Genomic DNA, 223,211 nt, shown 5'->3' with positions numbered 1-223,211 from the left:
TGTTTTTTTTATTCTACTTATTTTTTGTAAGCCGTTCTGAGATGCTTGTAGTGGATGCGTTAGAAAAGCTCTTAATAAATGAATGAAAGAATGGATGGATGAATCTGTTGAAGTAAATAGCATCCACAAAAGCTTATGCTGCACTAAATGCATCAGCCTTCAGAGTGCCACTAGAGAACGACTCCTCCTCCTCCTCCTCCTCCTCCTCCTCCTCCTCTTCTTGCTGGAAGAGATGAACACAGCTATTACCCTGAAAATCTTACAGACCAGATTTCCCTGAACTCTACAGCAGGCAAGTTCCTCAAAAGCAGGAACAACTGCTATAACCCAGTCTTCCTCTGCCTTCAGCACTTCCTGCTTCTTCTGTCTTTTAGGATGATTCAGTGACTACTGGATGTTGCATAACATATTGTGCATGAAGTCATCATGTTTGGTATATTAAATTTAGAAGTATTGTTTATTCAGATAATACTTACAAATTGACTACTTGTGTTTACTGTAAAATATTGTGTAACTAACTAAATAGCCTTAGAGCTAAACCAAAACTTAAGTTATGGGCAAAGTGAGCTTATGCCCCAGGCAGTGCTGAGGAGGCCAGAGGATTCTTTTGCTTTCCAGCTGCAAGGCTGGAAAAAAGCTCTGGCTTCTGCTGGGGATCTGCAGTCAAATCCTGCCTGTTCCCCTCTGGCCAGCATAGAAAGAACTGCCTCTTCCCGTGAATACCTGCTGCTTCTTGTAAGACTGCCCTTGAAGAAGGGGAAAAGAGACCATTCCAGGGGCAGGTAGAGGAGAAGATTGGTCCACCCAGATGCAGCATACCCTGATAGCACTCCAGCCTCCTTATCTCCCTCTCTGAAGCTGTTAGATGGCTGAAAATGGCCAGCTAGCTGGTTTGCAGAGCAGAAAGATAAGGGAGGTGACCTCCAGTGCTTCATCAGATGCTTGTGATTCTCCACATTCCTGGGCACCCTCAATGGATTGTGCCCTAAAAGGGTAGAATCCTATGTGTAATTCGGCAGAAAAGAGTCCTGCAACTCTCAACAAGCCCTAGCCACATTGGCTGGAGCATGCTGGGAGTCATAGAGCATTTTCCATCTAAACTTACATAGGATTTCATCCTGAAAAAATCCTAAGGCTCCTGGTTGACAAAGGGCACTGAGGCTGGAGTCTTCTGCTGACTCATGCTATTGCTGATGAGAGCCAAGCAGGGTGGGAAGAGCAAGAGACGTGGTCTTGCCTCTGGTTCCCTTTAGAAGGGCTCTGAGCCTGTCCAGCTGACTTACTGGAAGTGGGTAGGGAAAGCCTGCAAGATCCACAGTTCCACACCCCTCCCTTCCCTGTCCATCATCCTGTTTTCTTTCTGCCTTTGCCCAGCTCTTCCAAAGTCCAGGAGAGCAGCTTCTGCTATGCCATCTGCGGCAGCAATGAGAACTGGGAGGAGGAGCAGCCTGACTTCAGATGCCCCCACTCTGAGTCTAGGCATCAGGAGTGGGATTCCATCCTATCATAACTCTGTGTGCTGGTCCAGCAATAATACATTATGAAACAGACCCCCGTCCCTCATCTGCACAGACCTGTGTAACTGGCTGGGATCTGGTGCAGGAAAGAAAACGTAACTTGTTCATGGCCCACACAACTTCTTCCCTTCCTCGCTTTCCTTCCTTTCCTTTCCACAGGGAACCTCTCCTCTGGGATACAGCAAATAAAGAAAAAATCTGAGCTGAAAACTTGTAAAACAAAATGGCTTTGAGGTTTGGCTGGGCTGAAGCCAGAAGCTTTGAGGGGGCCTTTATTTCCTGCTTCAGTCACAGGAGTGCAAACCTAGCTGGAAGCTGGATAAGCTTTGCTTTCCTAAATCCCCGTGTGAAACAGAAAGAGACAGCCTTTCATCCAGATTTACTAGGCTGATGCCTGACTCATTCCAGTCTCTCAGTTTCTTTTTTATCTCTCTTTCTCTTTCTCAATGTGCGTGTGTGACTTTTTCCCAGTTGTTGTGCCTGGAATTTTTGTATCTTCCCACTTCACTGCTGATTTACTACTGAAATTTATGCCACTGGTAGTTTGGTGTTCAGCCAATTTTGTTACAGTTGGAAAATCTAGCTTTTGTTGTAAGGGAACTGAAATGGACACATTCAGGATTTAAAGTAACTATGCTGATGTGACCAGCTGGAATGCCTGCACCTTCACCCCACCAGGTAGGGCAAACTGAAAGGCATCCTCATCCATTTTCTTTACAGATCAGCTGCAACAAGCCACTTATCAACAATTCTAATCAAATAGTAATATGTAATAGCCCATCACCAGGGTATGTGGGAATTGAAGTGCACATGCACACACACACACACATCCTGTGAAATGCCCCCCTTTATCAAAGCTTCATTTAAATTTCTTAACCTAGTTAACAGAACAACATAAGATCATAAGCAAAGCCATGCTGGATCAGACCAGTGGGCCACCCAGTCCAGCACTCTGTTCACATAGTAGTAAACCAGCTGTACACAAGATCCCCCAGGCAAGATGGGTCCAAGACCTCTGCCTGCCCCAGCTCCTCAGCAACTGCTCTATATGGGCAAGCCACCTCCATTGATGGAAACAGCACAGAACTGGCAAGGCTCTTCTTTCATGAATTTGTCCATTCCCCTTTTAAAGCCATCCAAATTGGTGGCCATCACCACTTCCTATGGCAGTGAATTCCAGATTTTAACTACCATATTTTTTGCTCTATAAGACGCACCTGACCATAAGACGCACCTAGTTTTTAGAGGAGGGATCCATGGAAAGCTTCTTGATAATCAAAGGCACATTCCCCATCACTTCCCCATGGGCTTCATTAAAAGACGGGTTGCCATTTGAAAACACACACCGACCTGTGACTAACAGCTATCACCTGCGCCGGAGGAGGGGGGCGGAGCAGGGTGTGCCGAGCGCGTGCTGGCCAGGTGTGGTGCAGCTGGGCCGGCAGTGTACCAGCCATGGTCTTCTGGGCAGCGCGGTGGCAGGTCTTTTTGGGCGGTGGGGGTGAACAGTCTGTCTCTCTGTGTGGCCGGCGGGTTAAAACCCGTGGCTCCTCCTCCTCCGCATGCCTCCCCGAGCGGCACAGCTCTCACCTGTGCCAGAGGGGAGGGCGGAGCAGCACGCACCAAGCGCATGCCGGCCAGGTGGTACCATGTGGTGCAGGCGGGTCGGCAGCGTCCCAGGCGTCGGGCGCACACACATTCACTCTATAAGACGCACAGACATTTCCCCTTACTTTTGAGGGGGGGAAAAGTGTGTCTTATAGAGCGAAAAATATGGTATATGTTGTATGAAGAAGTATTTTCTTTCATCTATCCTAAATCTCCCACCAACCAGCTGCATGAGATGACTCCAGGCTCTAGTATTATAGGATAAAGTGAAAAATGTCTCCCTTTCTACTTTCTCCACACCATGTGTTATTGTAAACACCTCTATCATGGCTCCCCTTACTCTCCTTTTTTTAAAGCTTTTACAGTTGTTATAGCCACTCCTCATAGGGGAATTGCTGCAGCCCATTGATCATTTTAGTTGTCTTCTCTGTACTTTTTCCAACTCGCAATGTCCTTTTCCCGGTAAGGCAACCAGAACTGTACCCAATATTCGAAGGATGACCTTGCCTGTTCTGTTTTCGATTCCATTCCTAATTATGCCTAGCATGGAGATTGCGTTTTTCACAGCAGCTGCACACTGGGCTGACAGTTCATCAAGCCATCCACCACCACCCTAAGAGTCTCTTCTTGATGAGTCACGGCTAGCTCAGATCCCATCAGCCTCTACTTGAAGTTGGGATTTTTTGCCCTAATAGGCAATGTGCATAACGTGTTTGCCAAGCATTCTGGTGTGCAAATAAGGCCAGATGCACAAATAAGGTCAGACCAGACAAGACAATCAAATCGCATTCAGTTTCCAATTCAATATTTTAATAACAGATCAAAGCAGAGAGAAGTTCAGAAATAGTTCCTTTAAAAAAATAAAATGAAACATCAAATTAACTCAGTAAACATTACTCCTTGGAATCCTAAGAATAACTCTGAGGTTACAGAAGGTTGGTACACATGACACAGCTGGCTATTTTGAGTTATTTACCCCATGATTCCTGGTGATGCTAGACACATATAGCCATCATTTTCATTGTGTGTATCAGGGGTTGGCCCATGCCATCTGAACCCAGTCACTGTGGATTATTCAAGAGTGAAACAACCCCTACTGCAAATCATGGGTTCAACACAGGGTGTTTAGTCCCCAAATAACCCATGATAGCCAGATAACAGCACAATGGCCGATGAGCCCAATCAGGAGCTGTGCAACCCAAATGATGCCTGCACCCCTGAGCACAAGCCGGTCACGCTCCTTGAACTGGATCAGACTGTGGAAGAGCTTTGCTTTGACACTTTGCCAACCATTCTAAAAGTGGCGATGACACATCCTCCAAGTGAGTTCTGAAGTGCCCACTCAGTAATCCTGGAATGTGTATAAAATTTCAGCTTTCATGACATGACTATGGCTCTCTGTCAGACCTTTCCAGGAAGGGAAGAGATAAAGAGGGAAAGACTATCACAGTTGTCCTTCCCGAATAACCACTTACAGCCCAATCCCACCCATCTTTACAAAAATACCACCGAGTTCACTGGATTTATCCTCAGATAAATATTGCTTCCCTTGACTATTTTTTATCAAGTACAGTATTCTACATATATCTTTACTTCTTCAGTCATTCCCACAATGAAATATAAGAAGGGAGAGAAGTAACTTCACCAGACGCTTTATCAGTGTGCTGACGAAACTGAAACTAAGTTATTAGCACTGCATGTAAAAATGGGAGCTTAGCCAGATGGAATCACAGTCCTTCCAGTTAAACATTTGGTTTGTTCCTGATCCCTGCACGTGGTCCACTGTAATCAAGATGTGCAAAGTTGAAAAGATTTAAATGTGTGTTGTGGATTCAGGCAGAGGTTTGCACATCAGATACTCTTTAGCCTATGATACTCCTCCAACTGCATTTTCCCCTGGCAAGCAATAGATGTAACTGCAATGCCTATTTATCTAAAACAGATGTCGACTCCTTTTCTTTCTTCCACCAGTTAATCAATCAGTGACAACTCATCTCTCCCTTGAGAGAAAGGCCTCTTGGCAGAAGACATGTAATTCAGGCTAGGCCAGTTATCTGTCAAATGGTGCATTGCCAAAATAATTCTCTGACCTTCTGTATAATTCAGGGTATCACAAATGTCCATTCTTTGTAGGTAGTGGGAAGGAATGAAGAATTATCATAGTGGCCCAGACTTCTTTAAAACTATTTTATGTTGCTCATCATCCTTTGCAGGTATTCAGGGCAGTGTGCAAACAGTTAACAAACAAAGAAATCAATAATAAAAGCAATATTTATGGAATCTCTTCTCCAAGTGCTCAATTATCCTGAAGTTTGGAAGACAGCAAGGAGAGAGAGGTTGACCACTTTTTTTTCCAGGCAGTGGCCCCCACAGCCCTGGAATGCTCTTGCAAGAGAAGGCTGAGTGGTACCCATAGCATTGCTGTCAAGCTCTTCTCCATTCCCTCAGGAGGGCAACAGTTCTATGATCCCTGGGATAGCAGCAATAGGAATTCAGTCCCCCTCTTGCAAGGCCCTAGACATTCCTTACAGCAGGGATTCAAAGCTCCAATCTCTCCTCAGATTGTTGGTCCATCTGCAATTCCCTCTGGGAGCCGTCCTGGCACCACAGAAATAACTGATTGTGAAATCATTCCTGTTGTCCCCAGGTGCTGGGAAAGAACCAAGGCAAAGCTCTTTCCTACCTTAGAGCCCTATACTTTACTTTACATCACTTGCTGGAAAAAATCCCGTCCCCCAACTCTGAAGCATGTGTCTAAACTCAGAGGGAAGAGGTAATTCTGAGCACGGGAGGGGAATCAGATCATGTCCGTGTCCCTGCGGATAAAAACATCCAGTGCTATCTCTCGGCCAGGCCTGGCTCTACTAAACTTTCGCATGCTTCTCTGCCACTCAGGGGCTTCTGCCTGGCGCTGAAAGCTGTCCTGCCGACTTGTCCACACTCCCACCACGCGGTCCTGGCATCATGTGCCCGAAGGCTGGCACACGGCTACCCCGTCCATGCCACCTCCTGTTCGGCCACGAAGCAGGACCTCTGTTTTAAGTCCTGCCCAGGGCAGACGTGCTGAACTGGAGAGACTTTCAGTTGTCCACGCTAACTGAAGCCCCGTGCACTGCAACGCGCCCGCTCGGAGAGGCTTCCGCCCGTCGCCTGGCAGCCTCGCGGTACGTGCAGAACGGCCAGCGGGACGCCCGCGATCGCGTCCGTGACGTGGGCGGCTGCCTCGGGTTGCCAGGCGGAAGAAGCGGGCGCGCCACGCCGCGCAGAGCGATCCACGGAACTTGGCCCCGCCGGCGGGACTTCCCGTTGGAGAAGCGCAGCGCCGCCCGCCGCGAAGGCGCGACGTCGGTTGCCGTTCCTCCAGCGCGGTAAGCCCCGGCGGTGGCTCGACACCTCTTCTCGGGACGCCCCTGCCCCGCCATCGCGGGTGCGCGGGTGGCTGCTTCTCCCGAGGGGACCCCTCTCCAAAAGGGACGTACTTGGCGCGCCTCCTTTGGGGCACCCCCATTTCTCCGTCAGGGGCTGTGAGCCGCGGCGCCGAGCGAGCGGACGGGCTCAGCCGCTGTGAATCCGAGACTCACGCAGGCTTGGCGCAAACTCGCCCACGGAGGCGGGTGGCTGCCCCTGCGCACCGCTCGCCGCCTTGACCCGGCCCCGGCCCCGGCCCCGGCCCCTCCCCGAGGCTGGGCGGGGCGGGGCGGGAGGCGGCCCCAGAGGCTCCGGCGATCCCAAGAAGCGAGTCCGCTTCCGCTGGTTTGTCGCTTGCGCCAGGCGGACAGACGGACGGGGAGGCGAGGGAGCAAGCGCGCGTACTCGGACCTGACTCCGCATAAAGGTAGCGCAGTGACGGGCCAAGGGGGCGGCGCTCTGCTTCGGGGGTCTTCCCCGCTAGGGCGTCCTTTGTGGGTGCCGCGAAGTAGCCTGGCGGGAATAGGAGAGGAATGGGGGAGTAGGAGCGATGCGAGCGGCGAGGAGAGAAGGTCTGCAGTGCCGAGGGTTCTCTGGAGCCGTGGGTGGGGTAGCTGTGGCTGTCTGGGAGCCGCTGGAGCGGGAGCTTGGGATGGACTCCTCTCTCGTCGTCGCAGGGCGCCGTGTCAGTCTCTCTAGACGCCCTGGAGCTCAAGGCCATTCATGCCGGCTCTAAGTCAGTCTTAGGAGCTTGCCTGGTAAATGGGCTCGCCTTACTCCCACGTGAGCGCAAGTAGCCTTAAAGTGCAATCCTGCTCATGCCCACTGAGAAGTAAGGGCTCAGCGAGTTCTTTGGGGCTTACTCCCAGGTAAGTGCATAGGAGTGCTGCCTCGGCGTCCCCCCTTACAGCGTTCAACGGGGCTGTAGTACATTTGCAAGGAAGACAGTTAAAAGGGGAAAGGGAAGGAGTGATCCTTTACCTTTTAGGCCTGAGCTTGTAGGTGGCAAATCGGGAGATGAGCCTTGTGGCGTGTGGCTGTGAAACCGTATCGGGGTCACTGGAAGCTATAAAGGAGGGGGAGACACTGGGGAGAAGACTTGTTTGATGCGTTGTTCCTGTGGTAGGTGATGCTGGGCAATGGAAAGAATCAGGTGCAGTTGCGGTGGCTTTGTAGGTGGGTAGAAGGTAGTGAAGTGTCCTAGGCTGAGGTGGCTGGCTTGCAGCGAAGAAGAGGTATCCTTAGTCGCTTCACTTTTAACCTGACTCTGAACTGAGTGCCCATCAGTCATTGAATAAAATTCCCTCTGGAGCATACATGTTAGTGAAGCAGATCTGGATGGAATCAAAAAGCAAAGCAAAACAAAACAAAACAGAGTTTTAGCTTCTTTTAAGATGTTTCATGTATCTGCCCTTAAGTCATCTCTGATTTATGAGGAGCCTACAAATGAATTCCCTCCAAAATGCTCTGTTCTTGATAGCCCTGCTCAGTTTTCATTTATGGAACCAGTCCATCTCATAGCTGGTCTTCCTCATATTCTTCTGCCTTAGACTCTCCCTAGCAAGGTTGTCTTCTTCAGGGATTCTTGCCTTCTCATGATGTGTTTGAAGTGTGAGAACTTCCGTTTTGCCATTTTTGCTTCTGGGAAAAGTTTTGGCTTGATTTGATCTAGGATGTATTTGTTTGGCTGTCTCTTGGTTCAGAATATTTGCAAAGCTCTCCTCCAGCACCATGTTTCAAACACCCCATGTTCCAGCTCTCAGTTTTCATCACTGTCCAGCTTGCACACCCATGCATAGGGAATACAACGATGTGAATTAACTTGGCCTTTGGTCTCCAGTGAAATGTCCTTACATTTGATGACCTTTTCTAGTTCTTTCATTGTTGCCCTTCCAAGTTCCAGTCATCTTCAAATTTTTTGGCTGCTGTCTCTCTTTGAATTGATAACTGAGCCAAGGTATGCAAAATCTAAGCCGTGCAAGGGACAAAAATGAACATCATTGTAAATATGTTTTTACAAAACACTTTTAAAAACTTCTATTCTAAAGCAGGTGCAGGCCCCTGATCTGGATTAGAACCCTAGCATGGCATATAGGGGAGCCTTTAAGATCAGGATCACCTCCTCACCTTGTTTGCTTATGAGAATGGGGGAGGCACAGTTGTCACTCTAGTGTGGCGACTATGAAAAAGGAAAAATCCACAGACATACTTAGAAAGGAATAGAAATAGCAAGATCATACTGTCCTTATGCAAATATGTAGTGTGACCACGCCTAGAATATTGTGTACATTTCTGGTACCGTACTTGAAAAGGTTGTTGTAGTGTTGAGGAAAGTGCAGAAAAGAGCAACCACAAGGATCCAGGAACTGGAACAACTTCCCTGTAGGGTAAGATTACAACATCTGGAATTGCTTAAGTCAGAAAAGTCATCAGTGAGGGCTGATCTCACAAGAGCTGTACAACATCATGCATGGTGTGGAGAAAGTAGATAGGAGACGTTTTTTCCTCATGATACTAGACTACAAGTCATGGGACATTTGGGACAGAAAAAAAAGGAAGTACTATGGAATTCACTTCCACAAGATGTGGCAATGGATGGATTTAATTGGGGGCTGGTTACTAGCAGGATTACTATAGCTAGCATCAGCAGCAAGATGTCTTTGTAGACCAGCTGCTACAAATATTGGCTCTTGCACTCCTGTCCTGGGTATAAGCTTCCCATGGGCAGCTGGTTGGCATGAACAAACCTCTGAACCAGATGGATCCTTGGCCTGATCTTGTATGGCTCTTCTTATGTTAGATGCATGTCTGTTCTGATCTCAGGGCTCTTGTAGGAGAGCATTCAGCCCCAAGAGAGCAGTCACTGATAGGATTTGGCTCCCAGCGCCTTGCTTGCCAGTTTCAAGGGGCAAGCAGTATATTTTGTATGGGAACAGTGTACACGCAGGTCACTCCACAAGGCAGGGTTAACATTGACCCACAAAAAGATTTACTGTCTGTCTTTTTTCAAAGTGGCCCAATTCAAGAACACAAGGTACCAACCAGGCATTTAGGAACATCCTCATGCTTCAGACCCAGCTGGGGATTCAAACCAGTTTTTCATCTTGAAAAGGCCACTGGCTTTCCTGAGAGTCACCCATCTGGTCTGAGCTTGAAAAAGGTAACCCTAATCCCAGAAGTATTAGATTTCAGTTCTTCACTCAGCAATGAGTAACCCTGATCTGTGCACATGCAAAGGCATTCCTTCCTTTGTTACCCCATGCTGTATTAGGAGCTGCAATCCAGCTTTCTTAGGTATTTTTGTACCACCATTCAATCATATTCCCAGGACACAGTTTTAAATTAGATGCCATCTTTTTTCCCTTCTCTTCATTAGAGGAAGTCTGCTCTTCACCTTTTTGTCTCTGGTCTCCTTTGACAGGAATTGGGATGGGTTGACTCTGTCAGGAGGAAATCACATAAAAAATGTGCTGCTGGTGAGTAACTGAGGGTGGGTGGGAGCTCTTGCAGATGGAAAGCAGTGAATTATGTGGCAGAGGATGAGAACAGCAAGCAAAGAACACATTTCCAAGCTGCTGCTTGTTGTTCTTGTGCATTCAGATACACCACCCGTTGGTATTTTTTGTTAGTGTTTTTTCTGACTACTAGCATTAGAGTTTTTGGAAGTACACACGCGTTGTCTTACATCACTGAGGGTTGAATGGGAACCGGGTTTGAACCACACTGGCCTTTTCAGTTCTCTGTCCTTTCATTGTTGCAGCAGTGTAGCTGTTGCATTTCCTTGTGTAAGGGCTCCTGACAAGCTGCCTTTCCGTATGATGTGGACAGTGATTCCCTGTGTCCTTTAAAAGAAAGCAAGTTATCTCTGCTTGCTTAGCTCACTTTCAAAGTTTTATATTGGGGTGGGAACTGGGAAGGAGGTTGTGTTAATAGCTTAGGAGCAAGGAAGCATTCCAAAAGCATGACTAAACAGTGTGCAGTGTATGTTCCCCCCCCCCCCCCCCCGGCCCCGGCCATACCCTCTCAGCCTCTGTAATCTGACAGCCTGGTCCTTTGGATGTAAATCAGTGCCCCTAAATCCTGCCTCAGCCTCTAAGAAAACTCCCAGTGAATATGGCCGTTGCTCTGTCCTGCTGGTTCACAAAGGTATTTGTGACTGGCAGATGTTTTGTTGGTGCTGTGGGACTCCAGCATATCTATTGGTTAATGGATAAAAGCCAGCCTTGTACTCTGGAATAAGGGATTCTCCTCCTCCCTCTTTTGTAAAGCAGGCATTAAAAAGACAGCTATTTGAAGGGGTTTTTCAGAAGGTCAATGTCTAGGGCTGTCAGAAGGCATTGTGCTGTTATTCTGTCTTCCTTAACATTTTTTTTCTTTTTTGGTGGAAAGAAAAATGATGGACGAGGTGGTGGGAAAACACAGGAAGGTTACAAATGGGAGATGATGATGATGTCTGGATCTCCCGTAAAATCTCGTGCTTGAGGCAGGCTGATTGCACAATAAAAGCCTCATCATGGAGTCTCTAGCTGTCTGCTTTAACTTTCATTTTAGATGAGCCTCATTTTCACTTTATGAAGAAGCATCTTGTGGCTTCTGAAAAGATTTTCAAGTAGTTTTAGCTTGGGATCCTTTGAGCCAATCAGTCTGGAGCATCATCCAGCAGCAGCATCTCCTGCATGAACCTGATTTAAATGAATTTAAGCTGCACAAGTGTGTTTTGGTTAAGTCCCATCCATTTCAATGGGACTTATGTGGGGGAGAACTTCTGGGGGAATGTGCTACGAAAGACAGATTTTCAAATGTTAAACTGATATGGCTCCTAGTACTACCCAACAATTGCTCTTCCTCTGTAAGCTACATGTAGACTTGATTTATTATTCTTTGAGGCAGAGGGCTAAGGGCATTTGTGGGTGTATCTCACTACATTCTGCTCACACTAGCAGGTGCAACATAGTTCACACAGGGGCAATTCTGAGCTTGTCCTTTTGGATCAGTTGCTGCTCAGTAAGAACATGATTACTTGAACTGTTATAAAAAGGTACTCTAAAAGTAATTTAGTGAAAATTTTAAAAATAGCAAAACGGGGGAACAGAACTTAGGAAAAGCCATGCAGGATCAGATGAAAAGTCCATCTAGTCCAGCACTCTGTACACATGGTGGCAAAACAGCTGCCCACAGGATCCCTCAAGTAGGGTGGGTGCAAGAGCTCCTCCTGCCCCAGCTCCTCAGCAATCGGTGTATGCAGGTGTGGTGGAGGAGGAAGCACAAAGCCAGCCAGGCTAGCGGGCACTATAGCTCCCTCCCTCTTGCATCTGCTCCGTCTCCTTTTAAAGCCATCCAAGCTGGTGGCCATCGCCACTTACTATGGCAACAAATTCCATAGTTTAACTATACAGTGTATGAAGAAGTACTGTCTTTTATCTGCCCTAAACCTCTCCCACCAATCATCTTCATGAGAAGATCCTGGGTTTGAGTGTTATGGGAGGGGAAGAAGAATGTCTTCTTCTCTTTTTCCTGAAAATAAAAGTAATGTTACAAAATAACATTAATAAATAAAATGAATAACATTTAAATTTATACAATGAAAATAACAGTGTAAGCACTGAAATAACATTAATTTAAAAAACAGATTTTTAAAATCATGTTTTAAATTGCACTAAAGCACTTTCATTGTGAGTGCCATTACAAGAAAAGCAATATACTGTTTTTTGAAAAATACGTAATGGCAGTGTAATGCCAAGGACAAAATGATTTTTTAAACTTATCCATCCAATACAATGCTGTACAATATAGTCCTATAACTCTCAAAAACAGAAGAGTGAATCATACCCATGGAGTTTGTTCTGTACCAGTCTTTTATTTTTTAAGATTGGATTTTTGAATTGTTTTATAAATCTGGCTGTTAGTTGAACAAACACACAATGTCTGAAAGGAGACAGAAGAGTCAAAAAGAAAGCACAGGAAACAACAGTTTGGTGATGTCATGTAGATGCTCCACAAAAAGTGAGTGAAAGCATTGTCTAGAATGTCTCTCCTGGAGTAAGCACTTCCCATGAAAATACCCTGAAACACAGCTCATTCTACTTTCCTAATGAGCCTTCCTTGAAATTTGGGGGAAAGAGAACTAAGAGCATGCATCATTCAAGAAGTACTCAAACTGATTGTCACCCAGAGCTGTGAAATCCCCCTTTTTTCTGTTTCGTTTTCTGTGAAAGGCTCCCCTTTTTCTAATTTTCCAGTTTTTTCCTGAGCCTTCTGGCCTCTATAATCAAATATATTGCACAATGTTCTGCATGTTGTAGAGAATTATAATGCCACAAAAGAACAGGGAAGTATCCGTGCTCACTGAACCAAGGGCAGTGATAGTAAAGCCTGGCAGAAACTTTCATAGGCTGCAGTATAACAACATTGCCTTTACTGTATATAGCAGAATCAACAAGGGTGTGGAAATGTATCCTTTTTTAAGTCAGAGATTGTTGCTAGATGCTTTTAGCTTGCTTCTAGGACTTGTATGTGTCCTAATTTGAAATGTGTATCATCCGTATACATCATGCAACATCAAAATCAGATGTGGATAGCAGTGAAACAGAGCAGTCTTTCTGATGGTGGTTAGGGGGATTTTTTAGAAGTGCAGCTGCCCAAAATAAACATTGCTTATCTGCATCCTATAGAGAGTGGAAGCATCAGAACTGCAAGGTTGAATCGGTGCTTTTTTCAGTGTGCTGAGTACTCTTGCATCCTGTACAATGTTGCCTCTCCCTCTTCCCACAGTTTGTTCACAGGGAGGTGCCTGTCACTGCTGCCAAATGTACCATGTCAAACTAAATGAACAGAGTGCTTTGAATCATATTAAGACAGCCCAAAAGAGCCTATTCTGCTTTTCTAAAGATTTCTTCAAATCTGTATAGTTGTCTGAATCTCGATAGAGAACTCCACTGCAGACCTAGTAAGTGAGCAAAGGACTGTTTTCTGGTGCTGGCATTCAGAATGTTGCATGAGAAGCTCTGGGGACAAGTAAAATAATCAGCAGCATCATTGCTTTGCCAAGATGAATGAATGTGGCCATTGTCTTCATTGAGAGAGAAATTATTCCATAATCTGACTGCTGTGTAAATCTGGGAGAAAAAAAGGAGCCTGCGGTTGAATGGTGTGTATTTGTTTTTGTTTTACAATTTGGAATTTGGCTGTTGCACATGGTTTAACTTTGCAAGGTAAAGTGTAATGGCACCCAGAGATGCTAACTGAAAACAATCTAGCTGGTTTTACTCTCCTGAAAAAATAGCTTTTGCTCTTCAGTTTTGTTGAGTCACTTGTATTACCAGACTCATGTGATCGCAGAGCTAGCCCAAGACATTTGCTGCCTGTGGCACCAAACAAGGTGGCTCATTTGTTCCCATTCCATGTGCAAACGCCAACCAGGCTGGTGCTTGAATCTTTTTTCAACATGGCTGATGGGTGCTTACAGTTTTCTCCACTTGCTGCTGCTTGTATGCTGAGGATGGGGAAGGTATGCTGCTGTGTCTCGAACTTCCTGGTGTTTGAGAAAGAACAGGCTAGTCAGTCTCATGCTGACAGATTTCCCAGTTAAGACTTTGTAGCCTAAGTGCTATAAATGGTAAAACAGGAAGCATGAATAGTATATCTCCTTGTTTTTAATTCCCCTTACTGGGCATTGTCCAGATTATGTCATCATCCTTAGATACTTAAGGGGAGAGGGCTATAGTTTGACACGTTAAGAAGGCACCAGATCAGGGAAGGCTAAGTGACTTGACGTGGGACAGGAGTGGTTGCTGTCCTTCTGGATCCAGAGTTCTTATAGTTATTCTGAAAGTTTTATGCCTTCCTTAACAGATTACTTTGCATTTTCTTTCCCTGCAGTTCTTTCTTTCAGAGTAATTACTTTGCATCACAAAGTCCCTTTCAGTATTGCAACATCAAAAGAAGAGACAGAAAAATCTCTCCCTACTTTTCTTTCTCTAATGACTGCAGTGTATGCAAGAAGTGTAACGTGCTTGCAAGGGAGGGCCTAAGACTTGGAAAGTCAGCTTACCTCATTCTTGGTTTTTAATCTCCACAGCACATTACTGTTACATCTGGCAAAGTTGCTTTAAGCAGCACCTTCTGTGGTGTAGTGAAAGCAGGGGCCACAGGGACACAGCTACATTAGGAGGGACACTGATGTCATGTCCCAGCCCCAAAATCCCCTGTTCCTGCTGTGTTTAGATGCAAACTAATTTCCCCAGCAATAATATATTGCTCCCTGTTGTAATGCAAATTAAATTTAGATAGCTTGCTCTTCAATAGACAATTAAGACCCATTAACTGTATAACAGACCTGCTTCCCATAGAGATGAAAACTGCTTAGAGTGCTACCTGTAGGGCTTCCAAATTCTGCTTCTGAAAATCACTCAGTTGAGGATGATGAAACTAGTGTCTTTGTAAAAAAAAAAAAAACCCTCCTCTGTAGAAGACAGAACAGTTCAGCCTCCATGGTCACATCTCAAAAATCTCCTATGTGTTTGACACCCCTAGGAATCCAGAGTTAACCTCTGCCAAACTCCATGTGATCCTACTTTCAGCTTTATTTGACAACATGCTTATTCTTTTTTCCCCTTCTGGTGCTTATGTACTACTAAGTTTGGTTCTGGTCCTAAGCACCAGAATTAAAAACAATTTAAAAGGCAATGAACTGCACACGCACACTCACGCTATCTTGATACCAACACCTTAAGAATTGTGTGAGAGTTCAGGCTACCATTACGATGTTGTTCTTCACATTTCAGCCTGACCAGCATATGTGCTCCAGGTGGCAGTACAAGTGTGTCAGGAATATCTAATCGAACTCAAACATCCTCCTCTGCTTGCCCACCCAAGAGGTCTCCTAAGCAACATTTGATGAACATTGTTCTCCTGCATCTAACACATGCTTTAAAATGTTGGCATATATGCAGTATCATCAGTCTTTCTACTGATCTTACATTTGACTGTCAAGGATAAAGGATCAGTACTAGAAGTCTACACAGTGGATGAGAAGGAGGCTTGCTAAGCAGGAATCAAGTACAGCTTGCTTTGACTTTGGGTGGAACAATTTACCAAGGTAATATTGAGATCAGATGTCAGCAATCAGATGTCAGTACTAAAGTTGTGGTAGATGAAAACCAGAACCTTTTGCGTCTAATTGCTTTCCTTGTCTTGAACCAATTTTTCCAGTTTCCTTTCAACTGTACCTAAAATCTGAGATTGCAGTCCAATATTCAACTCTCTCTCTTTCTCTCTCTCCCTCCCCATTTGGAATGCTCAGTGTATGATATTGCCATTGCTCATTGATTTATCAGTTGTTTTACAGTTGATTTCAGCTTTCTAATTCATGTTCTGAATTTGGAAGGTTTACTTTTGTGCATATTCCTCTGTATATTGTGTCTTTTCTGAATAGATGCCTTGTTTGTTCTTCTTGTTGTCTTTTCCATTCCCTGAGCAGAGGTGTTTGCCCTTTTGGGTTTTTGCTGTTGCCTCTGAAATTACATACTCAAGTTCTGTTGTCAATGCAGTATTTTTAATCCTGCAATCCTATGCATGTTTAGACTAAATAATGCTGGGAGTTGTAAGCCTTTTTCTGTCTAAACATGCATAAGCTTGTGTCTTAACACAGTAGAGAGTCTTGCTTAGTAACTGGGGCAAAGAAGAAAAGTATTTCCTTGATCATCATCTGAGTAAATTTACTAAACAGCTTTTATATGCCATCCACTTTGGGTTCGGAGGGTGACTTGACAGCTCTGTTGGGTTTTCTTTTGGAAAAGCTTATGTGTAGCCAGAATTGCATGCATTTGAGAGGCATGGTGTTTCTATACAGGGATGAAAAGTAGGTTGCCATTTTGGACTGCTAGCATCAAATTTAAAGGCAATTAAAATAGTAGCTTTATTAGGATCAACCAATATTTGCAAAGTAATATGTGAACTGCTGAGTAGCATAGAACTCATCTGCTAAGCTTTTAACCTGTAAAGGGTTTTTTCATTACCAGCTTACCACCTAAATAAACCTCAGTACCATCAGTAAGTCATGTTCCTCACTTCCAACACTACCTAACTTAAAAAAACAAAGCAAAACAGAAGTGTTTCTTTGCTTAAAAAAGAGTTCTTGTGACCATGGGTTTATTTTACTGTCCCCATTATCTCAACAAGTAGATACTCCTTGCCATGCATGAGTGCGGGGGTGCAAAAACCCCTTGCAGCCTGTGGGTCAGATTCCGTTTCCGTGGTGACCAGAACCACAGGCAAAATGGGGCAAGGCAAATGGATCAAGCGTATTTTAGTTTAAAGTGCTTAATTGTAGTAACGAATCCTTGGAGTGGCACTTCAGCCTTTTAGAAGGGTGCAGGGGTAGGGATGTGGGGGGACTGTGTGAAGCTATGAAGCCACCAAGTGACTGGTGACTGGGAGGGAGCGCATGGGGCAAGATGAAGGGCATGTGACAACCGAGGGAAGTATGCAAGGCTGGTTTGGGACTTTTGTGCACCTCTGCATCCAAGCTGCAGCGGGATGAGCAGGCTTGCTGTTTAGCTATTGTACGTAAAACCAAGAAGTTAATGATCTGCAGTCAGGAAATACGGCTGAATCGCATGGCGTGATGCACAAGGGATTGGCTGTTGCAAGTTGCGCTGGTTATTGTATGCCAGGCAGCGGGCTTTGTGGCTGAGAGCAAGTGGACCTGTGGTCTGGCCAAGGTATGGATTTGCTCTCTCCCTTTTCAGCCCCATTCAGCTTTGCGCTCTCAGATTATGGAAGGCCTGTGTGTCTGTACCCTTCCCAGCTGAACCTCACCTGCCCTCCCAGAACTGTGGTCTGCTTTTGTTGTACATGACAGCTTCCCTCTTTTGCAGACTCTCAGGCAACGAAACTAGGATGTTTATTCAGCTCTTGGTGGGCCATCTTTAACGGCTGTTGTGACTTTCTGACCTGAAAGTAGCACAGCTCACCCAGACTTGGCCTAGAGTCAAAACCACTCTCGAGATCCCTGTGTGTGGGCATATCTGAAAGAATAGGAGTGCCCCCCCCCCACACAAAGTTCCACTGTCTCATGTATGGATCTTGATCTCTGACTCATCTTGCCAAAAGAGGATGGTTACTGGTGTTTACAAACTCACCCACTCACCAACCTACCCACACATACACACCCAGTCTTGCTTTTTGTCTTATCTTTAGCTCCAACAACCAGGAAGACTGAAAAGGATGGTCTGTTATTTCCAAATTTACATTTAATGGGAACAAATAACACTTCTAAACAATTTCCCCTAGAGTGTTAAGGCATAGTGACTGCAGAGAAAATAAGGCCTGAACTGACAGCTGAAACACAAACTTGTATTGCTTCCCAAGAAAGAAAGAAACCACCCTGGTAGCCATGGACTATCCGAGCAGCAGCGGAACCATTCCTTGCTTTGTTATAGCTTGACTGTATATATGAGGATATTTCCCTCCCTACACTTTAGGTCAAAGTACTGATGGCCTGGGATGTGAGTTCAGCATGTCGTGTCACTTTTAAGGTTAGCTGTAATGGAACAAAGTTCCTGTGATGCACTGGAGCTTGTAATTATGTTGAAAAATGAACTAGTGTAGCATAGCAGCCAAGAGGCTGAACTGTGAACCAGGAAGTTCGTTCAAAAACATATTTATGATGAGTTTAAAGTACTGTAAATACTCTTTCCTTCCCTTAATTTTGTCATCACAGCAGCCCTGTGAAGCTGACAGTGTCTGGGCCAAGGTCACCCAGTTATATTCATGGCAATATTGAGACACTAATCACTAGAGCTTTCAGTTCTGCTTCTATTGAGAATGAAGACTAACGTCAAATGCCATCAAAAGCTAGATGTTTAAAATATATTTATGGCTGCTGAAACAGAGAGGGTGGGTGTTTGACTGATTCCCAGGGCAAGAAGTAATTAAGACAAGGTGCCATGACTGAAAAGACCCTGCTGTATGTTGTCACTTGCTGTGCTGTTGAATATGGGGACACATCCTGAGCAGTGCCTTTCACTGGATAGAACTGAGCCACAGATCTTTGTTTTCCTTTCATTACTTACTGGGGAAGTCCTACATGGAAGGGTAGCATATGCCTTCCATCACCAGTCCAGTTGGAATAACCCATATGCAGCACATCTAGAGCTCTTAGGTAAAGAGAGATAACAGGGAAAGGCAAAAATCTTTCAGCTGGCATTTCATATATCAGCTGAATCCAGAACCAGCTTTGTTCCCCCTTTATAGTTATATTTCTTTTAAAATATTTGTAGCCTTCCTTTCAGGGCAGGAGCCCTCCCAAGGTGGCTTACAGGCATGAAACTCATTGAAATATAAAACAGATATAGTAATAAAACTGCCAATGTTCATAAAAACATCACACACCAATAAAAAACATCTGGCCTAGGTAGTACTAAAAATCTTTAGTGCAATTGCAGTTATGTCTTAGAAATACAGGGATCAGGCTTAGTTCTCGCATAACACTGCCTTCAAAATGTGCTTAATCAAATTCTGATTCAGAAGAGGAAGGCCAGCATCCACAGCTGGCCAAAAATCATGGTGAGCCTGGGGCAGGAAGACTAACCCAGGGATAGATACTCCAAAGGTCCACTGGCGCTCTTCAAAGGGCAGCTGTCATCGGCAGGGTCCTGTGCAAGCTCAGGAGGAGCAGCTCTTGCCAAGTAGCACTGACACTGCTTCCTTCTACCAATGATGAGGTTGGTCTCCTGTGTTCAAATGACACAGCAGCCTATTTTAGGTACAGCAACCCCTAGCCCAAGTCTTGGGTTATGCCCTGCAAAAAGCAGTCTGGATTCGGACAATGCACAAACCCACCCTGGCAAGTTACCAAGGCGGGGCTGCCACGCTGTGAGAACCCGGTCCTTGATTTAAATCACTTAGCCTCAAATTAGCCCTATGGTCTGACTCAGCATATGGTCACTTCCTATGTCTCTAGCTCACAGAACAGCAAATGCGTAGCATGTCCTTTTTCCAGAGGTATTCCCAACCCCTCCTGAGTGAGGAATCATTAAACCCAAGGGAGATTCACAACCGCAGTGATGGCAGTTGCTGCCCCACAGTGACTGGTCAGATGACTCCAACAGTGCTGCCTAAAATATGCTGTACTGTTGTAAAGCCTGAAATCTCTCAGAAGAATGAGATCAGCCCAGGTTTCTTGTGACCAAGACTGATGTGATTTCTGTACTTGCTAACAGTGTGTGCTGTCTTTGTGTGTGAGTGTATGTGTGTCCCCCTCCAGTGTCCTATAATTTTCAAATGCTCCATCATGAAATGCACATTGCACTTTAAAACACATGTGTAAGGTTGTGTGAGACATTTGTTTGCACTTCCCAAACCAAAACACAAGTAGGAACATAGACTTTTCTGAAGTTTGTAGGCAGTTTGTTAAAAGAAAAGTTTGCAAAACTGTGTACCTTTGAAAGAGTATGTATAAAATACATATGTTTGAAAAAGTGCAAACAAAATCGTGTATACAAACATATATGATTATTTGTGCAAACTTTTTAAAAAATGACTTGTCTGGTTAAGAGGCAAGAGAGAATGAATTTAGCCTGGAGGAAATGCGAACTTGATCAAAACTGAGCCTGATCCCTTATCTGATCCTTCATCCAAATATGAGTTGTGTTCTTCATATTGCAATTGTTTGTTGCAGTTGCTGCAAGATGAATTTATTAGGAAGGCAAGTCAGCAGCCTGTTTGTCCTGTTGGCCATTTTTATTTATTTTTGCAAGTTTAGGTATGGAGCAAATAAGGAGGAAGAACATCTACATTTTCAGTAAGCGTTGTATGAGAAAATCTCATTGGCCAGAGTTCTGCACTAAACCACAGCAGAGGTATGTCATGAGATTGGCTTAACAGGAATAATCATTACTACCTTCAAGGGTGGAGTTCCTTGAAGATGACCTGTATTGCTCTTAAGCTTCCATGCATACAGCTGAAACTGACTGATAAGTTCCTAGCTGTGATCAAAGGTCTCATTGTGGTTCAGTCCTTAAGGTTCCCAGAGTGAGTCATCCTTGACTGTATAGGTTAAAAGGCCATGGACCTGGCTCCAAGATCCTGGTCCCATTCTTATCAATGTTACATGTCAATAAAATGTTGACACACTGGTTGCCCTTAGCAGCCTGAGGGTGGTTTCCACACTCCATGCATGCAGGATTAAGCAGCAAGAGATGTTCTACAAGGAAAGTGAGCTTTGCTTGCACTGTGGCTCAGGAGGTTGAGCAAAAATAGCGTAACTTATACCAAGAGTGAACAGTAATTCAGGAACTTATTTTACGTGTAGAAGCTCTAACTCTTCTCCATCCTTGAGGAGAAGTTTCAATGGGAGCAGTGTCATACTGAACCTAAGAGCATCTCTTTGTCTTTTATCCCTTTCTCTGGTACCCTCCAGATGTTTTGGGCTACAACTCTTGGCATTCCTGTCCATTGGCCATATTGGCTGGGACAGATGGGAACTGAAGTCTGAAACATCAGGAAGGTACCAGGATAGGGAAGGCTGACCTTAATGTTTTCTCCCAAATAACTGATGTGATGGCTGGTGTGGGAACACAGGTATATATTTTTTTTAATTCAGATGATGCGAACATGATAATGCTTCTGAACTGATAGTTACAAGCTGTCTTTATTCCCAGGAATGAATGTGATCTTACTGGCACATTATTGGCCACAACTCTTATTATGGGGTACTATAGCAACATCACCTATGCCATTGTACTAAATGGGTGACATTTTTGACCACAGGTATAGTGATGTGAACTGATGTAAGTACCAGAAGATACTCTTAAGCATTAGCTAGTGGTCCAGCCTTGATCTGATTTCAGCTGCAGGCTCCTGGAGAGTCACAGAGTATCTTGCTTTTCAGTATCTTGAAGGCTGGTCTGGACATGGAATTTATTCAGCCACAGTTTCCATTGCTGTCTGTCTCTGTTTGAGCAAACATGACGCACACTGCCAGCAGACTTCCTAGTGTGTCAGTGGCTTCAGTGCTCATTTGCATGTTTCAGACTTTATAGGACTTTTAGCAAGTCAGATCTGTGTGTTGTTTATCCACCCAGCAAGTACGCCTCTGAGTTCAAAATTGGAGTAACTGCACTGAAGGGACCCCCAAGTCTGTCTTGTCACAACTTTGCTTCACATACTCTGTGCATCCAAGTAGGTATCCCCTGCAAAAGTAGTCTTCATGTTCTGGTCTGAAACCTACCTCAAACCCCAATGCACAGCATGGGATCCACTTTTTAATTCTTGGTGGCAGCTAGTGTATGAATCAAATGGTCTGATAGGAGAAGGATATATCAGGATATAAATGCACTCAGGATATAAATGCAGCTCTCTCAGCAGGCTAGTTCCTGTGTGTCTTTTGCAGATGTTTGTGTGTGTGTGTGGAGGGGGCAAAGGTATTTACAAGGCTGATTTATAATGCAGGTCTATCTCTGTCCTTGCATCTCTCATCTTAACAGATACTTCTGGTGATGCTTACTTTAGCTTAGAGCAGTCTTCCGCAGACGGATGCCTTCCAGATGCTTTGGACAGTGGATCTCAGCAGTCCTGACCACTGGCTGCTGTAGATGCAACTGAACGGAAGTCCAAAACATGTGGAAGCCAGCAGGTTGGGAATGGCTAGGTTAACATCCAACCCACCAACTGAAGATGAATTTAATTCTCTAGGCTATTTATTTATTTATTGGATTTTTAGCCAACCCAATTAGCCACATGGCTGCCTTAAATAAATTAAACATCATTTATCTCTTCTGATTCGATATACTGTACTATAATGTCTTTAATACAACTTGGTGAGAAACAAAGACATCAAGTTCCAATTTCTTTGGCTTTTGCATTGTATTTATGTGATTTAGAGAACAAGTGGTTTCTTTTTGTCTTGTGTATTCTCCCTCATGTTTTACTCTTCTGGAGTAATGTTGTAGTACTTAAGAGATAAGGAAATCTCCCTGTGTAAAGAATGCAGCTGTTATTCTGTGAATTTTGATCACAGTTCCTGGGGGGATGTGCATTTGATTTTTGAAAGCAGGACTGTGAAAATGGAGGAGGAGGAGCAACTGTGGGTGGACTATTGCATCCAACTTTTATAAGCTCACAGAAGGGAATTGCTCACAAGTTGAAGGTATACTGGCTCAAGTAACTGGATCAAATGAAGTTGTATTTCATACCAATCAAAGTATGTTTAGATCAGTGCAAGGCATCTAATGTTTGTACCCTTCAGAAATTTTGCACTAGCATAAGCCTAAAATAAGTTTCAGAAAACACTTTTATTGAGCAAACTGTTTACATAGATGGCAAAAGTGAGACCCCTCATTAGCTGATTTCTTTCAGTAGGCTGGAGGAAAAGGGTATAATGTTCAGTTCTCCAAATTTAACTGGCAGCATTTAAACACATGTTCCCATCTGTCTTATCTACCAAATGCAGGCTGAATGTCATGAATAAAATATTTAGCTTCTCTTGGCTTTGTTTCTCAGAACAGGCTGCTTGTCAATATGGATATATTCTGCCTTTTTGAGCCTTACTTTTTGGCTAATCATTGAGGTTGATATCCCTTTCCACTATATGCTTCCACGTTCAAAGCCATCAGGCAAGGTTGGTTGATGCAGATCATGTGAGAATGCCAAGGCAAAGGGTTAACTTGGCTTTGGTTTTCTACATCTGCTTTTGCAAGAAGATGTAGAAGGCTTGAGGGGGAGTGCTGGCATTTGTGTAGTCATTTACACCACAAATGATGTCATTTCCTTCTCACTGCATATCTTAATCTGTAAAATGATCAGCTCATCAGGATTTCCCCTAATTTGGAATGCATCAGTTAGAGACCCTGTTAGACAAAATTATGGTGAAATATATTTCTGGTGCTTGCTGAGCTCCTAATGTTGAACAAGTTTTTCAAGACAAGAGCAAGAATAAAAGATGCATCTCCATACCTCACCTCTTTGTGCTCTGCTTTTTCCTGCTGAACAAGGCTATCCACAAATGACCCTAGGACACAGCAAAAGCTATTGATCACAAATTCATCCACTCATGGTAGGGCAGGTAACATGACTCAGGAGCAGGATATAAGCCAGGGTGGTTGGCTTGTCTGGGAATAACTGTGTTTGTGGCATCAGTTTCTGTCCTCAGTTCCTAGACTTACTGGATTCTCCTTGGATTCAGCTTTACGGAGGAAGGAAACTTCAAGATAACTTGAATGAAGAGGAACAGCTTGCCTTGATCATCCTTCAGATTTGCTGTCAAGGGATATATGGTATATTCAGCAGGCATGTTGAAGTCCAGGTCTATGGAACACACCTGGCTCTTTGGGCCTCCTCCATGGCAACACCTCTTTCCCCAACCCTACCTTTTTCCCCAGCTGCCAACTGTTTGGTCACTTCCTGACTTTTACACAGACCTAAGAGAGGTTTGCTTCTCCATCAAACAGTGATGTTTGCTCTTCAGTGCTGATCCTTAGCTCTGGACCACACAGTCTTAAGCTAGAATCCATGGCATATTATAAATTGAGTGTGTGTGTGTGTGTGTGTGTGTGTGTGTGTGTGTGAGGTTGACAAGTCTTTAGCCTGCCATTAATGTCAAACATTTTCAGTGTTTGCTGAATAAGTTGCAGTACTAATTTGGAAGCATCTTGGGCTTTTAGTGGTTCTCCAGTTCTGTGCTGTAAAACACCATCTGCTTTTACTGTCAAAGTAAGATGCAGCATAGACTTCACCTTAGGGGCTGTAAAAGTTGTACTGAGGCCGCCCCTGGAAATAAAAACAGCTGGGAGAGGAGTGCAGTACTGCACGTCATGTGGGGACTGGGTTTGCTGCAAGATGCTCCAGATGCCCTGCCCTGACAGCCCGTTCGCTTCAGGCTGAGCAGGAGGGACATTTATCACTGACCTGCTGAACAAAATGGGAGAGAACTTTAACTACTTATTTGAGCAGAATCTAATTTCTGCATTAGCAGCTAATTATGATACAGGCTTGATTGTACTTTGTCCCTTGCTTTTTGCGTTAGTGGAGAAGTTGGGATGCGTGCACAAAATTGCCATGAGAGCACACTGCCTTCTGTTGGAGTAGCTTTTCATCTTAACCACCGTACTCTGATTTTAAAATAATAACATTAAAAATAATTGTTAGTTATCGAGCAGACCTCAAGTCAAACCCAGCACTGCAGTTCAACATATGGTTCAGTGTAAAATGGTTACAGGCTTTATGTGTGAGAGCAATGGATACATGCAGTTGCTGACCCAGCCAGGTTCAGCATGCCTTGAGGCCAAAGTCCAGAGCCCAGGGGAGGAGGAGAAGAATGTTAATTATGCTTCAGAACTGAAGTAATACACATGGCCATCTAAAAGGGGTAGATTTTTGGTGATTACCCAACAAAGGAATACTGCAGTAAGCGTTTGAAATGTTAGAAACCTCTTCCTGGAGGAGTAGCAAACCAAATTCTTGGTTCTCTAAAATTTATGCAGCTTGAGAAAGGTTTAAACATGTTGTGTGAGTTCTGGAAAAAGAGTCAGAATACTAAAGGAAGGATCTTACTAACCCAAGAGAGAGCATACTCCCTGGATTCATGGCCCATTTATAAAGTTAGTTTTTAACTTCACAACAGGTAGAATGCATCTGCTGTATTACTGATCTCATTTTGTTTCCAAGCACTTTATTTAGACTTGCATAACTTTCCCAGTTTGAAATGTGCTGATAAGAATGCATTCTGACCATCTTTACTCACGTCCCTTACTGGCTGGGACCCAAGAAAGTAATCCCATGTGGCACAGAATGGTTTATTGTATATACAGGGTGAAATGCTGCTAGAGATGAAGTGTGGTTGGAATTTGTGCTGGGAATGTGCTTAAACACACATCCCTTGGAATTCCCCATGGCTTTCTTTGAATTCTTTTTGTCTGCTGACTTAAGCTGACAAATGGCGCTTGAGTCCCTTCCCATCTCTCTCTTAGCTACAGGCCTTTAACAGCTGCATCACATCCAGAGATTCAATAGGTGCAGATATGTCATTTCTCTCATATGAAATTGAAATGATGGGGGAAACTACATCTGTTGAATCTGTGCCTGTCAGGCAGCTGTTAAATGGCTGTTTCAATAAAATGATAGTGAAGTTATTAACAAATGAGAAATTAGTTCAGTTGATTTTTTCTTTCTGGACTTATCCAGTCCGCACTTCCCGTCTTTCAGCAAATGTGGACGGGGTAGAGTACTGAAATCTATATTTCTGCAAGCTTTACGATGTGGTTTGTCTTGGTCAGCAGTGGGTGAAGATGCACAGACAAATGTACATTTTGGGAAACAATGCATAGAAAAGGCATACATTTGAGAAACATGAGTACAAAGCTGAATTTCAGAAATGTGTGCTTTAAAAATATTTGTTAGAATGCATACATTAGGGAGAGTGAGCACAAAAGCATGAATGATTGTATGCTTGTGTTTAACAACCACAAGCATATGTGGAAAGCTATGAAATGTGCTTGACCTTAAAATTTGACATTCTCTGCAAAGACCAAGATTGACACCCACTCCTGTTGACGAATAGCACTGGTGCTACCAGTTTCTGACTGTGTAGATAACATTGTTTCAAGGCGTTCTAGGAGCAACTAGTGAAGACCAAGTGCATGCTTTGTACAGTGCTTGTCTGTGATCTTCCAGAGGATTTAGGATGCTGGAAACAAAAGGTGTTGGCAACATTTTTTAAGAAAATGATTTTCCCGTTCTGGATCTTGAATAGTTTCTGATGGTGAATGTTGAGAGCCATTGTACTAATTCATTCCTTGCTGGGACAACTTAGAGTGTGTGCACACATGGACATGCTCGAGAAATGAGAGTTCAGTTAACACACTCATGTTGGTAGTTGTCTGAGAAGTAAGAACAAGAATACAGTTCTACTTGACTAGTAAATACAGAGATACAGATTTCCCATAGCTTGATTGCAGAATGAAAAAGCAATACTGAAACATCCTTACATTTTGAAATTCAGCTTAACTATGGGGCTTCAACTCCAAGTCTTCTGTTAAACGGGGGAGGGGCTTGCAGTCCCTGCTTTAGCAATATGTAATATATTAACTACATGGGGGTGGGATGGGGGAACAAAGAACCATATTTGATGATAATGGCATCACATTTTAATATCCAATGCATAACAAAGTAAATGGCTAGCTAGTTCGTTGACTGGAAAAAGACTGGACTCTAAAGAAAAAGTGCTCTTAGGGACGATGATCTCTAAAATGCGAGTCTGCTGATGGAAGAAGGCTGCAAGATGTCTCTTCCCTGTCTTTCAGATGTGGTCATCTGCAACAGTGTTCTCGGTTTTGCTTCAGTGAGATCCCTTAAGTTGACAGACAAATTGCCACCTAACCCACCCTCCCCCAAAAAAGCTTAGTGTAGATTTGATTGCTTTGCATCTTAGTTCCCGAATATGCATAATAAACAGAAGATGTGCTGTCCAATTTTATCTAAGGTCCAAGAGGGAATATGCTGAAGCTGGTTCATTTGTGTGCAAGTTCCTTTTGCACCACAAAAGAAGCTTTGGACTGGCCCATACAGCATTCTGCTATGACTGGGGGCTGCCAGCCTCCAAAATAAACAGCAGTTACCATGAATTAAACCCACTGATTTTCTGTGGTGCACATTCCTGCTTGAGAAACTGGGAGGCAGGGAGAGAAGATGTACCCTGCAATAAGCTTTGGACAACCCGAAGCCATGCAACCATGCCTCCAGAAAGTATCCTTGGCAAGAAGGCACTGAACCCATTATGCCCAGGGCTTCATTGGAGTGCTGAACATCACCAAGCATGGTGACCCCATACGAGTAATCACCAAAAGACGTGGGAAAGACTAGAGGAAGGGATGTGTCTATGCAAGAGTGTTTGCTATAGAATGGTCTATACAAATTTTAAATAGACAAAATAAAATAGAACTTTGGGCCACTCCAGACCATAGAACCCTTTTGGAAAGGACAGTGGGCCTTGGAACTGGAACTCTATGACAAGAACTGAGAACTAGTAACCAGCTTCAGCATAGTAATGAGCCAGGAATACCCAGAACATTTCTTCATATTGCAAGAAAAAAAATCAGCAAAACTTTAGCCAAAGCAGCCATGCAGAGACACTTCATTTTCTTGGATAGGGCATGACTATGGCTTTGTTTCCATCCAGTCTGCATCCCTGACAGTGCACACCTTTTCTGCATCAGATATGATTTGGATTAGTCAGCGGATGCAGCGAAATCATCGCCTTTGAAAGTAGATTATAATCTGAACTGGGACCCTTACAGAGGTTGGGAAGGTCTTTTAGTCCTTTGCTTCCTGCTGTGGTTCTGATCCAGTTCAGTCTCCGCCCCACCCTTCACCTCATACCAGCACCTGCAAACTAAACAGAGGAAGGTGCTGCCATTGACTTTTGGAGCTTTTCCCCCATTGTAGCCTCCCCTCCCCTGGGTCCTGATAAGGATTAGCGCAAGTGCATGCACACACCCATGTGCCATTTCCTTTTAAAAAGCCAGTCATTTCATTGCTATGAGGAAAACCCAGTTGGGGGCATTTTCAGATCACTGGCGCAGGGACAAGGTTCTTCAGAGTGTGGGTTGTTATTTAAAGTACAGGCTCTAGAAGAAAACTTCGAGGGTGGGGTGAATATCAAGGGCTCCTCCTGATTCAGTTCTGAAAAAAATGTGCTCTGACTTCCGGAAACTGAGAAAATGCTGCTATAGAGCAAAGTACTTTACAACTTTCCAAGTTTCAGTTTTCTGGACCTTTTTCAACTTTAAATGCTTATTCATAGCGAATCTTGCTTCCCATTACATCATTGTACTCCATCAGACTCACTTGAGGATTTCACAAATAACTTCTGCTGGACTGAAACCAGAAAAAGTGTGATGTTCCGTGACATTCTGTGGTTTTATTGCTGAGCCATACATCAGCTCTGAAATGTAACCCCGTCACTCCCATTCTCCAAGTGAAATTGGTGAAAAATCAAATAAAAAGGGGTGTATGTTTACGCTAAGGTGAATAACACTGAGACTGAATTGACATATGGAAAAGTGTTTGTGATACTTTAAAAATAAAACTGCTAAATGGTGTGGAATTAGGAAGAATTTTCAGACTGCTCTGGGTCACATTTCAGCACAGTCTTTGCAGAGTAATTGTCTGTCCATCCATCCATCCATCCATCCATTATCTGATTTCTAACCTACCCCATTAGCCACATGGCTCCCTGAATGGGTTACAGCAATAAAATCATATAAAACTATAACATTACAGTTTACAATTACAAACTACAATAAAACATTAAAAACACACCCAGCTTAATAGAACTGGTACTTTCATAAAAGGCACACCCCATTCTTAAAATACCATTAAAAACAGGTTAACCATTAAAATACTGGCACAGTAAAAACGTCTTTGCTTGGCACTGACAAGCGTATAAAGAAGGCGCCTGGTGAACCTCTCTGGGGAATTCATTCCAGAGTCAGAGTGCCATTCCTGAAAAGGCCCTTCTTGTTTCTAATGCCCTTATTTCCTGAGGAGGGGACACCCTCAGAAGGTCCTTAAATGCAGATCTCAGGTGCCGAGTATGATCATATGGGAAGAGGCTCTACTGCATCTCTTACTATTGGTGAGGTGTGCCACCTCAGTAATGATGTTAGCATGTTGTTTTCCCTAGTCAGACACACAATTCTTGTGGCTTGATTACCAAGAATGATCATAGATCCCAGGATTCATATGACTTATGACAGATGGATGGATGCCAGTTTTCTAAATGATGGTGGAATTGCTAGGCTGCATTTTTAAGCATGAGTATTCTACTCATGTTGAGTAGAATGATGAGTATTTTACTCTTGAAATTTCAGAGGTAGGCTTGGTGTGGAACGGTGGGGCAAAATCTCTGGTCCTTCCTTTCCTACCTTGCTTGTAGTGCTGCTGTTCCTCCCTCTTTGTTCCCCCACCAGGCTTTTTGGATATGTGGCTTGATATATCTAGGGGAAGATTGTCTCGTTCAAGATGGTGGTGCCCTGGAAAAAGATTAACTAGGCCCACTGCGCTGTTTTTGCTTCCTTGGCCCCATACCAGTGGCAAGGGGTATCAGGTGGGAGGTTGAGAGGAGGTAAATTTCCCTCAGGTGCACTAATCACAGCTGTGCTGGGGCCACTAGGAAAACTAGGCATGTGGGGCGTGCATCCTGCCCTTCCGCTGCTCCGTTCAATGTCTGAACACTCTGATGGCCAGGAAGAGGGAGCCCACAGGCTGTGGAACTGGCATAGCCATGCAGCTTTTAGCATTCTGTCTTTTCAATACAGTTGTGAAGAAAAGCTGTGTCTGCATTCATTCAGCGTGCCAATTCAAATGTTAACATCCTACAAAGCCCATCATCTCCCCCACCTTTAAAGAAAAAAGAATTATCCTTGATTATTTGCTTTCCATTTTTCATTCTGAGTGCAGAACTTCGATTTCCTTAATATGACGCTGTTACGCCTGGCGTGGAATAAGTATGGCCCAGTAGCAGGAGTTATGGATGACCCAATGTATGCTGTTGTACTTCAGTTTCCTAAGGAGCTGTGTTCCTTCTTTCTCTACAGCCATGGCAGCCATCCGGAAAAAGCTTGTGATTGTGGGAGATGGTGCCTGCGGGAAGACGTGCCTGCTGATTGTGTTCAGCAAAGACCAGTTTCCAGAGGTCTATGTCCCAACCGTCTTTGAAAACTACATTGCTGACATTGAAGTAGATGGAAAACAGGTATTTAGTCTTTCTCACTCTCCATCCCATTTCTGAGCTAATATATTCCTTTATCCCCAAAGGTTACAAATGACTTCATCATGGCCTTGACACTGACTCTTTAGAAATGTTGTCACCCACCTCTGTTGCCCATTGCTCAAATCTGGTCTTTTTCCTTAACTCCAGTTGATCAAATGTATGAGCTTTTCCTTGAAGGGAGGAGGGGAGGGGAGGGGGGATGCAGCTGAATGACTTGGCCTTGTCACCTCGTAAACTTTCTCCTGCAGAGGCATGTCCTGATTCCTTTAAACATATATGATGCACCTACTTCTAAGTGGATATGCAGAGACTTAGAGGCACATTAGCATAGTGGTAGCGCACCTGCTTTATATGCAAGAAGTCCCCAGTTCAATTCTCAGCATTTCCAGGTAGGGCTAGGGAAAGAATCTTCTCTGAAAGCCTGGACAGCCATTGCTCCCAGTCAGTGCCAGCAATACTGGGCTAGCGGAACTCTATAATGCAGCTTCCAATGGTGGAACTCTATAATGCATGTGCCTATGGAAAGACATGATTCTTACTATAAATTGGTAACAATTGAATATTGGTAGGAGGCAAGTTTTGGAATTTCCAGCCCTGCTTATCACTGCAATATAGTACCCAAAAGATTTTCCAGAATGCAACCTGGCGCCTGAATGGAAGAAATTTCCCCACTCCCATATTATTCACCAATGGAACAAACACATCATACAAAAATGGGGCAACTGGTATGGATGCAGTTAAAATACACATGGTTGCCCTACACGTCTAGTCAATCCAAAGTCTTTTCCCATTTGTTGCAAAACATTGCACAGCTTATCTGTTCATAGTCCAAATTGAAGACTATGAAAAATCTACAAGCGGGAAATTTAAGCCAGGTCAGTGTTTTAAAGATGCTAACTTTTTAAAAGAAAACAATACATCAGTTCATGTGTTGTTCTGGTTGCCTTTGGAGCAAGCTGCTCACAAGCTGCATCCCGCTTTCCTGAGAACATAACAATGCCTGCAGTTAAACAATTCCAAAGCAGGTTATGGATTTCATATTCTTATTTTCTCTCTGTGGCGGCACCTCTTGTAACTTGCCATGCTGCATTGCTCAGAAGAGATGTTACTGTCTTTGGACATGGCCTCTCTTTGACAGTTTTATGATCCTGTAATAGACTTTGGCAGTGCCCTTGAGGATAACCCAGCAAAGCAGCTCCATAAAGCAAACTGCATAATGTCAATAATCAACTACTGGGCTTGGATGCTTAATTAGGACAAATGTTGCCTTAGAGTTGCCAATAAGTTGGGGTTCACAGTGTGTTTGAGAGAAAATGGGTTATTCTCCTGTTTGCTTCAGTCTCTGCTTTCATCTGTAGAAGATGTGGTTATGTAACCTTTTCACTGTCTCTAGGTGGAGCTGGCTCTCTGGGACACAGCTGGGCAGGAAGACTATGACAGGCTGCGACCCCTTTCTTATCCAGATACAGATGTTATCCTCATGTGCTTTTCCATTGACAGTCCAGACAGTTTGGGTAAGCTTATGACACTCTAGACGTTTGGGTCATGAATGACACTGACCACATGACACTGTTCATTCACCTTGGTGACCTACCATTAAAGGAAGGGTGAACTCTTAAATTTTATTTTTATTGTGTACTTTGAAATCACAATGAGAACAGCAACAAGAGAGGAAAGAAAGCAAAAATAAAATGCTGTGGTTTTCTTACATGAAGTTTAAGTAATCTGTTACAATGAACGCATGTATGCCATACATCCCTATATATTTTTCATGAGGAAGACATACTGCTGTTATTAAAGGTAAATATACATAGACTTCAACAAATGAGGAATTACAATTTAATGCCACAGTACATGTTTTGCAAGTTCAGTTAAAATCTTCTTTTCTTTAAAATCTCTATCAAGTGGATGGTTTGGCTGCTTGCAAACCTTTGTTCTTACTGGGAAAAGGCAGGGGACTGGTGCTTTGGAATATGTCATAGTGAGAAAAGGGCATCAGTTCTAACTATGCATTAGTTTCTAGGGCCTTTTGGCAGGAAAGGTACAATATGGCCTGATCTTGGAAGATAGCTAGCATTCCAGAGGCAAAGAGTTACTGGCTATGCAATGGCCTATACCAGGGGTTGGCAACCCATGGCTCCAGAGCCACATGTGGCTCTTGAATCCCTCTGCTGTGGCTTCGGAGCCCAAAATAAGCCTCACAGCCGCTGATCTGCAACCGAGGCTCCGAGTTACAAAATACCAATAGGTGATGATGAGGCATCCACTCAGGAACGCTGTGCTAGCAGGTTAAGTAAATTGCAACATTGCAGGGAAAGAGTGGAACAAGCTTCCTGCAGGCTCTCATGTTACACAAAATGCTGCTGAAAAGATTCTCTTTGTCCAAATGTAATCTCCTTCCTCTGAATGATAAAAGCTGCACTTGGGACCTGTCACAGTTCATAGCACTTGACTGTTTATCTGTTAATCAGTCACTAAACACACCTATATCTGTGACTTCCCCTGGTTGGCCAACCATGGATAAATTGAAGAAAAAAAAAGTTTCTGAAGAAAACCAAATGTGTAATGATACGTGGGTAGAGTCATTTGCTTTTACTGCTGACGAACTTATGGGGTTTGCTGTTTAATGCATGTAGCCCTTTAGCACTGACTTTGACTCTTCAGGAAGCTGTTCTCCTATTCAAAATATATGAAAGGAGTCCTACTAGTTTATAATGTAAGATTAAAAATAACAGTTTTGAGTGACTGAACAAGAGCTGCAGCTAAATCATAATGAAGATATACATAACATTAAGGTAAAAAACAATATATGCGGTGTTGTCTTCATTTTAGATGTCAAAAGGGTTTTGCGGCTCCCGGTGTTTTCTTTTGTGTGGGAAATGGGTCCAAATGGCTCTTTGAGTGTTGAAGGTTGCTGACCCCTGGCCTATACACATGGACACATGCCGTAAAAAATGCAGGGGTTGGCAGAAATTCCAATTTAGGGCTTTCAAGGCCCGAGTCCGAGAGAGGAGTCTTTTCTATTGAGTTTGACCATAGATCAAAAACCAGCTTGCCAGCTGGAGAGTGATTGGTTCCTCTTGCTCAGGCAAGGCAAAATAGCTACTTGGAGCTTATGTAACTTGGTTGGTACTTGGGCGTATGCTTGTTCTTTGCCCTGCTTAATCATTCTTTCAGTACAAATCATAAGCAGTTGGCAGCAAAGACTCAACAGCTCCTTTCAGAAGGAAGGGGGTGTATGAATGATGGCAGTATTGGTCATAGCTGGACTCCGAGGATGCAGGATGTGTGCTGCTTTGATATTTTCTGCACAGTTCTTCCTTTGTGACATTATGTCTCTGAATTTGTCCTTGCACATGTCCATAGGGATCCTGGATGCTGCCAGTTAGCTCTGGTATTTGGTCAGGCAGCTTCCCATGCTCTTCTGAATCACGTTTCTTTTTCTTCTACTGGTCTAGGGCATACAGTGTTCACTTACAGCTGCTGTGTGTGGTAGATAAAGCAGGCTCTCAGCTGTGTGCTCGTGAACCCTCTGGAAATAGGCCTCTCATTGTCGCCAGACTTGCTTTTGGCAGCAAGCTGGATGTTTTCTTCTGTTGACCTGGGATGTCCTTTAGAGTCCTCAGCAACTTCATTTTAATTGTCTGGAGAATCTGTGGCTCTTTTCCTTAGCATATATAAGGGATATATTGGGTAGCATATAAATCAAATAAATAAATGTGCAGTCACTTAGGTCTGCATTTTAAGATGTTCCTTCCATATGCTTGACTCTTCCAGAGAACATACCAGAGAAGTGGACCCCTGAAGTGAAGCACTTCTGTCCCAATGTGCCCATCATCCTTGTGGGAAACAAGAAGGACTTGCGGAATGATGAGCACACCCGCAGGGAACTGGCCAAGATGAAACAGGTCGGCACCAGCGACTGCTTCTCTCCTTGCCTTTGCTTAAGTTGAATGTTGAGACATGGAATCTTTACTCGCGTAGGAAATGTTGTGCCATAACTTAATGTTTCTGGAGAACTTGTATATCAATGGCATGGTCACCTGCCACTCCAGAATAATTGCATGCTGCTGCTGGGTCGTATGCCTGGCCTGGGGAGAATCCATGACAGGGAAGCAGTTTCCAGTTCGTTTGCTTGGTGAAGGTAATGTGCAGGCCTCCTCTCAGACTGGGAACATAAATCTCTCCTATCCTTTTTAAATGGTGAGTCTTCCAATATCCCTTCAAATGGGTGAGATCTTATTTTTGGGAAATGTAAGAGTTATATACACAAATCTTCATCAAAATGTTTTTCTGTATTTTGAAACTCTGAATGAGAAGGCATTGTGTTGAACAAGAGCACTTGTGAAATGCAAATATGCAAAGTATGTTTGTTTTCTAAAAGTTCTTAAAAACTATGGTTGCAATTGAATTCAGCAGGACTTGGTCTCCTCAGAAGTAAGTAACTTGGGTTTAACTTGTTGGAACTGTATATATGTATATACATATGTTTGCTTGATGCAGTGACAGTTCTGTCCTGGGTTATTTGATGGAGCCTACACATTCTCTGTGTTTTCCAGACAAGATATTTAGGGCCTCTGTATCCTCTTGGGAGACCTGTTTCCCCTAAAAGAATGTGCAAAGTATCAGTTCAACACTTATTAACCCTAAGCTGTATTGTATTATGTCCTAATTTATCATCCCATATTACATGTGAAACTAAAGGTGCAATCCTATGCAATTCTAGAAATTGTGGGGCTTTTTTCTGCCTAAACTGCCATAGGATCATGTCCTTTGAAAACGTAAACATGTGATTTTTTTTAAAATGGTGCTTGTTCTTGCAGTGGATTAGCACTAGAACACTTCTTGGTTCCTGTTGCCAGTATCTAGTTATTGGAATATATTATCCCACTATCTGTCATTATGATAGCTTCTTTCATTAAGTCATTAAGCTAAAAAACCCCAAAACCCCTCATTCTTTTTGTGTTACTTCTTACAAAGGAGCCAGTGAAGCCAGAGGAAGGAAGAGACATGGCCAACAGGATCAATGCTTTTGGCTACCTCGAGTGCTCAGCCAAGACGAAAGACGGAGTGCGGGAAGTGTTTGAAATGGCCACTCGAGCTGCCTTGCAAGTCAGGAAGAACAAAAAGCGCAAAGGCTGCCCTCTCCTGTGAAAGGAGAGCATCTGCAAAGGTTGTGACTGTACTGTCTGAAGTAACTCTCTTTCCACACTCCCCATGGATACAAGTGTGGGGTAGCGGTGGGGAGGAATAATGTTAGCTCTGCTAGAGGAAGAATTTAACAGACTAGCTGTGTCCTTCACTCCTCTGCACACTACGGGGTGGCTGGGACACAGTGTAGGTATCTCAAGGTCTTTCTTTGTGCCTAGGCTCTCTTCACCCATTCACCTTGTGCTTGAGAGCCAGAGATAACACTTGAATCCATTTTGTAAAGATCTTCATTTTTATATAGGGCAGACAGTGCATCTGAACTAATTCTGTATTGCTCTTCCTATTTTATATAGTCCTTCTACTGCTTGTACAAATTCACCAGTGCTTATTCTGTCTTTCTGTTCTTGCAGACTAGGGAAGCTAGATTTCTGAATAGTACAACTTGTGAATGTGTGAAGTTGAACATACCCACCAACCTCTTTCCTCAAACTTGCTGAAACAAGTGGTCAGCTCTTGCCAAAATGTCTACCTGTATTCCTCTGAGGAACTGTGTTCTGCCATGGTCAGAATTGCTCACTACTGTTCTTTTATTCTGGGGACAGAGTTTTGCCTTGTGTTTTGGCAATATTATATTACTTCTCTTTCTTCATTAAATTAACTCAGACATAACATGATTCAGTTTTGTTTGTCATGAGCATTGAATGGCTTTTCACCTGAACATCAGACATACAAATCTATGTTGTTTCTGAACTTCATTTAAGCTCTTCTGAAGGAGCTCAGTTCATCGTTTTTTTTCTACCCTTTCCCTCAACTATTCATAAAATGTGACAACTCAGTTCATGCTCCTCCTTTTTGAGCATCAGGATCTTTATTCTGAGTCTGGCACTTATGAATGGAGCATATCACTTTATCCTGCAGATGGGGTACCATTTTGGATGCTCTGCTGTATTAAAACTCTGGATAGGCAGGTAAATTGGTATACCTCTAGTCTAGCTTGTTTTCAGAGCTGCTAAATGTCTGCTACTTGAATTAGAGACTGACTGCTTAGCAATCCATGTCTGCTACTTACCTTGAAAAAAGGCAAAGGATAGATGTAATGAATAGGAGTAATTTTCCATGTGTACTGACTTAAAAAAAATCATTCTCACCTCTGCAGTCTCACTGAAGAGGTATAGTCTGTTGTGATAATATGGGATCCTACTACCTCATTGCAACTTCATTCTGTTGCATGTGTAGATTCACCATGCTGCATTTGTTTCAGAATGAATGATTCTGTGCTTCACACATAGCAAACGACTGGCAAATGGCACACCACTCTAGGGATCCCAGAGTGGTCCAGATCCTGGCAAACCCCGCATCCACTGCATCCCTCCATCCTAACCTGGCCAGGTATACTTTTAACAAAGCTGAGATTCATTAGAGTAGCTGAGATTCATCAGAACCATAAATTTAAATGTGTTTGTTGGAGAGGCTTTTTGACTTGGCACTCCAACAAGCCAACCAACATGCCAACAAACAAAAAGATTAGGAGGGGAAAACTAAAGTGTATTTAAATACCTATGAGCCCAGGAATGGCAGCTCTAACTGCTATCGTATCATCTCAGGAAACGCCTTCATCAGCAAGCCTTCTTTGTTAATTGCAACCAAATAACCTTCCCCAACTTAGTGCCCCGCAAGCTTGTTGCACTTCCACTCCTATCATTACCAAGCAGCATGACGGAATGATGGCAATACAGATCTGGAGGGCACCAGCATGGGGATCCAATCCACTGTCTATGTTGTACTACCTTGAAGTACAACGGTTTGTTACCAGAGAGAACAACAACAGCATGCAGCTTTTAAAAACTCAGATTCACCCTTGTTCACACAGATATAATTCACACAGGAGGTGTTGGACTTTATTTAATCTAAATAAAAGGATACCCTGAGTCATCAGGACAGTTAGAGTCTTTTATATCCACTGAGACAACATTTAGTGTTTGATGAGTGTGACTCACAGTGTTGTCTCTTTTGCTGTAGCACTGTTAGTTTTCCAAACTCACTGCTATGGAAATGTATTAACTGCCTTTTGAAAATGGGAAACGTTGGCCTGCAACTCCCATCAGTTCCAGCCAACATAGCCAATGGTAAAGGATGATGAGATTGTTGCAATCCAATGTTCTTCCCAGCACTGTTTGCTCATCATAGGAGGCTTTGGTCCTAATTCTGCAACCTTATGAACAAGGAGGCTCATAAGATGCCCTCCTGGCACAGATTTGTATATGCCATGCTCCACACACTGTTTCTTTTTGTGTCTATTGTGCCTCCTAAGGACATCTCTGCCTTCTAAGGACACCCCTATTTGTAAAAAGGATATATGAACATGAGAGAGAGAAGAACATTGGGGTTTAGGGTAGGGAGAAGTCGAGAAGGATTTGCTGGAGATGTGACAGATGATCAGGGCCCCACCCCTTTATTTCAGCAAGTGCCCATGGATAGCCGGATGGTGAGGCAGATGAGCCTCCAAAGAGTCGGGACCTCAGTCCTAGCAGGCTGCTTTTAAAAGCACCTCTGCTTATAAAGCTTTACACATAGACACTTTGAGCAGAGCCTTTTCTTCAGTGGCCTCCCCCTTCTAAAATGCTCTGCCAAGTACTACCTGTCAGTCCTTGCCACTTGCTTTACACAACTGATGAAAACACGTTTATTTAAGACAAGCTTTTGACTTAATCTCTCCCTTTGGTTTATCTTTGTTTAACACTGTGTCTCTGTGTTACTGGTTTTCAGGAAGAAAATACCCTGGTTCTTTATAATTCTTTAGCCTGGATGTTAACACTGATTTCTCTTAGCTGCTGTTTAATTTAAATGTTTTAAATACTCTTTGGCAGCCTTCCTAATGGCCATGCTGGCAAGGGATTTGGAGAGTCATGGTATAGCAGAAGCTGTGCTTTGGAAGGAGCCCTGAATCCAGTTTTAGGAAGTGGTGGGATGTCAGCATTGAAAACAAATCTAATGCCAGTTAATTTATTGGATAGCCGTATGTTTTAATTTTATAGCTTGGTGGTGTATGGTTTGTCAAGACAGAGAAATAACGTGTCTCTCCATTGAGATTTAGTGGCTGGAATTATAATTTCCCTTGCAAAACCCCATGACTTTTGTGTGATCTAAACACAAAGAAGCTGTGTGATGAATAACCTTCCTGCAGAAACACAAGACTGGAAATACTCTATCACAGAAAAACAACCTTGAGGACACCTGTATCTCATGCAAAGATGTTACAGCTTGCTTTCATAGGTTGGGAGATGTGCTGTTCTTACCTACAGATGTAGCTGATGCAGAAAAGCACATGCACTTCTCAGCTATAGTCACCCTGTCTCTGCTGGGGCAAGAATAGCCTTTATTGCTGCTATGTCATTTATTACTCTGTTGAGGAGCTGTGAATGGTACAAATAGCAAGTTATTTCCTGAGCTCTTGGAGATCTGCCTGTTAAGGGTGTGAGAGCCAGTGTGGTGTAGTGGTTAAGAGTGCAGGACTGGGACACAGGCAATCTGAGTTCTAATCCCTGCTCAGCCATGGAGCCAACTGGGTGACTTTGGGCCAATCGCAGACTCCCAGTCCAGCCTACCTCACATGGTTGTTGGGATAATATTGGAAGCAGGAGAAAAATGATGTAAGTTGTTTTGAGAGAAGAGAAGAGAAGAGAAGAGAAGAGAAGAGAAGAGAAGAGAAGAGAAGAGAAGAGAAGGTGGGATATAAATTTAATAAATAGATTGTTAAAAAGAAGGCAGCAGGTACTGTGCACAGATAGGAGTAGCAAGATTTGGCTCCCTTTGACATAAATAAACAGGTAAGATTGTTGATCTCTTCTGCAATTTCTGTCACTGCTGTAGCATAAATACCAACAATGAATTTGCTACTTGGGACAGTGTAGCTTCTTTTTAGAGGTGCAGCTCACAGAAAACCTGCTTGGGGAAGGGAGAGGAAAGGTAGGAGCTATCTTTAGGGAATCAGGTATTCTGCTGCTTCATTTTATTGCTGTAGGGACTGCCTGTCCAGATGCATTTCCTTCTCTTGGGAACGCAAACTCTCCTTAGTCAGTGGGGGGTTTTATTTTGTATAAACTGCTAAATGTTTGCATGGAACAAGTGTGCACCCTAGCAAACCAGTAGCTTTGTTAAAAGTTTAAACTGCTTTCAACAGAGAAATCAGAGAGTATGACTGAAGGAGACCTTCCCTCCACCCTGGGGTTTCTCTCCAGCACCCAATGCTGTAATGTTCTACCTGTCTGTCTGTAGAAATGAGTAACTCCATAGTAGTCTCCAGATGGGACTACAAACTTTCATCCAGATGGTAGACCTTTCCGTAGATTCTGCACAGCTTTCAGATTCACCAAGGAAGCTTTTGGCAGGCTGTAACTCAGTGACTGAGTCCATGCTTTGTGTTCAGAAGGCTTCAGGTTCAACCCTGTTGGAAAACTACCAACTTAGAATTCCTGGAGAGCTGCTGCTGCCATTCAGTGTCAGCAATGCAAGACCAGATGGACCAATGGTCCAAATCTGTACGTGGCAGCTTCCTATGTCCCCAAGTGCTGTATGTGCTCAAGAGGCAAGAGAAGTGGACACGGGAGATGGGTGTGTGAAAGACAGAATGCTGCTGCCACCATTGCTCATATGCATGATCATTCCTAATTGTGTACTCTTCGAAAATGACTCCTGCATAAGCATGCAATAAAAGATTTCAAGGAGCCACCCATTAGGCACTCTGTGGGCAGAACAAGGACTGGCAATGAGTGCCCTCGAAATGTAGTGCTCCAAGGGGTGAAACCTAACCCACCCAAATAGCTGCCTGGAGGAGGTTTTTTCCAAACTTTCAAGCAGTGATTGCGGTCTTTTTTGCGCACAAGTGGGCTCCTCACATGCCTGTTTATACCCTAATACTACTTTGAGTATGGCAGAGGTGACGGACACTTGCCAACTCTTTTCAAGGGGCTTGTAGACAACAAAGAAGCAGGAACAACTGCTTGAGTGGCAGTGGTGGGAAACTCGGTGTGAAGTTTAAGCTTTAAAGTCCACAGAGAAGTCTCTCTGGTGGCAATTTAAGCAAAGTAGTTTTGTATCTGCTGCCACTGCATCCACTTATGCTCCTTACCTGGCACGAGTCTGTTGCTCATATCTTTTGTTCTTGGAAAAGTATAATCTTAGACCCATAAAAGTGCTAGGATGACACTAACAAAAGGTGCAGAATAAAAGCTATACTCAAGGAGGCTGTTATGGCCGGGTTGCTCAGCAACATGGGGAAAAATCTCCCCACTTGTCTTAGGAACCCTTGAACAACAGAGGTTGGGGCAGGCAAATTTTGGGGGCAATGGGCACATCTGACACTATGAGAAATTGTCCTGGGCAGCACTACAAAATGGTTGCCATGAGAATGGCAAAGGACAAGTAACCTGTTCAAAAGACTGATTAGCAGGCAGAGGTGGGATCTCACTCCCAACTCCTTGGAACCCACAGCTTTCAGCTTATTCCACCGTGCTTCCAGATACCTGTAATAAAATCTGCTTTTATTTATTTAAGGGAGAGTTGGGCAGTAGAAGCTGGAGGCCCCAGTGTCAGTGGAGCAGCGCGTCCATGTTGGACCTCAGTCTGAATTTTGAAAGGACCTATCCATAGTGCCACCCCATCACAATTAAGTGTAGCACCATGAATAGCTCCTTAAAAGTCCAGACTACAGCCTGGTGTGCATACACGGCTTCATTGCCATTGGAGCCACCAGCATCCACTGGGGGTGGGGGGCCTTGGAAGTTGCCAGGAAAGTTGCCCAGACACACATAGGCAACTTCAGACTCCATGTAGCCTAACCCAATCATAAATGAAGTGCAAACTCATCAAAGCAGGCTGCACAACCAAACCAGTTCTTCCATTTTATCTACATTAATTTTCTTCTGACCCATCATGTCCTTTGCAGGGAACAAATTCTGATACCTCTCTAGGATCAGATGTAAATGAAAGCTATAGGTATCACCTCTGTGTTGGTAACTCTGCAGCCTGGACCTGTGCATGACTTTACTTAGTGGCTTCCCATAGATGTCAAATAGCATGGGGTGGGGGACAGTATAGAACCATGTGGAACTCATTGGTTCTCAAGGAGAACTGTAACCTCAAAGAAGCACTTCCTGGGTTCTACAAGATAGGAATGAACAGAGTCAACCTAGCCCAGTCCCCATGAGGTTATCCAGAAAGATTCCAAGATTCATTAAGCATAAATGAAGACCCCTTCCCTTTCAGAACCCGCTGTGCAATATACATCTTTTTAGCTTATCATTAAAAAATGTTGACACATTTATTAGGCTTTAAAAGTTAGCTGGATTTGGAAAAGCAGTATCAAAACATAATCATCAGTCTAGATCAGGACCTTGGCAAAACTGGCTTTGGCAGGGAGACAGGACTTGTCCAAAGCATGTAATCCAAATGTCTGATTCAAGTTATGTTTACTTTGACCCTTAGGTTAATGTGCACCTGATTCCCCCTTCCCTTTTCCTCTTTAATGTTGCAACATAGTGTGAATTGAAAGGGACAAAGCAGTGGTATATCATGCAGTCACATGTTACAGATGGTAATTAATTCTTGTAAAGTTTATTTAACTCCGTACAAAATACATTTGCTAATAAAATCTGACTGTTTTGAAAACAGGTCAGTTCTTGATAAACTTTGAGGCTATCAGAAAATAGAAATCTAATTGTAATTTTCTGAAACATCAAACATGGCCTCTCCTTAGCACAGGTTCAAACATGTACACAAACACACACGGGGGGAGGGTGACTCATAAGGTGCTAGAGAAAGATAAGCCACCAAACTCAGTGCTATTCCCCAAGTTTTAAGCTGGCACTTTCTCATTTCTGCTTCCTTTATCATCTAGTCCTTCCAATTTTTTAAAATGGGAGAAATGCAGACAAGTCTTGTTTAGAAAGTAAATTTAAACTGAATATACTTAAGAGGCACTTATGTACGTATCCTATTGCACTACTAAGGTTTTCTAACCACATAAATTTTCTGTGCCTAATGGGGAGCATTGACTCCATTTCCTGAGAAACAGCAGGCAAACAGCCTGGGCATTTTTTGTCTAGTTGGACTATCATCTACTTTTCAGCAGGTAAACAGCAGAAACAGAACAGCCAATTCAAGAACACAGGGGGTCTCAGTGGTCATGTCTCCACTCTGGCTCCGCTTGCTGCTGGATATGACTCTCTCCTAAGTTATTGCCTACAGAGAAGAACAGATGAAGATGTGGGTGGAGGAACAGAAAGAATTCCATGCAGTAATTGTCTTTGCTCCCCCCTCAGCCTTTATGAAATACTTAAAGATTTATACCAGTCAATTCAGTAAGAATTCTTCATATAACATTGTTCTGTAAACTCAGTTGCTTAAGATATATTAAGTTACTCTGAAATTAAAATCCATGGTTAAAAGGATGCATACATCTGTTTATAAATAAGAAAATAATCAGACCATAAAATGTCTGAACAAAATGTTTTCATATTGGATGAAAATTAATTTTCAGTCATTCTGTCAGATGCATGTAAAGAAAATTTCCAAGATCCAAAATCATTCATACCATTTGTTCTTGGCCTTTGCCTTTGGTCAAATGGAGGCTGTAAAAATACTTGAATAAGTAAATAAATTCTCCTTTTAATTTGGGGAAGTGGGAGAACGGATTCTTCACCCCACCACACCCATTGCACTGGACACACTTCCCCAATCTCCAAGAGATGGCAGAGGATGGAATGTTGTCTTCAGCTCATTGTACCCTTTTACCTTTTGGTTGTATGTTTAAACTGAGGGAATTGAGTTCATTCATCCCCTTCGTTCTCATCCTCCACATAAGGATATCCTCGGTAGCCACCATTGTTTCGGCAGTATGTGAGAAACCTGAGGACACAAGCCCAGTATTAGGACTACCAGCCAAACCCAAAGTCGCCAGAATTAAGGAGTGGACTTTTGGAGGATGTCAAGAGTAAAGAACATGATACAGTTGTGCTAAATCAAAGTGCACTCTGATCATACCAGGACACTTTGTCACAGATGGGATTTATGCCCACACTATTTCAGGCCAGATTGAGGGTCCCAATTGTCCAAGTCCTAATCCTCAATACCCATTGGTTGAGAGAAAGCATTCCCACTGTTTTTTCACTTCGGTGAGACCTGTGCTTAAACATTGCAAGAGGAAGAACCACACCTGAGTGCATGCTTTGCATAAAGTCCCAAATCCAGTTCCTGATATCTCAGGTCAAAACAATCTCAAGAAACTGGGTCAAAAAATACTACACTTTCAAGTCTTAGCACGCTGAAGCCAATGCTGGGCTAGATGGACTGTCCGGTTCAAAATTAAGCAGCTACTGATTCATAAGGAAGTAGTCCAGCCTTCCCACAGGTAGGATATGCGTGCAGAAACAGCCTCCTAGCCATGTTCTTCAGAAACTGCTCTACACACACTTGCTGTCTCTGATACTGAAAGCAGCATATGGCAATCAGAACTAGTAGCCATTGATAGTCTTATCTTCCATGAATTTGTCCAGTCCCCTTTTAAATCCATCCAAATTGGTGGCCATTGCTACATCTCATGGAAGCAAATTCTGGGTGAAAAACTACCTCCTTTTATTTCTCCTGTAACTCCCACTAATCAGTTTCATAAGATGACTACTATGGAAAGAGGAGAAAAATGTCTCCTCATGCTGGCTGAGAATGAGGGAGTTCCAATCCAACACATCTAGAGGATGAAAAATTGTGAAAGATGTCTAGTCTAACACTGTGGGCCAGCAACAGAGTAAGATGCCTGTGGTGGTGGTGGTGGTTCATTACATTTCTATATTCCCCACAGCTGAAGCTCACTGGGCAGCTCACAACATTAAGTTACCCACACAGATTTCAACCAGGCCTGACTCTGCTTTGCGTCTAAGATTCAGCTGGATCAAGCAATTCAGGCTGAATGAAAGCTATATTGAAGGATAAGGAGTCCAGTCCATGCATACACAAACACTGCCCTCTCCACACATGAGCCTCCAGAGTCAAGATCAAAGGACCCTTGATCAGAAAGCAAGCGTGATAAGAGGTATCCCAATCAGCTGTTGACAAATACTCTTGGCTGAGTTTTACAAGTTATACACTGCATACTGCAGAGATACTGGATAGGACTTCGGTCTGATCCAGCAGGAGTCTTCTTACGTTCTTAAGAACAAATGAATAAGTTTACTACATAATATGACCTGTTGGAAAATTCCATCTGAACCCCAAATTTATTACTATAGACTATCAGCTCATGCTTCCCAATATCTGGAAAAGATTTGGTATCCTCTTGCCCTGGGTTGCCTCTCTAGAGATATGCAACACTGGTTAGGTTGCCATGACATAACAACAAACCAGGACTGCTTTGTTCAGAGTGGCTTGTTTGTAGGCAACAAAGCATCCTGACAACCCATGTAATAGGGCGTTTTCTAAAGGTTGCTGCGTTGTCCAAAGCCAGTTGACTGACCAGGAAATGGCAAGTGAGCCACTTGGCAAGAACAGCTAAAACCCCTTTCCTCTTCTTGCTGAGCAAACTGGGCTACTACAAGTGACATCTATTCATTGATGCCCAAGTGGCACCACTGACTGGGTCTCCCTATTCCACTTGAGATTACTTTTCAGTCACCACCACATCCTTTTCTTTTTTTGTTTTCATGAGCTTTTCAAAATCTCTGCCAGTAACAGTCACTCACAACTCCTCTGAAGTGACCAAGTGGCAGACTGGAGCAGCTGTCATTTCTTCAGTTCATTTTCAGCTATGAAATCCGGTATTTCCCTGTCAGAAAACCTTGCTTAACCATGTGGGAAAAAACCTCTTTCTTTTGACAACGTTCAAAATTCTTTGCTCTTGTACTGTGGAGTGCACTTTTCAAAGCATCCAGAGTTTGAGGAAAGGGTGGGCAAGTCAGAAAACTGGGCACTGAAAATTGTCAACTCATACATCAGAGCTAGAGAATCTTGGTGTGCACTCCCTTTCACAAGCAAAGATATTTTCATGGCTTCAGTTTTTGCTTGACAGCTCATTATCTGACAGCTGCCAAATGAGAAACAAAGCAAAGAAACAACCCATTTGCAGTATTGTTTGGTCAATGTTCATGGCTAGTACCTACCACATACACAGACAGCAGATAGTTCCTGAGCAGACAAGACTTTTCATTTTGGTTAACCACAACTTCAGCCCACTTAAAGACCACTTAAAAATGAAAATATATGTTCATATTATTGGTACCTGAAAAAGAGTTTTTCAAAAGGTGGCAAACCAGTGGCAGGTACTCCAATATGCAGTTGGGCACTTTAGAGGGGCTGTCACTGACAGACATTGTGAAAGGGGAAAGAAAAGGAAAAAGCTGTAGTGACAACTGAAAAGGGATCACGAACAGACTGGGGACAGCAGACAAGGCTGCTTCAGTGGCCAAATCTCCTGGGATACCTCCTGAGGGACCAGTATGGTAAGAGTGGAGACACCCACAGACACCCTACATGCTTCCAAACACAAGTCGATGTGCTGTTTTTGACCAATAAAGCCCTAGGTGGCTTGGGACCTCAATACCTGCTGAAATGCCTCTTCCAACCTCAATCTACCTAGACACTGTGATCTTCATTTGGAGCCTTCCTTTGACTGCCACCTCAAAGGGAGGCCCAGAAGGGGACAATGAGGAGCACCTTTGAGTGACGGCTCCCCAATTGTGGACTGGTTTCCCCGCTGAGGCCTGCCTTGTTGCCAGCATTGTCATCTTTTGGGTGTCATGTTAAAACTGTCCTTTATTCTCAAATATTTATGCTGTTTTTAATGGAAATGTTTTAGAGGTTAATTTTTATATTGGCATGTTTAGCTGTTTTAAATTTGCACATTGAGATTTTATATTGTGCTTTATTGCATTTGTATTCTTATTGTATCTTCTGTATCTGCTTAATTATTGTGAACTGCCCAGGGAGCTTTGGGTGATATAGAAATGAAAGAATAAAAATTGTCTATTTGGTGTATTGTGTTCGACAATCAATCTGCACTATGCAGTTTATTCCCAGGATAAATTGTTGTCATGAGAATTCACCCACTGTATAACCATCGATGAATTGAGCACTGCTACCCTGTTAACGCACAACAAAGCAATGAGCACCTTTCAATCAGAAGAGAAAGACTGCAAGGCGAATGGCTAGGATTCAATTCACTGCTGTTGCCCACTGGGGCCTGATACCAGGACGGTCACAAATGCATGGGTGTCAGTGGCTCAGAAATGGTCTTTGCAACTCCCATGCGAAGTACTAAAATAACAAATTCTTTTTGAGCTGGAAGAAAACAAAGGGAAGCTCTGACCTTGTTTATTCAGATGTGCTCTGGGTTGACTGCAGATAGATGAAGAAGTCGCTGACTGAGACGACTTGAAGGAACATTGAAAAAGGAAGGGATTTAGGGTACTGTAGGGTAACACTTACTCGCCCCAAAAGACGTCCTTGCTGAGTGTAATTGGATTGCCTATGATGATCAAGAGTGCCTTAGCTCTGGTGACAGCCACGTTGAAACGCTGAAAAAGGAGGAAGAGTAAGAAATACAAGTGCAATACCCTTGCCTGATGAAAAAAGAGTGCTGACATTCATACAGAGCCTGTGGTGCAGTCGTGAGAGTGTTGGACTATGGACCCAACCTAGGTTTTAGTCCACACGTGGCAAAAAAGATCACTGGATGACTTTGGGCCAGTCTCAGCCCAGCCTGCCCCACAGGGTTGCTGATCTGAGATAAGATGTAAAGCATCTTGGATGTAAGCCACCTTAGATTCCTCACAGGAGGAAAAATGGTGGGATATGAATGAGCAAAAATGGAAAATTAGCTCCACCATTGCCACTTGGAGAGGACAAATACTCTTGTTAAAGCTGGAGTTAGACACCACGGAGCCTAAATCCCCAACTCTTCATGGAAGCCGCTGCTTGTTCAAAAGCAGCCTTCATCTAGCACACAACCATGGCAGAACAGCAGGTGGAAAGAAGACAGGGACCAAGTCCCAGAACTGGAACCAAGTTAAGGATCTAAAGGATGGTTACCCACATGGTGGTATGGAAGAGACTCAGCCTGAGTGTGTAGTGCAGTGCACTAAGACCTGTGTTGTCTGAAGCTACAGCCCATGTGTGTTTTCTGGTCAGTCAATGGTGGGACAAGAAAAAAAGCATGTCTGGTGAAAGCAAAGGCCAAGCAGCCTGCTTGGCATGTCAAATAAAACTGTTGTCTGGCACACTGAAGTGACTAAAGCAACGTTACAGAAATGTATTTGTTCAACAGTTCATGCATTTCTTGTCATGGCTATACACATCACTGCCAATGGTGCTCCATTAATGTGTGGATTCCTTAGCAGAGATAATCTCATACCCAAGCCTTCCCTGTAACCATCTCTATTCTGCCAATTCCTACAACAGTTAGCAGTTTTGGCAGGGTTGACAGAACTGGAAGACAAAAATCGTCTTGCCTCCTCTGGGACACTTCCCGTATTTCCAGGCTTTCATTGACCTGAAGATATGGGAAGGTGCCATTCAGACACACACCATGACCAGAGTGACCCACAGATTGTGGTACAGCCTTTCTTGTAGCCCCTGGAAGGGATGAATGAACTGCAGTGTATATATTTAGGACATGCTTGGGATGCCAAAATGAAATGAGTCAGTCCAGTGTGCTTTAAGGATTAGAGGGTAACATGCATGGATTTATACCTTGGGGTTTTTGAGGAAGCCAATTGAGAAGTTGTTATCCATATCAAAGTAATCACTGTTGCTTCGCACTGTTGAAATGAGTATTACAAGCCGCTCCTGACCCTGGAATTCCTCTACCGTGCCGATCTATAATGAAAGAGAATATACCTAGGTAGCAGAGAGTGGGATTGGGGATTTTCTACTCTCAAACTCCAGGGAGTGGATTCTAAATTGGGCCTCGGCCCAATTCGAGGTGCTTGTAGTGACATATAAAGTCCTACGTAAATGGCTTGGGGCCTGGCTATCTAAAGGACTGTCTGCACCTATTTATACCTACCGGCCCCCTAAGATCAGCTCAGGAGGCCTTTCTACAAGAACCACCCCTCAGGGAGATGAGAGGGGTGGCAACTAGGTGAAGGACCTTTTCTGCTGCTGCTCCCCAACTCTGGAACCCCCTCCCTAGGGAAATTTGCCTGGCGCCATCTCTATTTACCTTTCAGTGCCAGGCAAAAACATACCTTTTTAGGAATTTTTTAAACATTTGGCCTGTATGCTGTGGCCTTTAAAATTGTTTTTATAGATGTTTAATTCATTATGTTTTAATTGGTTTTTAATGTCTTTTTACTCAGTTAGTATGTTTTATGCATTGTAAGCTGCCTAGGAAGGCCTTGGCAATTATAGGCAGCCTATAAATTTAAGTAAATAAATAAGTAAGTAAATAAAGTAAATCTCTTAGCAGTGAATCTTTTTGTCTTTCTAGAAGAGGAAAGAGTGCAAAGGACAACTTCCATTTTGGTGTTGTAGCTGGAAGAATGGGCTCAAATTTATTGAAGTGCTTGTTTGATTAATACAGCACTGTGTGAAAGAAAAAGAAAATACCAGGTGATACAAGATCTGCTTGTGAGGCTGTAGGTAGAACTTAGTTGATCACTACTCTAACAGAGGAATGCTATATTAGATGGCTTTGGGGCCCATCCTTTTAAAAAGTACCACACGTGGTGTGGACACTTATCACAATTGTATCACCCATGTTACAGGGCAGGAAAATCAGGTCTCACTTTTAGATCCTTGATATCGTTCTGATTCTTCAGTTCCATTTTTACAGCTTGCCTTATCTTCTGCACCTAGAGGAGTTAAGAAGGAAAACCAGTGATTCGTTCATCCTGTCTTAATATTAAATTCAGTTCCTAGCTAGCGCGGATTCCTTGTGTCTTCTGGCTAATCCCAACAACAGATGGGTGAATTCCTTTGGGTCACAAAAATCTTTCCTGCCAGAAATGGCCTGGATGGCTTTGGGAATGTCTTTCATTCTCCACTGATGGGGTGGGAGGAATGGCTATAATGTTTCTGACAGAAAGATGAGAGAGAAAGGAAGGATATGCCTCAAAGAACTTGGTAACAGGAAGGTCCTAAGACCACAGTCAGAACGTACAATATATGCAGTTGCCATTTGGTCAGTATTAACTCAAGGTAGTCAAACAAAAAATTGATGTAGCATTTCAAACCCCCATCACTAAAATGTAATGATAACATAATTTGAAGCCCAAAGAATTTAAGTAACATCCAGTTCCTGAGAGTCAGTGTGCCACAGTGTTTTGAGTGCTGGACTGGGACATGAGAAATCAAGATTCTAGTCCCATTCAGCCATGAAATTCACTGGGTGATTTTGTGTCAGTCACTGACTCTCAGCTAGACCTACCTCACAGGATTAATGTGAGGATAAAATGGAGAGGAGGGAAGGATTACATGCACCACTTTGGATTCCTTATGAGGACAATAGCAGGGATGTTTACCAAGAATACTGTATTATTTTGTAAGAATTCAATTTTGAGTGACACAATTCACACATAATGAGCAACCAAGGGATAAGTAACCCACACATTGTTGGACATGAGTGGAACATATGTATCTTTATGGCAATTATGGAGTATAACCTGTGACACCCATGGTTATTTAATGTTTTTTGGCAAGTCACAAGTCATATATTAGCTGAAAATGTGTGTGGCAATCTCAGTTGCTACTTTTGTCATCTGTACATGGTTCATTGCTTCTCTGCTTGATCATAGGCACTGGTAGAATTGAAGAAAGCTCTAGCCATATCATGCTGACTACATGCCAATCATGTGAAGAATCTCCGAATTCACAGAACTTCTAGAAGAGGATCTTACTGAGACAGCTAGAACCATCAGAAGGCCTCACCTGCTTCCTGTATGGTGTGATGATACCAATGTCTTTGGGTGAAGTGCGAGACTGGCCTTTCTTGCCTTGCTCTTCTGGGAGCAGCTCCTTGAGGTAGTCGATCAGTATGGTAATCTCAGCAGTGTTGAAAAATGAAGGGCTCCTCTCTTCCCTCAAGTCTTCTCCACAAACTCCATGAAATATGATGGGGAAGTCCTACAAGAAGAACACCGGAGAAACACAACCTCAAGTTGTTCACCTGTGGATGCCTATGTGGATATGGCCAAATAACTTGATGCTCACCTGCTTGACCAATTCTTTCCAAGTGCAATAAGAATGGCTGATGCAATGATCGGCACACACCTGCAGCTCCCCATCATAGAACTTCTCATTGGGGAACTTGAGGATGGCAGCATGGGACCTAGCACACAAAGCAATAGGAACTGCCAAAGACTGGCTGCAGAGTAAAGACATGGCTTCCTTCCCCTTCTAGCTTAGGCTCGAGTCCCTACATTCACATTCTTGCTATACCACAGGCTAGATCATGTATGTTTTTTGTAGCCCAAAACCATCATTAATAGAATATACTAAAAGGGTCGTTCCTTGCAACTTCTGTCCCCACTTCCAAAGTTGGGGAAGTGCTGCCTGCTTCACAAAGGTGCTGCAGTTAGATTGAGTGGGTATGGAAAACATTTTTGTATATTAAAAATGCTGTGATTGCATGTCAGGTCGGTTTTCTGGCATTTCATCCACAAGCAAACCAAGAAGGATTTTTGCCTTTTCATTAAAATGAAATATGGCAGTCCTTCAGCATAAGCAGAATCAAGCATTTGGGGAACCTCCAACACTGAGTTCTGCTGTAACCCTTAGAAATCTGGCCCACTCTATGGACTACACTTATCAACTTAAACTGGAAAGAGAAAACCCTGAATTTTGCTCATCAAGTCAGAGACATGAGGAGAACTGTGGCACACTGAAACTTCCCTTGTATCAAATCAGCAAAACCAGTCAGGAACACTGGATCTCTTATGCTCCACCTGCTGGCATTTCAAGGCAGTGCAGACGTACCTGTAGTTGCGCAGCAGCTTGGTGATGAACGTTGAGTTGTAGCTCCCATCCTTCTTTTGGTATAGTGAGTTCTGCTGCATAAGCCGCTCCAGCAGGGAAAGCCCTACGAGAGAGTGCTTGCAAGTGAATGCAAGGCATTAGGGCTGTGTGTCATCTTACCAGTCCCTTTCTTAGAGCAGCACTAAGGTACAACTGAAGTGTGAGTCCTAAAGTACGGCTACGGCCAAGGGCAAAAAGCAATGCATGTAGCCCTGAGCAGTAAGCTGTTTGGGTTAAGCAGGTTCACATAAACTGAGCTGATTTAATGGCACCACCAAAAATTGTAAGCACATTTGTGTATATACTTAAAAGAATCCTAAATCATACGGGGTGCATCTTCATCGAAATAATTTACAACATTGGTTGCATCCTCAACTGCGTCATTGACACACTATGAATTAAAATGAGTTTCATGGGCTGGAAGACAAGACCCTCCACATAATTGTTTTAAAGGAATGTTGACCTGCAAATTCAACAACAGTCTTCCTCAAGTTGGTACCTTTCAAATGTTTTAGACCGCTTGTCATGCTGGCTGGGGCTGATGGGAGCTGAAATCCAAACATCTGATTGACACTAGATTGGGAAAGACTGATCACTGGAGGGCTTTGGCACAATGTTTACCTGCTTTACATCTCCTTTACTATGGACAGATATAACTAATCTGCTGTTACACAAAATACTAGGAAAACAGACTTGCCTGAAAAAACACTCAAAACCTACATCATGGTAATACTTTTATTAGGCTGACTCAAAGGTCACAAGATACTGTGCAAGCTTCTGCATTCTCCTTAAATGTTTATCTGGCAAGAATCCCTGCAGGCAGAGGGAAAAGTGGCCAATGTTCAACCAACATGATCTACATTTGGCTGTGATCTCAAAGAATTTGGGAAGACACTGCTGGCATTTAAACTGGACTCTACCAGGTACCATGATTGTTTCAGGCACATGGCATCTCCCCAAGACTTGGTGGGAAGAACAGCTACAGCTGATCCTGTTTGTGAAAATAATTCTTCATTAAAGTCTGCTTTTCACTTACCCAAGCCATGCTCAATAGCCAGAGGAGATCTCAGGACTGGACCCAGTTGCTTGGGATCTCCTGCCAAAACTAGCTGTCCTCCTTTAGCATTAGTCTTTGGATCCATCATGGTAAGGATTCCTAGAATGAAAAGATGGAGCTCAAGCCATTGCTCAGTCTGCTCCACAGGTGGGGTAGAGGTTGCAGAGTCTCATTGTCTGTTCCCTAAGGTTTCAAAGCTATAGTCAGAGCCCTAGAATTGAGAGCATCTTGAAATGTGCACTGAGAAAGACAACCTAAGATCCTTCCATGAAAGCAAAAAAGATAAGTATGCAAGATAAGCTAAGTGCTGTTTAAAGATGTTGAAGGACATTTTCCAAACAAACAGTTTAATTCAGAGTCTTTAAGTCCCTTGAGGGCAGAACACTATCTTTCTGTGCCACTCAACAGCCAAAGTTCTCTGGGTTGTGCAGAAAAATTAATATAACACGCTAAAAACTTTAACATACAAAAACTTAAAACATCATGAAACCGCTAAATACAAAAAACAATAATAAAAACAAAACAAAAATAACCAGGACCTGGTTTTTTAAAAAGCTGAACATCAAAAAGAACCACCATACACTACTTAAATATTTGGGAATAGAGGAAAGTTTCAACCTTCCACTCAAAAGATTACAGTGTTAGCAGAAGCATCCCAGCACTGAGAAAGCCCTCCTTGTTACCATTCTCTGAACTTCCCTTGAAGGAGACACATGGAGGAGGGCCTCTGGTGCTGCTTGGCATGTGGGGAGCCGCTCCATCAATTGCTGTGATCATGTAGGACATGACAGTGCATACAGTGCAAATAGCCATCCAGTGTGGGAGCCAAATATCCAGTGAATCAGTCTTGAAACATTAACATTTTAAAAAAAAGTTTCCCACAGAAACATTTGGCCTTTTCAGGATAGAAGAAGATGCGGATGGAGCTACAAAAGGGCCACAGCTCACCTGCAATAGCAATCAGGCTTTCAGTTTCACAAGCTTGGCCACTTTCATCGATGAAGACATGGGAAAAATGTCCTGGAGGAAAATCTGCTGTCACCAATCTAGCCAGGAAAAACACAGAATAAAGCATTTGCAGGGATATTCAGCTTTCCAACTGGAGCACAACATTGCTAAGCAGTCCCCTTAGAAACACTGAGTAGAAAAATTTCCTTTTTCTTGACTGTTGCAAGAGGTCCCTGTGTCAACAGCAGTAAGACACAAGGCGGCACCCAACTTATTACTTCCCCATCTCTCCTATCCTTAATTTAATTTTTAGCCCATTCTTCCTCGCAGGAGCTTGGAGCAACAAGCATTCCCACTGTGCCCCCTTCCCATTTTTATTATCACAAACAACCCTTTTGAGAAGGATTAAACTGGGGTGGGGGGGTATGTGAAGCAGGAAGTTGAACCTGGATCTCCTTAGCATCTTGTCCTGTCGAATATGAATCCCAGCTTTTTGCTTTTTATGCTTGTGTTTTTTATGTGTCAAGATCCCCAAATTCATATGAAATTGATGACATACCTGCAGAACTGCTTTACTGTAACTAAGATGTACTGTTATTGTGTGTTGCTTATACCACCTTTGTTCCTTTTCATAGGACTACAATCATGCATCAGCACTATGGCAGAATGAAGTAATTCCCTGACTTGGGAGAATTTTAAGAATTAACAACAGGGACCACAGTACTCTTTTTTCCCCTTCTCCCTCCCAATCTTTTTTCCCTTTGCATTGTATTTTTAGATTGTTAGCCTGGAGGCAGAGACTGCCTCCTCATTCAGTGTTGTACGCTGCTGTGGATGCATTTCCTGGCTGAAAAGAGGGGTAAAAATGCTGTAAACAAATAAAATGTAGTAACAAAAGTGCTGGCCTTGGCACAATCAATTTCAAAGTGAAACAGAGCCCTCTGCAAATAGAGAAGAGGATTTTTTTAGTCCTTCTGGGATGTTAAAGTCTCAGGTGAGCAGAGGATGTGCTGAGTCACCCCAGTTAATCCCTTCTCCAGCATCTGTGCACACAGCAAGGACACCTGAAGGGAGGAGCCTTCATGAATGTGAACCTGCACCTCCAGGCTTCCAGGCAAGCCAGAATTCTGTGCTTTCACAGTGAGGAGTTCAGTCCAAGTCTTGTCACCGCAACGATGTGGCTGCTACCATTTCTGTGCTGGCCTGATTTCCATTCACTTTAAACTGTATATAAGCAGCAGCCATTAAAATTCCATGAACCCTCTACTTTCATACAGTATAGCAGTTATGTGGAGTCCTGACCATATTAAGGGTGGGCTCAGGTAGCACTCATGCCACAGTAATACTCCCTTAACTCTTACTTAAGTCACCTGGAGAGCAACAGAGCATGCTCAAGGAGAAGACTTATGCTTAGAAATCATGATGAACTGCATCCACTGGCTGCAGAAGTATTCCCTCTCACATATATCTCATGAAGGGGTCTTTCCCCTCCTCTGACTGCTGAGAGAGGACACAAGCGTATATTCCTGTTATTAAAAATACTGTGACAAAAAGGTTTTTCCATTTTAATGTTTTAAATATATTCTAAATTCTATGCCCACTATACAGAAAGACATTATCTGTATCCTCTGTTAGTTTTGCTTGGTACTTGGTCCTTCCTACCTTCCTGCTGGCACCAGAGTAGTAATGATCACCCGGTAGTTTTTCAGTGTCTCCTTTCCAGGAAAGACAACACAATTCTGTATCTTGTCCCAGTTACAGAGAGGCTAAAGGCAAAAGAAACCATTAGGATAGCTGAACATTGCGGCTTCATTAACCTTCGTAAACTCCTTGGTCCAATGTTTGAAGATGGGAGATTGGTGGTGAGCTTGCCTACTAGACTATTGCCCTGAAAGGTCTTAAAATCCACCAGGGCAGATACACACCTTGATATCATCAGGGATTGTGTAGTATTCCCTACTCTTGGCATTGAACCTGTAGATGTTTCTCTTCTCCACATGTTTCATGAGCAGTTGGCAGAGCAGGTCACAGGCACTATTGGAGGGGGCACAGGCAAGCACATGGGAATCCTCAATGCAACATAGTACCTGAAAAGGGTAGAATCATCAGAGTATTTATGATCAGACAAAAAAGCCACACTTTCAAGATTATAGCAATGGCAGCATCAGAAGGTTCAAAAGCTACCTTGAAAATGACTCAGACTTGCAGGACGCTAACTGGAGAAGATGCAAAATTCAAGTCCAAGTCCTTGCAAGATTCTTGGATTGGGTTCAAGTATTCAGTCCCATCTTGAAAAGACCTTAAGGAAGACTACCTCACTGCCCTGAGCTATGGAACAATCATGGCTAATCTGACCATAATGAGGAAGAATTTTCCTTACCTGTTTGATGGCCTCCACCATGGTGACTGTCTTGCCAGTGCCTGGTGGTCCAAATATAAGGTATGGGGCTGGTCTGGAGGTGCCTGCCACCACCTGATAGATAGCTCTCTTTTGCTGCTCATTTTCCTCAAGCTTGCGATCATGTAGACTAGATAGTGGGAATAGAGAAAGTGAACACAAAGCAGTGGTAGCGATAGACAGGGCTGCCTCCACGCACATGCTCATCTGAAACTTAGCTCTTAACACATCACGATTAAACTATCTCCAAGCTAGAAGGGGACTTCTGGCCACTTCCAGCCTCTCTCTGCCTGCCTGCCTGCCTGCCTGCCTGCCTTTCCTCCCAGTCTTTACAACTTACTTGAGGCACTGCCCGGCAGACAGAAGGGATTTCTCATAAGACAGAGATGGGAAGAGGAGATGTTGCAGTTTCTTCTTTCGGGCAAGAAAAACAGCACGATGTTGGCTCCGTAGTGGTAGGCGATTGAAGGTAAATGTCACATCGAACTTCATATTCTTGATAAACTTAGATAGCAGTCTGGGAAAAGGACAGGGAGCTTAAGAGTATATACACAAGCACTGGCCATTGATGACCTCCATCACTGCACTGGCCATTGATGTTTCAGGAATTACTCCTGCTGGTTACTAATTTCCACCACTCTTTCTACTTCCAATGTGCTTGAGAATGTTACCATGCTGTCTTCTATCCTACTTGCACTCTCCTCCTAAGGTATGCCCCTTTCTCATATCAGGCCACATCCAATAGTCTAGCTATCCTACCAGTTCATCCTTGCTTCTGCCCTGCACCCACTTCCTTTTCAACTTTTTGCCTGAAGCTTCAGGAAAATCTGTCCTTGCTTTCTTCTTCAGCCATGCCTCAAAAGATCAGATGCAAAAACTGCTCCTCCTCATCCTCATTTGCTTCATTTACTTCCCAAACAACCTACAGTTCTCTGAAGAATAGCTCCCCCCCCCCCCACTAGAACTCTTTAGCCTTTTTGGCCACATGCTTCTCTGAGTGCTTGAGCTCAGTATGTCCAGGCAGTGAACATCTGTATTACCTAGGCATTATTAATAATGTGTGTCCCAAAGCATGTTCTTTTAAGGCAGGATGGTTTGAAATTACATTTGTTGAACCTCACAGGAAATAGGAAGCTTTTTATATTGAGTTGGATCACTGTTCTGTCTAACACAGCATTGTTGGTGCTGATTGGCAGCAGCACTCTGGGGTTTCAGCCAAGAGCTTTTTTCAGGACTAACTGGGGATTGCTGAAGAGTGGACCTGGACCCTTCTGCATGCAATATGGGTGCTCTACTACTGAGCCGCAGTTCCTTCCCCGCTGCCCTCCCACAATAAACACAAGTAGCCATGGCTGCTTAAGGAGCTGGTGATCCATTTCTAGGTAGGTCTAAGCCAAGTCTCAAGTTGGAGGACTCACTTTTTAGGGAAGCCCAGCTTGACGTTCTCTAACTCCACTTCATGGACATAGCCCTGGTACCGGATAACTGGGTCCTGCATGCGCTCCTCAGTCAATGTCACAAAAAGATGATCACCTTTCAGTACTGATGGGCGGTTCTCTGCCACACCAGGAACCTGGAGTAAAGGAGAGGACAGTCTGAGATGTAACTACCATCCCATCTTCATGACCCTAGTAATAACTCATGCTGGTAGTGGAGTAGCTAGAGTAACTAAAGATTTTGGATGGGGGAAGTGTGCAATAGCAACATGTCCATGCATGCACAGACATGTGCATGTGCTCTTCCACCTTTGCTGGTCCAACTGTTTTAATTATGAACTCTCTTAATTTGTGTTCATTTTAAAATACCTGAAGCCACTGTTGCTGAAAGGCAGAGCATAGAAGTTGCAGCATCAAAACAACGCTGTAGAAAACCTTAGGCAGAGAGAGTGACTTGCCAAGGCCATTCAATAAACTTTCTAGATGATCAGAGATTTGAAACTTGTTGCTTTCTTACATCCAAAACAAATTTCTGAACCACTAAACTACAATCCCTAAGTTACATATTGATCACCTTCAGGACAAGGAGATTTCTATCATTGCTTGCCATCAATGGAACATTATCCATATCATATCGGTGGATGTCCACCTCCATTTGGATCTCTTCCAGGTGAAGAAGCAGATGAAATTTCTGAGGATAGTTGTCAAACTGCAGGGGGGATTTCAGTCTGCGCCTGTGGAAATGCAAGACAACATCTTATCAAATTTAAGTTCATTCAGCAGAGGTTAGTCTAAACCTATTTATTTCATAAGAAATGGGACAGCCTATTAGTGCTCCTAAGGAATAGTCATTTAGGACATCAAGAAACTTAGCTTCTCTGTCAGAACTGGAACATGCATTTATCTAGTCAATGCAGGAAGATGAAGCCCTCCTTGAAGTTACAGTACTGCCTCTGTGGGAAGCCCCCCTGATTTCATTACCCATCTGGAGGTACCCTACACCCTGGGCATTCTGGTCTGGGAGATGATTTCAAAGTCCTATGGCTAAACCAGCTTTGGAGACAGGAATTTTCACCCATATTGCTTCTTTGGAAGAGTCTTCACATTTTAAAAATATCAATTTTGCTGGACTCTATGCCCTCCTTAACATAGAAGGAATCTCCTCTGGTTATGCCCTCCTCATGTCCAGAGATGACCGTATCCCATTGGTTATCTGCTCCACCAGGTTTCCATAATGTGCACTATATCTAGCTTCTCCTTTATCACCAGATACCCCGGCTACCCCATTTTGCCCTAGGGCTTCTAGTATTTGCAAAGAAACACTTAAGCACAGTGCTCCCCTCTTGTTCTGGCACATTGTCCTCTCCAACTGCTTATTGTGGCTTACCATAACCTCCCGTCCTACACTTGAGTAATCTGAAACATCCTCCCCTTCATCCACTAGGGATGATTTGACCCAAACCAGATGCTTCCCAGCTCCTATCAGTTTCCTCCAAACTTGGTAATAATATCACAAGTGAGATGCATTTGGAAAAGGGTACATTTTTAAATCTTCTATGCTCAGACAAATAGGGTACAAACTTTTTGTATCCTGCAAATATTATCTACGTAGCCCATTCCAAGCAACAGCTCTTATATGTTGAGTTATGGAGTACATGAGGTAAGTCACAAAAATATATAAAAACATGGCTAACAACTTTTGATAAGGGCAGAAATAAGGGGCAACTTGGTGAAAAGCAAAGAGAATGGTAACTTCCTATTTCACAGGTACTTACAAGAGTCGGTCAACTTGCTTACGGGTGCTGTTATTGAGTGTAAGATCTTCATTCAGGTACTTCAGAGAATTCTTCAGAGGTGCTGGGTAGTTGTATTTTCCCAGAGGTATTTCTGGCTGAATATAATTCTTCCAAGAGCTAAAGAGGGAGAATAAGTACAAAGCATGATTGTTCATTATAAAGATAAGTATATCGAGACAATCTCCAAGTATAATAATGCAGTTACTATCCAAATACATTTAGTACCAATAGAATTTTAGGTGTTGTGTGGCTCCCTGTAATCATCTTCTAATTTTGCCTAAAAGCTCAACATGGCCAACTGAAGTAGCCAGAATAGAACATTGCAAGGTGGTTCTGGGATACATTCAAACCCCCCACTGCAGACATAGGTCCCATGAATAGTCAGGTGGCTTATTCACACATGCATTTTTACCTCTTCGAGATCACATCATCAAATGGCAGGCTGAATGTACAAAACACAACCAAAGTTCAAATACCATAGGCAAAGCCTTTGGATCAACACAAGAGCATGCCAGTGATCAGACAGGTAGTGTATTTGTCATTGCCTACCCCCAAAATCACCCTTTTGTCCCTCCTTCTGGAGGGAAGAACCAGGGTACTGACATGAACCATGTCTTTCTTACAAAATGGCACTTCTGACTGAGATATGATCAACAGATATTCATTGACAAACATCTCAAATATTATACAATCCTTTCTGTGACTGCAATTCACATGTATGAGTCACTGAATGAATAATGACTGAGGCACATGAGTCAGTTCCTAAGCCAGTCCTGGTATGGCTGAAAAATGAAGGACTAACCTCAAGGAAGAGTTAGGCGAGTGGCTGAGATTAGGAATGGAAAATGATAAAACTCTATAGTTATGGACTACAATAAGCCATTGTTCTAACTTGATTCCAAGACCAATTCTAGCTTGCAGCTCAAAGTTATTACTTTCCATTAATTTAATACTGATGGCGTGCAAGGTTCTGTACAGAACTTTGTCATGGATCACTTCGATATGTGAAACCCAAGATGTATGATTTATCAGTTTACATAAGATGGACAAAATATTGAATATGGAAAAGCTTGGAGATAGTGATTTTAAGAAGTGAAGAAGAGTTAGATCAGAAGTCCCCAGCAGAGTGTATGAAGACAATTAAAAAACCTCAAAAATGGTTTGAGTTTAATATTTGTACAACAGGTGCCCCTAAGTATGACTGCATATGAAATGCTTTAACTTTCCATCAACTATACATAGGTGTCAACAAAAGTGGATCAAATATCCAAATAATAATTCCTTTGAAGCTGGGCTTTTTATGTCACCCGTTCAAATATTAAAATGCTGTAAACATCCTCAATCCATTACATTACTGGAGGTGGATGTTCATACTTCTAATTTTGTAACATCAGTCTTTTAGATGTAAAAGCAGATAATTTATGCTGATCATTTGTAAATTTTAATGGATCTGGGAAATAATTTAAAAGTATGTGTCCATCAGTAAGTATTAAAGACTATTCTCCAGTACAAAATGATCTGTGTAATAACCTCCTTCTCAAAAGAAACAACTACTAGACAATGCCAAAACACATTTTAAAATAAGCACTAGCTCTATTGTACCACCAGCAATTAGCAAATCAGAGATTTCTTTATTGAAGGGATGTTATTATGTCCAACATGCACAAAACAAAAGGTTTTAATGAATATTACCCAGCCTAAGCTCCATAGATATGGCAGGTAGATGGCAAAACAGCAATCCACTGATTAGGCATGTTGTGGTGGTATCCACAGCGTTTCCCAAATTCCCAAAAAGCTTGGGGACCCCTGAATGAGATGGCGGGGGGAAAATTAACAAAACAGTGGCATGGCTGCTTAAGAAATTCTGAAAAGGATGGGATTTCTGAAGGTTACGGAGAAAAAGTGGTTGAGAGTGGGGAAGAATAATTAAACCAAAAGAGGACATGAGACTAATTGTGAAGCTCTACATACATGTTTGTTCGGACGCCTTTCTCTGTGATAACAAACTGAGGTCTACGCAGTTTGGCTTGGTAGGGCTGATAAGGTGCTGAAGGTCCCAGCTGTTCTGCTAATTTGCTATTGACGACCACAGATACAAAACGTGCAATAACAAAGGACCCAGTCTGCTCACTGGTGAACTCAAACGTCACAGTAACAGGAAAGTAGCCATAATACGTTGACTCACAGCGCATCATCATCTTATATGTCATTCCTGAGGACAAGAAAGTCTCTTTAGATTACAATTTATTCTCAACTGAAAAACAACATATACTGTCCTTCAGAATATTTTTAAATAGTTCACCGACTGCTTCACATTAAAATATGCAAAATAAATAGAAGCTGTGCATAATTTGGGGTAGTATGATATTTACCTGATATAATATGCAAACAGTTGTTTCTCTCTAAAATTATTTATTTATTTATTTATTTATTAAAACATTTCTATGCTGCCCCTTGCCGAAGCCTCGGGGCGGCTTATAACACAATAAAATACAAAAAAAAATACAAAAAATACAAAAAAATAATATGCGGGTGTAGCTGTATTATACCACAAAACTTGGCACATTTTATGACATCTGTAAGTAATGGTTGGAAACAATCCACAATGACAGAATTTTAACTCTGTAATGGTGGGAGAGACAATCCTTTCTTCCACACTTCAAAACAGTGACAGTTTTAGCAGATGTTTGCTTTCACTACTGTAAACGAGCACTTACAACTCTGTCCCTACCACATCAAGTACAGTATGGGATTTTTTACTAGAAGGAACCCCTGATGTACTTTAAAAAAAAATCTCTTAGCACTTTGTGCAAGAGAAATCCCTGTCAATTCTGGAAAGAAAATTGAAGCTGAAGAATTGACCAGTAGTGAGAAGTTTGCATTTTGCCCTATCCAAGTCTAAAGTTTCCATATTACCCTATCGAACCTCTACCAAGCAGTATGTTTCAACAAATTTATCAGGCAAATTAATAGTTACATATAAGCAACTGTAACTTAATTTCAAGTTTGGTTGTGTTTAGATTTTGGTTTGGTGACATTCACGACAAAAATAAAAGGAAAGAGAATGAAAGTTGCAACAAATACCATTAAATACATGCATAAATAGATGTATTACCTGGAGGTAGCTGTCTGGGCAAGGATTCAGAAGGCACCATGGTCACTTCACGCCGTTTACGCTTTTTGCACTTGCACAGTGTAACTTCATTTGTCCCACAATTCTTTATCTCAATGCTGATCTCCTTCATCGTATTTGGAGATATTTGCACTCGAATTCTACCATTACCCTGGTCACAAGGAGAAACAATGTCCACTCCGTGCTTCTCGGAGACAAATTCAGCTCTGGTGAACAGAGATTGTGGTGTTACTTTTTGTGCAATATTCCATCTTGTACATATATTTGCAGGACTGGGCCCAAATGCTATTGAGATGCCTTACCCAACATAGTACTCTTCAAACATTTGGACTCTAAGCCCCATCAATCCCAGCCAATGATTAGGCATGATGGCACCAAGCTGGGGAAGCTACTCTGTGATAATACCTATAGTTTTGATCTAAAGCTTTTCAAAGGACATCAATGATATACAAACAGGATTGTCAAGAAAGAAATAGCAGAGACTTTTCAGATCAGTCTGTCAGGAACACAGTTACTGACAGTCTAATCTCAGTTATCCATGCTCTGGTAATTTCCATGTTAGTCAAGGTTAACATAGGTACTAGTGTTACATGTGCAGCTTTGAAGATTGTTCAGAGAGTGCAGAATGCAGCTGCTAGTGTGCAAACTGAGACAGGATGTTATGACATTACACCTGTGCTATGCCCACTGCACTACTTCTTCGTCTGTTTCTGTGACCAATTCAAAATGGCAGTGTTGGCCTTGAAAAACTTTATTCATTTATTAAAAGCTTTTGTATCCCATCCGCTACTACAGCACATCTTGGGATGGCAGCATTATTGCTGTAGGAACAGGGTACTGAAAGGACTACCTGAGCTTCTGTACTTGGTCTTCTGCAGGTACCTGCTGTGATTGAAGTAAGTGGCTACTAGAGTAAGGATCTTCTTGGTGCTAGCATTTTAGCTGTGGAACACTATCCTTAGAGTGGTTTGCTTGGTGTCTATCTCATTGACTCTTGGTACCAGGCAGAGACCTTTTTATTTTCCTGAGAATTTTACATACAATTTTAATCTTACTGTTTCCTTTTGCTTTTACAATTATGAGGCTTTAAGCATTTACACACAAAAGTAATGGTCTGCTTTTCTTTTCACTTTTTTTGTGAAATACATTGGAAATGCAATTTAAGGTGAGTGCAAAGATTTTTCTTTATTTAACATATTTATCATAAATACCCAGCTTCCCCATGTGCATTACTGCCACTCCCCACCCCGCCCTGAAAAAAAATTGCCGGAGAATCAACTATAGCTGGATTATGATCAAGTGGCTTAATATCTCCTCCTAACTAGCTGTAAGCCAATAAAACGGAAAGTGAAACTGTCTGGGTTTCATTTTACAATGATGAAACAGAAGAATTAGAGCAAAGCTCGTAAAATATGTAATGAAAGGTGAGGAATCCACAGAAGAGATAAAAAAAGAACCACACGGCAAGTCCCAGAGAATTTGACGAAGCTGGATCTTTATGATGAAAGAGGGATCTCAAAGATTCTGTGCGAATGAATCACGTATCACAGGAATGGATAAAGTTCTCTTTGGAACATAGTGCCAGTAAGTTGGTCCATGAGATTATAGTTTTCCAACTCATTACCACTTCCCTTCCTTACCTGGCTTTAGCATGTGATCTGCAGGAATATGGGCCAGCACCAGGGCCTTGATCCTGGGCATGTTTATCTCTAGCTTCATTCCTTGGTTTCCAGTACTGATCAGTAAGCTGTACCATTTTCTTCCCCTGTTGATGGGAACAAAGAAGCAACAAGGTGGTGGTTTCCAACTTTAGAACAAATCTCTCCAGGGGGGCCCATTATTGAGGCTTATTTTCACTAGAAACTGCATATACATATTAGATGTGAACTTTGGCAGGATTGCCTCTGCTCTCTGACTGGAAAAAAAAGGCATTTCCAACAAAATTAACTGTGCCATGAAACTACCTGCATACAATAAGTTGATTTGCATGAATTTTATGACTTTACACAATTCTTCTGCTTCTGACAGTCTCTTCCCATTGCAAGATTTTAAACTGGGTAATTAAGCATTGCTTGTGAACAACTGGGAACCATACACAAGTCCCTGCCTACCCACTTCAGTGCTGCCTCTGCTGTTTCAAATCTAGAAATTCATTTCCTGGCTAAAAATAATATCTGAGATTCTTGAGAAAGTTTGGATCCTGATTGGCCATTCTATGAATAATCCATGCTTGAGCAGTACAACCACTAAATTTCAGAATACATACCTGAACTGCCACACATACCAGAATGCAAAACAAGTAACAAGGAAATTATACCTTAATATTATGACCAAGAAAGGAGAAAGATTCTCTGAGGGAAAAGTTACTTGGCCAGACAATCTCTACTCTGGATAAGAGAACCTGCCAAATTACCAGGTAATTTCACCACTGTGTCCTGCTCAGCTCCATCTGCACCAACTGACTGTTGCTTCCAGGGCCTCAGGCGAAGACTCTTATATGATGAACCTGAAAGGTGCCAACTGAGGATGCCACTAAAAATAGCTGCATGGATTTTGTGTTCTCTGTGTCAGTGATGCTTCTGAGACATTCTTTTCACAGGCCACAGATAACAATCTGCCAATTGTATGGCCTTGATTCTACCTTTTACTTTTCTTGAACATGAATGCCAGCAGACAATCATGAGAAAAAGACGTGATGGTAGTTTCTTTTTCCTGGGCTGTGCACGCACTACACAGACTGCCTGCATACCTTTGCGAAGCACAATTGAACTGCATGGTCTTTTGTAGCGTTCGGAATTGGATTTGAAGCCATTCCTCACCATATGTGGTGCCTGATGACATGGCAAACCACACCTCACAAGAGTAAATAGGCAACTTGTTTTGCACATATTCAGCATGCACAATGACGGGGGGGGGGGGGAGTTGGGGAGGGTACTGCTGTTTTCCTCAATAATCATTCAAACCCACATGAAATGTCAGAAATTCTCCAACTGATTTACATATTTTTGATATGGTGCAGGCAAATGGAACCATTTTATTGCAACCAAAGCATCTGCTAATGGATCAATGAATAAAACATGTAACATACTGTTGTTATTCTTTAAGTCAGTAAAGGAAGATTTACATTAAACATCTGTGTATCACAAAAAGATATTGAGAGGATCCATTTTCCTTTTCTTCCATGGCCAGCCTGAAAGAATTTCTCTTTAATCTCCCTGAAATTCATGGCAGCCCATCAATGCCAGGACAGCTCAGTTCAGTGGTCAAGAAGGGAGCCAAGAAGCAACAACAAACCCATTTCTTACCTTTGCAAACTGTACGCTTTTGTTATTTACTGTAGCACTGTTGTAATTCATTAATCCTAAGAGCACAGAGGAGAATTTAGGTCTTCTTGGGATATCTCCACCTGGGCTATGACAAACAGAAGCAAGATTATTATTCAGCAACAGATACTAAAAAGAGTGGAATCATTCTGGTGAATTAATGTCCAGCTGAATACTGTAACCTCATTACCTACTTCCTCCCTTCCTGTACTTAGGAAGTCAGAACCTTCCTCCACTTCATCCACTAGAGATGATTTGATGCGTCCCAGCATGTCAGCTCCCCACATCCTGCCTGCCCCACCACATAGATACCTTTTCTTCTTCCTGAACCTCAAATCTGAAACAATTGGGACTGCAAATATCTGTGACTTTGCATGTCAGCTCCCCACATCCTGCCTGCCCCACCACATAGATACCTTTTCTTCTCGAACTTCAAATCTGAAACAATTGGGATTGCAAATATCTGTGACTTTACCAGGTCTCTTAATGGTGGAAGGCAGAATATATTGCCCACATTGTTGAGATCTGTGAACCTGGTTCTTTCATATAACTATTACCAAGAAGAAAGCAGCTCTACTTGGACACACTGGTGTCTGTTCTGCAGAACACTAGCAGGCTAGTCACAATCCAGCTTAGACCCTTTTGCTCCTTTGTACATTTTTTCTGGTTTTCGTTTTCACATATGGTGATCAGCATCCGACTCACTCATTAACTTCCCCACCAAAATTCTCTGGCCAAATTTCCTGTACTCCCATATTCTTAACAGCACAAAAACTTCATCGTCAGGTCCCAACCCTTTTTTGCAGCCCTACTAGTTGGTGTGGGATCACCAAGTTTGCTATTAGAAGGATATGATTCCATAGATTCTCCCCCTTGCAGTATTGTGCATATTGCTACTCCCTGCCCCACACAAAATACAACGAATATAACTGACTTCATGAAGACGTATTCAGTTCTAAAATCGCTCATAAGATAACCTCCAATGGGCCAAACTTTTCCCCATTGCATACAGCTCTTCTATACATTCTTGAACACATCATCACAGGGTGGACATTCCCCTCAGAGACATAATTAAAAAGAAAGCAGAAGTGTTACCTTTCCTTCTTTCCCATTTCCTCAAGTCTGCTTGTTACCCTGGGCTTCTTGCTTTAATGGAACACTATTTAAACCCCAATACATCCTTTGTAAGTGTAATAGGAGAGGGGGTTCTTGTTTTGGTATTTATTTGAATGTTGTTCATTTTAGCTGTTTATGGAAAGCTCTGCTTTCAGCTGAAAAAACTCCTGTAATGGCTTTCGTTAGATCAATAAAAATGAGAAAGTCTCTGCACTAGTAATGTACTTGTGACCTAAGAAATGGGAGAGGCAAACAGAGCACACCGTGCATATTTAAGAGTATTTTGAGATAATTGGCGGGTTATTGCTTTGTTTTCTCAAACTTGCTAATTTACATCACAATCCGAAATCCTTCTATTTGGAAGTAAGTTGTACTGAATTAAGTGGAGCTTGCTCACAAGATACAGGATTGCAGTCTTCAGTCACAAGTGTTTTTGGTCAGAGCACTTGGCAGACAAATGGCTGTGAGCCATGCTGAATCCATGAAATACAGTGTGGTAGAAAGTCTGAAGAGAGGCACAATGAGTGGGTCAACCTGTGTAGCTGTTTTCTGCTGGAACCATGCTAGACCAAGTGTGTTGACGCCAGCCCAACAATTACTGTCCTTACATTACGTTTCCCTATCAAGCTACCCTGGCTTCTTTAAAGGGAAAGACAGAAAATAAGTACCAGCAGCATCAAAAGGTTTCAGAGCCAGATCTTAACCCAGAACATAGTTCTCCAATACTGGCTTTTCTCCACCGCCATCCTACTCCAATTCTCGTATTTTTCGTGACAGAGAGAATTTACCTGCTGTGTTAGTATCTACACTTGATCTCCCCCAGACTTTATTGTTGTAAGCCGCCCCGAGGCTTCGGCGAATGGGACGGCATAAAAATGTTTTAATAAATAAATAAATGAATGAATAAAGCGCCTCCCTCCCGCGCACACGCAAACACATCCACATCCACATTAAGGTCCAGATCCGGATTGGGACCTCGGTACCTATGCATCATTGCTTTCTTAACAGTGCGTCCAAGATTATTGATTACTAAAAAAAAAAAAAACCTCGGTGTTTTCGCTCCTTTTTTCTTGGCTAGCTAACAGAAAGAAGTCTCTCTCAGTGCTCTCTTTTTCCCACTACTCCCGTCCACTCACCCGGACCGGAACTCCTGGTTGTAGATGTTCGCCAAGGCCTCTCTGTTGGTCTCTGCTTCCTTGCCAGTGTCTTGTAGAAACTGCACAAATTGCTCTCCAGCCTCCTTTATCTGCTTTATAGTGCGTTTCCGCACGCTTCTTCTCTGCAACCACAGCTTCTGGCCAGGACACGTAATCAGCTTCCAAGGCTGCACTCTGAGTGGGAGTGATGAAACGAAACTTAAAACGAATGCACAGGCAGGCCTGGCTAGGGGTGGAGACGCACCTCATACCCCCTCATCACGTCTCCTGCCGATGCAAGAAGGCATCTGGGAATTTCTGTAGATTTCCCGTAGGTAAATTTCACCCCCAGGAAAAAGGAAGTGAAAAAGAAAACGGAGTGGAGCGAGCGGAGTGGGGGAGAGAATTTAATTCTATAACCTGTTTTCAGTGGCAGCTTAGATAGCTCCGAATGAGCAATGTAAGTCCAAAGGAAACATGTAAAAAATGCATTTCTGATTTTGAAATCGGAAGCTGAGTTACGGTTTTTATCCAGCAAGCTGAGTCAAGGTTTTTATTGGTTTATGCAGGTACTCCTTGAATTGGAAAACTTTTGTTCCTGTCTCACAGTGGACTAGCAGCAGTAACTAGGCAAGTACTCCCACACAATTTCTGATCCACGTTTTGCTCAAACAAATGACTTTCCATTCTGACAGAAGCTTTCCATTCTGACAGAAGCTTTCCATTTATACCGATAGTCTTTGCTCCCCACTGCAGGAAGGTCACACAACATTGCCTGTTCACTTACTTACTTACTTACTTATTTAATTTATTAAAACATTTTTATGCCGCTCCATTCGCCGAAGCCTCGGGGCGGCTTACAACAATAAATTAAAATACTTATAATCTTAAAAATATAAACATTAAATTTAAAATACAAAAATACAATATAAAATTGTATGATGCATGATGCATATGTATGCATGCAATTGTATGATGCATGATATGTGAACTGTCTTTGTTTCTCCACCAGCCCAGCTTGTGGGTTTTTCCTGCTAAAGCTTCTTTGCATCTCTGCAAACACTGAGGCTTCTCGAGGTTTGTTAAAATCCTTTTGGCTACATAAGATTTCACTCTAGGATAATGAGTTCATTTTTTAAGATACAGGATTGTGTGCCCACGGATGGCTAGTGGCAAGTTCTTAGGAACAGTCAGGAGCTAAATTCTCTTTAGGCTAGCTTATGTTTCCGGAATGACGACTCTGGATCCAGCCTACAGTAAATAAATGCGTAATATAACAGTTGATGTTAAACTTACCTAGAAAGGCTTACGTAGCACCTGTACTATGGTTTTTTCAGCTCCAGGCAAAATCCTCTTCTTTTTTCTTTTCCTCAGAGTTTAGCCTTTCATTTTCTGCTGTTTTTAAACTTGTTATTTTAAATGTTTTGCATTGGAGCTATTTTGGCATTTATTTTTACTCCAGTTTTATACTGTAGTTTTGAAGTTTTAAACTTTTATGTTGTATTTTATGGTTTTAAGTGTGATCTGCCCAGAGAGATCTACTAGGCAGGCCAGAAATGTAATAATACCATAATTAGATTCTTAAGGAGCTAACAATATATTCTTCAAACCAGTTTGAAGACAAATTTGGGAAATTCTGTACATGTGTAAGTTCAGTGATATTTCCTGAGTGATATTTTAATAAGATGTTTTCCACTTTTTTTGATATTCCAATTTTTGGAATAATCAAATTAATCCAAAATTCTTTTCAGTCTGAAGGAACTATAGTAAAAGCAGAGAACAGCATATGTAAAAGGAGAAACACTGCAGTTTAATAGCTCTTTCAACAATCCCTTGAAGTCATATGTAAGAAAGTATTTGTCCTCAAGACCATCATTGCAATAAAAATGTATACAAGTTTTCAAGCTACGCACAATACTTGGAAAAAGACTTCTAGTGACCTTGACAATACATTCAGTTTATCTGAACTTTTCACCATTCAATTAAACAAAGAAGAAGGTCATCCTATTATCTGGGTTAAAGATACATTATTTGGTACTGAATAGCTGCATTCTTCAGAATTAGATTCTCTCTTGTTTTTTAGACCAGTTGTGATACTTAGTAGGCCAGTTAGAACATCTCTTTTGTTTTTTAAATATACAAAAGCCTTGTTATTAACTGCTACAGTAAATAACACACTTGAGTATTTAAGCTGTTTTCAGGATGTAGGCCTTTGGGCATATCTGAATGCCAGATAAATCAGAGCCATATTGTTGCCCATTTTATCACCAGGGAGCTGAGACTAACCACAGACTCAACAAGCCCAAATAAAAGTCTGGAGACAGGACACAGTATTGGCAAGCTTTATTCAGGTGTACAATGAACAAAGTGGAGGTATGGAGTATTGTAATACTCCATACCTCAAACTCAAATCATCTTTCCTTGAGCAAGCATTTCTATGTCTTTATATACCTTTGGCTGAGACAGTGCTACTAACCAGGGGCCACAAGCTGTAATTTCCTGAATGGACATAGTCAAACTGTCTAGCTGTGAGGCAAAGCAATCTGCAATTGCCACACTTCCTGGAGTAGTTAAGAGTTCATCTACAGTTCATCATTCCTGGGGCTCTTCTGTTTGAGAGGCCACAGTTAGACGAAGAGTATGGTGTCAGGAATGGGAGATCTGGGTTCTAGTCCCTGCTCAAACATGAAGCTCACTGAGTGAGTTGGGCCGGTTATTATGATAATAAAATGGAGAGGAGGGGAGGTTTATATGTCCTTTATATGACTTAAGGAAAAAGGCAAAAAATTAAGTATAATAAAGAAAATACATGCATACATATTCTTCAGGGACACTTGCATGAACAAATTACAATGACATCTTAATATTTTGTAGGAATTCACGCACAATGCATAACTATGAGTTAATTAACCCATAAATTGCTGGGAATGAGCATGCTGCCTCCAGTATGGTCCTTACTTTTGCTTGCAGTTTAACAACCTACTGGTGCTCTGTTCTGAACCTGGACCCAATCTGTTTAAAGGTCAAACAATCCAGAGTTCACTGATGTTTTACAGAATAGGTGACTGAACTGAAAATCAAGAGCATGCTATCCATTTTCATTTTCAAAGGTTTTTTGCAAGGTCGAGGTGGTCATGAGATATGTTGAAGTCCCAGCTCTGGCACTGGATATGCACTGAGAGCTGGAACTCTATCTGAAATGCCGTTCAGAGCTGGGACTCCATCATCTCCTGCTCTCAGTCTTATCCACTAAGCAACAACCCTGTGAGATAGGTTGGACTGACAGTCTGTGACTGGCCCAAAGTCACTCAATTAGTTCCATAGCAGCACATGGACTAGAACCTAGGTCACCTGAGTCCCAGACCTGTGCTCTTAACCTCTACACCATGCTGGATCTCCAGTGTGCTTTCTATATGGGCTGCGGCTATGAAGGCCAGTTAATGCTTCTGTCCATGGGTGAACTGAGTTCAGAAAATGGATGGCACCTTTAACCTTCTAACTAAACCTGATTGCTATTTGGTCTGTTGCTAGGAGGTGATATCCTCACAAACAACCTGAGCCTTCAAGTGCTTTTGGTGGGGAGAGGGGGGGACGCCTTTCATTTCTTGTCTCAACTCTACGTAATTGCCAAAGCTGTGACCAGCTCCTCAGCTACCAGTGTGTAAAACAGTCGGAATGATCTAAGCAAGGTGGGGTGGAGGAAATATGAAGCAACATATCTGGAACAAAGGAAAAAGACCAGGCTTTCCCCCTCTGCATTGCTTCATTTTTTAATATCTCTTGGAATCTTTTCTTCTTCTTCTTCTCTTGGTTTGTGCCTTTTCCGGGCAGAGAGTGCTGGTTATGGTGTGTGGTGAGGAGTTTGCCTTCTGTGTGTTTTTTTAATGATTAGTCATAGCCACCACAGCAGCCATTATGAGCTTCCCCATGGCAGTTATTTTGTGAGAGCATCTATGCCATGGCCCCAACATTTCAAAGATGTTGATGAGCCCAAAATAGCCCTTGACTGGGCATTTTTCATTCCTAATGTCTAACCATATCCAATCCACTGAACATCCTTATCCATAGAAATCTACCTTTATCTATGCAAAACCAAACAACTAGTGCTACTAACAGTGATCCATTAAAATACTGTTTTTCATATTCTACTTCTGGCTGTTTGTTGCTGTGAAAGCCACATAATAGTTGCAAGAGTTTTGTGATTTTATATATATTTGATAAATTCCAATTGAGACTTGTTCAAAACTGTCAATGATAGCTTGATGGGAAATTGAACAACTTACCACATATACAGAAATATGTTTGTACTACTCATCTCAGCAATGAAATTGGGAACTTGGGCAATTATATTTTATTGCTTTCTCTAACATAGGCATAAAAATACCTCATAAATTTGTATTATAAATTTGTGGAGGCTATCAAGTTACCTGTTATTGTTGATCACCCACTTTAACAGGTTGTATCTGACTTCCTTAAATTTTTTATTAAGAGCTTCTGCTAAGAAATATTTTCTTCATCAAGTTTACCTCTGATAGTATTGTATCTTGAAAAGTTAAAATGCCACCAGGGACCAAAAGTATAATTCTACTTCATACTAGTTAATTTTCCTCTCTTTATATTTGTATTATCACAACAACCGGCTTACTGAGAAGCAGCATACCTTTTCTTATCAGATCCTGGGAATAAAATTTGGATCACTGGCTATCACTCATGGACTTTGGTCAATTTAGTAAGTTTTTTTCATCTTGGCAACTGACTCTTAGTATCACAAACTCTTACAGGTATAAAATCTTTGGAAAAGCCAATGGCTATATTCAAATATAGAAGTTAGAATGCTAGGTTATTAGATTACAATGTACCTGAGCTGCATGCCACTGCATACAGCCTATTCACACATGCTTTGTTCCACTAGCAAATGAACCAAATAGACATGGGATGGATTAATGTTGTATGTGCACCCAAGCTTGTAACTGTCAGGCTAGAGTGCATTTGTTTGAATTTCCTGAGCATCTTCTTCTGTGTCCTGGATGTTCCGCCAAAACCAAAACACAAACACTATCTATTTGGAGCTTTCTTTCATAAATAATTGCTTTTTGAGGATGGTATGTTTGGGCTTAATTGTGGGAATTGAGAATGCAAGGAATGAAAGGACACAGAGGTTCTGATAAAGACAGGGATTCATAGTGAGTAACATTCAGAGCAGCATAGATAATAATGTTTTGCTTTCCAAAGAAGCTGCAATCCCCCTGCAGAATTGCTTCACTCCTTCATGCACAAAAACAGGCAAGCAAACATTCTCTGGAATTAAAATGAAGGACAAAGGTAATAAAATGAATATCCCTTCAACTGTTGGGAGACTGCCAGACAAACTGTAGACAAGTTGGAGGAGTATGTGCTAATTAACCAGACAATCCTAACAGTCTTTGGGCATTTCATTCATAAGAAGCCGGTTCATTTGGAATGCAAATGACCCAGCACAGCCATATACTTCCAGTAACACAACCTGTGGCAGAACAGAGTGTGCCTACTTATGTGTTGCTGAATTGTTAAAGCTAGAATGTTTAAGCTAAAGAAAAAAAGGTTTAAACGAAAAAAAAAGCTAAGGAAGTTAAAATGTCTGCTTAAGTGCTGAGATCTTGTGAAGTTGTGCTTTGCCTATTTCCCTATGGAGAATAATTTCCTAAGTAGGGTTCTCTCTTTTAGGCTAAAACTATTATTATATCCCATTACTGGAAACATAGATGTGAAATCAACCCAAGGTCTGACTAGCAATGGATATTTTTTATTTATTTATTTTTTGATTTATATCCTGCCTTTTTCCTGCAAAGGGCTCAAGACAGCTTACATCTCCTCCTCCATCTTATCCCCACAACAACAACCCTGTGAGGTAGGTTGGGCTGAGGGTCTGTGACTGGCCCAAAGTCACCCAGTTGGCTCCATGGCTGAGCGGGGACTGGAACCCAGATCGTCCGAGTCCCTGTCCCATACTCTTAACCAATACACCACACTGGCTCTCAGATATTGTAAGAGAATTCTCCTAACATTTAGTAGCCATGAAATTCTAGCTCTAATCATGAAAAGGAAAGTCTAACTAGTTTGAAAAGGTGTGCTCTCATTTCAAAGATAGTTATTAAACCTCTACTCACCTCAGAAAAGAAGAATATGAGGAGCAAAATCCTTCCACCTAAACTCAACATTTTCTCAAGTGTTAAAGAAGGCTGAATTCAGTGTAGGCTATCATTAACGCTACCCAAAGCGGGCATGCAAACTATAGAGAAACAACCCAAGAAACGAAACTGTCCCTGTACCGAGTAAGGGAACTCACGAGATCTGTGTTTCAGATTCATTTGACAGATCAACATCAGAAGAACAACTGTTAAGCTCCTTCACCAAACTGCCTAATAAGGAACAATCCAATAAGATCACTGAATTAGCTAAGTTACAATCCGGGTTGATTCAAAGACAACAGCACAATCAAGAAAATATACTAGAATCACCTGTTAATCAAATACCCCAACCATCAATTGTTTCACCTGTATGTATAACTAAAAGGATGGCCACCCCAAGAATTTTAAATCCACCACCCCTGGAGTATGAGAGTGCGAGTCATAACTAAGACTGTGAGAATGCAAGGTCCTGGTTAAGCTACTAGGTTTTACACTGTCCCCAGATTTTTTTGATAATAAGACAGTATAGAAAAAAATTACATCAATTAAAAAACCCTAAAAGATACTGGGATAAAAGTATTACCTTGAAATACAGCAGGGTGGCATTCCAAGCAGCATAGTATGTGATTAATGAATTATATTGAATGTTTTAACTTCATCTTGTTGCAACTGTGAACCTAAAACACTTAATAGTTACAAATGCTTTTCTTTACCAGCTGTTTTCTCTAAGAAAGGTGGTAGGGGCTGGAGTGGAAAGTAACATAAACAGTTGCAGCCACTGTTTATGTTACTTTCCTGAAAACTCATCTCATGCTGGTCACTGTCTATGTACCACCCTGTTATCACAGGTAATGTCTAAAGGGGTATTTCAGAACTATACTGGATCTCTTAAACTGTAATGTCCTGACACAGTATTATATTACTGCTGATTTCAGTGCTCACATGGAAATTGATGTGAGCTTGTGTAACCATTAGATCAGATTTTGGAGCCAGATGTTTGCCCAGAATGTGGTTTCTCTCAATTCCAAGGATATTAAGATATAATTATCCAGGGTTCTGTTTAGCCGTATTTGTAAGGAGAGATTTGATCATTTTAAATGGTACAGCAGATGCTGATTGACCTGGAGAATATACTCATTTTACTAGTTTTGGAGGTAGTGAGGCACCATCTCTCAATTTGCATATTCTGAGTCTGAGGTTGGTTTTAATATGGAAAGTGATCATCTTCCTTTAATGATGCTACTAGCATGACCGCAACATAAATCTTACCTGAAAATCCAACACTAAAGCAGATCTAGGTGTAACTACAGGCAGAATTAAATGGACACCAGCTGTTAATTTAGCCATAACTCCTCTCCTACATATGGAGGACCTAATAGCCACTTGCGTTCTGATTCTACTACTTCTGGAGCTATAAATCTATTTAATACTCTGATTGCACTATCACTTGAGACTTAATAGGAAAAATAAGAGTCAAGGAGAACTCAAACATCTTATAGTTGGTTTGACAATGAATGTAAACAGCCCAAAAGACAGCTGGCAGGTATTATGGTTGAGGTCTTTTGACTAATATATTTCCCTTAGGCAAAAGTATAAACTTCTGATAAAAGGGAGGAAAAACAAGCTGAGAAACAAGCATGGAGAATTTTAATAAAGGCTTCTCATGACAGGGGTACCTACCTTTTTTTGGTGTGTAATGGCAAGCTTGCTAGGAAATGGTTGCAGAGCCCCTGTATGCACTATTGGACCTAATAATAGATGGAATATTATTGCTCATTCTATCAGGGGCACATTAAAGACACCACCCAGATAATGGGAACTCTAGGAAATTTAGTGGCCAGCAGCAACACCACCTGAAGTTAAGAACCTTATTCTTCAGCTAAAAAGTAACAAAGCACCAGGCATTGATTTTTTACCATCAAAAATTCTGAAATCCAATATTGATTGGATGGCCCATCCCCTGATGATTTTATTCACTTTTATCAATTCAACAGGGAAACTGCCAGAAAATTGGGATACTGCAGTAGTTGTCCCCATTTTTAAAAGACCCACATCAGAACCAGTATATTATCACCCAATTAGTTTGCAATGTTTAGTAAATTACATGCAAGACATCATTATAACAACCTGGATAACTGATGAAAATGTCCGGGCAGACAAGCAAGCAGGATTCAGACTAGTTAGGATCCATGGTAAATTATTGCTTTGTTCTAGCTCATTTATTGATAAACTCTAGGAGACCAGGTGGTACGTTGTAAGAAGCTTTTATTGATCTAAGGACTGCATTTGACTCAATTTCTCATTCTAGACTCTGGAACAATGTGATCTCCTAACTGTAGACAAAATACTTATCTTCTTGATTATATGTTTATACCACAACACCTGGCTGAAGGTATGATGCTCCACAGATGGACAACACACTGGACCTATGCTTGTCACAAAGGGAGTCAAACAAGGCTGCATCCTGGCTCCTGCATTGTTTTGTTTTATATAATATTGTTAAGAATCTAAGATCATCAGCATCCCCTATTGGCTACAAAATCTATCTCCATTCTTTATGTAGATAATGCTGTACACCTATCCCAAACTAAAGTGGGCTTAAGATGTTGATGTCCACGAGGAACATCATGGCTGTTAATTACCACAAATCTAAAGTCAAGATGTTCTCTAAGTCACAAGGACCACAAATAACCAGTCAATTAAACAAGTCTTTAAATACCTTGATTTTTTTCAATCAAAAGAGTCTTGGTTAGCTCATCAGAGATACGTGGTGGAAAAGGCATCTCAGTTCTAAAATTCTGATATGCTTTTTCTACACAAGAGAAGGCAACTGCATGCCATCAGCACTTGAAATATTTAGTGCTAAATCTCTAGCACAGATATGTTAATCTCAGATTTGGGTGGATGAGTATACTACAGACACGGAAGGGGTTTAATATAAGATCCTGAGACAAGTATTTATTGTTCCAAGTTGTGTTCCAAATGCTTTGCTGTGTCTGGAAGCTAACCTCCCTTCCATCAATTTATCACTGTGGTTTAAGTGAGGAATTCTGGCTTGTTGTTTGTGTGCATGGTCAAATAAACAGTGCTTTACAACTGCATCAAAAGAAATTGCCAATACCACAAAATGCTTGGGTGCCATTTTTATTGACCACTTGGACATGTCCATTCATACATCTGATACAAATATCATCAAATTGCCACAAAGCATTAAAGCACAATAAATCTGGTGTTCATTAAACATTTACAGCTTTTCACTTTTGTAATTTCTTCTGCATCTAAACAGTGCTGTGGCAGCAATCAGACAAGTATTAAAAAAAAGGAGGATGCATCCTGTAAAAATGCAGATTTCTATATTAACCGTGCTTTCAGGAAAAGAGATAAACAGTTCACTTGAAGAAAATGTGGCTCAAGTCTTTGGATTTAAAAAACAAATGCAACTCCCCCCACCCAAAAAAAAAAAAAAAGACCACCAAAAAAAATATTTCCAGAAGTTCTGGCCTTTGTGGGATTTCTGGGAGGAGTATTGTAAACACTTTGCAAACATGAAAAGCAAAGCCTAAGAGATATTGCTATGTGGTGATTGGCAGATGTGGGGGTAGACTTGAATAAATTGTTTCAGGTGCAGTGCAACAGCACAGAGCTGCCAGCAGTCCTATTAAACTTAATATAAAACCTGGAGTGCTGGCAAGAGTTCCGGAATAGTATTCCTAGTATTACCAGCCTGCATTTCCTTGCTAAGAAGTTTTCCAACCAATACAAGGATAGCACTGATCCTAAAGTGGCCAAATAAGGAACGCCTGCTAGGAAATGCATCATGACTTTTATATAGGAAGTGTAAATGGCAGGGACACACAAAACAAGACAATGCTATGTTTGACAGTCCTCCAGAAGGCTAGAAAACCTGTTAACTTTGAAAGCCCTAGAGAATGCCAACATGTTAGACAGCCTAGGACCATGTTTTCTTTGCATGCTAACATTTCCTACAGTACCTCTGTTCTAGCCTTAGGCATTCTGCATTTCTTTGCCAATCTTGTAGCTGAGAATTTTGTTCCAGTCAATCTTGGTACGGGTGACAGGCAGTTGGCGGCGTAAGGCTTTGAACGTGGTATCTGACATAGTCTGATAATTTTCACTGATTGCTGTCTATAAAGAAACAGACTTAGAGGTTATATTTTATAAAGGCGGAATCACATGCACACCATCGGCATATTGGGTAGCCCCTAATATGCTTTAATATTTAGTATCCGCTGTACCCTCAGTCAATTTAGTTAAAGCATAGTAAAAGTATGGCCTTCCCATACCCGTCTCAATGCATGTTTTTAGGAGTCAGTAGACAGTACACAACTGGAAGGAACATTGGGCTCCCATTCCAAATATAGTAAAAAAGAGGTGCAAATAGCAACAACAGAAGATCAATGTGTTTAAAACAGGCATGCTACAATTATGGAGAAAGCAGGGAGAGATTGTGTTTGGAATTTAAGATCAGAAGAAGCAATACATATGAAAGAAACAAAACACATCACTTTCAATAGCCAATTCCCTGATGTCCTTTTCCTCAGATACTCTCCCCTCCTCCTGACTCATACAAGCTATTGGAGCCTGGCCTGAAGTAAAGGTAGCTTGGGTGACAGCTGGAAATCTATGCTGTGGCTTAACTGACCCCTCTTCCTTCCCATCACATTTTGCTGGCCAAAAACTGCAAGTAAAAATGCCACGTACTGATCTGGATGGGGCTTCTACATTCTGTTCTGTACTGTGACAGAATGTTAAGGTAAATCTGTTTGTTGTTTTCTCAAATGTTGCTGTGCTATATCCTCCTCCTCTTCTATATGCAAAAAGTTTGAAGGCACTAGATACAGGAATCCTGCTGAATTTAAGTTGGATGACGGACTAATTGTGGGCCTTATGTAAGCAACTTTAAATATTATGGAAGAAATGTCGAATATAGTTCAAGAATATTAGTTATATATGATACTTTGTTTTTAAATTGGATTTCTAACTAATTTATGATAGTCTTGTTATACAGATTCAGCGTTTTGTTTTATAATGTAAACCTCCTTGGGAAGATTACAGTCTTTCTTGAAAGGTAACTAAAATTGCATTACTCCCTGGAAAAGACAATCATGCTAGGCAAAGTCAAAGGCAGAAAAAGAAAAAGAAAAGTAAGACCAAATATGAGATGGACTGACTCCATAAAGGAAGCCACAGCCTTGAACTTACAAGAGTTGAGCTAGGCTGTCATGGATAGGAGGGTTTTTCTTTATAGGGTTGCCATAAGTTGGAGATGACTTGATAACACAGAATAACAATATTTGATACATTTAAAAATTGCTCTTACCTGATACTCATTCTCTGCATTTTCAATTATTTTAATAAATTCCTTGGCTGTCTGAACATCATTCTAGGGAGATGAAATAGCAACAATTGGTCTTTCACCACATGGTAATCATTAAAAAATTAAATTAGCTTCTATACAAAGTTCACTTTTACAGTATAGGTAAAAACACATTTCCAAAGCTGGATTTTACATGTGCACCAGAATTCCCAATGTCCGAATGGCATTCAGAAGGATATAAACAGCTGCAGAAATGATATGGTTGTTAAAGAGGTCCTGATTACTTAATAGATTTGTATTTGTGTGACCACAACTATGAACATCATTAAACCACCTGTTATGAAGCAGTTGCCTCTCAAGTTTTAGGTACCTATGTGTGTCTTTATGGTGAAAAGTCTAAGTCCAATAACCACACATTAAGACATCAGACAGAAACAATTAAATCAATAGAATCCTTTATATGCTTTGTGTGTGAAGACTCTTAAATGTAATCAAAAGGCAAGGAGTGAAAAAGAACCTCTGAAGCATAGAATGATTCTCAAGTTATTACTTCACTGGCTGGAGCATTAAGATTGCAACCATTTTGGAATCCATTTTTCTAACATCCACGGACTTCATGCTCAGTCCAATCTTGAAAGGAAGCTGAGGCAAGTGGAAGTCCATGACTGCTCAAAGACCCCTGGTTACACAACTTGGCAACCTTCTCCATCAGGTGCAGCCACTCAAACAGTAGCTGTTTGCTTGCAGTGTGTGGGGCTCAATTTCTGCTGAGTGCCCCATGAATGCTGGGAACACTCACCAATAACTCAGACTGAGTTGGGGGGGTGAGCACCCCCACACAGATTCTTTGAACATCCCTATGGAGCATGCCTTTCTGTGCATCTCTTGCAAGCAAAATGATAGCTACGGTCAAAAGGCCATTCCTGTAAAAGCTACCACCCTGAACCAGGTTTGAAGGCAGAATTACTTAAAATAAAAGTAACAAAATGATACACTATGCAAAAGTGCTCCACTTACCGAAACTGCTACAGAATCCTGTACATCTTTGTGGCTAACCAGCTGAACATTACCATCTTCATAGTAATGCACCTAGGTTAAAATAAGACCCATGTAGGTATGAGGACTCAGCTGTTAGGTACTACTGTATAGTTAAAATGGTGAAACTCCCTTATCTCATTGCCTTTACTGGTTGATTTTCAGGAAATGAAGAGCTATTAAAGTTTGGAATGGAAAGCAGCCCTGAGTAAGATACAAAATGAACCTGTGGCTTCTAGATGCCAAAAAAGCTTTGACTTGGAACTGGGGATCCATGTTTGGCTCTTGCTCACCACTGCAGCAGGGTTTCCAGGAGCATTCCACTAAAGAGGTTAGAATTTACTTCACTTACAATTAAGATGCCTTATCATACTGAAGTATGGATTACACTATGGCCCAGCACCTTTCGTACTGGCTATGCAAGTCCAGTTCCAATGTCAAACATGCTGAATGAAAACCAAAAGAAGTCCTATATAGAATAGACACATTCAAGTGAATGGGACTTCAGTTACAAGTCTCTTCTGAGCAGGACTTAAGTTGGAGTTTACTTATTAGTTTTGAGGGTTTAAATCTGAGAGGGTGTTAGCCAAGACAGCTCTCATTTCATTGACTAAGCTTCAGGGGCAGGCATGCAGAAACTGTCAAGGGAAGTTTGGTTGATTTTATTGATATTCTGTCTAGTTTAACCAACCTGGATCTTGAGCACTGCAACCACCTGAGCGGTTGGTGGTGTGATGGTAAACTTCCATTCTGATCTCCAGCGCCCATTCCTACAGAAAGGACAATGACCAAACAGCTCATTATAATAATAAAGGAAAGAGCCAATAACAACTCCCCTTAAACAGGATTATTGAACCAAGCTAATGATGTTGGTTCATCACCAGATTCACCTAGAATTCAGAGATGATAAATCTTATACAGATGAATAATTCACTGTTGAAATGTATTATAACAGAAGATGACAGCTATGCTATACTGATGTTATCAATTTGTGCTTTTAGCTCAATATTCAATGGCTCAGCTGCAGAGGTTTTTTTAAAAAAATATCTGCAGAATCAGGCAGCTAGTTCTCACATTTTTTTTTACAAGCAGCTGCAACTAAATTGGGAGCCAGTGTGGTATGGTGATTAGACTGTTGGACTGGGGATCCTGGTTCTAGTGTTCACTCAGTCATGAAACTTACTGGGTAACTCTGGGCCAGTCACTCATTATATGAAGATAAAAAAGAACTATGTAAGCTGCCTTGGGTTCTTTACAAGAAGAAAAAAGACTGGATACAATTGCAGTGTGATGATGATGACATTCACATTCCTCTTTTTTAACATGAAAAGTTTCTTTTTAAATTACTCTGCAAATTCTAGGTTTAGAGAAAGGAATAATAAACTCCCTCTCTCTGGCTGGTTGAAATCCTGATAACTATCAACTCCAGTTGGACATATCTGTGCATATAAACCTGCATATTAAATGCAAATACACATTTTAACATTACCGCTTGGCCAAAGAGCAGATGTTCATCTGTGGAATTTACTTGGAGCTTCCAGGGAAGGTAACCAATTAACAATGGTAAATAGTACTTCCCTTCCGGAAGAGAGGAACAAATAAGAATAAATTTGTGCTGAGTATAAATTAAAGCAAAGTGACATGGCCATGCTTACCAGAAGTTTTTGGGCTGAAACTGGTGACTTTCAATGCAAGCAATGACTGTTGGCTGGCCATCTATATTCTTACTGTAAACCTGTTTTCAGAGGAAAAGTTGACATAAGAGAACAAATATATGCACTTAAAACTGTGTTATTTTTTGATATTACAGCAGTGAAGCAGGAGGTGCATCTTAATGTGTTCATTCCATCTACATGGAGAGGCCCACGAGCACATGAGGCCCAGATAAATCTTTACCACCTGATCATCATCTGAGTCTCACCATGTATGTGCAAGCTGGCTAAGGAAGGATGCACTTGGCATATGGTTATGGAGCTTTAGCAGCAATGTGACACCCTCCAGATGCTTTGGACTACAACTACCATAATTGCTGATAATAAACGCATCTGGCTGTGGTTTATAGGACTTGTAGCCCAAAGCATGAAAATAACATGAAGTGGGGAAGGCTGCACAACAGCAATGCCATGTGATGAATCCATGGAAAAGCAGCTCCTATCAGCCTCAACCAGCATAGAAAATGGTTAGGAATGTTGGAAGTTCTATCCAAAACATCTAGAGGGTGCCATGCTGAGAAAAGGCCCTCCAATTCTTTGGGACACCTGATTTCATAGAACAGCGGGCTGAAACTCCATAGTTGCCTTTCCTGAGAATGGATATCCATATGTATTCTTTGTGTGCATATTTCCCCCGTACTCTTTTTGCTTGCATGCACAAGACTATTTCTTCTTCAATATATTAATTTAAGCATATAGTATATACACGGTTTACCCTTTTCCTTCTATAAGTGGATTCATTTAGAGAAGACAATGGATATAGTGCACAGGATATGTTTCAAAGTTCTCCAATTCAGTTTTTGTATTTTTAGACAATTTTCCTGGGTTGTGGGCAAATTTGAGAAAACCACAAAATGGCTGCCATGAGAGCCATGGCAAAGTACAAATGAACTGCCCCAAAAGTTTGAGTACAAGGCAGAGCTGGGGCTGAGCACCAACACACTAAGCAACTCCTGTGAACCCTAAGCTTTCAGTACCAATACAATTCTAAGCAGCAATCCCAGGTGCATATAAATGTGTACACGTAAATTAAAAATCAGAACATCAGGCAGCAAAATGTTCATGGGGGCACAGGTGCCTGACAGTACCATGTTGCCTACTTCTGCTTTAGCTGGTCAAGCAGAAACACACACACACACACACACACACACTTTTCAAGTGTTCCATTACAGCATGGCAAAGACAAGACAAATACCAAGGCTCTTTACATTAACCACAATAAGAACACTGGATCATTGGAAAATGAGGCTGGATACTTAACAGTACAAAAGCCATGAGGATAGTGATCTTTCACATATGCTCTTAATGCAATGTCACAGGCATCCCTCCAGGACTTTAGAGCGGCATCTGTGTCCTCTGGCTGAGGGTCGCTTGCTTCTTTCCTTAAGTGATCAAACTTAAAGGAAAGCTTGTTCCTTGGGTCTAAAAATCGTCCATTACCAAGATCACCATGTTCTGTGATTAAGACCTTAAAAAAGAAAGACAAGCCCTTGTGAGCAAACCTTCTTAGGACAGATTTCTTGGCTCTTTTCTCAGATTTTAAAAAAAGATAATTCTCTGTTTTGTAAGGACGTTAATAGCTACAATGATCAGGGATAATGAACCTTGATATTCTGGGCTACAACTCCCATCAGGCCCAGCCAGCATGGCCAATGGTCAAGGATTATGGGAACAAATCCTCTGGAGGGTACTGGGTCATGTACCCCTGCCATAAATTATTCCAAAGGGACAGAATACACTGTGACACCATAGGCAAAAAGTGTTCCAAACATTGTGTATATTCTGCATTTATTGTTTCCTTTCTCTATCAGGCTACCCTGAAGTTCCTTTAGCTCCAGCCAGCATGGCCAACAGGAAAACTGGGAGCTGTAGTGGAAAACATTTGAAGGACATTAAGTCCAAGAGCTTAGTTACAGCAAAACTTTTATTAAAAATTGTACAAATACTGCTTTATTTAAACATGCAAGAAATTGGTGTCTGTCTCCTAGATAAGAACATCTGTTCTGGATAGCTCAATATATATCAATTTACTGGTCTAGGTGACTCTTTGGAACTCAGTAGGGAATCTACTGGAAACATTATGCTACCCAGTTCCCAAAGAGCTTTAGGATATATTAGCTCTTTTCTGATTTTAAAAGGAAAAGGCTGGATGAGATTAGCAGCTCTTCACTTTCTAACCTAGTAAAACCAGCAGCTTCTTGAAAAGCTAACCCTTCTCTTGATCTAAGCATCTGAAAGGATGCCTCAGAAAAGGAACTACTAAAGCACTCAACAATTTAAGATTAGCTTTGAACAGGAAGCCTTATATTGAGTATGAAAGGGGATAACCAAACATATTATCCATAAAAGCCCTCCTCTTTGCTATAATGGTGACTACTAGCAACTTCTAACCACTAGCAACTTCTTACTTCTAACTTCTCTCTTGGCTCCAAACGCCTTACAGTTTCTGCTGCTTCATTTTACTGTTAGGCCTGAAGCACCTTAGAGCAGTTTATTCAAGAGGCTGCTGCTCATTAACACAAGCATGTTAGGGTTCTAAAACCATTCTAATTACTCCATCTGATAGTAATATGATGGTAAAGAAAAAATATAAGTATATTTATGCTGGGTTTGTACATATGGTAAAGCAAATTCTTGTTCCAACATGTACAGAGATTACTCATTGCAGTTCCATTTTAAAAAGGGAAGGGAATTTGGACATGGTTCTTTAAAATGAAGACAAAAGGTCCAGTGTAGACATATGTAATATGAATGACATATTGAGCTCAACATCATGTGAGCTGGCCTTCAAAAATTCCCACAAGCGTAGGTATAGTCTGTGCACAGCAAAGAAAAAAGGAAACTGATCATGAGTTATTTACACATTTTGCAGGAAGGACTCTTAATGCGTAGTCATTTAAAAAGTTCAATACACAAACACCAGGAGGATGGAAAGGAGGATTTTAATTTACCTGATCATCATACCCTTCTATCTTCACAGGGGTAAACTGATCCATGTTATACTGGGCAAATGCACTGTAAGAGATAGGTAAGAAATAAGTGAATATTAGATTCCGATCGTATAAAAAGTCTCTCAAAGTTTTATTTTCCCAAAAGTTGGACTTAAATTGATGTTTCCTCACAGCAGAAAGAATGTATATGACTTCCTTATCCTGTAGCTCATGGGCAAATCATGTAGCTAAAGATAAAACAAACTCTAACATGCATTGTCATAACTAACCTTGAAGTGTTGCTAACATAACTGAGCAATCAAGTGATATACTATGCAACTCTTTTTTAATTTTAAAAACTTAGCAAAAAAAAGGTACAAAGTTTATTCTTCCTGAGAGTATGATGTCTAAATTTTATGTTTGCACTGAAACATATTTTGGTGAGAATAAAAAAGAGCTGCTTTAGGCATGCTTTTTCAATGTATTCTTCTTTGAATAGCAGATCTTTTATAACACATCATAAAACTCCTTTGAGTTTCAAAAAATTTATTATGTAGCATGGGAAATGTTAAGCAATATAAATTCCACTGCCTATGCAAACTGTTGATACAGATCTTTCAATTCTGATCTTTACATTTATGCTTTTTGAAAGAAATACAGCCTGTATTTCTGATTATTTTGTATGCATGAAAAAATCAATTGCTCACCATTCTGTTAATCAAGCCAAAAGGAATGCCATGATCTAATTCCTGCTGTTGCCCACACTGTGAGTTGAATCAGAAGCCTGAACAGGTAGTGTAGTACAAAACATACTTGAACTGGCATTAGCTTTTTGCTAGATGTATTACCACCAAGACAATGCAAGACTTACAGGGGTTCCAGTAGAAACTATGCCATTTTAAACAGGAGATATATTCCATGTCATTATAATGGAAAGATTTCCTTAAAATAATCCCTCCCTGCTCCCCCCACCACACATACACAGAATGAGAGAGACAACCAGACAAGCATGCAACAGTACTTACTGAGCTGCCCCTTCTCTAAGAAGATTGTCATTGCTAAGCAGCAACCGAACATCTAAGAAAAACAAAATAGTAACATAATTTCCAACCTTTCTCATGCTTTGATGTACGTGATGTTTATGAGACCTAGATATATGTTTGAGAAATAATCTGTTCCGTGTTCATGGCAAATAGTCTGTTAACTGTTGGTTTTCTTCTCTAGGAATACAAGAGTTTCTATAAGAAGCTTATAAAAAGTGAACACAGAAATACACAATGGATACTCTAAAAAGAAATGTACAGTGCTCTAGGCAATACATTTGAAAGTTGTTTCCACCACTCACATATTCCTTCAGGGGCTGAAATTTTGTTAGTAAATACTGTATGTCTGAAGCTTACTTTTTAAAAAGTAGAAAGTTAATCTTTCAAATTGGAATGGAGTTATGGAAATCAATAATGTATTTACTTTTAAAAAACACTAAAGCAAAAATAGCTGACAGACTGTAAAATCAGTGTACTGTTAGCACTTCATTATTTATTTGACAGAAACCAAGCTACGATTCTTTAAAGCTTACAATGACTACTATTGACTGAAAACTGAAACTAAAAAAGGAACACAGTAAGAGACAGATAAGCTTAGTGAGTTTTTGACCAGCTCTAGAGAGCCCTAATAAATCCTGAAATATGAGGAGGAAGGTGACAATGGAAGCGTGATATAGACAGTTCATGTGTACTTCCTGAACAAATATACTCTTCTCTGCTGCTGAAAGGTAAAAGAAGTGTCCAGTGTACATGTGTACGTGTATCACTTAAGTGTTTGACCAGCTACAAGCTACAGTTGCATCTTCCTTCTCCCAGGCACTGAATTAGAGCAGTTCCAGCAAGTGTCTACTTGCACAGTCACCTTTCCCTGCCAGAAAGAATAGATTGTTCTGGGGACAGGCTAGTAAATATGAGAAGGCCAGCAAGCACCATTGTGGTGCAGTGGTTAGTCCATCTAACTAGGATTAAAATTCCCTCACAGCCATGAAGTGCATTGGATGACATAAACCAGTTGCTGTCTTTCAGTCTAACAGCTCTCAGGAGCCACTGAAAGGATAAAATGGGGAAGGGTGTGTATGCCTCCTTGAGTTCCCCAAAGGAGAGACAGGCAATAAATGAAATAAGAAACTTGGATAGTAAGATCAATGAGGGGCCAGATACAGAAAAGTATGAAAGGCTGGGGTATACTGGGTCAGAATGGATGCAACCTGCTTACTTCAGCCAGACTGTTGATGCAAAAGACTTGGAACATCAACTAGGATGTGCAGCTTTGACCCAGGCAATGCATGTACAGAACAGAAGATGTGCCTTCTGGCTCTTCAAAAGGAAGCTTCAACCTCTTCCACTGTAGAATATTTTCTATATGTAATAAGCATTTGAAAGGTACATAATACAGTTGTTAAGCAGGAGACAAGATGTCCTCCACTAGTAATTCCATGATTTTAGGTACCAATGACGTATTGAACACAGCAACAAGAACTTTTCAAAGTATTTATTTTTCTATTTATTTTTTCAAAGTAAATAGATTACAGCCTATAATTAGAAAGTAAAATTAAACAAACAATGTTGAATTTGCTACTAATACAATGCAGAAGCAGCATTTTTAAAAACTTACCATTAAACACTTCATTGAATTCCCCAGGAGGTGCATGGGTGATGAATTTTGCAGCTATACGCACCTGCAGAAACACAGGAAGGCTTAAATGAGTCAATTGATTCAGTGATTCTTAAATTGGTCTTTAGCCATGGCTGCAGCTGAAGCCATGAACATATGTGGTGGCAACAGATGCAGCCACAGCAGAATCACATAGTAAGCAAGCCTACAGAGCAAAGTGGTGGGGTCTATTGCCTATATTAAGTCCCTAACTCCTTATTTAGAAAAAGAATGAACTAATTCATTGTATATGTTTATTTTGGCACCATTACTAAATGGATTACTGTAAGGCTCAAGGCACTGGGTGACATCCTAAGTTAAGGTTCTTGAATCTTTAACAATCAAGTACATGAACTTCAGCTTTTGCCATGACAAAATGCGGTACACAACTGAACCACAAGTATAGATTCAGGTTCTTTCCAGTATTAAACAGCAGAACATGATCTACTTTCTTTATTAAATGCTTAAAATGTTGATGAATATCTCTATTAGTTGTGTCCCATTACCTAATAGCCACATCAAATTAAGGAAATCTGGTCACATATCAGCTCTGCCATACTATCCACACAAAAATGGGTCATAACATTCAGTATAAAATATAGTAACAAGTCTTTTATTATTTGTACTGGATAAAAGACTTATGACAGAACTGATGAAGTGGCCTATTGCTACCCTTGTATACAATTATCTGGAGTTAAGGCTAGAACTAGGTTATAAAAAGTAGGAACTTGGGCATATATCAGCTTTTCAGAACCAGGCCAATGTAGTAGTACCGTGACATAGAGTTGTTGGGATCATATTGGTTATTAGATTTCCTCACACTACAACACATGCATGTGAAGAATGGAAAAGAGAATATAGTACTAACTGATTTTTTGTGTGAGATTACTAAAAAGCAGTTACTAGAAAGACTGCTATTCTGTTGCTTCTCTACAGACTCCCCAGAGCACTGCCCTAGATGGCTGAAAGTCTCCTTCAAACTACAGTATGTGCTTTTATTAGAAAGTGCATCCGTAAGCAGTAAGCATGACACTCTGCATTAAACTACAGCTACAAATACAGAGCATAGAGAAGATGTTACTTTGTTTAATGAGTACCAAGACCCATTTCAACAGAGAAAGGAATGGTGCAGGATCCATCTGTCCTTCACTGCTTTCCCATCCTCAGCTATGGTCTGCTCTACGGTTGCCCAAAAGTGACAAAGAAGCAAAGCAAGTAGATGAATGGCTGAAAAAAGCCCTATTTCAGATTAACGCTGTTTTATGTAATTAAGCTAACAGCAACTTATCAAACATAAAATAATAGTGCACACACTGTCCTGCACATAGGTAAAGAAATAAAACTGAATGTTGCCTCAGATTTCACAATTCAAAATCAAGAAAATTTAAATGTATATATTGCTTATTTCAATCTCCATTTTAATTTTCATTCCCTCTAGTAAAAAGCTATGGAAAAAGACTCAGAATAGCTATATCCTTCCAAAGGGAAAACTATATGAAGAGGTCATTATGCCAATGGAGGGTAGACTACAGATTTCTGGGATTTACTTTTTTTAAAACTAGAACACTGAGATCTACCAAACACAGCATGATACAAAAGAAAGAAATAGTATCAAAGAATTTTTAGCCCAGGAATGTGTCCTGAGTATCATAAATGAACAGCACATAAAGTCCTTCATCACAAAATTCCATTACTAGTTATTCCAAGGTTGTTGAGCAACTAGGAGTCAAAAAATCTTGCCAATCAGCCAGGAATCTATCAAAAGATTCCAATTTTCCTCCTGCATATCCTAGGAAGAGAAATAGTGACACAAATTTATTTTCTTAGAATTTGGGCATGGCTATGAGATAAGGTGGTAGGTGGAATCCAACACTGTCCTTTTATCCTGTGCTGCAGCCATCAAAACTTGTTCTTAGAGGGTCCAGAGGGAAAGAAGACTGCAAGGGATGGAGGAGATCTGATCCCACCCCACCAGCAGATGGCCACAACTGGATTTTATTCACATGCCTTTTTAAATTGAGCTATCCCAGTGTGTCTTTTAAGGTAATCAGTATTTTTAAGCTTCCCAGCTGCCTGTAAGTTTGAAAGTTTTGTTCTTAAGCAACTAGTGCTAATTGGTCCTGGAAAGTTAGAAGAAATTGACTTTCTTTCTTTCGATGGGAAAATGCTCCAGAATAACTTGTGGTTGGGTTGTCATGGGTACATGCATCTCTCAGATTCTAGGGCTACTCAATGCAATTTTAAAAAAGTCTAAATCTACTCTTCCATTAAAATGACTTACTGAACTTCAGTAATTATAGGATGATGGCTGTGGGAGAATTCTATTTACCTAAGTGTTGGTGAAAAAGCCCATGCAAATCGGTGCTTTTCCCATTTCTTGCCTGATTGCATGATACTCAATGATGAAATTTAACAACCCTGGCTAGTGAATAATAGATTTCTGTTTATTCCATTTATTATATTTATAACCCCCCCCTTTCCTTTCTCCAGCAGTTCACACCATTCTCCTCTTCTCAATCTTATCCTAACAACAACCCTGTGAGGTAGGTCTGAGGGTCTATGACTGGTCTAAATTCACCCAGTGGGCTCCATAACTGAATAGGGACTAGAACCTAGATCTTCCAAGTCCCAGTTCCACATACTTATCTAGGCTTACAACCAAGATAATTTTCCAGAGTCATCTGGACCTACTGGTCCAGTTAATCTTGCCTGTTCTATCCTTATGGCAGAGGATGATGATGATGCTTGGTTTTTCTGTACTTCCCATTAAAAGTTTTCTTGGTAGTTTACAAGCCTAAAACTGTAAATATGCTAACAGAATGAAACATGACATGAAAACTTAAGTTTTTTTGAAGAATAAAACCAAAGCCAAGGTTGGAAATATGGATGCTAAATTACAAAAAAAAAAATAAAAAAAATATGGATAATTTCTTTTTAGAGGTGAATGGACTTCATCCTTTTTATCCTGCAGTTGAATTGGGAAGTAAAACTAAGTTTCCTACTTAGTTTCCTTAGCTCAGGTCTAAAAGTTTTTTAAGCAAGTCATTTGCCTCAGCTTAAGCTTTAGAACAGAACTATTTTGAGGATAAGACAAAATAACTCCATATAGGTTGTCCTGGCCTCGTTACAGGGAAAAACCTCAGGTATACAAATGTGAGAAAACAAACAGATATGAATCAATCTGATGTTTCTCCAGCATCAGGATCAGTATTCTACTAACTTCTATTAACAAAACTTGTGACCTCTGACTAAGTCATGATAATTTTGCCTCTTTCTTATAAAGCTACCTTAAGGTTCCCAGTCCTCTCAGTTCTGTGTAGTACATGGATATATCAATATAGTAACAATAAGCTTCTAGGCTAGAATGTACTTTCAGGCCATGGGCCATGTTAGGCAGACTTGAATTCAGAAAGAAGGACCTAGTAACCTGGGTTAGCAGTGTGAGATAAGAATGGAATTCTCCAGGAAAGGTCAAACATTTCCACTGAAAAGGATTGGGAAAAACACCCTGCAAGGAAGATGACCCATTGTCCTGAGACACCTAGAAATTACCCCACTGCCTCACAAACACAGAGAACTCACCTTTTTATCCATAGAAACAATAGTTAATACCATCATGACGCAAGCACCCATCCAACTATTAGACTTAAGTCTGGGAAACCCATTCTTCTTCCCATAGTAGAAGTACAAAGATAAATAATATAAGGGTCAGGGACTCAGGAAAGTCAGACGCAACCTCTGAGCGTAGTGGGAAGAAGGACAAGTTCTGAACAGAGCACAAGAGAAGACCCACTCTGAACACAGGCCTTTAGCCCACACAACAGATGGTTGCTGAGCATGCATTCCGCAGGACAGGTAATAGTCCCCCCTCCCCATCACACACCTCTCTCTGTCAGGCAGAAAGTTCTTTATCCCTTTAGAAATACAGTGATGCCTCAGCTCATGAACGCTCTGGTTCACAACCAAATCAGGTCACAAACAAAAATTTCATGAAAATTTTGACTTGGGTCACAACCAATTTGGGTCACAACCAGAGTCATGGAATGGATTAAGTTCGTGAGCCAAGGTACCACTGTACAAGATAAACGTGGAATGCAACAGGAATAATTATAGTCTAGGTTAAAAGCTGGTGTATACTCTGTATTTTCTGTTGAATAAACTTTCCTTTCTTTTCTAAATGTTGTGTGTTTGTGTGAATGCAAAATCAGGGTTTCCTCTCTCTAATAGTGAGCATTAAACCCCAGCAAAAGATCCCAAACATTTTCATGCAATCTGGTTGTCGTGTGCCTCCTTTTCGGGTGTACCACACCCCAAGATTACTTAGCATAACATCTGCTTCAAATCAGATCTCTATTTTCATTTTGGTAGTATACTAATTCTATAATGTCTGCTGAATAAGGAACTAGACTAGGAAGATGCCACTAATTTTCATGCCTTACAGCAATCTTACTAAATTCTAAAAAAAAATCATATTGGACATAGACAACTATGAGCAATCTTGAAGATTTTTATCTATGCAAATATATATCATGCACATGATGAATAAGAGCTGCCTTATCACTACAGTACATCTTACACCAATACTTCAGTTTTCAGATTACAGGATTACTTTCGGCTAGTTCATCTACCAAGCTTTGTGCATCAATATTTCTTTGGTAGGTTCAGCTTTATGATTTTTATTTCATATGCTGGTGCCCTTCAGATGTAATTCATTATTGTGATAGAAGTTGGACATAAGTCCATAAGTCAGCAGTATTCCATATTAGCTATCAAATACAAATCTGGGGCACATACTATATAAATAAAGGTAATAAGAGGTGGAAACTTATTTGCTGAAGTTTGTAGTAGTATTGCCTGCCTCATTAAGCAAAGGAAACTAACAGCAATCACTAATGGGGAAGAGTGGTTGTTTCTCTGCCTTCCTGAAGCAGGTTAAGATGCATATCCATGGCTAGAAAAGGGTTAAAATGATGTGAACTTGTTGTGCATATGCAGTCCACTATTGGATATGCCATCAACTCTCAGAAATGTCTTTCTGCATAGGACAAGCCAGTCTCTATGAAAAGTAAAACAGAAAGGAAACTAGCGTCAAAAATAGAGCTTAACAGAGACATCAAACATCTTGACTATTTTGGAGCAAAGGAACCTCACCAACATCAAAGAATTGTAATTCAGCAAAATTCAGAGGTTCAATTCTGTCTTCTGTAACTTGAACCACATGAAGGCTTGTTGCTTTCTTTCTCTGCACGTTAAGATATCTGTGTTATCAACTTCAACTGTGTTGTGAATGGCCACCATTAATAGTATAGCTATCTTTGTTTTTGATGTGTATTGGAAAAATATCATATCTAGCCATTCAGGATGGAATTTACCAATTGAGAAAGATGATTTTGCATTCCACAGGTTCTGTTCCCTCCAACAACTCAAAGACTAAGACAGTCATGTTTACCTTCTGCTCTTTTCCTACCCAGGAACCTGTGTGTTTTGTCCACAGCAAGAGACAATTATAGCCAATCTTATGTTTTGTGAAATGGTGGAATGCAAGTCTTTGTCCCAGAATGCCAGACTTACTCTTACACCAGTGAGTAATTCATTCAGTCTGCAATTTCTGTTCTTTGACTCTTTGAAACAGTAGACTCACAGCTATAACACATTTTTGTCCCCCACCACATCATCCCCTGCTTTTTACCATCTTGTCTGATGAAGAGTTCTGAAAAAAATCAAAAGCTTGCACAATCTCTGGTGGCATTTTGGTTGAAGCTAATATAGTTATAGCCAAACCGTGGATTATGAACTAGCATGGCTATCTTTTAAAAAATATTTGTACTAACTCCCTTTGATTTCCTTCTGACCTCACTCTTTACTTCCTCCCATTCCTATGTGCACATTTACCTGCACCTCACAGTAACACATCATGTATTGAATGAAGTGGTCTCCATGAACATTTATGCAAGAATACATTTGCTATGTTTTCAAAGTACCAAAATACTTGTTTTTGCAATGCCTAGTTGCCATACCCTATCTCTGAATAGTGTTTGTATTTCCTCTTAATTTACATATTTTGCAAACTTCCACTGTCAAAAATTCCATAATGACAGAGGTTTTATACTCCTCAAATCTAACCACAAAGAACAAGGCTTCAGTAGTAGAGTCAATCAAATGTGACTAGTGGAATGAGTATGCTGCATTAACTCTTATGCAGAGTTTAAAAGTACTGGAAAAATGGAAAATTATATATATGCACCATCATATTACCATAGGATACTATATACACATAACAAGAAAGTCATTTTTTATGGTAAAGCTCTGAACCTTTTACCACTTATGCCTTAAATATTTACTTCCAAGTCCCTCGTCAAGTATGTTTCAATGACAATCAAGCAAGCTTATATTTAATACTGGAAGATGTGATGGCAATCATTCTTTAGATAATGCCTTTGAGAAGAGAGAAGCAATTACACCTACACTATAGTTTGTACAATAAGAAAACAGTCCTTATTAGGAAAACTTGACTTCTTTCCATCCTACTGTTTCCAGTAGCTCCTTCATTAATTACTAGGAGGCTGCTATTTCCTTTATGCTTTGACAATTCCTGTATGGCACAGCCTACCATTAACTGATCAAACAACATCCAATAGCCTGGATAGAGCACCAGGAATAAAACTGTTCCCATTCTCTTTATATGAGAGATGCAGAGGATAAAGGGAAATGCATAATAAGAAACCTACCACCTTTTCTGGAAGAAAAACATGTTTCTTAGAAGTTGGGAGACATGTTTGTAGGTTGCAGACAGACAACAGAAAAATGCTTTGAGAAAAATATAGCTTCTCAGAAACGACAAATTTTTGTTCCACTACTGAAATAAATCCCAATGCAAAATCCAATTCACTGAGGTCAGCAGTGAAAACATAAAGATAATATGAATAGGAAACCTCCTTTCAAACTGCTTTCAGCTCTCTTAAATTGTTACTACAGCTCAAATTTAATAATTTAAAAGTTTGTATACAGCTTTTTAAGGAGAAGCTGCCTCATGGCAGTTAACAAGATACAAATTTAAAATAACACACACACACACAATTAACATAAACAGTGGTTCTCAACATTTAAAGTAACACCAACAGTAAGTCATCCCATTTGTAAAATAAAGATGAGCATCCATTTATTTAAAAGGAGACTGGAACATCCAAATCTTTAAGACCATTTAATAATAGTCAGGAAAAGAACTACATATATATGGAAGAATATGGTCTTTCACTAGAAAGGCCACACTGAAAAGGCCCTATGTTCTGTGCCTTGAAAAGGATCTTAACAAGCAGGCACATGGCAGGACCTCTGCAGCCAAGCTTAAGAACCTGGGCAGGTTTATATATGTTCAAATGGCCTTTCAAGTAACTTTGTCCCAAACCAGATTATTCTCTTGTCCCTTGAGTAGAATAAAGAGCATAAAGCATGCTGTGGGTTCAAGACTATTTTATCAGCTGAAAACGATCAATTATTTGCAACAGGATAGTAATGCAGGGGTTTATCCTACTGAGGAATTGCTTCAAGAGTAAAGGTACAGTTCACTCAGTAAAGAAAACAAAGAACTAGCATCCAGTAATAGGATCTGTTACTCCACAAGGAAAAAAAAAAGGAGATTTTGCAAGACTTTTGAGAAGTCAGAATGGAAGAGGATAATCATGCATACAACTATTATATCCTTGGAGTAAAAACAAGATAAAAGTGCAATAAGAATAGGAAAACAAATTAACAGAGGCAGAGCGGTGTGGTAAGTGAACTGTTGGGCTAAAAGTGACAGGAAAGGGGTGACTGGGTTAAAAGCCATCAGGAAATAGCATTTTCTAGAAAACAGAATGAGACGTTAGAATCTGTCTTAGTCAGATATAGTCTCTCAAACAGTTTACTTCCTTATTAAAGAGTCATTGGGAAATAATCTCCACTAACGATATGAAGAAAGTAACCGGGAGTGAAAGTAAAGCAAACAAGGAACTCAGGAAATCCGAGAAAACACGACCTTTAAGTTTACGAAGCTTCGCGGCTACAGAACTCATACCCAAGAAAAAGAATAGTAAAGGAAAACACCTTGCCATATGTATGGAACACCTTTTAGCTTTCTTTTGTTCCAAAATACCCAGAAACAACCTAACAACTTCCTACCTTCTCTTCATCTGATACCCGATCCTCAAAGTCCGCCATTTTGGCTTCTCGGAGCTTGGCCCAGCCCCACCTGTCATCCCCGCGCAAAGTGTACTGGGAAGGAGGAGTTGTTAGAGGTATGACAAGCAGTCATCCCTCCGTAGTCAGTAGTGAGTGCTGAGCGTGTTTGCCGTCCAAGATGCTCCTTGACGCCTTCAGGCGCCATATTGGATACGGGCAAGCATGTTCTTTAAGGGAGTGGCTTAGCTGTAGGGGCCGCTTTGATTCTGTAGAGCCGGTTGAAACTATTGTAGGCGCCATTTTAAATAAGGGCAGAATGGCTGAATCGTGGATGAATTAGCTACACCCTAAATATTTCTTTTGCTGAGATAGCACTGGATGTAGTCTCACACCAGCCCAGTAAACCACCTTTGCTTAGATTACAAAAATATACTAATCTCGGAAGAAAAACCAAAACTTATAGGCCCCCACTGATTACCATTTTCTGCAAAATAAAAGAAAAAAAAATCCTTCCGCCCAACAACAGATCACTCCTGAGTTCTGAAAGACTTGTAGATTTCCTTAAGAAAATCTTTTTTTTTTTTTTTTGGTCTCTCAAGGTACAATGGCCTCTTTCCGGCACGATGCACTTTAGGTAATGCTATTTCCAAGGAACGGTTGCACGATCAGCCTTCTCCAGCCGGGCACCCTGCAAGAATACAGGACTACCACACCCATCCTTCTCAACCAGTATATCCATAGGTCTGTGGAAGATGATGAGAGCTGTAGCCTATCTGCAGATCGCCTGGTTCGGGAAGGTTGCTGCGAATAGGAATAAAGGTTTAAGCGTCGAAGGAACATATATCTTCCGCCATCCCTTTTAAAGCTGGACTGTAAGTCGACAGGAAAAGGAAGGCGAAGATAACCTCCGAAAATAAAATAGATTGTCTACGCCTCTCCCGCCAGCTGCTGGGGAGCAGCGAGCGAACAGCGCAGGAGGAGGCGGAAATGCGCGCTCCCTGTTCCTTCCGAGTGGTTCGAATGGTGGCGGCGGGGGCGCGCCCAAGTAGTCCCTCCTCCTCCCTACCCGAGCCAGCCAGGCCTTCGCAAGCGAAGGGCGGGAGCCATGGCGGAGAGTGGTCTTGTGGAGGGGGATGCGGTGTCGACTCCCTCGCAGTCCGCCGGCTTCTGCCCTCGCCGGTGGGACCGGCTGAGGCTGGCGGCGGGACCCTGGGCACGGACGCTGGGCTTGGTGGCGTCGCTCGGCCTTCTTTATTTTCTGCGGGGCCCCCTCCGGTTGCGAGACAACTTAGCGGCAGGTGAGGGGCGGGGAGTAGTTTTGAGAACGTAAGAGGGGCTCGTGGCAGGAGAGCGAAGGCCCATTCAGGTGTGTAGGTAGGAAATCGATGGGGGGACGTTTTCGAGAGGTTCCGAAGCCAGGTTCATTCATTCCGGGGGTGATAGATGAAAGCATCTATCGCTTTGCTGACCCCTGATTCACGTGGTATACAGACACATGGGTGAGGATGAAGGATAAGATAGGAAAGGGTTGTGTTTTGCTTTCACCCTAGCGTTTCTGTGTATTTTAAGTGCTTCCACGCCCTAGAGGTGTCCTTATTTCATCTTTAGCCAATTAAGTTTTTAAGCTCCCCCTAGAATCCCCCACTTCTGCTGCACCTCTGTATTCCTATTTTATTCTTTGTAGTCCTTGCTGTCATCTTCATTTTTTTAAAAAAATAAATACATTCTCTGGTCTGTGCTCATTTGTTGCTGTCTGCAAGCACTGAATAATGACAGTGTCAGTGGTAAGAGCTGTTGCTTGCTGGAAATAGATGTCAAGTTCTTGTTTGAGGGCTGCAAGACATATGTGGCTTAAATGCCATCCGTCTTTTACTGTGCTTTTAAAAAAAGGAGAGGGAGATTCCTACATGTTTTAATCAAATCTACAAATACTGTATTCTAGTACCAGTTCAAAATTAATGGTAGGTTGATTTTTTTTTTTTTTAGGTTGAAATTTTTTATTTAAATAAAAACATACTACAAAGTTAATGGTAGGGATGATAAAAGCATAGTGTGAATTTGCATTAACATGTGGTGTGATTTGAAGCTTAATCTCCATGTTATTCAGAATTAAGTCTTAAGTTTGCAGTATCACATATTGCAATAAAACATCCCAAAGATGTTTAAGCAGCTATGTTAGAATAATGTGTTCATTGCTTACTGTTGCCATGCGATCCCACCAAGTTCCACCAAAGTCCAAGGGGCTCATTATATTCATGCAAGTTAAATGTACTATTGATTTCTGCTTTGGGATTCCCAAGAAATAGTGATGTCTGTTCTGTGCCTTATTTATAACATTTGTCTTATTGTCTCTTGCAAGTCATGATTTCAAAAACCTTAGGAGGATAAACTTACTCTGACAAAATGAGCTATACGGCTTGAATGGTGATGCTGTAATGGCTACAAGAACTGTCAAATTATTTATTTATTTAAAACATTTTTATGCTGCCCCCATCGCAACAAAGACTCAGGACGGCTCACAACAAGAACAAAATTACACAGTAAAAATATTAAAACCCGGTGCATCTCGGCTTAAAAAATTTAAAATCCTACAAATACCCAATAAATTAACACTTAAAATAAGTTTTAAATAAAAAGGTCTTAGCCTGGCGCCAAAAAACAAATAACGATGGCTCCAGGCAGACCCCTCTGAGGAGCGCATTCCATAGGTGAGGTGCCACCACAGAGAAAGCCCTCCTCCGGGTACTCACCCTCCTAATATCATTCACAGAGGGTTCCCGGAGAAGGGCATCTGTTGCTGATCTCAAGGGGTGGGAGGGCATATATGGACGCAAGCGTTCCTTTAGATAGCCAGGACCCAAGCCGTTTAGGGCTTTATAGGTCATAACCAACACTTTGAATTGGGCCCAGACTTCAATCGGGAGCCAGGGGAGCTGACGGAGAACTGGGGTTATATGAGAACAACGGCTAGTCCCCGTCAGCAACCTGGCAGCTCTATTCTGCACCAATTGAAGTATCCAAATGTTCATCATCAACAAACCATTTAGTCTTTTCATTTAATGATCTGCTGTTTCTAATAGTCAATATGCCAAACTCCAAAACAAAACTGTTGTAATATGGTTAGTAATGCTTCAGGGAAATTTTGTCTAGGCTAGCTAATTTTTATGATTCAAACTTGAGAGTGTTGCTCAGAACTAAATATTATAAGCTGCAGTGGAATTTACTTCCCAAGAATTAATTTTAGTTTAATATATTGCAACCTTAATTTACCTTTGAGCTACATTGATATTAAATTGATCCTATGTGTTCCTGCTGGTTCTGGAGATTTTATTCAAAGTTTTTTACAATGAACCCTTAGATGCTGACATTTTTAAAGTATTGACTTAATATTACTTTTAAAAAAGAGGAAAAACTGTGCCTGATGCATAGACCAGTATAAATAATCATTGAATAAATATCCAGAATTTTCTGTACTTTGCATAATTCTGGTTTCTCCATCAATTTAGGCTATATCTAACATGCATTCTCCCTTACGCCTCAGAGATGGATTCTGTGTGTCTCTTTTCATGCCCAGCTCCAAGGTTGAACCTTTCTTTCAACTTCATATCTAGGAATTTGAACAATCCTGTAGCTTTCTAGGTGTTGTCATGGTCCCTATGACCATGCCTGTTAGTACCCTATTGGTTAGCCCTGCCTGTTAGTGTAAAACAGAAACAACCTCCCCCCTCCCCCTTGCATTGTGTGGTACAAGCTTATTTTTAACAGTTGCAGTCTGCTCTTTTCTACAACATTAAGGAGAGTAATAATCTGTCATTTACACAAAGTTAAAAATAGAAAAGACAACTAATGGATACTAAAATTTATTTACACTCATGATGTAACAACCTCTTTTTGTGTTGTTACTGTTAAACTTGATACACTCATGATAATAAACACACCTTTAGCTTCAGGATAGTGAAGGAGAAAGACTGAATCAGTGTTCACACTGTTTAGGGTTCTATAAGGTAAAATCAGCTCTTTGACTCTGATGGTTTCTTCGCCACAAATGGTATGTTAATGTAATTGCTTATGGTGGCCTTTTTCTTCTAAACTTGCAGTTTCCTTTAAACTTTCTGAAAGGACATGTTTATGGAAAATACATCCTCCTAGTAAAACCTAGGCTATATATCTAACATGCTTTCTTCTAACTGGAGTGCAGCATGGAATTGTGTCTTAGGTAGCTGAACAATGGACAATGTTGAACAAAATCCTACATCTTTTTCCAGTGTTTTCAATGCTGGTCCAGACAAACTTTGGCTGAAAAAATGAAATGTTCTATATGACTATATGTTCTGTATAACTAATGGGAGTTAGTACTTGTATAATGATACTTTTATATCCCCTATTCCTAGGCTGATTGTTACTTTAAAGCAAAATTACAAGAAAATCATATTAAAATCTAATTCAAAAGGAAAACTGTTTAGGAAGCAGGATGAACAAAACTGCCCTGTGGCACAGAAGATATGCAGGAAGAATATCTACTAAACAGTCATGAACTGGTTGCAAAGAATACATGGAAGTCCAACTGGCTGAGGCCCAGGTTGTACTTCTCATTTTGAAATTGCAGTATAACCAAAATGAGGCCCCAGTTCTTCCTTGATCACTACCAAAGAACATAAGACCCAACCACAGGGCTGTGTAGTCTGGTTGTCTTAGCTGCACATGGGCCAACTAGATGCCCACAAGCAGGACTTGAATACAATGTCCCCCTTTCCAGCAGTTAGCTTATAAAGGCATGCTGACCCTGATGCATTAGTTACAGTACAGCCATCATGAGTAATAGCCTTTGATAGCTCTATGCAGAAATTGTGAGAAAACTCTTTCATGTACAGTGTGCTATCCTTTGCACATCTGCTGGAAAGTACACTCCATAGAGATTGATATGGCTTACTGTGTATAGGATTGCAGACTCAGCCATATATTCAGAGTGTCACTTAAGTATTGTGTCATTTAAACTGTAGTATTTCTGTCAGATTTAAAATGTTAAGTGAGGATCTGCCTTGATATACAGAAAAACTCCAGTATGGTAAAGTTATATCTATTTTGTTTATTGAGTTTTCAAAGTAGAATCCTCCCCATCCCTGTATACACTTCTTATTATTTTCTTTTTCTGCTTGGAGGTAATTCTAGCTAAACTAGGGATTTATTCAGTAAGCTGGGACACAGTCATTCCGTCACATTGTTTCTTTGAAAATATGGAATATGAATGAAAGCTGTCCACAACTTGCAGGTTGGAAGTGCTATGCTAATGAAATATTTTTAAGAATCACATTCCAGTAGTACTTTCATTAACTCTTTAAGGATGTCATCATATACAAATTTAGACTGAGAAAACACCTTTAGCTTCTAATATTTCCCAGCCAAGTAAGTGTGCATAAGATTGCAGCATTAGTATATTAGGATCTGTAAGATGTTTTTCTGTTTAAACATGAATAGTATTGTGCCATGAGGAGCAGCAAAATAAATCTCTTGATATATATAGTATGCAGTTTTGGAACACTGCACTTTTTGACTAAAGTTGATTCCATAACAAAATTCCTTGTTATGGAAAATCAGAACTGAAGGTTTGATCTGAAACAGAATGTAGATTTGTATTTTTTTAGTTCTATGTTATTCACACCTGCAAGACTGTTCTTTATTTCTTGCAATTATAGACTGTGGCTGAATTCAAACAACATGATAACCCACATGCAAGTGTGGATTGTGGGCGGTTGCTGAAATGTGGATTATGATATTGTCTGAATCCAGCTGTACTAGCCATAGCTTCTTCAGTATGAACAACCCACAGTTCACAACCCAGCAACAAATCACAGGTTCTCTTCATGGCTTGTTCATGGTTAACAAACTCTGGACTAGATTCAAACAACATATTTGAGCAATGACCTATGGTGTAATGATAAATCATGTTCAGCCCATTCTTGACTCTTGACTATGGGTTATTGTAGACATTGATCAGGCAAGGCTTCAGGTAGCTGAGCTTGCATATTAGCTCAACTCCAAACTAGTGACAAAAAAAGAAAAATATTTTTTAAATTAACAAAGATGTTTGTACACCTTTATGGCATAGAACAAAGGTGGTGAAGCAGTAATAGCTGTTCCAATGTGTCACTAAGATGCTTTGGACGGGTTGTCCCTTTGAAGTAAAAATTGATCTAAAAAATAAATAAAAATTGGCAACTGTAAAAGGGATGATGACAGGATTGAGAGGAGACAAGATCATTTGTGTCATGCCAGTCACCTGAGGGAGGACTAAGGGAGAAGGGGAGAAGTGACAATCAACAGTGATTCCAGTCATTTGTTAGGCACACCATGGATTGTCCCATGAACAGCCCATACCAGGGTGGGTTGCCATGTCATGTAAACTCATCCATTGTTTGAGTTAAACTACCTTGCATTAAGATGTGTTTCTCCGTCAGGGATCCTTGCATTTAACCTTACCTAAATTAGCTAAAGCTAAAATTTTAACTAAGATTGTCATTGCCATCTTCCTCAACTTGGTACCCTCCATATGTTTTGGATGACAACTCCCAGCATTTTTGACGAATGATAAGACTTCCTGAGCTGAAGGGTCAGGCATTTAAAATATATGAAGGGCACCAGCTAGGGAAAGACATTTAAGACTACTGTTAGTGTTTTTCATTGAAGTTCTCAATTTCTTGAAGTATGGCAGCTTATTATATTTACTTTTGGCACTGATTTGTAGGTTTGGTAGCTTTCCTAGTAACGTTCAACTTTTCCTATAAGTGCTTAGGACCATTTACTTTAAGCCCAACGTGGGCTTAAAAAGTGATTCTAGTCAAGTACCCTGTTTTGCCATTATGCTTTCGTGATGCATTTTGTAATAGTCCATGCAGGGCTTTTGAAGTCCATATGTAACCACACCTATAGTCAAGCCCAAGTTCTCATTCAAACTTTTCAAGATGTGCCAGTAGCCAAAAGTAGACCTAACTGTGTATCTGAAAGTGCTTCGTATGTAATATTAGCAGACATTCTTGGGGAAGCAAATGTATTGATAATGCTGTCCTATTTTATTGGCAGTGACTGTTTTCTTGAGCACACTGACTCCAAAATTCTATGTTGCACTTACGGGAACTTCATCTTTGATATCCGGTCTGATATTTGTAAGTATTTGTTCTCTGTTTTCTCTTTTACTGGAATTTGTGTCGGTCCTACAGAACAAAAACTATAGAGGAAATGAGACTATGCTAATAGTTGGACTAATTGGCTTTTATAATGTTAAAAACCAGTACAGTATACTAATTTTCAGCCTTTATAGACAATCAGAGAACAAGAAAAACTCAGTTTTACTTCTGATTAGATAAATCCGATTTATCTAGTCACTTTTGTTGCCTTCCAGGAAAAGAAGTATGTTGATGCAGGTTTGACAGATATCGGATTGCAAATTAGCTTCAAGTTCTGTTCTCTCATTTAGGGTTTTATTGCTGTTTTGTTAAACCTCCTTTGAGAGGCATATTTTTCTTTTACTGTGTCAGTCAAGAAATACGGTTTTGTCATTTTAAGTTAATTGTATCTTGTCTATGTTTCTTGTGTATGCTCATGTTTATTTTTTAAACTTTAAAACTTTAATTTTTTTAAAAAACCCTCAATAGCCTTGGTTATTGGGTGGTATAAAAATGGTTTTAATGAAGTTTCTTTCATTTCGGTGGGTCTACTGCATGTAGGACTAACATTCAATACTAATCAAGGTTTAGCATCCAAATTTGCAACATTGTTTAGGAAATGTATAAAACTTTCTGTGGGAAACTTTATTTTAATCAACCTTTTTCTTTATTTGAATCAAACCACACTGATTTTTCCTAAGCTAAAAGGCCTCCTCTCCAGGGTTTTACTAAGTGGTCATTTTGGTTGCTCTCTTCTGTATCTTTTTCCAATGTGATAGTATTGTTTTTGAGAAGTAGTGACCAGAACTATACACAATTTTGCAAGTGTGTTTGCACCACAGAATTCTGTAATGCCATTATGATTATGATGTTGGCAGTTTTAGTTTTGGTTCTTTTCCTAATGGTCCCAAAATTTTCCCTTTTCCCATGGCTGCATATTGAGTGGGCATTTTCATTGAGTTACCTACCACAGCTCTAAGATCTCTTTCCTGAATCAGTAACTGCAGTTTCAGACCTCTTCAATATTTGAAGCTCGAGTTTATTGTCCCAATGTGCTTTTCTTACACTTGCGTAAACTGAACCGTATTTATCATTTTAATGCCCATTCCCCCAACTTTTTGCATTTTGGATATATTTTATTCCTTTTTTATTTCATTATCTTAAAAAAACTTTATAGGCAAATCTGGACACCTCACTTCTTTTCTAATTTCATATGACCAATGAACAAGTTTTAAAAAGTCACAGTACAGGAGAACCCCACTGTTTATACCCCTCTGTTATAAGAAATTTGAGAGGTCTTTGTGTTAGGCACATCTATGGCTTTGCTATCTTGAGGATGAAAAGCATTGTTGATTTACCAACTGAACTCTAGGTGGAGCTCTTATACAAAAAAAGAAACCACAGCCTTAGCATTTTTTTAAAAATACAAGTTAGTGATTTGCAACATTATTCTTATTGATAATTTTTTATATTTTACAGCAATATTATGGAAGCACAGATTATAAACTGGAATGGTTTTGTGGTACTTCTACAGGAAAGGCTTATGTGCAATTGCAAATGGGCTTATTTCTTCAGTTGCCTTAGGTCTATGCAGTGTTAAATTAACTCAAAAAAGGTGAAAATGTTTTTCATCTATGCAGGGTTGTTCAGCTGAATAACTCATTTTACTCCATGTTTCTGCATTTTTGTCCAGAAGAGTTTGTGTTTTGTTTGGCTCTATGGGCAAACTGCCTTTTTATTTGATGGAAATAATGTTTGGTTTTGTATAGGTGTATTACTTTTTGGTTTCTTATTGCAGATATTTGAATGGTGGTACTTCAGAAAATATGGCACATCTTTCATTGAACAGGTATCCGTGAGCCATTTGCGGCCACTTATTGGAGGAACAGAGAACACTAGTTCTCAACAGGCAACTTTCTCTGCTACTAATGGAGAAAATGAGATGAACAGGCAGAGTCTATCAGGTGATTGCTTCTAATGTCTGACTTTCCGTGAATGTAATTTATAATAGCTGGTCTTAGCCAAGGTTGGTAAATGCAAACTATTTACTTTGGTAAATGCTTTCACTTTTCTATCTGATAATCTTTTGTCTGTCTTAAAATAATCAGAGTAAGAGAAATGGTGAAGTATATTGGATTGGTGCTAGGAATTGTCTGGGTAAGAGATGTTTTAGTTACTGTTTGTGGAACTCTTGCAAATCCCCAAACAATATAATTTTATTTGTAATATGATGCAAGATCTACCTCCAATTATATGCATCTGAGGGTGCAATCATGTGGCCACTAGACACTGTCTAGAAAGCCATAGGATAGATTGGAGTCCCAGTTCTGACTTCGGTAATGTATAGAGCTCTGCCCATGGAGCAGCCTATCTTCCCCTTCAAAGTTAGTGATGTTCTTTTTTTACTCACTGTGGCTCCAAGTCCCAAATGCAACTTTTGAGGTGTTGTAGGCTGGTCATGGAGGAGAAGAATGAGGCCCTCCTGAGATACAAGGAATCACAGCAGTTCCTCAGTCCATTCACCTTACAAGCAAAGTCAAAATACATAGATGTCTAAAATCTGTTGCCTTCTGCAGGGTGACATTGTTTGGAAGCCCATAATCCTGTTTTCAGTTGAATGCCCATAATCCTTCAGGTTTGGAGGGTTATGGACAGCGGTATTGGATGGCACCCTAAGTGAAAGCATTTTGAGAATATCTGGCTTTTCACATTTCCTGTAATAATAAAATACTGCTTTCTTGAAGTGCTGGCTTCATTCAAGCAAGCAATGAAGCCACAGTTGGAAGGACCTATGTGCTTCCCCATCTCTTATCACTGATTTATTTTCTTCTGTTTTTTCTTTAGTACTCATATCCTTGCTATGACTTCTAAATATTCATACTGTGGCTAGTGCTTGTATTCCAGGATTTCAAGCCTGCTTCACAGCATGGTTTATGATTTTGATTAGTTTGCAGATGTGGATGTCATTGTAAAATATGAAGAACACTAAACAAGGAAATTAAAATGGAATGCCAAGCCTCAAGTGTGAAAAGGGGAAATTTATGAGCCCTTTGTACATTTTTGATTGTTCAAACTATGGTTATTTTGGAAGAAACTTTTATATACTTAAATCCTGTGCAAACATAATTATATTCAATTTATTGGACCAAGATTATTATGCATGAACTGGGGCTCAGCATGCAGAAACAAATCTATCAAGGGCCTGTATTTCTGGTAGAATATTAAAATTAAAATCTGTTTCATTTCATAGAGTGCAAGGTATGGAGAAATCCCCTGAATCTTTTTAGAGGAGCAGAATATAGCAGGTATTGTGTTTGTTTGCTTGCTTGCTTGCTTGTTTGTTTGTTTTTGTAGCAATTGGAGTAAGATTTTTTGGTTTGTCACAAGTTCACAATCTTGTGCCTTCTGAAGGATTCCATAGACCAAGACATAGTGGGGACCTGCTTGGATAGATGACTAATTCTTTCTTTTGTAAGGGCAGGACAGTTACATTTAAGGTTAGGGTCAGTTTTTCAGACATTCATATTCTCAGGCATAGTGAATTTATCATTTCTTATGTGCAAATAGAACAATAACCATCATGCGACTGAATGCACATTTCCAGCAAGCACTGGAACATGTAGTGAATAAAAATATCCACACCAAGATTGATACTCTTTACTGGAGAAAGAATCTCCTCCTGTCTTTCATGTACAACTTGCCTTTATTCAGTTTCATCATACAATGCATACAAAAAGTTTAATCTGCTCAGAATAATATACTTCTTAGTCTTTTGTGTGTGTGTGTGTGTGTGTGTGTCATTTAGGCTACAATCCTGTACACACTTGCTTGGGAGTAAGCCTCATTTACTTCAGTGAGGCTTAAGTTTGGCTAGACGAGCATTGGATTCTACTTTTAATGAAACTTCTTTTTCTCTTTTGGAGATACACGTGGGTGACTGGAAAGGAGCCACTTACATACTACGATATGAACTTGTCTGCTCAGGATCATCAGACTTTTTTCACATGTGAAACAGACTTGTTTCGACCTTCAGATGCTGGTATCAATATATATACTTTTTACTTTGTGAAAGATAAAAATGCAAATGGGATGTGCTTTTGTTGTTGGAAACTGTTGTTCTAATTTAATGGTGGGGAACTGTTTTCCTGTTGAGACCCATATTATCTCTCTTCATACTTGTTGGGCGTACATTTCTATCATGGGTATGGCCTGAGACAAAAGTGGGTAGAGTTGCATATGTAATACTTATCTTTGCTCAGTATGCAATAGGGAAATAAAGACATTTGCATCCAGGCATTCTTCTTCTTCAGCATGTGCAAAGTTCTGCTTTGTGGTTGTAGGACAGAACACAACTGTGTAAATGATAGCAGTTAGTTAGAGGGAGCTTCATGAGAGGGAGCATGACCTGAGGGCCTGTAAGTCCAGTCTGAGATTCAGGTTTGGCACATGGACTGGAGATTCCCCACCTTTCTAAAAAGCCCAGAAAATGAAATCAATGTATGGATATGAAATGTCCTTAAAAATGCTGACTCTTTCTACTGAGCATTGTCGGGCCTTTTTGTTCTTGTTTTTACTTTCCCTTGACAGCTGTCAAAAGGTGAGCTGGCATAGGGAAAGTAATGCTTCGACTAATCTTTGCTCATAAAGAGTGGGTGGCCCATTTTACACCCCTTCATAGTGAGAGGGTTCTCATTCTCTTTCTCTCTTTGATCCAACTGCCCTCAGGGTCCTGTGGATTTTGTACTTTCCTCAAGTCTCTAGCTGCTTGGAAAAATGCAAGTGCATGGGGCATTGTTTGTTTCAATGCTTTCTGTGCTGTCAGCCTGCAGATAAAATAACTAACATCATGTTAGGTCTGGTCTCAGAACCTCATTGGCAGGCTGTCTTTTTCCAGGCTTGCAAACAGTATCTTTACATGGTGAAGGATTCAGAAATGTGATCTTGCAGTTATGTTCTGAAGTGGTAAGGTTTGAAGAAGTACTGTATGTATCATCCAGTTTTCCAAATGTATAGATCAGCCCAGAGGCTTATTAATTAATTGCCTGGTTGATTAAATTTCTGTACTGTCCCATAGCAAAAGCACTCAAGGTGATGACAACAATCCATAAAAACAAGATAATAAAATACAATAAAATAGCATAAAATAGAGAAATGTTAAAGTTTAAAAAGCTAAACACAAACAGCAACAAAGAATGACTGCAGAAACACATGGGATGGGTAATCCCCTCAAGTTCCTGGGTGTTGAAGTTTTTAAAGGTCTAGTCATAAAGGGACATCTTAATCTGGCTGCTAAAGGAAGACAAGTTTGGTGCCAGGTAGGCCACAGTGGGGAGATTGTTCCAGAGATGCAGGGCCACCACAGAGAAAGTCCCACTCCGCCTTTGCTGCTGCTCTCCATCCCTTTCCCAGAGTTCACGCTTTTTGGAGGTCTTAGTAGATCGTAGTTGGGAGAGACATTCTAAAAAGGATTGTGGTCCCAAGCTATTTAAGGCTTTAAAGGTTAAAACGAACACCTTGAATTGCTCCTGAAAGCATACAGGCAGTCAATGCAAATGTGCCAGAATTGATTTTATATGTTTGGACCTACAGGTCCCAGTTATTAATATGGCTGCTGCATTCTGCATGTGGGCAGCCCCACATAAAGTGGATTGCAGTAATCTAATTTAGAGATTACCAGAGTGTAGATTACTGAAATCTGCCTACCCCTGTCCAAATAGGAGTGTAGCTGGTCCACCTGAACCTCAAGTGGCAAAAATGGATCAAGGAGAACCCTTAAGGCCCAAACCTGCTCCTTCAGAGGGAGAGCAACCCCATCTAGAACAGGTTGAATCCATCTATCTGGTCAAAGAATCCACCCACTAACAGCATCAGTCTTCTCTGGGTTAAGGTTCAGTTTGTTAGCCTCCATCCAGTCCATTGTCACAGCCACACAGTTTAGCACATTCACAGCTTCACCTGCTGATGATGAAAAAGAGAATTGGAGCTGTGTATCCTTAACATAGTAATGGCAATGCACTCCAAAATGCTGGATGACCCAAGTCAGTGGTTTCATGTAGATGCTAAACAGCATGGGGGACAGAACAGACTCCTGAATAATGTTATACTGGATAATCCAAAGGGTTGAACAATATTATCCATGTACCACCTTCTGGAGATAGCACTCTGTAAGAGCAGAACCACTGCAATGCATGTCTCCTACGTTCAACTCAGTCACCCCAGAAAGATGCCATGTTTGATGGTGTCCAAAGCTTTAGTGGCTTCCCTCACAGCTTAGAAATTGCTGTTCCATGGAAACTCACCAAAGCTTGATGTTGAACATGTTATTGATGTATGGCAAGCCCTTTGGAGGGACTGACTTCTACTGGCCTGATGCTTAGATCCCTTTTTGTAGCATGCTAACCTGCCTAGTCTCCTGGAACAGTAGGAATATCACCCTAAAATTAAAAGCTATTGCTTCACTTATGTCTATCTGTCAGGTTGTCTGGACTTTGTCATTTAAAAACAGTAAAGTTGGAAAATCTGTGTATTTGTGAATGTTAAAAAAATCTGATATTACGGGATTTTTGGAGCTTCTGATTGCACAAAATTGCCTTGGGGGTTGCATATTAGCTACCCCCATCTTGAAAGCAAAGGCATATCTGGCTTTTGTTAGATGATTTGTTAATGCTTACTAGTTCTTCTAAATCAGCAAGAGCTAGCTGTCTGGGAGTTGATCTGATGATATGTTTAATGATATGAGAACTGTGTTTTTGTTGTATGAATGTAGTATATTGTCTCATCATCTAAGCCAAAACTAACATTATGTTTCCAGAAAAATGTTCCAACATTTTCCACATTACTCTTGCTGGACCAGTTGCAGGTTTAGTTCCAAAAGAAACATATATAGTGTCTCCAGTTTTTTTTTTTATGAAAATTGAGAAAGATCAGATAGTCAGGCTTCAATCCTACACTTGCTTACTTGGGAGTAAAGCCCTCTTATTTAAATTGAATTTTCTTCAGAATAAACTGTTAGAGAATTGTGCTATCACTTCAAGAGTACTTAGTTAATAGCCTTTTCAGAATTAGGAAAGGTTTGGTTTCCAAAAACTGAGATTACCCCCCACCCCATGTATCATTGATGAGGGCCTTCATGAGTCCTCATATTGCCAGCACCTACTGGAAGGTAATAAAGAAACAGCAAGGCCAATTCCATCAGTCTTCCGGCATTGAACAAGCATCTATCAGTGGTACATCCTGTTGTGCAGCCAGCAGAGAAAACAGAGCTAGGTACGTTTCATTATGCTCCTGGGATCAGATATTGCTTGACTTCTATTCTTATTTTTTGTTAGCCATCTTTACTTTTTTTCTTTTAAAAACAAAATATGGGATATAATATGAAAAATAAAAAATGCAGGTGCCAACAATCAGTTTAGCAGTGTCATGTAAAGGCAGATAGTGGAGTTTCTTTTAAAATATCTTTAAATTTTCTTGAATGTATTTTTACATTAGCATTTGTTTGAGGTCTGCTTTTTAATGACTTGCTTCTATTCTTTCCAACAGTTATGCAGAAGGCTTGGCGGGAGAGAAATCCTCAGGCCCGAATCAAAGCAGCATATCAAGCTTTGGAATTAAATAATGAGTATGTTTGGTCTCAAGTCAGAGTCTAATTTCTAAATTAAAATTAAAGCTCATAGCATTGTTAAATAGTTTCTTAGAGCTTGCCAAATGATTCTCTGACTCAGGTGATGTATGTTCTGTTGGGGTGGAGCACTTCAGATTGCATTTTGTAGACCGAATGTCTGAATAGTCTCCCATAATCCTTAAGTCAAGGGTTAACCATGGGTTAGTGTTATGTGCATATCAGGTCACTGTGTTGGATAAACATAGTTTATCAGAGTTTGATATCGTTGATCACAATTTATATGCTATTGTGCTAGCTAACTTTAATCATTATGTCCTTCCTTCCTTCCTTCCTTCCTTCCTTCCTTCCTTCCTTCCTTCCTTCCTTCTCAGTTGTGCAACAGCATATGTTCTTCTGGCTGAGGAGGAAGCAGTTACTATCATAGATGCTGAAAAATATTTCAAGCAGGCTCTAAGAGCAGGGGAAACAGTTTATAGAAAATCTCAGCACTGCAGTTCTCAAAGTCCACAGCATGAAGCACAACTTCGTAAGTCTCCTTTCCTAAATTGTTTAAGATAAGCATTGAATTTGAGTGGTTCTAACTGAAATCTCTAGCAGAAGCAGCAGCAAGCTTTAATGATAAAGAATTAAAACCTACAGAAAAGTGTATAGATTAGAAATATAGTCAAAAGTATTCAATGACATTTTAATAGCATTTAAGCAGAAAGTGCTCAGTGTTTTACAACATGATCCTACAGGCCAGGTTCAATTCATTTCAGAAGTTTAAACCAAGGTAGGTGTGTGGGATTACAGTCTTAGACCTATTAGCTTGTTTTGATCGTGCAAACCTAGTCAGTAACTCTTAATGACTTATCTAGCAATTCTTTGGTAAGGAATCAATAGCTCAAGTTTACAATATGCTCCTCTTTTCTGTACGCCTTTTCTCCCTTTACTTCTTTTACCATGGAATGTGACATCTTAATTTTGAGGCTACAGGCAAGTTCTCAACCTTCAGTTTATGATTATGACGGAGAAGCAAATATGTGCTGAGGCTATGGATTTATTGTTTGGATGAGAGGGTGTTACAAGGTTTCTGGTTTCACAATTCCTGATAGGAAGATTTGAGAAATGCTTTGATTTGCTATGTTTATTAGGTCAGTATTTGGCACATCTTACTTTCTGTGCATTTTCTTTTCTTTTTCATAGAATCTAATCACTCAGCTTTACAAATTAAAAAGTACACATGTTTACTCACTTTGCCTATTTTCCATAAATGCTTATTTTGTGTAAAACCAGTACTAAGCCTATTGAAAATTGACAACAAGTCCTTTACATCTTAGGGACAGGGAAGGTAATTTTCTCCATAGTGTGCTTCTGAATTCCAAAAACAATTCAACAAAGCCTATATTGTGCACCTATTATGAAAATGTTGAAGCATTCATTTTTACAACAGGTCAAACCACTGATATTTTCATATCTGTATTTGAGAAGGAAAAATAAGCTATACCTGTGGAAATAAACACCTAAGTTGGTTGAAGTGTAACATTCCAGATTTGATATAACTGAATATATTTGATGCAATTTTTTTGTTCTAGGAAGAGACACCAATGTTCTGGTTTATGTGAAAAGAAGACTAGCTATGTGTGCAAGGAAACTTGGAAGAATTAAAGAAGCAGTAAAAATGATGAGAGATGTAAGTAATTTAGAAATAGAAACACAGTTTCTTTTGAGGCGATATTTTTCTTTTCGCAAGTAGTGACTTATCAGAGATGGTCACTGAATTGGAAGGGGAGCTTGCAGAAGGGAGCTCCACTGACCTGTTGTGTTACAGAAACAAGTATTTCTGCTAGTTTCTGTGAAACATGAAAGCCCTGCTGCAGACTTGATTACTTATGCAAGTGCATTGGATCCAGCAGAAACAGAGAAGCCACATTGGATACTATCTAAAGTCTGCAACAGCACCTGTACCTGCATGTAAACCTCATTGAATTCAGTGGGCTACTGTGCACTTTCTGTTTAGTTACCCATAAAGCTGGATTTAAGCATTGGTACTCACAAGAGTAAACAAGCACATGATCAACTGTAAGACAATACTTGTGTAACCTATTTATTCTCCCTCCGCCTCCACCAACCTTTTTACAGTTAATGAAAGAATTTCCTCTCCTAAGTGTGTTGAATATTCATGAAAACCTTCTAGAAGCACTTCTGGAGCTGCAGGCGTATGCTGATGTTCAGGCAGTTCTGGCAAAGTATGATGGTAAGAATGTATAAATTTAAGTGTGGATTAGATGCTGATTGCTTTGCTACTTTAATGAGACATTCATAAATAACTGGACTGCTTATGTTGTAAACATAGACTGCCCATGCTGTTGGACCATCAACAGTAGTGTCATAGATCATGATAGATCGTGCCTACAACCCAAGCTGATATTTTCACTCTCCCTGTGCTTTGTATCTTACCTTGGATGGGTCAAGATTGTTTGTCGTGTTCCATATTGCTAGCCAATATGAATTAGTTAAAATAACTGAATTTTCTGTTATTACATGCATATATGACCAAAAAAGTGGTCATATATCTTTTCCACTCTTCTGGATGCTGTTTAACATGTGACCTTTATGTATAACAAATTAAAAGCTTGCCCTGTGAGTAGCATGTTAGACTGATCTGCAGCAATTATTGATCCATTAACAACTTTTTTAAATTTACCATTTTTGAAGTTATATTTTTTCCACACAAAATCTCTGTGAAATATTTCAGATTAAAGAGCCATAATGCTCGTTAAGTTTAGTGCAAAATTTACTTAAATTCTGTATGTGAATTGAACAAAATAAGTTCTTGTAGCAAATCTTTTTCTGTTTTCCTCCATCAAGTTGTACACTTAATAGCATCTGATTAGCATACCATGGAATATAAAGGAAAACTAAAGTTTGTTACTGGAATACATGGACATATTCTGAGGATCTGGAATACAAGACATCATCAGATGCTGCCTGTGCTTTTCAACCCCCCCCCCCCCTTTTTCATTCACAGAAAGTTATTTCTGCTGTACATGCTAGAACTTGTGTTTTTATAGTAATTGTAAAATAAACACATAATCTTCCCTACACTTAATTTTGTCAGTAATTTAGGATAGTAAAAAGGGTTTATTGGTGCAGTATGTATGTGTACATGCATGTGTTCATTCTCATGCTAAAGAAAAGAGATCCTGAACTGACTTCAGAAAATATAAAAGGGAACTTCAATTCCTAATGCATCTGGAATAGTCTGCACAAAGATTAGCTCTTTAGGCTAGGAGAAAGAGTTGAGACATCCATCTTGGCTTGTTTTATTACATGGTAGGCAAGTCCAGGAGAAACATTTTTTTTTTTTGGTTATTTATACAACATGGAGTTTAGACATTGTGCTGGCTTGGAGGTAATGTTAAACTATTATTTAGTTTTATCTGAATGAACCTTGAGTTCATCAACTCCCATGTCTCTCTCCATGTATGTCAACTGTGAAGAGAAGCTGGAAAAATAGTGCTTCTGTTTTCAGTCAACTGCAGCTTGGCATTATATAGAACCCCGAACTGTGATTAGTTGTAACAATTGTGTATTGAAACAAGCCAACTTTATAAACATAGTTTGAAGTTGGCATATTTCAGTAAAAAAAACAGTTAAGACAATCCAGAGATTCAGACAGAATTGTGGCTAATAAAAAATGGAAGCAAAAGCTTCCTGTATCTTTCTGTCAGCCATATCACAGGAGAGGAAGCCAGGAGGAGAAGCTAATGAGACCAAGATTCATTTGCATAATATTATGCCATAGTCTAGTGCTGCACCTAACTGCAGCCACTGAAAAGTTTATTGTTGCACTATATTTAATGAAGAATTGGAAATGTTTAATCCTAAAGGCATAATTGGCCTGTTGTTTATAATTGCTTTTAAGGAAACAAAACAGACAATTTAACATTTAAAAAAGCTTCCTTTGACTCTTAAGTAGTTTTCCAGGAAAACTAATTGCCATGCTTCTGATTAAATTTAGGCAGAGGGCAAAGTCAGTGGCATAGTTTGAACAATGTATAAAGATTCAAATTAATTCCTTCACACTTCCAGCAGAGGGATGAGCAAGACTCAAGACCCTGAAAAGTTGCTCTGGTTCAAATGGACAGTCTGGATCCGAGTTTGTTGGAGTCACTAGTTTAATCCAACATGTATCATAGCTGCTTATGATTTTTATTTAAGTAAACAAAATTTAGACATGCATCCAGTGCTTTTTTTGTAAAAAAAAAAAAAAAAGTGCTGGAACTCATGTTGCCGTCAGCAGTAAGCACTCAGTGCACGACCACACACACCAATCCCAAGCCGAGCAGCGTCCCAAGCCGGGCGGCGCGGACACAAAAGCAGCCCGCAGGCACTATGTTAATGATGTTTGCTGCTGACCTGCTACGCCGACAGGCGATTCAAAATAACTTTGTAAAATCCATTGGAAAAAAAAGTGCCGGAATGCTGTTCCAGTGCGTTCTATGACAAAAAAAGCCCTGCATGCATCAATGCCAAGGACTGGTGTATGAAGTGATTCCAATGGTTCTCAGTTTTCTTGCCAGTCTTGCCAGTCTTGCCACGGCAAATGTACTGGCAAGTTTGATAAGAAACAGTCTTTAACTCAGGAATATGAATTTTAGGAGTAATTTTTGCCATCCTTCCCAGTGAGCTATGCTGTTGTTGCATTCCTCTGTCTACTGCACTCCAAATTTGCCAGTGGGAAAAATACACAATTTGCTTCCGAATTTCAGTGGCAAACCATTATGGAATGCTCAGACAGCAAAATTTAGTATACTTTAAAGCTAAATTTTACTATTGCAGCATTCTGTATTGTTTTGCTACTGAAATTTGGTTTCAAGTGTTTTTTTTTCTGCAATTGCTGTACATTTCAGTTGCAGAAGTTGCACTGGGGAATGGCAAGGGCTACATATTATCTTCCACTTTAACTGAACTATAGAACTGGAAAGATGAGAGAATGAAGATCATTCCTGTGACTGTGTTACATTTCACAGGCCCTTGATACTTAGAGCTGTTGCAGAGATGGTCCCTGAAAGGAATGCATATTCTTTGTTTAATTATACATTGCTTTTATGCATTTTAAAATGTGAAGTTATTTTACATAAAATTGTTGTAATCTGCTTAGAGAGTTTTCAGACTAGGTATAGCAGAATATAAGTTGAATAAATGCATAAATAATGTTGGAAATTGATTTTGATGTTGAGTCCCCCAAAGAACACCCTTCTTCTCTTGCTTGGACCTGGAGAGGGAAGCAGGTCTTGTCCCTGTGACTTTGCTGGGCTTCTGAGGCCCTCCAAAGCACAATGCAACTGGTCAGGGGAGAGGACAATGAGAGAGATTATGAATGTTTTGGATTCTGATTTCTTCTTGATGAATTTATTATATTGTAGAAATGCTGAGCAAAGCATATAGGCTGAAATGTTCCCTTTAAACTTCATTTCCAGATAAAACTACTGTATAAATATCACCCAGTATAAATGGGGAATTATTTTTGAAATGTTTCTCACATTAGGATCTAAAGACAACCATTTATTGTTCTATAGATATCAGCCTTCCGAAATCAGCAGCAATATGTTATACCGCAGCACTCTTAAAGGCCAGAGCAGTTTCAGATAGGTAAGTGAAATATTTGAACCAGGCACTAGTGCAGTAGAAAAGATCTGGCTTTAACACTTCTGGATTAAAAGAGCATAGTAACAGGGTTCTGAAAACTCTCAGAACAAGATTTTCGAATATATGCAAAGTGTTCATGTGACTCATTGTATACTCAAATCTTGTACAGTGCACAGTGAGTTATATGATAGGTGATACATACTTCATAACACACTTGCAAGGGCTCTTGATGTGGAATTAAGTAGTCATGTAGCTGCTTTATTGTTATGTGCATTAAAAGCTCACAATAGACTTGCTTCCTGGTTGATACCAAAGCAAAGCGAGTCATCATTTGACTTGTGTCATGAATCTGCTGCTCTTGAACAGCAAAATGTTAAATACCTGCAATGGTAAACTGTTTCTCGTGATGATTTCCATGCTGTTACAAAATGGCAATTGGACTTTGTTGTGGCACTGAACCAACTGGCAATTCGGAGGGAGCATGTGGCTGTGCTGAACCGGTGCCTGGCCGAGGTAATGGGCTGGTTGAGGGCCAATAAACTGAAGCTCAATCCAGACAAGATGGCAGTCCTGTTGGTTGGCGGATCGGGCTTCGATGAGGGTGAATTGAACCTAGTCCTGAATGGGGTTGCACTCCCTCTTAGGGACAAGGTCTGCAGCTTGGGAGTGCTCCTTGACCCAGAGCTTTCACTGGAAGCTCAGGTGACAGTGGTGGCGAGGAGCGCTTTCTTTCAGCTTCAGCTGATCCATCAGCTGCGCCCCTACCTGGAGTACGTCTGCCAGGCGACAGTGACACACGCGTTGGTGACTTCCCGCCTTGACTTCTGTAACGCGCTCTACATGGGGCTACCCTTGAAGACAGTCCGAATACTTCAATTGGTTCAACATAGAGCTGCCAGGCTGCTGACGGGGACTGGGCGTTATGTTCACATGACTCCAGTCCTCCGTCAGCTTCACTGGCTTCCCATTGAAGTCCGGGCCCAATTCAAGGTGTTGGTGATGACCTGTAAAGCCCTAAACGGCTTGGGTCCTGGTTACCTGAAGGAGCGCTTATGCCCGCCCGCCCCCTGAGATCAGCGGGAGAGGCCCTTCTCCGGGAACCCTCAGTGAAGGAAATTAGGAGGGTAAGTACTCGGAGGAGGGCTTTCTCTGTGGTGGCACCCAGTCTATGGAATGCGCTCCCCAGAGAGGTTCCCCTGGCGCCGTCGTTATTTGTTTTTCGGCGCCAGGCGAAGATCTTTTTATTCAAATGTCATTTTAACTGTTAATACTATTTATTTTATTTTTTGGCCAGGGTGACTTATTTTATATTGTTAATTTATAGTATTTTAATTGATTTATTTGTAAGCCGCCCCGAGGCTTCGGCGAATGGGGCGGCATAGAAATTTTCTAAATAAATAAATAAAATGTATGTGGGAAGCTGCTGCTTGTGATCAGCTCACCATATAAAAAAGAAACTGCATGGGTTCAGTTCCAAATAACCAACATTTGAGTACTTTTTTGTGTAAACTGAGCTTAATCAAGACAGAGGTGCTCCTGGTTAGTCAAAAGGCCAATAAGGGAATAGGATTCAACCTGTACTGAATGGGTTATGCTAAAGAAAAACTTCTTGGAGGCTACTCCTGGGCTATGAAGCTCCCTGCTAAGAAAGGGCAGGTTCACTCTTTCTTTGTTCCACTGTGGGACAAAGATCATTTAATTCAAGCAGATTTTTAGTACAAAGGTCTATTGAGCTGGATGCTGTTTTCTTCTTTATTGTCTCTGTGCATCACACATATGGGCTCTGTGCTTGAGTGGGCCCTGTTGTCAGGAAGATTTTCCTAGCTAAACTTGTTCCAAAGGAAGCCTCACCCCTCCCTACCTCATTCTAGTATATATACGAGGGGTTCTCACTCCAGTTCTTTTCCAACAGCCATTTTGGGTGCCTACAAATCAAATAAGTAAATTGCCCAACTAAGATCCAAGATGGACAGGAGCATTTGCTTTTACCTTTTAAAAAACTTTACATGTTACATTCTTATGAGTTTGCACTTTCTGTCCATTTAGCTACATAGTACTTGAAACATGGATTCCTACCTTGTTTCCAACACTTTATATACCTAATTGATAGCTCTGTTCAGTTTTGGATATAAAGAGATGACTATTCACCTTTTCTATAAATACAAAACTTTGTAGATGGCAGTTTTAGTACATTTCTTTATTTTGCTGTCTAATTTGAGATTTTTTAATCTAAGTTTTATTTTTGATTATTCTATCTGTTCCTTGCCTTGGTTTTAGTAACTTAACAAGCTTCTGAATGTCACTGCAGGTTCTCTCCAGAAACAGCCTCTAGAAGAGGGCTTAGCACAGCAGAAATTAATGCTGTAGAGGCAATACACAGAGCAGTTGAATTTAACCCTCATGTACCAAAGGTATGTGTGTGTTTATTTCTCCTGTAAGCATACTAAAATAATTGTACTCAATGCTGAGATACATCTTTTGAACTCTTCTTTTTATATACCATATTCAAATTAGAATTGCATATCTTAAGTACAAAAACACAGAATTCTTAACATGATGCTTTTCTTGTGAAACAAATGGGGTGATCAGCACTTTTGGGAGAGTAGTAATAGGGAGAAAAGGCAATTTACCCCCTAACAGTCTTTCCCACCCCCCTGTCCCAAATTCACACACAAACGAAAGTGAGTTCTGACTACAAGGAAAGCAACTAGGGGAAAACGCAAAAAGTTGTATAAATGTTTATGTATAAATGCAGTGTAAATACAGATTGCTAGAATCATGGAATAGTAGAGTTGGGAAGGACCTGTAAGGCCATCAAATCCAACCCTCTGTTCAGTGCAGAACTCCCAAGTTCAAGCATTCCCAACAGATGGCTGTTCAACTGCTTCTTGAATGCCTCCGATATGGGAGAGCCCACAGCCTCCCTTGGTAGTTGGTTCCACTGCCACGTTGTTCTAACACTCAGGATTTTTTCCTGATATCCCTCTGGAATCTGCCTTCCTATAACTTGATCCTACTATTCAGTGTGCTGGAGAAGACTCCTGCAAGTCCCTTGGACTGCTAGGTGATCAAACCGGTCAGTCCTAGAGGAGATCAACTCTGACTGCTCTTTAGAAGGCCAGATAGTGAAGATAAAACTCAAATACTTTGGCCACCTAATGAGAAGGAAGGAGTCACTGGAGAAGAGCCTAATGCTGGGAACAATAGATGGCAAAAGAAGAAGGGGACAGCAGAGATGAGGTGGCTAGATGGAGTCACTGAAGCAGTCAGCATGAGCTTAAGTGGACTCCGGGGGATGGTGGACGACAGGAAGGCCTGGAGGAATGTTGTCCATGGGGTCGCGATGGGTTGGACACAACTTCGCGACTAACAACAACAAAATTATTCAGTGTCTGTATTCTGGCATGATTGAAAAGTGACCTGGTTCTCCTTTGTGTCACAACCTTTCAGCTATCTGAAAAGTGCTGTCATATGTCCCCTCAGCCTTTTCGTCAGGCTAAACATGTCCAATTTCTTCAATCTTTCCTCACAGGGCTTTGTTTCCAGCCCCTCTTAGTTGTCCTACTTAGTACCTTTTCCAATTTGCCTTCAGCTTTCCTGAAGCGTGATGCCCAAAACTGGACCTAGTACTTAAGATTGGGCCCATCTACAGCCAGATAGAGGGAAAACAGTATCTCACATAATTTGGAAGCTATACTTATGTTAATGCAGTCCGAAGTAACATTTTCTGCATCCCATTGTTGATTCATATTCCGCTTGAGACCTACAGCAATTCCAAGAACCTTCCTACATGTAGGATTGTTGAACCAAGTATCTTCCGGCTTGTACCTGTGTATTTGGTTCTCTTGTCCTAGGTATAGAACTTTGCATTAGTTCCTGTTAAATTTAATTCTATCTTACAAAGTATTAGCTAACCCATCCAATGTTGTATCATCTGCAAATCTAATCAGTAGTCCCGGCTTTTCCTCATCCAAGTCACTAATAAAAATGTTGAAAAACACTAGGTCCAGGACTTTGCCCTGTCATTTCCTGCTTGTTACCACTCCCCAATTCAAGAAGGTGCCATTGATGAGCACTCCAACTCTGATTTTGTAGCCAGCTGTGGATCCACCTAATAGCGGTTCCATCTAGCCTGCTTTTAGCTAGTTTACTAATCAGAATGTCATGGGACGCTTTGTCAAAAGCTTTAGTGAAGTTAAGATATATTATGCCCAAAGCATTTCCACCATCCACCAAGGAAATTACACAAGCAAAATGGTAACAGATAAGTTTAGTGAGATTTGTTCTTGATAAATCTTTGCTGATTTTCTACTGATTACTGCATTGCCTTCAAGGTGCTTAAGACCAACTTCTTTATGATCTCTTCCAAAATTTCCCAGGGAATGATGTCAGACTAATTGGTCTGTAGTTCCCAGGATCCTCCTTTTTGCCTTTTTTGAAGAAAGGGACAACATTAGCCCTCTTCCAGTCATCTGGCACTCCTCCCATCCTCCTTGATTTCTCAAATATAATAAACAGTGTTTCTGAGAATTTGCCTTTGCAGTAATGTTCCTTTACAAATACCTTACCTAGTCCATGTATTCCCTTTATTTATTTATATATATTTTGTGCTGCCCAATAGCCAAAGCTCTTTGGGCAGTTCATATTGTTTCAGATAAATGTGGATTTGGAAATGGACATTTTTTCAAAATGTCATCTTAGGGCAGAACTACTATGTGTTGCAAACCCCATACTTATGTATTAACTGTCAGGTTTATCTTTTATACCGGCCCACAAAGAACAGTTTTCAAACTCAAATTGCATTGGGTAATAAATGTTTCAAAAGCATCTCTTCTCTGTTTTGCTTTGTTTGTTCGACCTGTGGTGCTTTAAATGGCCAGGGACCAAAATGCCACTACTTTCATATATGGATTTCCCTAGGAAGAAAGCTTTGCTGGCAAATTCATTGCTCTAGGTTACTACCACTGTTTCAGTCCTCAGGAACAGGGCAGTATCATTGATAGTCCGGTACTGTGGATCATCATTTTGATTGTGTGTTTGTTTTTGAGAGACTAGAGAGCTCATTTTCCCAAGAGGAAGCCATGTTTGTTTCATCAAAAACAATAACTTCTCATGGCACCTTAAAGTACCACTGATTATGAGAAAAGCTTTTGTGAACTGGACAACTCATTCTCCTTTATTTCTGAGTTGCTTCTGTTACTCATTTCAGTTCGTATTTATGTTAAAGCTGTAATGAGAATGCCATGTGGCTTGAATACTCTGTGAACCACCATGAGTCTTCCCTTTGGTAGAAAAGTGTCATATAAATCTACATAGAAATATATAAACCATTTCTTCTTCAAAATATTGAGCACATATCCCTTTGTCTCTGCTGGCTGCACTTGAGTTCTTAAGGTGAAGGGCCTCTGATGCTAACTTCAGAGACTGGACAGTTTTATGCAGAGAGAGGCAGGCCTTAATGTATTGGAGTCCTCTGTATGCAACCTGTGCCCCACTACTTTTATTTCCAAATGAATGTGAAGGAAATTGATCTTATGTACATGAGTAGGGATAAGATACATAATTTGGGGGGTGGGGAGATTTGGAGGGGTACAGCACACCTAGCGATTGCTCATTGCCTTAGGGAGAGCTACCTGCCACTTCGAGAACTACAAGAACAGAACAACTTGCCAGGAAAAATGATTCTATTGCATTATTTTAAACAACTTCATCAATAGTCAGAGCATATTGTACATAGAAATAAGTTAAAATAACTTCTCTAGAGAAAAACTTTTATAAGCTTTTTTCCCCAAAGATTGTGATTGTTAATGGATCCATTTCTTTGCCTAATAGGAAATGAAAGCTTTTTCTAAATGGCTGAAATGTAGGATTTCATCCAGTTGGAAACCAGATGCATCAGATAAATCAGACAATAAGAAACAGATGGGTTCTCAGAAGGACATTAGAGCTAGAGTTTTAGTCCCATCCTTTTTTTGTAATGAAGTGTAGTTCCAAATGAACCTGTAAATCATTCTACATACAGTGGGTTTGAGCCTTTCCTCTGTAGGCACAGAGCCTCTGCATGGAAGAATCCCAGGGCAAACAGCCTGGTTCTTTCTTTGAAGAAAGATGACATCCTGGAAATCCTCTTGTCAAGTAAGGACACTGAAACTTTAAAACTTTTCTTCTGGGAGTGATTCATCTAGTTTTGTCCTATCTCCTTTGGGCATGTAGGACTATTTACTGTCCTTCTTAACAGTAAGGCTTCACGTTTCTAAGTAAGAATTACTCCATTTTTAAATACTGTATGAAGTGATGGGGAGGTGGACTAGTAATACTGAGGAAATTCTAGCCTTGTATAACTATCTGATTAGCCAAGGAACTCTGGCAGGACACTAGCTGCAGGATTTAAACAACTATGTAGAAAGAGGGTCAAGAAAGATTAAGGAAGAAGCAGCTTAAACAGCAGTGCCTGTTTGCACCAAACAGTGGGTACAGATGTTCCTTTTAAAGATAAGGTTTATTTTTAATGTATTAATTATTTTGGCTGTAAAGTGTTCTTTTACAACCAAGATCAAGTCTTGGACATGTCCAAGAGGTAGACTCGCATACCTCCAGAGTATGAACCTGCCCTGCTACCATCATACAAGGCATTTCCTGTACCTTGAATTCTATCACTGGGTCCAGCTGGTGGTGGCCTGCGAGCCTCAGTGCTTAAACTAAGAGAGGCATTGCTGCTTCAGCCTAATTCAGTCTAACCCAGTCTTCCTCTAAATTAAGAGGCAGGGCCTTTCAATAACAGCATAAGTAATTTTAGGTCTGCAAGAAACCAGTTTCTAGAGGTAATTCTAAGAGTTCTTCTCAAACCCCAACTTCACTATCCACTTTCTTCTCAATAAGCAAAGGGGCATATAAGTACAGCTATAGCATAAGAAGGCAGCTCCTGAACTTTCTTCTTCCCCACAAAAACCTAGAATTTCATTCTTCTTACTTGTACAAAGATGATTAAGAATAGAACCAGCAGGTATGAATTCTCTGCCCCAACTCCCAGAAAGCTCTGGTGCCTGTCTAACTCAAGAAAGAGGGGGAAATTTCCTAGGCAGACAGTTCTTGCATGGGTCAAAAAAGGCTACCCCCATTAATTGGATGATGGTGATAGTAGAGAAAGCTGTGAGTTATGTTGCATTCAACATGTTAATTTTGTCCTAGAAAAAACAGATCCTTAGAGCCCTGGATTACATCCTTCACATTCAGACGACAGAGAAAACACAATTTTTGTAAGCCGCCCCGAGGCTCTTTGCGAATGGGGCGGCATAGAAATGTTTTAAATAAATAAATAATAAATAAATTTTAATACACATTATGATATTTTCTTTCTTTTAAAAGTTCTCTAAAAGACTGAGAACTAAAGACCAGTCCTCATTCTCAAGGATGTCAGCTGATTCTTCTGCATGATGTAATCTCTCAAGGAAATTATTTGGAGCATTGTGGAAGTGCTTCAGAGCAATAACCTGCTCTAAAACTACCTGGCACAGAAATGTTTCCATGCTAATTTCTCTTAGGAAAACCTGCTTGTGTTTGCATTACTTTAATAATTTAGTATAATAAACTTGACAGTATAAAGTACTTCTAGAAAGCTGACAATGAAACTCACACATGTGTGATTGTCATACCTGGCCATCTAGGTAGAGATGTAATATGCTATAAATGTATGAAATGCATAATAAATGTTGACACTTCGTATTTATGGGACTTAGTGCTTGGACATTTCTTTACAAGAGTCAATAGATAGAGATGCTGAAGTTTTTATCCAAACACAGTTAATAGTGCTATTATATTTGTCTCGGCTCTCAAAATGAAGCCTGATTTTTTTTAAAATGAACACTTGTTGGGGATTCTTAAAAGCTAAAGAATTGTGCCTTAACCATTTTTTCCTAACACTGAGGATATTTAGAACTCTTAAATTTATTGCAATGACTTTGCTTATAGAAGTAGAATGTGTTAGGCAAAAGTTACTAATTGAAAAGTAAGTTAGAAACATCCATGAGGTCAGGTAAATGGGCTACCCTGAAATTCAAAGGTTTGTAAGCTGATGTCATTGTCTGTCTAATTTCACCCACCCACCCCACCCTACTATCTTTCCAAGATAGCTTTTAAAAGCATTTTATTCTTTGTTTTTTCTCTAGTCATAATATGTAACAATTAAAGCCTTCCTACTACTCCAGTAAAATCTCTGTCACCCAATGCAACAAGCCAGAATGAGAAACTTCCTCTCCCGCCCAGTTTTAGTCTAAATGAATGCATATAATTGGAACTTCAACAAGCTCTACACATTCCTGGCACTGATGATATATGGCCCTTGCAGTCTTGATAGTGGAAGGATGGCTTATCCCTGGACATAATCCTCCTCAGATAATCAGGGCGTCCAAATGGTTCTTGCCTTGAAGGTCTGAATTTATCCATCCAGTCTTCTGTCTGCCTGTCCAGTCTGATAGAATGTGCACTGAGAGAGCTAATTGCTGAGAGAATTTGCTGCTTGCCTGCATGACTGATCAAGAGCTCACCAAGTTCATTTCAGACAGTCTCAGACAGATTTTTCTTCAGCCTGTGCCTTTAGGGGAAGAAGATTATGATGTATTATCATTATCCAGTTAGGTGTCTTTTCAATTGCTTCAAACTCCTGTGTCTTTAAGAAGTATGTGCTATCTTTTTGTGCAGTTCTAACTAGCTTCACATGTTGTCAAGAAAATTAGTCCATCATGTTATCAATAATTTTACTGTCCTTTCTGGTAATGCTTTCTTTCAGATTTCATTATTTGTATTAGTACAAATTCCAGCTTACAAAGGGACTGGTAAGAATGATGTGTCAGCTATATTAGATACAGACACAGTTTTTTGGGTTAAGGAAAAGTCCAGTTCTAACAAATAGTGTGCATCCACACTATTTATAATGGTTATTATTAACCTGACCAGTTGCTGCATTTTTGTTTGTGTGCACACATACTACCTGAGATGATTTTCCAGGTAATACACGTTCAATCTAAAAATTACATATTCTTTTGAAGTAACAATTGTATGTTTTGATTTTTTTTAAAAAAATATGGATTTCTTCTAATACCAAGCCCTTAAAATAATCTTAGTCAAAACTAAATGTTCAAAGAAGAAAGAATATAAAACTGGCAGTGAAATTTTATGAAATTTAAAAAAATTCTCCTCCCTTTAAAAAATTCCACTGAGTTGAATATCTCATACTTCCAGGTAAGTGGGCCAATAGGATACCAGCTAGGTACTCAGGGAATTTTTAAACAATTTGTTTGTTCCTTAATAAGAGATCACTGGCAAATCTGAGAAGCTGGTCTTGAATTCAGAAACCTGTTTCCATCAAATACTATTCCTAGCTGGAAATGAAATCCACCAATTAATGAGAGTGTCTAAAAGTGTATACTACTTAATATATCTCAGTTATATCACATTTTTACTAGTTTTTATTGTGAATTTCCAAATAAAGGCCAAAACTCAAACTGCAGCAAGAAGGAGAAAAAATAAAATTGAAATAAAATATAGCAGTCTTCTTACACGTGACTTAAGTTTTCAAGGAAATTCATTACGGAATGGAACCCCATAGGAATTTACAAAACAAGGCATTCTCTTTTGAAATACTGGGTGAAAAATAGAGGAATACAATATAAAACACAGTTCAAGGTATTACACTCATTATAAGTGTATTTACTCCATAGACTTAATTTTAAAGATGCCCATCTATCAATGCCCTGCAAGATCTCATTATTTACCCTACTTAAATTTAGCACAGTGATTTGAGATACATCTGTAAAGACAAGTATTCCCAAATAAATAAACTCTGAGCAGAATCTGAATTTCCAGTTAACAAGCAAACTATGGAGTAAGGGATCTCCGTTCAGTTCAGACTGATCAGTTAATTGAATAGCCACATAAATATCTAGAATTCTTAACTGTGGCATCAGAGTTGGAACAGATATCTAGAGTTCCAAGAGAAAAATTAGATAATTTGCATAAGGTTTAAGTGTTATACAAATATGCACAAATATTGTGTTTGTCAAAGGCCAATAAGGGTGTATTTTGTCTCCATATCTCTTCCATCTGTGTGCAGAAATAGTATAAGGAAAACTGGATTAGTAAGAAAGGAGGGAGTGACAATTGACAGTAGATATATCAGTAATTTAAAATATGCAGATTATACTATATTACTAGCAGAAATTCGCAGTGAATTGAAGTGATTCCTGCTTGAAAGCCAAAGAAGAAAGTACAAAAGCAGGACTACAATTGAACATTAAGAAAACAAAAATTATGGCTACAGAAGAATATTAAGGTCAGCAATGAAGAAATTGAAATTGTGAAAGATTTTATATACCTTGGCACAGTCATCAATTGAAAGGGACACTGTAGCCAAGAAATTTGAAGAAGACTGAGGCTTGGAAGGGCAGCAATTAAAGAACTAGAAAAAATAATCAAGTGTAAAGTTGCTTCACGTGAAGAAGACAAAGACCGAGATCATCCATACTGTTGTATTTCTAATCACTGTGTAATACTGTTAAAGCTGGACAGTTGAAAAAAACTACAGGAAGAGAATTTATGTGTTTGGAACATGGTGCTATAGGAGAACTTTGCAAATAACCTGGATCCTGACAGAGAGCTGTGTCCTAGATCAAATCAAACTAGAAATTTTTCTGGGAGCAAAAATTAAAAAAACAAGCTGTCATGCTTTAGGCAGTTCCCAAGAAGAGTGTAATGCTAGGAAAGGTCAAAGCAGTGGGGTAGGGGGAAGAAGAAGACCAACTATGAGTTGGCTGAGTTTCATAAAGGAAGATGCAGCCTTGATTTTACAAGAGTTGAGTTGCACTTTCAAGGACAGGACATTTTAGAGGGCATTCATTCATAGAGCATCCATAACTTGGACATGACGTGATGGCACATGGCAGTAACAACAATTTCCTTAGTATGCAAAGGCAACAATAAAGGCTCCTTTTCTAAAGTGGCTAAACAGAGATTAATATGAGAAAAGGAAGTTTCCATATCTCCCTGTGATATTTCATAGCTTCTACAGTATCATTCTAAACAAATTGTAAAGATCAAGTGTTTATATCTTCAGGATGAGCATATCTCAGTTCTGTCACATTTAGATACAAGTGCTGGAGGTAGGAGCAAATATTAATGAAATTATTAAGAGCTAAGAAGATCACTGGGACTGGGTGAGGAGAGAGAGCGATGGTCTTGCATTCTGGATTCACAATTACAATATTTTCTTCATTAATATCTTCTCAACCTCTGTTTTTGCTCTGAAAATAATTAGTTAAATGTGAATTTTAAAATTGCCTATTCTTGCAACTTCCACTTATTTATGCTACATGTCTGCATGGCATAATACAGAAAGACAGCCAGACTTTAACCCCTGAGCTGGAGTGTTCACAATCGATGATTCTACAAGCTGAGACATTAACTTAGTCCAGGCTTGACCATTGTTGCAACTTTCCCCTTTTGTTATTTATGAAATCTAGCTCAACATCAAACTAGTAATTGCAGAGACCATGAGGAGGCATGTCAGAGGTCAGATATTTGAGACCATTTTCCCACAATGGCCCTGTGCGAGTGATCCCTTACTGTGTCTTAAAAAAAAAAAAAAAAAAAATTGTCAAAGAGGATTAAATGGGATTAGTAAGAATATTGCCCTCCCAGAAGTAGCCCTAAGCCACTAAGAGAAGAACCTAGCCAGGCAGTAAATGCACTTTATTTGACCAGGGCACAACCTTGGCTACATTCCTTTAAGAATCTGAATAGGAAAAGTTAAGTCCCCTAAACTGGATTAGTAAATAATCTCATGGTTTGTGGCATCTGCTGAAATAAATCAGCAAGTTGGTTGCATTCTTATCGTTTTGAGAAGAACTGATGGAATTATTGGCTACAGTGATCAAAGATAGGATTAACTTCACTCATTATTGAGTGGAACAGGCCAATTCGTAAGTAAATTCTTCAAAGCCATTCATTCAATGTTTATAAACTTTCTAACTTATTTTCCTAAAGGAAATCTTTAACTTGTGACTTTTAACACTTTATATACCTTTTAAAACTGTCCTTTTTAAAGTTGAGCATTGTGCATGGGTGCATACATAGTGTGTATATGTGTATGCTTTTCAAAAGAGGACTAGGTATTGGTAGAAGAGTGCATCCAAAGCAATCCTATATATTTTGGAGAAGGGATATAGAATCTACTGTATTGTGAATGACATTGTGCTTTAAGTATATAGGAGTTGTAAGAGAAGATTGTCACACAACCATAAAAAATAACCAACCTGGTGCCCTTCAGATGTTTTGATTGCATAGCCAATAGCTAGAGATTATGGAAGTTATAGTTCAGAACATCCAGAGGGCATCAAGTTGCCTACTTCATATATCAGCTTAAGGTGTACAACCTGCAGTTAATCTAATGAGAAAAATTATCTGTATCATTTTCTGCTGTTAGACTTCTAGTCATTGAAGGCAGAGCACTGGAACAGAATTTTGTGTTCATTTTTCTTTTCTTTTTGTTAAACTAAGGGACGTATTAGTGGAATTTCCTCTGTTGCGGACCTTCCTACCTGTCAGTATGAAATCCTGTTCAATTAAAATGAAAACTCCTCTAGCTCACCATGAAGTTACATGTTTCATTGCTTCAACAACTACTTGGCATTAAGCTCATATCCCTGATCTACAATTGCATTCTTCGTGAGAAACATGCTCTAGTTTATTGTGGCTTTTTGTTGATGTTTACCAAATCCATTTTTCCATTGGACAAATTTGCAAGCTAGTTGTTCCTCAAGGATATTAGTTCCTTCTGCTGTTTTCCTCTGTGGTAACTTTGTGCAAATACTTGTTGCAGTATTGGCATTTGTTGTAAGTCCAAATGTGCCATCTGCATCTAACAGTTCCATACTGAAGTCTGTAATTCAGCAGTCCAGGAGTAGGGTTTGGTATGCATATAGCGACCAGGTTTGGACAATATACTGTAGCGCATTGTGACTTATTTAATCTAGGAACCAAGACTAAAGTCAAGTCACAGATTCAAGTCACAGATCGCCTCCACTTTGTGCAGTTCAGGACACTTTTCTGGTTTGTTTGGCATGAAAATCAATGAAAAGTAGGGTTTCATATTCAAAATGGTGATTGCTAGTGGCTCAGCCTCACTCTAGTTAAATAATATGTGGTGAGCTGTTATGTCATGTGAACAGCTCCAGACCTTCTTTTTGCTGGAGTGAGGTGCTTCCCTGCTTCTGGGCTTTAGCAATTTTCTTTGTTTTGTGTTAGATCAAAGCTGCCTCCGTAGTTTTTTGTGTGAAAAATTATGTCCAAGATGTGATGTTTAGCATTATAATAGTTATGTTAAATGGGCAAAAAGTTTCCCCTGATACTTTAAAAATAGCTGTCTTTTAGTTTGGCTAGATCAGCAGTTACTTACTGTTCTTAGAACCACTTTCCATACAAGTCTGAAATATGGATGTGTTCATAAAACATTAACAATAAGGTTTAGTATTTCCATTAATTATGTACTATGCAGTGGTGTCTGTATACACATATATCAGAGGAATTTCTCAAATGTACATTTCACAAATAATTCACATTTTTTCCAATCAATTATACTTCTTCCTGATGTAATATACCAGTCAAACTGAAACTATGTGTGAAATATTTGAGAGATTGTAGATATTAAGAACAAGTTGTATGTCACATCAATTTGCACTTTTTCCCCCCCAGTATTTACTAGAAATGAAAAGCTTAATTTTACCTCCGGAGCACATTCTTAAACGTGGAGACAGTGAAGCAGTGGCCTATGCATTCTTCCATCTTCAACACTGGAAGCGAATAGAAGGGGCCCTTAATCTTTTGCACTGCACATGGGAGGGCAGTAAGTATTCTTTTGTAGGTGGCATAAGATAGTCTTTGTTATGCAGTTAAGCATTTTAAATGAGCACCTGAAACCTCTGGTTCCTGTGTTCATATGAATATTCTGTGGAGTTGTCCTGACTCAATACTGAGATTCCCTGTAGTAAAATTTTATCTCATGTCATACAGTGTAACAGTTGAGCTTAGCAGGGCTTGCAGCCATTTGCAGAATGGGTCATGGAATTTTCTTGCAATAATCAGGCATTGCCTCTGGCAGACATGCAGAGTGTCCAAGGCTAGTGAATTGATGTGGAAAATAATAGTTTAAGGCAGGAAATGTTGCACTTCATTGCACTGTAGCCTATGATTTGGGTGGAGTTGGAGGTAGCTCAGCCTAACCAAGTGACTAAGCTTATGATGTATAATTACCAACAACTTAAAAGGGTATCAAACCAGAATATCATGAATATGCTACATACAAAGTGATTAAATTCATTTTAAAAGTATATTTTAAAATGCTTACTAGAATTTTAAAGGCAGATGTTGAAGGGTATTAGCCATTTTACTGGTCTTCTAATTTTCTCTTTTCCTTTAAGAAAAAGAAGGAATTTAAATGTCCCTTTCCCTAAAAATGTCAATTTTGAATAGGAAATTACTATCCTTTTTCCCCACATTTTTGTTTTTTAGCCTCTTTTTTTTTAATTACACCATTAAACTACTAAGACATCATTGAATTTGTGAGTCATATTTTCCTTTCATTGTTAAACCTAGTAATCAATCCAAACTGCTGTGTTTAATCTTGGAGTTGTTTTATTCCTTCAAATAGAACTGGTAAGTTTGGAGACTGAAATCTCCTTTCCGTTCCCCATAATAAGTCCAGCACAAACACAATGCTTGAATTTTTGCCACATGAACACTTGGTCCGTCCCAGGAGGCTTAAAGGATCCTATTTGTTTCTGAAACTCTGGAGTGCCTTTGCTGATTCCTAGCAATGGCCACTTTACAAAAGATCTGGTCAACAGATGGAATCAGATGCTACCTTTAAAATTAATTTCCAGATCAACACCAACTTCTGGGTGCCATTTTCCCTCCCATTCTTGAATACAGCAAAGCAAACCTGTTAGCATGCTACTGGAAACATACTGGCCAAATCTGGTCTTTTGCACATGATGTGTTTTCCTGGAGTAGTCTTCATCACACCATACACCAAAGAAAGCTTTGTTCTTCTTCATGATCTCTGCCCAACTGGGAAATGCCCTTGGGATGGTTTACACTTAAAAAACAAACAATAAAATGCAAAAGATACAACAATAAAAATATCAGAATAATATAAAAATAAGTATTACATCATGTTAATATTAATATTAACACTGAATATCAGATCAAATGTCTGCTTAAAGAGAAAGGTCTTAAGCTGGTGTCTAAATGAATGTAAGGAAAGCCCTGGCAAGGACATTATACAGATGGAAGGCCACTACAGAGAAGGCTCTTTCACTTATAGCCATCTGTGTCACCGCTGTGGGGGATGGACTCATAGAAGGACCTCTGAAGATGGTTTCCATAACTGGGTAGAGACATGGCAAAAGGTAGCAGTTCTTAAGCTATTTACAGCTTTAAAGTCGACACCAACACTTCGAATTAGGCTTGGATGTCAGCAGGGTGTTTGTGAAGTGTGAGTAGCCACCTATAAACATGTATCCCCATTGGTTTGTGAAGGAGAGACCAGATGGATTGTACGGAGCAAAGATCATAGTCCGAAAGAGAATAGAATGGTTATGTTAAAAGAGATCTGAATGCATCTTCCACAGACAAACAAAAAGCTAGATTGATGACAAGTTTATCTATTTCCTGATCTTTTATTTGTACTTCTGGTCACTGCTAGCCAATTTCCTGTGCCTTCTCATATCTAGTTGGATTTCCAACTGAGGCTATCTTTGTAGCTTTGATATACACCTTTATCTAGGGAGAAACAGAAATAATTCTAACTTCTTGTCCTTCTAAGCTCCCTGCAATCCATTGCAGCCTTCCCCAACCTGACACCCTCCAGTTCTGCTAGGATTTGCACTCTTAACATTTCTGGAGGGTGCCAGGGTGAGGAAGGGTGGTCTATTATATTGACCTCTCCAAGATGCTACATTTAACGTAGATATGACCATTGAGGTGAAGTTGGGATGGGTTTGATGTCAATGACTCTTTCCCCCTCTTTCTCAGCATTTAGAATGATTCCATATCCATTAGAAAAGGGCCATCTATTTTATCCTTATCCTAGCTGTACAGAGACAGCAGATAGAGAGTTGTTACCAAGTAAGTGACCATTTAATTTCTCTTGTTTTTTTTCCCTCCATCTACAGGTAATCACTCTGTCTATTCCTTTTGAATAGATTTTTATATGCTGTAAAATTAGAACCTGTTTACGTTGCCTTTTCAGTGTGGGAATTGCTGCAGTGAAGCTCCTTCCCATGCTGCAAATGATATGCCCGAACCCAGGCTGTGTGAGAGAGATTCATCCTGTGGCTTCTCCACATGTCAGCCTTTCCTTCACTTTCCAGGAGGTGAGAGACTGGTATGGGAAAGAAGCAAAGTTTATGTTCCTTTCACATGGCTTGGGGGTTTCTTACACAACAGCTTGTGGTATGGGAAGGAGTTATGCTGTTTTGACTTCTGTGCAGTGAGAGTAACCTGAGAAGTGGTACTTAGAGTTAGTGTTCCTCTTCCTAATGTTTCCAAAAGGAGTGAAACATTGTTGCCTTCTTAATTCAGTTTCTCTATTGCTTCCATATTGCCAGCTGGTTTTAAAGCATATTTTTTGCTGTCAAGTATCCCTACTTTTTTGTCTGAAGCAGCACACAGCACATTTTTTCTTAGAAATATTCTCTGTTTGTTGGTACATTATACATTGCCGTGTTTGCCCACTCCCAGGCCAAACCAAGCATTTCTTCCTGGTAAGATATACTGCTCTCAGGTTCCCACTGTAGGACTGCAAATTTAGTCAGTACTTCCTCCAACCATGTACACTATAAACAAGATGCTCAGTACTTAGGTGTTAGTAGGCATCCACACCCTTTCAAGTCAGCACCACATCATTCAAAAATTGCTTTTTTCCTTCAGCGGATAATTGCTACTGCTTGACTGAAGACTATCTGTGGGTAATATAAACATTTATTCACTTCATTAAAAATCTGTATCAGTTATAGTATTATCAGTGTATACATAAGAGAAAACAAGAGAAAAACCACAGAATCATTCATGACAAATACTAAATCTGACAGTACAATATGTTGACAGTACCAATGATCAATAGCAACTCTTTGTTTTAGTGTTGAAACAAATGAGTTTCCAGCATGTGACAAAATGATATTGATTGATTGATTGAATAAACCAATTAGCGACAGCTCTCAGAATGCTGAACCATTTATCATAATATTGTTGCCTCGTGCCTAATGTCCAAGAGAAGACTGTTCAGAAGATAGGTGCCATTGTTGTGAAGAGGTTACTGGATCGATAGTAAATGGCTGAGGCACTGCCAAGACGGCTTCATTTGCTGATCTTAGAGAGTAGGCAGGAGAATGTGAGAAAAGGTTCAGCATATTCAGCACCAGTCCACACTGGGAAATGGACAATATTGAAGTGCTGCAGCAGAAAGATAAGCCTATATCAAAACCTATGGACATATTATGGAGTTTCCTTTTGTACTTTCCTGTGCAATATGTGGATTATTTAACCCCTTTTCCGTTCTTTTAAGCTATAGGTCAAGTAAGCTGAGCTCCCTGTTAATTGACCATTTATATTCAGTAGCAAAAATGTGAAAAACAAGTCCTGTCTTCATAAAAATGAATCATTCTTGCAGAGCAGCTTCTGACACTAAAAAGGATGCCATTCACTTATACCAAACATTTTAACTAGCTCAGGATTGCTTCTGATGTTACGTGTTTTCTATATACAAGGCAGTTCCCGTAGATGAAATATAGAAACTTGATATAGAAAAGGTTGCAGTATATAATGTGAAAGAGATGCATGAAATTACCACCCCATTATATATATATATATATATATATATGTATGTATGTATGTATGTATATATGTATTCTGCACAGAAGTCCTTCAGCAATAGACTCACAGAAGTACATTAAGCAATGTGTATAATATTTGAAGGTGCTCAAAATCTCTTGATAATCCTAAATATTTGCATTCAAAAATGGGTTAGGATTAGGTTGATGCAAGTATTGACCTTTAGCCTTTGCTGAAAATTTTGGGGGCACCGCAACAAGTTTTTCCTGGGTGGTATAATGGGTAACAGCTGGCAAACTTTAAAAAATCCAACTTGAGAATTTGCCTGGCTTTTGAGAGCCTCCAGGCCTCCTTAATGGTTCTGTAGCTATGCACTGCCCTGGGTGCTCAATGGTACTCTGGATTGCTACTCCTGATCTCCAGTGTGCTCATTGCTACTTCTGTTAAAAAAAACAACAACAGCTTTGAGCACGCGCAAAGATTTACTGCTTAGTGGTTATTTTTTAACAGTTGGCTTAACCCTTTTTGTTTTAAGTATCACTGATGATATTAGAAAGAAAAGAGAGCTCCTCCTCGAGTAGATTGTAATCTTGAGTTAATCTTATAATAATAAACCTAACCTAAGTAGCCTAATAAACCTAAACATGGTTCACGTGTATCGGTCGGTGAATTTCCTTGTAGGACTTGCTGTTTGGCATTTTGAAAATTCAAGACACAACAGGGATAACCTCAGTTTGTCATTCATGTATGAACCTGTCATATATAGGTGAACCTGAGTTGCTAGAATGGTTAACAAGAGACCCAGAATTCATAGCCTGTTTTAGAGGTGCAGGTTCACATATAATGACAAGCAGCAGGACCTCCCCTCCCTCTGTAGCTTCAATTTCCAAAATGACAGAAAGCACCATAAGAAAAAGCTCACTGGGAAATTCACCCATGGTGGCTTCTTGTTACACACAGATCAGTCCTATGAGTGATCCTTTGTAAATACACTTCAGGCTTCTCAGTTGCTGAATGTTGGTACCCCTTTACATTATAATGAAGTTTTGTTCCATGCTAGGTGCTGATGAGACTGTTAAGTGTTAACTTTTGCATCTTGGGACTGTTTCGTTTGTAAAGTATATGGAATGCTTATGACCAAAGCAGCCAAAAGGGCACATCTGCCACAAGTGCACTTGTATATATGTGATTCAGTATTTTAAAAACTCCATCTTGAAAAGCTCCATTTAAAAATTAATTAAAATATGCCCCCAGACTGCTCTAAATTACTCATTTCTCACTCATGCAGGATATTGCTCAAGGAATGCTTCAGCTAGTGACTAACCTTGAGCCATGGGCTTCCCAGTATAATTAAACTCTAGTGCATGCAGACATTTCATCACAATCACTCGCGCATTCCTGTTTAGTTTTAAATACAAAACTATTAATGAAATTATCTTAAAAGTTTTTAATGCTACATCTCTCAAGCAGTTTTCAAATTTTAAAAGTTCTGTTAGTTTGATCTACTGTTAAAAGGAAACTTCTTAGCTCATTGAGACTTTCAGTATTGTAGATCTAACTGCAGCAGTTGAATAAAAAATATTCATCTCTTTTGTTTTTATATAAATAAATTTTAAATTAGGTTCTAGTTTTCTGGGATTGCTTTGTAGTCAGTCTGTTCCCATTCTACCTTGTCTTCACTTTATAAAATGTGATTTGGCTAGGATTCCAAATTCTGTATAAATTAGTGATTTTTATTTAGTTATTTTTAAAGGGCATAATTAGTATTATAGATTCTAATCTTAGCTCTATCATATCTTTGTAGTGAAGAAGGGACATTTTTCATTATTAAAATATTTATAGACTGGCTTGTGGTTATAAGGGCCTCAGGGCAGTGCATAAAATACATATTAAAGTGATTTTAAAATAATGCTTAAGAACAAGGCAAATAAAAACATTGTCATAGCCATGCCAAATTCTGATCAAAGTATGATGTATAGTTTCTTGTCCTTAGTTTCATTTGTGAAAAGGAAGGAAAATATTTTCCTAAACTTTGTTAGAGTTTCTGTAGCTTGAGGATGTATCTTTCTCTGGGTTTACACATGATGTCTTGGCTGATAACTAAATAGCTGTTGAACTATTTATGCAGTGCTCCATGCATAGCAGTCCTGAGAACACCACCATGTGGAAGAAATAGCTAATGATCTATATCTGTAGATACATGCTACCACTGTATGGGAGAGTGACTGCTGTGTTGCTATGTGAATTACTGGCATGGAGTGGTGACCATACCAAGCAAAGTGTACATTACAAATATCTGATTCGGCCTCTGTATATTTCATATTCGCTAAGGGGCGCTTTCAGTCTGTTAAGGGGACCTTTTTGAAAATCTTGCTCATTGCTCATCTCTCCCCAAGATTGTTTAAGTACTGGCCAAATTTACTGCTATTATTTTCATATTTCAGTGATTCCGGCACTGGTCAACAATGTATATTGTTCAACCTGTATAAACATTTATGCTTGGAATGAATAAAACTTTGACTGTTTTATTCAGCCATTTTTCTCTATGAAAAATCTATGGAGCTGGGTTTGTTTTTTGGTGGGTATCTGAAACACAAAATAGAGGACTCCTTTATAGTATCATCTCCAAATGCCTGAAATAGCAAATAATTATCTTTTTTTTTTCCTTTCAGCCTTTCATGATGTCTCCGTGTACCCACAGAAGGAGCTTCCTTTTTTCATCCACTTTACAGCAGGACTGTGCTCTTTCACAGCAATGTTAGCCCTTCTCACACACCAGTTCCCTGAACTCATGGTCATTTTTGCTAAAGCTGTAAGTATTATTTTCCTTCCAGGGCTTACTTAAGGTATTTTGTATGACATCTGCTGACCTCTGGAACCTCATTCAGAGCCATGAACATCTGAAAACATTAATCAGCATAGCTCAGAGTTCTTCGTTTTTCTTTCGAATGAGGATTTATTAAAGATGATTGCTGAAGGTCTCAAGTTTTCTTTGGCATAAGGAATAAGCTTTTGAGATACAATATTTCTTGTTTTAAAGTGCAGGGAATCCTGCTAGGCCAGTCTAAACCATGTACAACGTAACTTTGGTTTTATAGTTTTGCCAATAATTGGATAAATAGGATGAAAATATTTAGATTGTAAGCTCTCTGGGGCAGGGACAGAGTTTATCTCAGTGTTCTGTTACAGGCTAAGTGCATTGCCCATATTTAACACCAGTGAAGTCCTGCATCTGTTTTTTCTCTACAATGGTTACTAATGGTGGCTGATCAATCAGTGGGTGACTTTTTAACTGAACAATGCACAGTATACCCAGCAGCTGAAGCTTACTGTGGGTTGTTCTCTTCTCCTTACCGCTCAATCCTTGGGCCAGCATTAGCATAAGTCTCAGTGTCCCTTGTGCTATCTTGTCTTGTCTTTCTCTTGCTGCTCCAACTGCTACTCATTGTTTGGAAGCCCCAGGAAAGTGCCATTGGTGTTGTTTTCAACCCTTTCTCTCACTTTTAAGAATTGAACTGATGGTTCCCAGTGCTCTCCACCTTTTCAGTGCTTCACTGAGTCTCCAGGTACTTCAGAAATGGTGGTGTTAACTGACCCCCACTTTTTACAGCTCCTTTTAAGAGCACTTACTGCTGTGATTACTGCATTTCCCTGCGGATTTCATAAAACAAACACAGAAATGTATGTAAATATAACATCTGGAAAGTAAATTGTGGTGAAATTTAAAGGCTGAGAAATGAATAAAGGGAAAATTTGTGTACTTGCATTAACCGTTCCATATGGAACAATGCTCTTCTGTGATTTTTTAATAGTTACAAATAAGGTAATATCTGTGTTCCAATTGTAGGGCTAAAGATGTTACACTAATGTAAACCGCTGCTTACTCAACAACACATTAAGCCATGGTGGGTTTATTAAACTCTATGACAAGCCATGGCTAGTTAGTGCAGACTATGGAATGCGCTCCCCAGAGAGGTCTGCCTGGCGCCGACGTTATACTCCTTCCGGCGCCAGGTAAAGACCTTTTTATTTAACATCATTTTAACAATCAAGGGTTTTAAATGTTTTAAGATTTTTTTGGCTTTTGTTTTCACAGTCGCACTTCCTATTTTATTTTTCCTTTCTTATTTTTAGTTTATAGTGCTTAATTTTTGATGTTTTAATAACTGTAGTTTTATTATTGTATTATTGGAATTTTATACTATGTAAGCTGTCCTAAGCAATTGTGCAGAAGGACAGGATACAAATGTTTGAAATAAATAAATAAATAAATAAATAGGGTGGCTTATAATCAGGATGGCTTATAAACCTGTGGGAAGTGATATACTACACCATGACTTATAAATCAACATGGTTTAATTTGTGTGCAAACCCAGTCATGGACTACATTCACACATAATGCTAAACCATGCCAAATGTGGCTTCTTACCTTGGGTCCTGGGTTCAGACAGTTGCATGGTTTCCATGTGTGATCTCCACATTTCTCCATCTCTCCTTCTAATGGCAGCTGGTATCCCATCAGTCCCTGCAGCCAAAACTCAATCTGTGCTTCTGCCTGTGTCACCTGGCTCTCCTTTATTGGTCCACACACTCCCTGCTGAGGCATGGCCTCAGCCACCTGCTCCTGTCATTTTATATTGGGGTTTCCTTTTTGCGGAGGTGAGGGGAGCTTGGCTGAAACAACCACTAACTTGCAAGAGTAGCACTTTAAAGCAGCAGCAGAGTAGCACTCCTCCGGGCTGCCAGACTCCATGCTAACAAGAAAGCACACCAACCCACAGTTCAGTGGAATCCACTTATTAATGATTTTAATATTCTTAGAACTATATATATGCTGGAGGGCTTTCTAACAGCTACCTAACCCAGAACTTTTGGATAGGGGTGGGCTTATCATTTGAATAAATTTGGATTCAAGCTGACTGGTTTGATTGCTAGTAGCTTAAAAATGCCAGTATCAGGTAAAGAAATACGATTTAGGGTTCCTGCTAAATGCCCTGTCTTCTATAAACCACATACTCCATGTCACCAGGGCATCAGAGTTGTCTTATAGTCCAAAGCAAAACAAAATCAAAATGCTTTGATTTCTCCCCCTCTGAAATAAGCATCCTACTTTTTCCAGATTGCTTTGAAGTCCCAGAAAAGCATACATGTAATTTGCCATTGTCTTGTGTACTATCTGTTGAACTGTCTTTGTCTCCTTTTCCCTGATGCTTTTTCAGGCCCTCCATTTTACACTTCAGTTCACGACCAAATTGGGTTGCGAACAGAAATTTCGTAAAAATTTTGCCACAGATCACGAACTTCGCATCAGATGACGATCATGATCGCGCCCGTCTTCCCTACACGGGCACGCCCATGATTGTGCCCATCTTCCCTGTGATTAAAAAAAATATTTACAGAACGGATTAACCTTATTTACATTGAACCTTATGGAGAAATTTGACTTGGCTCTTGACCAATTTGGGTCACGACCAGAGTCGTGGAACGGATTACGTTCGTGAGGCAAGGTACCACTGTATACAGATTTTTTTAATGTAAATTATTGGTTTGAGTTACTGTGGTCATTCTGAAAAGATAGCAATGCCTGCTCTATTCTCCAAACAACTGTTTTAGCCTCTTATCAAACTATGTTCTTAAGACTAAAATTTAGGGTGCCTTCTCTGGAACAGGCTTGTATGAAATCATTATTTTGAAATCATAATTTGATGTGTTATTAGTATGAATCCAGGAAATACAGTGAACAGAGGGCAGAAACATATCAGAACTACTAACTTTTTAATGTAAAAGTTGCATGAAATCTACACTGTACTTTCTTTTTATTAGGAAGTGTTGGAATCATGTCAGACTGATAATACATGCCCAATTTTGACCAAATTTAGTTTAATAGCTACGTGGGAAAATGTTGCTGGACATGCCAGTGACACATTTGTGTGTTCATAACTGGCTAACTCTGAAGGAACAGGGCTATAGCTATCTGGTTGATTAATTCTTAAGGACTGCATTAGCAAAATTGTATGATTTCCAAATAGATACATGGTCAAATGTTACACTAACAAAAAATTGCTCAATGATGTTCTATGTTGGATTTATTCAATCAAACAATATTGTTGCCTCCTGATTTGTATACAGCTCAGTTTAAATGTTGAGCCCTAAATCTGAGCGGAAAACCATTCTCTTATACTCATTAATAAGAATAACTATTTTCTGTTGAAATTATGTTTGCTTGTAATATGTTCTGCAGACCATATCATTCAACTTGAATAATATTAGAAGAATTTTTAAGAGTAACCTTAACCTTAGTTTTTATTGGCTTTTATCTGAACACAAATATAGTGTTCAGACATGGTCTGGATGAATACCATTGCAGAGCATAAGAAAAGATCTGTCCAGTCATTTTGATATCTGACCCATCATCAGTGCTTGAACTGGGCTTGGGGAAGTAAGGTGTTGGCAAACTCATGGGATGGTAGCATTTGCTGAAGTATAAAACATCTTTTGAAATACTCTCTCTAAGGGTAGGGTCTCCAGATATGACCCAGTGGGCAATGTTGGCTGACTGTTGTGGGTGGAAATCTGAATGGGAAGGGAAATGGAACTTGGTACCTTGAAGGAGAGCATCACTGGCTGGAACAATGAACAGAGGCACTTCATAATGCAAGACTTAGTTGCAGATCCCACCTAATCATATTTCCATTGTCTTCTTGATCAGACGTAGACAGAGTTAGAATGTATCCTCTGTTTTACAGATGATAGCTTCTTAATTTTTTTTAATGACAGCCTAAATGTGCCTTCACAAAGGTCATATGAGTGGTCTTTCTTGAATCAGAATTTGGACTATGTGCTCTCTTTTTAAATCAAACCAAATAAAAACAAATTTAAATTACCATATTTCCCCATGTGCATGGCTGCTGAATACCAGTCCCATTTTACAGAACAGTTTTAAAGTTGAAGGACCTTGAAAAGGTCTGCAATTGTGGGAGCACTACTGAACCCATTCCCTTGTGTCCTAAAGTATTTGTGAAATCATGTATGGTCTCTGAGGCCAGCTATGGACTTTATAGGTTAAAACCAGAGCTTTGAATTGTTACCAGAAGGCATTGTTTCCTGTAAGAGGTATGGTCACCGCAACTCCTAATAAACTAATGTCACTACAGTTTTTAGGGTTTCTGTTGGCTCTGTTCCTGGAGTGGGGATGTAGAGGTATATCTGTTCTCTGACCTTTTCCTTTTTAGGAAAAGGGCAGAATTGAGTTTTGGCCTTCCTTCACTTTAAACCATGGCAGAACTCATGCATCTGTATCACCATATAGGTTCAAGCTATCTTTAACCTCTGAAACAGAGTAAAGTCCTACAGATGTGTATGTTTCTAAGCATTTTTAATCTCTAAGCTAAACAAGTACTGAGCTAGTTGTGAGACGTTTTGTTGCTGTTGTTACTTTCATTCTATGACTTATGTTCTCTTTAAAACAGATTAATTCTATTTAAATAATGTATTGTTTGGCCTGGAATGGAAATGGAAATAGATTGCATTCATTCTTCACAAAAGAGAGAGCTTAAGTGTTTGATTTGATAATTGTAAACTTGAAGCAGCTCTGGTAACCGAATGTGAGGAGTTTTATATTTTTAGCTTGATATATTTCCCTTCTTGTAAGGAATGCAGGATGGAGCACATGCTTCTTTTGTCCCCCACCCACCCACACCCCCAGTCATCCCAGCAAGCAGGCTTATGTGGTTGGCTAAGCTGAAAGAAAGTGACTAGCCCAAGGTCAGCCAGAAAGCTGCATGGTTGAGGAAAAAAATGAACTTTTATTTTACCTTATTCTTAAAAAGATGGATCTGTCCAGGACTTTCCCACACCCCAGCCTTTCCTCTTTTTTTAAGGTATGAAAGTAACTGTGACCAATACCTACTGATAGAAACTTGTAAGATTTGATCCCAACCTCCAGGATTTAACATTTGGTACAAACATGGCGTATGTAAAATTACTGATGAGTTGGTAATACACTTTTAAAAAGTTAGCTTTTCATTATACCTCCAAACTCTATATGTGTTACAGAAAGAAGATCTTGGATGTTCTCAGTTGTCTAATCTGTATTGTCAGCTATGTTCTGACAACAGAACAAAACTTAGCATCTTTTATTTAGCAGAATAACATTGGCTTATGTATTTTCACTGGATTATATTTCATTTGTTTCCTCTACAATCAAATAGCCAGACAAGCCTCTTGCCAAACTGCAAAAACTTGTTGAGAGGCCAAAAACCACAGAGAATCTTTTAATAGCTATAGTGTATACACAATGGAATATGCCAACAGCAAAAGCCCAGAATTGGCACATAGCTGCTAAATAGAAGTGAATGGAAGCTTTCCATTGGGCCCACGGGGATAGACAGGTCTTGGTTGCTTTTGTTACAGCAGAAAAGGGTTATAGATTTTGAAGTTCTACTTTCCAGAAGCTTTGAATATCCTAGTCGGAAATAGGATTACTGTTACTTGAATTTGTTTATGTGGTTGCTTAACCTGAGCAGATAGAAGTCAGTAAGATGGCTGTCTAAGATTTCTTTGCACAAACAAGGAATAAATCAGAAGTGTATACGAAATGGAAAAATCACATTCATACCTGAGTAATCTGTATTCATTTCTGCTGTTGTATTAATGTATTTTTACTACAAATGCCATCAGGACAGATAACGAATGTACCATTTGATGTTTTTGTTCTTTTAGTTTGGTTTTGATGTAGTCTTGCATGACTGCAGCTTTTAGACCTGTAGTAATAGCTCTAGTCTTATTAGAACTCATGTGTAACGATCACGGTAGGTGACAATTTCCAGGGTATCCAATATTTTCCTACTTCCAACCTGAATTTATTTGTGCTATTTTTTATTTTGTACAGTTAAGAATGCTGGGAGAGGAGTTTTTTCCTTGTAGTTTCAGATATGCATATGCTTAAAGCTAGAAAATAAACTCTCTCTTGAAAAGACTCAGACAACTTTAAGAACTATGGGATTCTGAAAATATATCTGTATTGGGTCCTTGTTCCTTGGCATATAAAAGGTAGCAGGAAGGAAACAGCCAGTGGAACCAGAGGTCAGTTTTATGAGAGGGCATTGCCACATTCCACCTAAAACAAGTGATGGTGAAGCCACTCTTCCAAAAAAAAAAAAAAAAAAAAAAAAATCCTCTTTGGATCCAGAAGATCTCAATAGTTTTTGGCTGGTGGCAAATATTCCTTTCCAGGCCAAGGTCCTTGAGCAAGTCCAGCTACTGCAGCTACTCTTGGATGAGACTAATTATCTAGATCCATTTTAGTCAAGGCTCACACTTCATTTTGGTACAGAAGCAGTTTTGGTTGTACTGTATGATGACCTATGTCTGGAAGAAGACAGGTGGAATGTGATCCTGTTGATATACCTGGATTTCTTGGTTCCTTTCAATAGCATCAACTGTGGTATCCTGCTAAGTGGGCATACAGTTTGCTGCATTGCAGTGGTTCTTCTCCTACTTGAATGGTCAACTTCAAAAGTGGGAAGTACTACTCAGCCTCTTTGGACTCTCCAGCATAGGCTTCTTCATGTGTTATATTGCCCCCCCCCCCATGTTGTTTAATATCTACATGAAACCATTGAGTTTCATCCAGAATTTTGGAATATACTGCCATCTATACAGTGCCACCTATATTGTCATCTATACACTGATGACTCTTTCTCTTTTTCATCTTCAGCAAGTATATTTGTGGATGTGCTAAACTGGAGTCTGGATGCAGACAATGGCCAGGGTGATTGGTAACAAACTGAAGCTCAGTCCAAACCACACTGAGATGCTGTTAGTAGGTGGTATCTCTGACCAGATGGAGGGTGTTCAATTTGTTCTGGGTGGAGCTGCACTTCTCCTGAAGGTAAAGATAGTTTGGAGGTGTTGTTGGAGGCACAGGTGACTTCAGTGGCATGAAGTATCTTTTGCCAGCCACAGTTGATGGCCCCGCTATACCCACATCTACACAGGAATAGCCTGGTTTCTGTAAGTTGTGCTATGGTAATCTATGAACTAGATTACTGTAATGCATTCTACCTGGGGTTGCCCTTGAAGATTGTTCAGTAGCTACAGCTCGTAGAAAATGTGGCAGTCAGACTGATAACCAGGATCAGAAGGCCCAAACACCAATTTGGACTTGCTTGCAATGGCTGCCTATATGCTTCTGCACTCAGTTCAAGGTGCTCATTCTAACCTATAAAGCTGTATCTGGCCTGGGGCCACAATCTACCTGGCCAGTACAGTCAAAATCGGGCACCTGCCTCTGTTTGCCACCTGTGAGTGATGCTTAGTTGGCGGCAGCAAGGAGAGCCTTCCCAGAGGTGGCACTCAAGCTGTCAAACAAGCTCCCTGTGGAGGCCTACCTGGCATCAACTCTGCTGTCTTTCTGGCACCAGGTTAAGACTGTCCTCTGTGCAGGGCATTTAATAAGCTCTAGCTTGTATATTGGGCACTGTGTCAACTTTTGTTTATGGAATGATAGGGGTTGCCACATTTTTCTTTGCCTCAAGCAGCAAAATGTCTTGGGACAATCTTCAGGAGTGGGAGAAAAAAGCTGAGACCTATGAAAGGGTGCCTCTTATGTTCATGGCAGAAACACATTTCCAGCCAGGGATCTCCCTGCACTTACACCTAGTTGCTATTCCACAACAGCTCACTAAATTGGTCACTTTACAGATCAGTGGCATTTTAAGATTAGTGTTGTCATCTCTTTTGTGTGATAGTTCAAGTCTAGGGCTACTTCTAGTTAAATGACTCTCTGGTGAAAGGGGTGGGATAAACATTAGCCTGACCCACTGAATAGCTGTTCCACATTAATATTTAATAAAGATTATTATTTAATATTTAAATATTTTATTTAACATATTTAAACAAATAGTGTTTATTATTAATAAATATTAAGCAGCCATGTATGTATTGTATTAATAGCTGAAGAAAACAGAAGTGGAGACTTGTGGAATATGCTCTTATTGATGAACTGGCTTTCTTTAAGATGACTTGTACCAGATGACTGTACATATCAGAGTGATTTGGCAAAAGTGACTTTATTTAAAAGGAGTAAAGTGTCTGTGTCCTAATGGTGGATATGTTGTCATATAGAATTCATATAGAAAAATTATGCTCAGTTTTATCCTGATTTAATGCAAAGTCTTCAGCACTGTTTTGGTTGCAGCTGAATTGGAATCTTCTTCCCACTCACATTGTTATACAGCAAACAAAAGATGCTGGAAAGTTAATGCCAAGCTGGAATAATTATTTGGCTTTTTCCCCCAAACTGAAAAAAAATGTGTTGCTTCAGGGAGGATTTATTTCAGGTACCAGTTCAGCAAACTGTTGCAATAGAATTCAGAAAGTCTATCTACCATCCAGTTTGCACAATACCTTCAGATACAATTCATTACTCTCTTAAGTAAACTCAGAAATTGGTGTTTTTCAGGATTTGGTTGTTAATAAGATTTTACTGTTTAAGGGTTGCTATTTTGGGTCGTTTTTGTACATAAACAAATTGATTTACTGTCCAGAAAGCTTTATTCTATTTGCTTAGCTGTCAATAACTGAACTGACTTCATTGTACCAGCATACACTAGAGAAGAACAGGGCTCTTATGATGCAGGAACCAACAGAAACAAAGTTTCATTATCACCAACATAGCATGAAGGCTTGGGAAGGGGTAGTCACTGTGCTCTACACAACTACTGTCTCACAAGGAAACTGCTTCATTTTAGAATGGGCCCTAAGGGTTTGTACCTGATGTGCCACAGAGGCAGATTGCGGATTCTGCTGCTCTTATGTTATCATCCTGCTTATTGACCTCCCTGACTCAGCAGTTGGAGGAGCCCAGGAAGCTGGGCTGTTGGAGGAGCCCAGGAAGGTGGTTCTCAGTTATTTTAATTTCTATGGTGAGACTGTCTCTGGAGCTCTAGCTTGGGACTTCATGGCCTGCATAGTAACCATGGGGCTGTCTCAATTTGTCATCAGCCTGGGCTTCAACCAGGTTATGGGACCAAGGCAGCCTTGGTTCCCCTCATTGACTATGTTTAATGGGAGAAGGACATGGGAGGTGCATTTCCGTTGATTTTGTTCATCAGCTTTTGATACCACGGACTCTGGCATTCTGGATCAGTTTTGTGAGCGGGCACCTGTGTGTTACAGTAGTTTTGGCCTTACCAAGCAGAGCTGATTTCAGAGAATAATCATCGGTGACTAACTACAGGCCTCTTGGGGCTTTCAGATTATCAACCTATCCCCAGTGATCTTCAATATCTAGTGCCTTGTGATATCTGAATCAGCTGAGGCTGTACAAGTATGTGGATCAGAGATTAGAGTCAGTAAGGGTTGGATGAGGGTTAATAAACTGAAGCTCATTGCCTGTCATTGCCTAAAGCATATTGAAGGATCAGGTTCATAATTTGGGGGATACTCCTTAATATATCACTCTCACTGAAAGCCCAACTGGCCATTGCAGCTTGGAGTGTTGTTTATCCCCTTTTACTAGTTCACCAGTTATGCCTGTTTTGGGACTGGGATAACATGGCCACAATGATACAAGTGATAGTAACATCATGAGTAGGTTACTGCAATGCACTATATGTGGGGCAGCCCTTTGGGCTGGTGCAGAAGGTGGAGGTAGTGCAAAATGTCACAGAATCATTAGTCTTATTGAAATAGTTCCCTTTTTCTTTCCTTACAATTTGCTCTGTGATTTTCTTGAACAGAAAGCTCCAATTTTACCCCAGAACATTGCTTCGGGCAACATGTAATGATTCTAGGAGAAAATGAGAGAGTCGTTTTACCAAATTGTCATCTGTTCTGTAGGTTCCTTGGGTATTTTAAAGCTTTGGACATTTTTGGAACTATGGTAGTAGAATAACAGTAACCTTAAATCGCAACAAATTTAACAGGAATAAATCCCTATACTGCTTTGTTAAGACTCAATAGGTGACAGTGAAGAATTAAGTTAAAACACAGCTGCTGAACATCTCAGATTTATAAACACTTGAAGCTTTTGCTTATCTGTTAAAATGTATGTAACCTGGAAATGTGTAGTGAATAATATTCCACTTTTTAAGCCATCTGAAATATTCTCCCACAAGCTGGATGTGCAGAGATAAAAGGCAAAGTCTTCTTGTCTTACTAACCTGTATCTCAATTTGTGTTCTTGATATAAGAGTTACCACTTGTAGATTAAATATTTATAGGTTGGCTTCTGTATATAATTCTTGAAATATGAAAAGTGATCCTAAGCTTAAAGGTACCATTAATATCATGGGCGAGCTGTGAAGTTGGTGAAAATGAGAGCTTTGTTGCAAACTGTGCTGCCTCAGTTGCATGGATCTTTTCCTCTTTCTGCTATTTTAATTGTTAATTTTTTGGATTTATTTTCTGATGTGAAAAAATGCAAAAAGTGTTCTAGCATTTTAAAGAAGATGTTTAAGGAAAAGGACATTCTATTGTGTAAAATAGTATGAATACTTAAGGCTGAACAAAGTTACCAGAGATATGGTTTTAACTCCTATTTTATGGGAAATTTTTCTTGCAAAGTTGGAGCAAGATGAAGGCAATATTACACAATTGCCACATAGTTCTACCAGCCACCTTTATTTAAAATATTTATTTTAATTTTATATGGTTGTTATTGAACCTCTGTTCCACAATCTCTTTCTCTAATAAGGGCTTGGTACTAATGGCTAAATTGTTCTTTTAAAAAATGGATAAGAGCAAGAATGCTAGCTACTCAAAATGTATTCATATAACTTCTCCTCTGCCAAATTCTTAAAAACATCAGCTGATCCCCCCCAATTATTGGCATGTTTTGGTTGATGGTGACCCATTCTTTTTAGTACTATTTATTTTAAAGTATCAGCTGCTTTCTGGAAAAGACTGATTTTTCTGTTCATGTGATTTACTGTTTTTTCTTTTTGCATGTCTCTAATCAAGATGTTCATAATTTAATTTTGCATTTGCACAAATGAAAATACACAGTAAGCCTTTTAGTTGTATTATATAGCTTGCGCTGCCAAATTATGCTAATTGGGTTATATTACTATTCTTTGCAAAATAACTTCATCATTTCCTAGTCTTTATTTGAGGCCCACAAAATTATTAAATAATATACATTGGTAAGGCTCTGTGATAACGCCTTCACCAAGCCTCATTGTGACTTTCTCTTTTCTTTCAGTTCTTTGGAACTCTGTTATCACCTTTGAGCTTCATGATGGAGAAGTTGGAGCGCTTCATGCCTGCTGGTCTCTGGCATCAGCTCACTCAAATGTGAATGGAGCACAGTGCTCTGAACAATGTACTCAGGAATTCTTTCTTCCATACCCTCTCTAGCACAAAAGCACTTGCAGCTAAGGGTGTAAAGGAAGGCCAACTCCATGACTGTTTCATTTTACATCCTATTACTGGTGCTTACAAGTTGCTATCTCCATTAAGCCTTAGAATCGGAATGGATTTAAGAACACACAGTTCACAATGTCTGTCTGGTGTTGGGGGAGTGTTGTGCTCATTTAAACATTAGCTGTACAACTTGAAACTACTGCATTCTCTCTAAGCAGTTCTAGAAAGCAATAAATCTGGTAGATTGTGTGCTGAAATTTCTTCTGGAATAACCACCATGTTTCAGTGTTTGGCCAAAAATCTAACCTGCAAGGCTGGAATTGTTGAAGATTTGCAGGGGGCCCACTTGTACTCTCCTGTCTCTACAGCTCTTCCTTCCTGTTGCGGACTGCTGACCTGTCTCCTTCTAACCGACTGTGCAGTCACAGGAGCAAGGAAAAGGAGAGACAGCCTTTGGTTACCTCGCCTCTTTCTCTAGGCTTAGCTGTGCAGATGGGCCCAGACCAAACCTGAATGGGTAGCAGTGGCAGCAAATGAGGAGGAGAACTTTGAGAGATGGCTCAGTGAGTGCATCTTGCTCATCACGCCACTGAAACCTAATGCTTACATTGCTAACCTGAGACCTCATTCTGAAATGTCCCTAATTATATGATCTTAGGGGTTGGTCAGCACAATCTATAACCTTGAAGGATTAACTAAATTACAGAGCAGAGAGATATGCATACCCCATGATGCTATTTCAGCCTTCAAGATAAGGCAGGATATCAATTCATCACACTTCAGACATGATCATCAAATTCTTGTGACCACTTACCTGTCTTTCAAGCCACACTTCATGGTGTTATTAGCAAGTGCACCACAGCAGCTTGTCCAGCTCCTCCTTCCTTTAAGGGATTAAATTAGCTGATGTGTGTTTTCCACATTTACCATTCATTGAGACATAAATCAGGGTTTAATAAGTGGACTTTGTCACTTGCACTTGCAACTGTTTCTGGAATTGCTTAACTACTTGTAGTGCTTGATGGAGACTGATACCTTGGGAGGAATTTCTTCTAATTGTAGCAGGCAAAACTGATGTTTGCCTTGACCTTTGATACCCAGAATCATTTATGTAGTTCAGCTTTGATCCATCTCGTGCCTTCTTCTGACTTTACGCATTTAGCTGCTATTTGGAAGCAAAATGAGAGACCTAAACTCCTGAATTGATGGCAGTGTAGCATTGGATGACGCATGTATTTCTCAAGCTCCAGTTAGAGGCATTACCAAACATTGTCTTGCTAATCTTCAGCAGCAGATGCGCAATCCCTACAGTAGAAAGAAGCATATAGATCATCTTTCACAAACAGTTCTAAGTTCAAGCTAGAGGCTGTTCTTTGGTCTTGGGGGATAACATTGTATCACTTCCTGGATGATTTTGCAAGTGTTACTTTCCCTGTTCATGCTGATTTTAAATTTTGCCTAAACTTTTGGGCTCACCCAGTTCTGAAAAGTGACATCAGCAAGCTGAAAACTGCTCATTGCTTACAAGCCCATTCTTGGCTGTAATTTTGCGCTTCTTTCCATTTGGGTGAGGGTTTATTTTCACATGGCAACTTCTTTCCCCATCACCCCATGTATATTAATTTTTGCATTCATTTATGACAATGTAGGAAAAGTGGAGCCACAAAGCTGCCTAAAACTAGGCAGCTACCAAGAGGTAACTTTCTCAAAAGTTTTCCTCCAAGTGCACATAAGCTACAGGGGCTGTTTCTCACGCTGGTATCACCCTGATGATTAATAGATATGTTGTGCTCATGCAATTTCACTTCACCATCTACAGGGGCCCATAAGGTAAGCGATATAATGCTTTTTAAAGTTGAATCTTTTCCAACATATGTGTGGGGTTATAAATGAAGCACAGCCTCCCATGTATCACTCCCTAGAGCTGGTTTCTCTCACTGTCTTCCCTTTGACATGAGTGTACTGGAGTGGGATGGACTTGTGGTAAATGTAGGACAGGCAGTGTTCTATAGTGTTTAATGCTGTCAGCATTTCTTCGCCTGTGCGGTTCTGATAAGCCAGAAGAAGTTCTGCTGTCTGCTGAAATGTTTTTGCTACGTTGAAAGTAGTAGCCCATCTAGTACCTGATCTGTATGATAGCACGGCGACATCTGTGACGTGAGGGGAAATGTGAAACAACTGGCTCAATTGAGTACTTTGCTAAAAGGCCAAAAGTCACTGTAACTAATCTATAAGTCTTTTTGATAAATGTTCCACCAAGGTCATTTTGCTTTGCATTACATTTCACATACAGCCCTATATATCTTGCAATAGTTATAGGGCCAATTTTGTGATTTTAGGCATGTTTCTACTCAGAAGCAAACTGTCATGGGTTAAATGAGAATGACGTCCAGCATGAGATTTCAGTCTGTCTTGGGAGCTCTGTTCCATACACCCACCTGGTTTGCACATCATGAATTGTCACCATGGTGGTTGCAGGGTAGCTTAACAAGATAGCTAAACTTGGTGCAGAGGTTTCTGATACACAAGCCACCTTGAGAGCCTATGGCTTCAGACTGGGTTCTTTAGGTTGGTATGTTCTTGGTGGTTTGTTTTGCTGTCCGAATACAGTAGTTGTTTTTTTCACCTTTGGGGATTTGCACAAATTTAAGAGCTGAGCAGGGCTGTCAGGAACTAGACACTCTGGAAAGTGTTTATTCACAGAGTCTTCATATGTTGGAGATGACAACAGATATTGTTGGAGGGCACATGTCTGCAGTGAGTGAGGTGACCTTTCTGGCTCTTTTTCTGACACTTCACTCTTCTCTTCCAGCCCACCTAATAGGCTGTCAAAGCAAAGATGGTTGCATTTGCCATACCTGCTATAGAGGCAAAGAGGTACCTTTGAGTGATTTTACAGGAAGTTAAAAAAAATAAGGTGGAAAAGTCAGTGTGTAAGCCTGCAGAGTCCAGATGTTTTAGCCTTTACAGGTTTTTGAGTTGCACTTGCAAAGTACTAGGTGAAACACTGGATGCCAGGATGCTGGAACAAATAAGCCTGCACTAACCAGTCTCTGTGAGAAGTAACTGAAACATCTAGCTACCAATAACACCATGTTCATCATTTTACTGTTGCCAAATTACAAGTTTGTGAAGGCATGAATAATGGGTGCTGCTAGGTCAATCTAGAAGAGGATTACTGCTGCCTTGAGAGGTGAGTATTGAAAGGCAGTCCTTTCCTGTTGGCAAGTGGGACTTCTAGCAGATTAAGGTACCCCGTGAGCATCTGAGGAGGCCTGAAAGGGGCTGTGCAGCTATTGCCATTCCCTTCTCAATGTAATACAAGATTGTCTTGCACCCATTCGTCAGTAGTTCTTGAAACAGAATATTGTGGAATATGGATGGGATTTGTGAGATCAGTTCTCCAGGTCCAGGAGCAGAAACCAAACAGGATCTGGAGGTGAACCTGGGTTGGAATCTAGTAGTTTGAGATAGGTCCAGGGAAGAACCCAGCACCAAAGTTGTTTCTAGAGCTATATTTTTCCTTAGAAAGCATATTAGTGGGTTTACAATCTGTTTAAACAAAACAAAACTATCCAGCCCATGTTTGTAAGGAATGCTAGTCTTCAGCTAGTCTCTTCATTTTGGTAGGCAATTTTACAGACTACTGGTACTGCGGGATATGAGACCAACAACAGTGGAGGGTGAAGTTATATATGTGTATATATATATATATATATAGAGAGAGAGAGAGAGAGCGCGCGCGCGCGCGCGCGCTAAGAAAGGACTCCCTGGAGAAGAGCCTAATGCTGGGAACAATAGATGGCGAAAGAAGAAGGGGACGGCAGAGAATGAGGTGGCTAGATGGAGTCACTGAAGCAGTCGGTGTGAGCTTAAGTGGACTCTGGGGGATGGTGCAGTACAGGAAGGCCTGGAGGAGTGTTGTCCATGGGGTTGCAAAGGGTCGGACATGACTTCACGACTAACAACAACAACAACAAGCTCCTGTGGTCATAGGAGTTGATGTAACAACCCATCCTGGGTTGGTACCAATTATGGATTGGCACTTGTGGAACCAGACCAGTTCCTGCAGGGTGGTTTGTTTGAGGACAGCAAGCCAACTTGACAGCCCCTAGATTGTTGTAGAGGCTGTTGTAGACATGATGAATTGTGTCATCTGAACCCAGGTGAGAAGGATCAGCTAATGATTTATTTGGCAAGAGTGGTAAGACTCCCTTGCTGCTCTAGCCAAGCTTGCCCAGGCTGGTACCAGGCCAGCCACTCCACAGCTCCAAAGTAGCACTTGGGGGTGTTGGCAGTGGCTTGCTGCCCTACCCATCTTGATTGCAAGGCACTTTTATTCACATGGGCTTTTTTTGCACTTAAACCCTTTTGGTGTTTTTGACAGCCACCACAAGACAAGCTACAAGAGAATGAAAAGGTGTGGGTGATATTTGCTTGTAAAAAGGGGGTGGTGTGATTTATTCCTCTTTCATGGCAAAAGCCTCAGGGTGGGGAGCTAACTGGACAGTCCACAGGCTGATGCACATTTTGCACTTTTCCATAGGCATTTAGGTGCTTAGGAAAGTGCAACAGCGCATTTCCCCTTTTTTCTTGGAAAGGGAACTTTAACAGCTAGCATTTCAAGCTCTGGGTCATCTTTAAAATATAATTTTGACAGGTCACTGGTTGTTTTTCAGGGACAGAGAAAAGGGGGATGCAGTGTACAAAATAATTGTGACTAGCTCAAAATGACAAATCGGTCCTGCTCTGCTGTTCCCTGCAAGATCTGTGAGATGATGTGGGGTGGGAGCTGGAGTGAATAACCTATGGTAAGCCCATTTGTTTGCTTGTTGCACCATGGGTTGTTTGGCCAACAACCAACCCACTGTGGTGGGCTGACATAGTGTGGGAACACACTGACTTCCACCATATGTTCTTGACTAGCAGGTCACCTATCATAAGGTAAACAGAAATGGGGTTAACAGTAAATCCAAAAAGGGGATCAAAGGAAGTAGGAAATAACCAAGCATGTTCAAAAATGTCAAAGGCTGCAAAAGGATGGGATTAAAAAGATGCAGGCCAAAGCTATGATTATAGCTGTAATGTATTCTGGCTGAAAGTCAAGCTGAGGGTGATGATCCTGAAAGGTGATTCCATAAATCTGTTAACAAAAGAGTCACCCAGGACTCGTTGCTTTTTATAGTTACCTTCCAAGAAACTGAAGCAAACCTGCCTGAGAACTTTATATGAAATGGAATCCTGCTTCCTCCATCACTGTGGGCTTTCTATACCAAACAAGCTCCAGTACTAAATATGCTACCGTGGAGAAGGGATTTGGTTAATATGGAGATCCTATTGTGTTCTGATGGTTACTCCTAATTCAGTGTTCTTCTCGTATGTCATTCAGCACAATGGTCAGTCCATTTCCATTTGGTTAGTGGCAATAATGTCCCTACTCCCAAGCACAGTGGCTACCAAACAAGCTATGCCAGGCAAAGCATATCTGCTAATTTATTTAGGCAGCTAGTCATTTCAATGCTCGTCCATGGAGGAGATTTGTAATACAGTTTTGCTTGAAAATTCTGTTTTATTGGATCTAATTTGAGTTAGACGGTTTTATTTATTCTTCTCTTGCATTTAGGAATTATTGCAGAGGTGCCAAGGCTTGTGGATTCGTGACTCCAAGCAAGGCTAAGTTCAAAGGTCACAGTCAAGACCATTAATAACAAGGTGCAAACGGCTGGTTTATATGTAATGTGAAGCTTTTCACTTATTTCATTTATGCACTTCGGGGGCTCTGTTTGCTTACGGAGCACTTGGTGTCTGGTACTTATTTAGGAGATTGGGTTCATGCAGGCCTTTGAAGGAATGCAGCAAATTGTTCTCCAGTGTTGTAATTCTGCATATGTGCACAACCCAAAGGTTATTCTTCACTAAGAAGCAATTGTTGGATCCATAGAATTGCAGGATAGAAGGGTACTTTGTACCTCTCTCTTGCTCTCAAATTGGTTAGCAGGACTTCAAGCTGAAGGGCTCAAATTAGGGGAGTGTGTCTGCTTCTGAGATATTTGGATAAGTTCTTTATGGTAATAAGTGAAAAATATTATTTCAAGAATACAATCAAAATAATCAATTTGTATTCTATGTTTTGCTGGTAAGGCATGGGAGCAAAAACTAGAAACAATATGTTTGTACATGTGATAACTTTCTAGGTTATATACACAGTAGATACCAGAGTGAGCTTTAGGCTTGTGCATCTTCTCCCACTATAAATAGCAACATTCTTAAATTGTAAGCTGTCTGAAAAATAATCTATCTGGCTGGATATATAAACAAAATAGTTGTTACATAAATATTCCAAACAGGCCTGTTTTGTAGGTTTTGTACGCAGGGAGAGTGCAGGAGAAGCTATGCCCACTTTGCGCTGTGCGTAGATCATTCCACTGTGCACTCAGATGTCTGTCAGTGTTGCCAGGTGATTCATTTGGAAGTCACGTTCCAGCACCTCAAAACTCGTGTGTTTAGAAGGTTTGTTCAGGAGAGAGAAGAAAGATTCCACCCATAACTTGATCCTATTTCTACTCCTCTTTTTCTCTTAGTAGTACTTTAACCCTTGCCTTAAGAAAGAAACTTGACAGAATTTAGCTGCCATGTATTCAGAGTTATCCATTCATGTAGCAGTGACTGGATATATTGGCGGCCCATTTTACAAAATATGAAGGATTTGTGGAAGATGGAAACACTCATATGGGCAGATATTCTTTCTGTAAGAGTTTCCCAGAAAAGCATCCTGATACGTTGCCACCAGAGACTAATCCTAAACTGAATACTTTAGGTGAGCCTTCCCATCTCAGGTGCCCTCCAGATGTTTTGGATTTCAGCTTCTATCAGCCTAGCATAGCCAGCAGTCAGGAATGTTGGGAGTTATAGCCCAAAACATTAGGAGGTTGCTCTAGGCTGTCCAGCTGCTTTTGGAGTTTCTAAACCTTGCTGCCAAGGAACCATCTTTTCAGTCCTGCTGTGTGAGAAAATAGCAGTAGCAGCAACTTTGGATTTATTCCCCAAAATTCAGAAAATACCAGTCTTGCAGGATCTTGTGAGATAGCTTTAACACAGAAGGGGAATAGCTTAATAATGAAGTCTTAGCACAAGTCTTAGTAAGAGGTTAGTGAAAAATTCAATAGATATAATGTATGCATTTATTTTCATCTCATTTCTATATTGTCTCACAGCTGAAGCTCACTCTCATCATTACACTAAGCATCTGAGTTTGGAAACTTACGTGCATCAATGGCATGGGGTGATATGACTGTGCCCTAAATTTTTCACTAACTGGCTGTACGAACTGGTTTCATTAAAATGACTGACTGTAACCTTTCCCCATAGAAGGTTTGCTCCAAACCTTCAGTCACTTTTGCTGCTTTTTTGAACCTTTCTCAGCTCTGCAGCTTTTTTGAAGTGTGATGACCAGAACTGGACACAGTATTGTCAAGTCTAGTTGCACCATAGACTTGTAATGTTATATAATTGTATAACATTGGCAAACTTAGTTCCATGCCTTTCCTGCTAATCCCTAATGTAGAATTTGCCTTTCCCACACCAGCTCCATGCTGGGTTAGTGTTTTCATCAAGCTGTCCACCTCAGCTCCATCTGCTCAGTTATCATCAGCTCAAACCCCATATATGTGAAGTTGGGTTATTTGCCCCAATGGGTATCACGTACACATGCACTGCTTACACTGAATTACATTCACCATTTTATTTTATGTATTTTATTTAAACATTTTCTATACTGTCTATATTTCCATAGAAAATCTTTAGACAGTTCACATCAATAAAAATCAGAACTACTTAGAGTACTTGATTTAAATAGAATTAAATCAGATATATATTAAAATCAGCAGTTAAAATACTGGTTAAATAAAAAGGTATTGGCCTGAGGCTGGAAAGAATAGGGAGTCAGTACCAACCAAAGCTCTCTGGAGAGGGTCTTCCCATTCCCATTTTGATGCCCATTGCTCCATTTTGAAGAGATTCACAACAGCTTGGAATACTTTCCCTGCCTTTGCTTTCATGCAAAACACCAGCTTTCCCCACTGCATTTATCTGGTGGCACTGCAGGACAACAGCAACCCAGGATTTCTGTAGTCAAAGTGAGAGGAGGAGAACGCCTGTTCCCCCATGCTGCTGGTGTTGCTGCACTGGGATACGCAGCATCCCATCCCTGCTTCACTGGAGTTAGAAATTACATAAAAAGCAATCCTTTTGCACACAGCTCACACAGTCTCACACATATATTTTCCCATGAAGTATGCCTGCCATGGCAGAAGTTGCTACCACATGTCCTTCCAAAAACAGTTTGTACCAAAACTAGTGCAAGCCTGAATTCTGTTATTTCTGAACAGTGGCCACACAGATTCCCGTACATGTGAGAGAATTCGTACACATCCAGCAACACAAGCCTATCTACGTACATTCCTGACAGATCCTACTTGTGCAACCTGTCTTCATTAGCAAGTGGGTGTGTGGCACCTTTCGTAGGCCCTTTATCAAATGAAAAGCACCAGTTGATGCAGAACTATGTCCTTCCAGCTGACCTGAATGAAGCACTCTCTCTTTTCCCCTTTCAGTCTCATCGGTTACACAACCAGCTGGGTGAATGCTGTATTCCCCTGCCTTGAATCATCAGGCAAAATGCTAAGGCAACAGTTCCACCCCCCCCCCTCCTGCTTTCCCCGCCACTCATCACCCCTGGCTGCTGGCTGGTTGGGTCAGCCTGGCCTGTCTCTTGTGCAGTAATAATGCACTTGAAGGCCGCGTCTAAAAAATCCTCTCCCACACAGGTTGCGGCAGGCTAGACAAATATTAGTTGAAACATGCCCATAAATTGTCCCCAGGGGGCCAGGCCAGCAGCCATCCCTTTTCATTTTATATATTTAGCACACCTGGCCCCAGGGGGAGGGGAGGATTAGTGGCTGTTAGCATGTGTGAAATAGCATTCTTGATATGAATGAAAAGTCATAAGAAATACTAACAAGAGCTGACTTGGGTGTATACCACACTGAAGTGACCATCAGAAGGCTTGTGTGATTTTAAAAAAATCTGGGCAGAAATTGAGGGTTTCTTCAGGTATTACAGCAGAAAAGTTTACATAGTTAAAAAAAATAGGAGGGGAGCTTCCCTTTTTTACTTAGGACTGCACATAATGACACACCATGGTATAACTGTTTTTCGGAATTGTGGGTTGTTACGTGTGAATTTGTAACAATGGGATAACTGAGTTATTTTTAACCACAAAGAACCCATGGAGAGAACCTATGGTTTTTTGTTGGATCGTGAACCAAAGGTTGCATCAACAAGCTACAGAGACCATGGCAAATACCTAGCCTCTTTACATGTCAGTCCAGGAGTACTGCAAAGGCATTTGGATTACAGGAAAGGAGTGGATGAAGGAGGCTGGAAAAACATGCCATGATTCGTTCAATTGTCTGCCAGACAACCTCTGGACAGGGCAACAAGCCCTGTTTTCGGTAAACCATAGATAAGTGTTATGTGTAATCTAGGCCACACTCTGTTGGGCCATCACTCCTAGTAGTTAACTCACCTGGTGAATGCTGACAGGAGTGTAACAAGATAAAAGTGGTACTGACAGGCTTATGGGAACAAGGTTTGCAGAAGTATCCCCCCCCCTCCAAAAAGAAAAAACCCTAGAAAAAATAGAGTGATGCCAAAGAACAAAGACCCACAGAACCCAGAACAGCCCAGTAATAACTGATTATACTCAGTGACCATTTGTGCTTTTGGAGGTATATAACACAAAATGGGTAGGGAGAATGAGTATTCTGAAAAAGGTTGTCCTTGGTCTGCCTGGAGCCCTGAACGTGAGCATTCTGTGCTGCAACATTTTGTTGCAGTTCATCAGCAGACCGTTGTCCATAACTGGTTCATTGATTTTAAAATCAACATTGTAAACAATTAAATGTGGTTTATGTGCCACATATGGTCAATGCTGAAGGCAGTAAACCACCTGTTTGCTAACAAACCAACCAACCTGGTATTGCTATTCTGAATTGCTATGAGAAATAAAAATCCAACCAATGTTCTCAAAATAGAGTGATTTGCCTCCTTTTTTATTTTTGCAATCATCATCTCGACCATACCCTTCAGTCCTTTTCAGCTCTGCAGTATCCAAAAGGGACCTCTTGCTCCTGTTTCTGCCAGCCGCTTGGCACACAGAATTTGTGCAGATAAAGCTCTGCTTGCATCAAAATCAGTTGCTAAGTTTTTGTGTGTAAGCCTGTTAAGAACCAGTTAGATAGCTCAGAATTATTTCCAGTGTCGTATGAAATACCTTCATGTTACTCCTTGACTGATTTTCTGCAGAAGTGCAATGTGGGGAGATTAGGAAATTGGATCTAATGGCTGTCTTGGTTTATATATTCATTAAAATGATGCCTCCTTGGGAGGGTGGCCATCTCAGCTCTTTTACAGAGGGCCATCAGTCTGAAGAACAATTTTAATTCAAATATAGAGAACCATAAAACCTGAAGCTCATCAGCAGTTCACACCGAAGCAGCAACCTGAGCAGGCAGGCATACAGATCACATTGTCAAAGTCTTCCATGCTATAGTGAGATATATTAATTTCTATTTAAATTAGAAACATTTCTACATTGCATCTATTGATAAAAATTACCATATGTGTATGTGCTAATACTTAAGCATACTTACCCTGAAAAAAGTCTCACTGAACTTAGATATGTATAAGACTGATGTGTAAGTTTTCCTTAACAAAATAAGAGCAAGAAGTCTCTGGCAAACCATTTTTATTCTAAAAATCTTGGTCAAAACATGTTAATGCTTGCTCATATATATGTTTTTTTTTCGAGCTCAGGTTGTAGATTTTTTCAAATTGGTCTCAAAACAGATTTGATTAGTTTAATGTCCCCTATGACTAGGTATCTAAAACTAGGGTACAAATTTTTCACCATGTAATCTTTCTCTTTAACAAAAGCTACGATAGTGCAATGGCCTCTTGGAATACTCTGTGAAATATCTGATGTGATATAGTTTTAGCTTCCTGTATTTTCTCCTGGTGGAAACCTGATAGAAATGAGGTCTACAGAAGGCATTAGTTGATTCCTAGTCCTGAAAACTCTGGATTGGTCCTGCTAGATTGTTTGCATTGCTTTCTGGAAGAAACATAACTGAAGAAAGATCAGTAGATCAAGAGCACACCCTAAAATACTTTTCTTGAACAAAGCACAGTTCTACATGGGTTGCTGATGCACTCACTTATGTCCGTCCCTGTCTACATCAACTAAGTGGTAGAATTATCTTCAGGTGCTAATAAGGACACATTTCTACATCTAAGATCACCAATTTTTGTATGGCTTGCCCAAATTTTTTGCTGCCAGAAGCCAAAAACAAGATGGTGTGCCCCTCCATTCCAAAGCCAATGGACTGGCAGATAAATCTTTTCTTCAGCAGTGGCAATGGGTCAGCATCTGCAGCTGCAGGCAGCAGGCTAACTTGTGTGGTGCGTGACATGCAGGTCTTTTCTCCAGCAGCTTGCTGTCGCCACCTCGCCACATGATGCATTCGTTGCACTCTGCCTAGTGGTATGGCCAGCCCTCAGTGGTAACAGATCACCAGTTGTCCATAGCTACTTGTTTGCTGCTTGATGCAGTTAGTCATCAATAGTTTCCCCCAATATTCAGAAGAGCAATTTTGACGAACGCCTCTGCTGGGCTTTCTACCTCAAACAGCTGCATATGTCTACAAAGAAGCTGACAACTTTATTTTATGAAGAAATACCTATGTTTGATTTTGCTCCTCTTTATCCAGAATGTTTATAAATGTATGTACATGTGATTACCTGACTGTATCCCAGGCATTATATTGCTGATGGAACTGGTGTAATCCATTCCAATTGGATGTTCTCAATGCAATCCATCCTTAAACCAATTAGCACCCCTGCTGGCTTCTATATCAGACATGGCAGATTTAAAGATTATTAGAACATGTTCTTCTGTAAAGATTCTTCTAGACACTTAATACACATCGCTTAGGAAGGGCTTGTGAGTGGAACAGAGAATCCCTGACAAGGCTCATCCCTTTTAAAAGCTCCACTAGATAGAAAACATCTGCTTTTTAAAGGAGAAATATGCACATTCAGTGGAAAATGAGTAGGGCAGATAAATTATGTAAGAAAGCATGTAGAGAACACTGAATGTTATTAGAATTACCAATTAAGAGTCCTCCTTTTAAAAAGGCATGGCTAATTTGTCCCTTCTGCCTTCCCTTCTGAAGAGTTTAAGCACATCTCTTAGGCAAAATGGGCCATGGACATACAAACCTGCCTTATTGTACCAGACCCATCTAGCCTGGTATTGTCTTTTCTCTTAAATTTGTTTGCCAAATGTGGCACCAAAAAATTAGGGCTGGATCTGGATCTACTGGTAGATCACTGAGAATTTCTGACTCCCAACTGTTTAACAGCAGTAACAACAAAATATCCTCAACCATATTGCAGAAAGTGTCAGCTAGGGGTAATAAAGAATGACTTTTTGTTTGAAAGTATTGTGAATTTTGTTCAGTTCTTACTTAGGTCAAATTCTTAGGTTCAGAGCTTTTTAGCTCTGTGAGTATTGCCAGAACCAGTGGACCTCAGCTTAATAAGCAACAACTCATGGCAGGTGACAAGCTGTGTGAGTTGCCATGTGAACCTGGACCTGTTCTTGCAGGAAGGCTTGCTCATAAGGGGCAAACCACCTAGACAGTTGTGTGCTCTGCCAGGGATCGTCTCCCCTTCAATGGGCTGGCTTCGCCTCTGAACCTGAGTGACCTTTCCTCTCTTGGGTGAAGGGAAGCAGTGAATGTGCTGCTTGGTAAGAATGGAGAAAAGCATCAATGTGCAGTGGCTGCCACTGGCCACTTGCCTGCGGTTCATGCCACAATGGCAAGCTCTGTTGCACTTCTTGTGGCTTCCCCATCCTTTCCTGCCTTTTTTTATTTCTGAGATTGCCTTTTCTGATCTCTGCTGTGACAACTATTGACAGCCCCTTCAGAGTGCTGAAATGACCCATTAGAAAGGTTGCTACTGGCTTGTTACACTTTTTTCAACAATTGTGCCCCAAGTGTGCACACTTCAGGATTTGTTTTCCTTCATTTTTTCTAGTTGAACTTGTGCAGTTCTGCACATGCATAGTTTCATGGGTACAAAAAGGCATGTCTCATCTGGGTTAAGTCCTGAATGTGTCTGCTGTGAAAGAACAGCAAGCACCCCTCTTGGGTATTGACACAAAGAAGCTGCCAAGAGGAGTTTTTGTTTTGGTTTGGTTTTTTTTTAACGTTGGTTCCTCCTGACATCTGTCAAAATGAGCTGTCTAGAGAAACCAAAGCCATGGGTGATTTTTGCTCACTAAACAGAGTTGGTCAGTCCTCATGGTTTTGCATTAGTTTTTAATCCTGTGGCTTATCTAAGCAATAGTGGTTTCTTTTAATCCCCAGTGTGTGTCAGGTGTTATTTCCCTAATTACCTTCTTGGGTGCAACTTGTACCATTCAAACGTGGGTATCATGTCTTGTCTGAGAGGGAAGCAACCCTCCAGTAACCCAGTAGCAGGCCATTTTGGCTTGTAACCCAGTTTTGATCTTGTAAACTGGGTTAACATCTGGACATCTCAGTAAAACTACATGAATGAGACAGGGAGATTGCTTCCCACACTAACTGCTGTATCTTGAGATTCTACTAAAAAATAAAATCCGACAAGCCTGAATTCTGCCAACCTTTATTTGTTAAATGTGAACATTTGGTGCACAAAGTATGTGTTTTATGACTAAGCTGTGGCCATCTCCATCCCTGATTGTTGCTCATTTGCTTCTTGGATTATTATGTGGCCCTATATTATTATATTCCCTGCTTTGAAGAAATGCTTAAAGGCCATAAAGAGTGAGAGTGATGGTGTAACTACATTCTCTTAGTGACAAACTATGGCTGCTTGAACAATGACAGAAGTATTAACTGTATGGAGAATGACATGGAACTCTGCAACAAATGAAGAACTATAGGGTTCTTCATAAGAAGATAAGATGGGGTTAGCAGAGTTGTGCAATAAATACACAGCAGCCCTCAGGTGCTGTTTTTATAACTGATGCACACCTATACTCATGTCACTGTCCTTTGAAGGTATAAGGAATAGGGCATAATGCTTTGCTTTGAAGTTTTCAATGAAATGTCCTGTTAAGAATGTTTGCACGGTCAACTTCTATTACAATATTGGCCCCAAATGTTTCCTCTCCGTTGTTAAACTTACAACACTGCAGAACACACACACAACAGCCAGAGAAAGCTGCTTCCCTTCTCCCTTTCACTCAAGCATGCTGTCTGTCATACAGCATAGTGCTCTATCTCTGTAACTTACCAAACACAAGCATAGAAAGCAAAGAAGTCTTCCAGGCAAATTAAAGTCTCTACTTCTCTTCCTATTCCCCCAGCCCCCCCATGACAGTGCTTTGTCATTCATCAGGTCTATGTGAAAGCTTCCCAAATGCCAGCATTCCTGCCAAAGGGGAGCTCCCAAGAATCTTGCAAGGAGAGAAAAATGTTTGTTAACTTCTGATGCCCCACAACACTTTTAACACTGAGGTCCTTTCTGGCCCAGTGAGCGAGCATTACCCTCCGGGAGAGGTGAGGCTGGTGACGGGGGCTTGTTTTGTTGTGAAGGCTTAAGTCTTAAATTGATGGCAGGCGAGGCAATAATGAAGATAAATGAAGGGAGGTCTTCCTGGTAGATTAGATCTTGGTGCTGATGAACATGTCTGCTAGGGCTGAGTTCAACTTCTCTTCTCCCCTTTCACCTGCAGAAATTCCAGTAATGCCATTTGGAGAGGGAGCAGCAAGCTTGTGCGCAAGTAGCATGATCTATAGAAGTCCAAGGGATTTGGAAAGCTGCAGGCGAGAGCACCTGACTGCAACTCACCAAAGCGAAATATGAACTTGAGCCAAGGCTCCAGAGTTGCTGCAGAATCTCAACAGAAGGGGGGTGTGTGATGGAAGAGACTAATAACACTTGGCATGCAGATAGCACTTTTTGGATGCTCAAGTCATTTTGCATGTATGTTAATCTCAGTGACTGCTACAGAGCAAGCCTGCAAAAATAGGTGAGGCATCCCCATAGCATAGATGAAGAGGCAGAGGCTGAGAAAGGTAGCCTATGGTAGCTTAGTGCACCCACGGCATGTGGTAGTTCAAAGATGCTCATTTATGTATCTAACTTATAATTTCATCTTTACTGAAAGGCAGTGGGTGTGCCAGGTCTCATCTTTTAAGAGTGGTGCTTGTTTTCTTTTTTCCAGAGCATGGATGGAACATTTTTGGTTCAAAACATTGCATCTCTGCTTAAGTCCATAGAATATTTATTAGGCCTTTGCAGTACCTCTATGGATTCTGCCCAGGTTTGGCACTGAGATCAGCATTGTTTCCTATTTGTGAAAAAGAAGTATTTGATACATGAATTTTGGCAAAATCTGCAAATATTTCCAGCTGCTGTTTACACTGAAATTCATCCATCATTTCAAAAATTACAAGATGACCATGATAGCCTAACTTTTTCACCTTTCCTACTCGTGATCAAGGGGAAAGAAACCCAGCAAGAGAAAGTACTTTCAGATGGCAGCAGTGCAGATATGGAGAACTTGACCCAAGTTCAGTTGCAGGAGAACCATTAGTTCACTTTTTATTCTGCTAGGGCTATCTTCTATGTTTACTTTGTAGCAGTCTCTTTGGATTCAATGGATCTGAACAGTGGTGGCGAGCTCCCCACATGCCTGTAGAAATGTGAGATGGGACCTGATATGTGAAATATATAGCAAATATTTCAGTTGAAAGTGCTCCTGTCCAAGATGCCACTCGGCCATATCCTTTTCCAGGATATTCCATTCTGTCTACCACTGCCATGCTTTTCCAATTTCCTCCCTTTAGTGTTTAGTCAGCATTCCATGGCTGCTGAGCATACTCAGCCCTCAGAACAGAAATGGCAGCTGCTGCTAAGCCACTCAACGGCCTGTACTGGTGGCAGGCTGACACCTTGCTGGGCCATTGAGTTCCACTCCTGCCTTTCTCAGGACTGCACACCTCTCGGCTGGTCTGTGGAGCACCAGTGGTGTGCTGATTTCAGATTGAAGGGCAGCAAGGCCCAGAGTTCAAAGAAAAGGCAAATTCAGTGGCTACCTGGACTGGTGCTGACCACATGCACAGCTGGATTATCTGATCAAGCATCAGTAGCCCACAGAGTGAGTCAGGATTGCATGGTAAGGGACATGATACAGGCTTCTTCCAAGTCTTGTGAAACTCCCCTAAAAATCGTGAGATTTGAAACAGCTTTGCTGCATTACCAGCAACTTGCCATGATTGAATGTGTAGCAGTTGGCTATGTGGGAAGGGCATGTCTCTGGACCTGCCTTTGCTGCTGAAATGGCTTGGGCCAGTCCTGTTCTCTCTCATGCTTGGAAGGCTCCATGTTTGCTACATATGGATGACTAGCTTGGCACAATTAAAGAGGGGAAATAAGCCACAGTAGGAAAATAAGACACAGTGGCTTATTTTATATCTCCACACATACCAGTTGTGGGCACAAGCTGTCCAATTGCACTCGTTGGGCACCAGCTGTCATGATGTCTGAACCTGGCAAAGGTAGGTCACAAACCACCCTGAAATCTGTGGCTTGCTCAGCTTCAGAAGTAGTGGAAGTGCCTATGACAAGCAATGGTGCAAGAAGACACACAGAGCTCCAAATGTTGCTGTAAAAGAGTAATTCCTTTTGAAGGTTAGTTTCCAGTCATAATTAACATCTGGCAGTTAACTTCTTTAGGATTCCTGAATTTGTAAGCTTTGTAAGAGTTTAAATTTCTGGTAAATCTATACTCACCTTCCCTGAGAGTTAGCTCCATTAAAGTCAAGAGGATGCACTTCTGAGCAGAGATACATAGTTTAGGACTGAACAGCTAAAAGAAGGGCTCAAAACTAAAGGCTGATTGCCCTGCAAAAACTCTGTTAAACATAAATGAAAGTGGGCGTCTATAAGGAATATAAAAGAAGTACGGGATGTTCCTCCAAATCTAGATAAAACACAAGACATTCAAGCAGAAACACTTAGTGATGCTATACAAATAGCTGAGAGAACAAAAACATTCATCTGATGTTTGGGCAATAGAAGTGACTTCAGATTGAATCAGAAGAAAATCCATTTCTATGAGTCATAGAATAGCAAGTGAAAGAAGAGACAGACTAAACCACGGTCTCAAATTTATACCTCTTTTCTTATTCTAGTCAAAATGATTCCAGAACTGATATACGCCCAGTAAGCTCAGCAGTAGTGTGTCCCAAATCTCTTCAGTAGATACTGGGCCAAGAAAAACTTCAGGTCATAGGCATATATTCATGGATTGGTCTGCATCAACACTTTTTATCAAACTCAATACTACAACTATTTGTTCCTTGGAAGACAAATGTGTAGAAAACTTTCTGCAAAAACTGCAGAATTTTTTTCTTCTGTGGAACCGCATCTGAAGTAAACTGGTAGATTGTGGGGGATGTCAGAGGATGTCAGAGATTCTTTTAGTCGGTTATCAGCGTTTCTGTATAAAACACCCAAATAAGAACAAGCAATAGCTGGTACAAGAGATAAAGGATTTCAAGTTAATACTTAAGGACCAATTTAATTCCCAAAGCTTAAATGAATTAGACCTTTGCAGAAAGTAGATGGACTTAATGGATGCTTTTGAAACTGTGGAAGGTCTGAATTTTGCCACAAAGCAAAACAAAACAAACCTTTGAAAATGGAAAGAAAGCTGATAAATCATTGGAAATCTTATATAGGTGAAGAAGGCAAAAGAAGTTCCCACTACATGCTCTAAACTTTATAGGTTATGGTTAGCAACTGCAGTTGATGGATGAATGTGTCCTTGATAAAAGACCACTTCAATCAGATATTCCAAATGTTGAAGGTATCAGAAGTTTACTATAGAATTTAGATATACCATGAGTAAAAATTACTGATGAGGAAGAGTGATAAAAATGATCATGAAAAGAGCAAAGTCTGAATAAACTGCCAGTGGAATATTACATCTTTAACAAACTTTTCACAATTTAAAATTGGAGCTAAGTCTGAACAGGTTTAATGTAGGACTCTAAGACATCAGTGGATGTGGAGGGCAGGACTGAATTAGTGTTCACTGTTCTGGATAAGACACCAAAACAGGATGAACTAGTACACTGAGTGATAATTTAATTAATTTTGAGAAACTACTAGCACATCATAGAAAATATTCTCAATGTATTCTTTGGTATCTTTTACTGACTGTAATGCAGCAGGCAATGTTAAACAAGAATACAGGAAAATCCTTGAAATTGCCATAAATGCTACTGGTTGGCACAACTGCCCAAAGTCAATTCTATTCTCATTTGCATTAATATGAGGAACAACTAAATGAGTTCTATGGCATCTTAAAGACTGTTTTTTTTTTTTTCTGGCATAAACATTTAGGGACCCTGTCTCATTTTATCAGATGAATGGGAGTATTAGGGAATGTTTCAGGTTTACATATAGCAGGTATTGTACTCACGGAGATGAGAAGGACGTATTATGGAGTAGCCTTCTTTTGAGCAAATTGTAGTGACTCCATTTTGAAATACAGCTAATAAGCCAGGTATTTTCATTGCCCATTTCCACAAAGGTGGAAGAAAGCCACAGGAATGGGGTGGAGAACAATCACATAAGACTGGATCAAACAAATCAGTTTCTAGTGGATTTTCTAAAATGCACAGCCCAAAGGCAGGAGTGAAAACTGAGCAAAACATGAAAGCACTAGATGGAACGATATCTAGGAAGGTAGCTGGTCAATTCTCTATGCCCTGTTTCTGTTGGTGCACTCCAACCTTCACAGTGCCATTAAGATAGTCATCAGATAAGCTTCCATGGATCATTACCATGGAAGCTTATCTGTTGTTAACAGGATGGAGATAGAAAGAAGCAGCCAGTAGGATTCTTGTTTCTAAGCAAGTGCAACTGTTATCCCCAAGCACTCCTTTTCGATATATGAGATAAGAGTCCACCTTAGTCTTTATCCCATAGCAAATATCACCATTTCAGGACTTGTGCATGGTATCTGGTTCAACAAGTTGTGATGTCAGCGTCGCTGTGAACTGTGTAAGAACCCTCTGGTTTGTGTAGCTGGGGACTCCTAATGCCCCTCCTCCCAAAGGCATTGCAATTGCTGCTGAAATTGCTGGGAACTTCCACCTGCCCCCCCCCCCACAGGTAACGTGCCATGTCACTAATGGAATTGCTCAGAGACTGGGTTTGCATGACATACTAAGCCATTGAGGGTGGGGGTGGATTATGGTGTCATGTAGACAACCTGTTCTTTCCTTAGGGAAAGAAGTTGTCCATTTGAAACACCCTAAATAACCATGGCTTATCTTAAGGTCGGGGGAACCCACCATGGCTTAGTGTGTCATCTGAACCTGGACAATGGTCAAGCCAAAGGGCTGCTGCTTTGGGCAATGGGCTCTAGTGTAGGGGTCGACAGCCAACAGAGTGCCCAAACAACACTTTGTGTGCTTGTCCTCATTTTTCTCTATGCTTCTTCCAATATCAGTCCTGTGATTGTGATCAATCCTGTTCCAACTGTGGCAGAAGCACAGGACACAGAAGCAGTGGCAGAAGGACCAGCTGCTAAGTCTCACTTTCTTTTGAGGAAGCAAATCGAAGCATCTGGATCCTACCTTCTTCTGCCGCCACTGCAGTGAGGCATGTCCAGCGTGGGGTAGAGGACACCCTGGAGGAGGTGTCAGTGCCTGACCTGCATTGCTTTCTTAAGCCCCTGTCAGAATTCAGGCAGTGATATGAAGGAAACAGCAGCTTGCACTCCTGCCTCATGAGATGGGCTGGAGCACGAACGATTCTACCTGTCAGTGCCCTGCATGTGTTTGGAGCTGACAGGCAGAATGGTTCCTCCCCACCTTACTACTGACACCTCCACCAGCTGTTTGGATGTGGGTGGGCAGCAGTTAAGTGCCAAGAAGGAGGGCGCAGGCCATGGGCCACGTAGTGCTTGGCTGGGAAGCCTTGCCTGAGGTTGATGGTGCCCCTCTTTCTGCTGCTCAGCTGTGGTGGAAGACGGGCCACCTAATGCTGGCCTTCAGGGCGTAGTATGAGGCTCCCCTCCATTCACCCCTGCTCTGGGGCCCAGGGTAGGGCGATCCATGCCCTTTGCTGCTCAGTGGCAGCTCTCCCAAGCTGAGCAGTGAGGAAGGAAGAACGGACTTTTGTTAGACTCTGAGACCCAGCCTGAGGCGCTCCGTACCTGCTGCTGCTCAGCCAGGCGCATCCAGCTGTGTAGTGGGGAAGGAAGGGCCCTGTCCTCCTCGCTGTCCAGCTGCAGAAAGGATGCCCGGGAGTGGATGGGCAGGAGCATGGCGTGGGAAGCAGGCGCCAGCTGCTCAGCGTTCCCACTTCCCAGGCAGCTGTCCCTCTGCTTCTCTCAGTGCTGCAGCAGGGGGTGCCTGTCTGGTGCTGGGATTCCAAGCCCAGGGTTAGGAGGCTCATCATTCCCCCATCCAGAGTCTTTTATTTAACTTGCTAGTTCCTGCTTGCAGGAAAGGGCTTAGTAAGGGCACATTCTCTCTCTCCTCCTCCTCCCTCCCTCCCTCTCTGTCACGCACAAACGCAGAGAGAGAGCGAGAGCGAGAGAGAGTTCTTCAAGTCTTGAGAAGATCAGGAGCCCAACTTCGACAAGAATGCAGTTTGTTTCTCGATCAAGGCATAACCTGACGGCTGCAGCCTCCCCAATAGGTGTAGGAATTAACTAAGCAGATGGATTTATTCACACTTCCACCTTAATTAATTCCCCCAAATCATTTGGTGTGCCACAATTTCTGTGAATCAAAATAAATGTATCATTGTGGTGTAATCCTCTTTAACAGTGTGTGAGTGTGGATTTCTTTGTACGGGAATCCCTCTATTTGACATAGACATTTTATTTGTCAGCGTCTAAAGATTCCCAGGCTGTATGGGTCATGCTGGACTATGCATGTGTTTCTACATGGGTGTAACAAGAGCACATCATGTACAGAAATTAAATGCAGGTAGTAAAAATTAGATTATTAATAATGGTCATCCACATGACACTTGATAATACAAGCACCTGGGCACTAGCTGTAAATATGAAGGAATGTTTTTATGATATACTGTGAGATAGTATATTCAATCTCACCCCACCAAATTAACCTAATATGTGGAGAGAAACTTTAGAAATGTTGGAGATGCAACCACCCTTGTACAAAGTTCATCCAAATGGGATGGAAGCATTCTAAGAAGCAGGCTAAAATTCTAAAAGATGTAAAGCTAGGAACTTTCCATGCGCACTTAAAACATAAGAGTCCTTCCAGATCAGAACAAGGGCTCATCTGGTACAGCCCATTTCCCACAGTGGTCAACTAGATGTCCATAGGAAGCTAATATTCATCTCCCATTGATGTTTCTCCAACAAGTGGTATTCACAGGCATGTTGCTCTAATTTTGGAAGTGGTAATTGGCAGAACAACTCATCGGCATTGATGACTAGTAGACACTGCAATTGTGTTGTCATTATTGTTAGGTAGATATATTGGGTGGCTGGGGTCTCAACTACTGGCTGACTTTTGCTAAAGTTTAAATGCAAGAAGTTTGCACAGTGTGTATAATTTCCTTAAATAAAAAATTACTCAAATTTTGCATCTTCTCCACATGTAAAAAATGGTAGGGTTGTGAAGCTAACAGAGAAAACAAAAGGCAGAACATTTGTTTAACATGGGCCATCCATTTATTAATTTTTAATTTTGTCAGCTTAAATATAACATTGATATAAATATTTATTAGTGTTTTCAGTTTTGTAATACCAGTTCAAGCGTACTGATTTAAAAAAAAAAAAAAAACAGACCCCAATGGAAACACAACCTTCAGTTTTGATGGAAAGCACAATTTATATTCTTTATTTAGAATGTAATTTAAAAATATGTTAAGAGATTAAGCTGTGAACCAGGAAGCAAATGGTCCAAATCCCACCCTGGATTAGAACCTGCTACATTTCTTAGGCAGACTACTGTGTCCAAGCCCTGATCTGTACTATGGGGATAATAATACAGACCTGATAAAGACTGTTTTTAAGGATTACTGAGAATAACATATGTGAAAAGCTGTAGAGTGTTCAAAGTGCTAAGTGTGAATTAGAAAGATTACAGAAACAGAATGGCTAGTTAAAAGATGGGGCTTCGAGTTCTTTCAAGTGTCAAATTTGGAATGTAGAAGTACATAAAATCCTGTGAAAACAATGATATAAGTGGGCAAAGGAACTTTAAAGACTGAATTTACTGCTTATTCATTAAGAGTTAAAACAAGTGAGAGGATTTATGAGAGGACAGGTTTATAAATGCAAAATCAGACTTCACCTGTGTTTCACCTGTGTTTCTCAGTTGTTCATATTGCCTGATACGACCTAGCTCTCTCATTAAAGCTTCTGCAGGCCAGTAGCAAACTGTGCCAGTATAACACTGGGGAAAAGTGAATTATGACCTTCTTGTGAAGGTGAGAAAGTTTCAAAGTTGAGCTGCTTGTTGCCATGGAAGCAGAGAGCCATATTCCTAGGTCTGTGTTCTTTCCCCAACAATGGAAAAGCTGGGTGTCTTTTTGTTCTCAATATTTCTTAGATATATTCTATTCTTTCAAACATACCTATTCAGACACACAATACGTTTGGCAGCCGTTCAGCATAACATTTGGTAAGGGATGATCTAATGATGGTCCATTTTATTTAACCATTTATATATAGTTTTAAAGGTGTGAGTGCAATTTTAAGAAATCTGCTGTAAACACAGTTGCAATTTAATCTGTGTCATCTGGCAAGGGTTTATCAAGTAATTCTGCTCTTTTCTGAAAGCTTAGAAAGAATATCCTGAAGAATGCATGTCCAGTCATTCCCTGTAGAACTTAAGTTCTTTTAAGGCTCAGTACAATGGTGGTCTTTGGGACTATATCCTGGCTGGAATTCAGGGACTATACCCTGAATCCTCGAAGTTTAGGTATAGCTATAGTCTCCAATTCTGATCCTTCATCAGAGAGTAGAGGATTACCATAGGAAGCAGGATCATCTGGGTCAGCTCACTGGTCGTTTTGCTTGTTATCGTCTATAGTCACTGCCTGGTAGTGGCTCTGCAGAGTTTCAGCCAGGAATCCTTCCCAGTGCTCCTGGGGGATGCTGCGGGTTAAACCTGGGACTATGTACTGCTGAGCTGCAGCCCTTCTCCAATGGGTGTTTGCTGAGGAACAACTGTGTAGGTTCAAATCTCTGCTATATAGCTCAAGGCCTAAACTAATTCACAGTGTGGTAGGATAACTGAGAAAAATGGTCAGACACTTTGTACCTTCAAATGTTCTCTTGAAGTAAAAGTTAACAGGAAGCAAAAGTTAGGTCTTATTACTCTCCTGTGCTGATTTCTTTGACAGTGAGCCCCGTTGAACTCACTAGGAGCTGCTTCTGAATAGATGTGGATTGAATCAGTTAATACAGTTGTGATTCTGTTATGCCGTGTCTCGGGATGCTAACTGTATTCTATAAAATGCTAACTGTAGATACTACAAAATGTGCAAGTCCAACAGTTACGTCTTCAAACAATTGAACAAAAATGGTGCAGCCCTGTGATTTGAACATGCCATGGAGCACTATTGGCTTCTGCTGAGCTGGCAAATAGTTCTACCAACCTAAACAAGCTTCAAAGACATGGCTGAACAATCCATCTTCAGGGTATGGCTCAATAGCTTAGCTGACTTTCTACACCAGATGAGATCAAGCACTGTGCATGATTGCAGGTGATCAAACTATGGCTCAGGAGCTGTATGTGATCTATGAGAATATGCCTTATGTTGACCTGTATTCTTTGGGGGTACATTGAAGGCTTTCTTTTGACTGTTGACTTAAAAGAATCTGGAAGGAGAGATCATGTGAGGTGGTGGCATTGGCTGCAGCTGAGTAATCTTGTGGGAGCCTGCACTAAAGCATCTCTGAAAATTGCACTTGTGGTGATGGAAATTGGCCTGGGAAGGAGAAAAGGCAGAAAAGAAGAAGTGAAGATTGTATTTAGGAGAGGGGGTCAATGATTGTAGAGAATGCACAGAACAGAAAAGTGTTATCTTGTTGATCCAAATATGTGGATATGTTATTTTTAGCCTCAAGAACTTTGCTTTGACTTTACAATTGAGAAGCACAGGGGCTATGGAGCTTGGACAATCATGCAGTACCAGAATTGCTCACCTAACGAGTCATGAATGTAGAAAGTCACCAAGAGATGAGCACCATTTTCTGATTTGAGTCTATATTTTTTTCCGATTTAAAGTATTTAAAGCAGTGTATAGAATGCACAAGTGAGTTTGTACAGAAAAGGTCACCATTATATTAGTTTCCTTCACAACTGACAAGACACATTCTCTCTCTCTCTCTCATCCTTCCCCCCATTTCCCCTTTGTACGTAGAGACAGCTTTTATCTTTGCAGACCATTTGTAAGTTCACTTTCAGTTGGTGGAAAAATGCAAATCCCTTTACAAAAATCTGCTCTTGTTCAGTTGATGCCCACAGTGCAGGAGCAAGGACAGCTGTCTGAGAGATGAACTTGGTAGAAGGTGGAGCTTCCATAGGACAATACAGCCATCTTCCTTTGGAAAAGAGGGCTTTCTTTGATGATAGTCAGAAGGGTTTTTTTTTCCTTTCCTTTTCTTCCTTTCATTGGTACCTTTTATAATTTACTGTCAAAACATATTCTTTAGATAGAGGCAAGGTTCTCCAGCTAAATTGCAACCCGATTCTCAGTCTCCCGTGTTCCTATACAACTGCATTCTCCTCTCTTTTTTGTGCAGTTATCACCTGGCATAGGAAGCTTTACAGTTCAGTGTGATTTTTAAATTCCTATTTTCAGAAAGTAGGGGATAAGTTCTGTTGGCTGAGCAGAAGAGCTCAGTATCCCCATGGGAAATGTAGTCTTCACCTTAGTGCTTTGCAGAATTAATTTAAATAAAAGCCATGCAGTTGAACTACGACTCCCAAAATGCCCAGGCCTGTGGGCGGCACTGTGCCAGTTTTACGTTCCACTGTCTCTGTCCATCACTGTCTCAGGTTTGGTCAACCCATTCTGCCCTCTTTGGTGCTTTACATGTGTGAATGTCCACAGTGTCCTCACATTCCTTGCAGCGTACAGCACAGCACCAGTGAAATTTACACTCGCATTTGGTGACTCGTGTCACTCGGGTTGTGTCATAACCTCGGCCACAGCACATGACTTCACAACCATCGGTCCCGCGTGATACCTTGTTGCACACTCGTCCAGCTGTCCCTAATGAACCTGTAAAAATATAAGGGTACTTTTATTTTTTTGCATTAAATACTTTTTATTTTGGCTCCTGTTCTCTCCACTGATAGAGGAAAGATTGGGAAACCTTATACACTTGGCTATCTGAGTTCATTTGAGTCATGGATTCCCTTCAACCGAAAATTTAGGAGGTCTGCCTGTGAGCTTCCAACTTGTATTATGTGCACCATTTCTAGGAATCTGCATCTTGCAGATTTGACAAGGAACACTGGTGAGTGGTGCTTAGGGCCAGCATCAAGGGCAGACCTTGTTGGACCCTGCAGGGCAACCCCCAGAGATGGATGCCCTGGTTTTCTGCTGTCACAATCTGTTCGCTTGCCATGTCTCAGCATGAACACAGGGACGAGGGTGAGATTTTAAGAGCGGCTTTCCCTCTGGATACTGGTCCAAATGGGTGCACAAGGAGAGGGCAAGAGAGTGGGCAGCAGGGCAGAAACGGGGGGGGGGTCCACCAGAAGCAACTTGCCCAAGAGTCCCCCGAAACCTGCAAATGTCAGTGGTTAATGATCATAGTAAAATGGATGGGAATCATGAGGGAGGGCCAGCTCACCATTAAAGGCATGCAATCCCTGCTTTATAAAGACAGAGGCAGTACCTCATATCTTGGCTTTATGTCTCCAGTTGTCCAAACAATCACAAGGGTTAGAAACTTACCATTAAAGGGAACAAAACTCACACTCTTACAGACATGGATTCTTACATCAGAAGCTGACTTTTGTGTGACATTTCATACAGGTAGTGCTACAGAAAGAGGAAACCCTTCCTACAGTGCCAGAAGGTACATGGATAGGTTCTATCTGAATGGGTTTCAGGACATTCTTTACCTGCAGATTTGTCCATCACACAGTAATCAGGTGAGTTCTCAAAGTATACAAGGTCAGTTTTTGTGGGTTTCCGGAAGTTCTTATTAGCCACAGTAAATCCAGTGCCATCCTGGTTCATGGTTACTTGAATGGCGCCATTGTACTTTTTCCGGAGGTAATCTCCTGTTTTGCGGAAGTCTGACATTGCCAACCAGCAAGTCCTTAAAGTGCAGGAGCCACTGACACCATGACATTTGCACTCTAGTTTCAGGAAACGCTTCACAGCCTGGAAGAAAAGAGCCAGTAGCAAGCCAATGAATCCCCCAGTGTGCTTCCCAAGGGCAAAAAGTTCTTTAATAAAATACCCTCTGCCAGTTTTCCCCTTGTTTGCTTTCCTGCATCAGGATTTTCTATTTAGAACATTTTCAGTAGACCTGTCAGATCAGTGAACAATACCTGCAGCTTCTCTTTTGTGATGAATCTCTGTTTGGTCAATTAGAGCTGAGAATCATCCTAAGTGACAGCAAACCTGGGTGACCTCTAATGACCTCACTGAAGATTCTTGTGCTAGGAGATGTAACTATCATTGCATGAATGAAAGGAGCTTTTCTGTAATGATGCTGTAGAGGCAAGTCTGCCTGGAATAAGTGTCTTAGGTTGGTTAAAAGGGGCCGGTCTGATGGAACCGAAATGGATCATACAGATACAGCTCTATCAGAGACCATGTAAAGTATTTTTAATTTGAACTGTAGCCCACTTTTCCACCAAGAAAATGATGCTCAAACTGGCTAACAATCATAGGAACAACAAAATTTAAAATAAAAGTTTGGTTAAAACAATAATAAAACAGAGCTTTTAAATCACAGAAATAGCAGAATAAAAAGTACACTCAACAGATCAGCATACATGCCAAAGATGTGCTTGAATAAAAATGTGCCTGCTGCCAGGATGAAGGCAGAGAGGAAGCCAAGCTAGCCACCGTCAGCAATGCCACTTTTCCATTTTAAATACAACAGGAAATCAAATGATCACTCCTTCTCACTCCATCAATTGTCCTGTTTGGTTATACTCTGCTGACCACATTTACTAATCCAGGTCAGTCAGTCGCTGGCAGTTCCCACTGAACAAGGGCAAGGATAGGTAAGACCTATCTGTTCTAGCCCAACTAACTAATCCCCACATCTCTTTGAAAATTTATATTTGAGAGGTCAGCTTTTCCCATTAGCTGGTTTTTTAACACAGAAAATGATTCTCAGTGTCTGAGTCAATTTAACCTGCTAGTCAACATAATCGGTTGAATTTATTCCAAGGTATTCGCCAGCAGGATGGAACTGCATATGATGGTTCATATACTGATCGTTAAGAGTTGCGGGTACTAACCGTTCTACCACAGCGATTATTATGCAGGTTCATCAAGGCCCGGGCATCCTTGACAGTTTTTTCCTTGGCATCCACAAAGTCCTTTGCAAATTTGATCCCATAGTTGATGTTGTCACTGCAGCCCCCCCAGTCAAATTCCCCTCTTTCATCCTTGGAGCGGCCCCGCTTGTGTGGATCACAACTGCAGGCCTTAAGCTCGCCTTGGCTGCAGGCTCGGGTGATGGCATATACAACTCCAGCTGAGGAGATTGCATAGACGAAGGCGGCTTCCCTGCTACCTGCCAAATAGGTGGGAAAAAAATGAGAGAGTGACTCAAGAGACAGGAACAAAGTGTTCTTGAAAGGAAGCCAGTGGCTTCACTCACTCACATCCAGCTTACTTAAAATGAATTAATACCTCTACCAGATAACAGTAGAGGTATTATTTAATTATTAAATAAATAAATTTATACCTTTACTAGTTAACGTAACATTTTTTTCTTTCCAATGAGCCAACCTGAATCACTTCTCAAATATTTACATTCCACCCAGAAGCAAGCATTTCATTTTTAATTATGACTGACAATAACCTGTTATCAGTTCTAACCTTCCCGGTAAATATCAAGCCTTGCTTTGATCTATCAGGCATGGGCACTGCATTTTTGGTTTTTTGTGAAACAAAGACTAGACCAAGACAGAGGGAAAAGAAAAAAAGGAACCCTGGAAAGAAAACAAAAATGTAATTCTCCAGTGTCCATCTGCTTGTATTGCAGTAATAAAGTTGCAATCCTATAATTAGTTGCTTAGGAGTGAGCCCTTTCGAATTTAATCAAATGTATTTATGAGTGGCCATATGCAGGACTGTGTGATTAACCTGACATTGTAAGGGCTGCTGGTCAAAAGAGATACTTGTATGGGAATAGTTTAAAGACATACATCCTACAGGCACACACCATAAAGACATACACTCCAACATACACACTGTGAAGGAAACATATGCAAAACTTGCTTCTAAGAATGAATCAGTGTAAATAAAACTCTTTAGCAATAAATTAGCATGACTAGTGGCTAGATTTGTGCCACTGTATGGAAAATAAATGAAAAAAAATCAGTGGGAAACTTGACTGAAATTAGTGGTTTAAACTAGCCTTTTTTTTTCTCTTTTTCTCTTTGTCCTCCCTTTTGCTTTCTGATTTAAATCATCTTGATTTAAATCATCCCAAAAACGTTATCATTGACTACTACAGCAAGAGCAATCATGGTACAGACAGCAATGTAGGCTTAGTATGCAGTGATGTTTGGGCTCTGCCATCCCTGGTTAAAGTGTCTCAAGTAGCAAGAGGCCAGGAAAAGTCTCCCTCCGAAGGCCTTGAACAGCTGGGTCACATCTATACTGAATAGGCTATGCAGAACTACATTGACCAGTGGTAAAAATTAGCTTGATGTGCTCAAGTGGTTAATGGTATATGGGTGAATTATCAAAAAGCAAACAAAACTTCCTTTGAGCAGCAGTGGTATCAGACTCAAGAGAAAATGAATATAATTTGGAGTATGTGCTGCAAAATGTCCCCAAGCCTTGAATGTAAGTTTCAGTAAAGTTTAAGTTCAATTTTTTCAGTATTCTATCTGTTTTGCATATCCTTACATATTTAGCAATTTACAAAGCTTGTGGAAAGAAAAGTATAACACTCAGTCTACCCAGAATGCAGAAGAACAGTTCACTTATTATGGGTAGAGTTAATACTATGTGCAATAGGTACAAGTTGCAAATATTACAGAAGCTCTTTGGGGAGTGAATGTTTGCTTCTCAGTTGGTTGTGTTCTCTGTGAGGGGGGAATTCTTGACATGTATGGGTTGGGGTGTTAGACTTAGGGTTAGACTTAAACCCTAAGTCTGTTTGCCATAAAAAGGAAGTAGGCTACTTGTCCTACAGAAGAACATGTTTTGCTTTGAGGATATTTATCAATAACCATAACATAACCGGTGCTTAATTTACTGCCCCTTTGACTTGTGTCCCAATCTTAATGGGGGTAACAATGCAAAACCAAGTATGTTAAGAGTAGCAAAGGAGATACGCTGGAGTTGACTAGCTTTAGTTGGCACTAGGAACCCTGATAAAGCTCACTTCCTAGCTTCAGGGATCAGGGATTTATCCTCTAGTACCCAAAACAAGGATTCTAACTACCCCAGATCTGCAGATTATTTTCGAATCTGATTGGTGTTGGTGTTAGGGACAAAAGCCAATCACCTACAAAGACTTTGCTAAGGAAGATGCCAGAGAAATTGACTTCTTAGAGGCTTACTGCTTTGAAGAAGAGGCTTGAAGGGTAGAGTACAGAGCCCAATGAGAAAGGTCTCCTGCTTGAACAAAAGCAATTTTTAATTTAATTTAATCTTTATCTGAAGAAATGGGTGATTCAGATGTTCTTTAAAGAGCAAACTGGTTGATCCTTTATACAACAATGTGCCAAGCTTCATAGACCTGCAGCCCTCTTGGAATTCACTTGCTTGACGACATGCATAGAAATAATTATTTCTGATTTCACACATTTTTCCTAGTACCCCTGAGTTACATCATACCCTGTCCCATCTGGGTGGCAGTTGTTGTTGCTCTTTTTTGGACAAATACGTATTGTACTGCACCTTCCAGAAGCTGTAAAATGCTTGGCAAGTCCCCACACAGTGCAGGATACTCCCTAGTATTTTATAGTCCTTCTTTGAGTGCGCATCTGTTATCATAACAGCTATAAAAAGAGCTGCAAATCAAAACCACACTGTTTAATTCTGCAGATGCTGCCTTCAAATAATAGCTTCAAAGGTAACAGTGCATTCTACCATTCTTAGCAAAGACCAGTGAGGGAAATGGTAGATCTCCTTTATAGCAGCAGGGACAGAAGGTAAGACTGGCTTGGCAGTCTCTCCCTTTCACCAAGCCAGGATTTCTAAATCTCTCTAGCCTGTTGCTTACAAAATATTCCTTGGCTTTTATTCATGGCTTTTAACTGGCGTTAGAGCTCCATGTTAGAGCTCCATGAGAAGCAGCAGCAGGTATTTGTATATATGCATGAGTGTCATATGCTAAAGTGACATATAATCATGAGAAAGGGGCATATGTATAATCAAAAATACCCTTTGCTCATGACTGTGTGTGGCTTATGGCATATCTCACAAAATCTTGCATTGCCATGTTATGCAAGGGCATTAAAATTTTCTATACTAAAGTAATATAATTCACCCAGAGGCAAAAGAGGACAGGTCAAAGTTGGAAGCAAGCTGGCTCTTTACATTTCCCAGCACAAAACTATTTTGTTAATGAGAATGGCCATATTTACAAAGTGATTGCTATTTATTCATTTAATTTATATCCTGCCTTTTCCTTACAAAGAACTCAAAATGGCTTACATAATACTCTTCCTCTTGCTGTCTATCTTGTCCCCACAACACCACCACAACAACAACCCTGTGAGGTAGGTTGGGCTGAGAGTCTGGCCAGCAATCTGTAACTGGCCCAAAGTTGCCCAACTGGCTCCATAGAACCCAGATCACCTGAGACCTGGTCTCACACACTTAGTCTTTTGCATTGGGTTAACTAACATGTGCTGATAATAAATTTACATGCTGAATATGCTTTGTCATCTACAGCTGAATGGCAATATATACAATCTAGGTTTGGCACTGATATTTTGTAGTTTCAGAGCTGCTCCTTGATTGGAATCATTTATTAAGATTAACCACTATACCAATCTACAGTTCAGGTTTATATTTACTTATTATCACTGACTAAATATGATACAGAGGGTCTTAAAGAACAGAACAGTGAATTGGATTGCCTATCTTACCCAAACAATGTATCTCTGTGTTGGCACTCCACTCAGGAAAGTTAGTTTATATCTTATTCAGGAAAAAATGTAAGTCCTGTGTATACTGGATTTTAATAAGGACTTGTTTAAATTAACTAACTCTTGGAGGTAATACAACCAATGCTTAACCTACCTATATGTTTGGCAGTGCCTAGGGCTGCCTATTTGTGGGAGGAGGTAATAATATGGATAAACTTTGTGTTGGAGAGCACTGTAATATTTATTGTTTCATTTAATTATCTACCTGCTTTTTGGAACTCAACCTCAGGCCAATATAATCAGCTTTTCTGTGCCCTTTTAGCAGTGAAAAGACTACTTTTACTATATTGGAAAGACAAGCAGCCTCCTCTAATAGCACAATGTATTGGGGACTTAATGTCATTTTCAACTTTTTAACCTATGAATGGAGATTTGGCTGCCTTTGTTGAAGCCTATCCATAACTGCTTACAGATTGTACTGCATCTTGTTTAATACAAAATATACACTTTATATACAATTTCATACGTAGCAATTACAATTAATTTAAGCAAATATTTCCATTTTTAATTTTCACATTTGTGTTTACATTTTGATTTAATATAATGTGTAATAATACTGAAAAAGAGTGGGGATAAACTGCTACCAAATTAACACCTCACACTTCCAACATAAGTGGGCTGCTACTTCTACATTTCCTTTCTATCGGGTGGACTTGTCAGCGCAGTGATAACCAATACCACCATCAGGCATGCCACTAAGCATACAGAAGCAAATGCATTGTATGAAGATTATTTCCCACAGAAAAGCTCAGATGAATGCAAAGTGTGTGGTGCACCTTTCCAAACTTTCAGATGGACTGAGAAAATCGGGGAAGTGTCCTCTCTCCCCACCCCCCCAACCGCTGAAGTCTCACTTCCTAGACACGTAATGTTGTTGTCGTTTTCTGGCCACTGGGGAAATGTTATGGTGGGAAACAAGATCTGAAAATTTCCTGCAGGCTCACTGGAGTTTTAGACTCTACACATCTCCTGCTGCAAGGGAGGCCAAAGTTATGGCTCAGCCTTTTGCGCTACACAGGGTGACTCCAAGCTTTGCCCTCAGCAACTGACTGTCAGCTCCGCTAGCCAAATATTTATATATCCTGTTACAGTTTACTTTTAAGCAGTTACTCTCTCAAAGGTGTTCTTTCCCATTCTGAAGTGGCTACTTCCCAGGGCAGTGACATATCCCATTACTGTTTACTTAGTATACAGGGGAAGCCATGACATCACAGAGGGTGATTTTAGGTCTTGCTCTGTCCACAGTGATTAGCACTCCTCATGAGAGGGTAAAATGTTCCTCCTTCCTAACGGACTCAGGGCTAAACTAAGCGAGATAGCTCCACTCCTGTTTCTTTAATTCTTCTTTAAGAAGAATGCAGATCTGCCCCAGTCATATATAAGTGAGAGCTGGGACTTCTGGGTCTTCTGATTTTTAAATCCCAAGCAGTGTGGTAGAGATAATAACACAAAAGCATAAGAAAATCCCTGCTGGGTCAGAGCAAATGTCCATCTAGTCCAGCATTCTGAACACATGGTGGCAAACCAGGATCACTCAAGCAGGATGGTTCCAGAACCCCTGGCTGCTCATGCTCCTCAGCAAGTGGTCCATGCAGGCATGTTGTCTCTGGGAAGGAGGTAGGAATGCTAGTAGCCACGAATAGCCTCTTCCCCAAATCTGTCCAGTCCCTTTAAAAAGCCATTCAGATTGATGGCCATTACTTCTTCCCATAGCTGTGAATTTCCCAGTTCAACTTTATATTGTGTGAAATGTACCTCCTCTCGTCAGCCCTAAACCTTCCCTCAAGCAACTTCATAGGATGACCCTGTGCTTATGCTTTACGGGAGAGGAAGAAGAATGCCTCCTTCTCTGCTTTCTTCACACTGTGCAAAATTTTAAGCACCTCTTATTCCTGTTACTTCACTTTTTTCCCTAATTTGAACAGTCCTGTTGTTGCAGCTACTCCTTGTATGGGAGAAACTCAAAGACCCCTGATCATTTTTATTGTCCTCCACTGTATATTTTCCAACTCAACAATGTCCTTTTCCAGGTAAGATGACCAGAGCTGGACACAATATTCTAAATATGGTCATACCAAGGGTTCATATAACGGAATAAGATCTATTCCGTTCTATTTTCTGTTCCATTCCTACTTATGCCTAGCTTAACATTCTCATTAACCTGTCCACTACCACCCCAAGGTCCCTTTCTTGCTCAGTCACTGCTAAAGGCTTTTATTGGCCTTAATACTGAACCTTGTGGGACTTCTCTGATTATGTCTTTCCATCTTGAGAAATTGTCATTTATTCCCACTCTCTGTTTTCTGCTCTTTAACCAATTAGTGATCCATAAGAGGACCTCCCCTTTTATTCCATGTATGATTAGTTTGCTCAAGAACCTTTGGTGAGAGCCTTTTGAAAGCTCAGGTAAACAGTGGGTTGCCCTGCCTACATGCTCATTGACACTCTCAAAGAACTCTGATTGGTTAGTCAGACAGAACTTCCCCTTGAGGGATCCATGCTAATCTTTTCTCATCAGGGCTTGTCCCTTTGTGTGTTAACTGATTTTATCTTTAATGATGCTTTCAAGCAGTTTACCCAGAACAGATGTTAAGCTAACTGGCCTGTAATTTCCCAGATCCCACCTTGATCCCTTTTTAAAAATTGGTGTTAAATTGATAATTCTCCAATCCTCTGGTACAAGGACTTCTTTAGAGACATATTAAATATTTTAATAAGAATGTCAGCAATTTCATGTTTCATGGATACCATCTGGACCAGGTAATTTGCTTAATTTCAGATGTTATGCCAATGGAAATCTTCCATCTGGGGATCTCCCTTTTGGATTGGGTACATACGTACATAAGCCATACTATTATACCACTCATATTGTCAACCTCAGATATTTTTAGCTGTGTCCTTGCAATCATAAGGTCAAAATAATCAATGAGAGAACTATATTTGCATCCACTTTCTAAAACTTGGAAATATACTGAGGTTGCGGTGATTTAGGCTTTTAGCAGTATTATTCAAATCATAAACAGAACAGCTTGATCAAAGGTCACTACAGATCTCTTATTAAACGACAGTGAAAAAAATATGAGTAGCTGCCAAGTAGTACCTTTCACTGCTAGAATGAAGTTGTAATCTTGTCAGCATTTGCATGGAGTACATCCAATTGGACAGAGTAGGAAATTTGAAGAAATACGCATAGTATTGTACTGAAAAGCCATTTCCCCAGCACCCCACCCCATTCCTGAAAGTAAGGAGAAATCCCAAGCAAAAAATACCATCAGTTTCAGTTAACCCATCTGGAGTCCTAGCCTCCATACTTCAAGTGAGATTAAAAATATGTAACCGATCAGTTTTTGAGATAATAACTGAACTTACTAGTCTTCCAGAATGAAAAGGCTATGTTTTGCACTTTTTAAATAATCAAAGCCACATTTGTTCTAAAGAAACCCCAAAATAAGCCTAGTAGCTACTTCTTTCAGGGAGGAAGAAGTTATTATATTGATTTTTTTTGTACTGGAACAGTGTTTAATATTTACTCATGTACATACATTTAATGCATTTACCCACTTCAGGGAAATTAACAAATAGTGTAAATGGGTTTCCAATGCCCTTTTGGCAGCTAAAACTCTGGTATCAGAACACTGGAAGGGTAAAGTCACCTAAAATGCCATGAATTGAGGACATGTCAATGCTGTTGATATATGAATGAGTGGTATAGAGATACCACTCTTAAATGGATACTTATTTTGGATATTTAGTCCACCTTTGGATAATTGTTAGAGAGTTGCATGCATTTCATATGTATTAATTACTACAGTTATATATGCAAGTTCATGCATGTATATTAAGATGCTGAACACCTATTTTTTAAAAAATCCTTAAAAACCAGGACTACTTGCTCTAGCTTGACTACTTGCTCTAAAGTAGCCACATTGCAAAGTCTGTGAGCTACAAACCACATCTGTTGCATGTCTCTGTCCATGACCCTGAATAAATCACAGGCAGTCTGAATTTACAGAGTGAATTAAGTTGATGATTATATGCCTGCAGTCAGGCAGAAATAGGTGGCCCTTTCCACTACATCTTATTCTAACACATTTCTGCACTTCTTTCTGCTGAGCTCTGCAGCTCCTAGGTCACTTGCTGTACAAAGGTGTGTGGGGAGACAAGGTTCCTCTCTCTAGTTTCAAATGACCACCAGCTTTAAACATTTGCAAAAACAGGATAGGCAAATTCATGGAAGGCCTTACTTATGATGGAGCTTTCATGTTCAGAGGAAGTACATCTGTGAGGACCAAACTATCCAAGAGAAAAGAGGGGTTGCCATCTTTATTTGTTTATGAAGTTATCTGAGGAATCTGGCTATCCACTGATGGAAAAAACAGTTGGGTTAGCCTGTCTTATCAAAAGAATAGTTACCTTCACCAGAAGGACACAACAGCCTTCTTAAGACCAGCACAGCAAGTGACAGTGGTCATTTGTACTGTAATGCCATTCATTCATTTGATGTATATATTGGCCCTTCCTCATAAAGAATCCTGAGCAGCTAATAAGCTATACAAAATACAGTGCAACTTTAAAACATGACTCTAAAATAACATAACAAAATACAGTAAAGCTACCAACATAACCAATCCACTAAAAACAACAATACAGTCACTGTCTATTTACCCCCAAAGCATGGACAAGCCTTTTTGTGGCTGAAAACCAAGACTTGAGCAAACAAAAAACAAACCACAACAAAAAATCTTTGATTTTCAAATACCAAAGCCATTTTGAACAGAAGGAAACAAACACCCTGATAAAAGAACAACTTCTTGTAGCCCAGAACCTCTCATGTGGCATCCTTCAGAAAGGCTGGGCAGAAGATAAACAGGAACAGATGAACAAGGAAACTTACTTCGAAGCATGACTCTGCCGAAGACTGTATGGTCTCTGTCCAAAGTGCTGCAGTTCCAGCGATGATGACGGAATTGATGCTGGCATTCCCGAATCCACTCCTTGGCCCCCTCTCCAATGGACTGCATAATATCTGGGTAACTCTGGCACAGCTGCCGCTGTTTGTTGACCAGCCCAGGAATGTTATCACAGATCACCCTTGCTCCCAGGGCCCCAATGTACCTGCAGGGATATATTTTTTTAAGCCAGTAAAAATGACAGAATATGGCTACCAGTTGGTGCAGTTGCACATGAATGGAATGACTGTGTGGCTGGGAAAAATAAAAGTTCTTGGTCTGGCACATGTTCAAACCTAGGCCTGTTTCACACTTCCCCTGTCGATGTGTGTATCTATTTCTAATCCCTTTAACAAAGCAGTAAAAAGAAATTAAAATGTAATAGAAACATTCTATTGGCACTCAAAGCACCAGAAGGCAAATTCATCTAGGTAAAAATGCAATAAATCAATTATAAAATGGCAACATAGAAAGGTGAACACTGATTAGGTGCCATCATCTTAATAATGTTGTCAAAACTCCATTATTAAGATGATGGTGCCTAATTATTTAATGCATCAACAGAGGTCTACCCCTTTCTACAAACTGGCACATAAACATTGTTATACATTAATATTAACATTATTATTAAAACAATGGTTAAAGTAGTTATTATTAAAATCTTATGTATGTATGTATTTATTTCTTTATTAATACACCTATTTAAAGGTCACCTAAAACTGCTGAGGAAAGGGGGCTGTGGAATGTGTAGCATGAGAAAGTAGAGCAAAATGGCAAAATGGGGTATGAGTACATACTCAGGGCACAAGTCTTTGGCCTCCTGACATCACCTGGGAGGTCACAGGAGTGTTCAGAGCAGCAGCACTAGGAGCATGTGACCTTTGAGCTGGGATTCTGAAAGCTGAGCCCCTGCCCTAGCCCCTCATGGCTGGCACTGAAAGAACTCTGCTGGTGGTTCCCCTAGGTTGCAGCTGGGCACTGGGGGAGAAGGGTGAGCGGAAAGGTGGAGAGAAGTGGCTGAGGTTGAAGACTCCATCCACTTCTTACTGCTGTCCCAGTCTTCTTTCCTCCCCTTCTCCAGCACTACATTTAGCTGGTTGAAAACAGCCCTGTAGATGAAACACCCAGAGGGAGGCACCATGGAGATTGCCACTGCCATGCCTCATTTTGGGCATGGGAAGCATGGAAGCCTTGCAAGACCCAGGACAAGGGGCATAGAATTGTTTCTGAAAAGAACTGATAAAATAGACATTTACACAACAGAAAAGAACCAGTGCCCATACCATTTTTATTCTAGTAGCAGCTCCTGATTCTGATCTCAATAGTTGCAGCAACATATGTGCTTCTCCCCACACCTTTCAACCTTATTTATGCCAGCCAACAGATGTGGAACATAAAACACATTTATCCTTCCAAGGAGCAGAATTAGTAGTAAGGTTATAAAGTGGGTTCTAATATTACAAAAACTGCTTTCCAGTAAACATCTTGCAGTGTTTCAACCTGTCCTGGACATGGACTTACATGTAGGTAGTTTGGCAAATAGTAGTTTGGCAAATAACATGAGTGTTAGCTGGGACTGGTGAGACAATGAGGGTGAATGGGGGAAGGATTTACTCCCCTTTGCAGTGCAGGAACTGACCTGTTAGTCCATGTGGCATGTGCCCCTTGGATGCCATGCTCACCTGTGAATCTAGTAGCTTGTAGTGAAGTCTCAAGCACTGTGTGCGGAGAAGACTAGAGTTTGAGCAGGTATTCTCCTGGCTGCCACTAAAAATTGCTTGCCAGTCCTTGACTAGCTAGTCTACCCATCAGTCAAGTACAAGCGGCTCCTGTTATCTAGGGGAGCTCAGTCTTGATTCCTAGGACAGGTATTTAGATCAAAAGCAGACTTTACTCTCCCATTTGTGCTGCAATGAATAAAAGGACAAAGCTTGTAATGTAGTGAAATAACACAGATCACCTAAATCAGGAGTCCTCAAACTGTTTCAACAGGGGGCCAGTTGAAAGGTGGTGGTGGCGGTGGTGGGCATGGGCCGGAGAGGTGGTGGCAGGTGTGGCGAGGCGACGGGTGCATGTGCAGCAAGGCGGCGGCTGGCTCATGCACGGCGAGGTGGTGGGAGCAGCGAGGCGAGTCCAAACCGGCTGAGGCGGGCCGGATACATGGGCATGGTGGGTCAGATCCAGCCTGCAGGGTGTAGTTTGAGGACCCCTGACCTAAATGATTCTGATCCTCACTTCCTAGCACTTGCAGCAGCCAGTCCCCTCCCAAAAGGTGGGGTATCTATTAAAATAGATTAAAAGATAGCAACTGTCTTCTGAGTACTGGAGACTGACTTCGGGGGTCCAGGGCAGCTTGCCTGGAACATAAGATTGTGCCCTCCAGCAGCAGAGAACATCTGGGAAGCGAGCACTGCTGGTCCTACTCTTCAAACTCTCATGCACTGGAATCTGCTTCAAACTCTCATGCACTGGAATCAGCAAAATGGAAAACTGGAGGCACATTCTGTGCTCTTCTACTATTTACTTTTATTTTTAATTACATGTCCATACCACCAATAGCCGACTCTCCCAGGGTGGTTTGCTGCATGGCTGATGGCTTCTGATTTGGGTTTGCAGGGATAGACAAGGAAGCACCGAACTGGTATGGATCGCAGGGGACAGATGTGCACGGCTGAGGTGTGGTAGTTATAACTTGTAACAAAATATTTATTTTCTTATGCTTTTGAAACAGCCTTTCCTGGAAATGTTGGACTTTCTAAATCCACAGTTGTTACTTGTCTGTTGAAGGGTGTCCAGATATCATTCTACAGGTAACATTTCTGTTACAGGGAAATTGTACTGTAGCAAAATTCGGAAACATTTTCTCACTGGAAGAAATACCTTTTGCAAATACCATTTGCACCCGGGCAGTGTGTCAGTTACTATTATTGTGAATGAATTGTGGAATGTGATTGTCCAATGGTTACAAGTACCAGCATGTGAGAGAGAATGTGTGTGAGAAAAAAAATGGTTGACACAAACCTTTGCCATTATGTGACCTTTTAAAAGGTTCTACATTTCTTTCTCTCATCCTCTCTTCCCTTTCCTCCTAGACAGAAGCACACATCTTCCTTACTGTCAGTAATCTACCTTTCATTAATCTGTAATTCAGCACTGAGACTGGATTTTTTTATAGAAGATAATTCCCTTCTCTGCACATATCTAATTCAAGACCAGTAAATTTTTGATGTCAGTTTTGTTCTAGCCCTCATTCTTTCTGGTTGGTTCTGAGATAGGCAGAACATTTTTAATGCTTCTGAATGACTTTTTCTTCTAGTAGGAAAAGGACCTTCATGGAAGCAGAGATGCATGTTCCAACCTGGATTTGAGTTGCCAACAGGCTGGTCCTCAGACAGGGAGGGGGGCGATTACATGAACAGGGCACTGCTGAGCCATCAGGATGCTGCATTGTGTCTAACAAAATTATCCCAAGCCAGTGTCCTGGGTCAAAAGAGCGTGCAGCTTTTTTGCTGAATTATTGTTGTTAGGAGACAGGCAAGTTGAAGAGCGGCTTTTCTGACAGTACTAAAAAGCAATGCAGCAAGGTATAGCTGGAATACAGCAAGAGCCTTTAAAAGGAAGGTTAGGGCCAGCTTAAGAAATTCCAAACCTATGAGCCAATCAGGCCAAAACTAGATTTAAATGCCCATTCTGCTATAATACCTTGGTTTAGTTTGAGCCTGTACGACACAACCCTGAAGGCTTTAAAATTGAATAGTTGAGCCATTCTCATAAGATTTCTGAAAGGAAACTATGAAATGTATCAAACATTATTAGACTCTCAAGAGATCACTGTATTGCTCTATCTTGCATATACATGTATTTATACCTGCTATTATTATTATTATTAGCATTAGAATTAATAGCATTCTTTTTAATATCACCATTTATATAGTTCATTTTAAGTTGTCAAAGCATTTCGCATCCATTGTGTTAGTAATATCTGCAAACTGTTCTGAAAAGCAGACTGTTCTGCTTCCAGACAGAGGCTTCTTAACAAAACCATTGGGCGACTATTCTATATTTCCTTCTTGTCTTATGGAAAGAAGAGAGACTGAAAAGGCAGGGCTGTGGCATGATAAAAACTTGGTCTTGAAGCTATTACCTTTATAACTTCCATATTCTGGACAGGGGACTGAGGGTGAAACTATACTGACTTGTGCAAATATTTGTATCACAGGCTTTCTGGCTATCATTTACCCACAAGTTCTGTCATGAACAAATAATATGATACATTCCATTTGATTCACAGCATGATTATGATTTGCTACATGTTTTGTTGGTGTCTCCAATTCAATGGGACATACCAAGATAATGTGCTTAGGTTTCCTGCCTTAGATGAACAAATCTTCACCATCTCACTTGTCACTATTTCCTGAGCTCCCTCAACAGGGCATGAGGGCATCAAAGTCATACAGAAAGAGTAGTCAAAATTTTCCATCTCCACCAAACAGCATCTTTTCTTTCACGCCAGACAAAGGACAATACTTATTTTTATTTATTTAGTTTTAGGCCAAAGAATGACTTTTGCTGCATACTTCTGTAGCTGCATTTCTAGCTGAAAAAAGGATAGATTTGGGTAGGGTTCAAGTGTTTCAAGTTCCCAGACTGAAATCAAGACCCTCCCTTTAATAATAATGGAAGGGGGGAGCAGTATGCCTGGGCAATATTTCAATGTCTACCTCGCCATCTGCTGTCGTCTGTATTAGTCATGGCGATAGCTTGCAGCCTTAGGAAAGCTGTGTGAATACAGACAAGGGACCGTTATTTTTTCCCCTTTCTAAAATATTTGGTTTAAACTCTGGTGAAAAGTCGGGGTCATCTAGGGCTGGCGTAGTGGATAATAAACATTGCTCCTCACAGCCTTTGCAAGCAAGGGCTGTTTTGGCTACCACACATTATTTTCATAAGCTGGCTCATCAACCGTTCAACAGTCAGCAAACACACAGAAAAGATGGGGGGAGAAGAGGCTGTAGAAAACAGATCCTTGTTGGGCGTGAAGAAATGTGGATGATGTGAAGAAGGTAAAGAACCATGGAGATTTCAATCATGACTTCAGGAAGAGAAGCTTGATATGGTTCCAGAGTTGGTTTGGATAGAAATGTGGTGTAGAAGGATGCATGTAGAATGTTCCCTTGACCCTTAGACTCAAAAACAGTGAAGTTTAGCATGACCCAATTCCACCATTTACTTCGTGGCAATCTAGCACAATGTATAAGCGACCACTTGAAAGTCGGTTGTTTCTGATGTCCTGCCAGGTGGTGAGGAGCATTTTTCTATTGCCCAGCTTCCTGCCTGGGTGCAGATATGTGGTTGGCAGGATGTTTGAGACAAGCGGTTGCATGCATACTGTGGCAAATTATCATGGTGAATGGTTGCCTGTTTTCAGCCAGTGACAGTGGTGTGTACAAATCTTCATCACCTTCAGATCTTCATCCCCTTTTAGAGCTCTGAAAGAAGCCGGGGCAGAAATGCTTTGGATATATGGTCACCCTAACAAAGTCAGATTAATTTGGATGTTATAAGTAATACACCAGGCATACATAGATGTAGAGTTAATAACGTTCATAGATTTCCGCAAACAAAAGTGTACTCCTCCTTTATTTATGCAGTACTTTATTTGCTACATAAATGAAGTAATTTATGATCCTACTTAGGGCACTGGATCACTCCACTTAGTACAGCATGTCTACCTGCAACTAAGCCTGAAAAACCTTTGCATGTCTACCCACAGGTAAGCAGGACAAGCTTCTGCATGCTTACAAGTAAGCAGGAACAAATCTCTCAGCAGCAGTTTCAAGTAGCATTTCACATATGAAACCTCTGCATGCCTGCTCAATAGAAGCATGAACATTGTGGCTCCTCACAAATAAGCAGAATGGGCTTCTGCATCTCTACTCAGAAGTAAGTTTCTTGCCAGGACTTGCTTCTGACCAGGCAAGAAAAATCTCTGACTGGGGCAGTCACTGTGAGATCTATACAGATGGACCAAAACTGGGAGCTTGGCTACTGCACTTCACTGATCTAAGTGGGTTTCTATAATGACAAGTGTTGTGTTGGCTTTGAAATGTGTTAGAGACATCAGGGTGAAGCTGGCAATAAGTTTGTGTGATTCTTTGTCAGATGTGTCAGCAATTTAGCCAGGAGGGTACCAGGGTTGGCCTGGAGTGCCCTATTCAGGTGATTCTTCCTTACCCAAGTCCAAGAGACAGAAATCACCCTTTTGCAGGTCCCTGCTGAAGGGACAGGCCAGGCCATCCTGCATTGCCAACGAGGGCACCTGCTTGAAGGCATCTGTAGGCCAAATACTGCCACTCGGGGGAATCTAGGGTTTAGCAAATCACCCAGGTGCTGGAACAATAGGAATCTTCACTGATCCACTTCATAGCTGAGGATGAGCCATGATCAGGCAGCAGCCAAAAACAAGAGACTCTTCTGGACTCTTCACCCAGACAAATGGAAAGGGTCCAGAGGAGTTGTGCTTTATGTGGAAAAAAAGATGGGCCCTCTCTCTTCCAGCAGAGGTGGTAGGAGCGGAGAGAATTGGGAAAACCTTATCATTAACAGGCTCTGGCAGGCAATGCTAGCTAGGCTGCATTTCTCTCCCTGGTTTTGTATTTTGAAAATTGATTTGCCCCTCTGAATTGCTCCTATTGTTGTCTGTTCAGACCATTCTGTCCCAGTTCTGCACTTCCCCTGAATCCTTAGCATATACTTCACCAAATTTTCACAAAAACAGGTCTCTGGATTTTTAATGTTCTCCTGTTCGTCCACTGTGTATTCAAGAAACTGGATATCTCTAAGGTGCACAAACAACCTGAGTTGATAGTATGGCAACATACTATCATATGAAGGGAAAACAGTTTTAGAAATATGTAAGTACTGAAGTAAAGCTCTAAACTGTATCTAGGAAAATGGAAACTGTCCTTCAGATATGCACCAACCAGCAGTTCTGCTACAGATGCACATGCACTTTGGTACAATATTCCTGGAGGCCTCTTATAGCCTAGAGCCCCTTCACTAGATGTTCTCCTCCCTTCCCTCCATTGCTGGAGCAAATTTTAGAAGGCAAGCTACACTTCCAGTGTTATAAATAGCTTCTTTAAAACAGTCTCCCTTTTTCCCCAGGCAATATAGTTTAATTTCTTGAACTTAAGAGAGAATGTGTCACCCCTTTTAATGTGAAAACAAACTTTCTTCCCATATCATCCCACCTCATATCAAAATAATAAAGCCACCTCTCTGACACAGAAGTAAGCCTGCCTCCCACTCTTCTTTCTGACATTTTCAAACCACTGAAAGAGGTCTTGGACTTGTATTGCTAGAATGTTAAGAATATTCCCCTTATTAAACACTGTTTGCTCACAGCCTCACAGATCTGCTGAGATTTCATGGTTAATTTAACTTTACATATGATAGCCTCATTTTGGCCTCTCCATCACTTTGCTTGGCCTATAAGCCAGCTTCTCCTGTCCCTAGAACCTTCGAGAGTGCCCTCATCCTCCATTCCACTTCTTGACCCTTCCTTTGCTCTGCTTTTTGTCCTTTCTTACAGATTTTCCTGAACTAAGAAATAGTTTGGACATAAGGAAGTGGTTGACTTAAATGGCCCCTTGCAACTTCATGAGGTTGCAGTCTCATCTGTACACATTCTCCTCTGAGTTGCTGCATTTTCTCCAACCATATCCAATTTGCTTCTCTTTTTAGCTATTCTGACTTCAGGTGCCTTTTCCTGCCTTTCTTTCCCAGCCTTGTTCTAGATTTGCTCTTCTGCCTGCTGTTTCTCTCAGAATCACACAGCCTCACTTAGCTCAAATGTAAGGTTTTCCTCACCAGTCTTTCCTCCTTCACTTTTAATTTTTAGATGTAAAATGTAAAAGCAAACACATATTTATAAAATGGCATAAAAAACCACCCTGACTGATACAATAGATACATTCTCAGTCGAGATCTTATAATATCCAATTATCATCACATATGTATTGCCATATTGCCTGAAAAGCCATCAAGGTGGTGTATAACAACTGTAAACAATAAAAAATTCCACAGTAAAAGCATTTAAAATACTACAGATTTTTTTTTTTTAAACTTAAATTGAAAAGGTCAAGAGAGTGGGAGTCATCCCACAGTGCCAGTTCCTCCTTGCAGAGGTGGTGGAGCCATTAAGATAGTCTCTATTTGGAGACAAATGAAATCAGAGGTGTTCCCAGATGCTCTGGGGCTTCTTCAGAAGTCAGAACAAGTAGTTCTGTTGAGGCTCTTGTCACACTGTGAAGTGATGAGGTACAACAAGCCATTGCTATGACCTTCAGCACTGTGGAGCTCAAGAGACTCCCTGGTGATTGGGGGAGCTCCAGGCAATGAAACCTGTCAGGAGCTAGCTGGAGCACAACTGGCGTAAAACTCATAATGAAGAAGACTGGCTATATATAACAGCATTTTATGTGTGGTGGTGAAGTTGGTAGAGAAGGCTCTCTTTGCTGCTTCCATCACATCCTTGAATATTCTCCTCTCCCTGAGCCTTTTTGAGTGGCTTGAATTCTACCCCACTGAACCCAGTACTGGAGCCCACAAAGGCCCACTGTAACAAGTGTGGCAACATACTTCAAGGACAAGATAGCCAGTCTTTATGCTGACTTGACTACTGCTATCGATGCAGTATCCAGTGAATTGTCTTATCCTGGTTTTGTTTTGTTTTCTTTTTGAAAAAGTAGAGTTTTGGAGCATGAAGAAATGGACAAGATGCTTTCCTCTGCATGATTCAGAACATGTTCTCTAAAACCTTGCCCTTCATGGCCTTTTCAAGCTAGCCATGGGAAGCGAACCTGATGGATCAAGGGACTGGTGGATACATCAGTGCATGATGGTGTAGAGCCTGTGTCTTAGAGAAAGTTAAATGTATATTCACTCTGATATGCTAACAAGGTTGTGGCTATGGCTTCTGAGTGTGTCTTTTTTCTAAATGTGAATCTGTCTGTAGTCACTGGTCAAGCTTTGTCCCTGCCCTATCTTTATGTTCATGTTGGAATCCCTGAGGTTGATCCTTTTCCTCTGACAGGAACTTCCTGATGATGCATCATAAATGACTAGAAAAGAGCTGTAGCCCTTCTCTGTAGAGTTGAGCATTTGACACATTGTCTCTGCTACAGCCACTCTTCCTTTCTTCTTTGGCCCAGCCCATACGATGTAGGGCAGTACAGAGATAATCATATACAGTGTGGGACAATACCAAGATAGTCAGTGTGCATAAAATAATTCCTGGAAGGTCACATAATCAATCATATGCAGGCTTGCCGCTGAAGGACTGTCACCTTCTCCAGGTCCTTGTTCTGTGACAGTATCCTCCAGGCACAAACTTGCCCCATCCTCCTTGTCCGGTGTCATTCTGGACTACAGCATAGTGCCAAGCAGGAATGGGGCGATCGTAGTGTCCAGGAGAGAATGCGTGATTCAGAGCTGCTTTGCAAGACTATAGAGGTGACTCAAGCAAGCGAGCCAAAGTGAGTTTAATTTCCCATCATCCGTAGTAGCTTGCCAATCTGTTATGGGGAGAGGACTCCTTCCTGACTCCAAGCATGATCATGTGGAGCAATGAGGTACAGCCTCCATAAGGCAACATTCAGAGTAAGATTATTATCCGCAAGTCATGCAGACAGCCAATGATTTACACTCTTGTCCATTTTTGCTGCCAAAGGTCTTGACTGAGGCAAATATTATTTTAAGGCTAAAGCTGGAGAGAGAGCACAGGAAGGTCACTAATTGCTTTCTTTTCCTGAAGTCCACCTTGCCAACAAAATCCTACTTCCAAAGTGCCAGCTTCATGCTGTGTGAGGTGATTACTGTCTGCTAACATGACAGGCCAAAAAACTTGGAAGATCTGTCTTGGCATCATTCTGCATGCAATATTAGTGGATGGGTTCCATATCTGCTTTGCGCAGGCAAAAATAAAGGCCTAGTAGAGAATCAGCTGTTCGCATACAGCATTGTGTAAAAATGTGCAAAAAGGGGAAATGGCAGCAACTACTTAGCAACTCCACTGATTAAAAGGGAGATGGTTTTCTTTTTCATCGTCATCTTCTTTTTTAATGTATCTGTTACGGCGTAACTTGGACCACAACAGGCCAACACAGCATAAAACCCCTGAGAAGTTTGCTGCCTCTGTGAGGGGCCTAAAACTCATTGTTTGCCACTCTTTCCATTTTGTAGGAAAAGGGTAGGGAAGTACCATTCAAGCCCATCAAAAGTAAGGGTATGGATGGTATGGGAGAAAGTCACCTGCTGTATCTGTGGCTATCTTAATTAGCTGTTTGCACAGTCGCTGTGGCCCACTGCAGCTGATTAGCCACTGTGTGTTGCAGGACACTTGGATGCCAGGATGCCAAGGCAAGCCAAGCCAAACCAAGCCACTGCCACTGCCACTGCAGCTTCTCATGTTGTGTGAATCCAGTGACGATGGCTTGTTGGGTGGTTCGTTAGCCGGCTCAACAAGCCACCCTCTTTGGGTTTGAATGGGACCTATCAAAGTATTCATGCCAATCAGCTGGCATGCCCAGAACATGCAGGGTGGTTAAAAAGCCCCCATTGCTTGTTCACCATCCAGTATTGTGTGAACTGAACCAGTGTTTGTATTGTTGAAAGAATGAATGATGTGTATGCTCTTGCTAGTAAATTCAGCAAGGAGTGAGGAGGGTGGTGTGGTGACGGTCGGGAGAGGAGAAGAAACAGACCAAAAAGATAAAGGATATAAAAGGAAATCAACTGACAGACCAGTGGAGTGTGCAAAGATACAAAAACAAGGAATTATTTTGCTGGAGGTATCAGGAAAACCCCTAGGGCTGCAGAAGGGAAGATGGTGCTTCTTAGAGGTGAAAAGAAAAGGGAGGTTAACAGGAAATGACTTGAAAATAAAGAATGAAGGAAATCATGCAGTTTTTCCTCCTGTGGTCACCCCAGTCACTCTTAAGTTAATAAAAACATGAAAACAACTTTTTAATTATGCATCTCAACAGACTTGGAGAGCCCCTACCAAGTGAGTGGCTACCAGGGTGAGGGCTTTTTCTGTGACTATGGAATGAACTTTCCAGGATGTTCAATTGGTACCTACAGTGTACTTTTCCCAGTGCCAGCTGAACACTTATTTTCCCAGTAATCATTAGTTAGTTTCAGTCTTTTTAAAATTCTGTATTGCATTTTTATTCTTTGTACACCTACTAGAGTTTACTCTAGTTCTCACTTTTATATATATATATATATAAAATACACACACACATATATAAAAGACTATATATATGTAGTCTTAACTATTTAAATGGTTTCTCTAACTTACGTTTCTAATTCCTTTTTCATTTTTGTGAATCACCCAGAGAGATTCTGCTATTGGGCTGTATAAACATGTAATAAATATATAATGCAAGGATCATTACACAAGTGTTTGCACTAGCTTATTTGGTCCAATGTTGCAGAGGTCTAGGAGGACCCAGCAGATGCAGTTCCCCTGGCCCATATATTAGCACATGGACGTTTAAAGCAACCATAGACCCAATATGCACAAAAGTGACTGGTGTATATAGGCCGCTATTTCAACACTCTTTTGCAATATAAATTAGAAGGATTGCGTTTAAATAGAGCTCCTGTCCTTTAGCAGTCACATAACAAGTAGAAATCAACAGGGAAACTTTCCCCACTGTTCCCTGCTGGAACAAGTTTCTTTTATTGCTTCTAGCTTTTACCTTAAGTCCATTGAGAAGGAGAAGAAAAAGAAAGAAAAAAGAAATGAAAGAGGATGTATCCTGAGCAAATGGCAGCCTAAAGTAAAAGTATTTATTTGGAAGAAAGGGTTACAGTTTTGAATGGAGCTTCCTTTCAAGATAGCACACCCATCCAGAATTCACTGACAATAGAGATTTTTTCATAGGTGGAATAAATTGCTGCAAGAAACATGGTGCTGCTATATGGAATTCCTTGCCACTCTCTGTAGCATGTTGGACAGAGCTTGGATACTGGTGGCTCCAGCTCTCATTGGATATAGACAACAGCACCATAGTCAAGATGATGGGAGTTATATCCAACAACAGCTAGTGGGCCACAACCTCGACTTCCTATGTAGGAGAATATATCACATGTCCACTCTTATTTCATGCATTGCTCCACTGTTGTTCCATATCATTGGCTTCCACTGGTAGAGAAACAGGCAGCGGAATGCATGGTGCTGTAAGGTGTAGAGGGAAAGCATGAGCAATGAACCCAAAGCAAACCAGTGTGATATCGTGGTCAGAGTGTTTGATTGAGGCTCAGGACATTGGGTTCTAGTCCTCAGCCAAGCTCACTCAGTGGCTTTGGACTGGTCAGCCTAACCTACCTCATAAGATTGCCATTGTGATGATAAAACGGAGAGGAGGAAGATTATGTGAGCTGTCTTGAGTTCCTTGTGGGCAGGGGAAGGGGAGGCAGGCTATCAATGCAGCAGAATATTAGAAGGAGAATTATCATTATTTTCCTTAACTCAAGTGGGACATGCAAACACCAGAGCTAAAACATAGCTAAAATGCAGACAGCATATCAAGGAGTTGTTTTTAGTGGCAAATAAAAGGTTCACAGTTGATTGCCTGTTTCTGAGAGCCAAACTAGAGGTGAAATGGGCATATGCATTTTAGCATTTCTGGTTCTGCCTTCTGAAATAGCAGCCATGTGATGCATGCTCTGGGTGAGGATGGGGTCTGCATTACAGACATCGTACTGTGATCTCAGTGAAACTAGCTGCTTCCCCTCCTTGCTCTTCCATGGCCCACTTTGAATATGTTTGGCACTTCTCACAGGAACCTGTGTGAGACTGACCTGGAAACGTGAAGTTTTATTGCATTTTCCCTTTCTTTGCCTGAGTAAGACTGTTATCAGTGCAAAACTAGGTATGCATTTGCCAAGGGCTCATTCTCTCCCTGGCTTCCTAATGCAGGCTTCCCTTGACGCAGCCCTCCCGAAAACAGAAGAAAACCATCATATCTCGCCTCCCAGTTGTTGTGTTTTCCCTGCTCCCTTGTTGTAAGAATCTGCTGGCTCTTCTTCCAATAAACAAGGAGAATCCTAAATTGCCTCTTAGATAAACACAACAATCAGAGGCAGCCATGTCTATTTATTCAGCAACATACGTTTCATTTTAAACCCCAACAAGCTTGTATTCCTGGTGAGCACATGTTTCCCTCAGAGAAGTGGGGAGCCAGAATCTGAGGAGATCCAGACACTCCTTTATTTTCTTACCAACCTGCTTATGGGCTGGCGATGGGTTTTCCCTCCCCCACATAGCTCTATTTCAAGAGAAAGTGAACAAAAATGAAGGCAACAAAACAGCATGGATAATCATTAATCACATTGACTAACAGGGTGATCTTACACAGGATTCTTTGGATTCCTAGATCCAAATATGAGAAAAAGCTCAAATCAGGGGATCCATGCATAGATCCCCTCCATCTGCTTGCAGCTGGTGTGGAAAGAACTGTGTTGGCTACTTCCCTGATGAGGCTGCAAGACCAGCCTCAGAGAAAGGGTACATGGGGCATTCCAGGGGGCTGGGAGAGGGAAACACTGGGTCTTCCAGGATGCAGTCACCCCCATAGGATTGCTCCACAAAGAAACAAAGGAATTCACTAACCACAGTTCTTAGTCTACAACTGGTTTGCTTACGGAGCATCTACAGTCAAACAGCCTAAGTTGGAGCTCAGTAGCCAAAAGAAAGATTAAAAATGCAATGTGTGCAGCATAGAAAAAAGATGTATGTGGGTGTGCTACTCTGGATGTATTAGTCAGAAGAACTATGCATGCAACTGAACTTAGCTGAAATTTGATCAAAAGGTAGAAGAGCTTTTGTATTCTACTGATCAGCTAAAAAGCCCATAAGATAGCTTGACTTAGGACAACTGGTTGCAAATGGAACAGAATGGAAAATGCCAGATTAGTCAAATATGCTTCCTTGAAAGGAGAAATAAAGCCAAGAGCCCCCAAGTGCATCAGGGCTGACTTAGCATGCCTGAAGGAAATAAAGTGACATGCAGTATTGCCTAAAAAACCGTCCACTGCCAATCCCTTAAGGAGAGCCATGTTGGATTGGACCCAGGGTCCCTGAAGTCCAGCATTCTGATCACACGTCAGCCAACCATCTGCCCACAGGAAACATACAAGCTCTCTCCCACCCTTGTTCCCCAGCAACTGGTATACAGGTGAACTGCCTCTAATGCTGGAGGTGGCATATAGCCATCAGGACTAGTTGCCATTGATCTCCTTCCTGCCTATGAATTTAGTTCACTCTCAAAGCTAACCAAACTGGTGACCATCACTACATCTTGTGGCAGTGAATTCCATAGTTTCTGCATTGTGTGAAGAAGTCCTTCCTTTTTATCTATCCTGAATCACTCATCAACCAGCTTCACAGGATGACCCTGGATTCTAGCACTATGGGGGAGGGAGAAAATGTCTTCCTTTCCATTTCTCTCACCCTAGGGATAGTTTTGTACAAGTCTACCATGACTATCACACTCCCATAAGTCCAGAGTCTAAAATCACCTAAGCACACAACTGACCATTCTTTCTCATACCAAGAGCAGTCCCAGAGACTCAGTGAAAAGGGGAGGGGTATGCAGGAGTAGCTGGAGAGAAGGACCTGGGGTGGCACAACGATAAAGGGAGTTTCTGTTCATGCTGCTGACCACAAACATTACTATTGTGATATGCCCCTTCACACTTCACAAGCAGGCAGACATTTCCAGATGTACAGATGTGAGGAAAATCTTTCACTCAGACCCGCACAAGATGTAGATGGCTACAGGGTTGATACCTGTGACTTCAGGTGCATCTCCCCTTCCCTCGCATGTCAATTAAAACTTTACTTGCTTCTGCTTTTCTGCAGCTTTCCCACACCTGCATTCATATGACACACACACTATATGCATTAATTACAATGTGCACCCAGTGGAAAGGGGAATGCTGTGCTCTGGAACCTGACTCACTAACAATCAGAACTAGGTCCAGCTTGCAAACATCAAGGAAAACTGAATCGTCCCATGCACCACATGACCAGCTCTTTCTATGCTGCTCTGTTATTTGTCTTAACCCCTTTAAGTCATGGGATGATGTTGTCATAACAGAGGCAGACAACAGAGAACTCCGTGGAACTCATGGCTAAGGCTAGAGAAGGGTTAAGAAAAATGGCCAAGGGCCAGTGAGAGATGGAGGACTTCTCTACATGAGGTTTTTAATCCACCACTTTGCTGAGGTTTCTGCTTCCTGATTCTTTGCTGGATTAAGATAGCCTTTGCATAAGTTATTGTCCTGACTTTTGCTTTCTCTAACTTTCTTTATATGCCATTTATGCAATCATAAGGCAGCACTGCAGTAGAGCAGAATTGTGCACAAGTCTCATTCTGATAATGCCACCCTTTCCTCAGTCTAAAAGAATAACCTTGAGAATTATTGCAAAGAATGGGAGAGGCCCTGGGGGAATGACAAGATTGTGTTAAGATTCTGGAAACTCTCCTGAGCCAAGAACCATGAGCACACAATAAATGCCTCATGTAGAGATGCCATGAGATCAAACTCTGTAAGACCAAGACAGTATGAGAATTCTCAGCCCACCTTTCCAAAGTCTTATGACCAAGTACATTTTTGAACTGATTAGATGTTAGGTAAGTCACCTAGAAACTCAGGAACTTTTTCATTTTCTAAAGCAAAGCACAAAATTACTTAACCAGAACAGGTTTAACTCAGAAATGAAAAAAGCAAAGATCACATGACTTACTAATGATGGGAAAAGCTTTACCTTCCAAGGAATAAAGGAAATTAATGAGTGGCGATACTATGATAAAGGGATTAAGACGCTAAGAACATGTGTTAGGAGGATGAGAAGCTTTGCCTCCTGGTCAGGGTCCATCTGATCACTCCATTTGCACCTAGGATGAAATGTTTCTTTGGAGTCAGCCTCCTGTGAAGGGAGACAGTGCTCATGGTGGTTCATCTTTCTATGTAGCAAATGGCTGGGCAGACTTGGTTGATCCAACTGAATGGTTATACTTTACCAGTTCTTGATCTGGTTGGTCATCTCTGGCACTGGTCATTCTCTGCTTATTCTTGTCCTAAAATGAAGGCTGCTTGGCCTTGTACGATGGTCAGGGAATGATGTCTATGTGACTGCTTGACCTTTTGTGAATAGAAAAAATAGGCAGGAGGGTGCTTTTGCATGCACACCTTGCATGGGTGTCTCTTGGACCGCTGGTGGGTGACTGCATGAACTAGATGGACCCTTGGTTATGTTCTTATAGGGAAGAGGATACCTCCCCGCTTTAGAGTTAGCTGTATTATTTTTTCCCTATATCAGACAGGAGCTTGAGGGCCTGTGATAGTTACTGGTTCTATACCTTGGTTTGTCACCCACAGTATCATTTGGAAGAAATTAAAAGCATTTAATCCCATTGCAGTGGAAGTCATTCCAGCTTGCTTAACTGAATTAGAATTTCAGAATGAAGCTAAGGTCAGAGATATACTGGATGTATCTCTATGTCGGATGGGCAAGCAATTGAATGGCTTGGTGAGGGTTATTTAAAGGCTACCCTTTATCTCTGGGATGCATGGATATTGACTGACCTATTAAGAGTGCAATTCTGTGCATGTCTGATTAGAAGAAAGGCTTGCAGTCTGCACTGCGCAGGGGCTCCAACAAAGCCTCAAAATGTTTAAAAAGCACTGCTGCTTTTTTACAACAACAGCAACAAAGCTGTTGTTTGCCATCAAAATCAAATTTGCAGTGGGTTGCAAAGCACCTTAGAATGCAAAGCAGTGCATAAAGGCAAGACTTTTAAGAATATATATATATAAAATAAACTCTGACTATTTTGTTAAACCCTGCTGGAAATGAGGCCATCTTGGCCTGCTAAAATAGTTGACACCACTGAATGATTAATAGTGCTAATTTCCTCATGTACAGTCACAGTTCTGAATTAACATTGCTTGATTACACACAGCAACCTCTTATCCTGGTTTAATTTAAGTGGGTTTTTATTTTTATTCCTTTGCCCCACTTCATTCTATAGTAATTTTGACATGTTTGGACAATGTACTTTCATACTCTTGAAAGCACTCCCAAATAACCCCCCTTTCTTTGGGCTCCCTGAAGTGAAACTTATGTTGTGGGAATTCTGTAACTATATCAAAAGAAGATGGTCATGTTTGGGCATCTGTTTAATTCCTAAAAGTGAGGTGCTGAAGTGTACACTTTTCTGAAAATCAGAAAAGTTCAAGTGACAAACAACAATGAAAATTATGTGCATATGTGTACAATTAAAAAGGAAAATCAAGATCCATTACTGGACAGGACTGGAAAGGAAAGGAAAGGACTTTCACAATAGTTCAGAAAGTATGTTCTCAAATGCAGCTGTCTGTCTGTTATCAGGGGTTCTGTGATCAAAAGACACACTATTCCACTTACATTGGGTTTCAGGCTCAATTTAAAAAGCTGGCATAGCCTTGAAAGCCTTAAACAGGTTATGACCTCCAGAACCACTTCCTCCCATTCAACCTGTCCATTCACTGAGTTATTGCATACCACCAGGTGGGAGGGTACAAGAGGCAGGGCCTTTGCGGTGGCACCAAAGTGCCAGAATGATCTTCTTATGCATTCTTCTTTTGTTAGCTACCTTATACAGACTCAGAACATTGGTTCATCTACTTCAGTATTTTCTGTGTTTGCTGGGATTCCCAAGAGGAGCCTTTTTTGGCTGAGCCAGGAGATACCTGGAATTGAACTTTCTACATTCGCTTACTATGGGCATTATCCAAAGACAATAAGAACATAGGAAGATGCCCTATGCCAGTTGCATCTCACCTTGCACTGTCTGATCTGACTGGCAGCAGAAATGCCAATGGAACTTCCCCATATCTTAACAGAGTCACCCCAAATTGCCTGCTTGAACCTGTGACACATTCAGGACATGGTCCAACATTCTGAATTATTTGTAGCTTCTGTGATGAAAGCTATTATTCTTGCAAGATCATCTTTCTGCTGACTTGAGACAGATGTGAATGTTGGATCAAAGAACTGCTATAATAGCAATCATAATATATGGCTTTTTTTTTAAACCAAAGCCTTTTAAGAATAATAGTGATCCTCCTAAGCAACATATGGCTCAGGGGCAGCATGTAGCACATGAAACACTTGGGTGAAGTAAGCAGGTACATAGAAGGCTCCTACACTCTTAACAGCTGCTCAGAAAGGGCTGCTTGGCCCCAAATCTTTTACTCACTTACCTGTGAGTAAGCCTCATTGTAATCAATGGGATTTACCATTAAAGTTCAATAAGGTTTACACCCAGGTGAGCAGTTATAGAATTATGGTCTGAATAATTCATGTCAAAAGAAAACAAGGGAAAACACTTATCCATCTGTTCTGGCATCAAAAGAAAGTCTAGCAATGCAATGCTTCTCCCATCCCCAACCCTAAAGGTGTGGAATCAATGCGATCAGTAAATAGAAGCTTTGTTTTCCTATAATTCAAATTCCATTTATCTGAATATCAATATTTATCAAGGGTTTCCAAATTAAGAAATTGTAGAACAGACATAACATGCCATGCCATTTGCACATCATTTATCGAAATCTGGCAAGCAAATATTAATTAAACATGCAACTATCAAAAGTAAATTAGAAGCAGTCCTAGAAGCCAAAGAGATCTTTCTGAAGTTCTCAGCCACTGCTTTAGCTGAATGCATCAACAATGAATCAGGCAAGGAAATGGAAAGAAACATGAGCCAGTGTGATGTAGTGGTTAAGAGTGTAGCACTGGGACTCAGGCGCTCTAGTTTCTAGTACCTGCTCAGTCATGGAGCTCACTGGGTGACTTTGGGCCAGTCACAGATTATCAGCCCAGCCTGACTCACAGGGTTGTTGTGAGGATGAGTTTGAGAGAAGGAGAAGATTTATGCAAGCCACCTTGAGTTCAGAAAAATAGCCAGTGTTTCAGAAGTTATGGAAGAATCCTATGCAAATTTAGAGGGAAAAAGTCACGCTTTTCTGTCTAAACATGCACCATATTGTGCCCTTAGAATCTCTCTAGAAAACACCCAATTATTGACTCTCCAATTAATTATTAATATTTAATTGATTACTGTTATTATTGTCATGCAATACAGTTATCCCAATGCAGTTTACAAACCCTGGTGGTAAACTGTGTTACAGCCCCATTCCTAGCAAGGTTCTAAAACATCGCACATTCTGTATTTCCCTTGTACTGGATCAGTTTTTCATAGCTAGATTAAACTGCCTAACCAGCAGTGACAATAGGTACTATTTTTACACTTTATTAAAGCCTATTTAATTGAATTTCAAGTTGTTTCTTGTACATATTCTTGATGATACGATCTTTTGTAGAAATAGGAAAAAGTGTGCTGATTTAATGTAAGTTCTACAAATAAGAAAATGTTTAACATGGTGAAACCTTTGCTATTAATTTCAACAGAGATGAGATTTCCCTTGAATACATAAGGCTCCAGTTGGATGTTGGCATTAGTCTGATAGCTTCCAGCTCACTCCATAAAGAATTTCTACTTTTACTTATTAGGGATGTCTTGCATAAGAAGTTTCTGCAGGAGACTCCCATTTGTTACATATCAAAAAAATGCGTCAAGCATGATGCTGTCTCTTCATATTATAAACCAATATATGAACCCCCCCCCCGAAATGTTAACTAGCTTTTGGGGAATTAGTTGAAGCAGCGGCAGCATTAGTCCTAGTTCCTAGTTCCCAGCCTTAACAGCTTGTCCAAAGATATCCTGCAGCTGTTTTAAATAGCGTACAATGCAACGTGTAGTCAGCATCCTTCCACTGCTCCAGGAGTGACTACATATGGATTGCACTTCTTGCCTCACATGTGTCCACATTAGAAGCCGCGAAGCATCATTTCTAGACTTGTTAATAGCACATTACAGTGTGAGCAATGTGTGCTCTCTTCATGTCCTCACTTTCCTACTTCCATTAACATTGTTCCAACTCATGCAATGTATAAGTGATCCTTTGTAAAAGGATGTCACATCTGACTTTCTGCTTTGAGTGTAATGTGTGAAACTGCTGAGATCCATCCATCTCCAGGTTAAATCTGGATCCCACAGAATCATCCATCTCCACGTTAAATCTGGATCCCACAGAATTTCACTAGTTAGCCTTCTGGGAAATGCAAAAGATTGTGACTGGCCAAGCTCACAATGTCAACCATTTTATGAATGTCCAACTCCCTCTAGGCAGGGGAGAGCACCCGCAACACTCTCAGCACACCAGATGTTCTGAAATAAGTCCTAGGTTGCAGGAACTTTAATCTAACAGTGTGAAAAGAAATAATGGAAGAAGTATTACCATACAGACAGAACAAGAGTCCTACTGAGTCAGGCCATGGACAGGCATCACTCATCCTGCATCTTCTTTCTCATAGTATTCTACCCAGTGCCTCCATTAATCTGCCTAACTTGCTTTTAAAGTCACCTAAACTAGTGCCTGTCACAACTACAGCTTCTGGCAGCAAATGCTGCAGTTAAGCTTTATCAGTCCTGAATCCCCTACCATTCAGTCTCATGGGAAGATCCCAGGTTCAAATGGGAGAAAAATCCAGTCTAGCCACTTGTTCTATACCATTCCCATTTTATTCATTCCTATGATGGCCTGCATTTCTTGCCCCCACTTTTTTCAAGCTAAGTCTCAAAAGTTACAGCCTTCCATGGGGTGGGGGAGTGCCTTTAATAGCACACCAGATATGATACTTGAAGTAACCACAGGTTTTGCATGAGGGTAAGGTTGCCCTGGCTAACAGCAGCTTGTGTTTCCACACCAAAGGCAGCAACCTAGCCTTTGCTAGATACAAGAATATTATCCCACGCCAGAAGAATTCTATTTCTCTCTCACACCATTTGGAAAACCTGTTGGAAGGGGAGGAGAGTTTGCCTTTGTTCAGCATTCCTGCTCAAACATGACTAAGATGCCAAATAATAATAATAATAATAATAATAATAATAATAATAATAATAATAATAGTGGGGCCTCCCAGCAGGAATGTTTGAGAAGTTTGTTTTGGTTCTCAAATCCACCAAACCTGCCCTGAATGTGACTGCAAAAGGGAGCCTGTGTTTGCAAAGAAAGTTTGCACATTCTCGAACTTACAAGCATATATGGAGAAATGTGTTTCTTTTAAAAATGCACATGTTGAAATCCACACTGTTTCTGAAAGGGTTTTAATGCTCCACTCACAGGAGTGCAAGTTCACTTTTCTCCTGTCTGAAATGCAAGCCTTCCCCATTTGAAAAACATGCAAACAAAAATGGAAGGGACAAGACAAACTGAAATTTGACAGGAAGTCTGGAGAATTTGGGCAACCTCAAAAATCCCTAATTCTTCCATCTCTGTCTTCACTCCACTCACAGTCTTCATCTTTGTCCAGAACAGGTAAGCTAAACATGGTACTGGGAAAGAAGGAATTCATCATCTCCAAAGCCTATGGAAATGGTCCTTGAAGCATCAGCAGGTTTTAAATCCATTCATTCGCTGACCACCGTAGGTGAAAGGATGCACAGTAAGTAGCAGTGCTGGGAAATACCTCCAGCTTCCAGACAACCACTATTTATTAGACTGGACAAAACTCAACAGTGAAACACATGGAGGACTGGTATTAAACCAGTAGTATTATAAATTCAAGCCAGTCAAGAGATATGTCAGGATCTGGCCCAAACATTGGCCAAAGCCTTGCTTCGAAGTTCTTTGGAACAGATTAGAGCCATGTGGCTTCTAAACATAATCCAAGCAATAAACAATCTTGGTGTAATTATCTAAGTAGAGTTTATTCATTGCTGAGAGGGGAGAGAGCCGTTATGGAGTAGGACTCCATTTTAAAGCCAAAAGTTGGGTTTAAGTAAACCACACACAAGCACATGTGTTTGCGACACACTGACACCATACACAAACAAGAATATAAACACATTCCCCCCTCATGTAAACTCTCTTTCACATGCATCATTAGCCCATCTGTTTCACTGGAATCACTACTCCTCAAAACATGCAGTCCCTCTTTCCCCATCTAGTACCAGAACAGGTCAGACATCATATGAGATCTACATTTTATGTGTAGTTTACGAAATCAACACTGAGTTACCCTGAACATGCTCGAGGATGTGCAGGTACCATCACTGTGATATAGGCAGGACGGCTGAGGGGGCAGGAGTGGAAATGAGCCAGATATTATCGGTATAAGTGTTCTCCTACCACCTCCCTTGAGATTTCCTGGCAGGAAAGCTTTTTAAGCTCCTCAGTGACTTGGTTCTGCATCTGTCTGTCTGTCTGTCTGTCTGTCTGTCTGTCTATTTCCATCACCCTTCCATGGTGGCCTGCAAACCCCATTCTAAAATGCACTCAGATTGCAAGCAGCAGCAACAACCATTAAGTAACATTAGGCGGGATGGTCATGGTGTGCTCCCTCCCTCCCCCCCTCCCCCTGTGTAGCAGAGGGAGGGGCAGTCTCACCACACTACCTCCACCATCCTTCCACGTGGTATGATTTCTTTTCTTGAAAGACATGCAGTCTTCTTCACAGATGAGGATAAACGAGCAGACGACGGCCTTCTTGTTCATTCATGTCCCCCTTTCCATGCTGCAAAGGTTTCTAAAAGTGAGCTTGCTTGCTTCCCTCTGCCCCTCTGTTCCTCCCTCTCTCTTAGTTTAAAACTACAGATTTCAACAGTTCTCTCTCCCTTTCTCCTTCTTTCTGGTCCCAGAGCTCTTGATGCCCATTCAGTTCTATTTGATTCTTCTTCCACCCCTCCTAACCTTTTCAGTCCGCTTTCTTCTTCCTTACTGTTTTCTTCCTACCAACCTTCTGGTTAAGCATACTGAGCTACAAGTCAGGAAGTCTCCTGTTCAAACACAACATTTGCCATGAACTCACTAAGAGGACTTAGGAAGGCCTTTCTCCCACGTCATGGAAATTCCCTCCCTCAACCTCTTTCCTTCCATGAGTGTGCATGCATGCATACATGTGCACGCATGTGCGCATGTGCGTGCAGAGAGAGAGAGAGAGAGAGAGAGAGAGAGAGAGAGAGAGAGAGAGAGAGAGAGAGAGAGAAGGGACTGAATGCTGCAACTGTCCAGGGCAGAAGCAGTTTTCAGAAATGCTTACCTTTATTAAGGTCTTATGCATTTCAGAAAACAGAGCTTCTTGATGGGGTTCCCTTAATAAGGAACTTCATTTTCAAATATACTGTACATTGAGCCTTAAGAACTCTCAAGTTCAGTTTCCCTCTCTGAATTGTGGGAGCTAATGATACTAACTTAACATGCAGGATTGTTGCTATGATTACAGCTAGATAACGAATGTGTATGAAGAGCACTGAACATTTGAAAACGGCATAATTTGGCCAAAAACCTATGTACAAGCAGAGTTCCAAAATACAGGGCTACTTTCATTGAACCCAAATACATATGGCACTAGAGGGCAGCCATATCCTTTGTAGCAGGCCAACAGCTCTGTTAACAATAATTTAAAATGCTGCCAAAATAAAATAAAGGAAAATCAGGAAACACAGGGAGCCTAACAGACATCAAAAGAGGTTGGAGAAACCATGTTGCCCGTTAATCATGAAATCTGCACACATGCACAAACTCCTATAAACCTATGCAGCATCTAAGAAAGAGTAACAGCCTCGTGCTTATTTCAGAACATTTTTTTCTTTTTTAACCACATATGAATATATGCAAATTTAACAGATGAATTGGTATAATCCTATGTGGGCGGTCTTGAAAATAAGCGTCACTGAATTCAGGAGGTTTACTGCCAAGGAAGTATACATAGAATTGCAGCCTAAATCCTGTATGCTTAATTGATGGAGATTTCTATTTGGACCAGTTCCTCAGGCTTTTTTTTTTTTTTGCTATAGCACCTAATGCTCCATTTAGCATTTGGCTTCTATGGCTGCAATCCTACAACAATTTACCTGGGAGTAAGTCCCACAGAACTTAATGGGCTCGCTTCTTAGTAGATTTGTCTAGGATTGCACTGTAAGGTACAATCCCATGTGAGAAAGGAAAAATGTTTGCAACCAGCTCAGGCATGCTGGGAATTGTAGGCCTTTTTTCTGTTCAAATTTGCAAGGGCTTTGCCCTACATCTTGTGTTTTTGTGTGCTATCAAAAGGAAGCATCACCAGAGATTTTGATCCCAATATTTCTTCAGCCTTAAAAATGCCTTTTCTGTACAGGTACTTTTCTGTACTTTTCTGTACTCTTCCGCTTGGGTAGTACAATATTCAAAAGGCTATGAGGTTCTGTACCTACTGAGATAGCAGGTAGTCCTGGGCGAGGACTACCGCAACTACATTCTGGAGGTCATCTCACACAGGTTTTTGATTTCATTTCATCTGAGCTTCTGTTGTACTGTAAATAACATTTATTTTGAGTTTCAATTTTTTTACATGCATATCCATTTGCAAACCACCATGCTGAATAATTCCAACAATTTCTGTGGGGTTTATGACACAATCAGCACTGTTCCTGACGTCACTGAAAATTTGTAACTAGCTTCTGTTTAGATGAAGCTTTTGGCTGACACTTTCTTTTCATGCATACTGCAAACTGGACTGACCTGGTACTTTGCAGACTCTGCTTCCGAATAGCTGACAGAAGGAAATGGCAAGCCCTTCCCCTAGGCTCAAGCTTGGATATCAACAAACACAAGAATTTGGCACCCAAACTGGTGTCCCACCCCTGTTAATACTGTAGTATCAATGATACTGGCTTTCTGTTTACAGACTAAAACTGAGCCAGCGGAAGATGTTCTGCTGTCCAAAATAAAGGGCAAAATGATATCACCACCTATCTGCGGAGAGCAGGCTGGCTTAAGGGGTGTGGGGCAGCTGAAAGGAACACACAACTCTAAGCTTTGACCCCTGGCTGCTGCTCCCCTGCCTTCCAGCATCCCCTGCTTGAACCTAACTGGCTCACTCTGCCTAATGGTAGGGCTTGCTGTGTGAAAATGATAATTCTCCACATAAGAGACTATCTCTGCTAACAGAATTATATCACCATTAGGTCATTATTCAACAGTTGGGATATAAATGTAATACTATGCTCACCTTTTGCACCTAGGCCATATCTGTACCCCAGATTTATTCTGGTCTAATTGCTATTTCCTCTCTCCAAGGAACATCCTGGATAGTTCTGTGATGAGGATTATGGATTTCAAACAAAAACTTCTCAAAACCACAGCTAAATTAAAAGCAATGGCAAAGTTCTTTAGGAGAGGCCAAGCTGATATAAAGAAGCACCGTATATGGGGTGTATAGCTGCACCCCAAAGAGGTAATTATATAGCACTGGACTCTTCTTCTGCTGAGACTTTCCTTGAAAACAGTTTTAAGATCATGTTCAACATCCTATCTAGGCAGGTTCTCCAGCAAATGACTGTTTTATAGTTAAGGGCTTGCAGATTGCCAGTTATACTAGGGTTGCCTTGCATATTTGCACGCATCAACTGGAAGAACATCTCTAGTTGAGGAAGAAGGATCTCAACATCTCTAGTTGAGGAAGAAAACGTCCCTCCCTCCATCCATGGAGACTAGAAGCAATCCATTAACATGCAAAAGCCTAATTTAAGAAATTCATTTGTTTGATTGTGGTTCTGGAAGGAATCAACATCCAAGGAGTATGCAACTAGATTCCATCCAAGAACAGAATGTTACATAGGCATTTCATGCACCAGCGGTGGTGGTTTCACAGTGTACTTGGCGTATGATTCCCTTTATCCCTAGCCAGTGTAGTCAATGGTGAAGGATGCGCCAGTTCAGCAATATCTGAGGGACCAAAGTTTCCTACCCGTCTCAAGTAATTTAAGTTTTGGGCTAAAGAGCCTGGGGATGGAAGGGAGGGAGAAAGGAAACCAGCCAGAGTTCCTTGAACTCAGGATCCTGGTTTGTTGAAGGGTTTGTTGAAGGGTATAATTTGTTGAAGGGTTTGTTGAAGGGTATAATTCTGTGTGTACAGCTGGGAGTAACCATCGGGATGCGGTGGGCTCACTTGGAAGAAGATTCAGATCATACCACTGGTATGATCAATCAATCATGTAAGGATGAAGTGCCATTAATTTCAGTAGTCTGTTCTAAGTAGGATTACCATGGTATAAAATCCATAATGTTTAGTGATGAATAGCGCTCATTTGAAAAAAGTAACCAAAAAACTACCATGGGTAACTGGAGCCTATTTTGCGGTCAGGAAACCAGTCTTGAACAAAATAAATCTATCTTCCCTGGAAGAAAGGTTAGACAAACTTTAGGTGTGTCCATTTCCCAGGTTTCAAAGGATTACATTCAGAATTCCTAAAAACAAAAAACAAAACAAACCAGACAGTCTTTTTTCTCCCAAAGTGAAGATTGTTGCCTATGTAGCTGAGTCACACAAAAAAAACCTCCTGCACCTAAGCAAAAAACATCAGAAGCTTAAAAAACAAAACAAAGCTAAACCTTCACTGACTAAGCCTTGTCTCCACCCCTTTGGATCCAGGAGGGCAGGTGGTTAGTAACTTGCAATTTGCTGCCCCTTTGCTGCTTGAGCTTCCTTTGACCCAATTTCCAGCAGTCTATCTGTTCTGAGATGATAGGTAGAAAATGAATTAACTCTGCCAGTTGAATCAATATTTCAATGATAATTGCTCCTGAAGATGAGAGACCAGGAATGCCTTCTGTCGTGTGCAGGAATGATACTGCTGTGGAAAGCCCCTGCTGAATCACAGCCCAAAGACAGAGAACTACTGGGCCAGCTGCTATTTCAGGGAGTGGGTGGAGGAGTACCAGATGACTGAGATCAACTATGGGGACTTGTGGCCACTTCCAGAGGACGGGCATGCTAATTTGTTGCAGCAAAACCAGCCATGAGTCTTTGTTGTGGCACCTTCAAGGCACACCATGTGTATGGCATAAGCTTTTGTGGATGGAGTCCACTAACCCCAAATGATCACCCAGCCAGTTGCAGGTGATGGGGATGTCAGGGCAGAGGAAGCAAGACTATTTTTGCTACCATGCCAGACTATGGTTTCAGTGCATTGAAAAATGTGAAACTGGACACCCACACAGTATTATTTTTCACTTTTGAGAAACAGTTTTGTTGTTGGGCAAAGCATGAGATGACAGCGGAGGGTGGGACGGGGAGAATTGTTGCTTGCATTCTTTGCCACTGAAGCATACACACATAGCCACCCAACGCTCCCTCTCACACAAAATCAATGCATTCAAGAATGAACATAACACAGTTGCATCTCAGTGTGTGAATGGTGCCCCGTCTCACTCCAGGCAAATCCGTAGGGGAACAGATCAGAAATAGGGTATTTGGCAGAATTGGAGATGGATGGTTTATGAATTGTATCCAATGCCATTTCTATTGAGAAGGGATCCATTGGAATGAATGGGACTTAAGTTAGACCAACATTGATTGCAACCAGGTTTTTCCCACTGAAGCTCCCCTGCATAGGACAGCCTATTTTGAAGGTGAGTGGCACCCCAATCTATGCGTGCCTATTCTGAACCAAGGGAAGCCCATTCCATGGGGCTTACAGTGCGATGCTATACATATTGTCTCAAAAAGATGTCCCATAGATGTTAAGAGCATTTACTCTCAGGTGAAAGGGTGTAGGATTTCATCTTTACTGCCTCAGAGAAGTGTGCCTGGGGATTTGCAACATCAAGACTCAGCAATGTTCAAGTCAGAGACTCATAAATCATAGGATAAATTAAATTCATGACCTTCTCTTAAATGGCAAGGGAGTAAAAATAAATGAGTAACTGAGGCACTGCATTTTTTCTCTTAAACAAGCTCTCACCTCCTTAGTTCCTTTTTGCAACTTTCCAAGGCTTTTGGAATCATCCTGATGTCCGATCCCACCAAATCCTTCTGTAAGTGACACTACGAGGATTCCTCCCCCCCCCTTTTTTTTTGTTTGTTTTCAAATGAGAGACACTGTCTGGTTTAATAGCACTTGGGGTTGAAAAGCCGACCATGATGCAGCGTATGGAAGCAGATAACAAGTCAGAAGCAGCTTGCGACAATCAAAAGGGTTCTATATTTTAATTTAACAAAAGCAGCTTTGCACAAGATCTGAAATTATGATCTGTTCCTTTGCATCCTGCTCCAGTGGCTAGCCATTCCCAAATAAAGGCCAGTGAGTTCAGGGAGAGTAACCCTGACAGCCATGCACATTTACCTAGGAGCAAGCCATACTGAACACAGTGAGATTCACTTCTGAATATGGGGATTGCATTGCTGTGTGCATATACAAGTGTGTGCAGATGACAGCAGCTGAATCAAACCTCAGATTTGTACAGTAGTTAAGTAGATGTTTATATTCGGCTTGGAATAGACCTCTGCCTTCAGATTAAAAATTCCTAGCCACCCACTTATTTAATATTTTTGCAGCTAGCATGGGCTAATATTCCAAGGAAGCAAAACTATGACTTTCTTTGACTCCTATCATCCAAACTATCTAGCATAAATGTCTTTTTCATGAACAGGGTATTTGGCAGCTCTTGCTAGCAACACATCCTTTCTTTCTAAGGGCCTCCACTGCTTGAGGCTGAAGGACACATACACTTCATTGCTATAAACTTGGATGTTAGCCAAGTGTGGGAACCAGCTCGGGCAAAAAGGATCGTGTCCAGGACATTTGAGCAAGGCAATGTAAAAGTCCTCTCCTTTTTCCATAGGCACCAGCTACAACTCGCTTCATTCCTGCATGCACTTGTGAACAAGTCCCTTGATCTCTGGCAGTCAAGTGTGTATCTGATTTCATTGTAAAGTGTCCGGTCTGGAAAGTGAACCTGAGTGGGAAGGATATTTTATGCTCTCCTGACCTATGTATGCAAATCATCAATTGATGCTGCATTTCTCAAACGGGGAGCGTGCAAGTGTGAGTCCCCATCCTCAGCAACTTCCCAGACTACTTGAATCCTGCTATGCTGCTTGGTTGGTGTCCTCCTAGGTAAAATCTTCTCTCTATAGCTGTTGCCCACCAGCCATATTTCTCTGCTCTGGGCTGAACCCAGTGTTAATTCTAATCAGAGCAGTCCCATCAAAGTAAATGGGGCTTCAGTGACTCATGGCAAAAAGAAGTTCCATTCAGTTCAATGGGTCTGCTCCAAGATGAGACAGAAACTGATGTCCAGGCTGCCACTGCCCCATCAAATCCCCGTTTGCAGCTTCATTCCTGGGAGCAGACTGACAGCTGTTCCCGTTTAAGAAGGAGGTCTTGTTTAACTCCCAAGTATGAACAATAAAAACAGTTTGAAATTAAAACAATTCTGTCATCAACAAGGCTAAAGCCATGTTTACGCTGGTCGCAACAGCACTAACAATAACAAGCTCTGAGCTTGGCTTATGTCTGGGATTCAGACCCACACTCTGGGTCGAACAGTAAGGACTGGCCTTCCCGACCCGACGAGACCGTCCGCCCTGCCTGCTTGTGCAACGCCCCAGCAGGACCCGGACCCAAGCAAGCGGCCCTAAAAGCACCCGCTTGCCAGTCCTAGCCGCGTCCAGCTGAGTGCGAAGCGCAGTGACATGTCACCAGCGGACAGTGTCGCAGGAGGAGGACAGGCAGGTCCAGCTGGCGGCTGGGTGGGACAAGGGGCACTTGCGCCCTGTAGCAGAAAAATCTATAGGGTGTCTCTACAGAGTGATGGATGGCTAGGCGATCAGCAGTGCTTGGGTGGGGGATAAATAAAAGGGGTGGGGGTCCTGGGAGGATCACTTCACGGGGAGGTGTGAGAAAATAATGATCATAATAAACCAAGAAGGGGACAGTACGCGATCTACAGAAAGAGCTGGGAGGGAGAGCAAGATGATCCCTCAGAACAGCAAAGAAAAAGCTCTGCTAGACCTTCGTAACTCTCTCGAGCGGGGTCTCTTTCTCCGCTTTCTGACCAGGGAGTCCTGACCGGAACTGCCGGACTCAGACCAGCTGCCGCTCCCGGCAGAAAGAGGGAACGGCGCTGGTCAGGTAGAAGGGAGGCGGACCGACGGGCGCACGATCGGACACTGCCAAGGTCTCCCCGCGGAGAAAGGAGGGCTGCCTAATGCTCGTCCCCAGCCTCGCCGGCCCTGGGCGCGGGTCCGTGCCTGCCCCAGGAGGAAGCCCCGCGAAACGAGGCTCCGGACCCCTCCGAGCAGCGAAGCGCCTGCGGCCAAGCGCCTCACGGCCCGTGCCACGGGAGCGCCTGCAGCCAGCGTCGGGACAAACGCAACCGAGGGGCTGCCGCCTTGAACACGCCGCGGCTGATTCCCGAGAAGACCCACGGAGGACCGGGGAGCAGCCGCGAGCCTCGTGTTGGCGGATGGTGCCCGAGGGCTTCGTGGAAGCAGAAGCTCCGGCACGCCCGGGCAGCACCTATAGCCCATCGCTGCCAGTGGTGTGCTCGGTAGGTGCATCCTCTCTCGCTCACTCCCTCCTGGCCCCGTCCATCTGACAGCCCCGGCCCGTCCGGCTCCCTCGCTCCCTCTCTCTCGCCCTCACTCTTTCCTCGACGAAGCCCACCTTCTCTGCCAACCGCGACATGCGGCCGTGAGGAGAAGGGGCGCTGGATTCGAGAGCTGGCGCAGCCCCGGGAGAGCGCATGGCCGGAGAAAGCGGGCCTGCCGACACTCCCCCTGGCCGGGCCAGCCCCTTCTCAGCTCTGATCTCGGGGCTACAGCTGCTAATGCTGCGGAAAGAGGAGTGCCTCCGCCAAGCCGGGAATTAAGAAACCTCTGCTGGGATGGAGCCCGCGCATCGTCCCGACAAACAATTCCTCTCGCTAAATTGGGGACTTCCCTCCCACGTACAAAGCATCCCCGAGCTTGAGTGTAAGCAGTCCGCGTAGTTGGCACATGTTCAGGAGTACCCTTGCGCTCCGTGGTGCTTATCGTGCTACCAGGTGCCCCCAAAGGCTCCAGGGGCCTTGGGGACACATCGCCAAGTCCAACGAAGCCCCGCTCAGAGCACTGCCCGCCGGGAGTCGTGCCGCTTTGCTGGACGGGGAGGAAAAGCTTCGTGGCAGTGGCCCCCGCCCCCCGCAGGCAAGCCGCCTCCCGCCGACGGACTTACCACCACGAGGAATCCGCCCGCGGCGTGAGAGCCAGCAGCATCAGGACCAAGGGCAAGCAGAGGCGGGACGGGGCGGCGGGCGCAGGGATGCCCTCGGACGCGCGTCGGGCGCCCTCCGCGGTGCAGGCAATCCTAGCGGCGCTGGCCCAGCGGCTGGAGCCGAACATAATGCTCTTCTCCCGGCAAGGCGAGCAAGGAAAGCGGGCGAGGAGAGCGGACGCGCGCCTCCGGGCTCTGCGCGCCTCGACGGCGAGAAGGACGACCTTGGCCTGCCTGATAACCCCAGCCCGGCCCCAGGAGGCTGCTGGCTCGCTCACTCGCCGCTCTTCCTGCGCTGCCGCTGCCGCGTTGGCCCTGGGCGTCGGGAGGAGGCCAAGTCCAAGTAACCTACGCCCCGGGCGGCTGGCCGCTTGCTTGGCTGGCTGGCGGAGTCGCCCGCGGGATGCACGTCCGTCCGTCGGTCGCTCGGGCTGGGCAGGAGAGCTCGCGGCGCAGCCCCATGGACGGGCGTCTGCTGCTGGGAATGAGGCCGAGGATGACACACTGGAGGGGTGGGCTCGAGGGCAGGCTGGGGAGATGGACACCTCCTTTGGACTCTCATTGGGCAAACCTCCCAGGCACAAAGACAAGGGCTGGGGCCAGATCAGGCACAGCAAGGCGGTCGGGACGTCTTCTGGCACCCCCACGCCCCGCAGCCGTCCCCTCCCCCCTCCCTCTCTCCCCCTGGCTGAAAGCTCTCACCTTTTTTCCTCCCAAGCACCACCTGCTGCTGAGAGGCAGCGCCAGAAGAGATCAGAGACAGCACTGAACTCTTTCCCTAGCTGGGCAAACAGACAAGCGCCGGCAGCGACCACCTCGCCTCCTGCCGTGGGTCCTAGCGCCTCCTGTAGCTGCCCATTCTACCACGGGGAGTGAATCCGGCGGAATCCGGTCCCCAACGGAGAAAGCCTGGGCAGGGGGCAGAGCTTTTGCTATTTCAGATTTGGGGCCATGAAAGCCTTTGGTTCCCCCGCCCCCCATGTCCCAGAAGCAGCATCACACATGGGTAATCTTTGGAGAGTGGCTGTACAAGCTAGAGTTGGAACCCTGAGGATTCAGGCCAGGAGTTCAGGCCACTTGTCCTCAAATGATGTTGGCCCAGGGCAAGTTGCATTCTCTCTGCTGACATCAGGCTGCATCAAATGCTCCTTCAACGTAGAGTAGCCCCTTTGAAATACATGGAACTTAAGTTAGGTTAATGCCGGTGACAGCTCATGAGGAGGGAACAATAATGATAGTTCCAGCATTGTTGTGAGAGTATGAGAAAGCAATATATAAGGTCTCCCTTCTTTTCTTTATTGTGTGTGTGTATGAAATCAAGTTGTGATTTGCAAAAGGAACCAATCTTGCAAGATACACACCATCGTACTTCATTTCTAGTGTTCTTCGAATGCACTTTCCTCCATGCTGATATATAGGAATGCATTCTTTGTGAACCAGCTCTCCAATGCCAAGATTTACTGAGAGAAGTTCATAGCTGAATGAACGTCATACACTAGGCTCTCCTGTGTCCAAACGACACACCCTCTCCCTAGCACAGACTGGATGCATTGATGCTTTCTAAATAACAGTGGGGAAGAACATGATGAATGCTCTGTTGATCAGACCCAATGTTCATCTACTTCAGCATCCTATTTCCAGCAGTGGCCGGCCCATGTGCTGTTGCTCTCCATCTGGCTACTGGCCTCTGGGTGTGAAGGTTCCATATACTCAGCATGGCCTATATCCCTTTCAGGCCTTTTGCAGTGCATGTGCACCAGAACATGTGGCCATATTAAGGGGCTGCATCTGTGAGACATGATCACTCAATGGAACATCCATATTTAGAGTTTGTAAGCCTTTGAAGATAAAGTGTTGGGAACAAATGCCAGGAGAAAAGCATCACCTTTGCACTTTGCTCTCAGAGGGATGTGTCTGCCAACCTTTGGAAGCAGAACAGCTGGACAAGAAGGACCTTCTAGCAGTGCAGTCCTTATGGTATTGTGTGTCTGTGTGTTAAAGAAAAGTTAAATTATTTGAAAAGGAAACATACATTAGCCATGCACATTTTTAAAGGAGCAGTTTCCTCATTTGGACAGAGTGAATAAGAAATAGCATATCAGCCACTTTTCTCTTTTCCTGTCTTTTCTTTTCCTTTTGGTGTTACATGAACATGTGCAATGTTCCTTTTAGGGGTGCAGAACCCCAGGCTTAATCTAACATGGGACTGTAAGTAATAAATTGAGGGCAAAAAAACTGGAACAGCCCATTTGGGACCATTGCTGTTTTCTCTTTGTCCCCTTAAATGCCTTGTGTGGCATTATAAGAAAGGTGTGCCTTGGGTAGTTTAGATACTGCCTTACCTCCTGTTCACACGCAAAAGGGCTAATTCTCATATATGTGTGCAAACTGGGTGACATCCCTTTGTTCCACAATTTTCAAAATTGTTTCTGTTGTATGTACAATATTTTAGGGTGTTTTTTAAAACTGTGGTTATGAAAAACCATATGGTCTATGGACCTTGATCTGCGATAACTCTTTCACACAAGTAAATCCTCATGTGATGTTATTTTTGCCGAGCAACGGTAGCTCGATTCATATGTGAACTCATCCAAATATTTTGCATGTCTATTCTTTTTACATCCCTATGTATATTTTTCTCTTCAAAGCATATGGCAAGTGTGTGTGTGGTTTCAACAGAGAAATGGTACTGGGGGAGATGATTACCTCTCATACTATAGTGTTGCTATCTTGAACCAAAATCCCCCAGGGTCTTTCATCTTAACGAACAAGCAAAAACTAAACATAGGATACCTTGTGGATGAAGAAAGGGTTGAAGCTAAGTGATGCAGCACATACTTTACTTGCAGAAGGTGCCAGCTTCAGCCGCTGGCATCTTCACTGAAGCAGATCTCAGATAGTGGTCAAGATAGACAGTCTACCTGAAGAATTGATGTTAGTCAAGCAGACAATAGTGGGCTGGATGTATAAATAGTCTGACTTCATATAACGTAGTTTCCAATATTAGATTTTCGGCATCCTATCTGATTTGGTCCTTAGGGTTCTGTTCACACATGCATACTCACATGCATGCACACTCAGAGAGCACAATTCCCATGCTACTCTACCATTAATGAGCCATTATTTTTCATAGTATCCTTTGCTAATATTCACCTTTCAAGATCTCCTCCTTCTGCAACACCTCTGATTTCTGATCACATCTTCTCTGAACAATGAGTTCTGTGGTTCCTAAGCCACTGTGTTTCTTTCAGGTTTTGTTGGTGGACCTTAGGCTTCTAGTGAAACACGTGACTAGATTCTTTAGGCTAGCAAGCTTCCATTTTGATTAATCTGGGCACCACTGATAATATGAGACTCCATGTTCATTCCTTAATTACATAGTCATTCCTTTCCTGGCCAAACTCCACTCCTTTCTACCTCTGAGCTCCTCGTTCTCTCTCATGGCATTGCTGTTCACTGACCAGTCCAGAACTTGTCCTAACCAAGGAAGGGCAAGCAAGGGGAGAGTATGTCCTGTATGTATCAGAGGTTATCTAGGTACATAAATCAAAGCAAAATCCTGATGATTCTGTTCTTGGGGCACTTCATCTTTGGTGAAATGCCCTGGGACAGGTCAACCTTGTGTGTGACTAATACCTGCAACAAAACTGCAGCACAGCCAAAATCAAGGTTGGCCTCCAAGTGGTGCGTCTCCCTGGCTGAAATATGCTCCATTTTTTTCAGAATTTACTCTTTGCCTTATGTGTTTTGGGTGCTAACAGGGGCCTATGCTTTTCTAGAGCCAACATTTTCTACAAGCAGCACTCTGTATCTAATTAATTTTGTAGGACTGGAAGGGTTGATATCAGCGGGCCTTCTGGCATCTGTGCTCTCTCCCTTTGCCAAATCTGCAGCCTACTTCATCGTCCAATTGATACAGAAGAAATAATGACTTTACTTGGCCAGAGAGAAACTGAGACAAGAAACCAACACTTCTTTATAATCCAATTAAGCTTCTCCAATTTACAGGGCTAGAAAGCAAAAAGCCTCTGGGACTCTGCTCTTTTGTCTGCGACCTGGTTGAATGATTGTGTTACAACTTATTTATACAACAATCTGAGTGCTGGCAGGAGGAGGAGGACGAGGAGGAGGGCTGATCTTTGTAGACTAGATCCTGAGCATTTGGTTAGTAGCCGCTACAATGTACAGTCTCTTAATGCTATTAAGCTATTGAACAAGCATTTGGACCACCAATGTGCAAGGAGCTGCTGTGTAAAATCTAGAAGTGACACTAGCCCCATCAGGCGATTTCAAGTCCCAGTGAGTCAGAAAGGAGAACTGAGCTTAACAAGCTCACCACTGGCACCTGTTCTGGCTTTCAGACCTTTTCCCTGGGATGTAACAGAGGCCCACTACACGACTCAGCCAGACTCCACACATTGGCAATGCTCCTGCTAGACTGTTTGATCACTGTCAACTCCGTATGACTTGTCAGAGCATTGAAAGCAGGAAGTTAAGGGGCAATTGGTCTATAATGAAATTTAGGAAGACTCTGCCAGACAAATCTCAACTTTTTAAAAAATAAAACCCAGTCACCAGATTTCTTAATGGAACCAATGACATTTAAACAACTTCAAGTCAATCCTAGGCACATTTAGACAGAAAAAGTCCTAACATTTCCAAGCATTCCAACTGCATAGGCTGGATCCAGATTTAGACCAGGCTGAAATCAGTGGAATAAGGTTAATCATGACCAACTTGTTTCATTGATTTTAATGGGTCTCTCAGTTTCACTGGATAACACTTCAGTCCTCCCCACCATCCTGCCTCATTGTGGGGATAGTTTGGCACTTTTCTACATGGAGCATTAATTATGCATTCATGATGATGTCAAGATCTTCCAGTTTTGCTTCTGTTTTCCCAGAGCATTTTCCTTTTTTTTTTTTTAAAGCAGGGAAATAGGTTATAATTTATGCAAGTTCTGTTTCCATTACTAATCAGCTATAGCACAGCTCTACCTAGAGGTTATGTTGTGGAAAAGCAGGAAAGCTAGAATTTAGTGAGAACTCAGATTTGTTGTATGACGAAACTTAAAGCAGATACAGCAATACAGAGGAAACCTGAGGTATATACAGATACAGCAGATACCTTTACATAGAAAACCTCATCATTCGTCCAATAACTGATTTATACCAATTCTTGAATTAAACCTATAGGAAGCTTTTAATTCTTGGATTAAAACTACAAGAAGCTAGATTGAGGTTAAACATCAACCAACACTGGTGCAAGACTTTTAGCTGTCTGAGGCAGAGGAACAAATGACATCCCTCTGCCTCCAAATCAAATAGCACAGTACTCCAAACCTGATAAATTATTTTGTTATCTAAGCCAACAAATATTCCCAAGATTTTCTCTTTCCATGCACTGCATGAATAAATAAAATAAAAACACCAGAATTCCAAAACTTGGAATCAAAATACACATTCTATGCAAATACATAAAGACCCAACTTAAAAGAATAATAAGCAGCTTCTGGAGGCTGCAGTTTAAAGCAAAAAGAACTGCAGCAGGAGGAGTTGCTTAACCCCTTTTGCTGAAGCCTTTCTGCTTTTCTGCTCAAAAGTGCACTCTCACGCGATTCCTCATTCTTGTTTGCATCAATTTAAAAAAAGTAATTACAAACTGGGAATGCAAAAGAAGGAAGAAGCAGTTTGAAGGAGGATTTTGTGAGGAAAAATATCTGGAAGGAAAATTATTATGCAACCCCCTTTCCATCAAAACAAAAGTTTCCCAAGACAGCCTTTCTCTCTTTTCAAGCACTTCATTAAATGCATGTTGCGTGCATGTTTGCCCCTTAGTACTAACCTTTCTAGTGATTCCTGTAACATATGGAGTTGCCTTTTGATACTTCCTTATCTTGGAATTTTTGCAAAATATGTAACTGCTCATTTCATTAGACTGATTCCAGATTCAGGGCCTTTTTCTGCCAAGGGGAACTGTTGATTCCATCACTATCCCTGCCACTGTACTACAGAGCACTCAGATTCATTTAAACCTAGAGCTATGTTCACATGCATCTGGTATGTACTTTAATATTTATTTATTTATTTATTTATTTATTTAAAATATTTTTATGCTGCCCCCATCGCAATGAAGCCTCGGGGCGGCTCACAACAGAAACAAAATACATAAATAATAACAATATAACAATAAAAAAATTATTTAAAAACCCCTGGTGCATCTCGGCTAAAAATTTAAAATCCTATAAATACAAATAATTTAACAATTAAAATAAGTTTTAAATACAAAGATTTTAGTTTGGTGCCGAAAAACAAATAACAATGGCGCCAGGCGGACCTCTCTGGGGAGCACATTCCATAGATGGGGCGCCACCGCAGAGAAAGCCCTCCTCCAGGTACTCACCCTCCTAATATCATTCACAAAGGGTTCCCGGAGAAGGGCATCTGTTGCTGATCTCAAGGGGCGGGAGGGCATATATGGACGCAAGCGTTCCTTTAGATATCCAGGTCCCAAGCCGTTTAGGGCTTTATAGGTCATAACCAACACCTTGAATTGGACCCGGACTTCATTCGGGAGCCAGTGGAGCTGACGAAGAACTGGGGTTATATGAGAACAACGGCCAGTTCCTGTCAGCAACCTGGCAGCTCTATTCTGCACCAACTGAAGTATCTGGACTGTCTTCAAGGGTAGCCCTACGTAGAGAGCATTACAGAAATCTAATTGGGAAGTCACCAACGCATGTGTCACTGTCACCAGGCAGTCGTTCTCCAGGAAGGGACGCAGCTGATGTATCAGACGAAGCTGAAGGAAGGCGCTTCTTACCACCACCGTCACCTGAGCTTCTAGAGACAGCTCAGGGTCGAGGAGCACTCCCAAGCTGCCAACCCTGTCCCTCAGAGGGAGTGCAACCCCATTTAGGACAAGGCCCATGTCCCCCAACCCGGGGCCCGAGCCACCCACCAACAGGACCTCCGTCTTGTCTAGATTGAGCTTCAGTTTATTGGCCCTCATCCAGCCCATTACCTTGGCCAGGCACCGGTTCAGCACAGCCACTGCCTCACCTG

General features: G+C 41.2%; 5 protein-coding genes across 11 annotated transcripts; 2 read left to right on the top strand and 3 right to left on the bottom strand.

Annotated features, from left to right (window-relative positions):
* The first annotated feature begins 6,853 nt into the window (after nt 1-6,853).
* RHOC (ras homolog family member C) lies at nt 6,854-36,123 on the top strand. Of its 2 annotated transcripts, XM_044447312.1 has the most exons (6): nt 7,181-7,402; nt 30,128-30,285; nt 31,697-31,817; nt 34,081-34,211; nt 35,284-35,476; nt 35,865-36,123. In XM_044447312.1, exons 2-5 carry the CDS (start codon nt 30,130-30,132, stop codon nt 35,455-35,457), a joined length of 582 nt encoding a protein of 193 aa, XP_044303247.1. In that variant the 5' UTR covers nt 7,181-7,402; nt 30,128-30,129; the 3' UTR covers nt 35,458-35,476; nt 35,865-36,123. The 2 variants fall into 2 exon arrangements, with proteins under 2 accessions (XP_044303238.1, XP_044303247.1); XM_044447303.1 differs by lacking the exon at nt 7,181-7,402 and adding an exon at nt 6,854-6,960 and having other exon boundaries at nt 35,284-36,123.
* Nucleotides 36,124-42,050: 5,927 nt separating this feature from the next.
* MOV10 (Mov10 RISC complex RNA helicase) lies at nt 42,051-76,746 on the bottom strand. Its single transcript, XM_044432052.1, has 24 exons — nt 76,683-76,746; nt 74,122-74,194; nt 67,797-67,991; nt 65,527-65,632; nt 63,862-63,986; nt 62,204-62,427; nt 61,060-61,300; nt 59,068-59,205; nt 57,867-58,026; nt 57,275-57,429; nt 56,197-56,373; nt 55,839-55,986; nt 55,384-55,545; nt 55,121-55,224; nt 53,459-53,556; nt 52,490-52,609; nt 51,415-51,517; nt 50,650-50,767; nt 50,368-50,562; nt 49,227-49,292; nt 48,190-48,315; nt 46,927-47,015; nt 43,246-43,359; nt 42,051-42,693 (listed from the first exon to the last, which is right to left on the bottom strand). Exons 1-23 carry the CDS (start codon nt 76,744-76,746, stop codon nt 43,281-43,283), a joined length of 3,066 nt encoding a protein of 1,021 aa, XP_044287987.1. The 3' UTR covers nt 42,051-42,693; nt 43,246-43,280.
* A 345-nt stretch (nt 76,747-77,091) lies between these two features.
* Nucleotides 77,092-95,941, bottom strand: CAPZA1 (capping actin protein of muscle Z-line subunit alpha 1). The gene is made up of 10 exons (XM_044447286.1): nt 95,833-95,941; nt 87,637-87,700; nt 86,004-86,055; nt 85,000-85,063; nt 83,310-83,516; nt 81,992-82,071; nt 81,028-81,106; nt 80,319-80,390; nt 79,305-79,367; nt 77,092-78,109 (listed from the first exon to the last, which is right to left on the bottom strand). Exons 1-10 carry the CDS (start codon nt 95,869-95,871, stop codon nt 77,969-77,971), a joined length of 861 nt encoding a protein of 286 aa, XP_044303221.1. The 5' UTR covers nt 95,872-95,941; the 3' UTR covers nt 77,092-77,968.
* Nucleotides 95,942-96,937: 996 nt separating this feature from the next.
* On the top strand, nt 96,938-152,172 carry ST7L (suppression of tumorigenicity 7 like). 6 transcript variants are annotated; one of them, XM_044447245.1, is made up of 15 exons: nt 96,938-97,130; nt 102,910-102,992; nt 104,842-104,956; nt 106,243-106,297; nt 106,916-107,031; nt 110,532-110,610; nt 110,985-111,139; nt 112,188-112,285; nt 112,735-112,849; nt 116,178-116,250; nt 118,556-118,658; nt 129,991-130,141; nt 132,331-132,423; nt 136,800-136,939; nt 148,334-152,172. In XM_044447245.1, exons 1-15 carry the CDS (start codon nt 96,938-96,940, stop codon nt 148,427-148,429), a joined length of 1,665 nt encoding a protein of 554 aa, XP_044303180.1. In that variant the 3' UTR covers nt 148,430-152,172. The 6 variants fall into 6 exon arrangements, 5 of the variants coding, with proteins under 5 accessions (XP_044303180.1, XP_044303170.1, XP_044303188.1 ...); XM_044447235.1 differs by having other exon boundaries at nt 104,791-104,956; XR_006416401.1 differs by lacking the exons at nt 132,331-132,423; nt 148,334-152,172 and adding an exon at nt 132,548-132,671 and having other exon boundaries at nt 104,791-104,956; nt 136,800-136,917.
* A 21,313-nt stretch (nt 152,173-173,485) lies between these two features.
* On the bottom strand, nt 173,486-185,035 carry WNT2B (Wnt family member 2B). Its single transcript, XM_044447221.1, has 4 exons — nt 184,891-185,035; nt 176,118-176,395; nt 174,759-175,023; nt 173,486-173,907 (listed from the first exon to the last, which is right to left on the bottom strand). Exons 1-4 carry the CDS (start codon nt 185,015-185,017, stop codon nt 173,678-173,680), a joined length of 900 nt encoding a protein of 299 aa, XP_044303156.1. The 5' UTR covers nt 185,018-185,035; the 3' UTR covers nt 173,486-173,677.
* Nucleotides 185,036-223,211: the final 38,176 nt, after the last annotated feature.

The sequence above is a fragment of the Varanus komodoensis genome, unplaced genomic scaffold (genome assembly GCF_004798865.1).
Source record: "Varanus komodoensis strain SLA01 unplaced genomic scaffold, ASM479886v1 scaffold1, whole genome shotgun sequence".
Taxonomy (NCBI): Eukaryota; Metazoa; Chordata; class Lepidosauria; order Squamata; family Varanidae; genus Varanus; species Varanus komodoensis.
Note: the sequence above shows the minus strand (reverse complement) of the source record. Positions and strands in the feature narration are given on the sequence as shown.

Excerpts from the sequence above, each read along its gene's own strand:
- RHOC (XM_044447303.1), top strand. The coding sequence starts at position 30,130 with ATGGCAGCCATCCGGAAAAAGCTTGTGATTGTGGGAGATGGTGCCTGC. Across the intron at positions 30,286-31,696 it reads TTGAAGTAGATGGAAAACAG|GTGGAGCTGGCTCTCTGGGA; the intron begins GTATTTAGTCTT and ends CACTGTCTCTAG. Across the intron at positions 31,818-34,080 it reads TGACAGTCCAGACAGTTTGG|AGAACATACCAGAGAAGTGG; the intron begins GTAAGCTTATGA and ends TGACTCTTCCAG.
- MOV10 (XM_044432052.1), bottom strand. The coding sequence starts at position 76,746 with ATGCCTTTTCCACCACGTATCTCTGATGAGCTAACCAAGACTCTTTTG. Across the intron at positions 58,027-59,067 it reads AAGCAAGTTGACCGACTCTT|GCGCAGACTGAAATCCCCCC; the intron begins GTAAGTACCTGT and ends GCATTTCCACAG. Across the intron at positions 56,374-57,274 it reads AAGCTGGGCTTCCCTAAAAA|ACTGCTATCTAAGTTTATCA; the intron begins GTGAGTCCTCCA and ends TCCTTTTCCCAG.
- CAPZA1 (XM_044447286.1), bottom strand. The coding sequence starts at position 95,871 with ATGGCGGACTTTGAGGATCGGGTATCAGATGAAGAGAAG. Across the intron at positions 86,056-87,636 it reads ATTCAATGAAGTGTTTAATG|ATGTTCGGTTGCTGCTTAGC; the intron begins GTAAGTTTTTAA and ends TGTTTTTCTTAG. Across the intron at positions 81,107-81,991 it reads TTTCAGCCCAAAAACTTCTG|GAATGGGCGCTGGAGATCAG; the intron begins GTAAGCATGGCC and ends TCCTTTCTGTAG.
- ST7L (XM_044447235.1), top strand. The coding sequence starts at position 96,938 with ATGGCGGAGAGTGGTCTTGTGGAGGGGGATGCGGTGTCGACTCCCTCG. Across the intron at positions 104,957-106,242 it reads GAACAGGCAGAGTCTATCAG|AGTGCAAGGTATGGAGAAAT; the intron begins GTGATTGCTTCT and ends TTCATTTCATAG. Across the intron at positions 112,850-116,177 it reads AGTTCTGGCAAAGTATGATG|ATATCAGCCTTCCGAAATCA; the intron begins GTAAGAATGTAT and ends ATTGTTCTATAG.
- WNT2B (XM_044447221.1), bottom strand. The coding sequence starts at position 185,017 with ATGCAGTCCATTGGAGAGGGGGCCAAGGAGTGGATTCGGGAATGCCAG. Across the intron at positions 176,396-184,890 it reads CGGCAGAGTCATGCTTCGAA|GTAGCAGGGAAGCCGCCTTC; the intron begins GTAAGTTTCCTT and ends CCTATTTGGCAG. Across the intron at positions 175,024-176,117 it reads ATAATCGCTGTGGTAGAACG|GCTGTGAAGCGTTTCCTGAA; the intron begins GTTAGTACCCGC and ends CTTTTCTTCCAG.